This window comes from Mobula birostris, chromosome 4 (genome assembly GCF_030028105.1).
Source record: "Mobula birostris isolate sMobBir1 chromosome 4, sMobBir1.hap1, whole genome shotgun sequence".
Taxonomy (NCBI): domain Eukaryota; kingdom Metazoa; phylum Chordata; class Chondrichthyes; order Myliobatiformes; family Myliobatidae; genus Mobula; species Mobula birostris.
The window spans coordinates 200,211,966-200,437,024 of NC_092373.1; the positions used below are offsets into that span (position 1 = coordinate 200,211,966).

Below are 225,059 nucleotides of genomic sequence, written 5' to 3' on the forward strand. Positions count from 1 at the left end.
ACATTTAAACTCAGTTTTTCACAATTCCTGACATTTAATCCTAGAAAACATTCCCTGTCTTAGGTCAGTTAGGATCACTACTTTATTTTAAGAATGTGAAATGTCAGAATAATAGTAGAGAGAATGATTTATTTCAGCTTTTATTTCTTTCATCACTTTCCCAGAGGTTTACATACACTTTGTTAGTATTTGGTAGCATTGCCTTTAAATTGTTTAACTTGGATCAAACATTTTGGGTTGCCTTCCACAAGCTTCTCACAGTAAGCTGCTGGAATTTTGTTTCATTCCTCCAGACAGAACTGGTGTAACTGAGTCAGGTTTGTAGGCCTCCTTGTTCGCACATGCTTTTTCAGTTCTGCCCACAAATTTTCTATCGGATTCCCAAATGACCTTAGACAGGAAATGTTTTCTCGAATTAAATGTCAGGAATTGTGAAAAACTGAGTTTAAATGAATTTGGCTAAGATACATGTAAACTTCTGACTTCAACTATACGTCTCTACCAAAGGAGGTGTAAGGCACTCGTTCCCTCCACCAGCCTGCAGGTCACAGTTGGGCAAGGTGTAGCACCTGCTTAGTCATCCCAATCAGGCTCACATGAAGCCGTGGGAGCAGGTGGTGGATGGTCGTATGAACAGCTGGTGCATATCACAAATCCCGGTTATGTGACCACTGACACCAGGCAGACAATCTCTGAAGAATATTGATAATGGCAGGGGTCTCCCATCTTGTGAAAACACTGTCCAGAAGAAGGCAATGTCAAATCACTTCTGTAGAAAAATTTGCTAAGAACAATCATGGTAATGGAAAGACCATGATCGCCCACATCATACGATACAGCACATAATGATAATGAGTACTGCACAGACATTAGGTACTGGACTAACAGACAGAAGGTTGAACCATTGACCAAAGGATATAGGCGTCAATACAGAAAGGGACTTTATGTTCACCATTGCATCCTTGCTTTTACGGAGGCAATACCTTTCCCTTGTACCTCAGCCGATGATTCCTGTCCACTGTGCTGGTGTTTTTTCCGCCTCCCATACCTCCACTCTCCTCTCTTCCATTCCAGAACCAGGTCACATTTACCTAAGACCACAAGACCATTGTGTCTGCACTGCCAATCCATCAAGCCTAATTTATTATCCCTCCAAACCCCATTCTCCTCTTTTCTCCCCGTAACCTCTGACATGCTTACCAATCAATAACCTATCAACCACCACTTTAAATATACTCAATGATCTCTGGCTTCCACAGTCATCTGTGACAACAAATTCTGCAGATTCACCGCCTTTTGTCTAAAGAAATTCCTCCTCATCTTTGTTCTAAATAGACATTCTTCTATTCTGAGACTGTGCCCCCTGGTCCCAAACTCTCTCACTATAGGAAACGTCCTCTCCACACCCACTCTGTCTAGGCCTTGGCTTCATCTTCTGCCTCACCAGCCTACACTTTCAACCAATCACTGGTCAAGATTGAAGTGGCTCGCAGGAGGTAGAAGCTTTCTTAGCTGCTACTCTGTGATGTTTCTTATAACACATAACACCTGCCTACTAGAGCTTATGACAATGAAGCCCAAGCAACATAGGAGAATTTTTGAAGGATCTAGCACGAATGGTGCTAGGTATTGAAGGAAGATGAGAAGGTGTGTTAGGAGCTATTAAACACTAGGGGGCAGTGAGAGCCCAGCCAAATCCTATTGTTAAATTGACTTTAGCCTATGAGGCTAATATCTCATCCATCATATCTCATCCCTGTGCATTCCCAGAACAGAGAAGACCACTAAGTTTGCAAACAGGGAATTCAGTGCTTCACCCTCAACTGTGATGGTCTGAGTTCACCTCTTGTCACCTCCACCTCTCTCCTCATAGCCTCCGTCACTGCCTCTACCCTCCTTCATCTGCTGATCACTCCTTCTCAAGAAGGCAACATCCATTATCAAAGACCCCACCATCCAGGTAATGCCATCTTCTCTCAGCTACCGTCAGATGGAGAAGTATCGAAGCTGAAATCCCACATGACCATGGAGGAGCCTGAAGACACACACTCACTGCTTTAATAACAGCCTCCTTCCCTTCACCATCAAATATCTGAATGGTCCATGAACACACAAACACTTCCTCACTATTCCATTTCTGTACTTTTATTTACTGTAATTTATAACTTTTTAGGCATTGCACAAACAAGTGCATCTCAGTGATAATAAATTTCTCACAAATTTCCACAGATGTACCGTGGAGAGCGTTCACCTAACTGGCTGCATCGCCGTCTGGTATGGGTGGGGTGGGGGAGGCTACTGCATAGGATTGCTCCATCATGGGCACTAGCCTCCCTCCATAGTATCCACGACATTTCAAAACAGCAACATCCATCATTAAGGACCCCCATCACCCAGGACATGCCCCCTTCTCATTGCTACTGTCAGGTAGGAGATACAGGAGCCTGAAGGCACACACTCAATGTTTTCAGAACAGATTCTTCCCCTGTGCCACCAGATTTCTGAATGGACTTTGAACCCATGAACACTACCTCACTACTTTTTTCTCTCTCTTTTTGCATACTTATTTAATTTAATTTCTTAAGTATATATATATATATATACTTCTTACTGTAATTCACAGTTTTTATTATTCTGTATTGCAATGTACTGCCACCACAAACAATACATTTCACGACATATGCTAGTGATATTAAACCTGTTTCTGGTTCTGAAATAAGTTGAAAAATATAATTCAAATTGTCTGTAGTGTAGTTTGTATGTATGATGCAACCAGTCAGAATGCTCTCATATTCTCGCGTGTATTTCATCCCATCCATTCTGATCCTTTCATTACAACAGCACATTAAGGTACTGCATGGGAAATGCAATAACAGAATAAACTGTTCCAGTTACAATGAAAGTGCAATTCAGGCAGACAGTCAGGAACAAGGTCCTAATGAGGTAGATTGTGAGGTCTATAAAATGTAACCAATTTTCCATTCTATCTTCTATGCACGAGCCAAATTAAACCCATGAAATTGCTTATTGAAAACTGCTGATCTCAGCTTGTTCCATGTTCAGAGGATCTGGCCACCATTGGAGCTGGTGGGACCGTGGCGTAGCAGTTAGTACAGCACTTTAAAGCACCAGCAGGGTTCAATTCCCGCGGCTGCCTGTAAGGAGTTTGCACGTTCCCCGCATGACTGTGTGGGTTTACTCCAGGTGCTCTGGTTTCCTCCCATCCGACCCCCACCCCCCGGATCAGGATCAGGTGAAGGCATGGGAGTAGGTGGTGGATGGTTGTGTGAGCAGCTGGTGCATCTCACAAATCCTGGTTTTGTGACCACTGACGCCAGGCCAACAATCTCTGAAGTGGGATCCTTCGTGACATTACTGGCCCTTCTCTGGCACCTTTCTGTATATATGTCATTGATGGTAGTGCCAGTGATGCATTGGGCAGTTCTGATGTTTCAAGGTGCAGGTATCAGATAAAGCTAATCTCCTTTATTTTTAACTATGGGTCTGGCAGGGTACTCAAAGAACCTGGATCTTGGGCTTGGTCCCGATGTCTCTCCTGGCATCTCACCTCTCAAATGACCAAAGTGCATGCTGATCCAGGGGGCCGGTGACCTGGACAATGAGCTCCCGGCTATTCACACATGAGAGAGCATGTCAGGTACGGAACAGGGAACATCACTGTTGGGACACAATGCGTTCATAACCTATCTTCAGGTTTTAAGATCTTAAAGCTAAAGATTTTTTAAAAAGATTAACTTTATTTTTTTCTAAGAATAAAGATTATTTTGTAAGAAAAAACAACTCTCAAGAGTATGCTACATTGCTGGAGATATCACGCCTGGATAAGAATGTGTTGAGAGGTGATCTCATTGAAACCTATCGACTGTTGACAGGCCTCAATGGAGTGGATGTGAAGAGGACCCCAAAGTAAAGAGATGTCCATTTAAAACAGAGTTGAGGAGGATTTTTTTTGCCAGAGAGTAGTGAGTCTGTGGAATTCGTTTCCACGGGTGGCGGTGGAGGCCAGGTCATTGGGTATGTGTGTGTGTGTATATATATATATTGAGGGTATATATATATATATATATATATATATACGTGAGGGGTGTTCATGGCCTAAGGTAGAAGGAGATGAGTTATACGGCTCTCATTATGTGCACATGCATTTCAACTCTTCGAGTGAAAATGCAGAAAGTTTGAAGTTAATAACTCATCTCCTTCTACCTTAGGCCACAAACTTATCAATCACCCCACATAAAATTACTACAGTATTGTGCTGATGGTTTAGGCACCCTAATCAAAATCAAAAAGCACAGGATAAGATGTTAATATCCCTCATGCCAATGGGTCATGAGCACTTGCTCGAGACTGCCTTAATGTTGGGAGTGGTACAGGGTTGACTCGCAGGGGTTTTCAAGTGGGCACCCTCCTTTCTCGATGTTTCATCAGTTAGCCCACTACAATGATGACTTCTGGCATCCCAGAGTCACCTTCTTCCCCTCCTTTGTGTCCTCCCACTCTCTTGATGCTACCTTGGAGCCCAGGAGAGGTCTTTTCACTGACTGCTTCTTTCCGCCACGTCTGATGTGGCTCTGATGGTTTGCCGTAGAGCCTGACCATAGATCCATAGCTCCTTCACCAATTTGATGGTGGGTGTGGCTATAAATCCCCAATAACCAAATTCCACAGAACAAACATTGATTTTCCAGCCCTGTCGCTGAGCTTGATCTGCATAGTGTAGCCTCTTTTGCTCATGTGTTTCAGTCACTGAATCCTCCCATGGGACTGTGAGTTCCATGATGTAGACAATGTGTAATAAATTGGACCACAGAACCAAGTCTGGCCTAAGGTTGGTGGTTGCAAGGTCTGGTGGAAAGGTGAGTTGCTTATTGACATCCACCAGCATTTTCCAGCCACAGGCCACGTTCATCTGTACGGTTTCAGGCTTGGGAGGAGATCAGTTGGCCTTTTCTCTCTCTCCTGGTCAAATGCTGCTGGTGTCAGAGTATTAGTCACTCTAGGGGGTAAGGAGCTGGTTTCTATCCTCTTGTAAGGAGTTTCTTTTTTTTATGTCACTGCATAGCCTAATTAAAATGGCTTCTTTGTTATGTTAACTGCTGAGAAAGTCCTCCCGCTAGCAGTTTGTTTGGATCACGTTACTGATAAGAAGATGTTACGAACCAATTGGGATAGTTGTTATGCTTTCGGTGTGTCTGTAAGGCTCAGGTGGATCACTCCGAGTGGTCCCGAGCCGCGAGTCCACAAGGTCGAGGTGGTCCGAGGGGTTGCAGGGTGAAGAAGAAGGGGCCTGAGCTCTGAATGTTTGTGCACGAAGAGATTGAACTTCGATAAGTGTGGCGCCTTTTATTTTCCTTTTATATTTTATTCTCTATTAATTATATAGTTCCAGTAATATCTATAAACTGTAAATCATTTAATCGTATCTGGTGTATTGTCTGTTATTTGGGCGGGGTGGGGTACATCACACAGCATCCACACAAACTATTACCCAGTTTGGCGGGGCCGAGGGCTGTTTCCCTAGACGACAGCGAGCTGAGCGACCCTGAGGCTGGCCGGGGAACTACAGTTTCAATTGCTGCTGCCAGACTCTTCAAGACCTGGTTGTGATGCCATGTGTATCTGCCTTGTGTGAGGCTGGTTTTGCAGCTTGCCAGGGTATGATTGAGTGTTGCTGGAATCAGGCACAGGGCACAAGCTGTGCCCTCACCAAACCACTGGTGGAGGTTTTTTTAGTGAGGGAAGCACATCACATGTAGCTCTGATGAGAAAGCTAAGTCTGTTTGCTTCCATCTCCCAGAAGTCTTTCCAGCTGATTTTCCTACTCTTAATGCTTTCACAACGCATCCATTGTCCCTGCTTAGCCAGGGAGACAGCCTGTGCACGTCTGTCTGACCCTTCTTGTCACCCTACTTCCTCAACAACCACCGTCCTTGCTCTGGAACTGTGTCCTTGCCCCAGGTGAGTCCACTTGCTGCCAGATCAAAGTCGTCCCTGTCCTGTTGGACTTGCCCCACAATGTCTTTGTGACTAAGGGTGGCTGTTGCTTGCTGCACTACATCAGCTGGGGTCCATTCCCCACCCCAGTTGATAAGGTCCGTGCAGTGATACTGATGGTCTTGTCATGAGAGACTTTGTGTCATCTCTAGAAACACCTTAGAACACTTGAATTCCTCTGTAAGGCTAGTGAAAGGTAGTTCAAGGACTCCCTTACCAGGGAGACTGATGTTACTGATACAGCTTGGGATACCCAGCCACATTTTTATGAACAACGTGATTGCTCGCTCGAGCTCCTTTAGGTGATAGTGGGACCTCATAGACAGTGAGTGGCCACATCACCCAGGTAGGTATCCAAACTGTAAGCACCAGAGCTTCAGTTTCCCAGGCAGCATGGTCTTGTCGATGTTATCCAGGCCGTTGGCAATGTGCTGCTTTAGTTGCTGCACCGGCTCTTTGTCTATGTGACTGGCATTGTGACATCTACCAGGCTATTCAGACACTGTGGGTCATCACCAATGCAGAACCTGATGCCTTTCAGCATCCCCTTGACTATGGAGATGCTTCGTGACTTGCTGGGTTTGATTTTCATTCGAGCCCACTTGATGTTTTCCTGCATCTTTCCGAGTGGTCGCTTGGTACATGCTGCATGTATGTGCCTTAGACTTTTGCACAGAACCGTATGTCATGAAATATGTTGTCTTTTGTCACAGCAGTATAGTGTAATACATAAAAAATACTGTAAATTACAATCAGAAATACTTATAGATATTTCTTATTGTTTTATATACACACACACACACACACACACACACACGATATGACTTGGGTCCCACCAGACCGGGAGAGCAAGGGTGTTTTGACCACCCACGACCCCAGTCTGAGCAAGTGCTCTGTAAATGCTGCCCACTTGCAATTACCCATTGGCATGAAATAACAGATCGTACATTGCATACAATTATAAAGGAAGAGTATTTACAAATTTCAGCTTTATTGAATGGTTAGTAAGAAAAAGAAAAGAAATGAATAAATGACCCATTACAGTTAACCCAGTCCAAATGTGCATATAACTTGGAGCTCTTGAAGTTGTCTTTAACTCACCCGCTGGACCTGTGGTGAAAACACACACCACCTTTCAAATGTCACTCGAAACCCACCTTGAACAAATGGGCAAACACGAGGAAATCTGCAGATGCTGGAAATTCAAGCAACACACATAAAAACTACTGGTGAACGCAGCAGGCCAGACAGCATCTACAGGAAACGTCGACTGTACCTCTTCCAATAGATGCTGCATGGCCTGCTGCGTTCACCAGCATTTTTTATGTGTGTTGAACAAATGGGCTCCTCCAAGGGAGTATTCCTCCTTCCTCCTTGAAGCCATTCATCTTCACAAGGCACCCTGTGCAACAGGGATGGCATCCTCAGCCATCTTCCCTCCTGTCTTCTCCCAGCTCCCACCAGAAAGACTTCGACCCACAGCAATGTCTGTCACCAAAAACCTCCACCCAGTGTTCTCTAGAGCAGTGGTCCCCAACCTTCGGGCAAATTTATAGATGGTTCTTGAGGAATGCCTAGCCACACAGTGATGTGTATATAGAGAGTAGAGCAGTGGGCTAAGCTCACACCTCTGAGGTGCGCACTGATGTCTTTACTGCTGAGGAGGCTAGTGCCCATGCTGGAGCTGACTGAGTTTTCAACCCTCTGCTGCTTTTTCTGATCCTGTGCAGTAGCTGCTACGTAACAAGTGGTGAAGCAACCAGCTGGGAAGCTCTCCATGATACATCTGTAGAAATTTGTGAGTGTCTTTGGTGACATATCAATTCTCCTCAAACTCCTGATGAAAAATAGCCACTGCCATGCCTTCTTCTTCATGGTTTGTTATGGCAACTGCTCTGCACAAGAAACTTCAGGGAGCTGTGAACACAGCTCAGCAAAACAGGGAAACCAGCCTCCTTTCTATGAACTTCATCTGCAGCTCTCTCTGCCTTGGCAAAGTAGTCATAGTCATAGTCATACTTCATTAATCCCGGGGGAAATTGGTTTTCGTTACAGTTGCTCCATAAATAATAAATAGTAATAGAATCATAAATAGTTAAATAGTAATGTGTAAATTATGCCAGTAAATTATGAAATAAGTCCAGGACCAGCCTATTGGCTCAGGGTGACCCTCCAAGGGAGGAGTTGTAAAGCTTAATGGCCACAGGCAGGAATGAATTCCTATGACGCTCAGTGTTGCATCTCGGTGGAATGAGTCTCTGGCTGAATGTACTCCTGTGCCCAACCAGTACATTATCTAGTGGATGGGAGACATTGTCCAAGATGGCATGCAACTTAGACAGCATCCTCTTTTCAGACACCACCGTGAGAGAGTCCAGTTCCATCCCCACAACATCACCGGCCTTACGAATGAGTTTGTTGATTCTGTTGGTGTCTGCTACCCTCAGCCTGCTGCCCCAGCACACAACAGCAAACATGATAGCACTGGCCACTACAGACTCGTAGAACATCCTCAGCATCGTCCGACAGATGTTAAAGGACCTCAGTCTCCTCAGGAAATAGAGCTAGCATAAAAGTAGCTAGCATAATGAACGATCCCACCCTCTCCAGGTGTGACAGTCTCTGTTCTCCTGCCCCATCCCCACCCCAATGGGGCAGAAGATACAAAAGCCTGAAAGCAGGTACCACCATACTCAAGAACAGCTTCTATCCCATTGCTATAAGACTATTAAACCATTTCCTAGAATGATCTGATAGACTCCTGTCCTCACAATCTACCTTGTTATGAATTTACATCTTATTGTCTGGATGACATGAGAGAGGCAGATACAACAGGGTATTTTAAGAGACTCTTAGATAGGTGCATGGGGCTTAGAAAAATAGAGGTCTATGCAGTAGGGAAATTCTAGGCAGTTTCTGGAGTAGGTTACCTGGTCGGCACAACATTGTGGGCCGAAGGGCCTGTAATGTGCTGTAGATTTTCTATGCCTATGTCTATGTATGACGTACTGGTTGGTAGATTAATTGGTCATTGTAAATTGCCCTGTGATTAGGCTGGGGTTAAATCGGGTGTTGCTGCGAGGCGTGGCTCGAAGGGCCTAACAATGTCCCTCAGTAAATAAATAAGTAAATAATGAGATTAAATATTCGGTATGGACAGCAGGTAAAATTATACGAAAGATGTCAATAAAATTGAGAGAGTACAGAGAAGATTCAATAGAATGTTACCTGGGTTTCTCCACCTAAGTTACTGAAAAAGGTTGAACAAGTTGGGTCTTTATTCTTTGGAACATAGAAGGTTGAGGGGGGACTTGATAGAGGTATTTAAAATTATGATGGGGATAGATAGAGTTGACGTGGATAGGCTTTTTCCATTGGGGGGGGAGATTCAAACAAGAGGACATGAGTTGAGAGTTAAAGGACAAGAGTTTAGGGGTAACAGGAGGGGGAACTTCTTTACTCAGAGAGTGGTAGTTGTGTGGAACGAGCTTCCAGCAGAAGTGGTTGAGGCAGGTTTGATATTCTCATTTAAAGTTAAATTGGATAGATATATGGACAGGAAAGGAATGGAGGGTTATGGGCTGAGTGCAGGTCGGTGGGACTAAGTGAGAGTAAGAGTTCGGCACGGACTAGAAGGGCCGAGATAGCCTGTTTCCGTGCTGTAATTGTTATATGGTTATATGGTTAAAACACTGTACCATGATCCATGTGTCAATAATAAGCCAATTTACCAATTTAACTGCTGAGTTTCTCCAGCAGATTCAGGGGTTCGCAATCTTTTTTATGCTATGAAGCCTTACCATTAACCGGGGGTCTGTTAACCCCAGGTTTGGAACCTCTGAGTAAACGGTTTGTTGCTTCTGCTCCAGATCCCAGCATCAGCAGTCCAATTCTCTCCTCCTTGACCTCACTTCTGGGAACCTGCCTTGATGAAGTTCAGTGTCAACTGTCTGATGGCTCTGCTCGGATGTTGAACATTAAAGGTGTTATAGAAACGCATTGTAGATGCACCAAGTATAATCCTTCAAAGTTCATTTGATTTGGGGCCTGTTCCCTGAGAATGGAAAATTGTACATGTCTCTCTGATACTTAAGAAAGGTGATGGAGCGAAACCAGGCAATTATAGAGCGGTTAGTCTGACAGCTGTAGCAATGAAATTACTGGAGTCTATAATTAAGGATGGAGTGACTGAATGCCTTGAACATTTTCAGCTGATCAGAGAGAGTCGGCGTGGATCTGTAAAGGGTCGATTGTGCAGGACAAACCTGACCAAATTCGGTTACAGGAGGTTGGGCTGCGAAGGCTTTATAAGGCATTGGTCGGACCACACGGAGTATTGCGAGCAGTTTTGCACCCTTTATCTAAGAAAGGATGTGCTGGCATTGGAGAGGGTCTGGGGAGGTTCACAAGAATGATCCCGGAAATGAAAGGGTTAACATTTGAGGAGAATTTGGTGGCTCTAGGCCTGTACTCACTTGAATAAGAATGAGGGGAGGGGGGTCTCATTGAAACCCATCGAATCTTGAAAGGCTTAGATAGAGTGGACATGGAGAGGATGTTTTCCACACTGGGAGAGTCTGGAACCAGAGGGCACAGTCTCAGAATAGAAGGATGTCCCAGATGAGGAGGAATTTCTTTAGCCAGAGGGTGGTGAATCTGTGCAATTCGTTGCTACAGATGGCTGTGGAGGCCAAGTCATTGGGTAAATTTAAAGCAGAGGTTGATAGATTCTTAATCAGTCAGGGTGTCGAAGGTTACAGGGAGAAAGCAGGAGAGTTGGATTGAGAAGGGTGATAAATCAGCCATAATTGAATGGTGGAGCAGAGTCAATGGGCTGAGTGGCCAAATTCTGCTCCTATGTCTTGTGGTCTGCAGGTATTATTCATGTGGACATTTTACAGGAGTTAAAATTCCTCACAAGATGTTGGTAGTTGCAACCTCGTGAAACTCGTACTCGAAGAAGATGTTAGACAAAGCTGAGTTGTTTTCTCAGGAACATCAGAGGCTGAGAGGAAATCATGAGAGGCATAGATGGGGTAGGTAGTCAGAGACTTTTCCCGATGGTAGAAAAATCGAATGCAAGGGGACATGCATTTCATATGAGACGGGGGAAAAATCTAATAGAGATTTGCGAGTTAAGATTTTTACACAGAGAGTGGTGGGTGCCTTGACTGGGCTACTGGGGGAGCAAATGTGATAGAGATGCTTGCGAAGCTGTTAGATAGTCACATGAAAATACAGGGAATGGGGGGATACGGATCAGCAGGGATTTCAAAGTTCGAAGTACATTTACTATCAAACTATGTTTACCACATATAACATTGGGATTCATCTGCTTCCAGACAGCCACAAAACGAAGAAACTCAGCAGCACCCATTAAGAAAAGAAGAAAAATGTTCAATGTGCAGAATTTTTTATTAATTTAGTTTAATTTTTCATCGTATTCGGTGCAGATATCGTGGGCCAGAGGGCCTGGTCCTCTGCTGTACTGTTCGGTCTATCTATCTATGTGTCTATCTCTTTGTCTATATCTGTCTATCTATCTATTTCTCTATTTTTTTCTAATTGTTAGGTAAATAGAGACTGTAATCTTTACGTTTTATGTCGAGTTTATTGTCATTTGCATGCATACACAGGGCAATGAAAACTTGCAGCAGCATCAGAGACACAGCATTCACACAAGAAAAACATAAATTATGCAAAATCATACAAGGAGTATTTGTGCCTGGAAAACACTGTGAGGGGTGGTGGTAGAGGTTGACATGCAGAACATAGAAAATTACTGCAGAGTGCAGGCCCTTTGGCCCACACTACTGTGACGATCTTTTAACTAACCCTTCCTTCCTACATAGCCCTCCATTTTTCTATCATCTATGTGCCTTTCTAAAGTTCCTTAAACATCCAAAATGTACTGTATCTGCCTCTACTCCTACCCTGTAGGGAATTCATAAGACCATAAAACATATGAGCAGAATTAGGCCATTCAGCTCATTGAATCTGCTCTGACATTTGATCATGGCTAATTTATTTTACCTCTCAACCCAATTCTCCTGCCTTTCCCCCTGCAAACACCCTAACTAATCAAGAACCTATCAACCTCCACTTTAAATATTTCCAATGAATTCCACAGATTCACCACCCTCTGGCTAAAGAAATTCCTCCTCATCTCTGTTCTAATTGGATGTCCTTGTATTCTGAGAGTATGCCCTCTGATTTTAGACTCCCCCACTATAGGAAGCATCCTTTCCACACCCACTCTGTCTAGGCCTTTCAATACCCAATACCAGCATACAAGAGACTCTTAAATAGGATGTGTGAAAGATGGAGGGTTATGGGATGTGTTGGAGGGAAAGGTTAGATTGATGATGGAGTAGGTTTTTGGGCCACAAATTATGTTCTGTGTTCTTCCTCACTAATTCGTTATGTACCACATTGTATGATGTAGGTGACTGTGGTCTTTCCATGACCGTGATTGGTCTTGGCAAATTTTTCTACAGAAATGGTTTGCCATTATCTTCTTCTGGGCAGTGTCTTTACAAGACAGGTGACCCCAGCCATTCTAAATACTCTTCATGATTGTCTGCCTGCTGTCAGTGGTTGCATCACCAGGACTTGTGATCTGCATCAGCTGCTCATACGACCATCCACCACCTGCTTCCATGGCTTCACGTGACCCAGATCAGGTGGAGGGTTGCTAAGCAGGTGCTACACCTTGCCCAAGGGCGATAATCTCCAATCCGCAACTTCTATGTTCTATGTTTTGCAAAAAGGTCCTGTACTGTGTTGTAATATTTTGTGTTCTATGTTCTAAAATAAATGGAACATTTCACTTTGAGCAGCAAGAGATGAATCCGGGTATTTCATTCGTGCATCAAATCTCAAAATGTCAATATTTTTCACATTGATGCTCGATTGTAAACACAAGGATGGTGTACATCCACTGCACCGAGCCTGCGACCTATTTTATCCACAGTGAAAGGCAAAGGCTCAGAGACACACAAGTGATCAGGAGGCATCTAAAGAGGGGAGAACCAAGGGCCAATCTTTTTAGATAATCAGACTTGGCCGAAAGCAGACTCAGTGACCGGAGTTCAGACTCAAATGACTGAAGTTCAGACCCAGGGACCAGAGATCAGCCTCAAGGATCTAATTCCATGCTGCATCACTCTATGCCTCCTTGAACTGGAAAAAGTTAGAGGCAAGATAAGTTTTAAGGTGCAGAGGTTTAATTTTAAAATGAATTTTTAATGTGATTAAGCATGGTAGCATCTATTACAGCACCCATGAACCGGGTTGAATTCCGCCATCGTCTGTAAGGAGTTTGTACAAGCTTCCCATAGCTGCATGGGTTCTGCCTAGTGCTCTGGTTTCCCTTCTCATTCCAAAGATGTACAGGTTAGTAGTTAGTAGGATAATTGCTCACGTGTGTGTAATTGGGCAGCGGGGGCTCGTTGGGCTGGAAGGTCCTGTTAATGGGTTGTATCTCTAATTACCTAAAAAAAATTAAAGAAATGGAGGTGGTTCAGAGAGATGGAGTCATAGGGTCATAGAAAAAGGCTCTTCAGCCCAATGTGTCCATACCACCCAAGATTACCATCTAGGCTGGTCCCATTTGTCCGCATTTGGCCCCCACATCTCTCAACCAGGTGTTCCCAAGCTTTTTATGCCATGGACTAATACCATTAAGCAAGGTGTCTGTTGTCCCCAGGTTGGGAACCCCTGCTCTAAACCTTTTCTGTTCTTGAACCTGTCCAAGCACCTTTTGGATGCTGCTACTGCAGTTGTCATGGCCACTTCTTTTGGCACCTCATTCTATCCACTGCCCACTCTCTGGGTGAAAGGGTTGCCCCTCAGGTTCATATTAAGTCTCTCCTCTCTCTGTGCCTTCTTGATTCCCCAACCCTAGGAAAAAGACTGCGTATTGACCCTATTTAGGCCCTTCATCATCTTGTACACATTTGTAAGATCACCTCTCATTCTCCCATGCTCCAATGCTAAATAATAATCTGCTCAAGCTCTCTCCATAACTCAGTACTTCAAGTCCCGGTAACATTCTCATAAATCTCTGTTCATCTTACTGGCAACTTTCCTGTAGAAACTTAACTGACCAAAACTGGACACCATGTTCCAGACATAGACTCACCAAAGCCTTGTACAACTGAAACATAAGAACTCCAACTTCAATACTCAATGTCCTGTTGGATTAGGGTATAAGATTGCTATATCTCTTGAGTTTTTCTTGCAGATGATCTTTCCTATGCTTGCTTATATTTTTATAAAAGCACCGATTTAATGTGTGTGAAATTGTTCAGTGAATTTTCCAGTAACTATAACATAGTTGCTTCTGTATTTTTCTAGTAACTTCTTAGTTTTTTTAAGCCAATTGAAACTGGCTATTTTATAGGTTAATTGTTATTACTGAAATATTGTTATATTTTTAGTCAGAGCTAATTTTTGTATAAGATGTTTTAGGCTTCTTTGTTCCTCTCTTTCTTCTTTGTTCATTCTTTGCCCTTGTAGCACTTCATAAAATGGCTGTAAACAAGTTTTATGCCTCTTTCTTGACTTCCAAACTTCTGGATCACAAAATCACCAGGAACCAACAGCCCCGACTGAAGAAGGCCAGTGTACTATAAGCCTCCTTCATCACCCTGTCTGCCTGCAGCCCATTTATTATTATTATTATTATTTCCTTTTTGTATTTGAACAGTTTGTTGCTTTTTTCACACTGGAAGAATGCTCAAGTTGGTGCAGTCTTTCATTGATTCTGTTATATATAGCTAGATACTTTATTGGTCCCAAAGGAAATTACAGTGTAACAGCAGCATTACAAGTGCACAGATATACAAATATACAAATAACAGAAGAGAAGTAAGAAAGCATAAAAAATGAGTAACTTCAAACAGTCTAACAGGAGGGTGTCATCACTTCCCCGGGTATAGGTTGACTCATTATATAGCGCTCCTTGGATCAGCACAGTTGCCTTAGTCTATTACTAAAAGTGCTCCTCTGTTCCGCCAAGGTGGCATGCAGAGGGTGAGAGACAAGGGGCATCAGGTTTGGCAGGTGTCTTCTCAACGATAACGTTCTCATCATGCCTCTGGACCTGTAGAGTGGCATCGAGTCTGGTAGGTGTCTTGTCTAAGACAACCTTATCGGTTGCTGTCAGTAACATGATCATTACTGAGAGGTAAGTCCAGTGACTGTAATGTGTCCGTCTTGTTGGATGCAATCAACTCAAGTATGTTCTTCGGTTGAGCATCCAGTATCTGGTCCACACGATGTCTCCATGTCTGATCTCCAACATTCACTGTGTCCATTAGTGGTCTAGTAGCTGTTCTATCGGGTGTCTACTTGTCTTCTCGGTAATCACGCACTCGGACTTCCTGTCCGATCTCGAGGTTCCTTTTGCTTCACGTGGCAAATGGCTGAAACGTTTATTCTGTACTTCCCTCTGGAGGTCTGGTTTCAGGAGATTTTTGTTTGTTTGTTTGTTTTATCGACTATACAAAAGCATTTGATAAAGTGAAGCACAATAAGTTATTTGAAATATTACAGAAAACTCTAGATCTAGATTCAAGAGCCCGCCGCCTAATCAGAACTCTGTGCTGGGAACAAACTGCCACTGTAGGAATAGATGGAGAAATGAGTCAGTTTATGAAAATCAAGAGAGGCGTTAGACAAAGGTGTGTTTTCTCCCCTGATTTATTTAATATGTACAGTGAAACAATATTACAAAAAATAAGAGACATCTTGGAAATCAAAGTTGGCGGTGAAAACATCAATAATTTCAGATATGCAGATGGCACTGTGTTAATTGAAAGTACGGAGGAAGAACTACAAAACTTAATTGATATAGTTTTTGAAAAAAGTGCAAAAATGGGTCTACCTACCAATTGCAAAAAGACAGAATGTATGGTGATATCCAAAAAGAAGGAGAATCCTATCTGCAGGCTGAGAATAAATGGGGAAGACATAAAACAAGTACAGAACTTTTGCTACTTAGCAAGCTGGGTGACATCAGATGGCAGGTGCGACTTGGACATCAAAAGAAGAATAGGGATGGCAAAAGACACCTTTACGAGAATGAAGAGTATACTGACCAATACTAAACTAGACATGACAACCTGCCTCAGAGTACTGAAATGTTACGTTTATCCAGTATGTTATGTGGCTCAGAATGTTGGACAATATCTAGTAACATGAGGAAACAAATTGAAGCAGCAGAGACGTGGTTTTTGAGGAGGATGCAAAGAATATCATGGACAAAACGAATATCTAATGAGGATGTCATGAACAGAGCAAACATAAAAAGAGAAATAATGTATGAGATCATGAAAAGGCAACGTAACTTCATTGGACATGTGATTAGGAAAGAGGAGTTAGAATGCACGGTAATTATGGGAAAGATTGAAGGGAAGAAAGCAAGAGGAAGACAAAGACAAATGATGATGGAGACAGCAGCCAGAGAACTGGAAATGAATACCAATGAATTGATCCACTTGACCCGAAACAGGAGTGTGTGGGCCATGGCAGTCAAAGCTCAAACTGGGCATGGCACCTGATGATGATGATGATGTGAGATCTCAGATTCCTGCTCACGAACAGCATTGCAAGTGTTTGATTTGTCACCACATGAACAGAGTTCCGATACACAAAAAGGAAGCTGTCCACCTTGTGCTGTAAAGAAATGTCCTCCTTCTCCATCACTTTAATGGGCTTCTTGAAGATTTGGATGAACCTTTCAGCAAACCCATTCATTGCTGGGTGGTGAGGCACTGAGTTGAAATGTCTGATGTTATTTTTCTCATGAACAGTGGGAATTCTCCTGACGTGCATTGTGGTCTGTTGTCACTCACAATTTGTTCTGGTAAGCCATTTCAGGTGAAGATAGTTCTCAGGGTGGAAACAGTCTTTCCTAAGGTATAACCTCCAGACACTTCGAATGAGAATCCACAACAATTAGAAACATGACGTCCATGAATGACCGAGCAAAGTCGATATGTACTCCTTGCCATGCTGAAGACTGCCTCTCCGACTGTGGGGGTGCATTTTTTAACTTTTTAGCATCCTGGACAGCTTTTAGCCAAGACTTCAATCTGTTTGAACGCCTTTTGATTAGCATTAAGCAGCTGTGACAGCCTCTGGTTAGTGCTATCATTTGGGCTGCTGTTGCCTGTTGATGTCACATTGACAGCTTTGATTGAGAGCCTGTCTAGTTGGATTTTTCTCAGCTGTTCACATCCGAGAAGTGCTGGCCTCCACTTTTCAATACATAAAGCTCTAGCTGCTGTGTTTGGCCTCCATACGTTATATTTACCTTCAGCGTGCGTTCGGGAGATATTTCTTCACCTGCATAGGTCTTAAGCATCATTGAGTTCTTCGCTAATGGTATCATAGAAAACAGTATGTTGTAGTCAGCCTCTGAAATTATAGACAAAGGTGACCCTGTGTCCAGTTCCATTTTCAGTTTTACATCAAACAGATCTATTGTGATCCAAATAATTTTGTGATCTGCTTCAGTAATACTATGTAGTTCTAGGCATGACAGTTCACCTTTGTCAGACTCTATGTTGTCTGATTCTGTTTTACATTTGGTAACTTTACACGTTTGCATAGTTTTGGAGACTTTTCACTCAGTTGTGCTTTTTTGTCTGCCTTGCTCACTCTCTCTATATGACCTTGTCTGTGACACTTTCTGCAGACTTTTTCTTTAAACCAACAGTCATTTGCATCGTGGGAGGATTTGCCACATTGATAACCTATTTGGCTTTTTGCACCCTTCAGGGAGATTTTGTGCATTTCAAGTTCTAACCTCCTTTTCTGTAGTTCTGCTGCAAATTTTGCTGCAGTCCCTAATAACATTACATGGTCAATGCTCGTTCTAAGGTGTGGTCTGTTTCAGTCAATAGCCTCTTTTGAGTGCTTTGACTATGCATGGCTTATACAATCCTGTCCCTTAATGCATCAGAAAGTCCATCTCTAAAATCAGAGTACTGGGAAAGTTTGCAGAGATCTGCAATGTATTCAGAAATGCTTTCATCCTTTGACTGGCTCCTTTTGTAAAATCTAAATCTCTCAGTAATTACAAGTGATTTTGTAAAATTGTAACAATTTCATTGGAAGTTTTGCTTGCTGGCTTTGCAGGGGTTGCTAGGTTGCATAAGAGACTTACGTTCTTGGGCCAATTAAGCTAAGAAACGTAAGGGCTTTCTTTTGCTCATCTATGTTGTTTGTGTTCCACCCTCTCAATTCTCATGCCTTTGTTAGCATCTGTGACAGCTTTATGCTGTTTAAATCTCGTTGTTTTGTCCCATAACTGTTGGTGCAGTTTGTGGTATTTTCAGGTTTGTACTCGTCGCAAATTTGTTGTGTCTGTGCACAACTACATATCAATTAAATAAAAGCACGCGCATGGGAGATGGCTTTAACTAGTGTATTCACATTGCAGGGAGAGAGAGAAAGAGAGAGAAATGTGCATGCATAAACAACAGGTCAATGCATCATGCTAAGAGGGGTGGGGGAAGGTCATTGCTTTAAAAGAAATAGATCCATACATTACAGGCGGCACCCATTATGAAGGACCTTCACCTCCCTGGACATGCCCTGATCTCATTGCTACCATTAGAGAGGAGGTACAGAAGCCTGAAGATACACAGTCAACCTTTTAGGAACAACTTCTTCCCCTCCATCAACAGATTTTGAATGGATAATGAACCCATGAACACCAACTCACCACTTTTGCGCTACACATTCAACCTTTCTATATATATTGTGTTTTTCTTATTGCAATTTAATAATAGTAATAACTTTATTCATATTGCACCTTTCATACATTAAGAGGCAAGGGTTAGGCTGGTTCTGCTCGCTGCTCTGTGATGTTTACTCGGCTCTGCACTGAACTGAGGCGGTGACCTGCCTCCGGCTGCTCTCAGCTTCATGTTTGTGGACTTACTTGAATGAATCTTATTTGTTTACTTATATTGTTTGCACGTTTTTCCCCCCCTCTGCACATTGGGTGTTTGACAGTCTTCTTTTTTTTATGGGTTCCTTCTTTGTTTTGTGGCTGCCTACAAGGAGACGAATCTCAAGGTTGTATAATATTAGATTAGATTAGATTATGAGGACACTCAGTCCTCGTTTATTGTCATTTAGTAATGCATGCATTAAGAAATGATACAATGTTCCTCCAGTATGATATCACAGAAACACATGACAAACCAAGACTAAAACTGACAAAAACCACCTAATTATAACATATAGTTACAACAGTGCAAAGCAATACCGTAATTTGATAAAGAACAGACCATGGGCACGGTAAAAAAAAGTCTCAAAGTCCCGATAGCCCCATCATCTCACGCAGACGGTAGAAGGAAGATAAATTCTCCCTGCCCTGAACCTTCAGCGCTGCAAACTTGCCATTGCAGCACCCTGGAATCACCCCGACCACAGCCGACTCTGAGTCCGTCCGAAAACTTCGAGCCTCCGACCAGCCCTCCAACACAGAGCACCGAGAACCATCCTCTGCCGAGCGCTTCGACCCTGGCCCCGGCCGCCAAGCAATAGGCAAAGCCAAGGATTCAGGGCCAACCCTCCGGAGATTCTCGATCGCACAGTAGCAGCGGCAGCGAAACAGGCATTTCAGAAGTTTCTCCAGATGTTCCTCCGTGCTTCTCACATCAGTCTCCATCAAATCAAGATTGTGCATGGCATCCTACTTGACAGATTACAGGTATCATTCCGGAGTGGCCACTGCACGCTGCGTCGCACCGCCATCTTCTCTTCGTATTTAAATAATAAATGTTCTTTGAACTTTTGAACTTTGAAGATGTAGGCTCAAAGTGCTTTACATAGATTGTAAAGATAAATCAATATAATCATAAAAATATGAGACAAACATTATACAGAATAAAATGTAACCAAATATCCCAAAATTATATAAACAGATCAACAGATATTAAGTGATTATATAAGTAGGCCAAATTAAAAAGTAGGTTTTTAGAACCGTTTTGAAGAGTTCCACAGTACTAACCTGGGTATCTCAGTCAGCAGAATATTATAGATTTTTGGTGCATGAGAGCAAAAGGCCCCATCATCAGTTCTTACATGTTTGATTTTAGGAACACTAAGTTAACCAGTATTTGTGGATCTAAAATTATGATTAGGGAAGTAAGGAGTTAGACACTCCAAAATATATGGAGGAGCTCGATTACTCTGAGCTTTACATACGATAAAGGGCATTTTAAAATTGATCGTAAAGGGCACAGGCAGCTAGTGTAATGATGCCAAAACTGGTGAAAAGATTCTTGCAGCTGGAATTTGAACAAGCTGCAGCCAATTTATAGAAGGGCATACAATTAGAACAGGGATGAGGAGGAATTTCTTTAATCAGAGAGTGGTGAATCTGTGGAATTTATTGCCAGGACAGCTGTGGAGGCCAAGTCATTGGATATATTTAAAGCAGAGGTTGATAGGCTCTTGATTAATCAGGGTACCAAAGGTTTCAGGGAGGAGGCAGGAGAATGGGGTTGAGAGGGATAATAAATCAGCCATGATAGAATGGTGGAGCAGACTTGATGGGCCAAAAGGCCTAATTCTGCTCCTGCATCTTATGGATTTATGGACTGTGTGGAGGGTTAAGATCTCCTGGTGCTCATGCAGGAGCCTGTCAGCATGGTGTATGAAGGCTGCCTGGAGAGTGGTTAACTCAGTCTGCTGTGCTGACATCTGTTTTTAGCTGATGGGAAAGAATTTGTTCCACTTTAGGAATGTGCAAATTAGAAATGTGTTACTGTACCAGCTGGTTGGGGAGTGATTTCCCAGCTGAATAATGGATAGCCAGCCTTGAGATTACAGATGTGTGAAAAATCAGAAGTTAACTTTGGAGCTACTTGAGCCTGACCCAAGAACGGGGAAAGGCCGTATCCAAGATTGTCCAATGACCTGACCAAACTTGTCACCGATTCACCCTCTATCCTGAATTGGAAATGATTACACAGAGAATGAGGAGAAATTATCACCCTTAGAATAGTTCCTCACAGTTGTTATAGGCAGGGGTGGTAATAGGGATAAGCTCTCACTACCTTTAAATGGCTCTGACAACCAAGTCCAGCTCCTGGTTTTCATGTGTGGTTTAAATACTAAGCCCAGCAGAAGAGTTTCTACTGACAGAAGGGGCAAAGGCGGGTTACTGGCACCTTAAACCAGTCACTTCAGGCAGATGGGGCTCATCAGCCGTGGTTGGCAGCTCATTTAGGAGAAGGAAAACTTTGATCTCAAACCTCCGCTGTCTTGTGGCTATACCCACTCATGGGGAAGACTTTGTAAGTAAACCCTGAGGGAAAAATCCAGAGCTGGAGTCCCCAAGGCAGTCCAACATTGAGTTCAACACTGACTGGCAGCTCCTGCAATGCCGTTGGTGCAAAACTGTATCAGTCTCTGCTGTTCCTTTGGGTTCATCAGATGCGTGGCCAGGGGGAGCTTGCTATATGGGCAACAGTTTGCTCTCCATATTGTACTGCCCTGGCTTGCATATCTAGACAACTAAGATGCAACACGCATGGTTGACCCTGCCTCAGAATGAGAGGAGATTTGAAAGAGGTATACAAAATTATAAAGGGCACAGATAAGGTACGTGCATGCAGGCTTTTTCCACTGAGCTTGGGTAAGACTAGAGCTAGAGGTCATGGGTTAAGGGTGAAAGGTGAAATGTTTAAGAGGAAGATGAGTGGGAACTTCATGCAGAGAGTGATGGGAGTGTGGAGTGGGCTGCCAGCAGAAGTGGTGGATGCAGGTTTGATTTCAACATTTAAGAGAAATTAGGATAGGTGTGTGGATGGGAGGCATATGGAGGGTTATGGTCTGGATACAGTGTCATGGGGCTAAGCAAATTAGTAGTTCAGCACGTACTCTGCCTCAGAATGAGCACATTTATCAGTATCGTAATGGAATAAAGGGAGTTACACAGTCATGAGAGATGAGTTTGCCCACGTGGTTTGGAGGAGGATACTGGTGGGGATGACGGCAGAGCTGAGATGGCTGGAGTTTCTGGGAATAGTTCACAAGGTGCAGGATAGATATGCCCCACAGAGGAAGAAGTTCTCAAATGGCAGGTGTCGGCAACCGTGGCTGACAAGGGAAATTAAGGACTGCTTAAAAGCCAAGTAAAGGGCATACAAGGTAGCAAAAGTAAGTGGGAATTTGGATGATGAGGAAACTTTTAAAATCCAACAAAAGGCAACTAAAAAAAGCTGTAAGAAGGGAAAAGATGAAATATGAGGGCAGGCTGGCCTATAATATAGAGCAGGATACCAAAGGTTTTTTTCAGTTATATAAGGAGTAAAAAGGAGGTGAGAGTTAATATTGGACCACTGGAAAATTATGCTGGTGAGGTAGTAATGGGGGACAAAGAAATGGCAGATGAAATTAATGGGCATTTTGCATCAGTCTTCTCTGTGGTAGACATGTAGCAGTGTGCCAGAGTGTCAGGGAGTAGGAGTGAATGACATTGTTATTACTAAGGAAAAAGTTCTAGGCAAACTCAAAGGTCTTATGGTGGATTAGTCATCTGGGCCAGATGGACTACATCCCAGAGTCCTGAGAGAGGTTGCTGAACAGAAAACGGACGCATTGGTCATGATCGCTTGATTCTGGCGTGGTCCCAGAGGACTGGAGGATTGCAAATATTGTTCCACTCTTCAAGAAAGGAGGAAGGCAAAAGAAAGGAAATTATAGACCAGATACCCTGACCACAGTGGCTGGGAAAGTGTTGGTGTCTATTATTAAGGACGAGATTTCGAGGGACTTGGAGACTAATGATAAAATAGGTCAAAGATGGCATTGTTTCTGCAAAAGGGGAATCTTGCCTGTCAAATCTATTAGAGTTCCTAGAGAAAGTAACAAGCAGGGTGGACAAAGGAGAGGCAGTGGATGCCATTTACTTGGATTTTCAGAAAGCGTTTGATAAGGTGCCACACATGAGGCTGCTTAATAAACTAAAATCCTATGCCATTACAGGAAAGATGCTGGCATGGATGACAGGCAGGAGGCAGCAAGTGGGAATAAAAGGGGCCTTTTCTGGTTGGCTGCCGGTGACTAGTGGTGCTCCTCAAGGTATCAGTACCGCTTTTTTTCACATTGTCAACAAATTGATGGCTTTGTGGTAAAGTTTGTGGATGATACAAAGATAGGTGGAGGGGTAGGTAGTTGTAAGGAGGCAATGTGATTACAGCAGGACTTAGACAAATTGGAAGGATGGGCAAAAAAGTGGCAGATGGAATACAGTGTTGGAAAAATGTATGATAATGCATTTTAGTAAAAGGAACAATAGTGCGGACTATTACCTAAATGGGGAGAATATTCAAACAACAGAGGTGCAGAGAGACTTAGGAGTCTTCGTACAAGACTCCCAGAAGGTTAATTTACAGGTTGAGTTAGTGGTAAACAAGGCAAATGCAAAGTTGTCACTTATTTCAACGGGAATAGAATATAAAAACAAGGAGATAATGCTGAGGCTTTATAAGATACTAGTCAGGCTGCACTTGGAGTATTGTCAATGGTTCTGGCCCCCACATCGCAGAAAGGATGTGTTGTCATTGGAGAGAGTCCAGAGGATGTTCACAAGGATGATTCCAGATATGAACGGGTTAACATATGAATAGTATTTGGCAGCTTTGGTCCAGTACTCACTGGAATTTAGAAGAATGTGGGAGGGATCTCATTGAAACCTACCAAATGTTGAAAGGACTAGATAGGGTGGATGTGGAGAGGATGTTTCCTATGGTGGCGGTGTCCAGAACCAGAGGGCACAGCCTCAAAATTGAGGGTGACCCTTTAGAACAGAAGTAAGGAGGAACTTTTTTAGCCAGAGGGTAGTGAATCAGTGGAATGCTCTGCCACAGACTGTGGTGGAAGCCAAGTCCATGGGTTTATTTATCGTGCAAGTTGATAGCTTCCTGATTGGTCAGGGTATCAAAGGATATGGTGAGAAGGCAGATGTATAGGGTTGGGTGGGATCTGGGATCAGCCATGATGGAATGGCAGAGCAGACTCGATGGGCTGAATGGCCTAATTCGGCTCCTATGTCTTATAGTCTTATGGACTAGATGGGCCAAAGGGGCTATTTCTGTGCTGTATGACTCCATGTTTGTATGACTCTAGAACTGCTGTGGCTGGGTCTAAATCTGGGACCACTCAGGCCCTTCAGCCCATCAGTTGCAAACACCAAGTGCCCAAATGCATAAACTCAAGAGACCCTTCAGACGCTGGAAATCCACAGAAACAGATACAAAATGCTGGATGAACTCAGCAGTTCAGGCAGCATCTATGGAAAGGAATAAGTGATATTTTGATCAGATTTTTATAGATGCACCATAGAATGCGTCTTGTCTGGATGCATAAATAATGGCTTGGAATGGCAACTGCTCTGCCCGAGATCACAAGAAACCGCAGAGTTGTAGACACAGCTCATTACATCAGGGAAACCAGACTCTCCTTCGTGGACTCTGTCTATTCTGCTCACCACCTTCAAAAGCAACCAACATAATCAAAGATCTCACCCACCCCGGTCAGACTCTCTTCTCCTACTCCACTTAAAACTCTCATCAGTTTGTATGTTTCTTTCAGCACTCCACCTCCTCTGCTCCGATGAAATCAAACTCAAGTCAATACCGAGTGGAAATAACATCTCCTCCATGCTGACAATCAACACAGGTGCACCTCAGAGTTGTGCCCACTACTCTACTCTCTCTACGTCAAAAGCTGTGTGGCTAAGCACAGCTCAGATCCCATCTTTGAAGCCCCCCTGTTGGTCAGGGCCAACCATAGATGTTGCGTCTTAGCTGTCCGCAAGCCAGTTATAAGCCAGGGCGGTACGATATAGAGATCAAGCTCCCCCTCTCCACACAGCTGATAAATCCAAGGGAATGGCAGAGACTGAAACAGCTTAGCACCAGTGGCATTACTGGAGTTGTTGATCAATGTTGAACTCAATATCCCCTTAGGGACTTTAGCTCTGGATTTTTCCCTCAGGATTTATTCCTGAAACTTTCCTCATGAATAGGTATTTTCCTTCTCCTAGATGAGCTGCCAAACATCACTGATGAGCCCCAGCTGCCCGCTTTTTTAAGGTGGTTCTAAGGTACCAGTAACCCATCTTTGACCTTTCTCCTGTCAGTAGTAATTGCTCTGTTGGGCTTAGTAGGCTTGAAGCTGGTCTTAGTTGTCAGAGGCTATCTGAGATGCACACCATAAGGAACATTTAATAGGGAGTAGGAGCTTATCCCCACTACACCTCCCCCCCATTATAAATGGAATCAAATGCCATCTATAAATACACCAATGACATTACTGTTGTTGGCAGAATCTCAGACCGTGATGAGGAGATGTACAGGAGTGAGATAGGTCGGGTGGTTGAGTGGTATTGTAACAGCAACCTTTCATTCAATGTTAATAAGACCAAGAGGTAAATTGTGGACTTTAGGAGAGGGAAGAATGGAATACACACACCAGTCCTCAATGGAAAGAGTGAGCAGCTTCAAGTTCTAGGGTGTCAACATCTCAGTGGATCTATCCTGGCCTCAACATTTTGATACAAACTTGAGGAAAGCGCGTCAGCGATTGTATTTCATTAGGTGTTTGAGAAGGTTTGATATGTCACCAAAGACTTTGTCAGGAAATGTAGAGGAAGTTTGACTCAAAAGCAGAGCAGTGGAGACAACTTAGTTGTAAATGATATTTTACTAATAAACAGCAAAATAACGAGCCATGAGGGTCACAAGACAAGAGAGAATGGATACTTAACATGACAAGGCCAACAGCGTCTGAATGAAGCTGGCTGGTGCAATGAGAGGACAAGGATGATGAGAGCTGGGTTTAAATAGGCTGCAGGTTATGAGTTGGAAATGAGTGGCAGGTGGTTCCTGTTGTCTGGGTGGAGATTTGCAGGTGCAGGCCTGACAGGACCCTACCCCACCTACGGCAGGCACCCGATGGCCCAGGCCTATCCAGATGGGTCCTGTGAAACTCTTAGATGAGCGGTGGAATCAAGATGAAACTGGACAGCAGTCAAGACTTCTCCTCTGGACCATACCCTTCCCAGATAAGCAGGTACTGCACAACCGATCCACAATGATGTGAATCCATCAACCGCCGAACTATGTGCACTGCACCACCTTCCAGCATTCTTGGTTCTGGAGGAGCAGGCTCAGCTGGGTTGAATGGTACATGGACAATGGGCTTGGTGCTGGCCACGTGGGAGGTAGGTGTAATCCTGAGGGGTGGTGCCAGCTGGAGAAGGTAAGAGACTGGGTTAATATGATGAGTAATCTTAAAGGGACCGGTGAACTGGAGTGAGAACTTGCAGGAGTCGATGCACAGGGGCAGATCGAGTGCTGAGAGAGACAATCCCCAGGCTGGAGAAGTCTGGCGGGGCACCAATGGTGGTTAGGATAGCCCTCCACACCCTATTCCAAGCATTCTGGCATCAGTGAACACAAAGCCCTGGCAGCCCAGACCTTCACCGTTGGCTCTTCTGTGGGGAAACAATAGAGATTGCTAGATATGAAGCACTTCAAACTATGACATACCTGTGGCAGAGGAGTTTTGCAAATTGTGGGACAGTTCAGCCAAAAGCAGATACTTCTTTATGTGCAAACAACAGGAATTCTGCAGATGCTGGAAATTCAAGCAACACACATCAAAGTTGCTGGTGAACGCAGCAGGTCAGGCAGCATCTCTAGCGAAGGGTCTCGGCCTGAAACGTCAACTGCACCTCTTCCTAGAGATGCTGCCTGGCCTGCTGCGTTCACCAGCAACTTTGATGTGTGTTACTTCTTTATGTGGAAGGGTTAGAGGTGACAAGGCATCCCAGAAACTTCTCCACCTGCTGATTGGCTCTTTCTGGTTGACCATTGGCCCACGGATGATAGCCAGAGGACAAACTCACTGAGACGCGGAGGAAGGAGCAGAGGGCTCACCAGAAGCAGGAGACGAAGTGTAGACCCCAGTCTGACACAATGTCCTGAGGGAAAAAAAATAGAGACAAACCGCACTTTGGAAAACCAGGACCATCGTCTGAGTGGCTGAAGGAAATTTGGGGAGGGCAATGAAGTGGGCAGCCTTGGAGAACTGGTCCACCAGTGTTGTGATCACCGTGGCCCCATCGGAAGGTGGCAAACCTGTAATGAGATCCATGGTGATGCATGACCATGGGCATCAGGTACGGGTAGAAGCTTAGAAGGGCATTGGGAGCCTAGAGGCTGCCAGTTAGAGGAATTGAACTGGGCATATTGAGGGCAGGCAACGATCAACTGATGTACAGTTCATCTGTGATCATGGTAGGCCACCAGGATTGGCACCGTGGAAAGTCCAGAGTCCAATGTGTGCCTGGATGGCCGGGGAGGGGTGAGGAGTGCACAGCCACCAGCACTTACGTACGGCTGTCATTTGTGTTGGCCGGAGCAGGCTAGTGCAGTGGCGCCTGGCGGATCTGCTTCTCAAGATCCCATATGATTGGGGCAAGGATCTGAGGGGATGGAATGACGGGCTGAGGGTCGAGCTCCGTTTCAGCTGTTGCGACAGGGCATTTGCCTTAGTGTTCTTGGACCTGGGTCGGTCGGAGAAGGTGAAGTTGAATTCAAAGAAGAGGGCCCAACAAACCTGGCATAGGTTGAGTTGGTGGACCTGTTGTATGGATATGACATTCAGATGGTCAGTACAGATCAGGAAGATCTCAGTGTTTCCAATCAGCCAATATCCCCATTCCTCTAAAGCCCATTTGATGACAAGTGGGTAGTGGAGGTATAATTTGTCCATCTGTGCTGATCACCCCATCCTTGACTAAGCTGTTCCACCGTGAACATGATCTGTTATGAGTCAACATGATGCTTTTAGATCAGGTCATGCACAGCACATACCTCCGCCGCACCGCTCAGGTGTGTTTCTGGGGTACAGGGGCTAGCGACCCTTGTGCCTGTTTTGTGTTCTATCACTGAGCAGCAGTGAACCATCTGATTAGCCTATCAGAGTTCTCTTGGGAACTAGTTGACCTGATCGGCATTTCTGATCTAGCTGTTGTTCACAATGGCACTTAATTTTTTAAAAAGTAGGATAGATTATTAGATTAGATTAGATTATGAGGACACGCAGTCCTCTTTTTGTTGTCATTTAGTAATGCATGCATTAAGAAATGATACAATGTTCCTCCAGAATGATATCACAGAAACACAAGACAAACCAAGACTAAAAAAACTGACAAAAACCACATAATTATAACATATAGTTACAACAGTGCAAAGCAATACTGTAATTTGATAAAGAACAGACCTTGGGCACGGTAAAAAAAAGTCTCAAAGTCTCTCAAAAGTCCCATCATCTCACGCAGACGGTAGAAGGAAGAAAAACTCTCCCTACCATGAGCTTCCAGCGCCGCAAACTTGCCAATGCAGCATCCTGGAAGCACCTGACCACAGCCGACTCTTGAGTCCGTCTGAAAACTTCGAACCTCCGACCAGCCCTTCGATACCAAGCACCGAGCACCATCTCTACCGAGTGCTTCGACCCTGGCCCCAGCAACAGGCAATAGGCAAAGCCAAGGATTTGGGGCCTTCCCCTCTGGAGATTCTCGATCGCACAGTAGCAGCGGCAGCGAAGCGGGCATTTCAGAAGTTTCTCCAGATGTTCCTCTGTGCTTCTCACGTCTGTCTCCATCAAATCAGGATTGTGCACAGTACCTTCTTACAAATGCCAATATCATTTCGGAGCGGCCGCGTGCGCTGCGTCGCGCCATCATCTTCTCCTCCTCCCTCCTAATTTGCAAGCAGATGGTCCCCAGCTCAGCAGTGAACCAGATGACCAGGCAAAGTGAAGGTCATGAGCGGAGAGTCAGGGGTAACCCAAAATGTGGATGAGTCAATATGCAGGATTTGGATGGACTTCCAGTGCTCTCCAATGCTCATATGCACAGGCCATGTGCACATTTTTATCATTCCAGACCCCAGTGGACATCCATAAGTAGCCGTGATGCAGAAGGGGTGAGAGAAAGGCTCAGTGGGAAGTCCAAGCTACACACACAGAATCTGGTCCAGAAAGTTGTCTGCTGTGCTGGAACCCACCAGAGTCTCCTGTGCACGTAGAGCCACCGGGGCATGGAGCAGGGCAGAGAGAGTTAGTTGGGCTATGGTGCTGGAACGAGGGGCCAGAGACAGCTTGCCAGATGGAAGCCCCCTCATCTCTATCTAGTGGTGTCATCTTCCTGTTTGCAGCAGGCACTTGAAGTGTGGGTAATTGATGGCTCTACAGTAGGTGCAGAAGTTGTTTCTCTACCGATGTTCACATTATTAGGAGTTTAAGGGAGATTTCTCTACCTGCATGGGTTCTAGAGGCATTGATAATTGGGGTCCTGCAGCCTGATATAGTTCTGGGAATAGAACTAGGGATCTAACTGGCGACCTGGAGGTTTGTTCCATAAGAATCTTGGTTTTTGAGGTCAGTGGCTACTTCTCAGGTAGACAGCTTGTCTTTCAGGTGCTCCAAGAAGCCATGATGGTAATGGGCCAGCAGTGCTTCTGCATTGCTGCAGTACTCTGCCGTGGAGGTCCTGAATTCCACGGTGAAATCCAGTGCCAAGCATAAGCCCTGACATGGATGAAGTATCTGATCCGCTGCCCCTTTTCCACTTCTTGGATGCTCGTAAACCCAGCGCATCTCAGCGGTGAACTCATCATATTTATTGCAAATGGTGCTTGTATTGTCTCAGTGATGACTCAGGTCAGAGCTCGCCCAGTCAAGAGAGAGATAATGAAGCACCACACATCAAAGTTGCTGGTGAACACAACAGGCCAGGCAGCATCTCTAGGAAGAGGTACAGTCGATGTTTCAGGCCGAGACCCTTCGTCAGGACTAACTGAAGGAAGAGTGAGTAAGGGATTTGAAAGTGGGAGGGGGAGGGGGAGATCCAAAATGATTGGAGAAGACAGGAGGGGGAGGGATGGAGCCAATAGCTGGACAGGTGATTGGCAAAAGGGATATGAGAGGATCATGGGACAGGAGGTCCGGGGAGAAAGACGGAGGGGTGGGGGAACCCAGAGGATGGGCAAGGGATATATTTAGAGGGACAGAGGGAGAAAAAGGAGAGTGAGAGAAAGAATGTGTGTATAAAAATAAATAACGGATGGGGTACGAAGGGGAGGTGGGGCATTAGCAGAAGTTAGAGAAGTCAATGTTCATGCCATCAGGTTGGAGGCTACCCAGACGAAATATAAGGTGTTGTTCCTCCAACCTGAGTGTGGCTTCATCTTTACAGTAGAGGAGGCCGTGGACAGACATGTCAGAATGGGAATGGGATGTGGAATTAAAATGTGTGGCCACTGGGAGATCCTGCTTGCTTCAAAAAGGTCACAATTATACTAGTGCCTAAGAAGAATAATGTGAGCTGCCTGATAGCACTCACATCAACAGTGATGAAATGCTTTGAGAGGTTGGTCATGACTAGACTGAACTCCTGCTTCAGCAAGGACCTGGACCCATTGTAATTTGCCTATCGCCCCAATAGTTGAACAGCAGATGCAATCTCAATGGTTCTCCACATGGCCTTAGACCACCTGGACAACACAAGCACCTATGTCAGGATGCTGTTCCTCGACTAAAGCTCAGCACTTAATACCATCATTCCCACAATCCTGATTGAGAAGTTACAGAACCTGGGCCTCTGTACCTCCCTCTGCAATTGGATCCTCAACTTCCTAACCGGAAGACCACAATCTGTGTGGATTGGTGATACTATCTCCTCCTCGCTGACGATCAACACTGGTGCACCTCAACAATGTGTGCTTAGCCCACTGCTCTACTCTCTGTCTACACATGATTGTGTGGCTAGGCATAGCTCAAATACCATGTATAAATTTTCTGATGATACAACCATTGTTGGTAGAATCTCAGATGGAGATGAGAGGGCTCACAGGAGTGAGATATACCAACTAGTGGAGTGGTGTCGCAGCAACAACCTGGCACTCAACATCAGTAAGACTAAAGAGCTGATTGTGGACTTCAGGGAGGGTAAGACGAAGGAACACATACCAATCCTCACAGAGGGATCAGAAGTGGACAGAGTGAGCATTTTCAAGTTCCTGGGTGTCAAGGTCTCTGAGGATCTAACCTGGTCCCAACATATCGATGTAGTCATAAAGAAGGCAAGACAGTGCCTATACTTGATTATGAATTTGAAGAGATTTGATATGTCAACAAATACACTCAAAATCTTCTATAGATGTACCGTGGAGAACATTCTGACAGGCTGCATCACTGTCTGGTATGGAGGGGCTACTGCACAGGACCGAAAGAAGCTGCAGAGGGTTGTAAATTTAGTCGGCTCCATCTTGGGTACTAGCCCACAAAGTACCCAGGACATCTTCAAGGAGCGGTGTCTCAGAAAGGCAGCGTCCAGTATTAAGGACCTCCAGCACCCAGGTCATGCCCTTTCCTCACTGTTACCATCAGGGAAGAAGTACAGAAGCCTGAAGGCACATACTCGGCGATTCAGGAACAGCTTCTTCCTTTCTGCCATCAGATTCCTAAATGGACATTGAACCCATGAACACCACCTCACTTTTTAAATATATATTATTTCTGCTTTTTGCGCGGTTTTTAATCTATTCAACATGTGTGTACTGTCACTGATTTACTTATTTATTTATTATTATTATTATTATTTTTCTTCTTCTTCTATATGATGTATTGCATTGAAATGCTGCTGCTAAGTTAACAAATAAGAAATTGGGAATTGTTAACTTTTTGGAATGAAGGAGGATGGGGGAGGAGTGACTTGATAGAGGTGTACAAGCTGATGAGAGACACAGTTCAAGTGGACAGCCAGAGACTTTTTCCCAAGGTGAAGAAGCTAATATGAGAGGGTATAATTTTAAGGTGATTGGAGGAAGGTTTAGAGAGTATGTCAGGGGTAGGTTTTTACATGGAGAGTCGTGGGTGCGTGGAATGCCCAGCCAGGGATAGAGACAGATATGCTGGGGATATCTAAGAAACTCTTAGACAGGCACGTAGATAGCTCAAAAATGGAAGGGAGGGTTAGACTGACCTTAGAATCAGTAATAAGGTCAGCAGTGAAGGGCTGAAGGGCTTGCAGTGTTCTTTGTTCTATGGTGTTAAAAGTCATTGAACAGTAAATTAGTTTGGGAGGAGAGAATTGGAGAAAGGGAAGCCATTGACTGAAACCCTGTTCATTCTTCTCATGCGTGAGAAGCAGCTCCTTGCCTTGCCCATGCCTGCAGCGTCCATGAGTAATGGGTCCCTCGCAGCTTTGCAGTAACAGCTGTGAAGCTCCATCGAAGGCGAGGTACCCTATACTTATTTCAGAGAGCGCAGATTCTTGGAAGTGCACATGTTAAGGGAGCTAAACAACAATTGCACAGAATCGTGGAATCGCTACAGGAGGCCACTCAGTCTATCCAACTCAACAGCCATTCAGCTGGTTCCTTTCCCTTGCCCTCCCCCTATAGTGTCAGACATTACTTTCCTGAAGTGCTTACCCTGTCTTTTTTGAATGCTACAACTGATGCTAATCAAGGACCCCTCCCCTCCTGGACAACCTCTCTTCACCCACTTCCATCAGGCAGAAGATACCAAAGTTTGAGAACACATACTACCAGGCACAAGGTCAGCTTCAAGCCCACTGTTATTCAATTTCAGGTTTCAGATTTAGAGATACAGCAGGGTACCAAGCCCTTCCAGTACATCTTTGGAACGAGGGAGGAAACTTGAGCACCCAGAGGAAACCCACACGGTCACGGGGAAAGCTTAAAACTCTTTATAGATAGTGGTGGGAATTGAACCTGTGTCGTTGGTGTTGGTACACCATTATGATAACCACTATACTACTGTGCCAAGTTGTAAGACCTCTTGCGGAATAAGGATCAAAGTTAAGTTCATTGTCATCTGCATAAGTATATGTATGCACAATTGGAATGATAAACTTACCTGCAGCAGAATCACAGGTGCAGAGTATCATGTAAACAATACTCATAAGAAGACCATAAATTATGCCCAATTTTTAGAAGATGAACTCTTGAACTCACAACTCTTGGTCACCATGGCCATCTACAGTGGGGGAGTCTAGGACCAGAGGGCATAGCCTCAGAAAACAAGTATGTCCCCTTGAAACAAGAGATGAGGAGGAATTTCTTTAGCCAGTGGGTGGTGAATCTGTGGAATTCATTGCCACAGACAGCTGTGACCAAGTCATTGGGTATATTTAAAGCAGAGTTTGATAGGTTTTTCATTAGTAAGGGTGTCAAAAGTTATGGAGAGAAGGCAGGAGAATGGAGTTGAGAGGGATAATAAATCAGCCATGATGGACTTGCAGAGCAGGCTTGACAGGTGAATAGTCTAATTCTGTTCCTATGTTGTATGGTCTTATGCATCTCTAGCTTGCCAATCATTTATTTCTCCTTCCCACTCCCAGACTGACAACTTCTATCCCACTCTTGTAAGACTATACATTGGATCTCTTGTATGGTAAGATGGACTCTTGACCTCACAATCTACCTTCCCATGTTCCTTAGCTGCACTGTGCTTTCTCTATTACAGTATAACTGTATTTCACTATAACTCAATATTTAGTGCTTACTTTTTTATTATTTTTATTTTTTCTCAGCTGAAGCTGGTAAAACCTGAGGTACGGGCATAGCCAAGCACACTCATTTCTCAATTGCTGGGAACTTTGAACTGTTCTAGTGCTATTTAGTGTTGTGGCTTTCTGGAGATTTACATAAACATTGTTGTGTAGGCTTAATTATTTTATACTGTTGTGTAGTGAATTTGGGATGATACCACTTGTAGATATTACTATCGAGACAATGTTCTGTTCATGTTCCAAAGTCTTTCAATTTCCTCTTTTAATTCAGAATATTTCAGCAATAAGTTTTTCACTTACTGGCTTCTGTATGTTATGTGTGTTTGGAATGGCTATATCTATTAGTTGTTCTTGCTTGTTTATCCTGTAATATTATATCTGGATGGTTCTAATGGATTGTCCTCTCTGTAATAATGGATTGGTCGTAATACAATTTGTTGGACTGTGACTCTAAAACTGGATCATGCTGATATTTGTATTTATAGAAAGATATAGTAGTATATACCACTATATAGTGCCTTTTATAAATTTGTACGTTAAAGCAAGATTTTGTTGAATGATGTTTGATTTTGCCTGTGTAAGTAATCAGATTGAGTTAAACTGCTGCAGGACCTGTAATGTGTTGGATTGTTTCTGGTTTCCCTGGGGATTTCTGCATTTATCATCTTGAATTTGTAGATCTTTAATTAAGTATTTTTGATATTTTTTGTGTTAACTACCTGATCCTGAGGAACCCCTCTGTTTCTGGGAAGAGGTCGCCAACTCTGACTCAGCAGTTTGGGCACCCAGGTATTATTACTACTATTTTGTTTTGTGTATTTGCAGTTTGTTGCCTTTTGCGCATTAGTTGTTTGTCTAGTTTTATTGTGTACAGTTTTTCATTGATTTTATTGTACTTCTTTGTATCTTTATTTTCTACAAGAAAAGGAATCTCAGGGTAATATATGGTAACACATGTGCTTTGATAATAAATTTACTTTGAACTTTGAACACTTCATTCTGCATTCTATTCTTGCTTTTCGTTTTGTGTTTCTCCCTTACTCTTACTTTAGGAAAAGCTCAAAAGCATCTCACTATGTCAAAATCAAATCAAATTAAGTTTAACTATCAATCAAACCATACATACAGTAGATATAGCTAAACAAGACAGTGTCCTCTGGGGCCAAGGTGCAAAACATTCAAACTAGCAAGCAAACTTCAAAAATAGCAAGCAACATAAATCAAAATAGCGAGCTAGTGAACAAAGAAGCATATAGACTCAGAAAACCCCAAATCTTCGGCTTTGCGTATCGCCTGTTGCCAGGGCCAGGGTCAGGGCCGAAACGCTCAGCAGAGATGGTGCTCGGTGCTCAATGTTGAATAGGTGGTCGGAGGCTCGGAGTTTTTCGGACAGACTCGGAGTCGGACTGTGGTCGGATGCTTCTGGGATGCTGCATCAGCAAGTTGGCAGCGCTGGAGGTTCACCGTCTGCGGGAGATGATGGGACTTCCGAGAGACTCTGTGACTTTTACTGTGCCCATGGTCTGTTCTTATCAAATTACAGTATTGTTTTGCACTGTTGTAACTGTATGTTATAATTATGTGGTTTTTGTTAGTTTTTAAGTCAGTTTGTCATGTGTTTTCGTGATATCATTCTGGAAAAACATTTTTATCATTTCTTAATGCATGCATTACTAAATGACAATAAAAGGGGATTGCGTGTCCTCATAATCATAATCATAAAAATCATAAAACTTACATATATAGCCTATATATATACCTTTCAAATCTACTCCTCAGCTTTTTTTTTCTCCAGTTCTGCTGAAGGGTTTCGGCCCAAAACGCCGACTACTTTTTTCCATAGATGCTGCCTGGCCTGCTGAGTTCTTCCAGCATTTATGTGTGAACCTCCCTCTCAATGCCAACAAGACCAAGGCACTGATTGTAGACTTCAGGAGAAGGAAACCAGAGGTCCATGAGTCAGAACTCATTGGAGGATCAAACTGGAAAGGGTCAGTAAATTCAAATTCCTTTCACTCACTATCTCAGAGGACCCGTCCTGGACCAATCATATAAATATAATTGCAAAGAAAGCATAACAGCATTTCTACTTTTTCAGGAGTCTGCGGAGGTTCAGCATGTCATTGAAAACCTTTTATAGATGTGTGGTGGAAAGTGTGCTGACCAGCTGCATTACGGCCTGGTATGGGAACATCAATGCGTTTGAGTGGAAAATCCTACAAAATGTAATAGATTCGACCTAGTACATCTCTGGTAAATCCCTCCCAGCCATAGAGCACACCTGAGTGAAACGTTGCCGTAGAAAAGCAGTATTCATCATTAAAGATCCTCACCACCCAGGCCATGCTCTTTTCTTGCTAACAACAGGAATTCTGCAGATGCTGGAAATTCAAGCAACACACATCAAAGTTGCTGGCGAACGCAGCAGGCCAGGCAGCATCTCTAGGAAGAGGGACAGTCGACGTTTCAGGCCGAGACCCTTCGTCAGGACCCTTAGACTAGAGATGCTGCCTGGCCTGCTGCGTTCACCAGCAACTCTTATGTGTGTTGCTCTTTTCTTTTCTTGCTGCTGCCATCAGGCAGAAGGTATAAGAGCCTCAGGATTCCCACCACCAGGTTCAAAACCTGCTACTATCCCTCAACCATCAGGCTCTTGATCAAGAAGGGATAACTACACTCACTCAGTTTCTGGTGTTCCCACAACCTATGGTCTCACTTCAAGGAATCTATCTTGTCATTTCATACTGTATGTACTCTAATAATAAATTTTACTTTGAACTTTGAACTTTGAACCAATTATGAATTGATTCTGCCTACTCCAGGCAGTAACTAGGCACATTACATTAACTAAATCTGTCCACCTACTTGTTAAAGAAATGTGATTTGAGCAGTATTCTCTCTGTTTTTTTTACGGCTGCATGGAGTGACCATTGCTCAGAGCAGAAAGTTTTTACATGGCCTGAGAACTGCACGGCTTGAATTGTGCTTTCCGCTTTGGAGTCCAGAAGGATGAGAGGTGACCTGACAGAGGTGTATTCAATGATAAGAGGCATAGACATAATGGATAGCCAGAGTGGAAATGGCTAATAGAAGGGGGCATAATTTTAAGGTAATTGGATGAAAGAATGGGGTGGGAGATGTCAGAGGTAGGTTGGGTATGCAGAGCGGTGGGTATGTGGAATTTGCTGCCTGGGATATTGGTAAAGGCAGATATATCAGGGACATTTAAGAAACTCTTATATATGCAACTGTTTACAGCCCTCCATAGATGTCGCCTGACCTGCTGAGTTACTCCAGCATTTATATGTGTGATATTTCCAGCATCTGCAGAATCTATTCTGTCTATCTCTTTCAAGTTTTCTGCCTAGTATTTGCTAATGGACGCAGCATCTCCTGACTTACTCTACAAAAACCCTTTTTCGGCTTATTGCCTCAATTAAATCTCCCTCTAACCGTTCCTCTTCTAAAGAATACAATTGCGGTATTGCTGCCTTACAGGTTCCTCTCTCCTTGTTTTCCCCCTCTTCCTTTCCATGGGGGACAATGACTGCATCATAATGTCACACACAAAAAGCTAGTGCAGCAGGTCGAGTGGCCAGGTGGCGATACGTCTCTACCATAGGAGGTGTAAGGTATTCCATCCCTCCGCTAGCCTGCAGGTCACCCTTGGGCTAAGTGTAGCATCTGCTTAGCCCCCCAATCAGGGTCATGTGAAGCCATGGGAGCAGGTGGTGGATGGTCGTATGAGCAACTGGTGCATATCACAAGTCCTGGATATGTGACCACTGACGCCAGGCAGACATTCTCTGAAGAGTATTGATAATGGCTGGGGTCACCCGTCTTGTAAAGACACTGCCCAGAAGGTGACAATGGCAAACCACTTCTGTAGAAAAATTTGCCAAGAACAATCATGGCTGTGGAAAGACCATGCGCCTTACTTAAAGTAAAACATGAAGTTACACCTGCACTCCTGGACTCTCGTGTCTTTTGTTGAGTTAGTTTAATGTTTTGCAGTTACAAAACATAGCATTGGTGACAAGGTATTTTTAAAACAAAACCCAAGACAGCTCCCTACTTGTTGAAGTGAAGTGAGAATTTTGAATTAAAAATAAGGCCGTGAGGAACGCCCCTCAGTAAAAAGGTCAGCACATGGAGATAGTTGAGTTCCTTTTTTAAAAAAAGCAGCGTTCTTCAGAAGGCAAGATATGATCGAGTAATTTTTTAAAGAAAACTTAGAAAACAAAAATTTGAGGTTCATAAAGAGTGAGTACAGGGTGATAATATTCATTTAAAAAATCTGAAATGGCTGGCTACTTTGGAAACATTGATGAGTTTGATTGCACAATGGGTAATTGGCTCATGTATACTGAGCTATTAGAACAGTATTTTGAAGCAAATGAAATGGCCAATGAAAAGCCAATACCGATTTACATGTGTTCGTTGGGTTTAATGGCATACAGTTTGCTTCGAAGTTTCATTACTCCAACCAAACATGCAGCAATGTGCTTTGCTAATATTATGAAAGTAATGCAAGAACACTTAAAATCAAAGCCATTGTTGATTGCAGAATGCTTTCATACATGGAATCAAAAAGAAGTGGAGTCCATTTCAGCACACGTGGCTGAATTAAAGAGACTACATGAGCTTTGTCAGTTCAGTGATGGGCTTAATGATACCCTGAGAGATCACTTAGTTTGTGGACTCTTACAAGAAAGCATTCAAAAATGGCTTGTAACTGAAGCACAGCTTACATTCAAATAAATGTGGAAATTGCTGTTTCAATGGAAACCGCAGACAGAGACACAATTGAGTTGCAGTCAGGAATGAAAGCAAGCATGAACAAAACTAAACATAAACTGGTCTGGCCAAACAAGTTGTGTTACCTTTGTGGCAGGATGTTATATTCACCAAACAAATGCAGATTTAAAGGTGAAACCTGCAGAAAATCAACAAAGTAGGAAACACATAGAGCATGTCAGGCAGACAAAAATAACATTGTTAATCATTACATAGAAACATAGAAAACATACAGCACAATACAGGCCCTTTGGCACACAAAGCTGTGCCAAACATATCCCTACCTTAGAACTACCTAGGCTTTACCCATAGCCTTCTATTTTTCTAAGCTCCATGTAGCCATCCAGGAATCTCTTAAAAGACCCTATCGTTTCCGTCTCGATCACCACGGCCAGAAGTCCATTCCACGCACTCACCACTCTGTCTGGGTTTAGAAACACTACGACCACTTTCATCATTTTGCACTAAAATGGTCCTTGCTTTTTCTTGTTCTAATTTAGTTCTTTCTCATTGTGGTACATGGTAGTTTATCAATTTGTGTGAACTTATTACAGCTCAGGGCATCAGAGTTCAAGTTCAGTTCCAGTGATCTCTCTAAGCAAGTTTGTATGTTCCTCCCTTGTGCATGTAGGTTTCCTTGTGGTGCTCTGGTTTTCTCCCACAGTACGAAGACATACTGGTTAATTAATCATTGTAAATTGTCCTGTGTTTATGCTAGGATTAAATCAGGGTAGGGGTTGCTGGGTGGTATAGCTCGGAGGGCCTGTACCACACAGTATTTCTAAATTAAATAAATACATAACGTTTATATCATTTATGTTTTATATATGTTTTTTCATGTGAATACTGCTTTTCTACTGCAATGTACCTGTGACACTGCTGCAAGTAAGTTTTTCATTGCACTTGTGCACACACGTACTTGTGCAGATGACAATTAACTCGACTCTGACTTTGACTTTGAATCTTAAACCTGCCTGAGATCCTGGAGTCAAAGGGGGAGTTCTTCAGGGCAGGAACAAGTTCAGTCAGGTGGGTGAGAATGTTGGTGGAGGCAAACTGCTTGGACCTTTGTTGTAGAAAGAAGTGGAGGGCTTTAAGAACTTTGTAATGAGGGTGGAGATGAAAAAAAAGATTTTCCATCCTTAGTGAAGATGAAGCAGAGGGGTCAGGGGAAATGAAAATTCTCAAATTTTTGAGGCCACAGAGTACTCGCTCCGCTGTGAGCAGTTTCAAACTCTTGGGCGGGCACATCTCGCAGAACATCTCATGGGCCCCGAACACATCCCATCCAATCAGGAAAGCTCACCAATGCCTCCACTTTCAGAGCAGGCTGGAGAGTGCTGGACTATGCACGTCCATCCTCACATCATCCTACGGATGCGCAGTAGAGAACATCTAGAGAGCATCAAGGATGTAATGTTGAGACTTTATAAAACTCCGATGAGGCCTCAGTTTTGGGCCCCTTATGTTAGAAAGGATGTGCTGAAACTAGAGAGGGTTCAAAGGAGGTTCAAGAAAATGATCCCTGGATTGAATGGCTTGTCATATGAAGAGTGCTTGATGGCTTAAGCCTGTATTCAGTAGAGTTCAGAAGAATGAGAGGTGACCTCATTGAAACCTATTGAATGGTGAAAAGCCTGGATAGAGTGGATGTGTAAAGGATGCTTCCTATGATGAGAGGGTTTAAGACCAGGGGACACAGCCTCAGAATACAGAGGCATCCTTTTAGAATGTAGATGAGGAGGAATTTGGTCAGAGCATGAATTGGGCTGAGAGGAAAATTGGATCAGCCATGTTGAAATGGCGGAGAAGACTTCTGGGCTAACTAGCCTAATTCTGCTCCTATCTTATGTTCTAACAAGCTGCATCACTGCACGGTCTGGAAACTACACTGCGGCAGACAGGAAGACTCCATAACTGTCAAAACTGACCAAGGCATCACTGGCACTAATCTATCCACCATCAAGAACATACATACAGAAAAGGACCAGAAACACGTGAAGCACATGAAGGATCCCACACACCCTGTTCGTGGGCTGTTCTTCCCAGTCCCATCAAGGAGGAGGCTACTCAAAACCAGTGACTTTCCCCAAGCAGTGAGGCTGATCAACACCTCCACCTACTAACCCACCCCTCCACACCCCCTACCACCACTACTTTTCATTTCCTGTCAGAGTCACCTTATGTACAGACACTCCTGTGCCTAGCATCACTTTATGGACTTCATGGACAATGTATGTCCTATGTTCCAAATAATAAAGACCTAGCCTGGCCAGCCTCTCCCAAAAATGTCTTGTCCTCCTGTGCTGGCATTTTCCTGTTTAATCTTTCCCAGTGGGAAGGGCCTTGACATGGGAGACAGTGTGTGAGGAGATTAGTGGGTGAGAGTCGGCAGAAGCAATGGTAACCTTGCACCTCCTGTCTTATCAAGAACCTGTTTATCACTTCCCTAAAGACATTCAAAGATGTTGCTTCCACGACTTCCTGTTATTAACAGAGAGGTGGTGGAGGACGGAGGTCAGGTGCCAGTGATATCAGAGGGGCGGATGGCAAGCAGTACTTGTTTTGGGGTAGGATAGCATCAGCAGGTGTTGGATTTATTAAATCACAAATCAGGATCTGAATCAGAATAAGGGATATTACCCTGGCATATGTCATGAAATTTGTTAATTTAGCAGCAGTACAATGCAATACATGATAAATATAGAGAACAAAAAACTGGGTTACATTAAGCTTATATAAGTCTATTAAATAGTCTAGTTAAAATAGATAGTGCAAAGAACAGAAATAAAAAAGTGGTGAGGTAGTGTTCATGGGTTCAATGTCCATACCGAAATCAGTTGGCAGCATCAGGTTTATCATCACTGACATATGCTGTGAAATATGTTGTTTTATGGCAGCAGTACAGTGCAAGACATAAAATGTACTATAAATAGAAACATAGAAAATAGGTGCAGGAGTAGGCCATTCGGCCCTTCGAGCCTGCACCGCCATTTATTATGATCATGGCTGATCATCCAACTCAGAACACCGCCCCAGCCTTCCCTCCATACCCCCTGACCCCCGTAGCCACAAGGGCCATATCTAACTCCCTCTTAAATATAGCCAATGAACTGGCCTCAACTGTTTCCTGTGGCAGAGAATTCCACAGATTCACCACTCTCTGTGTGAAGCAGTTTTTCCTAATCTCGGTCCTAAAAGGCTTCCCCTCTATCCTCAAACTGTGACCCCTCGTTCTGGACTTCCCCAACATCGGGAACAATCTTCCTGCATCTAGCCTGTCCAATCCCTTTAGGATCTTATACGTTTCAATCAGATCCCCCCTCAATCTTCTAAATTCCAACGAGTACAAGCCCAGTTCATCCAGTCTTTCTTCATATGAAAGTCCTGCCATCCCAGGAATCAATCTGGTGAACATTCTCTGTACTCCCTCTATGGCAAGGATGTCTTTCCTCAGATTAGGGGACTAAAACTGCACACAATACTCCAGGTGTGGTCTCACCAAGGCCTTGTACAACTGCAGTAGTACCTCCCTGCTCCTGTACTCAAATCCTCTCGCTATAAGTGCCAGCATACCATTCACCTTTTTCACCGCCTGCTGTACCTGCACGCCCACTTTCAATGACTGGTGTATAATGACACCCAGGTCACGTTGCACCTCCCCTTTTCCTAATCGGCCACCATTCAGATAATAATCTGTTTTCCTATTTTTGCCACCAAAGTGGATAACTTCACATTTATCCACATTAAATTGCATCTGCCATGAATTTGCCCACTCACCCAACCTATCCAAGTCACCCTGCATCCTCTTAGCATCCTCCTCACAGCTAACACTGCCACCCAGCTTCGTGTCATCCGCAAACTTGGAGATGCTGCATTTAATTCCCTCATCCAAGTCATTAATATATATTGTAAACAACTGGGGTCCCAGCACTGAGCCTTGCGGTACCCCACTAGTCACCGCCTGCCATTCTGAAAAGGTCCCGTTTATTCCCACTCTTTGCTTCCTGTCTGCTAACCAACTCTCCACCCACACCAATACCTTACCCCCAATACCGTGTGCTTTAAGTTTGCACACTAATCTCCTGTGTGGGACCTTGTCAAAAGTCTTCTGAAAATCCAAATATACCACATCCACTGCTTCTCCCCTATCCACTCTACTAGTTACATCCTCAAAAAATTCTATGAGATTCGTCAGACATGATTTTCCTTTCACAAATCCATGCTGACTTTGTCCGATCATTTCACCGCTTTCCAAATGTGCTGTTATCACATCCTTGATAACTGACTCCAGCAGTTTCCCCACCACCGACGTTAGGCTAACCGGTCTATAATTCCCTGGTTTCTCTCTCCCTCCTTTTTTAAAAAGTGGAGTTACATTAGCCACCCTCCAATCCTCAGGAACTAGTCCAGAATCTAACGAGTTTTGAAAAATTATCACTAATGCATCCACTATTTCTTGGGCTACTTCCTTAAGCACCCTGGAATGCAGACCATCTGGCCCTGGGGATTTATCTGCCTTCAATCCCTTCAATTTACCTAACACCACTTCCCTACTAACATGTATTTCGCTCAGTTCCTCCATCTCACTGGACCCTCTGTCCCCTACTATTTCTGGAAGATTATTTATGTCCTCCTTAGTGAAGACAGAACCAAAGTAATTATTCAATTGGTCTGCCATGTCCTTGCTCCCCATAATCAACTCACCTGTTTCTGCCTGCAGGGGACCTACATTTGTCTTTACCAGTCTTTTCCTTTTTACATATCTATAAAAGCTTTTACAGTCCGTTTTTATGTTGCCTGCCAGTTTTCTCTCATAATCTTTTTTCCCCTTCCTAATTAAGCCCTTTGTCCTCCTCTGCTGAACTCTGAATTTCTCCCAGTCCTCAGGTGAGCCACTTTCTCTGGCTAATTTGTATGCTGCTTCTTTGGAATTGATACTATCCCTAATTTCTCTTGTCAGCCACGGGTGCACTACCTTCCTTGATTTATTCTTTTGCCAAACTGGGATGAACATTTGTTGCAGTTCATCCATGCAACCTTTAAATGCTTGCCATTGCATATCCACCGTCAATCCTTTAAGTGTCATTTGCCAGTCTATCTTAGCTAATTCACGTCTCATACCTTCAAAGTTACCCCTCTTTAAGTTCAGAACCTTTGTTTCTGAATTAATGAATTAATTATGTCACTCTCCATCTTAATGAAGAATTCCACCATATTATGGTCACTCTTACCCAAGGAGCCTCTCACGACAAGATTGCTAATTAACCCTTCCTCATTGCTCAAAACCCAGTCCAGAATAGCCTGCTCTCTAGTCGGTTCCTCGACATATTGGTTCAAAAAACCATCCCGCATACATTCCAAGAAATCCTCTTCCTCAGCACCTTTACCAATTTGGTTCACCCAATCTACATGTAGATTGAAGTCACCCATTATAACTGCTGTTCCTTTATTGCACACATTTCTACTTTCCTGTTTAATACCATCTCCGACCTCACTACTACTGTTAGGTGGCCTGTACACAACTCCCACCAGCGTCTTCTGCCCCTTAGTGTTACGCAGCTCTACCCATATCGATTCCACATCTTCCCGGCTTATGTCCTTCCTTTCTATTGCGTTAATCTCTTCTTTAACCAGCAACACCACCCCACCTCCCCTTCCTTCATGTCTATCCCTCCTGAATATTGAATATCCCTGAACGCCAAGCTCCCATCCCTGGTCACCCTGGAGCCATGTCTCTGTGATCCCAACTATATCATAATCATTAATAACAATCTGCACTTTCAATTCATTCACCTTATTACGAATGCTCCTTGCATTGACACACAAAGCCTTCAGGCGCTCTTTTACAACTCTCTTAGCCCTTATACAATTATGCTGAAAAGTGGCCCTTTTTAATGCTTGCCCTGGATTTGTCGGCCTGCCACTTTTACTTTTCTCCATAGTACTTTTAGTTTCTACCCTCACTTTACACCCCTCTGTCTCTCTGCACTGGTTCCCATCCCCCTGTAGTGAACTAACCTCCTCACGCCTAGCCTCTTTAATTTGATTCCCACCCCCCAACCATTCTAGTTTAAAGTCACCTCAGCAGCCCCCGCTAATCTCCCTGCCAGGATATTGGTCCCCCTAGGATTCAAGTGTTAGTATATATATTATAATAAGCAAAACATAAATAAGTAAAGCAAAGATAGTGAGGTAGTGTTCATGAATTCATTGTTTGTTCAGAAATCAATGGTGGAGAGGAAGAAGAAGCTGTTCCTGAATGTGTATCTTCAGACTCCTTCCAGTACCTCATCCTTGACGGTCGCAATGAGAACAGGGCGTGCCCTAGGTGATGGGGGTCATTAATGATGGATACCGCCTTTTTGAAGCATTGCTCCTTGAAGATGTCCTCAACAGTGCAGAGGCTAGTGCCCTTGATGGAGCTGACTAAATTTACAACCCTCTTTAACTTTTTCCAGTTCTGTGCAGTGGCCTCTCTATACCAACAAGTTCAACGTCCAAAGTAAATTTTTATTCTCAAAGTACATAAATATCACCTTGTACAGCCCTGAGATCCATTTTGCTGTGGGCATACACGGAAAATCTATAGAATAGTAACTGTAACAGGATCATTGAAACATCAACAAGAGTGCAGAAGACAACAAACTGTGCAAATGCAAATATAAATAAATAGCAATAAATAACAAGAACATAACATAATGAGATAAAGGGTTCTTAAAGTGAGATCATTGGTTGTGGGAACATTTCAATGATGGGGCAAGTGAAGTTGAGTGGAGCTATCTGCTTTTGTTCAAGACCCTAATAGTTGAAGGGCAGAAACTGTTCTTGAACCTGGTGGTGCAAGTCTTGTGGCTCTTGTACCTTCTACCTGATGGCAGTAGCGAGAAAAGAGCATGGCCTGGGTGGTGGGGATCCCTGACAATGGATGTTGCTTTCCTATGACAGCTTTTCATGCAGTTGCTCAATGGTTGGGAGGGATTTACCTGTGATGTTCTGGGTCAAATCCACTACTTTTTGTAGGATATTCCATTCGGGGCACTGGTGTTTTCATACCAGGTTGTGATCCAGCTAGTCAATACACTCTCCATTACACATCTATAGAAGTTAGTCAAAGTTTTGGATGTCATGCCAAATCTCTGCAAACTTCTGAGGAACTAGAGGTGCTACCACGCTTTCTTCACAGTTGTACTTCCATGCTGGGTCCAGGACAGGTCCTTTGAAATAATAACACTGAGGAGTTTAAAGTTGCTAACCAGATGATGATACAACTAGTTAGAATGCTCTCCTCAGTACATCTGTTGAAAGTTCTATGGTCTTTGGTGACTTACCAAATCTCTTCAAGCAGTTAATGAAATATAGCCACTGGCACACCTTCTTCACAATTGCCTTATTATGTTGAGCCCAGGGATGTCAACACCTAGAAACCTAAAACTGCCCTTTGTTTCCATTTCTGATCCCTCAGTAAGCACTGGTGTGCTCCTAACTTCCCCAACCTGAAGATTAGATTCAACTTTATTGTCATTGTGCCGAGTACAGATACAAAGCCAATGAAGTGCAGTTAACATCTAACCAGAAATGCAAAGAATAGTGTTATTTACAAAATAACTGCGAATAAAAAAAGTGCTACAGCACACAAATATAAAAGTACTAAGACAGTACAATACAGATGCAATACTGCTTAGCGCTGCGATATGAGGTTCAGCAGGGTCACAGCCTCAGGGAAGAAGCTCTTCCTGTGCCTGCTGGTGCGGGAGCAGAGGCTCCTGTAGCGCCTACTGGATGGGAGGAGAGTAAAAAGTCCATGGTTACGGTGAGATGCATCCCTGATAATGCTTTCTCAATGGTGGGTAATTGGGCGCTGATAATCCGCTGGGCAGTTTTCACCACACGCTGGAGTGCTTTGCGGTCCGATACGGGACAATTGCCATACCACACTGGGATGCGGTTGGTGAGTATGCTCTCAATGGTACAGCGGTAAAAGTCCGTCAGTATCCAGGGACAGAGGTGAGCTTTCTTCATGCACCACAGGAAATAAAGGCGCTGTTGCACCTTTTTGATCAAGATGGACGAGTTCAGGGACCAGGTGAGATCCTCGGAAATGTGGACACCAAGGAATTTGAAGCTTGATACACGCTCCACTACAGTTCCATTGATGTAGATGGGGACGTGAGTGTGACTCCTGGCATGCCTGAAGTCCACAATGATCTCCTTGGTCTTCTAGGTGTTAAGGGCCAGGTTGTTGTCGGCACACCACGCAGCCAGGTGCTGGACCTCGTCCCTGTAGGCCGTCTCGTCATCCCCTCTGATCAGGCCAACCACCGTGGTGTCGTCGGCGAACTTAATTATGGAGTTAGAACCATGTACAGGAACGCAGCCATAGCTGAAAAGGAAGTCCACAATCTGACAGGATGAGGGGTATAAGTGACAGAGGAAGGGAAAGAAGTCTGCAAGACTAGGAGACCATACCACATAGGAGCAGAATTAGGCCTTTCGGCCCATCAAGTTTGCTCTGCCATTTGACCATGGCAGATTTATTTTCCCTCTCAACCTCACTCCTACTGCCTTCTCCCAGTAACCTTTGATGCCCTTAGTAATCAAAACAGATCAATGGTGCTTTAAATATACCCAATGACTTGGCCTCCACAGCCAATGAATTGCACGGATTCACCACCCTCTGGCTAAAGAAATTCCTCCTCATCTCTGTTCTAAAAGGGATAACCTTCTATTCTGAGGCTGTGTCCTCTAGTCTTAGACAGAACTACTATAGGAAATATCCTTTCCACAGCCACTCAAACTAGGCCTTTCAATATTTGATGTTTGAATGAGATCCACCCCCACCCCCCATTCTTCTAAATTCCGGGGAGTACAGGCCCAGAGCCTTCAAATGCTCCTCAAACACAGTAATTCACGTGAGCCTTCTCTAGACCCTCTCTAATGCACTATTTCCTTTTTTTTATAGAAGGGCCCAAAACTGCTCCCAATACTCCAAATGTGAGCTGGCCTTATAAAGCCTCAGCGTTACATCATTACAAGATGAGGGATGGAGCAGGATTGGTCAATGTACAGAGATGAAAGCAGGAGAAGACTTGTGACATGATGTTGTAACACATGTAAAATGCTGGGGGAAGTCAGCCGATCAGGCAGCATCTATTAAGGAAATGAACTGTCTTCCATAGATGCAGTCTGACATGATGAATTATAGAGTCATAGAACAGTACAGCACAAAAGCAGGCCTTCAGCCCATCTAGTTGGTGCCAGACTATTAATTTGCCTAGTTCCATTGACCTGCACCCAGAACATAGCCCTACATTCCCCTCCCATCCATGCATACCTATCTATATCCCTCAGAACTTTGAATAACTCTATCAAATCTCCCCTCACTCTTCTATGCTCCATGGAATAAACTCCTAACCTATTCAACCTTCCTCTACAACACAGGTCCCTAAACCCTTGCAACGTCCTTCTAAATTTTCTCTGTACTCTTTCAATCTTATTTACATCCTTCCTGTAGGTAGGTAACCAAAACTGCACACAGTACTCCAAGTTAGGCCTTACCAACATTTTATACAACTTCAACATAAAATCCCATCTCCTGTACTCAATACTTTGATTACGAAGGCCAATGTGCCCAAAGCTTTCTTTATAGCTCTGTCTACTTGTGACACCACTTTCAAGGGGTTATGGATCTGTACCTCCAGATCCCTCTGTTCTACTGCACCCCTCAGTACCCTACACTTCACTGCTAATGTCCTACCCTAGTTGATCATTCAAAAGTGCAACACCTCACACTTGACTGCATTAAATTCTATCTTCCATTGTCCAGTACATTTTTCCAGCTGGTCTAGACCCTGCTGCAAACTTTGGTAGCCTTCCTTGCTGTCATTCAGATCATTGATATAGATGACAAACAACAACAGACCCAGCACCGGTCCCTGCGGCACTCCACTAGTCACAGGTCTCCAGTCAGAGAGGCAACCATTTACCGCCACTTTCTGCCTTCATCAGTGAAGCCAATATCTAATCCAATTGACTACCTCATCCTGAATGCCAAGCAACTAAACCTTCTTGACTGATTGAACCTTCTTGACCAACCTCCCATGCAGGTTCTAGTCAAAGACCTTACTAACCTCCATGTAGACAACATCCACTACCTTGTCCTCATCAACTTTCCTAGTAAGTTCCTCAATAAACTCTATGTTTGGTTAGACACGACCTACCATACACATAGCTACGTTAATTATCCCAATCAGTCCTTGTCTATCAAAATACTTGTACAGTATATCTGGTCCTTTAGAATACCTTCCAGTAACTTACCAACTACTGATGTCAGGCTCACTGACCTATAATTTTCAGGATTATTTTTAGAGGCTTTTTTAGGCAATGGGACAACATCATCTATCCTCCAATCCTCCTGAACTTCACCCGTTGCTAAGGATATTTTAAATATTCCTGCTAGGCCTCCTGCAATTTCTGTACTTGCCTCCCACAAGGTCCAAGGGAACACCTCGTCATGCCCCGAGAATTTATCTACCCTAATTTGCCTCAAGACAGCAAATGCCTCCTCCTCGGTAATCTGTACATGACCTCATGCTGTTTTGCTTCACTTTTATAGACTCTGTGTTCATCTCCTGGGTAAATATAGATGCAAATTCTGTACTCTCAAAATGGAACATACAAACTCCGTACTCTCAAAATGTCACTTTTGAGGACCTCCCACTTGCCAAGTATACCTTGAAAATAGCCTGTCCCAATCCACATTTGCTAGATCTTTTCTGATACCATCAAAACTGGCTTTTCTCCAACTTGGGCTTTTCTCCAACTTCAACAAGAGGACCAGACCTATCCTTCCCCATAATTACCTTGAAAATAATGGCATTATGATCACTAGTTGCAAAGGACTCCCCTCCACAAACCTCTGTCCCTCCAGAATTTGTGTGTATTGCTCCAGCCCAGCAGCTACAGTCTTTCTTGTGCCTGACCCGATGTGGAAATTGTGACATCTTAGAGTCATAGAGTCATAGAACAGATACAGGTCTTTCAGCCCATGGTAGGTAGTAACATTGACCCTGCCTTTCACAGATACTCTAAGCCTTCACGTCTTTAAGAAGTTGGTATTTTCTGCCTATGACCCTAGGTTTTCTCCAGGCACTCTGATTTCCTCCCACAGTCCAAAGACAGTTGGTAGGTTAATTAATGATTGTAAATTGTCCTATGTTTAGGCTAGGCTAGGGTTAAATTGGGAGATTGCTGGGCATTGCAGCTTGGAGGACCAGACAGGCCTATTCTGCACTCTATCTTAATGAATATCTATTATGTTCGAGCATGTCTTCATACTCTTCTGTTGTAAACCAAACAAAAACTGGCAAACATCACAAATCTCTTCTTAACCAGCTTCAGCTCATCTGCTCCTCAGGAATGTGTGTATAGCCCATGACTCTACACCCAATACCCCACATGACTCTGGTGAGACCACACTTGGAATATTGTGTTCAATTCTGCTTGACCCACTATAGGAATGATGTGAAAATTTCAGGGAAGATGCAGAGGAGATCATAGAGCATGACTTATGAGGAAAGGTTGAATGAGCTAGGGCTTTTCTCTTTGAAGTGAAGAAGGATGAAGGGTGATTTGATACAGGATGGTAAGAGGCATAGATCAAGAGGATATCCAGAGACTTTTTCTCAGGGCAGAACTGGCTGGCACAAGGGGGCATAATTTAAGGTGATTGGAGGAAAGTATAGGGAAAATCCTCCAACATGACCACAACCTTCTCATAAGGTTTAGACGCTTGCATGCCTCAAAGACCCAGCAAGCTATGTTAGCTGGAGTCAGGGCTTTATGCTTTGGGTCTTGGTAGGGTCAACCATGACAGACAGGTCAAAGGGTAGAGGCCAGACTAAGAGTGGACCACCGGTCCTCCAGGATCGGGGGTTCAACTCAGGGCTAACAACCTTGACTGGTAAAACAAAACTGTTACAGAAACAGCAATAAGGAATCCTACGTCTGAGTGGTCAAGGACAGACAGAGATGGAGGACCTTCATTGCTGCTCCAAACACTAGTAGCGCAATTGGCAGTGAGTAAGTACTAGTCATGGAGTCATAGTCATAAGTTAGTACAGCACAAAAACATGCCCTTTGGCCCATCTAGTCCATGCCAGAACAATTTAAACTGCCTAGTCCCATCGACCTGCACTAGAACCATAGACTTCCATATCTTTACCATCCATGAACTTATCCAAACTTCTCTTAAACGTTGAAATCGAGCTTGCATACACCACTTGAGTTGTCAGCTCTCACCATCCACTCAGTGAAGAAGTTTCTCCTCACGTTCCCCTTAAACTTCTCACCCTTCACCCTTAACCCATGACTTCTGGTTGTAGTCCCACCCAACCTCAGTGGGAAAACCTGCTTGTATTTACCCTATCTATATGCCTCATAATTTTGCACACCTCTATCAAATCTCCTTGCAATCTTTTATGCTCTAAAGAATACAGGGAGAATAATGGGGAGGTTGTCAGAAGCAGTTTTTTCTCACTGAGATTGGTGGGTGTGTGGAATGTGCTGGAAGAGATGGCAATAGAAGCAGATAAATTAGAGACATCTAAGAGACCCTTTGGTGTATGGAAGATAAAAAAATTGGGGGCTCTGTGGGAGGGAAGGTTAGATCGATCCTCGAGTAGGTTAAAGAGTTGACACAACATTGTGGGCTGAATGGCCTGTATTGTCTTGTATCGTTCAATGTTCCATGTGCTATGGCAGTAGGGCAAAGCATAGCTCTAAGTTCACTGACAACACTACTATTGGTGTTGAGTGGTGATAAGCCAGTGTAGGGTACACCAAGATAGGACACCTGGTTGAGTGAAGCCACAACAACACCCTCTCACTGGACTTCAGTAAAACGAAAGAGCTGAGAACTGACTTCAGGAAGGGGAAGGAGGGCAAACACAGTCTGCATTGGGGGATCTGGAGTGGAGAAAGTCGGCAGCTTTTAATTCCTGCACATTAACATATCAGAAGATCTGTTCTTGCTCAGCACATAGTCACAGTCGTACTTTATTGATCCGGGGGGAAATTGGATTTTGTTACAGTTGCACCATAAATAATTAAATAGTAATAAAACCATAAATAGTTAAATAGTAATATGTAAATTATGCCAGGAAATAAGTCCAGGACCAGCCTATCGGCACAGGGTGTCTGACCCTCCAAGGGAGGAGTTGTAAAGTTTGATGGCCACAGGCAGGAATGACTTCCTATGACGCTCTGTGTTGCATCTCAGTGGGATGAGTCTCTGGCTGAATGTAGTCCTGTGCCCACCCAGTACATTATGTAGTGGATGGGAGACATTGTCCAAGATGGCATGCAACTTGGACAGCATCCACTTTTCAGACACCACCGTCAGAGAGTCCAGTTCCATCCCCACAACATCACTGGCCTTACGAATGACTGCATAGGTGCAGTCATGAAGAGGCATGCCAACACTTTTACTTTCTTATGAGGTTAAGGATGTTAAACTTGTCACCAAACTTCTACAGATGTACTGACTGGGAGTGGGTGTATCATGGTGTGCAGGAATTTAAGAAGCTGTGGAGGGCAGTGGACTCAGCACAATATATCGATTGCCAAACATCAAATCTTCATACATCAAGCCTTTCTTTCCCTGGATCATTCTTGTGAACCTCCTCTGGACCCTCTCCAGAGCCAGCACATTCTTCTTAGATATGGGGCCAGAATTACTCTCAATACTCTGAATGTGCTCTGACCAACGCCTGACAAAGCTTCAGCATTACATCCTAGCTTTTTATGCTCTCGTCCCCTGGTTAAAAGCTCGCTGGTCAGTAAGGGTCTCAACAGGAGCTCCACAGAACACAAAGCCAAATTGATTTTGGCCTTTCAAGTCTCTGGCAAGCGCCCAACTTGCCAACTTTCATTGTGGTGTCTGGTTTACAAACTAACATCTGTAAATTGACAAGAAAACAGAGGAACCAGACAGAAAGCTTAAGAACTTTGTGATAGTCCTTTGGTATATCGGCTTGCCTGAGGCAAGAACGACGGAGATTACAGGGCTCCATCCTGTGATTATTTGTGTATTGTCAGAACAAAGCGATGGTTTTTTTATATATCTTAAAGGAGGGTGTGAGACAGGTATAATGGATTGGTCCAAGCATTAAACGCAGCAGGCTGCAGGCCGGGGCTAGTAAAGGACTCCTAACATTGTAACTGTTGTTATCCTATAAGAAAAGGCTTATCTTTTAACAGCCCAATCTTATAACCATTAGAGAAGGTTAACACTCAACATCAGACAATAATCAGAGAGGACTAAAGTAAACTGTATAGTTTCAAGGAACAGGAAAGTCAGAGGCTCGAAGAGACAACCGGGAGATGAAAGGAGAATTCTGAAAAGCTGACACTGTCTTTGCTTTCTTCAATTTTCCACCCACTGCAGGGGTCCCACGGCGGGTGGGGGGTGGGGGGGTGGGCAACACTCTGAATCCAAAGGCAGCAAGATCTAATCCGGCTTGTCACCTAAAACTCCAGCAAATTTCTAAAGATGGAGGGCATTCTGACTGGTTGCATTGCCGTCTGGTATGGAGGCTTGAACGCACAGGATCGGAGAGTCAGCCTGCTACATCATGAGCACTAGTCTCCCCAGCGTCAAGGACATCTTCAAAAGACGATGCCTTAAGAAGCTGGCATCCATCATTAAGGGCCCACAACACCCTAAGGACATGCCCTCTTTTCATTGCTAACACCACAGAGGAAGTACAGGAGCCTGAAGACACACTATCAGCATTTTATGGACAAGCTTCTTCCCCTCTCCCAATAGATTTCTGAACAGACTATGAATGTATGAGCACTACCGCACTATTTTGGCCTCTTTTTACATTAATATTTTAATATATTCTAATTTATTGTAAGTTAGAGGAATTTGTATGCCTTGCACAGTATTACTGCCCTAAAACAACAAATTTTACAGCATACTGAGGTGAGATTTTTTAGAGGTATACAAAATTATGAGGGGTGTAGATAGGGTAAATACAAGCAGGCTTTTTCTGCTGATGTTGGGTGGGACTACAACTAGAAGTCATGGGTTAAGGGCGAAAGGTGAAATATTTGAGGGAACATGAGGGAAAACTACTTCACTCAGAGGGTGGTGAGAGTGTGGGTAAGAACACAAATGGTAGGGGTATGGAGGGCTATGGTCCCAGCGCAGGCCAATGGGAGTAGGCAGTTTAAATAGTTTGGCATGGACTAGATGGGCCAAATGGCCTGTTTCTGTGCTGTACTTTTCTATGACTCTCTGACTGTATATGACAGTGATAATAACCCTGATTCTGAGACCTTGGCTCTAGCATAACATGGAAGTGTTGAAATAATTGGATATGAAGTCTGAAGTGTGAAGTTTGGAAGTACATAGATCGGAGGGGTAACACAGGACTATGGTCCAAGTGAGGATCAATGGTACTAGGCAGAACAACAGTTTAACATGGACTAGATGGGACAAATGGCCTGCTTCTGTCCTGCAGTGCTCTGTGACTCAAGTCTAACCAAAGCTCTGTCCACACTCTCAATCTCCCAAGCAGCTATCATGAGAAGATTTTCTGGCCAGTCCTAATATCACATTTCAATCCTGTTGCTAGGACTCAATGCCCTGAGTTATAAGGATAAACTGGTCAGGTTAGGATCTAAGATTTAAGATCAGCTTCATTTGTCACAGGTACATTGAAACCTATAATGAAACGCCGCTCTTGCATCAATGACCAATGAAGTCCGAGATGGAACTGGTTGAGTCTATAGCCTCATGTGATCCTGTGCATTGGAGCCCCCTTACCAGATGGTGATGCAACCAGTTAGGGTGCTCCCCAGCGTACATCTGTAGAAATTTGCTAGAGACTTTGCAGACATACCAAATTCCTCAAACTCCTAACAGAAGTATAGTCACTGGCATGACTTTTTGACATTTGCTACATTGTGCTGGACCCAGGGCAGAACTCTGCGATGATGATAGTCAGAAACTTGAAGCTGCTTACTCTTTCCACCACTAACCCCTCAATGAGGACTGGTATGTGTTTCCCCGATTTCCCCTTCTTGAAGTCCACAGTGCGACAGACGAATAACCTCCATGGAATATGGGGAGAGCGCGGGTAAGGGGGTGCTGTACTAAAGCTAGATCAGCAGAGATCGTATTGACTGGTAGAGCAGGATACAAGGTCTAGGTGTGGTCCTGATCTGATTCTTTCTGTTATCCTTGCTCAAGGATGTTTCAGACCTGTATTGGATGGATGGGGGATCTCATTGAAAACTACCAGATACTTAAAAGCCTGAATGGAGTGGACGTGGAGAGGTCCATTCGTAGGAGAATCTAGGATCTGATGGCACTGTCTGAGAATAATGGGGCATCTCTTTAAAACGGAGATAAGGAAGAATTTCTTTAGCCAAAGGGTAGTGAATATCTGGAACTCATTGCCACAGAGGGTGGTGGAGGCCAAGTCATTGTGCATATCTAAAGCAGAAATTGATAGGTTCTTGACTGGTAAGTTTAAGAGAAAGAAGGACTGTTCAAGTTCAAATTTAATTATCATTCAACCATATATGAATACAGCCAAATGAAACAGTATTACTCCAGGGCCAAGGTGCAAAACACAGTATTGACAGTCATACACAGCACAAGGAACATTTGGCACATATAAAATAGCAAATAAACATGTAATCACGCAAAAAATATGTACAGTATAAAGAGTGGGGTTGTGAAAAATTTAGCCATGATTGATGGACTAATTGATGGGGTGACATGGTAGTGTAGTGGTTAGCACAATGCTTTACAATACCAGCGACCCAGGTTCAATTTCCGCCACTGTCCATAAGGAGTTTGTACGCTCCCCCCGTGATCACATAGGTTTCTACCAGAGTGCTTCAGTTTCCTGCCACTGTATTGTAAAGATGTACTGGTTGGTAGGTTAATTGGTCAGTGTAAATTGTCCCTTGATTAGGCTAGGATTAAATCAGGGTTGCTGGGCAACAGGCTTGAAGTACCCTCTGCGTTGTATCTCAATAATAAAAAAATGGCCTTTGTCTGCTCCTGAATCTAATGGGCTTATGGATCTTCAGAAGAGTAAAAGAGTCAGAGAGTGAAACAACATGGAAGCAAGCCCTTGAATCTAACATGTCTATCCTGACCAAGATGTTCATCTAAGCAAATCCCATTTGCCTTCATTTGGTCCATATCCCTCGTAGCCAGGGGACCCCGACCTAGAGTCCATGGACCCCTTGCTTAATGCTATTAGTCCATGAGAAGTTTGTCATTGAGCCAACTAGGGGGTCAGCTGTACTGGATTCGGTGTTTTGTAATGAACCGGAGGCGATTAGGTAAAAGAACCATTAGGAACCAGTGATCACTATATGATTGTGTTCAACTTGAAATTTGATAGGGAGAAAGTAAAATCTGATGTAGCAGTATTTCAGTGGAGTAAGGGAAATTACAGTGGCATGAGAGAGCAGTTGGCCAAAGTAAATTGGAAGGCACTACTGGCAGTGATGTCAGCAGAGCAGCAATTGCATGCATTTCTGGGAAAAATGAGGGAGGTGCAGAGCATGTGTATTCCAAAAATGAAGAAATACTCAGATGGTAAAATAGTACAACCGTGGCTGACGAGGGAAGTCAAAGCTATTGTAAAAGCAAAAGAAAGAGCATACAACAAAGCAAAAATTAGTGAGAAGATAGAGGATTGAGAATTTTTAAAAAACCTACAGAGAGCAACTAAAAAAATCATTAGCTGATTGGTAGGAGGCAGCGAGTGTGAATAAAAGGATCCTTCTCTGGTTGGCTGCCAGTGACTAGTGGTGTTCCACAGTGGTCAGTGTTGGGACCACTTCTTTTTATGCTGTATATCAATGATTTAGATGATGGAATAGATGGTTTTGTTGCCAAGTTTGCAGATGATACAAAGATGAATGGAGGGGCAGGTAGTGTTGCGGAAACCAGTAGGATGCAGAAGGGCTTAGACAGATTAGGAGGATGGGCAAGAAAGTAGCAAATGAAATACAAAGTTGGAATATTCATGGTCATGCACCTTGGTAGTAGAAATAAATGCGCGGACTATTTTCTAAACTTCAAGAAAATACAGGAATCTGAGGTGCAGAAAGACTTGGGAGTCCTTGTGCAGAATACCCTGAAGGTTAACTTGGAAGGTGAGTTTGTGGTGAGGAAGGCAAATGCCATGTTAGCAGTCATTTCAGGAGGTCTAGAATACAAGAGCAAGGATGTGATGCTGAGCCTATCGAAATCCAAATGCCAAATGGTTAAACTCCAGATGGCATCACTCTCCGGAATCTCAGGAATTCAAGGCCTCTCCACCACAACAAGATGACGATCCTCAGAGAAGAAATGAATGGTTCGGTATGATAAGATAGACTCTTGATCTTCGATTTATCTCATAATGGCCTTGCACCTTCTTGTCTTGCACTGCGCTTTCTCTGTAAGTGTAGCACCCTATTCTGCATCCTGTTATTGTTTTACCTCAACGAACTGATGTGATGAAATGATCTGTAAGAACACAACCTTTTCACTGCACCTCAGTACATAGATCAGCACAGCACAGTACAGGACTTTTGGCCCACAAGGTTGGATCTAAGCCTTCCCTCCCATAAGACTGTAAGACACAGGAGCAGAATTAGGCTCTTTGGTCCATTGGTTCTGCTCCACTATTCCATCAGTGCTGATTTTATCCCTCTCAACACCATTCCTCTGCCTTCTCCCTGTAACTTTTGAAACCTTTACGAATTAAGAACCTGTCAACCTGTGCTTTAAGTATACCCAGTGACTTGGCCTCCACAGCTGTCTGTGGCAATGAATTCCACAGACCGACCTCCCTCTGGCTAAAGAAATTCCTCCTCATCTCTGCTCCATTGGGATGCCCTTCTACACTGAGGCTATGCCCTCTGCTCCTAGGCTCACCACGATAGGAAACATCCTCTCCACATCCACTCTATCCAGGCCTTTCAAAATTCAATAGGTTCCAATGAGATCCCCCCTCTTTTTTCTAAACTCCAGCAATTACATACCCAGAGCCATCAAGCATGTTAGCCGTGCAGTTCCTGGGATCATTCTCCTGAACCTCCTCTGGACCCTCTCCAATGCTGGCACATCCTTTCTTAGGTAAGGGGCCCAGAATTGCTCACCCCCACCCCATTGTTCTTTTATCCAGATGCTCTTGTGTCTCTTGTGACGCTAACAGATCTGCCTCTCCCGCCTTCCTTTATGGCAAGAATAAACCTATTCTAGTTCCAACTCTATTTCCAATTCGAACTCATGAATGCCAGGGGCCACATGCTGTGGAAATGGAATTTTGGAATCCTTCCTTAGGAGTTTACAGAGATTTGGCATTGCACCTAAGACTTTGACAAACTTCTATATATGTGTGGTGGAGAGTATATTGACTGGCTGCATCACAGGCTGGTATGGGAGCACCAATGACATTGGATGGAAAATCCTACAAAAAGTAACGGATATGGTGCAGTCCGTCACTGGTAAAGCCCTCCCCAACATTGAGCACAGCTACGCAAAGGAAAGCAGCATTCATCATCAGGGATTCCCATCACTCAGGCCATGCTCTCTTCTCGCTGCTGCCATCAGGAAGAAGGTACAGGAATCTCAGGACTCACACCACCAGGTTCAGGAACAGTTAATGCCATAATGCCTGACGCCAGCCCCCTAGGCCTGAGTCGACGTAGTAGTAGCCATAATGCTGTTGGACCAGAGGGGATAACATCACCCAACTTTAATTGCCCCCTGATTGAAATGTTCCCACAACCTATGGACTCCCTTTCAAGGACTCTTCACATCATGATCTCAATATTTATTGCTTATTTATTATTATTATTATTTCTTTCTTTTTGCATTTGTGTAGTTTGTTGCTTTTTGCACATTGTTTGAAAGTCCAAGTTGGTGTGCTCTTTCATTGATTCTATTATGGTTAGTATTCTATTATGGATTTATTGAATATGCCCACAAGAAAATGAATCTCAGGGTTGTTTATGTTGAAATAATTGTACTTTGTTAATGAATTTACTCCTAACTTTGAACTTTGAATTGTATTCCTTGGTTTAATTGGAATAAACCACCCCGTATCCAAGACTGGATACCGTCCAAGCAATCTGACAGAGCCAGGGATGCGGCGGGGCAGACAAATTTACAGTGTCCCCATAACATGAAGAATCACAGAATCAGAGTGTGATGCAAACGGAAGGATGCCATTCAATCCATTGAGTCTATACTAGCCCTGTGTGAGAGCAGCCCCACATATCCCACTCTCTGCCTGGCTGTGGAAATTCCTTCCTTTTGAAGAACATAGAACTCCACAGTAGCCCTTCAGCCCATACTGCTGTGTCAAACTAATTAAACCAATGGCTCCTAATTAATCTAAGCCCTCTTCCCTGCATACTGACCACCTGGGCGGCATGGTAGCATAGTGATTAGTGTAATGTTTTAGAGTGCCAGTGATTAGGTTTCAATTCCTATCGCTGCCTGTAAGGAGTTTGTATGTTCTTTCCTCTAGGTGCTTCCATTTCCTCCGACATCCCACAGATGTATGGCTGGGGTTAACTACTGTTTTCTCTGAACAGGCAGAGGCTGAGGGGAGATCTGATAGAGATTTATAAGATTATGAGAGCCATAGACAGAGTAGAGAGACAGTAACTATTTCCCAGGGTTGAAATGTCTAATGCTTTTAAGGTGAGAGGGGGTAATTTCAAAGGAGATGTGAGGGGAAGCTTTTTTTACACAGAGTGAGGTAGGTGCCTAGAATGCGCCAGCTGGTGTGGTGGGAGAGGCAGATACATTAAGGACTTTTAAGATACGTTTTAAGAGATGTTTAGATAGGGACACATTTAGATTTGGGGTGTATAGGGTGTCCAAGAGGAGGTAATACCTCTGGTGAAGGGGCCTTTTGTGTCCATTCTGGGGCAGTTCACTTACCTTTGGTCCCCACCGGATCCTCAGCTCTCACCCTTAACTCCAAGTAGCTGTTTGAGCAACAGCGGCCACAACCCAGTACACTGCTTCAACAGGTAGGCCAATCCAGGTGAGGGTGGCTGATGGCCTCGTAACCTGGAAAGACAGGGGCTTGTCTGTCCTACCATGCAGAGTCACCTCCAGTGAACCTGTGAATGGGATCTCCAGTGAGGTCCAAAGGCCAGGAAGGTGGCTCTGCAATGCCCCGCGGAGAGTGAAGGGCAAGGGGACATCATGGTCATCCATTGCAATGAAGGAAGACCCTAGTTTGTGACCTCTATTCATACCACTGGACCCAGTCTTCTGAGGTTGAGAAATACCCCAGCACAATGGCTTTTCCACTTCAAAAACTCTCCTGCACAGGTCTCCTGTCACCATCAGACATGATGGACAACCTCAAATGTGAGGGAAATGGAAGGAGATTGACATTGTGTGGGCAAGAGGGATTAGTTTTGTTGGCCATTTTCTTTCTAACTTATTTCATTCGGCACATCATTGCAGGTCGAAGGGCCTTTTCCTGTGCTGTACTGTCCTGTGTTCTACCTGGAGCTAATCTCCAGAGAGCACGGCACTCAGGATGTGTGGTCCTTGATGCAAATGATATTCACTGTACGTGTCGATGTTCGTATGACATATAAAGCTGATCTTTATCCTTCCTTTCTGTGCCTGTGTAAGTCTCTTAAACACTCCAATGCTACCAGCTCCCCTCATGGACCATCCCAGGCACCTAGCTTTCTGTGTAAGAAACCAGACCTACACATCAACTTTGTACTTTTCCCCTCTCACCGTAAATGCATGCCCTTGGGTACAAGTAACCAGCTTCATTTTCAACGGTACAGTTGTATCTGGTGCCACTACCACACCAATCATGTTGTATTCTTCGTGTCAATTTTTTGCCAATCATCTTCTTTCTACGCCCTTTCTCTAGGACCACTGCCTATTGGTTCATAGGATTTACTGAATCTTTTTAATTCCATTGTTTTGATATTTCCTGAAACTCTCCTATATACCACCATTGGTATGGTGTGGGGTGTAGGGTGGGGACTTTGCACAGGATAGGAAAAGCTGCAGAAAGCTACAAACTCATCCAGCTCCATCATGGACAGTAGCCTCCCCAACATCCTCAAGAAGGCAGTATCCATCGTTAAGGACTCCCATCACCCAGGACAGCCCTCTTCTCTTTGCTACCACAAGGAGGCGGTAGAGAAACCTGAAGAGACACACACAAAATTTTAGGAACATTTTGGAAACATTTTAGAAATAGTTTCATCCCCACCATCATCAGATTTCTGAACAGTCAATGAACCAGCCCACGAATACTGTGGTTCACAGTGGTTCATTTTGAACCACTTACTTAATTTAAATACATACAGTACTGTGAAAAAGTCTCAGACACATATGGTATATATAGCTAGGGCACCTTAGACTTTGGCACAGTACTGTATTTGTCAGTGTGTAGTGGAGAATGAGTTTGCAAATCTGGTGGGAGCAAAAGATGTTGAGGGTGGCACACCGCAGAAGGGGTGTGGGACAGGTGGCAGAGAAGGAGTGCCAGGGGAGGGGGGTAGCACAAGTGCAGACACACTCAGCCCTGAGACACCAGGTAAGGTCATTTGATTCCAAACAATTGGTTTATTGATCATTACAGAATGCCTCTCTGGTGCTTCCCACTCCCTTCCCTCTCTCTTCCCTCTCCCTTCCCCTTTTCCCAGCCATGATTCCCCTCTCCCTGCCCCCTTCCCACTCTCAGTCCACAATAGAGACCCATATCAGAATCAGGCTTATCATCACTCACATATATTATGAAATTTGGTTTTTTTGGTAGCAGTAGTACAGTGTAATACATAAAATAACTACAGTACTGTATATTAAACATATGATATGTATATACAGTATATATATTCTTGCAACTTGTATTAGTGATATTAAAACTTATTACGATCCTGAACATTAATTTTTCTTCTTTTTATCTGCTGTATCTAAGCAATATATTCAGCAAGAACATTGGTCTTAATCCTATTGGTCTTTCATCATTTCTAATGGAGTAAAGGCTAATTGTAAACTCAGTGGCCACATTATTAGGTACACCAGTACACCTCCTTGTTAATGCAAATATGTAATCAGCCAATCATGTGATAGCAACTCAATGCATAAAAGCATGCAGACATGGTCAAGAGGTTCAGTTGTTTTTCAGACCAAACATCAGAATGGGGAAGAAATGTGATTTAAATGATCTTGACCCTGGAATGATTGTTGGTGACAGACAGGGTGGTTTGAATATTTCTGGAACTGCTGATGTCCTGGGATTTTCACACGCAACAGTCTCCAGAGATTATAGAGAATAGTAAGATAAACAAAAATCATCCAGTGAGCAGCAGTTCTGTGGGTGAAAATGCCTTGTTAATGAGAGAGTTAAGAGGATAATGGCCAGACTGGTTCAAGCTGACAGGAAGGTGACAGTAACTCAAATAACCATGTGTTACAACAGCGATATGCAAAAGAACATCTCTGGACACACAACATGTCGAACCTTGAAGTGGACGGCCTACATCAGCAGAAGGCCATGAACGTACACTTAGTGGCAAATTACAGTACCTACCTCCTGTCCCTAATAAAGAGTCCACTGAGTGTATATGAAGTAATATGTGACATCCTGATTATAGGTGGTGAAATGAAGGTATCAGCACTATTTGTCGTCGTCGTCGTCATCTGAACCCTCAGTGCCTAGGTGGCACATGGGGCCTCCACAAGAGTCTTCCATTTCTGCCAGTCTTTTGCTCTGCTGCTAGCCGTTACCCAGTTCATGCCTACTTCTTTCAGTTCTGCTTCCACAGATCTTCGCCACGCCATTTTGGGCCTGCCTCTACTTCGCTTTCCCTGTGGAGTCCACCTTAGTGCTACTTCTGCTAGTTGATCATTTGGCATTCTCATTACATGGCCCAGCCATCTCCATCGTCTTCTTTTCACGCCAACTGAGATTGATTCCATATTGCAAGATGTAAGCAAGTCTTGGTTTCTGATTTCCTTAGGCCAGAAGAGAACCTCCGGGAGAAGGTTCAGGAGCTTGAAGACTCGTACGGCCAGATTGGGAACAGCTTCTTTCCAACTGTGATGAGACTGCTGAACGGATCCTGACCCGGATCTGGGACGTACCCTCCAAATACCTGGACCTGCCTCTCAGTTTTTTTTGCACTACCTTACTTCCCATTTTTCTATTTTCTATTTATGAATTGTAATTCAAATTCTTAATATTCACTAATTTTAACTATTTTTAATATTTATAATATTTAATATTTGTAATCCAGGGATTGTGAAGCGCAGAATCAAATATCGCTGTGATGATTGTATGTTCTAGTACCAATTGTTTGGCGACAATAAAGTATAAAGTATAAAGAAGATCTCCTTGATACGCCATAGACATTTTGTCTGGAACGTGTCAAGTTTCCTGCAGATGTCTTTCGTCATCTTTCATAAAGTAGCATGCTTAGGGCATTGCTTTTAAAAATTCTGATTTTGGTGTTAAATTTGAGTTGTGTAGATTTCCAAACTGCATTGAGGCTGCCTAAAGCTTGATTTGCTTTAGATAGTCTTGTTAATACATCCTTACCACTATCTCCATCAATGCTGACTTTACTCCCAAGGTACGTGAACTCATCTACCTCTTCCACTTGCTGATTATTGATGATTACTGGTTGGAGGTTGGAAGTGTTCATCTTCATGATCTTTGTTTTTCTCACTTGAATGTTCATCCCAAGTTGCGAGGCATATGATGTAAGTCTGTCTGATTTCTCCTGAATGTCTGCTCACTAGCAGACTGATATCGTCAGCAAAAACTAGGTATCAACACTATTCGGGCATGTTTTACTCTTTGACAAAGAGTGAAGGATGTTAGCATGAATAATACTGAATACAACAAAAAATTGCAAGGTTTCAACCGAAAATGTTGACATTTGGTTTACTGCTTGACCCTTTGCTCAAATAATTTACAGTTTCATTGTAAATTGGGTCATTCTTGTCACATATACTGAGTTACAGTGAAAATCTTTGCTTTGCATGCCATCCATACAGATCATTTCATCACATTATTACATGGTAGTGTGGCATTGGCATAACACTTTACAATGCCTGCAATACGCGTTCAATTCTCACCGCTGCCTGCAAGGAGCTTGAATGCGATAACAGAATGCAGAATAAATTGTTACAGTTACAGACGAGGTGCAATGCAGGCAAACAACAAAGTGCAAGCTAATCTGAGAGCCATAGAACAGGGCAACATGGTAGCGTAGTGGTTAGTGTAACACCAGCGACCAGGGTTCAATTCCCATCGCTGCCTGTTCTCTCCGTGACTGCACAAGCTTCCTCCAGTTGCTCCACTTTCCTCCTAAAGTCCAAAGGTATACAGCTTAGTAGGTTAATCCATCTGCTGAACAGATCCTGACCCGGACCTGGGCCATACCCTCCAAATATCCGGACCTGCCTTTCGGGTTTTTTTCACTACCTTACTTTCCATTTTTCTATTTTCTATTTATGATTTATAATTTAAATTTTTAATATTTACTAATTTTAACTATTTTTAATATTTTAAATATTTGTAATCCAGGGAGCGGGAAGCGCAGAATCAAATATCACTGTGATGATTGTACGTTCTAGTATCAATTGTTTGGCGACAATAAAGTATCAAGTATAAAGTATCACATGGGTATAATTGGACAGCACGGGCTGCTTGGGCAGGAAGGGCCTGTTACTATGCTGTATCGCTAAATAATAAAATAAAATAATTAAGAGAGTGGAATGATTATTATAGAAATAATAAGTGTAAAAGCAGGAATAGGCCATTCTAGTCTGCTCTGCCATTTGGTATTATTATTATGACATGTACTGAGTTTTGGAAGCCATCCATATATCAAGAGAGTACAAGGAAAACACAATAACAGAATACAGAATAAAGTGTTACAGTTACAGAGAAAGTGCAGCGCAGGGCCATGGCTAGGTAGATTGTGAGATCAAGAGTGCGTTATTAACGTTCAAGAGATCTGTTCAATTGGAATTAGAATTTGTTTATTATTGTCACATGTACCAAAATTGAATGAAAAGTTTGTGTTATCTATGGTTCATACAGATAAAATCATTCCACAGTTCATTGAGGCAGGACAAGGGAAAACAGTAACAATGCAGAATAAAGTGTAGCAGCTACAGAGAAAGAGAAGTGCACTTTCTCTTACAAACTTGGAGGAGAAGCAGTCCTTGATTCTGGTGGTACATGTTCTGAAGCTTTTGTATCTTGGAACATACAACATAGAAGAGGCCCTTCAGATCAATCTAACACTTCACTCACACATAACCCTTCATTTCCTTTCATCCCTTCAAAGTTCAAAGTGAATTTTACAATCAGAGTACATAGATGTCACCACACACAACCCTGAGATTCAGTTTCCTGTGGGCATACTCAGCAAATCTATAGAATAGTAACTATAACAGGATCAATGAAAGATCAACCAGTGTGCAGAAGACAACAAACTGTGCAAATGCAAATAAAAATAAATAGCAATAAATAATGAGAGCATGAAATAACAAGGTAAAGAGTGCTTTACAGTGAGATCATTGGTTGTGGGAACATCTCAACAGATGGGCAAGTGAGTGAAGTTTTCCCCTTTTGTTCAACAGCCTGGTGGTTAAGCAGGGGGCCATAACAGTTCCTGACCCTGGTGGTGTGAGTCCAGAGGCTCTTGTACCTCTACCAGATGGCAGCAGAGAGAAAAGGGCATGGCCTGGGTGGTAGGGATCCATGCACCTATCTAAGAGTTTCTTAAACGTCTGTAATGTACCTGCCTTTACCGCCCGCTTGACAGTGTGTTCCATGTACCCACTGCTCTCCGTGTAAAAAAAAAAACCCTTACCTGTGACATCTCCCCTATACTTCCCTCCAATCACCTTAAAATATGCCCTCTCACTTCAGCCAGTTCCACCTTGGGAAAAGGGTGCTGGATGTCCACTCTACCATCTTCTCACCTCATCTTATACACCTCTCAACACACATCAAAGTTGCTGGTGAACGCAGCAGGCCAAGCAGCATCTGTAGGAAGAGGTGCAGTTGACGTTTCAGGCCGAGACCCTTCGTCAGGACTAACTGAAGGAAGAGTTAGTAAGGGATTTGAAAGTTGGAGGGGGGAGGGGGAGATTCAAAATGATAGGAGAAGACAGGAGGGGGAGGGATGGAGCCAAGAGCTGGACAGGTGATTGGCAAAAGGGATACGAGAGGATCATGGGACAGAAGGTCCGGGAAGAAAGACGGGGGGGGGGAACCCAGAGGATGGGCAAGGGGTATATTCAGAGGGACAGAGGGAGAAAAAGGAGAGTGAGAGAAAGAATGTGTGTATAAATTAAGTAACAGATGGGGTACGAGGGGGAGGTGGGGCATTAGTGGAAGTTAGAGAAGTCAATGTTCATGCCATCAGGTTGGAGGCTACCCAGACGGAATATAAGGTGTTGTTCCTCCAACCTGAGCGTGGCTTCACCTTTACAGTAGAGGAGGCCGTGGATGGACATGTCAGAATGGGAATGGGATGTGGAATTAAAATGTGTGGCCACTGGGAGATCCTGCTTTCTCTGGCGGACAGAGCATAGATGTTCAGCAAAGCGGTCTCCCAGTCTGCGTCGGGTCTCGCCAATATATAAAAGGCCACACCGGGAGCACCGGACGCAGTATATCACCCCAGCCGACTCACAGGTGAAGTGTTGCCTCACCTGGAAGGACTGTTTGGGGCCCTGAATGGTGGTAAGGGAGGAAGTGTAAGGGCATGTGTAGCACTTGTTCCACTTACACAGGTAAGTGCCAGGAGGGAGATCAGTGGGGATGGATGGGGGGGACGAATGGACAAGGGAGTTGCGTAGGGAGCGATCCCTGCGGAATGCAGGGGGGGGGGGTAGGAAAAGATGTGCTTAGTGGTGGGATCCCGTTGGAGGTGGCGGAAGTTACGGAGAATAATATGTTGGACCTGGAGGCTGGTGGGGTGGTAGGTGAGGACCAGGGGAACCCTATTCCTAGTGGGGTGGCGGGAGGATGGAGTGAGAGCAGATGTACGTGAAATGGGGGAGATGCGTTTAAGAGCAGAGTTGATAGTGGAGGAAGGGAAGCCCTAGTCCTAGAATGAAAAGCCTCATCCTGAGAGCAGATGCGGCAGAGACGGAGGAATTGCGAGAAGGGGATGGCGTTTTTGCAAGAGACAGGGTGAGAAGAGGAATAGTCCAGATAGCTGTGAGAGTCTTTCTCTCACTCTCCTTTGTCCCTCTGAATATACCCCTTGCCCATCCTCTGGGTCCCCCCCCCTTGTCTTTCTTCCCGGACCTCCTGTCCCATGATCCTCTCGTATCCCTTTTGCCTATCACCTGTCCAGCTCTTGGCTCCATCCCTCCCCCTCCTGTCTTCGCCTATCATTTTGGATCTCCCCCTCCCCCTCCCACTTTCAAATCTCTTACTCACTCTTCCTTCAGTTAGTCCTGACGAAGGGTCTCGGCCTGAAATGTCGACTGCACCTCTTCCTAGAGATGCTGCCTGGCCTGCTGCGTTCACCAGCAACTTTTATGTGTGTTGCTTGAATTTCCAGCATCTGCAGAATTCCTGTTGTTATACACCTCTCATCCTCCTTCCCGCCAAAGAGAAAAACCCTAGCTCACTGAACCTTTCCTCATAAGAAATACTCTCTATTAAACTGGTAAATCTCCTTTGCACACTCTGTAAATCTTTGACATCCTTCGTATAATGAGGGGACGAGGACAATGCAGAATAAAGTGAATACAGAGAAAGTCCAGTTCAGTTCAAGAGTCTCATAACCACAGGATTGAAGCTGTCCTTGACCATGGTGCATGTTCTGGAACGTTTATAACTTCTCCCCAATGTGGTAAAGTCATCACTGATCTGTAGTTTTTGCTGTCCAATCCTAGAGATGCAACAATACGGAACTGTAGAATACAGAAGCAGGACCTTTGGCCTACTTTCTGTCCACCTACACTATCCCCGAGATGTGAGGTGCTCCTTCCCTCTGTTAGCCTGCAGCTCACCCTTGGACAAGATGCACCTGCTTAGCCCTAGTTCAGGGTCATGTGAAGCCATGGGAGCAGGTGGTGGATGGTCGTACAGGCAGCTGATACATATCACAAGTCGCGGTTATGCGACCACTGACCCCAGGCAGACAAACTCTGAGGAGTATTGATGATGCCTGGAACCACGCATCTTACGACGATGCTGCCCAGAAGAAGGCAATGTCAAACTACTTCTGTGGAAGAAGTTGCCAAAGAGCAATCATAGTCAAATATCAAGATTACCCACATCATACAACATGGCACATGATGAAGGTGATACAACCCCGAGATTCGTTTTCTTGCGGGCATTCTCAGTAAATCCAATAACCGTAATAGAATCAGTAAAAGACCACACCAATAGGGTTGACAATCAGTTGCAAAAGACAACAAATGGTGCAATTCAAAAATAAAGAAAAATCAGAAATAATAATTATAATGTCACGAACTCCATGACAGGAATAAAGAACCAGCAGAGATGGAAAACACTTTGGAGTCCAGTATTGCTATTAACTAATAATATTTATTAGTAACTATGCAATACAGTAATATAAATGTAGATAAATCAAACAGGTTCGCAATAGTTATATAAAAGTAAGTGTGGAATATATATGTATGAAAAACTAAGCTTCTTTAAGTCTCGGGGTAAAGAGATACAGTCTTAAGATGATGAATAAAGTTCAGTTCGTAGTATTTAGTTGAGTAGTGATGGAGAGAGAGAGAGAGGGAGAGATTTGAGTCTTCAGATGAGCTGACGCTGTCGATCTTCTCGTTGTCCTTCGAAATCCTTTTAAAAGTCACCAACTGTGATTTTAACAAAGGGGACCGGTTTTCTGTGGTGGAGCTATCCCCCAGGCAAGGGTGGACACATGGACAACTCCCCACCAGTCAACCCTTTTCCTCTTTCCACTGCAAGAGCGATGGATCGATCCTCTAAAACCCACTTATCCTGTGGGCACAACAATGCTCATTCAGTGTCCAAACATGTGTCTAAGGTCTGTGTCATCTGACTCCTATTTATAGAAACATAGAAACATAGAAAATAGGTGCAGGAGTAGGCCATTCGGCCCTTCGAGCCTACACCGCCATTTATTATGATCATGGCTGATCATCCAACTCAGAACACCGCCCCAGCCTTCCCTCCATACCCCCTGACCCCCGTAGCCACAAGGGCCATATCTAACTCCCTCTTAAATATAGCCAATGAACTGGCCTCAACTGTTTCCTGTGGCAGAGAATTCCACAGATTCACCACTCTCTGTGTGAAGAAGTTTTTTCTAATCTCGGTCCTAAAAGGCTTCCCCTCTATCCTCAAACTGTGACCCCTCGTTGTGGACTTCCCCAACATCGGGAACAATCTTCCTGCATCTAGCCTGTCCAATCCCTTTAGGATCTTATACGTTTCAATCAGATCCCCCCTCAATCTTCTAAATTCCAACGAGTACAAGCCCAGTTCATCCAGTCTTTCTTCATATGAAAGTCCTGCCATCCCAGGAATCAATCTGGTGAACCTTCTCTGTACTCCCTCTATGGCAAGGATGTCTTTCCTCAGATTAGGGGACCGTACTGGGTACCAACTGTCATTCAAATAATCTGTCCTTCCTCTCTCTGTGAAAGAAATGCAAGCAGGCAAAAAGTCCTTGAAGAAGTATCAATAACCTGCCGAAAATCATAACATCAATTGTCCATTTAATAACGCCCTCGGTCACCATAGCAACTTACGAGCTGCTCGGTGCTATCTCCACTTCAGCAGAAAGCCAACTCAGTAGAAATCCAAAGTTACTTCCAGTGCCTTAAAGTGACAGTCCAACCGTTAATCTTCATCTCTCGCTCTCTCTTTTACAAAACAACAGTTCATAGGGGTAATTCAGGATCCCGTCACAATAATAAACAGTGGTGCACTGTTGAATAGGCGGGCAGGCACCGTGAAAACTGAAAAAGATACAGCCAGCATTCAAAGTAGTCCATCAACACCACAGGCTGCGACTGCTGCAGGTCTTTCTCAGGGGAGCTGTCCACATACAACTGGGACCAGTCAAGCAGTTAAGAGAGGAAAGACATGCATGAAATAGTCATTAGAAGTAAAAACATTTATAATGTGGGTATATTACCGAGTAACGGAACTTGAGTCTGTTAGGATAGGAGACAGGGACAAACTTTTTCAACATTTTACAGCACAATATCCCTCCATGCAAGTAAATGCACAGTGAATAGCAGATCAACATAGAGTGACAGTAAAAAAAATAACTGAATCCCTGTAGACATGTTAAACCAAATAAGACATGAAGTTGCACAAGAGCTAGACATAAACCAACCTAAAGACCATGATGATACTACACAAGAAAATAATGAAGTTGGAACCCATTGATGAAGATACAACTACTTCAACTGCTTCACCATCGGACGTCAATAGTAACAACAGTTTTCCAGAGCCTCCGCAGAATGTTGATAACAAAGCTGAGCTTGCGGGCAAAATTATCTTAATATTTAACACCATACTAACAGAATAAATGGCCATTGACCCAACAAAAACACCCTACATACCAAAACAAACATATGTCATCAAAATTTACAAAAATTGTTAATACTCTTAACAATATAATATTACCACAACATTTAGGAAGACTTGAAACATTTGAAGAACTACACACAATAACATACTGTGTAGCATCAACAGCAGTGCAGAGCAATGGCTCCAAAATAGAGACACACATTAATAGGAATAAATAAATAAGTAATAAACATTGGAAGAGATGAAGAGACCTTGAAAGTGAGTCCATAGGTTGTTGGAACTGTTCAGTGATGGGACAAGTAAAGTTCAGTGAAGTTTGCCCTCTGGTTCAGAAGCCTGATGGTTGAGGGGTAATAAATGTTCCTGAACATGGCGGTGTGAGTCCTGGGGCTCCTGTACCTCCTTCCTGATGGCAGCAGTGAGAAGAGAGTAGAATGGGCTGAAGCAGGGTTTCCCAATCTGGAGTCCACAGACCTCTTGTTTAATGGTATTGGTCCATGGCATAAAAAAGGTTGGGAACCTCCGGGCTGAAAGGTCTGACACTGAGTTGTACTTCTCTCTGAGAAGCGATGATCAAATGAAACTTAACATGCAGATACAAAGAAGTATTGACTAATTGGTTTATCATTGTCACATGTACTAAAGTACAGAGAAAAAAATTGTCTTGCATGCTATTATGCTGATCAATAGAACATAGAACATAAAATAATACAGCACAGTAGAGGCCCTTCGGCCCAAAATGTTTTGCTGACCCTTAAACCCTGCCTCCCATATAACCCCCCACCTTAAATTCCTCCATATACCTGTCTAGTAGTCTCTTAAATTTCACTAGTGTATCTGCCTCCACCACTGACTCAGGCAGTACAAGTAATGAATCAAGCAATTGAATCAAGTAATTGAATTAAAATTAAAAATAAAAATTTAAGTAAGTAGTGCCAAAAGAGAACACAATTGGCTTTCGCTAACTTTTAGCACTACATATTTGTGTGTGTGTATATCTATATATATATATATATATATATATATATATGTCAGTGTGGACATGGTGGAGGATTACAAATACCTGGGGATACAAATTGACAATAAACTGGACTGGTGAAAGAACACTGAGGCTGTCTACAAGAAGGGTCAGAGCCGTCTCTATTTCCTGAGGAGACTGAGGTCCTTTAACATCTGTCGGACGATGCTGAGGATATTCTACAAGTCTGTAATGGCCAGTGCTATCATGTTTGCTGTTGTGTGCTGGGGCAGCAGGCTAAGGGTAGCAGACACCAACAGAATCAACAAACTCATTCGTAAGGCCAGTGATGTCATGGGGATGGAACTGGACTCTCTCACGGTGGTGTCTGAAAAGAGGATGCTGTCCAAGTTGCATGCCATCTTGGTCAGTGTCTCCCATCCACTACATAATGTACTGGGTGGGCACAGGAGTACATTCAGCCAGAGACTCATTCTACCGAGATGCAACACTGAGCATCATAGGAAGTCATTCCTGCCTGTGGCCATCAAACTTTACAACTCCTCCCTTGGAGGGTCAGACACCCTGAGCCAATAGGCTGGACCTGGACTTATTTCATAATTTACTGGCATAATTTACATATTACTATTTAATTATTTATGGTTTTATATTGCTATATTTATACTCTATTCTTGGTTGGTGCATCTGTAACGAAACCCAATTTCCCTCGGGATCAATAAAGTATGTCTATCTATCTATCGATCTAGTACTGCTACTGCAAAACAACAAATTTCATGACATATGTCAGTGATGCTGATTCTGATTTGGTCATTACACAGTGCATTGAGGCAGTACAGAATGTGGAATAAAGTGTACAGCTACAGAGAAAGAGCAGTGCAGTAGACACAAGGTCGACTCCATCTTAATCATTCAAGGGAACCATTGAATAGTCTTACAGAGCACCACTGAGAGCATCCTGACAAGCTGCATCTCCATCTGGTCTGGGAGCAGCCGAGCATCGGACCTGAAGTCCCAACAAAGGACTGTGAGAACAGCTGAGAGGGTCATGGGGGTCTCCCTCCCATCCATCGGGGACATTTATCAGGAGTGCTGCTTATGCAGGGCCCTTAGTATTATTAAGGATCCCACTCATCCATCCAGCATCCTCTTTGACTTTCTACCATCAGGCAGGAGACTACAATGTATAAAAACAAGAATGGTCAGGATGGGAAATAGCTTCTTTCCTCAGGCTAGTAGGCTTCCAAACTCCTTGCTGCATCCCATTCAAAGTGTCACTGGTTAATCTCTTCTGTATCAGCAAGATACACACACACACACACACACACACACACACACACACACACACAAACAGACACACACACCCGCAAACAGATGGACAGACACACAGACCCAAGTCACCCCAACCACCAACTGTTCCAGTTGCTACCATCCGGGAAACGGTACCGCAACATAAAAACCGGACCAACAGGCTCCGGGACAGTTTCTTCCACCAGGCCATCAGACTGATTAATTCACACTGATACAATTGTATTTCTATGTTATATTGACTGTCCTGTTGTACGTATTATTTACTATAAATTACTATAAATTGCACATTGTACATTTAGACAGAGACGTAACGTAAAGATTTTTACTCCTCTTGTCTATGAAGGATGTAAGAAATAGAGACAATTTCAATTCACAAACACACGCGCACACACACACAAACGGACATGCATACATACACACACAGGGACACACATACACACGCAGAGACACACACATACACACACACACACACACAAAGGTTAGTTTTATTACACAAAAAGTATTAGACAGAGAATTAAAGGGCTGTTAAAAAGATAGCTGTTAGAGACTCTCTTGGAGTGGAGACGCTTATTTGTTACAGGTAGATTGAAAAATTGAAACATACAGTAAGATACATCATTTGACGCACAAATGTGCTGGGGGCAGCCCACAAGTGTCACCATGCTTCCGGTGATGACATAGCATTCCCACAGATCCAAGAGCTTTTCAGAATCAGAATCCTTTATTATCGCCAAGTATGTGGACACATACAGGGAATTTAATGCCGGTTTCCCTGAGCTCTCACTGTACTTAATAAGATCCCAAATAGTGCAGCAGCAAACAAAGGGAATGAGTAAGAAACAAAACTAGAAAGAGTGTAGTGATCTTAAAGGATGGCAAAGTTTCAGGAGATAACAATGATAGGGCAAACACGAGGAATTCTGCAGATGCTGGAAGTTCAAGCAACACACATCAAAGTTGCTGGTGAACACAGCAGGCCAGGCAGCATCTCTAGGAAGAGGTACGGTCGATGTTTCAGGCTGAGACCCTTCGTCAGGACTAACTGAAGGAAGAGCTAGTAAGGGATTTGAAAGTGGGAGGGGGAGGGGGAGATTCAAAATGATAGGAGAAGACAGGAGGGGGAGGGATGGAGCCAAGAGCTGGACAGGTGATTGGCAAAAGGGATACGAGAGGATCATGGGACAGGAGGCCCAGGGAGACAGAAAAGGGGGAGGGGGGGAAACCCAGAGGATGGGCAAGGGGTATAGTCAGAGGGACAGAGTGAGAAAAAGGAGAGAGGGAGAAAGAATGTGTGTATAAAAATAAATAACGGATGAGGTACAAGGGGGAGGTGGGGAATTAGCGGAAGTTCGAGAAGTCAATGTTCATGCCATCAGGTTGGAGTCTACCCAGATGGAATATAAGGTGTTGTTCCTCCAACCTGAGTGTGGCTTCATCTTTACAGTAGAGGAGGCCGTGGATAGACATATCAGAATGGGAATGGGACGTGGAATTAAAATGTGTGGCCACTGGGAGATCCTGCTTTCTCTGGCAGACAGAGTGCAGGTGTTCAGCGAAACGATCTGCCAGTCTGCGTCAGGTCTCGTCAATATATAGAAGGCCACATCAGGAGCACTGGACGCAGTATATTACCCCAGCCGACTCACAGGTGAAGTGTGAGACCAGGTGAGGTGAGCAGGATCTCCCAGTAGATATAGATCACATATAGATCACATCCACTGCACTACCCTCATCTATATGCCCGGTCACCTCCCTAAAGAACTCTATCAGGCTTGTTAGACATGATCTGCCCTTCACAAAGCCATGCTGACTGTCCCTGATCAGACCATGATTCTCTAAATGCCTATAGATCCTATCTCTAAGAATCTTTTCCAACAGCTTTCCCACCACAGACGTAAGGCTCACTGGTCTATAATTACCCGGACTATCGCTACTACCTTTTTTGAACAAGGCGACAGCATTCACCTCCCTCCAATCCTCCGGTACCATTCCCGTGGACAACAAGGACATAAAGATCCTAGCCTCTGGTTTTTCCCCCCCCCTCCCCCTTTTCCTTCTCCCTGGGCCTCCTGTCCCATGATCCTCTCGTATCCCTTTTGCCAATCACCTGTCCAGCTCTTGGCTCCATCCCTCCCCCTCCTGTCTTCTCCTATCATTTTGGATCTCCCCTCCCCCTCCCACTTTCAAATCTCTTACTAGCTCTTCCTTCAGTTAGTCCTGACGAAGGGTCTCGGCCCGAAACGTCGACTGTACCTCTTCCTAGAGATGCTGCCTAGCCTGCTGCGTTCACCAGCAACTTTGATGTGTGTAACAATGATAGGGAGAGTGCATTAGGAAGGAGGTACAATAGCCCCAGGACTCACACCACCATGTTCAGGAACATTTATTACCCCTCAACCATCAGGCTTCGGAACCAGAGGGCAAACTTGGTTTAGTTCAGAGCATCTGCAGTAGCCCAGTCAATTTGTCTGATTTTTTGAAAGCAGAAAGCCCCGAGTAAGTATAGCGTGTAAAGCAATATCTCCATTTGTATATATCACCTTTCTTCATGGGAGCTAGGGTCAGACATAGAAATAATCCAAGAGTCAATTTTACAATCACTGACTTTTATTCTGGGCAAGGACTGATTGGAATAACTTTTAAATACCAATTGTGAATAAGCTCTATTTAAACTGTGAAGATTTATATTTGCTGCTCGTGAATTCACGTAAAAGCCAATTTATAATTGTCAGTAAAAAGCTTTAATGTCAACCAAAGGTTGGCTGAGTTCACCAGCAGAAACTGAAGTTTTACATTGTAAATGTGTTGATTTTCCGGTTTAATACACATTCACACTTAATCTTCTGATCTCTGTGCAAATAGTTTTTAACTTATCTAAAGTGGGTAAAATCAAATCTCTGTTGACCCTTACTGCAATTATTACCATTTAAACTTCAATCTGTTCAGCCACTGAAACACTGACATAGATATACTGTATCATAGAAACACACACATACACACACACACACACACACACACACACACACACACACACACACACACACACACACACACACACACACACACACACACTTCTTTCTAATGAGGCCAGGGTACCAGCCACTGACTCTGACACAGAATGGAGCCAGCAGATATGTTGACCATAAGGAATAGGAGCAGAGTTAGGCCATTCGGCCCATTGAGTTTGTAATTCCATCATAGCTGAATGAATATGCCCCTCAACCTCATTCTCCTGCCTTCTCCCCTGTAACCTTTGACACCTCTACTAATCAAGAACCTATCAACCTCTGTTTTAAATTAGCCTCCACAGCTGTCTGTGGCAATGAGTTCCTCAGACTCAGCACGCCCTAGCTAAAGAAATTCCACCTCATCTGTTCTAAAGGAACATCCTTCTAATCTGGGGCTGTGCCCTCTGGTCCTAGACTCCACCACCACAGAAAACATCCTCTCCACTACCACTCTATCTAGGCCTTTGAATATTTGATAGGTTTCAATTCAATCCCCCTCATTCTTCTAAACTCCAGTGACTACAGACAGCAGAGCCATTAATTACTCATACGTTAACCAATGTGTTAACCCTTTCATGCTCGGGATTATTCTGATGAACGTTCTCTGGAATGAAGACCGTGCACCTTCTCTGCTGGCTTTCAGCATGTGCTGGATTCCTGCGACTTCCAGGTACTCTTCAAGCTGTCACAGGCTTCTGATTCCAACAAGTTGGAGGGGCTTTTGAACTTCTCGAGGGAGACTCCAAATTTATTTTTGAATCGTTTACCTTGTGATTTTATGTCATAATGGATACATAAACAAGCACAAAGATCAAAGTAATTTTATAATTAAAGTACATTTATCTCACCATATACAACCCTGAGATGCATTTTCTTGCGAGCATACTCAGTAAATACATAGAACACAACAGAATCACTGAAAGACCACACCCAACAGGATGGACAAGCAGCCAATGTGCAACAGACAACAAACTGTGAAAATACAAAAGAAAGAAAAACAATAAATAAATAAATCAATCAATCAATCATAGTCATAGTCATACTTTATTGATCCCGGGGGAAATTGGTTTTCGTTACAGTTCCACCATGAATAATAAATAGTAATAGCACCATAAATAGTTAAATAGTAATATGTAAATTATGCCAGTAAATTATGAAATAAGTCCAGGACCAGCCTATCGGCTCAGGGTGTCTGACCCTCCAAGGGAGGAGTTGTAAAGTTTGATGGCCACAGGCAGGAATGACTTCCTATGACGCTCAGTGCTGCATCTCGGAGGAATGAGTCTCTGGCTGAATGTACTCCTGTGCCCACCCAGCAATTAATATCAATGAAGAGTCCTTGACTGTGAGTCCATGGGGAACATTTCAATGATGGGGCAAGTGAAGTTGAGTGAAGTTATCCCCACTGGTTCAAGAGCCTGATGATTGAGGGGTAATAACTGTTCCTGACTCCTGAGGCTCCTGTACCTTCATCCTGATGGTACCAGTGAGAAGAGGGCATGCCCCTGGGTGGTGAGGGTCGTTGATGATGGACGCTGCTTTCCTGCGACAGCGCTCTGTGGAGATGTGCTCAGTGGTGGGGAGCATTCACTTGTGATGGAATGGACCATGTCTACTACATTTTGTAGGATTTTTCTTTTCAAGGGCATTGGTGTTTCTATACCTGGCATTGATGTTGCCAGTCAATATATTCTTCACCACACATCTATAGAAGGTTGTCAAAGTTTTAGGTGTTATTCCAAACTGATAAGGAAGTAGTGATGCAACCGTGCTTTCTTTGTAATTGCACTTATGCGCTGGGCTCAGAACAGATCCTCTGAAATGATAACACCGTGGAACTTTAAACTCTTGGCCGTCTCCACCTCTGATCCCTCAATGAGGACTGGCTCGAGGAATTCCAGTTTCCTCCTCATGAAGTCAATAATCAGCTCCTTGGTCTTGTTGACATTGAGTGAGAGGATAATGACTCAGTGATAGACACACACAAACCTATGCTGAACTTCAAAACCATAAAACACGCACGGCTTTTAAAACACCCAGACACACACAGCACAGCACAAAATGTTAATCTGACCTCTGGGCTTTAAGATTATATAAACATATAATCTCACTGATTTTTATATTTTGTTGGGAGGGGTCTACAGCACAGATTGAAGTAAGCTCCAGGAACTTGTAAACTTAATCAGCTCTATCCTGAGCACTATCCTCCGTAGTATCCAGGATATGTTGAAGGAGCAATGCCTCAAAAGGTGGCATCCTTCATTAAGAACCCTATCACCCAGGACATGTCCTCTTCTCATTTTCTAATGAAGGAGGCACAGAAGAGAAGCATAAAGGCATACGCTGAATGATTCAGAAATAGCTTCTTCCTTTCTGTCATCCAGTTTCTGAATGGACATTGACACTACCACACTACCTTTCTTATTTCTACATTTTTGTTCTGATTATTTAATTTAGCTATTATATATATTTATTTACTGTAATTCACAGGTTTTTCTATTATTATGTAGTATATAGTATTGCTGCCACAAAGTTAACAAATTTCACGACACTCTCCCACCATAGGAAACATCCTCTTCACATCCACTCTATCAAGGCCTTTCACCATTTCATAGATTTCAATGAGGTCATCCCTCATTCTTCTGAACTCCAGTGAATACTGGCTCAAAGCCATCAAGTGCTTTTCATACGACAAGCCATTCAATCCTGGAATCATTTCTGTGAACCTCCTCTGAACCCTCCCCAGTGTCAGCACATCCTTTCTAAGAGAGGGACACAAAACTGCTCACAAAACTCCAAGTGAGATTTCACCACTGCTTTATAAAGTCTCAACATCACATCCTTGCTTTCAGATTCTATTCCTCTTGAAATGAATGCTAACGTGGTCTTCCCCACCACAGACTCTACCTGCAAATTAACCTTAAGGGAATCCTGCAGAAGGACTCCCAAGTCCCTCTGCACCTCTGTCTTTTGTGTTTTCTCCCCATTTAGAAAATAGTCAACCCTTTCATTTCTTCTACCGAAGTGCATGACCATACACTTCCTGACACTGTATTCCATCTGCCATTTCATTTCCATTTCTCCTAATCTGTCTAAGTCCTTCAGTAGCCTCTCTACTTTCTCAAATCTACCTCCTTTGGTAGTGAGGTACATTAGGGACAGTTAAAAGACTTTTAGACAGGAACATGGATGAAAGAAAAAAAAAGGGCTATGTGGGAGGAAGGGCTAGATTGATTTTAGAGATGGTTATAAAGGGTCAGCACAACATCGCGGGCAGATCTATATGATATATATACCTCTGTGGTGTGTGCATGTGTTTTCAAAGATCAAAGAAAATTTAATATCAAAGAACACACACATCACCGTACCATATACAATCCTGAGATTCATTTTCCTAAGGGCATACTCAGTAAATCCAATAACCATAATAGAATAAATGAAAGACCACACGTATACTTTCTATGTATGCATGTGGAAGATATTTACTAGATTACTAGTGAAGTTTAAGAGACTACTAGACAGGTATGTGGAAGAAATTAAGGCGGGGGGGTTATATGGGAGGCAGGGTTTGAGGGTCGGCACAACACTGTGGGCCGAAGGGCCTGTAATGTGCTGTACTATTCTATGTTCTATGTTCTATATGCATGTATATGAGAGTGAAAAACATAAATATGATATATGATTATATATGATACACATGTATAAATACTGTATATATGAGAGAAAAGAAATATAAATAGAAAGACGCATAGACAAATTAGAGATCTATAGAGAAATGACTATGTACCTATATATATAGAGAGAGAGAGAGTGAGACGGCACAGATGCAAATACACAGGTATTTCCGCGGACATATGGAGAATATAATCTAAAGTGTATGCGCAAACATCTCGTTTGCAATTGGAGTCCATTTCCAGTGTCATCTTGATAGTTCTGCCCCTTTCCTTAAAAAACCACGTAGGGTTATGATGTTATCGCAGGTACAAATCACCTCACATTTAGAGTTACCTGCCCTCCGCGGAAAGAAACAGAGACTGGTCTCTTCCCCTCAGAAGCTCGGCGGGTCCATGCTGAGACGGACGATTGGAGTGCCCGCTCCTTCGGAGATGCTAGGAAAACAACCCGCTTAGAAAGCGAAGTCGGTTCAGAGGAGGCGAGAAAAAGATTTCAAGAGAGAGGAAAAAAAAAGACGCACTCGGGTCTTCCCAGAGGAGGAAAACAAAAATGTCAGTTGAAGGCAGTTTGAAGTGAATGTGTCTGCGCGTCCCGGCGAGCTGCGGCTGAATGTATCTTGTGAGCTGTTTGGAGAGAGCGCTAAACTAGCGCTTGGATTTTTTTTAAAAAGGGAACTTGGACACACAGACACAGGTTGGCAATTCATTACATCTGGTTGAACAAATATTTACCCGCTTGTTTGGAGAGCGTTTAAATTTCCTGCCGCACTTACCGAACCAGCGACTTTAACCCGTGATTCTGAGTGGGGTGTGTATGTGTGTGTGTGTGTGTGTGTGTGTGTGTGTGTGTGTGTGTCTGTGTGTGTGTGTGTGTGTGTGTGTGTGTGTCTGTGTGTGTGTGTGTGTGTGTGTGTGTGTGTGTGTTTGTGTGTATAAATGTGGTCTGGTATCCATTAGCTTTTTAAAATAAAACCGCAACAACAACAAAACGTAAACAAAGTCTTTCGGAAGGTGCTTCAACTCAGCGCGGAAACTTTGGAATTTTGTCTGATACAAACTAGGATTATTTTGGACTTAAACCTCCTTCACACTTCCAGCCAGACTCAGATCCAAGATGCTTCTTCGGCCTTCGAGATTTATGTGCCTGTAAGTTTAACAATTTCATACTTTGCCTCGTGTTGTATATTATTTTTGAAGCCGACGCGTTAGTCTGGACAACAGTTGGAGTTTCTATTAAAGAAAAACTACGAACATTCACGGTAACGTTTTTCTCTCCCTTTTGCAGGTACCTGCAGTTACTTACCCTGTCCTTCCTAATCCAGGTGAGAAATGACTTTCTTTTTCATTTATTTATTTCTCGGAATGCCAGCGTGTATTTGTTTTAAAAGTTAACGCCCCTGTTCTCGTATAGTGTATTGTGTAATATTAATCTGAAAGGCTTAATCCCGGAGAACATTATTATTAATGCGTTCACTTTCGTGTGTGATTACAGAACTACTAAAGCAGCTAAAATATATTAATCGTCCTGAATATGGGGACGTATTATAGGGCTATGTGAAACTAGTTTTTTTTAAAAAAGGTTTCCAATTTAATATGCCGACGTAATTAGAAGACTTGCATTCGTGTGCGATTCGGTTCAGTGTTGGGTTAAACCGGGTAACGCAGCGCGCAGGTGGTTGAGAGCTGTGCACCACTGCTGTAAGCAAACCTGAAATCAACTCGGAGTCAGACCGAAGCACACTGTCCCGATATACTGTACACTTTGAAAGTGGCGCAGAGACAGTCGGGTGTACACGCCAGATACCGCGACACACGCACAGAGCTTGCAGACATAACAAGCACACAATGACACACACGCACACACACACACACACACAAGTGACACAGAGCAAGGCATTCAGGCACAAAATGACACTCACGGCTGACACAACTCAGCCCTGAAGATGGGTCTAGACCCGAAACTCATTTCCATAGATGCTGCCTGACCTGCTGAGTTCCTCCAGCATTTTCTGTGTGTTGTTCTGGATTTCCAGCATCTGCAGATTTTCTCGTGTTTGTGTCACAGCAGAGAAGCAGGCACACACACACACACACACACACACACACACACACACACACACACACACACACACACACACACGCAGAGGCACACGCGCGGCTGGAGCAGACAGATAAAAAGACAGAATAAACACACAACTCACACAGACACATATTTACACACACACATACTCATATAATGAAGCCTACAAGGGACACATAAATAGACAAATGTACACACACATACACACACGTACACACACACACATACACACATATTCACACACAGACATAATCACAGGTACATGGACTCACATGCAGACTTGTTCATGTAAACACGTATTGTACACAGGCACAGATAACAGCAAACATATCCAAAGACACACAAAGGCATCACAGGCATGCAGGGAGGGGGATATATGACAACGTTAAAGATTGGAAATAAAAACTATAACTGAATGAAACATTTTTATGGCTTTAACAACCAGGCGCTGCCTGTGTGGAGCTTGTCGGTTCTCCCTGTGATCTTGTCGGATTTCCCTGGTGTCCCATATCCTAAGGATGTGTGGGTCGGTAGGCTAATTGATTCCTTAAAATCCCCCAGGAGAGCAGAATCTGGAGGGAGTGGCAGGGAATGTTGGGAGAACAGAGAAGGAACGCATAAACGTTTGTTTGATGATCAGCGCAGACTCGACAGGTTGAAAGGCCTGTTGGTGTGTTGTTAAAGTGGAGCTCAATAAGGTCTTGAAGGTTACAAGGAGAGGGCACGAGAATGGTGTTGTGAGAGATAGATAATATATCATCCATGATGGGCTGAATGCCCTAGTTCTACTTCTATTGCTTATGGTCTATGACTATGTCTCCAAGTGTACAATATGCACGAGAAGACAGGGTACACCCAACACTAGTCAACACACAGGATAAAGAATACATCTGTGTACGGCATTCTCCCAGTTGAAGAGGAAAGATAATGTTCAAGCCACTCCTTTCAGCAGCTAGACATTCAATAATACAGTGTGGAAACAGGTTCTTCGACCCCACTCACCCACGGGACCCATCTAAACCAGTCCCATAAAAAAACAACGCACACTAAGTGCTGGAGGAACTCAACAGGTCAGGCAGCACCTGTGGAGAGGAATAAACTGATAACAAATAATAAATAAATATGTAGGTGCTGCTGATTTCGGACTCATTTGCCGGTGTTTATTTTCGTGGACATACACACCTAGAGTATAAATGCCATGAAAGTTTTCTGCTTGCTGCAGTACAATACATTACAAACGTAACAAATATAACAGAACCCGATGTTGGGGAGACAATTTAAGCGCCGGGCACAATTGAAAAGGTCAGAGTGTCGGGGCCGGAGATGAGGGATGGGCTTGTTCAGCTCACCGCTCCACGACGTTTACTCGGCTCTGCATTGAACAGAGGCTGTGGCTTTGTGTCTGTGGACAGACCCTCTTTTGTGAACTTCAGTTCTGAACACTATTTGCTTGTTTCTATTGTTTGCACGATATGCTTTCTTTCCCCCTGCTCGTTGGGTGTTTGACGGTCTTTTTTTAATGGGCTCTTTCGGCTTTCTTTGCTTTGTGGCTGCCCGTAAGGAATCAAATCTCAAGGTTGTATAATATATACGTATTTTGATAATAAATGTACTTTGAACTTTGAAATCAGATGACATTAGTGCACATTGAAGGAGATATAGTGTGAGGTAGCACGTCCCCCAAATTGCACTCATGTTGTTCTGATTATTTTTGTTGTATATTTATGTATAATTTATGCCCCTCTGTAGATGAAGACTGACCTGCTGATCTCCTCCTGCAGTTTGTGTGCGTTGCTCAGGATCTGCAGAATTTCTCGCGTTTGTAGCATAGTTCTTCACATTGATCCAAGGATCTGTTGGCAGTGGGGATGAAACTGTGGCTGAACTGGAGATGTGGTCCTGTACCCTCAGCCCGTATCTCTCTAATCCTTTCCTATCCGTGCCTCTATCCAAATGTCTTTTAAATGTTAATGTACCCTGCTCAACCTTTTCCTCTGGCAGCTCTGACCCCCCTCGGTGAGTAAAAATTGTCGCTCAGGTGCACTTGAAACCTTTGCCCCCTAGTTTCAGATTCCTTTTTCATGGGAAAAAGACCTTATAATTTAACCCTATAAGGTCACCCCCCCCCCCCCATCTCCTACACTCAGTCAGAGCTCCACCTGATGGAGTCCTGATGAATGGATTGAGCCCGAACATCAACTGTTCATTCTCTAACAAAGATGCTGATTGACCTGCTGAGCCCCTCCAGCATTTAGTGTTTGTTGCTGAAGGTTTCCAGCACGTGCAGAACCCCTTGTCTTTACGGCAGAGTTAATGCTGTCTTTTAGAGCAGAGCCGTGTCAAGGTGCCTGCTGCTCTGCTCAGGTTGACTGAACCCTTTGTTCTGATCGGAGAAGACGTGGCTCAAGGAAACTTACCTGGTTTGAGTAAAGGCAGGGCTTTGCTAATGAGTCCCGTCTGCCAACAGAGTTGTTCTATCTCGTGCAGGCAGACTGATGCGTACCTCTGCTCCACTCACCTGCCCTTCCTCAGTGTTTCTTGAGTACCTAAGTAGACCAATGTCCGTCAGAGAAGAGCCTCAGATGCGGACTTACTTATCACAGGTGCATCCAAACATAGAGTGAAGAGCATTATCTGCTTAACTTCCAACACCCAAGGATGTGCTGCGCGTGTCGCCACACATTCTGGCTCCAACATGGCATCCCCACAATGTTCGGCGGTAATCTAAATTTGCTGTGTTCAGTACAATAATCTAAAATTACCGCTGACTTCCAACTTGAACTGGTTTTTAAACAACAGAGTTTTAGATCTCAATCAGCTCACAACTTTTATAATATTTAACTTCTATATATATATAGAGGCATCCGTTAGTCTTGTGAGACCATGGATTTGTGCCTTGGAAGGTTTCCCGTGTGCAGGCCTGGGCAAGATTGTATGGTAGACCGACAGTTGCCCATGCTGCAAGTCTTCCCTCTCCACGCCACCGATGTTGCCCAAGGGAAGGGCACTAGGGCCGATACAACTTGGCACTGGTGTCGTCACAGAGCAATGTGTGGTTAAGTGCCTTGCTCAAGGACACAACATGCTGCCACAGCCGAGGCTCGAACTAGCGACCTTCAGATCACTAGACCGACGCTTTAACCACTTGGCCATGCGCCAACACAATTTAACTTCTATGATCTCACAATTCTTTATAATCTTGCTATAAACCCCCTCAGCAACAGAACTGGTATTTCCCCGTGATGTCCCTTAAGCATTTTTTTTTAAAGACACAAACATATTCTTAACTCTAGTTTCAATGAAATAAGTGAAAATCATGATAGACTGGAACTTATTATTCACTGTCTGGTTTCTGGTTGATATCAATGAGACCACCATTGTAGTATGTGAGAAGATGGAAATGAGTCAGCTTCTTGTGTCTCTGTACTACATCTGGTGAAACTTCCACAGTGTAGTTGGGCAGGCAGCTCCAGGTCTAAACCTAATGATAATGAAATGTCAATACTGTACATTTCCAAATCAGGAAGAGGTGTGACTTAGAAGACTTGGGTCCCACAGCACCAGATTCAGGAGCAATCATTACCCTATAACCATCAGGCTCCTGAACTGACATGGGTAATTTCAATCACCACAACTCTGACCTGACTCTACAACTACAAACTCACTTCCAAGGACTTATGTTCTCAGTATTAATTTTTATTTTTAAAGATTAGCTTTACTTGTCACCTGTATGTCAAAGTGTGGAAATATGCAGTAAAATGTGTCATTTGCGTCAATGACAAACACAGTCCGAAGGTGTGCTGGGGGCGGACTGTTAGAATCATGCATCCTGCACAAGATAACATGACCTTAACTTACTAACCTTAACCCACACATCTTTGAAGCATAGAAGGAAACCGGAGTACCTGGAGGAAACCCACGCAGTTTGCCCCCAGAACATCTTTAGGTGTGTTGGCTGCTAAATCAAATGACGCACTTCACTACGTTTCCATGTACATGTGATAAATTAATAAATAAATTTGAAATCTGAGTCAGACAGCGGCAGAATTGAATCCAGGTCTCTGGTGCTGTAAAACATTACACCAACTGCTACGCTACAGCGCCACCCGAAATATTTAACTATCAGGAGTGTTTGTTCATTTTTGCACAATTTGTCTTCTTTTGCACATTGGTTGTTTGTCAGTCTTTGTCTGTTTATGTATAGTTTTCTCTGTATTTTGTTTTTCCTGTAAGAAAGTGAAACTCCATTTGATTACAGGGTAACATACATGTACATTGATAACGCATTTACTTTGAACTTTGAGTACCGGTTTATCCTGGTGTTCCTGTGTGCTCACCGCCTTTAACCATCTTGATGGTAGAGGTCTGGGTTGTGCTCAAAGAGTAGCCTGTAATCACAGTGTGTTGTACACTTTGATGATCCAGACTGTAGCCACTATATACCATGGGTAATAGGAGTGAACGTTTATTATGGTAGAAAGGTTCCCAGTGAAAGAAAACATTTTAATTCTTCAGTAAAGTATCTGAATTAGGCAGAAAGGTGACCATTTCAAGATGGCTGTGGTGAAGGACAACGAAGACTTGCTGGCAGCAGAAACAACTATTAATTACTTTATTGGTCACACTTTTGCCTCAGAAACGATCACTGCAATCAATAGCCTGTAACTTTCCTTTAAGCTTTTGAACTGTCAGTAGCACCTGCCATTTTTGCCGTGTGAACTGAAGTCTTGAAGGTGCAGGATGGTTGCAGAGTAGCGTGTACGGGCCCAGTCGAGGAGGTGCGGCCCAGGTCCGAGAGCGGTGAACGAGCCGAAGCTGGGCTGCCGGACTGAACTTGGAAGCGACTTGAGGCGGCAGAGCCAAGGCGAGGCTGAATCGAGGCAACGGGGCTTGGGCCCAAGAGCAAGGGACGACCCTCTTTTTGTCTGATTTAAGTGCTGGGCCAGATTGAAAAGGTTAGAGTGTCAGGGTTGGTGGTGAGGGATAGGCCGGCGTTCAGCTCACTGCTCTGTGAGGTTTGCTTGCCTGCACTGAACTGAGGATGTAGCCAGCAACAAACGGGCTCCCGGATTGTCCGTAGTAATGACTGGCTTCGTGGTTGTGGACCCACTTTCATGAACTTCAGTTCTGAATGTCATTTGCTTACTATTATTGTTTGCACGATTTGATTTTTGGCACACTGGGTGTTTGATGGTCTTCGTTTTTTAATGTGTTCTATTAGATTTCTTTGCTTTGTAGGGAGATGATTCTCAAGGTTGTATATAGTGTACATACCTTGATAATAACGTTCAAGATGATTGTCGATACAGTTAAATTCTTCATAGTTCCTAACTTGTTGAAGTTGTGAAATTGTTTCAGTTTCACTCCCAACCATCTGATGCTAGTTAGAAGCTATTCAGAAACAGTCTCCTGCCCCAGTTAAGCAGCATTGTGCCCCAAATAAATGAAGGGAATATCAGCTACTTTCTCGATTCATTTTTGTTCTTTAACAGTTGTCCCAAATAAGTGGCTGTCCCAATTAACCAATGGCCCAATTAACCGCGATCCAATGTGCTGTAAATTATAATAAGAACTATATATATTAAAAAAAGAGTTAAATAAGGAGTGCTAAAAGAGAGCAAAAAAATAATGAGATAGTCTTCAAGGGCTTATGGACTGCTCAGAAATCTGACGGCAGAGGGGAAGAAGCAGTTCCTAAAACATTGAGTGTGTAATTTGAGGCTCCTGTATCTCTTCTCTGATGCTTGCAATGAGAAGGGAGCATAGCCTGGGTTATGGGGGTCTTTAATGATAGACATCGCCTTCTTGAAGCATTGCCTTTTGAAGATGTCCTCGATGGTGGGGAGGTGAGTGACCAGGATGGATCTGGCTGAGTCTACAGCCATCTGCAGCTTTTTCTGATCCTGTGCCATGACTCGCCCATACCAGACAGTGATGCAACCAATTAGAATGCTCTCTATGGTACATCTGTAGAAATTTGGTATCTGTGATTAGTTAGAGTTCTACAACACCTAACTCAACGTTTTACACCATTAGTGTTAGCATAACAGTTTTACAGAACAGGCTGTAAGACTGATGTCCAGTTCCACTGCTGTCCGTAAGTAGTTTACACGTTCTCCCCCCGACCACATGGGTTTCTCTGGGTGCTCTGGTTTCCTCCCACATTCCAGTTCCAAAGACGTACTGAACGGGTTAACATTAATAAGCTGTGGGCATCCTATGTGGGCACTGCAAGTGTGGCTGCCCCTCAGCACATTCTTGACACAAATTATATATTCCACTTTGTTTCAATGTAACATTAAAGATAATCTTTAATGTTTTGAAGAATCTATGGACCTGAATAAACAGGGCTCTGAACTGAAACAGTATAACCTGGGGATTTGTAAATATTTCAATGACTCTGTGAGGTTTTATATTCCGTATTTATTGCAGTTTGCATGATTTGTTCTTTTCTTATGCTTGGTAGTTTGATGTTTTCTTTGTACCGGTTCCATGGTGGTTGTCTGTGTGAAGATGAATCTCAGGGTTGTATACTGCATACATACTTTGATAATAATGTACTTTGAACTTTGAACTTTATAGCATATAAAATGGAGAGAGTGAACTGAAGATTGCAAATTCAGTGTTGAAATCAGATATCAAGAACCAAAGTAAGATTGTCTTGAGAGGAAGGGGGAGAGAAAGTGGAATTCCTCCCCGGTTTTTACCTTTCATTAATAGTCATCATATTAGATTAAAGTTTAAGATTATCTTTATTTGCCACATGTACCTTGAAAGATTCAGTAAAATTTGTCAATTGCATGACCGTTTGCGATGTACTGGGCGTAACCCACAAATGTCACCATGCTTCTGGCACCAACATAGCACACCCACAGCTGACTGACCTTAATTCGTATATCTTTTTTTGAATATGGGAGCAAATCAGAGCACCCGAAGGATACTTGCGTGGTCACAGGAAGAACGTACAAACTCCTTACTGATAGCAGTGGAAATCAAATCAAACCAGGTCAGCTATCACTGAACTGTAAAGTGATTGCCACTCTAAATCTTGACTTTGCAAGGCTTTGCAGAGCAGACTTGATGGGCTAAGTGACCTAATTCTGCTTTGATAACTTGGTCTCTTGCCCCTTACATAGCTCACTGCCAGACTGTGCTGGATCACAATCCTCAAATACTAGGGCAGAGGAGATAACTTGTGTACCCATGTATGGCTTGTTAAAATCAATAGCAAGAAAACAGTTTTTATAAGTGTGATATTTTATAAATCTCTGAAAAACTCAGAGCTCAAAGAAAGGAACTGCCAGGTGTGGAATAATTAGTTCAGTAGCAGAGGGACTGATCAACTGTGCTAAATGCAATAACACTTTCATGTCTTCATTGTTTGGATTAGGGTATTTCTGTCAAGAAAAGCATTTATCGCACATCCCTAATTAGTAATTTTGGGTGGTGGGGTTGTGATAAGACTCTGCCAAAGGATGTGTAAGGCGTTCTTCAGAACAATTTTGCTCACTGTGGTTTCAAGCATTTAAGCTCGGAGATATCTGAAATGGCCAGGAGTGAAAATGAAACTATTTCACTACTTCAACAAGTTAGAAACTATGAAGAATTTGAAGATATCGACAATCATCTTGAACGTTACAATGAAAATGAAGATTTGGAGGTTGAAATCACCAAAAGCATTGTATGAAGGCAGTCTGTTATCCGCATTAGGTGTCTGCACTGATTTTGTTCACTTGCAGTCAACCCAAAGAACACAGCAGCACACATTTGATTAATTCCTCTGTTGATAGCTATTAGGAACTAATAAACACTTTCATGATACTGTAGTAATACTGGTGTTCTATTTTGTTCTGTATTTCATTTCAATGCATGGATTGTGACTCAATGTAACAGAAGTTTTTAATATACCATTTTGGTAGAAAAAGACTTTTTGGAAATATCTACTGTATTTTCATGAAACTTCAGCTAATTGGAGCTTCTGCTCAATTGGGCCAATATGTACTAGTCACGATGTGTCCCAATTAACTGGGATCCACTATGATGAGATACAGTTAAAAAAAATTTTTTGGCGTGCCTTGTGTGCAGATCATTCCGAAACACAAGTATATAAGGAGAGTAACACACATAAAAGTTGCTGGTGAACGCAGCAGGCCAGGCAGCATCTCTAGGAAGAGGTGCAGTCGACGTTTCAGGCCCTTCGTCAGGTCTCGGCCTGAAACGTCGACTGCACCTCTTCCTAGAGATGCTGCCTGGCCTGCTGCGTTCACCAGCAACTTTGATGTGTGTTGCTTGAATTTCCAGCATCTGCAGAATTCCTGTTGTTTGCGTATATAAGGAGAGTACAAGGGAAAAGAAGTAACAGAACACAGAATAAAGTGTTACACTTAAGAGAAAGCGCAGTGAAGTAGACAAATAAGGTGCAAGAGCCATGATGAGGTAGATTTTGAGGCTGGCTGTTGAAGTCGGTCTACCCTGGGGTGGGAGAATTGACTCTGTGTGTGTCATGATGTGTGCTGGCATTGTCAGAACCCAAGAGAGGAGGAAAGACAGACTCAAATGTAGAGAAAGCAACACGAGTTTATTCATAAGAATTCCAACAAAATATTGGTGGCTTAGCCAAGAGACACCATGTACATAGCATTCTCAAAACTAGGATCCCATGATCTGTGCTAATCGGGTGTCTGCTTAAATAATACAAGAAACACAGAATCACTGAGCGCATCAAAATAAACTGAACAAGATTAAACAGAAAGCACCGGGAGACTGTATTAAAAAGAGCGAGTCAACAGAGAAAAACACAAGGAACTCTAAACAATCAATGACTTTCGTTAAACAACAATTAACCAATTCAGGTGCCCTAAAAGCCTCGGGGCCAATGCTCTCCAGCTTCTCGCACAGTCGTGAAGAACCCATGACACTGTGTGCATGCATGGTGGGAGGGAGGAAAGGACCTTGTTTTACTGTGTTGCTTTGTTGCAGCTGTTCTGTTGTTGTTATCGCTGTTGCTTGTGTTGTTCTGTGAACATTATGGGCATGTCATGTTGGTGCCGGAAGGTGTGACGACACTTTGGGCTGCCCCCAGCACATCCCTGGTTTGTGTTGGCTGTTAACGCAAACGAAACACATGATGAAACGTGCGGTTTGTGTCAGCTCAAATCAGCAAGGATTGTGCAAGTGTCACCACGCTTCCCGTGTCAACATAACATGCCCACAACTCACTAACGCTCACCTTGTGACTGTGGACTGTGGGAAGAAACCCACACAGTCATGAGGAGAACGTACAAACTTCTGACAGACAGTGGTGGGAATTGAATCCTGATATGAAGTGTACACTAACCACCGTGTACGGTTGCCTTTGTAAACCTTAGTTAAGAGATAGAAGCAGGCAGGGGACAGTTGAAGCTGCATCAGGTGGGAGACAAGATCTCATGATGTGGTGATATCTGTAATAATCCAAGAATTTGAATTTGAATTTACTGAAGTCTTACATCCATCCCACAACATGAGGGAGTAAAAATCTTTGCATTATGACTCTGTCGCAATGTGCAGACATGTGAATTTATAAGCCTAATGGCTTGTAGAAAGAAGCTGTCCTGTAGCCTGTAGATCTTGACTTTAATGCTGTGGTACCGTTTGCCAGACGGAAGCGGCTGAAACAGTTTATGGTTGGAGTAACTAGTGTCCCCAATGATCTTCCAGGCCTCCTCTCTGCACCTGCTGCTATTAATGTCCTCAATGGAAGGACGGTCACATCTACAGACGCGCTGGGCTGTCCGCCCCACTCTCTGCAGTGCCCAGCGATCAGGGTTGGTGCAGTTCCCAAAACTAGGTGGTGCTACAGCCAGTCAGGATGCACCAGGAGAGAGTGGCCTGGTGTCTGATCATGGGTTCCTCGTCCAAAATTCAAAGTTAATTTATTATCAAAGCACATATATGACACAATATACAACCCTGAGATTCATTTTCTTGCGGGCATACAATATAATCCAAGAATCATTATAGAATCATTGAAAGATTGTTACTAACAGGACGGACAAACAATCAATGTGCAAAAGACAACAATCTGTGCACATACAAAAAAAATCATAATAAATAAATAAGCAATACAGATCAAGAACATGAGATGAAGAGTCCTTGAAAGAAAGTCTGTAGGTTTCGGGAACATTTCAGTGATAGGGAGAGAAGTTGAGAGAAGTCTGGTTCAAGAGCCTGATATTTGAAGGGTAATAACTGGTCCTGGGGCTCCTGTACCTCCTTCCTGATGGCAGCAGCGAGAAGAGAGCATGGCTCAAATGGTGGGGGGTCTTTTTAGATGTGCTCAATGGTGGGGAGGGCTGTACCCATGATAGACTGGGAGGTATCCATTATTTTTTGTAGGCCCTTCCATTCACTGGCATTGGTGTTTTCATACCAGGCTGTGAAGCAATCAGTCAGCATACTCTCCACCGCAATCTACAGAAGTTAGTCAAAGTTTTAGATGACTTGCCAAATCTTGGTAAACTTCTAAGAAAGAAGAGACACTCCCATGCTTTCTTTGTGCTGGACTCAGAACGGATTCTCTGAAAAGATAAATCTAAGGAATTTAAAGTTGCTGATGCTCTGATAAGGACTGGCTCATGGACCTCCATTTTCCTCCTCCTGTGGTCAATAATCAGCTCGTTGGTCTTGCTGACACTGAGTGAGAGGTTGTTGTTGTGGAACCACTCAGACAGATTTTCAGCCTCCCTCTTACATGCTGATTCATCACCACCTTTGATTCAGCCAATGACAGTGGTGTCGTCATCAAACTTAAATATGGCATTGGAGCTGTGCTTAGCCGCACAGTCATAAGTGTAAAGCGAGTAGAACAGGGGACTAAGCACACAGCCTTGTGGTGCGCCTGTGCTGATGGAGATTGTGGAGGAGATGCTGTTTCCAATCTGAACTGACTGTGGTCTGCACGTGAGGAAATCGAGGGCCCAGTTGCACAACAGAGTCTTGCTAAGATAAACCTAAGCCAGCTTTTTCCACTGAGCTTGGGTGAGACGAGAACGAGAGGTCATAGGCTAATGGTGAAAGGTGAAATGTTTAAGGGGAACATGAGGGAGAACTTCTTCACCCAGGGGATGGTGAGGGTGTGGAATGAGCTGCCCGTAGAAGTGGTGAATGTGGGTTCGATTTTAAGGGGAGCTTGGATAAGTACATGGATGGGAGAGGTATTGAGGGCTATGGCCCAGGTGTAGGTTGATGGGACTGGGCAGAATAGTAGTACAGAATGGGCTGGATTGGCCATAGGGTCTGTTTCTGTGCTGTAGTGCTCTATGACTCTATTTCATTACAACAGTGCCTTCAGGTAGAACAATAACAATGCAGAATAAAGTGTTACAGAGAAAGTACAGAGCAGGCAAACAATAAGGTGCAAGGCCACAATGAAGCCAGAGAGTACATGCCACCAGGTTCAAGGGTAGCTTCTACCCCATGGTTCTCAGACTATTAAATGGTTTGCTAGTATGATAAGATGGACCCTTGACCTCACAATCCACCTCATTATGATCTTGCACCTTATGGTTTACCTGTACTGCACCTTCTCTGTAGCTGTTTCATGTTATTTTGCATTGCTATTGTCTTGCATTGTTCTACCTCAATGCACTGTGTAATGGTTTGATCTGTCGGAACAATATACAAGACAAGCTTCTCACTGTATCTCTGTACATGTGACAATAATAACCCAATTCCAAAAGCAAGTGGATTGTGAGGTCAAGAGCCTAGTCCATTCAAAGGACTTACAACCGTCCTGGAGCCTGGTGATGTGTGATCTCAGGGTTTTGTCATTTCTGCCCGATGGGAGAGGGAGGAAGAGAGAATGCCCGGGGTGGGTGGGGACTTTGATTATGTTGGCTGCTTTACAGAGTCCATGGTGGGGAGCTAGGTTTCTGTGATGTGCTGAGCTGTGTCAACGACTGTCTACAGTTGCTTTCACAGATGCCGCTCGGCCTGCTGAGAGATTATCTGATGCTCCAGATTCCAGAATCTGCCACCTCGTTTGTCTCTCTTTTAAATTTTTTCCCCTCTCACTGAAAACCAATGCTCTCTAAGTTTTTGATTTCTTTTCCCGAGGTAAAAGACTGAATGTGTTCACCCTGTCCATGCTTGACATTATTCTATACAAATCTATAATTCATTGCTTCAAGCACCTCAATTAAATAGTTCCTTAACCTTTTTGACTGCTTGCACTGCCTCGCACACAGTTTAAAACGTTCAGCACCAGCGTGGTTGGGATGGGGGCTGCTAAACACACTGAGGAGGGCGTGAGGGTGATCGTCTAGGTGAAACAGGTCTGTCTGCCCAACAGCAGTGTTCAATAAGCACATCTATAAAGTCATCCCTCAGCCTCCAGTGTGCCAAGGAGCAAAGTCCTAGCCTGTGCAGCTGGACTGGCCAATTTCTCCCTAAACTCAGGCGATTTAACTCCCTGTATGTTCTGACAACCTTCTCATAAATCTTCTTTGCAGTTATTCCGATTTAAAAGACATCTTCCCTACAACAGAGTGGCCAAAATGGCACCAAGTGTGGGAACAGAGTTACTGTGAGTGGGCACTGCGGAAGAGGGGTTACTGAGTGACAGTGAGAGGGAATTGGATTGGGAGTAGAATCAGAACCAGGTTTATTATCACTGAGACATAATGTAGATTGCGTTGGTTTGCAGTACAGGGCAAAGATATAAAAATCTATAAATTGCCAACATACGTGGTGCAAATAAAAGGGAATAATGAGGTAGCATTCATGAGTTTATAGACTATTCAGAAATTTGATGGTGTAGGGGCAGAAGCTGTTTCTGAATTTCTAAGCTTAAACACAAGAGATTCTGCAGATGTTGGAAATCCAGAGCAACCCACACAAAATGCTGGAGGAACTCAGCAGGTCAGACTGCACCTATGGAAAAGAATAAACAGTCGACGTTTCAAGCCGAGTCCCTTCATCAGGACTGGAAAGAAAGGTCTCGATGCAGGGTGTCGGCCCAAAATGTTAACTATTTTTTTTCCTCCAAAGATGCTGCCTGACTTGCTGAGTTCCTCCAGCATTTTGTGCGTCTTGCTCTGAATTGATGGAGTGTGGGTCTTCAGGCTCCTGCACCACCTCCCTGACCGTGGTGACGAGAAGAGGGTGTGTCATGGATGGTGAGAGTCTTTAATGAAGGGTACCACCTTCATGAGAAAATACCTCTTGAAAGTGTCCTCAGTGGTGTGGGAGGTTGTGCCTGTGATGGGGCTGGTCTAATCTACAACCCTCTGCAGTCTCTTGTGTTCCTGTGCATCAGAGCCTCTGGACCAGTCAGAATGCTCTCCAGCATAGATCTACAGAGATTCAGTGGCAATACACGAATCGAATAGTGATGGAGAGAGGGGTAACTGTGCGTGGGAGCAGAATTCAAGTTAATGGACTACTTACTTACTGCCCATTATGCCGCTGGTGTTCCGAGCAGCCATAAAGGCTTTTCATCTCCATCCGTCCTTGGCCACTTAGATGTACGTAGAAGGATTCCTCATTGCTGTTTCCATAACAATTTTGTTTTACCAGTCAGGGTTTGTTAGCCCTGAGCTGAACCTTTGAACCTGGAGGACCGGTGGAGCACTCTTAGTCTGGCCTCTACCCTTTGACCTGCTTGGCATGGGTGACCCTACCAAGAGCCAAAGCAGAAAGCCCTGATTCCAGCCAACAGAGCTCTCCGGGTCATTGAGGCATGCAAGCCTCCAAACCCTATGACAAGATTGTGGTCCTCTTGGAGGAATAAATTTAGCCGTCATGCAGTCAATAAAGGGATGCTAGGCAGAGAGGTTACCATGCGACAATATCAAGGAGATGGATTATATTTGTACTGTGTTGGTCGTTAACGCAAACAACTCATTTCACTGAACGTTTTGATGTACTTGTGATAAAAAAAGATTACCTTTTGCCTTTATTAGTGGAGATACAATCAATAAAGTGCAGTGGCATTGTGAGGGGTTACCCAGTGCCTGTACGAGGAGGCTGGGTTAACATCAGCTGAGTGCACAGTGCACAGGGAGAGAAGTTCAAAGTTCAAAATAAATTTGTTATTGAAGTACATGTATATCACCATATACTCCCCTGAGATTCATTTACTTGGCAGCATTCACAGTGCAACAGAATCAGTGAAAAACTACACGCCCAAAGACTGACAAACAACCGACGAGCTAAAGAAGACAATCTGTGCAAATAAAAAATAAATAGGTAAATAAATAATGCTGAAAGCATGGATTGCTGAGTCCTTGAAAGCGAGTCTGTAGGTTGTGGAATCAGTTCCGTATTAAGGCGAGTGAAGCTATCCACGCTCAGGACCAGGAGCCTGATAGTTTAAGGGTAATAACTATTCCTGAACCTGGTGGTGTGGGACCTAAGGGTCCGGTACCTCCTTTCTGATAGCAGCAGTGAGAAGAGAGCATGGCCTGGATGGTTGGGATCCATGTTGACGGATGCTGCTTTCTTGTGGCAGCGCTCCTTGTAGGCGTGCTCAGTGGTGGTGAGGGCTTTTTTTTTGTGCGATGGCCTGGATTCTTTTTGTAGGCTATTCCGTTCCTGGGGCATCGATGTTTCCATACCAGGCTGTGATGCAACCAGTCAGGATACTCTCCATGGTGCATTTATAGAAGTTTGTCGAAGTTTCAGATGAGATGACAAATCTGTGTTAACTTCTAAGAAATTAGAGGCATTGCCGTGCCTTCACTTGCGTGCCTATGCCAGGACAGATCCCCTGTTATGAAAACACCAAGGAATTTAAAGGGGCAAGGGGGCATCTGAATTCAAGGTAAGAAATAGATTCACTCTTCATCAGAACTGTTGCACTTCAGAGTACTTCAGAAGAACATGAAGCGACACGAGTGAGAGACACAAGCACAAATAGTTACACAGATCTGTTGATAACCTCACTGAGAACAGAGCAGGAGGATTTTTGGTGTTGTTTTTGTAAAAATACATCCTTTAAAATGAGGGTCTTGATTTAAACAGGGATACATACAAAGATTCGATTCTACTCCTGAAAAGAACTCCTGGTTGAAGGAAGGGAACCAGGAGTGTGACAGTCTCTTTCCAGTGCACTCTGGCAGGTGAGGTAGTGTGGTTAGTGGGCGATGTGCAGTGGCGTATGACACATTTGTGAGCCATTAGCCTCAGATAACATCAGCTGTCCTCCTTTACCTGTGTGATCTCTCAAGTTTGAAAACTGTAATTGAGGCTGGAGCAGCGGATGTCTCGGGGATGGTGGGTGGGGGGGGGAGGGTGGTGAGATGCGGGTGCGGGGGTTTGGGAGGTAGGTGGCAGGGAGCTGAGTGCTGATTGTTATCTGTCTTTAACTTCTGTCCCACAGCTGCCCATAGACAGGCAGCAGGTTTTTTTTTACAAACTACGCCTGCTGTTGTTTCTCTGCTGAACAGTGCTGGTTGGCCAGGCCGACTTGTTTCATCCAGACAATCACCCTCACATCCTAAAACAACAGGAATTCTGCAGATGCTGGAAATTCAAGCAACACACATCAAAGTTGCTGGTGAACGCAGCAGGCCAGGCAGCATCTGTAGGAAGAGGTGCAGTCGACGTTTCAGGCCGAGACCCTTCGTCAGGACTAACTGAAGTTACTCACTCTTCCTTCAGTTAGTCCTGACGAAGGGTCTCGGCCTGAAACGTCGACTGTACCTCTTCCTACAGATGCTGCTTGGCCTGCTGCGTTCACCAGCAACTTTGATGTGTGTTACCCTCACATCCTCCTCAGTGGGTTCGGCAGCCCCCACCTCAACACCTGGTACTGAAGGTGTTAACTCTGTGGGAGGCAGCACAAGAAGTCAAGAAGGCTAAGGAACCAATAAATTAAGTGTTTAAAACAATCGTTTAATTTATTTATGCAAGGAACTGCAAGGGTAAAAAGACCCTGATGGGAGTTGTATAAAGACCCCCAAACAGTAGTAAGGATGTGGTCTACAAATTACAACGGGAGATAGAAAATGCATGCCAAAAGGGCAATGTTACAATAGTCATGGGGGATTTCAATATGCAGGTAGATTGGGAAAATCAGGTTGGTGCTGGATTCCAAGAGAGGGAATTTCTAGAATGCCAACGAGATGGCTTTTTAGCGCCGCTTGTGGTTGAGCCCACTAGAGGGTCAGCTATTCTGGATTGGGTGCTGTGCAATGAACCAGAATTGATTAGAGAGCTAAAGGTAAAAGAACCCTTGGGGCAAAGTGATCATAATATGATTGAATTCACCCTGAAATATGAAGAAGGAGAAGCTAAAGCCGGATGTATCAGCATTAAAGTGAAGTAAAGGGAATTACAGAGACATGAGAGAGGAGTTGGCCAGAATTTATTGGGAAAGAACACTGGCAGGGATGATGGCAGAACAGAGATTGCTGTAATTTCTGGAAGCAATTCGGAAGGCACAGGATATACACACGTCAAAGAGGAAGAAGTGTTCTAAAGGCAAGATGACACAACCGTGGCTAACAAGAAAAGTCAAAGCCGACATAAAAGCCAAAAAGAAGGCATACAACAGAGCAAAAATTAGAGAATAGGGAAGCTTTAAAAAACCAACAGAAGGCAACTAAAAAAGTAATTAAAAAGATAAAGATAGAATACGAAACTAAGCTAGCTGATAATATTAAAGAAGATACCCAAAGGTTCTTCAGATACATAATCTGTGAAAGAGAGGTGAGAGTGGATATCGGACCACTGGAAAATGATGTTGGAGAGGTAGTAATGGGGGACAAGGAAATGGTGGATTAACTGAATAAGTATTTTGCATCACTCTTCACTGTGGAAGACACTAGCAGTGTGGTGGAATTCCATGAAGTGTGTGAAGTTGCTATTACTAGAGCGAAGGTGCTTGGGAAACTGAGAGGTCTGAAGGTAGACAAGTCACCTGGACTAGATGATTTTCACACCAGGGTTCTGAAAGAGGGGGCTGAAGAGATTGTGGAGTCATTAGTAATGATCTTTAAAGAATCACTAGATCCTGAAATGGTTCTGGAAGACTGGTAAATTGTAAATATCACTCCACTCTTCACGGAGGGAAAGAGGCAGAAGAAAGGAAGCTATAGGCCAGTTAGGCTGACCTCAAGAGGTTGAGAAGATGTTGGAGTCGATAATTAAGGATGAGGTCTCAAGGTACTTGGAGGCACATGATAAAATAGGTTGTAGTCAGCATGGTTTCTTCAATGGAAAATCTTGCCTGACAAATCTGTTGGAATTTTTTAAAGAAATAAAAATCAGGATAGACAACGGAGAATCTGTTGATGTTGTGTACTTGGATTTACAGAAGGCCTTTGACAAAGTGTTACTCATGAGGCTGCTAAACAGGCTACGAGCCCAGGAAATATTCCAGCATGGAGAAAGCAGTGGCTGACTGGCAGGAGGCAAACAGTGGGAATAAGGGAGCCTTTCTGGTTGACTGCCGCTGACAAGTGGCGTTCCATGGGCATCTGTGCTGGGACCGATTCTTGTTATGTTATATGTCAATGATTTGGATGATAGAATTAATGACTTTGTTGCAAAGTTTGCAGACAATATGAATATAAGTGGAGGGGGAAGTAGTTTTGAGGAAATAGAGAGGCTACAGAAAGATGTAGACAGATTAGGAGAATGGGCAAAGAAATGGCTGATGGAATACAGTGTCGGTCATGCACTTTGGTGGAAGAAATAAAAGCATAGGCTATTTTCTAAATGGAGAGAAAATACAAAAATTGAGGTGCAAAGGGACTTGAAAGTCCTTGTTCAGGTTTCCCTAAAGGTTAATTTTCAGGCTGAGCCTGTAGTGAGGAAAACAATTGCGATGTTAACATTCATTTAAGAGTACTAGAATATAAAAGCAAGGATGTAATGTTGAGACATTATAAAGCACTGGTGAGACCTCACTTAGAGAATGGTGAGCAGTTATGGGCCCCTTATCTGAGAAAGGATGTGCTGAAACCGGACAGCGTTCAAAGGAGGTTCATAAAAATGATTCCAGGATTGAATGTCTTTTCAAAAGATGAGTGTTTGATGGCTCTGGACCAGTATTCACTAGAATTCAGAAGAATGTGGGATAACCTCATTGAAAATTATTGAATGGTAAAAGGCCTTGATAGAGTGGATGTGGAGAAGATGTCTCCTGTGGTGGGAGAGTCTAAGACCAGAGGACACAGACTCAGAATAGAGGGACATCCTTTTAGAACGGAGATGAGGAGGAATTTCTTTAACGAGAGGGTGGTGAATCTGTAGAATTCTTTGTCATAGGCAGCTGTGGATGGCAAGTCGTTATGTATATTTAAGGCAGAGGTTCATAGATTCTTGATTGGTCAGGGCATGAAGGGATACAGTGAGAAAACAGGAGAATGGGGCTGAGAGGAAAATCGAATCAACCGCGATGAAAAAGCCAAATGGCCTAATTCTGTTCCTATACCTTCTGGTCTTATGGAATTATATTTATTATTTTATTTACTTTTTATATCGCCTATTGTAACTTAAAGTACATTTTACGTATTGCACTGTTCTGCTACCACAAAAATAACAAATTTGATGACGTATGTCAGTGACAATAAACATGATTCTGATTAAAGGAATTTATAACACAGGTATACAGTATATATAAAGAAACTATGTGCTTGGCTGGAAGATTCCAGAATGTGGACATAGCCTTCATATTCAGGCATATGATGGTGCTTTTGAAAGCATATCCAAAGTCTGGAATCCTTTCCCCTGTCACTCTTTCTGTCCATTCATCTTTCTCCTCTGTTGTCGTGGTTTCACCCTGTCTGTCTGTATCACTCTCTCTCTCTCTCTCTCTCTCTCTCTCTCCACCCACACCCCCTTTACAGTTTCTCTGTCTTCTGGCTTCTCTCTCTCTCTCTCTCTCTCTCTCTCTCTCTCTCTCTCTCTGTCTGTCTTTCTCTTTCTCTCTCTCTCTTTCTCTCCTCTCTTTCTCTCTCGTCACTCCCATTTTTTGCCTGTCTGCCTCTCTTCATCTCTTTCCCCATCTTTCTCTGTCTTTCTCTTTCTTCTCCTCCTGTTCTGTCTGTCTTCTCCTCTCTTTCCCATTCTCTATTTTACTGTCACTCTTTCTCTCACTGCCTCTCTTTCTCTTCCCCAATCATTTACTACTCTCCTCATCTCTTCATTGCCAATCTTCCCTCCTAAAACATCGTTGCCCTAGGAGAACGATTGAAACTTTCAAGCTAAGATAGCATTCTTAGTGAGCAGGAGTGTTACTAAGATTCCCCTGTATTAATTGTAGTATTCTGTATTACCATGTGTACTATTCACTCTGTATCCTCGTGTGAGCACCCTGGTGTATGGGACAATAAATTCATCTGAATCTGACTCGGATGACGTAGGAATTCAGAATTAAGCAGTGGACTATAGTGGAGCCATCCAGAACCTAGAGAAGAAGATCTCACGCACGAACACTAAAAGAGCTTGGATCAGGAGGTGGGGAACCACTGTCATAGAAATATAGAGTACAGCACAAAGCAGGCCCTTCCTTCACCCCAACCCTTCCATGCTGGCCAAGGTGCCCAGCTACACTAGTCCCATTTGCCTTCGCTCTCACCGTACCCCTCCTTTCTTATCAAGTTCAAGTTCGTGTATAATTGCCATTCAACCATACATGAATTCAGCCAAATGAAAAAGCATTATTCAGGGTCCAAGGTTCAAAACACAGTACCAACAATCATACACAGGACAAGGCGCATATAGCACATACCAGTAAATATACAGTCACACGCACACATCAAAAAAAAACATAGTCCAAGTCCCTGAGTCCATGAATGTTACAGCAGTCTGCATTCAAACTCAATATAGCCTGTCATCTGTCAGGCGAACACAGGAGGGCAGCACCAACACCAGCTTGGACGCCACACCACACCACACCACATCTGGCACCGACTCCAACGCCTCTCTCCTGGACAATTCCAAACAGGCGACACCATGGCCTGAGGCCTAGTTCTTGCTATGACTAAGGCCATGAAGCTCCCCCGCCGTTGGATCTGCCAATGAACCAGTGAACCAGACTTGCAGCATTCCTCATTACCAGTGTCAATGTACCTGTCTAACTTTTTTTAAAGGTAATTCTAAATAAACGAATAATTGTACCCATCTGTAGCGCTTCCTCTGGCAGCTCATTCCATATCCCCACTACCTTATGTGTGGGAAAACCTTTCCCTCAGGTCTCCCTTAAATCTTAAACCCTCTCACCTTAAACCCATGAGCTTTAGTTTCAGACGCCTAAGTTGGAAGAAAAGCTCTGACCATCAACCCAATGTTCTCCCTTCATAAACCTCGACAGGGCAGGTTACTCATCCTTCTGCCACTTAAAAGGAACCTGAGGGACAACTTCATGCAGAGGGTAATGGCTGTATGAAACTTGCTGCCAGGGGAAATGGTTGAGGCAGATAGATTATAAAGATTTAAAAGGTACTTGGATGGGTACATGGATAGGAAAGGTTTAGAGGGAATTGACTGGTCTGGATGGGAATCTTGGTCAGCATGGATGAGTTATAACGTCATCGAATATTACAGCACCAAATCAGGCCCTTTGGCCCATCTAGTCCATGCTGAACTGTATTCTGCCTAGTCCCATTGATCTGCATCTGGACCAGAGCCCTCCACACCCTTCCTACCCAAGTACTTAGCCAAAATTCTCTTAAAAAAGTTGAAATCGAACCCGCGCCCAAAACTTCCTCCAGCAGCTCGTTCCACTCCCTTATCACCCTCTTGAGTGAAGAAGTTCCCCATCAGATCCCCTTTAAGTGGCAGAACTGCATAAAACCAACCCTTGTAAAGCTTGAAGGTGCCACGGTAGCGCAGTGATATTATGGCATGCTGTGTCGGAGTTCGGAGTTGAATTCTAACGTCATGTATAGGGAGTTTGTACGTTCCACCCCATGACTGCATAGGTTTCCTCCGGGAGTTCCAGTTTCCACCCACAGTCCAAAAATGTACCAATTGGTAGGCTAATTGGTCATTGTAAGTTGTCCTGTAACTAGTCTAGTCCTGTAAATAGGTTACTGGGTGGCATAACAACAAATTTCACTATATATATATGCTAAATTATATAATTAGTGCAAAGGGAAAAAAAAGTAGTAAGGTAGTGTTCGTGGGTTCAATGTCCATTCAGAAATATGATGACAGAGGGGAAGAAGCTGTTCCTGAATCATTGAATGTGTGCCCTCGGGCTCCTGTACCTATTCTCTGATGGTAGCAATGAGAAGGAGGACATAAGTTGGGTGATGGGGGTCCTTAATGATGGATGTCACCTTTCAGGGTCATCGCTCCTTGAAGATGTCCTGGATCCTGAGGAGGCTAGTGCCCATGATGGAGCTGACTGAGTTTACAATGTTCTGCAGCTTATTTCGATCCTGTGCAGTGCCCCCCAATACCAGACTATGATGCAGCCAGTTAGAATGCTCTCCACTGTTTATCTGTAGAAATTTGCAAGTATCTTTGGTGACGTACCAAAACTCCTCAATCTCCTAATGAAATATAGCTGCTATCTTGTCTTTATAGCTGCATCGATATGTTGGGACCAGGTTAGAGATATTGAGACCCAGGAACTTGAAATTACTTATCCTTTCCACTACTGATCCCCTTGATGTGGACTGGTGTGTGTCCCTTATCTTACCCTTCCTGAAGTCCATAATCAATTCTTTGGACTTACTGATGTTGAGTGCAAGGTTGTTGTTTTGACCCCACTCAACTAGCTGATCTATCTCACTCCTGTACCCCCTTTCATCACCATCTGAAATTCTTCCAATTTATCTTCAGCAGATTTATAGAATCTGCTTGTAGTAATGAGTAGGTCTGTAGAGAGAGGGCTTGTAATGAGTTGCCACGCTCTGGTGTTACTGATCTTTTATCACTGTTCATTAAAGTTCAAAGTCAAATTAAATATTATAAAAGTACATATATGTCACCATCTGCTACTTTAAGATTCATTTTCTAGCTGGCATCTACAGTAAAGTGAAAAAATAAAATGAAATTTATGAAAAATAAATTATCATAAAGACTAACAACCAATGTGCAAAAGAAGACAAATTGTACAAATAAAAGACAGATCGATATTTAGAGAGAGAAATAAATAAATAATACTGAGAAGATGAGTTTTAGGCTCCTTGACTTTGTAGTAATAGAACACTACAGTTCAAAAACACAGGCTTTTTGGCCCATCTTGGTCATGCTGAACAACAGTATCATGCAAAACTCAAAGACTGTGTGTATGTATATATGTATGTGTGTGCGTATATATAGATAGATAGATATATATATAGATACATATATAGCTAGGGTGCCCTAGACTTTTGCACAGTACTGCAGTGATTTTATGTATTGCCTTGTACTGCTGCTGCAAAATAAAAACAAATTTCATGACTTAAGTGAGTGATGATAAACCTGATTCTGATCTGGATCTCCATTGTGGACTGAGAGTGGGCAGGGGGTAGGGAGAGGGGAATCATGGCTGGGAAAAGGGGAAGGGAGAGGGTTGGGAGTCTAAGACCGTAGGACACAGCCTCAGAATAGACAGAGACATCCAGTTAGAATTGAGATGAGGAGGAGTTTCTTTAGCCAGAGAGAGAGGAACCTGTGGAATTTGTAGCCACAACTGGCTGTGGAGTTCAAGTCACTGGGTATACTGAAGGCAGAGACTGATTTGTCAGGGCATGAAGGGATATGGGGAGAAGGCAGGAGATTGGGGCTGAAAGGGAAATGGATCTGCCATGATGAAATGACAGAGCAGGCTCAATGGGCAAAATGGCCTTATTCTGCTCCTAGATCTTGTGGTCTTAAATTAGGCCTTTCCAGCGCCTTGTACAACTTCAACGTAACATCCCAACTCCTGTACCCAATACTTTAATTTATGAAGACCAATATATCAAAAGCTTTCTTTACAATCCTATTTACCTGTGATGCCACTTTTAAGGAATTATGGATCTATATTCCCAGATCCCTCAGTTCCACTGCATGCCTCAATGCCCTGCAGCTCACTATGTAAGTTCTACCCTGGTTAGTCCTCCCAAAGTGAAACACCTCACACTTGTCTGCATTAAATTCCATCTGCCATCTTTCAGCCCATTTCTTCCAGCTGGTCCAGATCCCCACTTAGATAACCCAGTAGATTGCCTGGTCCCTGCAAGCTTTCTCGGTTGTGGAATCAGATCCGAGTTGAGATGATAATAGCTGCTTCTGAGCCTGGTGTGTGGGACTTCCTTCCCAATGGGAGTCAAGAGAAAAGAGTATGGCCTGGATGGTGGGGGTCTTGATGATGGATGCTGCTCTCTTGGGGCAGCCTTCCTAAATAAAACAGTAAAGGAGTATGTAAGTTATATAAAACAAAATGCTTGTCACCATTTTGAGTTGTACGTAGGGGTGTCCATAACTCAGGGAGGTCAATACTTGGCATCATTTTGATGTTTCTGGGGGCTTATTGGAAACATTGCATTCAGAGGCTTGTGAAAGACGTTTCACATATGCAAAACTTAGACCTTAAGACAAAGAAACACAATTGGCCCATTCCACAGAGTCACCACGATCTGGCTAAAGAAATTGTGCCTCATCTCTGTTCTATTCTGAGGCCGTGCTCTCTGGTCCTGGACTCCCCTACTATACTATACTCTCAATGTCCACTCTATCTAGGCCTTGCAATATTCAAAAGGTTTTAATGAGATGCCCCTCTCATTTTTTAAACTCCAGCAAGTACCGATCCAGAGCCAGCAAACACCTTTCAGATGTTAACCCTTTCATTCCTGGGATCATTCTCATGAATCTCCTCTGGACTCTCTCCAATGCCAGGCATCCTTCCTTCGATAAAGGACCCAAAACTACTCATAATACTCCAATCTTACTTTCTTTCATCCAACAATCCATGAGCTATTAAAACCCATATTCTTGTCTTCCCCCATCTTCCCCCACCTTCCCCTTCTCTTTTCTCCTTCCCCTTTCCCTCTTTCTTTCTTGTATCTTGCAGTAACTTTTTATGTCTTGAACTGTTCTCTACACAAATCAACAAATTTCACAACATATGTCAGTGATAATAAACCTGATTCTGATGTTCTATGAAGCCATTCTTTACGACACTTGAGATATGGTTATCATATCGAGTGATTCTTATGTATTTTTTGAATAATGGGCAAAATCAGCCCATGGACACCTGCGGGAAACGTCCGTTCATAACCTGGGCATGCTCTGTAAGAGTAAGGTCATTACTATGGGAAACGTACAGTGAGTGGAGGATAGCACAATCCATCCAAATATAATCCAGGAAGTCAAGGATGGCATCAAACTGAAAGAAAGAAAAAATTCATACTGTGAATGTTAATCAAAATTTTAGGAACTTTTTGTGTTAGTCTTTGCTGGTTTCTAAGATTTTGGCTGATGGTAAAATTTGTCCGGGAAATGATCTCGAATAGTATTTGCTAACCTTCTTGAGAAACACGTTTTAGCATGGAAGGTCCCGATGGTGCGACAGTGTTCGATATCGTGTTTTATGTCCTATGCTCTATATATCTGCTTCTCCACCATCCCTGGCAGGCTACTCTGGGCACCACCACACTCTGTGTAGAAGACTTACCCCTCTAAACATACTCCCATCACCTTAAGTGGGTGGTGGGTGGGTGGAGACAGAGATCCACCAAAGGAGGTGTAAGGCAGTCCTTCTCTCTGCAAGTATTGTGCTTACTGGCTGCATTATGGCCTGGTATGGGAACACCACTGCCTCTCAGCAGAAAAGGTAGTGGATTCAATCCAGTCCATCATGGGTAAAGCCCGCCCAACCACTGAGCACATCTACATGAAAGGCCATTATAGGAAAGCAGCATCCTTCATCAAAGATCCTCACCACCCAGGCCATGCTCTTTTCTCACTGCTGCCATCAGGTAGAAAGTTCAGGAGCCTCAGGAGTACACCACCAGGTTCAAGAACAGTTACTACCCCTCAACCACCGGCTCTTGGACAAAACCAATGATCTCACTTTCAGCAACACACACAGAAAATGCTGGTGAACGCAGCAGGCCAGGCAGCATCTGTAGGAAGAGGTACAGTCGACATTTCGGGCCGAGACCCCTCGTCAGGACTAACTGAAGGAAGAGTTAGTAAGAGATTTGAAAGTGGGAGGGGGAGGGGGAGGGGATAACAAGAGATAGTAATCTCTACTATCTCTTCTTTCAGTTAGTCCTGATGAAGGGTCTCGGCCCGAAACGTCGACTGTACCTCTTCCTAGAGATGCTGCCTGGCCTGTTGCATTCACCAGCATTTTTTGTGTGTGTTGCTTGAAATTCCAGCATCTGCAGATTTCCTCGTGTCTCAATTTAACGACACTTTATCTTGTTATATCATGCTCTCGTTATTTATTTATATATTGCTATTGGTTTATTTTTATTTATTTATTTATATTTGTTGTTGCACCGTTTGTTGTCTTCTGCACTCTGGTTGATCTTTCATTGATCCTGTTTACAGCTACTATTCTATAGATTTGCTGAGTATGCCCACAGGGAAAAGAATCACGGGGTTGTATGTGGTGACATATATGTACTCTGATGATGAAATTTACTTTGAACTTTGAACTTTGGTTATGTGAGCACTGACGCCAGGCAGACAATCTCTGAAGAGTATTGATACTGGCTGGGATCACCTGTCTTGTGAAGAAGGCAATGGCAAATCACTTCTGCAGAAAGATGCTCTAAGAACAATCATGGTCGAAAGACCATCATCACCCACATCATACAACATGGTACGTATTGATGGTGATCACCTCAAATGCATGCTGTCGAATTCTACCCTGGGGAAAATATTCTGTCTACCCTATCTACTGTATATACTGATTATTATTAAAAGAAATTTCGTTAACCAGGATGAAAGGTCTTGGCCCAAAACGTCAACAGTTTATGCATTTACGTTGATGAAGCCTGGCCTGCTGAGTTTCTTTGGCAGCTTGTGTGTGTTACTCTGGATTTCCAGTATCTGCAGAATCTCTTGTGGTCTATAACTGAGCTTCTTCTCATTGTTTCAGTGACACATTCTGTGGTTCATTCAAGTTGTATTTGCTATCACTGTTGTGAAAAGCCTTTTAACACAGAAAGGACGGCTAACAAAAGCATCTTTTGTTTGTTGTGTCATTACTGATGGATAGAAAGGTTTTAAAGGGATATGGGCCAAATGCCGGCAAATGGAATTATCTCGGAGAGACATCTTGTTCGGCATGGATGGGTTGAGCTATTTCCGTGCTGTATAACACTGGGTCTCTAAAACATCCTAAACTGATACATATTGTATCACACACTAGTTCCGCTGCCTGGCTTCAATCACTCTTTGCACTGAGGACACAACCTGTTTTTCTGACTATTTAACGATTAAACACTTACTTTATTTGTCACACATACTGTACATCGGAACATACAGTGAAACGCCTTGTCTGCATCATCACTCGCGATGTGCTGGGGGCAAGTGTCAGCACGCTTCTGGCATAGTGACCCCTAACATACAGGACTGTGCAAAAGCCTTTGGCACATATATATAGCTAGGGTGACTGAGACTTTTACATGGTACTGTATTCGTCAAAGTGGAGCGGAGAGCGAGTTTATAACATACACACATATATCCAGTACTGACTGTAATTGATTTACTTATTTTTTTTCTCCATATTATCATGTATTGCATTGCACTGTTGCCCCTGTTAACAAAGTTCACGACATATGCTGGTGATATTAAACCTGATTCTGATTAACTCTTCTAACAGAAACAGAGGAGATATCTAGTACATTAGGTCAGTGCTGGCTTCCAGAGGGGAAACCTGATCAGCCCTATTTTTTTTCTGATTATTTCCCTGTACTCTTCAGAGGCTGTCTGCCTGACGTCAGTGGTCGCATAACCAGGACCTGTGATCTGCACCAGTTGCTCATACGACCATCCACCGCCTGCCCCCGTGGCTTCACGTGACCCTGATTTGGGGGGCAGGGGGTGCTAAACACGTGCTACACCTTGCCCAAGGGTGGCCTGCAGGCTAGCGGAGGGAAAGTAGCTCCTTACACCTCCTTTGGTAGAGACGGAACTCCAACCCGCCACCCTCTACTCCAAGTCGATCTCTTCAACCCACAAGCTGAACCACCACCAGGAGGATAGAACAAGATGGCATGATTGCAGGCACAAACCATCTTGGTTTAGTGTTATATCACTGGGCTTAACTTATAGAGGGCCCTTTACAGTGTTACTATACAAAGGGATCTTGGAGTCAAGCACATAGTTCCCTGAAAGCAGCCATTATGGATAGGGTGGTAAAGAGGTGGCGGTGTGGAGATATGTCTCTACCAAAGGAGGTGTAAGGCTCTCCTTCCCTTCACTAGCCTGCAGGTCACCCTTGGGCAAGGTGTCGCACCTGCTTAGCCCCCCGATCAGGGTCACGTGAAGCCATGCAGACAGGTGGTGGATGGTCGTATGAGCAGCTGGTGCAGATCACAAGTCCTGGCTATGCGACCACTGACGCCAGGCTGAAGGGTATTGATAATGGCTGGGTCTGGGGCTATTCTAGACCTTACTCTATACTTAGGCTCACCACCATCCATAGCTCTCTTGTTAGGGTCAAGTACTTGATGCCACGCACTTAAGGTGATGGAGGAGTGTCTAAGGGAGCTGTGAGGGGCAAATATTTTACACAGAGCGGTGGTTGCATGGAATAGTCAGCCAGGGTTGGTGGTGAAGCAGATTTGTAGAACAAAGGACACAGTATGGAACAGTACAGTACAGTATGGGCCCTTCCATGCTGAAAGGAGTTTCACAGCAAGGTTGGGTAGTGTAGCAGCCAGCATAATACTTTATAGTGCCGGTGACTGGGGTTCAAACTTGCCACTGCCTGTAAGGGGTTTGCACATACTCCCTGTGACAGCATGGGTTTCCTTTGGGTGCTCCCGTTTCCTCCCACATTCCAAAGACGTATGGGTTAGGGTCAGTGAGATGTGAGCATGCCACGCTGGCGCCAGAAGGGTGGCAACACTTGCGGGCTGACCCCAGCGCACCCTAGGCCTGCAGAGGTCATTGGTGCAAACGACACATTTCACCGGACGTTCTGATGTTTCAATGTTCACATGACAAATAAATCTAATTCTTTTACTCTTTCTCTTTTTAAGTTATGAGGGTAGACAGTCAGAATCTTTCTTTTCTCACGGTAAGAACATCAAGTACACTTAAGGTGAGAGGAGGATATTTAAAGGAGATGTGAGCGGCGAGTATTTTACACAGAGAGAGGAGGGTGCCTGGAACTGGCTGCCAGGGGTGGTGGTGTAGAATGTAGGACATAGAACATGGAATACAGAAGAGAAAAAAGCTGCAGTTTACTGGCCTTTCCATACTAAAAGTTCAATGTTCAAAAAGTTCAAAGCAAATTTATTATCCAACCCTGAAATTCATTTACTTGGGGCACTCACAGTAAGAATATGCACTTCACAAGAATGTTAGCAAATGCAATTTGACATAATTCCCTGGCTGAACCACAAGAAAATGAATTTCAGGTTGTATATGGTGACGTACTGTATATGTACTTTGATGATAAAATTTACTTTGAACTTTGAAGCACAGAAGCTGTAACTGGGACAGTGAGGGAGAGCTCAGTTACGGGAGTATCCATTCATAGTCAGAATGTTCAGTGACGGCACTGGGACAGTCTGAGTTTGCGGTGAGACAGTTTTTATGATTCACCACAAACACTCTGGTACACCAACATTCTCAGCTTATTCAGAAAACAAAGTTTACTTACAGCAAATTCTCTCAATACAGGCCATCACCAGGTCAAGAATGAACACAGGACGTCAAACAGTACAGATCAGCCTAGGCCTTTCAGCCCACAATATGATGCTGACCTTTTAACTTACTCCTTGATCATTCAAACCCTTCCCTCTTCATTATCATCATTACGTGCTGTGTCGTATGACATCATGTTCGGCACAACACTGTGGGCCGAGGGGCCTGTATTGTGCTGTAGGTTTGCTATGTTTCTATGTTTCTATCATTGCTCATCGTTATGTGCCTATCTAGAAAATTATCATCATTATGTGCTGTGTTATATGACGTAGGCGATCATGGTCTTTCCATGACTATGATTGTTCTTGGCAAACTTTTCTACAGAAATGGTTTGCCACTGCCTTCTTCTGGGCAGTGTCCTTACAAGATGGGTGACCCCAGCCATTATCAATGCACCATCCCCGGCAACGTGTTCCATGTACCTCCCACTCTCAGTGGAAGAGATAAAGGGCTAAAGAAGAAGGAAACTGTTAGGAAGGACCTTCTATTCCTTACCTGGACAATATTCTCCAACAATTCATCAGGACTGTATCACTCTATATTGTTCTTTGAATATATCCCTCTAGCTAAGCCTTCCCAGGATGATATCCTTTTCTGATTCACCTGGGTCATATTTTCTACACCTTTCCCAGACTGTATCCTCCACACCTTGCCTGAGTTGTATCCTCCACACCTTTCACAGACCGTATCCTCTACATTTTGCTTTGAATACACATTGTCTGGACTGTATCATCCACAGCTTTCCTGGACCATATCTCTACACCTTTCCCAGACCGTAACCTATATAGCTTTCCCAGACTATATCATTCACACCTTTCCTGGACTGTATTTCTACATCTTTCCCAGACCATATCTTCTACACCTTTCCCAAACTGTTTCCTCTACATTTTTCCCAGAACTTATCATATACATCTTGCTAGACTGTATGCTCTACACCTTTCCTGGGCTGTATCCTCTACACTGTAGAGTCTGGAATGTTCCTGGACTTTATGCTCTATTTTCGCAAGGACTGTATCCGCTATATCTTGCCTGGCCATGTCCTTCTGTGCCTTACCTTTTCTGATTGCCTTAGCTATACCATCTTCCAATTGTCCAAGATTCCTATTTCTCCTCCTTTTCCTTCTTCAACTATCCAAACTAATCATCAAACTGGAATATCAGCAGGAAATACCAAAGTGCGATTTTCCGAACTTCTGTAGTGCTGCTGTCAGAGCGCTCTCTGGGGCAATCCTCTTCCAAGGTTCCTAAGACATAGGAACAAATTTAGCTATTCAGCCTACCGAGTCTGGTCTGCCATTTGATCATGATTTATTTATGATTCACAATTTGCTTTCCTTCTCAACCCCATTCTTCTGCCTTCTCCCCATCACCTTTGACACCTTGACTAATCAAGAACCTGTTAAACTCCGCTTTAAATATACCCAGCAACTTGGCCTCCAAAGCAGTTTGTGGCAATGAATTCCACAGCTTCACCACCCTCTGGCTAAAGAAGACAGAATCAGAATCAGGTTTAATATCCTCTCTTTATCTACTGTATCTAGGTCTTTCCATATTTGATAGATTTCAATGAGATCCCCTGTCATTCTTCTAAACTCCAGTGAGTACAGGCCCAGAGCCTTCAAAAGCTCCTCAAATTTTAACCCTTTTATTCTCAAGATCACTCTTGTGAATCTCTGCTGGGTCCTCTACAATGCCAGTACATCCTTTCTTAGATAAGGGGCCCAAAACCAATCACAATATTCCAATGCAGTCAGATCAATGCTTATAAAGGCTCTAACTCTCAATACAGGAGCCCCTCAGGGCTGCATACTGAGTCCCCTCCTTTATTCTCTGTACACTCAGGACTGTGTCGCCACCCACAGCTCCAATCTGGTAACTAAATTTGCTGACGACACTACGTTGATTGGCCTTATCTCAAACAATAACGAGGAGGCCTACAGGGAAGAAGTCATCTCTCCGACACAGTGGTGTCAAGAAAACAACCTCTCCCTCAATGTGGCAGAAACAAAGGAGCTGGTTGTGGACTACAGGAGGAATGGAGACAGGCTCACCCCTATTGACATCAGTGGATCTGGGGTTGAGAGGGTAAATGGCTTCTAGTTCCTCAGCATCCACATCACCAAGGACCTCACGTGATCTGTACACACCAGCTGTCTGGTGAAAAAGGCACGACATCACCTCTTTCACCTCAAACAGTTGAGGAAGTTTGGTATGGGCCCCCAAATCCTAAAAACTTTCTACAGGGGCACAACTGAGAGCATCCTGACTGGCTGCATCACTGCCTGGTATGGGAACTGTACTTCCCTCAATCACAGGACTCTGCAGAGAGTGGTGTGGACAGCCCAGCGCATCTGTAGTTGTGAACTTCCCAAGATTCAGGACATTTACAAGGACAAGTGTGTAAAAAGAGCCCGTAGGATCACTGGGGACCAAAACCATCCCAACCACAATCTATTCCAGCTGCTACCATCCGGGAAGCAGTACCGCAGCATAAAAGCCATGACCAACAGGCTCCGGGACAGCTTCTTCCACCAGGCCATCAGACTGATGAACTCAGGCTGATTTGAGTGTACTGTATGTTACATTGACTGCTCTATTTATTATAAATTACTATGATTGCACATTACACGTTTAGATGGAGACGTAACATAAAGATTTTTACTCCTCATGTATGTGAAGGATGTAAGAAATAAAGTCAATTCAATTCAATTCAATGATATTCTAATCCTCTAAAAATGAATGCTAACATGCATTTGCCGTCCAAGGGTGTGCATATGACAAATAAAGCTAATCTTATTTTGATATAGCAAAATATCCTTGCTTTTGTATTGGCCTAATGCCTTTAGATATAGAGACAGAAATGCCATCCACTAAGTTATAGTTGACATCTATTAAAGCATGCTGTCTATATGAAAAGATATTTTCCAGCTTGGGAAGTGAGTAAGATGGAGACCATGAATCAATCTTGACATGTCTGGATATATCTGGTGATGCACCTTGGAGAATTGTTTGGCTCTTTCACACTAGAATCTGTCCCAAGTGAGCAGATTGTTGACTATCAGAGGGCTTACAGCCTGCTTGTATCGTGTGTGTGTGTGTGTGTGTGTGTGTGTGTGTGTGTGTGTGTGTTGGCTTTCTTGAATCAATGTTCCGTCTAAATTCAAAGACCAGCAGAGAAAGACGAACCCTGGCAGGGCGCCAATATTCCTGGAACATTTACACAGTTTGTAAAGGGCTGCAATTAATCAAATTGTTTTGGATTCCTTGGGGCTACTACCATTGGGCAGGAGGTACAGAAGTCTTACGTCCCACACCACCTGGTTCAGGAGCAGTTATTAAACTAGGCTCCTGGACCAGCGTGGATTACTTCACTCGCCTCAACTCTGAACTGATTCCACAACCTATAGGGACTTTCAAACACTCTACATCTCATGAGGGGCATTGATCGTGTGGATAGCCAGAGACTTTTTCCCAGGGCCGAAATGGCTAACACAAGGGGGCACAGTTTTAACGTGCTTGGAAATAGGTACCGAAGGGATGTCAGGATAAAGTTTTTCACACAGAGAGCGATGGGTGTGTGGAATGCACTGCCTGCGGTGGTGGTGGAAGCGGATACAATAGGGTCTTTTAAGAGCCTCTTAGATAGGTACACGGAGCTTAGAAAAATAGAGGGCTATGCGTTGGGGAATTCTAGGCAGTTATGTGGTTGGTACAACATTGTGGGCCGAAGGGCCTGTAATGTTCTGTAGATTTCGATGTTCTATGTTCATGTTCTCAGCATTATTTATTAACTTAATTTTTTTAGTTGTACAATTTGGTTTCTTTTGCACATTGGTTGTTTGACAGTCCTTGTTAATGTATAGTTTCTTCATGAATTCTACTGTATTTATTTTCCTGGGAACGCCGTTCAGAAAATAAATCTCTGGGTAGTATATGGTGACATATATAAATAAATAAACTTTGAACTTTGATGTAACACAAGAAAACCATCCTCATTTGGTATCTTGGAGCGCATAATATTGTTGTATCCGCCCTGTCCATTGTTCCCAATATCAGTTCCATTGACTACAGTCTTGAAAACAGGGTACAATTCACCATCACTGTTCTGAGAGTCAGGAGTGGCAAGGGTAAACTGCTCCAAGTTCCAGGGTGTCAACATCTCAGAGGGTGTATCCTGGGCCCAGACACTGATGCAATTACGATAAAGGCACACTAGCAGCCACACTTCATTAAGAGTGTACAGAGATTTAGTATGTCGTCAGGGACTCCAGCAAATTTCTGCATGGTGGAGACCCACACTCAACATTTAGGAGCAGAATAGCAGTTAGCATAATGGTATTACAGCATCAGCTATAGGATCAGGATTGATTTCTGCAGCTGTCCGTAAGCAGTTTGTACGTTCTCCCCGTAACCACGTGGGTTTCCTCCGCATGCTCCAGTTTCCTCCCACAGTCCAAAGACACACAGGTTAGGTTTACCAATCAAATCACCGATTTGATTAGATGTAAATGATACATTTCATTGTATGTTTCGCTGTACATGTGACAAATAAAGCTAATTTCTCCCTCCCCCCGCCCTCTCCCACTCTCTCTCCCTATCCCTGTCTCCCTCTCCCTCTCCCTCTCACACTCTTTCTCTCCCTCTCCCTCTTCCTCCCTCCCACTCTCCCTCCTCTCTCTCTTCCCTCTCCCTCCCTCCCACTCTCCCTCCTCTCTCTCTCCCCCCTCTCTCCCTCCCACTCTCCCTCATCTCTCTCTCCCCTTTCCCTCCCTCCCACTCTCCTTCCTCTCTCTCTTCCCTCTCCCCCCCACCACTCTCCCCTTCTCCCTCACCCTCTCTCTCCCTCCCACTCTCCTTCCTCCCTCCCTCACCCTCTCCCTCTCCCCCTTTCCTTCTCCCTCACCCTCTCCCATCAGACGGCCAAAACCACCTCTTTCGCACTATTTATTTATTTATTCTAATTATAACTTATTTAAATTATTTGCTGTCTTACCCTGTCCTGCTGCCACAAGGCAATGGATTTCTCAGCGTATGTAAGTGATAACAAACGTGACTCTGACACCTTAATGACATCTAGACCTTTCAGACAGAAGGTTGGATCTGTGGCCTCACACTGCATCTACTGGGTACAGGAGCTGCTTGTCTGTAGGACAAACATGTGTCCTCCCAGTAGGTCCAAGGTTCTGCCTTTGGGGTGTTGAGTGGGTGATTCCAAGGCGCCAGTTCACTGAATCAACCTCGACAGGGGCCAAATGTAAATGCTGGCTGGCAAAGTCGGCAGGGATGGCTGTTCAGGGAATTGGCGATGTGCCACACACCGTAGGGAGGGCGCTGAAGCAGGGGGTGTACATGTGGACAGGACAAGAATAGACAGAGCAGTGGTCACTCATTCTGTCCAATGATGCAGCTTTGTACACATTCTCTCCAACCACATCGACTGGGAACTCCCAGAGGAGGCACCAAAACCAAGGAAAAAACAAACATGGAACATTTTACAGGAATTCCTTTCCAAATCCTCTCAGGCAAAAATAAACCTAAATCAAAACAACACCAAACATCAAAATATCAAGCTAATGGATAACAAATTAGAGTAAATTGGAACATGGGTGAAGCCTGTTCCCTCTTTTGGCTGGGCTACACCTATCTCACTGTCCCATCATTGAGTTTGTATCTTTTTTTACTTCAAGTATTAGTCCAAGAGTTTCCCATCCCTTGCATCATGCTGGTGAATCATGCCATACACTTTCCATGGTCTTAGCATCTTTCTATAATAGGATGGCTAAATCTGAACTCTGTACTCTAATCGTTGCCTGACTGTTGGTTTATACAAATTATTCACGGTCTCGCCTCCCTCTTACTAGATCTAAAATGTTGCTGCTTTTCTTTTTTTTACTTAATTAAAATAAGAACCATTAGACATAGGAGCAAAATTAGGCCATTTGGCCCATCGAGACTGCTCTGTCATTCAATGGGATTATGGCTGGTCTGGCCGTGGACTTGCCTCCACCTGCCTGCCTTTTCTGCATAATTTTCCTGCTATATGTATCTATCTATCCATCTAGCCATCTATCATTTATTATCTATTATCTACCTATCTATCATCTCTCATCTCAATCGCTATCTCTACCTATCACTGTCTTCATCTCCGTCTCTGCTTCCTTCTCCGTCTCCATCTGCACCTCCGCCTCTGTCTCTATATCTCTATCTCTATCTCTGTTTCTGTCTCTCTATCTCCATCTCTATCTATGTCTCAGTCTCTATCTCTGTCTCTGTCTGTGTCCCCGTCTCTGTCTCTAACCCTATCCCTATCCCTATTGCTATCTCTACCTCTATCCCTATCTCTATCTTTATCTCTATCTTTGTCTCTATCTCTCTGTCTCTGTCAAAGATGAAAAAGATTGATTTTATTAATCACATGTACGTTGAAACATACAGTGATGTGCCTTTGCGTCACCACTTGAGTCAACATATCATGCCCGCAACTTACTAACGTGTGAGGAAATTTTTTTTCAGCATTGTGTTGTTCGATGTGGACAACATGAACGTGTGTTTTTATATCGTACTGTGAATTAATAAATTGGAAAATGAGTTTACTATTGTCACATGGCATTATTTATTTATTTATTTTGGTTTATTTGATGATACAGTGCAGAGTAGGTCTCTCCATCCCTTCAAGCCACACCGCCCCAGCAAACCCCTGACAACCCCGATGAACCCTACCCTAATCGCGGGACAATTTACAATGACCAACTAGCCTAGCTGGTACATCTTCGGACTGTGGGAGGAACCCGATGAAAACTCATGCATTCCAAGGGAAGGATTTACACAGACTTCTCGATCTGAGCTCCAAACTCTGGAATGCCCTGAGCTGTAGTAATGTTGCGCGAGCCACTATGCTCTCCTGGCACTACAACTTTTAAATACAAGGTTTAAAAGATGCCTGGACAGGTAGAAAAGGCTTAGGGAGATGTGGACCCAAATGCAGGCCAATGGGTTTAGTTCAGGTGGGCACCTCGGGCTGCATTAACAACTTGGGCCAAAGAGCCTTTTTTCCATTCTGCCTTGCTCTATGACTCTATGAACTAATTTAGAATGCACAGACCACAATCTGTTGGGTTAGCAAACTGCAAACATTCACCAAACCACTCAAATGAAGAAACTTGTCTTTTTCTTGTTCCCTAACCCTTATTTTGAGTCCAGTTTCTGAACTTCTCATCCAGAGGATTCAGATTCAGACTTATTTATCACATGTACATCAAAACATACGGTGAAATGCGTCGTTGGTGTTTACAACCAAAATGCTGAGGGCAGCCCACAAGTGTTGCCACACATTCCAGCGCCAACAGAGCAAGCCCTCAATGCTTAGCAGAACAACACAGAACACAACAAGCAACAAAGCAACAATAGCAAAACAAGCCTCATTCACCTCTCCCTCCCATCCACCCATACAAATGCAGTCCTCCATCTCCAGGGCTGGCCTCCAGGCTTTGGCCATCAGCTTCACATTTCGGATTCCAATTGAACCGTCCTCCCCGCGTTTACTCCAGAGCTTCCCGGGCTGTATTAGTGTCACGCTACCCCGTGGCTCCCACATCCAGTGCACGTCATCCATAGGCATCGCTTCATCAAATCAGTTCATTGGGGTAGTACTAGGGAAAACAGTAACAGAATGCAGAATGAAGTGTTGCAGTTACAGAGAGAGTACAGCGCACACAGACAGCAAGGTGCAAGGCCACGATGAAGTACACTCTAAGGCCAAGAGCCCATCCAGTGCTCTTATAATGGTGAGATAGAAACTGGAAGGGTCCATCCAGTTAAAGTCCATTCAATGTTCTCAAAACAGTGAGATAGAAACTATCCTTGAGACTGGTAGAACATTGCTCAGAGCTTTTGCATCTTTTCGCAGTGGACGCGGGGAGAAATCTGAGGCTTGAAAGGGCTTGGCAGCCCTCTTGAAGGATTCCCTGAAGGTTAACTTGTGGGTCAAGTCTGTGGTGAGGAAGCCAAATGCGATGTTAGCGCTCATTTCAAGAGGACAAGAATATATAAACAAGGATGTACTGCTGAGGGTTTATAAGGCACTGGTGAGTCCTCACTAGCAGTATTGTGAGTGGTTTTGGGCCCTTTTGTTTAATAAATGATGTACTGGCATTGGAGAGGGTCCAGAGGAGGTTTGCAAGAATTATCCTAGGAATGAAAGGGTTAATGTATAAGGAGCGTTTGATGGTTCTGGGCCTGTACGCGTTGGAGTTTAGAAGAATGAGAGAGGATCTCATTGAAACCTATTGAATATTGAAAGGCCTAGTTATGGTTCCTAAAGTGGGGAGTCTAGGACCAGGGGGCGCAGCCTAAGAATATAAGGACTTCACTTTAGGACAGATATGTAGTGAAATTTCTTTAGTCAGAGGGTGGTGATTCTGTGAATTAATTGCCACAGGCAGCTGTGGAGGCCAGGTCATTGGATATATTCAGAGCAGAGGTTGATAGGTTCAGGGTGTCAAAGGTTACAGGGAGAAGGCAAGAGATTGGGACTGAGAGGGAAACTACTTAATCAGCCATGATGGAATAGCAAAGTGGACTCGATGGGCCGAATGGCCTAATTCTGCTCCTATGTCTTATGGTCTAAGAGAGGATATGTGGGTGGGTGGGGTCTTTAATTATGCTCCAGGTTTACCGAGGCATCAAGAAGTGTAGTCAGAGTCCATGGAGGGAAGGCCGGTTTCTGTGATGTAATCAGAACTGATCCATTCATTCTTAAAGGTACATTTCATTTTCCTTTCACACAGTCATCATCCGCAGGTCTGGTTCTCCCTGTGGCCGTTGTGTTGATATTCATTGAGAGATAAAGCAAAGATTGAAGCAAACAGCAGCATTCCACACCAAAAATTAAGTCCTCAGATCTGAACCCCAGAGCAACCCAGAGTAGGCCCAAAGCCTCGCTTATCAGTTCCTCATAACAGCGGGCACAGAGCACAGCAGCCGGGGCATTCTTCATAGCCTCAGCGCCATGGAGATGTGTTTTGCGATTGGGTCTGAGATAAAATACAATTGTTGTCACACCCAAACGTAATGGTCAAAGGAAAGAGAATGCATACCAGTACAGTCAAGCCAGGAAGTTGTGTGATCAAGTCCCAGTCCAGTGACCTGAACACAAAGCCCTGGGTGATGTCCCTGGTGGGGAAGGTACCGAGTGAGGTGTTAAATGGAAGCCCCATTTACACTCCTGGTGGGCGCAAAAGATGCAGCTCCGACAAAGTTTATCCTTTGACCATCAAATTTGTGTGTGACAACAATTGAATTTTATCTCGGATACAATCGCAAGGCATGATCAGCTGCTTTGAGTGGCTCTGCGTGTGACATGTGCAGCAACGTCGTGTTGCTTTGTGCATTCTTCGCGACAGGTCTTGCTGGGACCTGCACTGGAGAATGCGCAGAGGAATATTCCTTGCTGGGATCTGTTTTGCATTGTCAAGAAAGTAGAACAGTTCAGCACAAGAACAGGCCATTTGGCCCAACAATGTTGTGCATAATGTCCTGCAACTAACAGACTCCTGGATCGGCTGCAGTGATGACTGGCTCTGTGGCTGTGCATTCACTTCCATGAACTTCAGTTCTGAGTGATATTTGTTTACTTTAATTGCTTGCATGATTTGCGTTGTACATCGGGTATTTGCAGTTCCTTTTTGTAATGGGTTCTATCGGGTTTCTTCGTTTTGTGGCTGTCTGTATGGAGACAAAACTCAAGGTTGTATGTAGTATACAGTACTGTGCAAAAGTGTTAGGCACATATATATATATATATATATATATATATATATATATAGCTAGGGTGCCTAAGACGTTTATACAGTACTATTTGTCAACATCTAGTGGAGAGCGAGTTTATGAACCTAGTGGGAGCAAGGGATGTTGGGAATGGCGAGGGTGGAGAGCCGCGGGAGGGGGGTGGGACAGGTGACAGAGAGGGAGTGCCGCGGGAGGGGGGTGGGACAGGTGACAGAGAGGGAGCGCCGTGGGTGAGGGGTGGTGTGGGTGTAGACACACACAACCTTGAGACACCAGGCAAGGCCATTTGATTCCAAAAAACACTGGATTATTGATCATTACAGAATGTCTCTCTGGTGCTTGCCGCTCCCTCCCCTCCCCCTTCCCCTTTTCCCAAACATGATTCCTCTCTCCCTGCCCCCTTCCCACTCTCAGTCCATAAGGAGACCCATATCAGAATCAGGTTTATCATCATTCACATGTGTCATTATTTTTTCTGCAGCAGCAGTACAGTGCAAAGCATAAAATTACTACAATACTATGCTAAAGTCTTAGACACCCTAGCTATTAGATTAGATTAGATTAGATTATGAGGACACGCAGTCCTCTTTTATTGTCATTTAGTAATGCCTTTGCATTAAGAAATGATACAATGTTCCTCCAGTGTGATATCACATGAACACAAGACAGCCCAAGACTGAAAAACTGACAAAAACCACATAATTATAACATATAATTACAACAGTGCAAGCAATACTATAATTTGATAGAGAACAGACCATGGGCGCGGTAAAAAACAGTCTCAACGTCTCTCGAAAGTTCCATCATCTCACGCAGTTGGTAGAAGGAAGAAAACTCTCCCTGCCATGAGCTCCCAGCGCTGCAAACTTGCCAATGCAGCACCCTGGAAGCACCTGACCACAGTCCGACTCTGAGTCCGTCCAAAAACTTCGAGCCTCTGACCAGCCCTCCGACACCGAGCACCATCTCTGCCAAGCGCTTCGACCCCAGCCCCGGCTGCCAGTAACAGGCAAAGCCAAGGATTTGGGGCCTTCCCCTCCGGAGATTCTCAATCGCACAGTAGCAGCGGCAGCGAACCAGGCATTTCAGAATTTACTCTAGATGTTCCTCCTTGCTTCTCACATCTGTCTCCATCAAATCAGAATTGTGCACGGCCCCTACTTACAAATACCGATATCATTCACCGGAGAGGCCGTGTGCACTGCGTCGCGCTGCCATCTTCTCCTCAGGGTAGTGTATGGTGAGATATACGTACTTTGATAATAAACTTACTCTGACTTTGAACTAATTAAGCAAATAACATCAAATTAAGCTAATCTCTTCTCCCTGTATACAGTCCACATCTCTTCATCTTCTGCATAGTCATCTACATATATGAGCATTTTAAACACATCTTTTGTATTTGCTTCCACCAACACCACTGACCATGCATTCCAGGCACCACTATTCTGTGTAAAACAAAAGCTTGCCCTGCACGCGAGGAGCAACTCCTCATATTCTGTCTGAGGTATCGTCCAAATGGATGGCATGAACATCAATTTCTCCAACTTCCGGTAATTTTCCCCTCTCCCCCTTCCCTCTTCTTCAATTTCCCTCACTAGTCTCTTCGTCTCACCTGCCTCTCTTTGGTGTCCCTCTTCTTTCCCTTTCTCTCATGGTCCACTCTCCTCTCTTATCAGATTTCTTCTCCTCCAGCCCTTTATCTTTTCGACCTGGCACCTCCTAGCTTCTCACATCATTCCTCCCCACCCGCCTGACTTCACCTATCACTTTCCAGTTTGTCTTCTAATCAATAAGCTCCAAGCTCCAATAAGCCTCAATGCTTCCTGCAACTGGATCCTGGCTTTCCTCCCATGCAGACCCCATCCATTTCGGATTGGCAACAACATCTCCTCTGTGATCTCCGTCAGCGTATGGAGATATGCTGCATATGGTGATATATACGCACTTTAATAATAAATTTACTTTGAACTTAGAACTTTATCCTTGCAAGCAGAACAAGTGCGACACCTGCCCCTACACCTCCTCCCTCACTACCATTCAGGGCCCCAAATAGTCCTTCCAATTGAGGCGGCACTTCACCTGTGAGTCTGTTGGGGTGATATGCTGTGTCCTGTGCTCCTGGTGTGGCCTCCTGTATATCGGTGAGACCCGACGTAGATTGGGAGACTGCTTCGCCAAGCACCTACACTCCATCTGCCAGAAAAAGCGGGATCTCCCAGTGGCCATCCATTTTAATTCCACTTCCCATTCCCATTCCGATATGTCCATCCATGGCCTCCTCCACTATCAGGATAAGGCCACACTTGGTTGGAGGTCACCAGACATATATTCCGTTTGGGTAGCCTCCAACCTGATGACATGAACATCAATTTCTCAAACTTCTGGTAATGCCCCCCACCCCCCCTCACCATTTCCCAAACCCTTTTCCCTCTCTCACCTCATTTCCTTGCCCACCCATCACCTCCCTCTGATGCTCCTCCCCCCTTTTCTTTCTACCACGGCCTTCTGTCTCTTTCACCAATCAACTTCACAGCTCCTTACTTCATCGCTCCCCCTCCAGGTCTCACCAATCACCTGGTGTTTCTCTCTTTCCTTCCCCCACCTTTTAAATCTACTCCTCAGCTTTTTTTCTCGAGTCTTGCCAGAGCGTGTTGGTCCGAAACGTCGACTGTACTTTTTTCCATAGATGCTGCCTGGCCTGCTGAGTTCCTCCAGCATTGTGTGGGTGTTAATCTATACCAATCTGGTCCCTACCTAGACCCATCTACTGGCACCTGAACTCTAGCCCTCCACAACCATCCCATCCATCTACGTATCCAACTGGTAAAATCAAACCCACGATGACCACTTCCACTGGCAGCTCATTCCACATTCACACCATTCTCTGAGTGAAGAAACCCCTCTCAGGTTCCCCTTAAATATTTCATCTTTCACACTAAACTCTTGATCTCTAGTTCTATTCTCACCCAGCCTCAGTGGGAAAATGCCTGTTTGCATTCCCCCTATTAATACTCCTTATTTTGTATACCTCTATCAAATCTCCCCTCATTCTTCTGCACTCCAGGGAATAATGTCCAAATCTATTCAACCTTTCCCTATAACTCAGGTCCTCAAGTCCCAGCAATATCGTTGTTAATTTCCTCTGTACTTTTTCAATGTTATTAATATCTTTCCTGTAAGTAGGTGACCAGAACTGCACACATACTCCAACATCAACATAACATCTCGACTCCTTTACCCCGACAGTACAGCACAGGACAGACCCTTCGACCCTCAATGTATTGCTGAGCTAATTAAATCAATGCTTCCTAATTGTTAATTGAGAGAACAATTAAGAAGGAAATCATGGGGGCTCGAAGAAGACACGAGGTTTCTTTAACAGACAAGATGAAGAAGAATCGCAAGGGCTTCTACACATAAAGTATGTTAAGAGCAAAAGGATAACAAGGGACAAAGTTGGTCCTCTGGAAGATCAGCGTGGTCATCCACGCATGGAGCTGAAAGAGATGGAAGATATTAAATGGATCTTCAATCTATATTTACTCAGGAAATGGAGACAGAGTCTATAGAAGTGAGGCAAAGTGGCAGTGAAGTCATGGACCCTATACAGATCACAGAGGAAGAGGTGTTGTCTTAAGGCAAATTAGGGTGGACAAATCCCTAGGGTATGACAGGGTGTTCCCTTGGAGGCTAGTGCAGAAAATACAGTGATTTAAAATATCATGAGCCGGGAGTGAGGTATTGGAAGATTGGAGGATAGCTAATATTTAAGAAAGGCTTAAGGACTAAGCCAGGAAATTATAATAGTCATAGTCATAGTCATACTTTATTGATCCCGGGGGAAAATGGTTTTCGTTACGGTTGCACCATAAATAATAAATAGTAATAAAACCATAAATAGTGATATGTAAATTATGCCAAGAAATAAGTCCAGGACCAGCCTATTGGCTCAGAGTGTCTGATCCTCCAAGGGAGGAGTTGTAAAGTTTGATGGCCACAGGCAGGAATGACTTCCTATGACGCTCTGTGTTGCATCTCGGTGGAATGAGTCTCTGGCTGAATGTAAACTGATGAGCCTGACATCAGTAGTGAGAAAGTTATTGGAAGGTATTCTGAGGGACCAGATATATAAGTATTTGGATAGATAGGAACTGATTAGGGATAGTCGACATGGTTTTGTGCATTGTAGGTCCTGTCTAACCTTATAAATCTTGTGGATTTTTTTGAGGAAATTATCTGGAAAGTTGATGAAGGCAAGGCAGTGGATGGTGTCTACATGGACTTTAGTAAAGTCTTTCACAAGGCCCTGCGTGGAAGGGTGGTCAAGAAGGTTCAGTTATTTGGTATCCAAAATGAGGTAGTAAATTTGATTAGACATTGGCTTTGTGGGAGAAGCCAGAGGGTGGTTGTGACTGGAGGCCTATGACTAGCGGTATGCCACAGAGATCGGTGGTGGGTCTGTTGTTGATTGTCATCTATATCAATGATCTGGATGATAATGTACTAAACTAGATCAGCAAACTCCCAGATGAACTCAGTGCTGTTTCTGCACACTTTGAAAGGGAGAATAAAGCTACACCTGTGCGAATCCCTGCAGCACCTGGTGACCCTGTGACCTCTGATTCGGAGGCCAATGTCGGAATATCTTTCAAGAGGGTGAAGCCTTACAAGGTGCCTGGTGCTGATGGTGTACCTGTGCCAACCAATTGGCGGGAGTGTTCAGGGATATCTTCAATCTCTCACTGCTGCAGTTGGAGATTCCCATCTGCTTGAAAAGGGCGGCAATCACACCAGTGCCCAAGAAGAGCAGAACAAACTGCCTCAATGACGATCTCCCAGTGGCACTCACACCTACAATGACCAAGTGCTTTGTAAGGTTGGACATGGCCAGAATCAACTCCTGGAACTGGACCTGATGCAATTTGCACAATAGGTCTACCGTGGATGCCATCTCATTGGCTCTCCACTCAGCCTTCGATCACTGGGACGACAGTAACACCTATGTCAGGCTGCTGTTTATCGATTACAGCTCAGTGTTTAACACAATCATAGCCTCGGTTCTAATCAAAGAGCTCCAAACCCTGGGTCTCTGTGCCTCCCTCTGCAAATGAACCTTTGCCTTCTTCACCAGAAGTCCACGGTCTGTATGCATTGGATGTTACGTCTCCTCCTCGCTGACAAATAACACTGGTGCACTTCAAGGATGTGTGCTTGGCCCACTGCTCTACTCTCTCCACACCCATAACTTTGTGGCTAGGCACAGCACAAACTCCATCTATAAACTTGGCAATGACACAACTATTGTTGACAGAATCTCAGATGGTGACAAAGAGGCGTACAGTAGTGAGATTGGTTAACTAGTTGAGTGGCCTTGCACTCAACATCAGTAAGACCAAAGAATTGATTGTGGACTTCAGGAAGGGAAAGTCTAGGGAATGCACGCCAGTCCTCGTAGAGGGATCAGCGGTGGAAAGCGTGAGCAGTTTCAAGTCCCTGGGCACCAACATCTCTGAGGATCTATCCTGGGCTCAACATATTGATGCAATTACAAAGAAGGCATGGCAGCAGTTATGTTTCATTAGGGGTTTGATTAGACTTAATATGTCACCAAAGACTCCGGCAAATTTCTACAGATGTACCATTAGAGCACTCTCACTGTCTGGTATGGAGGGGTCCACCGCACAGGATTGGTAAAACTGCAGAATGTTGTAAACTCAGCCAGCTCCATCTCGGGTGCTAGCCTCTCCAGCATCCAGGACAACTTCTAAATGCAATGCTTCAAAATGGCAGCATCCATTATTAAGGGTCCCTATCAGCCAGGACATGCCCTCTTAACACCATAAGATATAGGAGCAGAATTAGAATTAGCCATTGGCCCATCAAGTCTGCTCTGCCATTTCATCATGCCTGTACCAATTTCCTCTCAACCTCAATCTCCTGCTTTTTCCCCATATCCCTTCATGTCCTGACCAATCAAAAATCTATCAACCTCTGCTTTAAATATACATAAAGACTTGGCCTCCACAGCTGCTTGTGGAAAATAATTCCACAGATTTATTATGTATTATAATGTACTGCTGCCACAAAACAACAAATTTCACAACATACTGTATGCCAGTGATATTAATCTATTCCGATCTGAATGAGCTGCGATGGAAGTGATGGGTACGGGTTCAATTTCAACGTTTTAGAGAAATTGGGCTAAGTACACGGATGGGAGAGGCATGACAGGCTATGGTGTAGGTAGAGGTTGGTGGGACTAGACATGGACTAAATGGATGATAGGTCTGTTTCTGTGCTGTACTGTTCCATGACCCTGTGACTCTAATCCCAATCCCAAATAGAAATCCGATGTACAAACGTACATTATAGGGAATATCAGTTCATGTGTATAGGGTAGGAAATGACAACCCATGTATATATGTATTGGAATAGCAGTCATTACATATGTTAAAGGGAATCGGAGGCCAGTGAATGTCATAGTAGAGCAATCCCTCAGTATGTTCTTGAAAACAGAAGGGCCCGTAACAAACGCTTTGTATACATAGAACAGTACAGTATAGTCCAGATTGTTTGACCCACAATGTGGTACCGACCTTTTAACCTACTCAAAGATCAATCTAACCCTTCCCTCCTACATAGCCCTCCATTGTTCTATCATCCATACGCCTAGCTAACAATCTCTTAAATGTCCCTAATTATCTGCCTCTACCACTATACTAGCACTGCATTCCATACACTCACCACTCTGTGCATAAAAAACCCGCTTCTAACAACCCCCTATACTTTCCTGCAATCATCTTGAAATAATGCCCCCTGATATTAGTCATTTCCACCCTGGGAAAATGTCTCCGCCTGTCCATTCTGTCTATGCTGCTTATCATCTTGTACATCTCAATCAAGTCACCTCTCATCCTCCCTCAGTCCAAAGAGGAAAGCCCTGGCTCACTCAACCTATCCTCATAATCCATGCTCTCTGATCCAGGCAGCACCCTGGTAGATCTCCTCTGCACCCTCTCTGAAGATTTTACATCCTGTAGTGAGGCGACCAGAACTGAACACAGTATTCCAAGTGGGGTCTAACCAGAGTTTTATAGAGCTGAAACATTATCTTGGGGCTCTTGAACTCAATCCCCAAACTAGTGAAGGCAACACACCATTGTTTTCTTAACCACCCTATTAACTTGGACTGCATCTTTCAGGGATCTATGGACATGAATCCCAAGATGTCCCTGTTCCTCCACACTGCTAATAATCCTGCCATTAACCCTATATTCTGCTTTTAAGTTCAACTTTCCAAAGTGAATCATTCACATATGATTGAAAATAACTGTCTTGTTATTGCTGTGTAACACCATCTAATACAGTTGAATCATAGAGATTCCACACTGGACTTCAGAAAGTGGTGTATCCTATGTATTATAAATATATAATTGACAATACCATTTTCATAGTATATTTAAAAGTCATATTTGGCCCATTATATTTCAGTCTTATGAATTATACACAAGACTGGAGGACAATACCCAAATGGCTCCTTTAGTATGTGTGTACGTTCAGTATAAAAATCATTGGGCACCAGGCAAACATATTAATCATAGTGATAAAAGAAGAGACTGTGCCAAGATTAAATGGAATGAAAATTAGGCAAAGTAACATGCCATCGATCAGGAACTGAAAATAGCCGAACAGATGTGAACAGGGAACAAACCAGTTGCATTCCAGCAAGCAAATTACTGAGGCTATCAAAATCGAGATTTCCGTGGATAAGATTAGAATGAATTTGAATTTTTTAAAGAAAAGTAATTAGAGCAGGAGATGATCATTTTCATATATTCATGATCAACATTTGACAACTCTACATCTTCCAGAGCCGAGCACACCGAGTGCGCCAGAAAGCTGGCCGCTTTTTACTTGTCAGTAACAAGCTGATTATCTGAATGTAACCTCTTTCTGGTTTATGGGATCTTACTCTCTGGTAAATTGGCTGGCAAGTTTCTCGTATCACAATAATGACTGTACTTTGAAAGTCCACCATTGATTGATGGTTTGCCCATCGTCGTCGATGAAGACCTTGACACCATTAGTCACTTTGAGACTGGATACGATGTGTCTGAAGATGACTGGTCAGGCCAATTTGGGCACAGAATGTCCTGGCACATGTTGGGCAGACATGTGTAGGCACTGCAGCTGTTGCGCTGGTGGCTCTGGACCTGCGCAGCTCGCGCTTGTGTCATGCTTCAGCAGTGCGCCTTGCTTCGTAAGCTTGACAGCCCTTGTGGATGAGGCCGCGCCAGGTAGGGCGGTTTTGTGCCAGTGTTTCCCAGGAGGTCGTGTCTATGTCAAATGTCAACTGACTTCAGGGAGGCCTTTAGTGTGTCTTTGTAACGTTTCTTCTGCCCTCCATGCGAGCGTCTTACATCTATAATCATTGATTATAGATGTAAAGACCCCTGAGACTTCCTAAATAATTGAAGCTTGTTCTCGAACATAGAGCATAGACCATTATAGAATAGTACAACTCACAATGTTGTGCTGACTTCTTCACCTACTCTAACACTTCTCTCCCACACAGCCCTCCATTTAACTATCACCCATGTTCCTGTTTAAGAGATCTTTAAATGCTTCTAACAAATCTGCCTCTACCACCACCCCTGGCAAGATGTTCTATGCTCCCACCATTCTCTGTGTGAAGACCCTAGACCTGACATTCCCCCCCAACTCCCAATACTTACCTCCTTATATACCATCCATGTGCTTATCTCAGAGATTCTTAACTGCTCTTAATGTATCTGCCTCTACCAGCACACATGGCAGCAAGTTTCATGCACCGACCACTCTCTGTGTGAAGAACTTACCTCTAACATCTTTCCCCCCCCCCCGCCCCGCCCCCGCGATACTTACCTCCAATCATCTTAAAATTAGCCATTTCCGCCCTGGGACAATGTCACCGGCTATCCACTCGATCTATGCCTCTTATCACCTCTATCAAGCCACGTCTCACCCTCTGATGCTCCAAAGAGAAAAGCCCAAATTTGCTCAACCTATCCCCATAAGATATGCTCTCTAATCCCAGGCAGCATCCTGTTCAATCACTTCTGCACCTCTGTAAAGTTCCCACATCCTTACAATGAGGCGACCAGAACTGAACACAATACTCCGAGTGTGGCCTGACCAGGGTTTTATAGAGCTGCAACATTACCTTGCAGCTCTTTAAATAGGATTAATTTGAAATATAATTCCTAGAAATAGGAATCAAAGTTCAAAGTAAAGTAGTTATCAAGTACATTTATGTCACCATATATAACCCTGAGATTCATTTCCTTGTGGGCATACATAGTAAAACAAATAAACAAATAGAATCAATGACAAGCTACATCAATGACAAACAACCAACGTGCAGACATAGACAAACTGTGTAAATACAAAAATAAAGCAAATAATGATAATAATATTAAGTAAGTAAATACTCAGTCATCCAAGTTTCTCTGCTAAGTTCTCAGGAATGGTCAGGACTGTTGCTGTGGAAGTACATTAAACCTACTGTTCCAAGTACCTCAAAATCATAACCTTCTTCTCCCCACCCGCTTATCACCTCCCTCTAGTGCCTCTCCTTCTCTCTTCCCTTTCCCCCATAGTTCACTATCCTCTCACACTATATTCCTTCTTCCTCAGTCCTTTACCTTTTCCACCTCTCACCTCCCAGCTGTTCACTCCATCCACCCTCCCCCAGTCACCCACCTTCCCCCTTACCTGGTCTCACCAATCACCTGCCAGTTCGTATCTCTTCCCCTCCCACCACCTTCTTATTCTGGTTCTTCCCCCCTTCCTTTCCAGTGCTGATGAAGGGTCTCGGCCTGAAACGTTGACTGTTTATTGCCCTCCATAGATGTTGCCTGACCTGCTGAGTTCCTCCAGCATTTGTGTGTGTTGTTCATAAACAGTGAGCTGGTCTTTAAGTGAGGTGAACAGATGGAGACAACATATGAACATATGCATGGCTGACTGGGCCAGACTCCTTCTCTTCTGTTGAATGAGGAGAGAATGAATGGAAAGCTACAGCTGACAAAGTGTGAGGTACTGCACGTTGGGAGATCGGATATTAAGGGAAAGTATTCAGTTAATGCCAGGACCCTTACCAGCACTGACGTTTTGAGGGACCTTGGGTCCAAGTCCATGGCTGCCTGAAACTGGCCACGTTGATTAACAGTGGTAAAGGAGGCAGATGTCACATCATATTTGTCTTCATTTGTTGAGGCCTTGAGTTCAAGAAAATAAGAGATTTTGCAGGTGCTGAAAATCTTGAGCAACCAACAGGAGGTGCTGGAGAAACTCAGAAGGCCAGGCAGTATCCATGGATAAGAATAAACAGTGGACGTTTCAGGCCGAGACCCCTCGTGGGGATTGGAAAGGAAGACACCAGAATAAGAAGGCGGGGGTTGGGGAGAGGAGACAAGCTAGAAGGTGATAGGTGTAAGGGAAAATATGAGGGAGGATAAATTGAACTGTCTGAACTGTAAACATGGTGCTAACCACTGCGCTACCATGATATGCCGAAGAAGGAATCTGACAGGAGAGGGCAGTGGGCCTCAGGAGAAAGGGAAGGAGGAGGGCACCAGAAAGAGGTGATGGGCAGGTGAGGAGATTGAGTGAGAAGGCAACCAGAGTAGGGAAAGGAAAAAGAGAGAGGAGGGAGGGGAGAGAAATTTACTGAAAGATAGAGAAATCAGTTTGGAGGCAGATTGAAACCCTTCGACCTTTCTTTGGAAAGGGTGCAAAAGAGTTTCACCGGGATGCTGCCTGGAACTGAGGGCACGTGCTATAAGGAAAGGGTGGGTAAAATTGGGTTGCTTTACTTGAGTGGCAGAGGCTGAGGAGAGAGATGATAGATTTTATGAAAATTATCAACAGCATAAATAGATGAAATAGCTGGTATTTTTATCCCCGTTCAAAATACAAGAGGATTTTTATAAACGACCTGGATGAGGAAGTAGAAGGGTGAGTTAGTAAGTTTGCTGATGACACAAAAGTTGGGGGTGTTGTGCATAGTCTGGAGGGTTGTCAGAGGTTACAGCGATTCATCTGCAGGATGCAGAACTGGGCTGAAATGTGGCTGATGGAGTTCAACCCAGATAAATGTGAGGTGGTTCATTTTGGTAGGTCAAATATGAAGACAGAATATGGTATAAATGGTAAGACTCTTGGCAGTGTGGAGGATCAGCGTGATCTTGGGGTCCATATCCATAGGACACTCAAAGCAGCTGCACGGGTTGACAGTGTTGTTAAGAAGGCATACGGTGCATTGGCCTTCATCAACCATGGGATGGAGTTCAAGAGCCGTGAGGTCATGTTACAGCTATATAAGACCTTGGTCAGACCCCACTTGGAGTACTGTGTTCAATTCTGGTCACCTCACTACAGGAAGCATATGGATACTATAGAAAGGGTGCAGAGGAGATTTACAAGGATGTTGCCTGGATTGGGGAGCATGCCGTATGAGAATAGGTCGAGTGAACTTGGTCTTTTCTCCTTGGAGTGACGGAGGATGAGAGGTGATCAGATAGAGGTGTATAAGATGATGAGAGCCATTGATTGTGTGGATAGTCAGAGACTTTTTCCCAGGGGTGTAATGGCTAACTTGAGGGGGCATAGATTTAATGTGCTTGGAAGTAGGTACAGAGAGGATGTCAGGGGTAAGCCTTCTCCCATATTCTAAAGGTATACGGTTAGTGTTAGTGAGTTGTGGGTTTGCTACTTTGGCGCCAGAAGCATGGCCACACTTGGGGGCTGCCCCAGCACATCTCTCACTGATTTAATTTGACTCAAATGGTGCACTTCACTGTATGTTTCAATGTATATATGACACATAAATCTAATCTATATATACTGTATATCTGGGGTTGAAAGTCAGAACCTTTTCCCCAGGGTAGAAATGTCATAGCTTTAAGTTGATAGCAGGAAGATTGTAGCAGTTATGCACAGACATGTTTTTTACACAGGTTCCTGAAAGGCACTTCCTGGGTCGATGATGGAGGCAAGTATGATAGTGACATTCAAGAGGTTTTTAGAAAGACACGTGAATGTACAGGGAATGAGGCAATGTGGATCAGGTGCAGGAAAAAGGGATTAGTTTAATTTGGCTTCATGGTCAGCACAAGCCTCGTGGGCTGAAGGGTTTGTTCCTGTTTTGTACTGTTCTATGTTCTAAGACTTGAATATGGTTGTCAGAAAGTCATAAAGCACAGTATGCCAGTTTAAGGTGGCACTGGTAGCAAACAAAACAAACAAGACTATAAATTACTGCACTAAACACGCTTCTTCTCAGACACGATCACCGCCTTCATGAGCCTGTAGCTTCCCTTTTGGAGCTGAGCTTTCGACTCACCTGTACGACCTGGCATCTTTGCAGTGTGAACTCCAGTCTTGAAGGTGCAGGTCCGCTGCAGTGTGGTGGGTATAGGCTGAACCGAGGCAGCGAGGCACAGGCCCAAAACCAGGGAAGGAGTCAATGTTTGGCCATTACTGGAGCAGACTCGGAAGTGATCAATGTGGCAGAACCAAGGAGTGGCGAAGTGAGGCAGTGGGGCGCCAGCCTCAGTCCAAGAGCGAGGAACGACCCGAGGCTTGCTGATTTAAGCACCAAGCCAGATTGAAAAAGTCAGGGTGTCAGGGCCGTAGGAGAGGGACAGGCCTGTGTTTGCTGCTCCACAAGGTTTACTCGTCTCTGCACTGAACTGAGGCTGTGGCCTGCAGCTAAGAGGCTCCTGAAGCAGTTGCAGTGATAACTAGCTTCGTGGCCTCAGACCTACATTTTGTGATTTTCAGTTTTGAATGTTATTTGCTTACTTTTATTGTTTGCATGATTTGTTTTTTCTCTACACATTGAGTGTTTGACGGTCTTTTTTTAAATGTGGTCTATTGGCTTTCTTTGTTTTGTGGCTGCCTGAAAGGAGACAAATCTCAAGGTTGTATGTAGTATACGCACTTTGATAATAAATGTACTTTGAAGTTTGAAAAACTCCCTTCAGTCAACTGTGTCCATGCTGACTTGTACTTACTTATATTAATCCCACTTACAAATTTATAAGATTAGATGTTTCCTAAGTGCTCTGAGACCTCGAGTCAGGGAGAATTAGGGAGATATTGCTTTGGAAAAATATTACTGTCATTCCCTTTAAATCCCTTAACATCCTACTGATTACCATGGAAAATACTGAATAAAGTGCTGTGCAATGAGTGGAGGGATTGTGGTTTGTCAATACTTTGTCCCTTCACACTGCGGCATGTTGCATTTTAAATATTTTATGTTTTTAATAAAAATGTGGCCAATAGATCACTGGTTCTTTTTTCACAAAAAAATTAACGCATATCGTTGATTTGTTAAACTTACGTAAATTCCTAGTTAAACAAAATGAAGTGAGGCAGATAGAGATAGAATTTTCTGATTCAGAATCAGGTTTAATATCACTGGCATATGGCATGATGTTTGTTGTTTTGCGGCAGCAGTACACGTGATACATAAAAATACTATAAAATATAATAAGACTTACAGAAGTGAGGCCAAGCAGCATCAACTTCACGGACCCTGTACAGATTACAAGGGAGGAGGTGTTTGCTACCCTGAGATAAGTCAGGCTAAATAAATCTCCAGGGCATGACAAGGTGTTTCCCCCAGACTCTATGGGAAGCAAGTGCAGAAATTGCCGGGGCCCTAGTGGAGATACCGGAGGATTAGAAGATAGTTAGTGTTGTTCTGCTGATTAAGAAAGGCTTAATAAACCAGGAAATTATAGGCCGCTGAGTGATATCAGTAGTGGGAACGTTATTGGAAAGTATTCTAAGGGACTGGATATATGAGTATTTTGAATGACATGGACTGATTAAGGATAGTCGGAATGGCTTCCTGCATGCCTAACAAATCTTACAGATTTTTTTGAGGAAGTTTAATGTGAAAGTTGATGAAAGCATGGCAGTGGATGCTGTCCACGTGGACTTTAGCAAGGCATTTAACGAGGTACCGCATGGGAGGTTGGTCAAGAAGGTTCAGTTTCTCGACATTTAAGGGAGGTAGTAAATTGGGTTAGATATTGGCTTTGCAGGAAAAGCCAGAGAGTGGTAGTAGGTGGTTGCCTCTCTGACTGGAGGCCTGTGACTAGTGGAATGCTGCAGGAATCGGTGCTGAGTCCATTGTTGTTTGTCATTTGTATCAGTGAGCTGGATGACAATCTGGTTAACAGGATCAACAAATTTATAGATAACATGAAGATTGGGGGTGTAGTGGACAGCGAGGGACACTGTCAAAGATTGCAGTGGGATCTCAACCAGCTGGAAAAATGGGCTGAAAAATAGCAGGTGGAATTTAATGCAGACAAGTGCGAGGTGTTACACTTCAGTAGGACCAACCAGGGTAGGACTTCCACAGTGAATGGTAGGGCACTGAGGAGTGCTGTAGAACAAGGGGGTCTTGGATTACAGGTCCATAATTCATTGAAAGTGGTATCACAGGTAAAGAGGGTCATAAAGAAAGCTTTTGGCACATTGGCCTTCATAAATAAAAGTATTGAATACAGGAGATGGGATGATATGTTGAAGTTGTATAAGATATTGTATAATTTGTCATATAAGACAATAATTTGGAGTGTTGTGTGCAGTTTTGGTCATCTATCTACAGGAAAGATGTAAATGAGATTGAAAGAATACAGAGACAATTTACAAGTATGTTGCTGGGTCTGGAGGACCTGAGTTATAAGGAAAGATTGAATAGGTTAGGACTTTATTCTTTAGAATGTAGAAGATTGAGAAGAGATTTGATAGAGGTATACAAAATTATGAGGAGGATAGATAGGGTAAATGAGAGCAGGCTTTTTCCACTGAGTTTGTGTGGGATTACAACTAGAGGTCATGAGTTAAGGGTGAAAGGCGAGAAGTTTAAAGGGAACATGAGTGGAAACTTCTTCACTGAAAGAGTGATGAGAGTGTGGAATGACCTGCCAGCGCAAGTGGTGCAAGCAAGATTGATTTCAACATTTAAGCAAAGTTTGGATAGGTGCATGGATGCTAGGGCTATGGTTCCATTGCAGGTCAATGGGAGCAGGCAGCTAAAATGGTTTGGCATGGTCTAGATTGAATGAAGGGTCTGTTACTATGCTGTATTTTTCTATGACTCTAACTGTTGTTTAGATTAGAAAGTCCAACTTCAAAATTCTTTAATAGCTCTATGAAGGGGAGTCACTAAAGGGGACATAGGGGAGAGGAGTTCTAAAGGGTAGAGGGAGTCCAAAACTAGGGACACAGGTTGAAGGTAAGAGGGGAAAGATTTAAAGAAGACCTCTTCATGCAGAGAGTGACAAGCATATGGAAGGAGTTGCCAGATGAAGAGGTTGAGACAGGTATAGTAGTTTCATTTTAGAAGCACTTGGACAGGTACGTGGAGGGACGGGGCTTAGAGGGATATGGAACTAAAGAAGTTGGGACTAGCTGGGTTGGTAGAATGGTCAGCATGGACTGGTTGGGCCAAAGGGCCTGTATCTGTACAGAACTGTTCTATGACTATGATTTGATCATTGTACTCACAGAAGTGTTAGTTCAGAAAGCTTATGACCGCACTCGATTTCAATGGGGTAAGGAGTAGAACTAAAACCCTGTTGCTCAAAGTACATGAGAGGGAACCCAGAAGTCATGGTGTGGTACAAGGAACTATGTAGACCAGCTAGACCATGACTTCCAGACACTGCGGCAGGGTAGATAACAACTGTAATAAAAGCCTCCAGCAGCCATTGGTTGAGTCATTTAGCTATGATACTGACATCTTTTCCACTAACCTACGACGCATTCCCTCAACATCGGAATGGCTACAGCACTTGATGAGGCCTTCCAGATCATTGTGCCTATCATGGGAAGAGAAATAATTCTTTCTTTTTCAATATTTTATTAATTTCTACATAGAAGAATACAGAGTACACCAAGATCTATATTATAGGTAAAAAAAAAGATAAAATAATACCAACTACATTATGTTTGAGTAACACTTGCAATCTCATTACCCTATATTCATGTAAATTAAATTAAATTGTAATATTGAAATGTGATAATTTTATTATACAAAAAAAAGAATCTAAACCCACTACCAAGATCGAAGCTGTTTGGTAAAGAAAGAAAAAAGGGAAAAAAAATCCTTTTCATATAGTGAAATATGTTAACACAAAATAATCTGCAGATGCTGGGGTCAAAGCAACACTCACAACACGCTGGAGGAACTCAGCAGGTCGGGCAGCATCCGTGGAAAAGATCGGTCGACGTTTGGGGCCGGAACCCTTCGTCGGAACTGTAGGGGGAAGGGGCAGAAGGTGGGGGGAGGGTGGGAAGGAGAAGGCTGGTAGGTTCCAGGTGAAAAACCAGTAAGGGGAAAGATAAAGGGTTGGGGGAAGGGAAGCAGGGAGGTGATAGGCAGGAAGGGTGTATAAAGAATAGGGGAAAACACAATGGGTAGTAGAAGGAGGCAGAACCAAGAGGGAGGTGGTAGGCAGCTGGGGTAGTGGGCAGAGTGACATAGGGATAGGGGAAGGGAGGGGCAGGGAATTACCGGAAGTTGGAGAATTCTATGTTCGTACCAAGGGGCTGGAGGCTACCTAGATGGTAGATGAGGTGTTGCTCCTCCAACCTGAGTTTAGCCTCATCATAGCAGTAGAGGAGGCCATGTATGGACATATCTGAATGGGATTGGGAAGCAGAGTTGAAGTGGGTGGCTACTGGGAGATCCTGTCTGTTGTGGAGGACGGAGCGGAGGTGCTCGACGAAACGTCCCCCAATCTGCGTCAGGTTTCACCGATGTAGAGGAGGCCGCACCGGGAACACCGGATGCAATAGATGACCCCAACAGACTCACAAGTGAAGTGTTGCCTCACTTGGAAGGACTGTTTGGGGCCCTGAATAGTGGCAAGAGAGGAGGTGTAGGGACAGGTGTAGCACTTGCGCTTACAGGGATAAGTGCCAGGTGAGAGATCCGTGGGGAGGGACGTGTGGACCAGGGAGTCGCGGAGGGACCGATCCCTGCGGAAGGCGGAGAGGGGTGGAGAGGGAAAGATGTGCTTAGTTGTGGGGTCCTGTTGAAGGTGGCGGAAGTTGCGGAGGATAATGTGTTGGATCCGGATGCTAGTGGGGTGGTAGGTGAGGACAGGGGGAACTCTGTCTCTGTTGTGGTGTTGGGAGGATGGGTGAGAGCCGAAGTGCGGGAAATGGAGGAGATGCGGGTGAGGGCATCATTGATGACGGCAGAAGGGAAACCACAATCCTTAAAGAAAGAGGACATTTGAGATGTCCTGGAACGGAAAACCTCATCCTCGGAGCAGATGCGGCGGAGACGGAGGAACTGGGAATAGGGAATGGCATTTTTGCATGTGGCGGGGTGGGAAGAAGTATAGTTGAGGTAGTTATGAGAGTCAGTGGGCTTGTAGAAGATGTCAGTGGACAGTCTGTCTCCAGGGATGGAGACCAAGAGATCGAGAAAGAGGAGAGTAGTGTCCGAGATAGACCAAGTGAATTTGAGGGCTGGGTGGAAGTTAGAAGTAAAGTCGATGAAATTGACGTGCAGGAAGCAGCACCAATGTAGTCGTCAATGTACCGAAGGAAAAGTCGGGGAGCAATACCAGAATAGGTTTGGAGCACAGACTGTTCCACATAACCAACTAAGAGGCAGGCATAGCTGGGGCCCATGCGAGTTCCCATAGCTACACCCTTGGTCTGAAGAAAGTGGGAAGAGCCAAAAGAGAAGTTATTGAGTGTGAGAACCAGTTCTGCCAGCCGGAGGAGGGTAGTGGTGGTGGAGAACTGGTGAGGTCTATTATCCAGAAAGTAGCAGAGGGCTTTGAGGCCTTCTTCATGGGGAATGGAGGTGTATAGGGATTGGACATCCAAAATATATTAGCCAACATCTGTACTTTAACAGCTAATCAAAGGTTTTGAAAATAGTTCAAAAATAGTCCGCAGAAATAATTCTTGAAGTTCGCTTCGGAAACTTGAAAATTCTTTCTTGCATTACTTCTCTCTCTTAAAAAACATATGCTCTGAAATCTCACTTGTAGCGCTTTGATCTTACCACACACCTTTGATGGTAGTGTACGGACAACACAATAGTCTAGCTATTCAAAGTTCAAATTTACTGTTGAAGCACATGGTTATTTGAGTTACTGTCACGTTCCTGTCAGCTTGAACCAGTCTGGCCACTCTCTTCTGATCTCCCTCGTTAACAAAATGTTTTCACCTACAGAATATTTTTTGGTTTCTTTGCTCCATTCTCCATAAACTCCAGAGACTATTGTGCGTGAAAATCCCAGGAGGTTAGCAGTTTCTGAGATACCCAAACCACCCCGGCTAGCACCAATAATAATTTAATGGTCAAAGTCACTTAGGTCACATTTCTTCCCCTTTCTGATGTTTGGTCTGAACAACAACTGAATCTCTTGAACATGTCTGTATGCTTTTATGCATTGAGTTGCTGCCACATGATTAGCTGACTAAATATTTGCGTTAATGAGCAGGTGTACCGGTGTACCTAATAAAGTGGCCACTGAGAGTGTGTTGGAGTCGGAGGCAAGGTGACACTTCCGGGCTGCCCCAGCACAATCCACGGATTGTGTCAGTCACTGACGCAAAATGATGAATTTCATTGCATGTTTTGATGTAAATATGATGAATAAAGCTAATCTTTGTCGATAACCTAATGGTTGTACTGTAATGTAGTAAAACGTGAAACAGAATGCAGGATACAGCAAATCAATGGCTCCATTTAATATCAGAGAATGTTATCAGTATACAACCTGAAATTCTTACACTTCGCAGACATCCATGAAACAGAAAAACCCAAAAGAATGAATGACAGAAATGTCAGAATCCCAAAGCCCTCCTCCCCCTCCCCCATTGCTCCAGCAAAAACACTGACCCCCCCGCCCCCTTCCCCACCAGGCAAGCCACAGCAAAGCCCCCAAGAGACCTTGATCTAGAGTCGATCAAAAAACTACTGTCCATCCCTACACCTCGACATCTCAGCCAGGTTCTCTCTCATGAAGCACACACAAAATGCTGGAGGAACTCAGCAGGTCAGGCAGCATCTATGGAGGAAAATGTTTTGGGTTCAAGACAAGCTAAAGAGAAAGTATAGTTTGGGTAGGGAAACGATGTGCACAACAGTGGCTTCACTTTAAAAGTACTTTGTTTAAAAATACTATGACCAAATGTAATGAACAATGGAAACCCTATCTTACTTGCAATCTGATTATCATTTAGTCTATCTGTCCCTCATCGTCCCCACCCTGTCACAATCAGCTCCTTACCCTTGTCTGTGCTCTCTTCGTTGAGTTAACAGGACTCCAGGCAGACCACAGCACACTTCAGGACCTATGTGGAGAACCACACCAGACACTCGGATGACCTGAGCCGGAAGCAAATCCGAATTTACCAGCTCTATAGCCGGACCAGCGGCAAGCACGTCCAGGTGCTGGGCAAAAAGGTTAACGCCAACGGGGAGGACGGTGGAAAATACGGTAAATGCCTTGCTCTGTGTGGTTTGAAAGATTGAAATGTATGGGTCAGGACAGAGAGTTCTCCAGCCCCTCATACCTGTTCCACCATCCCATTAACGTACAGTACGCCTGATGTGGATCATCACCTACGCCTAACATAACATAGACATAGAGCATAGGACCGTAAGACATAAGAACAGAATTAAGCCATCGAGTCTGCCTTGCCATTCCATTATGGCTGATTTATTATCCTTCTCCACCCAATTCTCCTCCCTTCTTCCCATAACCTTTGATTCCCTGACTAATCAAGAACCTATCAACCTCCACTTTAAATATACCCAATGACTTGGCCTCCACAGTCGTCTGTGGCAATGAATTCCACAGGTTCCCTGCTCTCTGGCTATAGAAATTCCTCCTCATCTCTGTTCTGAAGTGGGGTTTAAAGACCAGCGAATCCTATGGGTGTGGCAAAAAGTTGCAGAACATTGAACACATTCTGCGCAACTGCCCGCTCTCACCTGATTTAGCTGACACTGACCAGCTCAACATCAACCAAACAACACCAGAGTGGCTGGCTGGCTGGTGTGACAAGCTACGATGATGATCTCTGTACTAAAGGGATGCCCTTGTATTCTGAGGCTGTGCCCCGCGGTCTTGGATTCTCCCTCTATAGGAAGCATCCTCTCCACGTCCACACTTAGATGTTCAGACATAAACAATACTTATCAAGAGTTACAAGACCTGAAAAGATGATAAAATGCAAAGGTGACTGCCTGAAGAGTGTGGGCTGGCAATGGGGAGAAATAGGCTGGAATTTTATACACACTGTAAGACTGAGAGGGAAAATAAATCAGCCGTGATAGATGGTGGAGCAGAGTTGATGGGCTGAATGGCCCAATTATGCTCCTATATCTCATGGTCTTATAAACTTATAGCTATTAGTAAAGTAAACAAATCTTGGTAGGGTGAAATCAAGCAATTTCTTGACGTAGTGCAACATTTAGAGGAACTAATGGATCTCAGGGAAAATACTCAGCAGTGAACTTTGAACTCCAGAAGGACCTTAATAATACACACACTCGATACAGATCAGTTCTCCAGGAAACTACAGGGAAGCCGACTTGATAGAGCTGTGCAAAACGGTTGTATGGTGGTTGGCGTAACGCTATTATAGCACCTGCAACCCAGGTTCAATTTCCGCTGCTGTCTGTAAGCAGTTTGTGCATTCTCTCTGTGACCACATGGGTTTCCTCCCTCTGTCCAAAGAAAAACAGGTTATCAAGTTAACAGCCATCGACTGAACGAACAGCCAAACACTTTGTCTCAGGGTGGAAATGGCCAATACAAGAGGGCAGTACTTTGGAGGAAAGTATAGTGGGGAATGTCAGAAATAGCTTTTTTTACTCCGAGGGTGGTGGGTGCGTGGAATGTGCTGTCAGGGCTGGTGGTGGAGGCAGATACATTGGGGACATTTAAGAGACTCTTAGATAGGTACTTGGGTGAAAGAAAGTTGGAGGGCTATGTGGGAGGGAAGGACCAAATAGATCTTAGAGTAGGTTAAAGGGTCAGCACAACATAGTGGGCTGAAGATCCTTTAATATGATGTACTGTTTTATGTCCTAAACCCCAGTTTAACTTCCCAATTTACACCCTCTGCTCTATTCTTCAAGTTCTGCTGCCTTCTTTTAGCCAGCTTATCCTTTCCTTGCACCTCCTTTGATCATCTTAAGCCATCTCCGTTATGTCTCTGTTGATGCTTAGTTTGGACAATAGTGGGTACAATTGAGTGAGGATGTCAAAGACACAGTGAGCATGTTGGGGAGGTAAGATGAAGAATGAGGGTGAGGAAGTGCAAAATCAGACTCTGTCAATCCCTGATTGGGAAGCACCAGAGAGATGTTCTGTAATGATCAATAAACCAATTGTTTGGAACTTTGCCTGGCATCTCAGGGCTGGGTGTGTCTGCTCGCCCTGGCACTCCTTCTCTGCTACCTGTCCCATACCCCTCCTACAGTGCTCCACCCTCACCATTCCCAACGTCCTTTGTTCCCGCCAGATTTGCAGACTTTTCTCTCCGCTCCGCGTTGACAAATGCAGTACTGTATAAAAGTCTTCGGCACCCCAGCTATATATATGTGCCTCAGACTTCTGCACTGCACTGTAGGTCAGCGCAAAACCGTGGGCTGAAGAGCAATGAGGAACTTGGCGTTTCAGGCAGAACCCATGGAGGGAAATTGACAGCCGACGCTTCAGGATGACAGCACTTCAGCTGTCTTGATGAGCTCCTCCAGCGCTTTGCGTAAGACCAGCAAGTGTTTGGATTGCAGAGAGGTGAAAGGTCGAGAGATCAGTGCACATTCTCCTTGCGTTCCCATGGGTTTCAGGAGAAAATGAAATATTATTTTATTTGGAGATATAGTATGGTAACAGGCCCTTCCAGCCCAATGAGCATGTGCTGCCCAATTGCACCCTTGTAACCCATTAACCTACTCACCGGTACGTCTTTGGGATGTGGGAGGAAACTGGAGCACCCGAGGAAACCCACGTGGTCACGGGGAGAACGTCCCAACACTTCACAGTCAGCAGTCGAATTGAACCTGGGCCACTGGTGAGGTAATAGCGTCACACTAACCGCTGTGCTACCGTGCCGCCCAAATGTCGCTGGTTAACTTTGAGTGGACAACCTCTACTTTCTCTCTTACATCGCAGTGGATGGCAAGTGCGAGATCTCTCAAAGATCTCCATCTCCAGCCTGGAAGAAATGCCATGTCTGGAGCATCATTGGCAGTGTACTAGCAGTCAACCCCTGTCCTGATCCGAGATTACTACTGCAGCTACAACAGGTAGCAGTTTATGAAAGCATCTTGTCAGCAGGCAGATGTCTCCATACCTCTCATCACTGACGTTTAGATCGGACAATAAATCCCTGTATCTCATGGTATCGTAGGAGATTGGGGTTGAGAGGGAAATGGATCAGCCATGATGATTCGATGGGCCAAATGGCCTAATTCTGCTCCTATATCTTGTGAATAATACCCTAGGCGAAAGTTACCGCCTCCTGATAGGCACGTTCCCTCTGGTCTTCTCCACCTGTTGATCCCTGTCCCTCCTGGGCGTTCTTCTCAGAGTTATTGGGCTGAAGGACCTGTGTTCTTGTGCTGTAGAGTTACCGAGTCACACGGCACAGAAACAGACCCTTTGGCCCAACTCGTCCATGCTGACTGCTTTGCCCAGCGAGCTAGTTCCATCTGCGCAAAATGCTGGAGGAGATCAGCGCTACAGGTCTGCACCTCTGGAGAGGAATGAAGAGCCAATAGTACTCACCCAGACCCTCACCAGGACTCAACATGCTTGGGTACATTGGAACATAGATCAATTTGCATAGAACATGACAGCACGGTTCAAGCTCTTCGGCCCACAATGTTGTGCTGACCTTTTAATCTCCTCCAAGACCAGCCTAACCTTCCTTCGCGCATAGCCCTCCATTTCATTCTCATCCATGTACCTATTGTATCAGCCTCCACCGCCCCCAGCATAACGTTCTTTTGAAAGATGCACCAACTCAAGCAAGCATCAAACTTTTGTTGGTTAGCAGAGTTGGGGAGTGACTAAAGGTCTGGTGGGGAGGTTATGACTGGCAAATCGGATCACTGGTCTGCTTGGCATGGTGACTCACCCACCCTGTGAGCCTGTGTAAGGTGCAAGCCACTTACATACCAACATCCAAATCTGGCAGAATTGACAGAAGAAATGCCTCAGATAGCACATTCTACACATCCAACATGCCCTGTGTTAAAAAACTACTTCTGAAATCCCGCCCATACCTTATAACAACACCTTAAAATATGGTTCTTTATTAGCCATTTCTGCCTGGGAAAAAGGTGCCTAATGTTCTCATTTTATCATCTTGTACACCTCTGTCAAGTCACCTCGTGTCTTCCTTCGATCCAAGGAGAAAAGCCTGAGCTCACTCAAAATCTCTTATAGGACAAGCTCTCCTAGAGGCACCTAGAGTGTCTTTTTCTCTCACATTAGTGCAATCTGAGGTAATTCAATATGCAATCCATCCATTGCATGGTGGGGAGCTTTATCACCACAGCCTGTAGATCAAGCAGAGAACCATTTCTTTGATAAGATGTTATCTCTGTGTTGGCACAACATTAAAGGTAGATTTATCATTTACCCATAAACGACCGTCCTTTCAAATCTCATCCACATTTGTAACTGTTTCTTTATTGAGTCATAGTCATACAATCATAGAGCACTACAGCACTAAGCTGGCCCTTCGGCCCATCTAGTCCATGCTGAACTATTATTCAGCCCAGCCCCACTGATCTGCACTTGGAACATAATCCTCCATACCCTTCGAGTTCATGTACTTATCCAAACTTTTCTTAAAGACTAAAATCGAACCTGCATCCATCACTTCCGCTGGTACCTTGTTCCACACTCGCTCCAGCCTCTGTTTGTAGATCAGCCATAAAGGGAACCACTTAAATATTTTACCTGTCACACTTAACCTATGACCTCTAGCTCTAGCCTCACCCAACTTCAGTGGAATAACCCCGCTTGCATTTGCCCTATCCATAACCCTCATAATTTTGTATATCTCTATTTGTATGACTGGACCCAGACTTCTGAAATCGAGAGAGTGGAACTAGCCCAGTGCAATGGTTTTCCACTTTAAAAACTCTCCCACACAGGTTTCCTGTTGTCATCGGACATGATTGACAGCCACCATAACAAATCTCACCTCATTCTCCAGACTCCAGGGAATAAAATCCTAACCTATTCAATCTTTCCCTATAACTCAGGCCCTCAAGTCCCGACAACATCCTTGTAAAATTTCTCTGCATTCTTTTAATCTTATAGTTATCTTTCCTATTGGTAGGTGACCGGAACTGCGCACAATTCTCTGAATTTGGCATCGCTAATTCAGATTTAATATCACTGGCATATGTTGTGAAATTTTGTTGTTTTGCAGCAGCAGTACATTGCAATAGATAATAATAGAAACTATAAATTACAATAAGATGGATATATAAATAAAAATAAATTAAATAAGTCATGAAAAAAGAGATGGAAAAAAATTCCAGTGAAGTTTACATTACCGTTCCAGAAATCTGCTGGCAGAGGGAAAGAAGCATTTAATGAAACTTTGAGTGTAGGTCTTCAGGCTCCTGTACCTCCTCCTCCTTGACGGTAGCAAAGAGAAGAGGGCAAGTGCTGAGTGATTGGCGGGGGGGGGCATTCGTGACAAATGCTGACTTTTTGAGGCATCACTTTTTGAAGGTGTTCTTGAAGGTGGGAAAGTTAGAGCCCATGACGGAACTGGCTGAACTTACAACTTCCTGTAGCTTTTTCTGATCCTGTGCAGTGGCCCCTCCACACCAGTTAGAACAACATCCCAACATAACATAACGTCCCAACTCCTGTAAGATCCTTACTGACATAAACTTTTTATTTTTTCAGTAAAGTAGCTCTAATAGTTATTGGAAACAGGTTTCTTTCAGAGGCTTTGCAAATACTTACCTGGGAGACCAGGGCTGCAAAACAGTTAAGTTCTGAGCAAGTGGAGAACTTGCATTCGAAAAGCTCCACACACCACAGTTTAATATTTCAAACCCTTTTACATCCAATACTCTTTTGTTTAATCGGCTCTGCAGTCCTTCACATTCCTGAACGTTTCTTCCCCTAGGCAGTTAATCTGATCAACCATTCTAGTTAGCCCCCTACCCCCTTCTGTCTATGACCTCAGTCACAGTACTGCACTGTAAACACTGTAACCCACCTTTCATACATTGTAAATAGTCAGTCGGCTGGTGGCGCATTGACATCAGCGCCAGACTCCGGAGCGAAGGTTCCTGAGTTCGAATCCAGTCGGGCCGCTCCCGGGAACGCTTTCCATCCGTGCCGGGTTGAGTGTCGAGCTCGCAACTCGGCCCCGTAAAAAAAAAACTGTGCTGTGAGAAGGACGTGGGGCACCACTCACAGAATCTTTCCTCCAAGGCAACCACTTGAAAAAGAGGTCGCCGAGGCTCTGGCAGAGTGCGGCACACAAAAAAACATAGTCAGTAACACACACAAAATGCTGGAGGAACTCAGCAGGTCAGGCAGCATCGCTGGAAATGAATAGACAGTCGACTTTAGAGCGGAGACCCTTTATCGGGAATGGAAAAGGGAAGGGGAAGAAGCCAGAATAAGAAAGAGAATGGAGGAAAAGGTGAACAGGCTGGAAGGTAATAGGTGAAGCCAGGTGGGTGCAGGGAGGGCAGCTGAAGTGAGAAGCTGGTAGGTGATAGGTGGAAAAGGCAGAAGACTGGTAGGTGATAGGTGGAAAGGGCAGAAGACTGGTAGGTGATAGGTGGAAAGGGAAGAAGACTGGTACGTGATAGGTGGAAAAGGCAGAAGACTGGTAGGTGATAGGTGGAAAGGGCAGAAGACTGGTAGGTGATAGGTGGAAAGGGCAGAAGACTGGTAGGTGATAGGTGGAAAGGGCAGAAGACTGGTGGGTGATAGGTGGAAAGGGCAGAAGACTGGAGAAGAAGGAATATGACAGGAGAGGAGAGTGGCCGGCTGATAAAGGGAAAGAGGAAGGGCAGCAGGGGGAGATGATAGGCTGGTGAGGAGAAGAGCTAAGAGGCCAGAGTGGGGAATCAAAGAAGGAAAGGGTAGGAGGAAAAATATTATTGGAAGGAGAAATCGATATTCATGGCATTGGAGGCCACCAGGATGGGATATGAGGTGTTGCTCCTCCAACCTGAGAGTGGCCTTATTGTGGCGGAGGAATAGGCTGTGAGCTGACATGTTGGTATAGGAATGGAGATAGGAAGTAAGTTGTTGGGCCATTGGGACATTCGCTTTTTGTGGATGAAGTGAAGGTGCTCAACAAAGCGATCCTCCTGATTTACGTCGGGACTCACCAATCCAGAGGAGGCCGCATCGGGAAGACCAGACACATCAGACGACCCCAGCAGATTGGCAGGTGAAGTGTTGCCTCACCTGGAAGGACTGTCAGGGACACTGAATGAAGGTGAGGGAGGAGGTGAGTGGGCAGGCGTAGCACTTCTTCCGCTTGCAGAGATGAGTGCCAGGAGGAAGATCAGTGAGAAGAGATGAATGGACAAGGCAATCACAGAGCGAGTGATCTGTGTGGAAAGCAGAGTTGCGGGGAGGTAAAGATGTGTTTGGTGGTAGAGTATTGTAAATACATGCAAACGTTTCTGTATTTATGCACATTTTATTCCGTACCCATACCCAAGTGTTGCCTTACCTGTGACAAGCGAACAAGTGCTACACATGCCCTTACACTTCCTCCCTCACCACCATTCAGGGCCCCAGACAGTCCTTCCAGGTGAGGCGACACTTCACCTGTGAGTCGGCTGGGGTGATATACTGCGTCCGGTTCTCCCGATGTGGCCTTCTATATATTGGTGAGACCCAACGCAGATTGGGAGACCATTTGGCTGAACACCTACACTCTGTCTGCCAGAGAAAGCAGGATCTCCCAGTGGCCACACATTTTAATTCTACGTCCCATTCCCATTCTGACATGTCTATCCACGGCCTCCTCTACTGTAAAGATGAAGCCACACTCAGGTTGGAGGAACAACACCTTATATTCCGTCTGGGTAGCCTCCAACCTGATGGCATGAATATTGACCAGCAACTTTGATGTGTGTTGCTTGAATTTCCAGCATCTGCAGAATTCCTGTTGTTTGCGTTTAAATTGACTCCTCCAACTTCAGTTAATGCCCCACCTCCCCTTCGTACCCCATCCGTTATTTATTTATTATTATTATATTTTTTTTTCTCTCTCTCTTTTTCTCCCTCTGTCCCTCTCACTATACTCCTTGTCCACCCTCTGGGCTTCCCCCCTCTCCCTTTCTTTCTCCCTAGGCTGATGATCTTCTCATATCCCTTTCGCCAATCACCTGTCCAGCTCTTGGCTCCATCCCTCCCCCTCCTGTCTTCTCCTATCATTTTGGATCTCCCCCTCTCCCTCCAACTTACAAATCTCTTACTAACCCTTCCTCCAGTTAGTCCTGACGAAGGGTCTCGGCCCGAAACGTCGACTGTACCTCCTCCTAGAGATGCTGCCTGGCCTGCTGCGTTCACCAGCAACTTTGATGTGTGTTGCTTGAAATTCCAGCATCTGCAGATTTCCTCGTGTTTGTGAATTTACACTAGAGCCAACCAGGTTCAATTCCCACTGCTGCCTGTAAGGAGTTTGTACGTTCTCCTCATGACCATGTGAGCTTCCTCCGGGTGCTCCAGTTTCCTCCCACGGTGCAAAGACGTACTGGTTGATGGGCTAATTGGTCATTGTCAATAGTCCTGTAATTCAGTTAAATCAGGAGATAGCTGAGCGGCGAAGTTTGAAACACTGGAAGGGCCTATTCTGCACTATATCTAGATAGACATTGAACTCATTGAACACTACCTCACTACTGTTTTTTATTTCTGCTTTTGCACTAATTATCTTAATTTAACTATTTAATATATATATAATTTACTATAATTCCGTTTTTTGCTATATATGTATTGCATTAAACTGCTGCCTTCAAAGTAGCAAACTTTGCAACACGTGCCAGCGATATTAAACTTGATTCTGAAAATTTACTCCAAACTTTGAACTCTGAAGTCTGAATGGGCCACTCTGGTTCCTGTGACCTCAGTGTACAGGCGACATGGAAACAACTGAAGGAGCGATGTGGGTAAACTCTATTCCTCAATAGCAGGTCAATTGTTTGACGTATTTTAAGAGATTCTCTCATAATGCACAGTCAACACTTCGAAGTGCCAGTGCGTTCTTTGATCCCTTCAGATTACAAGTCACCCTGCCCCAATAATGTCACATCAGTGTTTAGTGAATGACTCAACAGTATCTGTGTGGAAACATGTGCTGAGAAAGGCGTGTGTGCCCTTTTCATTTGTGTACATAGAGCTCTTTATATTTGCATTGGGCTAATTAGTCTTGTTGTGTAAACACATGCCCTGGTGAATTAAGTAGGTCAATAGTATGGTAGCACTTTAGGGCTTCTTAAAAGGAAATCTATTTTCCTGATAGCCATGTATAACTTACTTTCTTGCCTGCCTCCCCTGAAAGCAGCCCATGATTTAAGCGGCATTATTTTCTTGAGGATTTCCTGCTCACAGCTCTGGGTTTATGAAGCGCACACACACACGCACACACGCGCGCACACACGCACACACGCACGCACACACGTACACACACACACACACACACACGCACACACGCACACACAGACACACAGACACACACACGCACGCACGCACGCACGCGCACACACACACACACACACACACACACACACACACACACACACACACAGTGGACAGCCAGAGTCTTTTCCCAGGGTGGAAATGGTTAATACAAGGGGGCATAATTTTCAGAATCAGAATGAGAGTCAGGTTTAATATCACCAGCATATGTTGCAGCAGTACAATGAAATATAATAGAAAAAAATCTGAAACTGAATTACAGTGAGTAAATATATATATATAGTAAATAGTTAAATTAAATTAGTAGTATGAAAACAGAAATAAAAAAGTAGTGAGGCAGCGTTCATGGGTTCAATGTCCATCTGGAAATTGGAAGGTAGAAGGAAAGAATTGTGGAGTGCGTGCCTCCTCCCTGATGATAACAAAGAGAACAAGGCATGACCTGGGTGATGGGGTCCTTACTGATGGACATCACCTTTTTGAGGGGTCGCTCCTTGAAGATGTCCTGGATATTACAGAGGACAGAGCTGACTAAGTTTACAACTCTCTGCAGCTTATTTCGATCCTGTACAGTAGCTGCACCCCACCCCCCCCCCACCCCCACACCGGCATACCAGACGGTGATGCAGCCAGTTAGAATACTCTACATGGTACGTTTGTAGAACTTTACGAACTTACGAGTGTCTTTCTCTTCAAACTCCTAATGAAATATAGCTGCTGTCATGCCTCCTTTGTCGCTGCATTGATATGTTGAGTCCAGGTTAGATCCTTCACTCAGGAACTTGAAACTGTAAGATGATTGACGAAATCTATAAGGGTAATATCAGAGGTAGGGTTTTAACACAGAGAGTGGTGGGTATATGGAATGCCCTACCTGCCAGGGGTGGTGGTAGAGGCAGATGCATTAGAGCCGTTTAAGAGATTCTCCTAAAGGCACATGGATGACAGAAAAATGGAGAGCTATGAGGGAGGGAAGGGTTAAAACAACATGGCCTTTGGAGTGCAGTTCTCCTCCAGGTTAAATAAAGATTTAACATATATGGGTGATCAGTATATGTAGAGGATTTGGTTGAGTCATAGAGTACAACAGCCCTTCGGTCAATCTAGTCCAGTGGTCCCCAACCTCCGGGCCGCAGACCAATACATTGTCGCGAAGATTGCAGCGGTGCAGCGGTAACCGGGATGCACCCAGCTCATCTTTAAGAAAAAAGCCAAAATAAACAAGCTAATTAATTAGGTGCCGCCCGGCCTGTAAATGTAAGGCCAGATCAGAGGTGAATCATCTCTGATCTGGGCCGACATATACGTGCCGGGTGGCACCTAATTAATTAGCTTGTTTATTTTGGCTTTTTTCTTAAAGATGAGCTGGGTGCGTCCCAACTACTGATGCACCACTGCAATCTTCGCAGCAATGTATTGGTCTGCGGCCCGGAGGTTGGGGACCACTGATCTAGTCCATTCTGCCTAGTCCCATCGACCTGCACCTGGACCATAGCCCTCCAAACCCCCCTCATCCATGTACATATGCAAACTTCTCTTCAACGTTGAAACTGAAAGTACATCCACCACTTCGGTTGGCAGTATGTTCCACAATTGCACCACTCTCTGGGTGAAGAACCTCCCCTCAGGTTCCTTTTTAAACATTTCACCTTTCATTCCTAACCTATGACCTCTGGTTCTAGTCTCAGCCAACCTGAGGGAAAAAGCCTACTTGCATTTACTCTATCTATACCCTGCTTAATTTTGTATACCTCCATCAAATCTCCTCTCATTCTCCTACATTTCAGGGAATAAAGTGTGAACCTGTTCAATCTTTCCCCATAACTCAGCTCCTCAAGTCCTGGCAACATCCTTGGAAATGTTGTAAGGTATTTGGCAAGTACATTAACAGTTAAAAGGCACCTGGCCAGGTGCATAGATTGGAGAGGTTTAGAAGGTTGTGGGCCAAACATGGGCAAATGGGACTGTCATGGGCGGATCATCTTAGCCGGCTTGGCCAAGTTGGGCTGAAGGGCCTGTTTCTGTGTCTTATGACCCTGTGACTCTAACAAAGAATACAGCCACAAGAATAACAAAGTTCTGAGCCTATCAGAGAGACCCAGCTCCTTCCTCTGTACGCCAGGTATAACTTTTCCCTATTCATGGTTCCTGGTTGCCATCTCTCTGCTAATAACAGACCATCCAGGGCATGTCATCAAGAGGAGGTAGAGATTCAGGAGCCTCAGGACTCATACCACCAAGTGCAGGAACAGTTATTGCCCCTCAATCATCACGCTCCTGAACCAGTGTGGATAACTTCACACCCTACTCCCCAACACTGAACTCATTCCAAAACCTATGGACCCACTTTGAAGGACTCTATAACTCGTGTTCTCAGTATGTATTATTAAATTACTGTATATATTTATTTATGTATTATATATTTTTCTTTTTCTGCATTTTGCACAGATTGTTGTCTTTTGCACATTGGTCGTTTGTCCTTCTGCATTGTGGTGCTGTTTATCACTGATTCTGTCATAGTTACTGTGAATGCCTGCAAGAAAATTAATCTCAGGGTGGTATATGGTGGCATAATAAATTTACTTTGAACGTTGACCTTTTGGACTATGAGACCCCAAATGCTGACATCTCAGCCGCTGACAATTGCCAGCCTCCCTGTGACAGCCGTGTGCAGTGGAAGTGCACAGCAGCCAATACTTGGCTGTTTGCTGTGCGAGAGTCATGCATACCACTGCAGCAGTTAACCGTGCTGTTTAGCTAGTGAGATCTCGGTGCAGAAACTCGTATGTAACCAACTTGACCACAAGCGCTTGTGGAGGACACTGTAATTTCTCATCTGGGCACTGTGGTTGAGAGGTCACTTCAAGCTTAGGGTCTTCCAAGCCAAACACTGGAGCTTGGACCAAGGCGATGAGAAATTCCACAGCTCCACATTCTTGAGAAGGGAGAGTTACAGGGCCATATGAAGGAAGTGGAAGGCCAATAGGGCTAAAGATGAGCTTTATTTATCACACATACGTTGAAACCTACAGTGAAATGCATTAGATAAAGGCATCTGCTAGTCTTGCGAGACCATGGATCTGCACCTGGAAAGTCTTCACTCTCCAGGGCACAGGCCTGGGCAAGGTTGTATGGAAGACCAACAGGTGCCCATGCTGCAAGTCTCCCCTCTCCACAACACCAATGTTGTCCAAGGGAAGGGCATTAGGACCTATACAGCTGGGCACCAGTGTTGTCGCAGAGCAATGTGTGATTAAGTGCCTTGCTCAAGGACACAACACATGTTGCCTCGGCTGGGGCTCGAACTCACGACCTTCAGGTCGCTAGTCCAATGCCTTAACCACTCGGCCACGTGCCCAGAAATGCATTGCTTTCTGTTAAATCAAATCAGCAAAGACTGTGCTTGGGGCTGCCGGCAAGTGTCACCCCACAGCATGTGCACAACTCACTAACCCTAACCGTACGCCTTTGGACTGTGGGAGGAAACCACAGCACCAGATGAAATCCATGTGCTCATGGGGAGAACGTACAAACTCCTAACATACAGCAGTGGGAATCGAACCCCGATCTTACTGCTACGCTCCTGTGTCGCCCCCTCCATGCTATCAAGCTGCCCTTTGGGTTGATGTATTTGGCAGCTCAGAAATAAGGCCTGTTCAGGATAGGGGGCACGAGAACCTCCAGGTACAGATAGAGAGCCACACACAACAGACGGGAGGAACTCAGCAGATCAGGCAGCATCTGTGGAGGGAAATGTGCAAATGATGATTTGGATTGAGATCCTTCATGATGATTGCAATATAGAGGGGGAGAGATCCAAGATAAAGAGGGGAAAGGGGTTGAGCAAGAGCAAGCAAGTGATAGATGAATCTCCGAGGAATAGACAATAGACAATAGACAATAGGTGCAGCAGTAGGCCATTTGGCCCCTCGAGCCAGCACCGCCATTCACTGTGATCATGGCTGATCATCTACAATCAGTATCCAGTTCCTGCCTTATCCCCATAACCTTTGATTCTGCTATCTTTAAGAGCTCTATCCATCTCCTTCTTGAAAGCATCCAGAGACTTGGCCTCCACAGCCTTATGGGGCAGAGCATTCCATATATCCACCACTCTCTGGGTGAAAAAGTTTTTCCTCAACTCCGTTCTAAAGGAGATTAGCGGGGGCTACTGAGGTGACTTTAAACTAGAATGGTTGGGGGGTGGGAATCAAATTAAAGAGGCTAGGTGTGAGGAGGTTAGTTCACTACAGGGGGATGGGAACCAGTGCAGAGAGACAGAGGGGTATAAAGTGAGGGTAGAAACTAAAAGTACTATGGAGAAAAGTAAAAGTGGCAGGCCGACAAATCCAGGGCAAGCATTAAAAAGGGCCACTTTTCAGCATAATTGTATAAGGGCTAAGAGAGTTGTAAAAGAGCGCCTGAAGGTTTTGTGTGTCAATGCAAGGAGCATTCGTAATAAGGTGGATGAATTGAAACTGCAGATTGTTATTAATGATTATGATATAGTTGGGATCACAGAGACATGGCTCCAGTGTGACCAGGGATGGGAGCTCAACGTTCAGGGATATTCAATATTCAGGAGGAATAGACATGAAGGAAGGGGAGGTGGGGTGGCGTTGCTGGTTAAAGAAGAGATTAACGCAATAGAAAGGAAGGACATAAGCCGGGAAGATGTGGAATCGATATGGGTAGAGCTGCGTAACACTAAGGGGCAGAAGACGCTGGTGGGAGTTGTGTACAGGCCACCTAACAGTAGTAGTGAGGTCGGAGATGGTATTAAACAGGAAATTAGAAATGTGTGCAATAAAGGAACAGCAGTTATAATGGGTGACTTCAATCTACATGTAGATTGGGTGAACCAAATTGGTAAAGGTGCTGAGGAAGAGGATTTCTTGGAATGTATGCGGGATGGTTTTTTGAACCAACATGTCGAGGAACCAACTAGAGAGCAGGCTATTCTGGACTGGGTTTTGAGCAATGAGGAAGGGTTAATTAGCAATCTTGTCGTGAGAGGCCCCTTGGGTAAGAGTGACCATAATATGGCGGAATTCTTCATTAAGATGGAGAGTGACATAGTTAATTCATAAACAAAGGTTCTGAACTTAAAGAGGGGTAACTTTGAAGGTATGAGACGTGAATTAGCTAAGATAGACTGGCAAATGACACTTAAAGGATTGAAGGTGCATATGCAATGGCAAGCATTTAAAGGTTGCATGGATGAACTGCAACAAATGTTCATCCCAGTTTGGCAAAAGAATAAATCAAGGAAGGTAGTGCACCCGTGGCTGACAAGAGAAATTAGGGATAGTATCAATTCCAAAGAAGCAGCATACAAATTAGCTAGAGAAAGTGGCTCACCTGAGGACTGGGAGAAATTCAGAGTTCAGCAGAGGAGGACAAAGGGCTTAATTAGGAAGGGGAAAAACGGACTGTAAAAGCTTTTATAGATATGTAAAAAGGAAAAGACTGGTAAAGACAAATGTAGGTCCCCTGCAGACAGAAACAGGTGAATTGTTTATGGGGAGCAAGGACATGGCAGACTTTGGTTACTTACTTTAATTACTTTGGTTCTGTCTTCACTAAGGAGGACATAAATAATCTTCCAGAAATAGTAGGGGACAGAGGGTCCAGTGAGATGGAGGAACTGAGCGAAATACATGTTAGTAGGGAAGTGGTGTTAGGTAAATTGAAAGGATTGAAGGCAGATAAATCCCCAGGGCCAGATGGTCTGCATCCCAGGGTGCTTAAGGAAGTAGCCCAAGAAATAGTGGATGCATTAGTGATAATTTTTCAAAACTCGTTAGATTCTGGACTAGTTCCTGAGGATTGGAGGGTGGCTAATGTAACTCCACTTTTTAAAAAAGGAGGGAGAGAGAAACCGGGGAATTATAGACCGGTTAGCCTAACGTCGGTGGTGGGGAAACTGCTGGAGTCAGTTATCAAGGATGTGATAACAGCACATTTGGAAAGCGGTGAAATGATCGGACAAAGTCAGCATGGATTTGTGAAAGGAAAATTATGTCTGACGATTCTCATAGAATTTTTTGAGGATGTAACTAGTAGAGTGGATAGGGGAGAACCAGTGGATGTGGTATATTTGGATTTTCAGAAGGCTTTTGACAAGGTCCCACACAGGAGATTAGTGTGCAAACTTAAAGCACACGGTATTGGGGGTAAGGTATTGGTGTGGGTGGAGAGTTGGTTAGCAGACAGGAAGCAAAGAGTGGGAATAAACGGGACCTTTTCAGAATGGCAGGCGGTGACTTAGTGGGGTACCGCAAGGCTCAGTGCTGGTACCCCAGTTGTTTACAATATATATTAATGACTTGGATGAGGGAATTAAATGCAGCATCTCCAAGTTTGCGGATGACACGAAGCTGGGTGGCAGTGTTAGCTGTGAGGAGGATGCTAAGAGGATGCAGGGTGACTTGGATAGGTTGGGTGAGTGGGCAAATTCACGGCAGATGCAATTTAATGTGGATAAATGTGAAGTTATCCACTTTGGTGGCAAAAATAGGAAAACAGATTATTATCTGAATGGTGGCCGATTAGGAAAAGGGGAGGTGCAACGAGACCTGGGTGTCATTATACACCAGTCATTGAAAGTGGGCATGCAGGTACAGCAGGCGGTGAAAAAGGCCAATGGTATGTTGGCATTTATAGTGAGAGGATTCGAGTACAGGAGCAGGGAGGTACTACTGCAGTTGTACAAGGCCTTGGTGAGACCACACCTGGAGTATTGTGTGCAGTTTTGGTCCCCTAATCTGAGGAAAGACATCCTTGCCATAGAGGGAGTACAAAGAAGGTTCACCAGATTGATTCCTGGGATGGCAGGACTTTCATATGAAGAAAGACTAGATGAACTGGGCTTGTACTCGTTGGAATTTAGAAGATTGAGGGGGGATCTGATTGAAACGTATAAGATCCTAAAGGGATTGGACAGGCTAGATGCAGGAAGATTGTTCCCGATGTTGGGGAAGTCCAGAACGAGGGGTCACAGTTTGAGGATAGAGGGGAAGCCTTTTAGGACCAAGATTAGGAAAAACTTCTTCACACAGAGAGTGGTGAATCTGTGGAATTCTCTGCCACAGGAAACAGTTGAGGCCAGCTCATTGGCTATATTTAAGAGGGAGTTAGATATGGCCCTTGTGGCTACGGGGGTCAGGGGGTATGGAGGGAAGGCTGGGGCGGGGTTCTGAGTTGGATGATCAGCCATGATCATAATAAATGGCGGTGCAGGCTCGAAGGGCTGAATGGCCTACTCCTGCACCTATTTTCTATGTTTCTAAATGGCCTACCCCTTATTCTCAAACTGTGGCCTCTGGTTCTGGACTCACCCATCAGTGGGAACATGCTTCCTGCCTCCGGCATGTGCAATCCCTTAATAATCTTATATGTTTCAATAAGATCCCCTCTCAGCCTTCTAAATTCCAGAGTATACAAGCCCAGTCGCTCCAATCTTTCAACATATATACAGTCCCGCCATCCCGGGAATTAACCTTGTGAACCTTCGCTGCATTCCCTCAGTAGCAAGAATGTCCTTCCTCAAATTTGGAGACCAAAACTGCACACAGTACTCCAGGTGTGGTCTCACCAGGGCCCTGTACAACTGCAGAAGGACCTCTTTGCTCTTATACTCAATTCCCATTGTTATGAAGGCCAGCATGCCATTAGCTTTCTTCACTGCCTGCTGTACTTGCATGCTTGCTTTAAGTGACTGATGTACAAGAACACCTAGATCTCGTTGTACTTCCCCTTTTCCGAACTTGACTCCATTTAGATAATAATCTGCCTTCCTGTTCTTACCACCAAAGTGGATAACCTCACATTTATCCACATTAAACTGCATCTGCCATGCATCTGCCCACTCACCCAGCCTGTCCAAGTCACCCTGCATTCTCATAACATCCTCCTCACATTTCACACTGCCACCCAGCTTTGTGTCATCAGCAAATTTGCTAATGTTACTTTTAATTCCCTCATCTAAATCATTAATATATATTGTAAACAGCTGCGGTCCCAGCACTGAACCCTGCAGTACCCCACTGGTCACCGCCTGCCATTCCAACAGGGTCTCGTTAATCGCTACTCTTTGTTTTCTGTCAGCCAGCCAATTTTCAATCCATGTCAGTACTCTGCCCCCAATACCATGTGCCCTAATTTTGCCCACTAATTTCCTATGTGGGACTTTATCAAAGGCTTTCTGAAAGTCCAGGTACACTACATCCACTGGAAGGTCACCTTACTGTGGTGGGGAGGCTTGCGAGTTGCTGAGATCCCGAGAGTGTTGCTGAGCGGAGGTCAGCTCCTGGTAGGGTCACCCACGGTGATAAGGTCAAGGGGGAGGTTCTAGAGAACGATCCCACCAGGACCTCAGTGGTGGAGCTGATGGAACTTGAGGACACATTACAACACAGTGAAGGCTGCAGCAGTGAAGGATCGCCTGTCGTCTTACACCCCGTACCCCTGGATCCTGGCCCCGATCTGTCAAGGACCGTGTGGCGACTGCCCATGCAACAGTCCCCACATTAAACAAAGTCACACACTGTAACATGCTGGATTATGTGGATCCCAGATCGGCCTTTACAGCCACCAATAGACACCCCCTTAGGAGGACATCTTACTTGACCTGGATGATCACATTACTGCCGAGTGGGACTGGTGTCAGAAGGTGAGAGGTGGAAGTGACAGAGGCCTGAAGATGATGGACTCTGCAGGAAAGCAGGTTGGAGCATGGAATAAATGGGACAAGTGGCAGTCGGAGGGAATTAGGGGTGGGGCGAATGGACTCAGTGGGAGGAATCTGTACATGGCTGATGGGCAGATGGAGGAGTTTGGCTGATGGCAGTGGGTAGATCACAAGGAGGGAGGAAGGAGACAGAGTGTGGGCAGGCTACCTGGAGTTGAAGAATTCAATGTTCATGCCACCAAGATGGTGACAAGATGGTGATGGTGATTATGTACCATGTCATATGACATGGGCGATCATTAACTTCCCATGATCATAATTGTTCTTGGCAAATTTTCCTACAGAAGTAATTGCCTTCTTCTGGGCAGTGTCTTTACAAGACTGGTGACATCAGCCTTGTCAACGCCCTTCGGAGATTGTCTACCTGGCGTCAGTGGTCACATAACCAGGATTCGTGATATGCACCAGCTGCTCGTCCACCCATCCACCACCTGCTCCCATGACTTCACGTGACCCTGGTTGGTTGGGGGAGGGGGGTGTCTAAGCAAGAGTGACCGGCAGGCTAGTGGAGGGAAGGAGTGCCTCACATCTCCTTTGGTAGAGATGTATCTCCACCCTGCTATCCAAAGGTGCAGACTATCTAGGCAGCAGATAAGGTGTTGATCCTCTAAACTGAAGGGTCTCAGCCCAAAACGTTGACCGTACTCTTTCCCATAAACGCTGCCTGGACGGCTGAGTTCTTCCAGCATTTTGTTTGTGTTGTTGTTCCTCTAGGGTGCATCTAGCTTCATCTTGGCAGCGGAGGAGCAGGTTCAGAAAGGTGTCCTTGCACAGTCCTGAATATTTGGTTCGGAATAGGTATGGTGTAAGGAGGGGCAACCAGGCTGCCTATTACATGATCCTGTCTTTACGTAGCCTAGTATAGAAATCATGAGGATCTCAGATAGGGTGAATGTTCACAGTCTTTTTCTCCAATCTTTGAGAATCAGACCTGGAGGGCATAAACTTAAGGTGAGAGGGGAGAGATTTAATAGGAATCTCAGGGGCAACTGTTCCACCAAGAGGGTGGTCAGTACGTGGAATGAGGAAGTGGTTGAGGCAGATACATTGAAGACATTACCCAGTCCATCATGAGTGAAGCCTGCCCAACCATTGAGCACATCTGCATAAAAAGTTGTCGTAGGAAAGCAGCATGGCTTTGTGAGGGGCAGGTCATGCCTCATGAATCTGATCGAGTTGTTTGAGGATGTGACAAAGAACACTGGTGAAGGTAGACCGGTGGATGTAGTGTATATGAATTATAGTAAGGCGTTTCATAAGGTTCCCCATGATAGACTTGTTCAAAAGTCAGGAGGCATAGGATCCAGGGAAACTTGGCAGTGTGCATACAGAGTTCACGTGCCCACAGGAGGCAGAGGGTGGTAGTAGATGGAGCACATTCTCTCTGGACTTTCCTCCAACCAACTTAAAATTATGCTCCCTTGTATTTCGCATTTTCACTCTTTGAGAAGATCTCTGGCTATCTACCTGATCTATGCCTCTAATCATCTTGTTCACAACCTTCAAGTCATCTCTCGTCCTCCGGTCCAAAGGGAAAAGCCCTAGCTCACTCAACCTATAAGACATGTTCTCTAATCCAGGCAGCATCCTGTTAAACCTATAATGAGGCAACCCGAACTGACCACAAAAAAAAATCTTCTGGATGTATTTTTAAATAATTTAGTAGCCTGACTAACTTCACTTCTGTTTGTCCAGATTTAGAAAAGCTGCTTTGACTCTCCACAGTTGTTACATACACTTTAGGGCTAAAAGTTTTCTTTACAAGTCTAGGAGAATAATTTGGAAACACCCTTACAAAGCAGTTTGGTTTATAATCAGTGCCCACCCAGTTAATTCTTTCAGTTAACCTGTTGTCTAAAAAAGTCTCCAATTTCGACCTTTCCTGCAATTAGCTTGTAATAACATATACTTACGGTGTGTCGATGGCTTAACAAAAACAGGTCGCAGATTTCAGAGGGGCAGAAGGAGGCGGAGTTGGGGGGGGTTAGTCAGAATATCAAAAGCACACTGGAAGAAACCTGAGTCGTCATCAAAGAGATAAACAGAGGAGATGATTTGGTAGAGCAGAGGGGTTTGAGATGTGGAGGTAATTATAAAAGACATGCTACACACACTTTTTCAAAGAGAGGAAGAGAATTCCTTCCAGTAGTCTACCCATTAAGTGCAAAAAAGCAGTGGTAATGCTGTTGGACTGGTATCAGGGAACGTAACTGTCAATAGACAGACACAAGTTCAATTCCCAACGCAGGCATTGGGGATTTGAATTCAGGAAAATAAAGATTATGTTTTCAATAGTATATCTTAGTTTGTTTGTTTACCTATCCATCCTCTATCTATCTAAATATCTATCTACCTACCTACCTATCTACCAATGTATCCATCCATCTATCCATCTATCTACCTATCCATTTCTCTATCCATCTATATTTATTCATTTGTTTGTTTATTTGCACACTGTCTTCTTTTGCACATTGGTTGTTTACTTGTTGTGTGTGGTCTTTCATTGATTCTATTGTGTTTCTTTGTATCTACTCTGAATACCCACAAGAAAGTAAATCTCAGGGTAGTATATGGTGACATATATGTACTTTGATAATACATTTACTTTGAGATTACTCTATATTTTATACTTTATTGTCGCCAAACAATTGATACTAGAACGTACAATCATCACAGTGATATTTGATTCTGCGCTTCCTGCTCCCTGGATTACAAATTGATAGTAAATATTAAAAATTTAAATTATAAATCATAAATAGAAAACAGAAAAATGGAAAGTAAGGTATTGCAAAAAAACCGAGAGGCAGGTCCGGATATTTTGAGGGTACGGCCCAGATCCGGGTCAGGATCTGTTCGGCAGTCTTATCATAGTTGGAAAGAAGCTGTTCCCAAATCTGGCCGTACGAGTCTTCAAGCTCCTGAGCCTTCTCCCGGAGGGAAGAGGGACGAAAAGTGTGTTGGCCGGGTGGGTTGTGTCCTTGATTATCCTGGCAGCACTGCTCCGACAGCGTGCGGTGTAAAGTGAGTCCAAGGACGGAAGATTGGTTTGTGTGATGTGCAGAAAAGCACAGCACAAAAGCAGGCCCATTGGCCCATCTAGTCTGTGCTGAACCACTTAAACTGCCATTTAAGCTTTATTTTCTGGGCCATATGCAAGTTGATTGGGTTTGTTTAATTTGGCATCATGGTTGGTGCAGACATGATGGGCCAAACCGACTGTTCCTGTATTGTATTGTCATATATTCTATGCTAAAAGCTCTTTCGAGCATGGGGCTGCTGAGCCAAATGTCTTTCTTTGTAAATTCCTTCAAGTGCCACTTTGATCATTAATGAAGTGTAGCTTTATTTGTCACATGTACATTGGGACATCAAAAACATACAGTGAAATATGTCGTGTTCGTCAATGACCAACGCAGTGTGAGGATGTGCTGGGGGCAGCCTGCAAGTATTGTCATGCTTCTGGTGCCAACGTAGCATGCCCACAGCTTACTAACCCAGACCCGTACGTCTTTGGAATGTGGTCATGAGGTGAGCATACAAACTGCATACAGACAGTAGTGGGAATTGAACCTGGGCCCCTGGAGCTTCAAGTCTTTATGTGAGCCACTATGTCACCCATAAATACATTATATAATTAGATTGTAAATTTAATAATAGATTATTCACCGCAGCTGCCCGTAATGAGCTTGCACGTTCTCCCCGTGACTACGTGCGTTTCCTCTGGGTGTGCCAATTTTCTCCCACAGTCCAAAGATTTTGCTAGATTTTAATTGGTCACTGTAAATTGTCCTGGGATTAGGCTAGGATTAGACTGAGGGGTTTCTGGTCTGCGAGGCCTAAAGGGCCGGAAGGATCTGTTCCACGCTGTATCTCAGTAAGTAAATAAATAAGAAAACCCATCTGCTACATTAAATAACACAAGAGATTCTGCAGATGCTGGAAATCTTGAGGAATGCACGCAAGATGATGGAGACAATCAGCAGGTCAGGCAGAAATAAATAGTTGACCTTTCGAGCCGAGACCCTTCATCAGGACTGGGAAGGAAGGGGACAGAAACCAGAATGAGAAGGTGGGGGGGGGCAGGGAAAGGAGAACAAGCTGGCAGGTGATGGGTGAGACGAGGAGAGGGGGAAGATGGGTGCAAGAGTGGGGGGGCGATAATCTAAGAAGCGGGGAGGTGATAGGAGGAAAAGATATAGAGCTGAAGAAGAGGGAATCTGATAGCATAGGAAAGTGGGCCATGGAAGAAAGGGGAGTGATGGGGCAGGTGAGGACAACAGAAAGGAAGAGGGCAACCAAGTTCAAGTTTATTGTGATCCACTCAGCAAATATCAGGTGCCATATAAATGAAACCCCTTTGATAGAGAACTTCTCAAAGATGCATCGATTGCTCATTCCAGGCGGGGATTTTTCACATGCTCCTTCATTATTTATTTAAACCAAATAAATTGCAGATTAAAAGCATGATGTGCCTCAGCTAAATAAAAGAGTGCTGATGATTTTCCCGGAAAGGGTTGGTATTGTGTAGATAGTTCTGTGTACTGGTGGCTTTCTAGGCTTATTAGAGGTAAAATCATAGAGTCATACAGCAAGGAAACAAGTCCTTCGGCTAACTCGTCAGTGCCCACCGAGCTAGTCCCATTTGCCTTCATTTGCCATACATACCTCTGAAATGTCCCTATCCTTGTACTTATCCAAATGTCTTCTAAACATTATTATTATACACTTCCTCTGGCAGTTCGTTCCATACACCGACCACTCCATGTGTGTAAAGGTTGCCCTCCCAGTTTCTTTTAAAGCTTTCACCTTTCACCTTAAACCTATGCCCTTTAGTATTTAGTACCCATTCTTGGAATTGGATAGTGAACCTGATTCTGATTCTGAATCATAAGATACAAAAAGTATGAGAATACAAATACCAACAAGCTCAAAGACATCTTCCATCCTGCTGATGTCAAACTCCTGAACGGACAATAAAAATCTACTCCCCATCTCCCCATGACTGCATGGGTTTCCGCCAGTCCCGGCCCATGTTCCAAAGGCGTGTGGGTCTGTAGGTTAACTGGCCACGTGGCTGTAATTGGGCTTCACCGGCTTGTTGGGCCAGAAGGGCTTGCTACTGTGGTGTATCTCTAAATAAAAATAAAATAAGTAAAAATCTTTCTATCCACAATACCCTTTGCATTTTATCTGTACCCTTTACATTACATTTGTAATTGCAACATGATATTCTACATTCTGGCTTTTTCTTCCCCCCTTGTACTCATTTAATGTACATAATGGTCTGTCTGGACGTCACTGAACAAAGCCTGTTCACTGTGTCAGATTCTAGTGTTTAAATCTGAGGGTCTTTTCAAAGTCAGGAACAAGGTACAAAACTTGCTGTTGTTTTACCAAGAGTTGATAGAACAAAGGGAACAGGAACAGAACAGAACAGTGACGGGAGTCACTACTACTTCAGGAAGAGGGGAGCTAAGGATGGTGCTGAGCATAAAACAGCTACTCCTATACCCAAAGATAAGACAAACTCCACAGTTAACAATAACGCAATTAGAAAGTACCTATTCAATATAGTGGCAAAATTAAACCATGAGAACATACTCATTCGCTTAATGAAAGAACAAAGAAGCTTCCAGAATTATACTTTGTGAAGGCACTAAAAGTATATTAAACTATTAAATATATAAAGACTACTTAAAATATAGTCCTGCGCAAAAGTCTTAGGCACATATGTATAACTAGGGTGCCCGACACTTTTGCACGGTACCGTAGTAATTTTATGTTTTGCACTGTACTGCTGCTGCAAAAGGCCACATTTCATGATATATGTGAGTGATGATAAACCTGATTCTGATATGGGTCTCTATTGTGGACTGAGAGTGGGAAGGGGGCAGGGAGAGGGGAATCATGGTTAGGAAAAAGGGAAGGGAGAGGGGAGGGAGTGGGAAAGGAAAAGGGAGGGAGAGGGGAGGTAGTAGGAAGCACCAAAGAGGCATTCTGTAATGATTAGTAAACCCATTATTTAGAACCAAATAACCTTGCCTTGTGTCTCTGGCCTGGGTGTGTATGCGCCCATGCCATCGCCAGTCCTTGGCACTCCTTCTCTGCCATCACACCCCTCCCATGGTGCACCATCCTCATCATATGGTGTGAGGAGAATTATCTGCAGCTTAATGTGAAAAAGACAAAGGAGCTGGTGGTAGACCTGAGGAGAGCTAAGGCACCGGTGACCCCTGTTTCCATCCAGGGGGTCAGTGTGGACATGGTGGAGGATTACAAATACCTGGGGATACGAATTGACAATAAACTGGACTGGTCAAAGAACACTGAGGCTGTCTACAAGAAGAGTCAGAGCCGTCTCTATTTCCTGAGGAGACTGAGGTCCTTTAACATCTGCCGGACGATGCTGAGGATGTTCTACGAGTCTGTGGTAGCCAGTGCTATCACGTTTGCTGTTGTGTGCTGGGGCAGCAGGCTGAGGTTAGCAGACACCAACAGAATCAACAAACTCATTCGTAAGTCCAGTGATGTTGTGGGGATGGAACTGGACTCTCTCATGGTGGTGTCTGAAAAGAGGATGCTGTCCAAGTTGCATGCCATCTTGGACAATGTCCCCCATCCACCACATAATGTACTGGGTGGGCACAGGAGTACATTCAGCCAGAGCCTCATTCCACCGAGATGCAACGCTGAGCGTCATAGGAAGTCATTCTTGCCTGTGGCCATCAAACTCTACAACTACTCCCTTGGAGGGTCAGCGGCTTTGAGCCAATAGGCTGGTCCTGGACTTATTTCCATCTAGCATAATTTACATATTATTATTTAATTATTTATGGTTTTATATTGCTATATTTATGCTCTATTCTTGGTTGGTGCAACTGTAATGAAACACAATTTCCCTCGGGATCAATAAAGAATGACTATGACTATGACTATTCCCAACATCCTTTGCTCCTGCCAGATTTACAAACTCACCCTTCATTCCAGATTGACAAATACAGTACTGGACATGGAGATAATTGATTTTTAAACAGCAAAGAAAATGACAATTAAAAATAAACAGTGATGTAATCAAGATACTCAGGAATGAAGATCGTTGTCATGTGATCAACTAGACTCTTATACAGTTCAATCTGATCGTTGGGTGTTAGTTGGTGAGATAATTAGTTCACTAGTAAGGCGAGCTTCATTGCTTGGTTGGGTACAAAATGGATGAGACTCAATAAGATTGCTGGGGACCTAGAACAATTGGGCGGCACGTTAGCATAATGATTAGTGTACTGCTATTTCAGCCGCCAGTGCCTCGGATTCAGTTCTGCTGCTGTCCGTAAGGAGTTTGAACGTTCTCCCTGTGACCGTCTGGGATTCCTCCGGGTTCTCCCGTTCCCTTCCACATTCTGAAAATGTATGGGTTAGTAGGTTCATTGGGCAGTGTGGGCTTGTTGGGAGCCTGTGGCCCCACTACATCCCCTAAATAAATAAAAAATGATTTAATAGTAGAATCGTTTGTTCACTCGTTATGCAGTGTCACATGACACGGGCGATCACGGTCTTCCCATGAACATGATTGTTCTTGGCAAATTTTTCTACAGAAGTGGTTTGCCATTGCCATCTTCCTGGCAGTGTGAGTGGAATAGAGAGGTTATTAGTGGGATGCTTGTCCATGGGATAATAAGGACACACAGATACATGATTTTAGTGGACCAGGATCCATGCCTCAATCCTTCCTCTTCTTATTCCACAATTTTTTCTCTTTTCCCATTCCAGCTCTTCTGGTGGTGGAGACGGACACCTTCGGCAGTCACGTAAGGATCAAGGGAAAAGAGACGGGCCATTACATCTGCATGAGCAAACGTGGGAAGATTCTCGGCAAGGTAATGGCTTTCATCTGAGACCTGTGCCCAGTAAAAACCAATAACTTGTCTTACTGCAAAGAACTATCCCTTCTGGAGTCAGAATTGATTTGTGGTCTCTGCCTCATTTGCTCCCAGACACTGGAAACACTTTTTATAAAGGCATCAGTTTAATAGGTGTCAACTATGACTTAGTGGATAGCATTTCTGTCTCTGTATCAGAAGACATTGGGCATAATCAATAGGACTAGACTATAAAAGCAAGGATGTAATGCTGAGGCTTTATAAGGTATCGGCCAGACCATATTTCAAAGTTCAAAGTCCAATGTAAATTTGTTGTCAAAGTACATACTGTATATGTCACCATATACAACCCTGAGATTCATTTCCTTGTGGACATACTCAATAAATCCAACCACCATAATAGAATCAGTAGAAGACCCCACCAACAGGGCAGACAACCAGTATGCAAAAGACAACAAACCAAAAAAGAAAGAAAAATAAATAAATATACAAGCAATAAATATTGAGAACATGAGATGAACAGTCCTTGAAAGTGAGTCCATAGGTTATGGGAACAGTTCAGTGATGGGGCAAGTGAAGTTGAATGAAGTTATCCACTTTGGTTTAAGAATCTGACAGCTGAGGGATAATAACTGCTCCTGAACCTGGTGGTGTGAGTCTAGAGGCTCCTGTACCTTCTTCCTGAAGGCAGCAGGGAGAAGAGACCATGACCTAGGTGGCTGGGGTCCTTTATTATGGATGCCACTTTCTTGCAGCAAAGTTTCATGTAGATATACTCAATGGTGGTGAGCCCTTTCTGTGATGGACTGGGCTATATCCATTACTTTTTGTAGGATTTTCCATTCAAGAGCATTGATGTTTGCATACCAGGCTGTGATGTAGCCGGACAATATACTCTCCACTAGACATCTATAGCAAAGTTCGTCAAAGTTTAGGTGTAATGTGAAATCTTCACAGAACTTCATAAACTTGCTTTCTTCATAATTGCAGTTATGTGCTAGGTCTTCTGAAATGATAATGCCAAGGAATTTCTCCACCTCTGTTCCCCCAATGGGAACTAACTCATGGACTTCTGGTTTCCTCCTCCTGAAGTCAATTATCAGCCCTTGGTCTTGCTGCCATCGAGTAAGAAGTTGTTGTTGTGGCACTACTCAGCCAGACTTTCAAACCCTCTCCAATATGCTAATCTGTTACCAACTTTGATTTGGCCAACGACAGTGGTGTCGTCATCAAACTTAAATAAGGGATGGGAGCTGTGCTTAGCCTCACAGTCACAAGTGTAAAGCAAGTAGACAAGCCTTGTGGTGCACCTGTCTGATGGAAATTGTGGAGGAGATGTTGTTGTCAGACCGAACTACCTGAGGTCTGCAAGTGCGGAAACCGAGGATCCAATTGCACAAGGAGATATTGAGGCCAAGGTCTAAACATTTACTGATTAGTTTTGAAGGATGATAGTGGTGTCTGAAAAAGGCAGTGTCCATTATTAAAGACCTCCAGCACCCAGGGCATGCATTTTTCTCACTGTTACCATCAGGTAGGAGGTACAGAAGCCTGAAGGCACGCACTCAGCGATTCAGGAACAGCTTCTCCCCCTCTGCCATCCAATTCCTAAATGGACATTGAACCCTTGGACACTACCTCACTTTTTTTTAATATACAGTATTTGTTTTTGCACATTTTTTAAATAATCTATTTAATATACATAATTGGTTTATTTGTTTACTTATTATGTTTTATTTTATTTACTATTATTCTTTTCCTCTCTCCCTGCTAGATTATGTATTGCATTGAACTGCTGCTGCTAAGCTAACAAATTTCACGTCACATGCCGGTGATAATAAACCTGATTCCGATTCTGACTGCCAAGTTGATAAAGTGCATCCTGATGTTTGCATCTTTGCTGTCCAGCTGTTCCAGAGTTGAGGGAAGAGCCAATGAGGTGGCATCTGCTGTAGATCTGTTGTGCTGGTAGGCGAATTGGAATGGTATTTGGAGAATTGTCAAGTCAAGTCAAGTCAAATTTATTTATAGAGCACTTTTAAAAACAACCCATATTGACCAAAGTGCTGTACAATCCACAACAGGTAGCTAAAATCACAAATACAAGAAACACAGATATAAACAACAAGGCACATAGCTTATAGGCACAAAATAAACAACACATGAGCCTAGGCACAAACCAAAAATCAGCCACATCAGGAAGATTCAAACGCTAGTGGATAGAGCTAAGTTTTGAGCCTGGACTTAAAAGAGTTAAGGGAGGGGGCAGATCTGATAGGGAGGGGAATGCTGTTCCACAGTCTAGGGGCGACAATGGCAAAGGCTCGGTCACCCCTGAACTTAAATTTAGATCGCGGGACAGCCAGGAGCCCCAAGTCAGCCGACCTGAAGGACCTGGAAATAGAATAAGGGGTTAGGAGGTCTGCGATATAGGAGGGGGCCATCCCATTTAGGGCTTTAAAAACAAACAGGAGAACCTTAAAATCAATTCTAAACCGTACTGGTAGCCAGTGGAGAGAGGCCAGGATAGAAGTAATATGGTCCCTCTTCCGGGCACCTGTCAGGAGCCTGGCTGCGGTGTTCTGGACCAGTTACAGGCGGGACAGGGATGACTGACTAATCCCAGAATACAGGGAGTTGGAGTAGTCCAAGCAGGAGGATATAAGGGTGTGGATGACTTTCTCGAGATCTTTGAATTGTGAGTAGTTTTGGACCACATCTAAGAAAAGTTGTGCTGCCAATGGAAAACTTTATGAGGATGGTCCTGTGAATGAAAGAGTTAATGTAGGAGGAGCACTTAATGGCTCCGGGCCAGTACTCACTGGAGTATAGAAGACTGAGGGAGGATCTCATTGAAACATACCGAATATTGAAAGGCCTAGATAGAATGGATGTGGAAAGGATCTTTCCTAATGTGGGTGAGTCTAGTAACAGACGACACAAGCTCAGAATATGGAGATGAGGAGGAATTTGTTTATCCAGAGGCTGGTGAATCTGTGGATTTCATTGCCACAGGCAGCTGTGGAGGCCAATTCATTTGGTATATTTAAAGTGGAGGTTGATAGGTTCAAATGGTTCCATTTAATATCAGAGAATGTATGTAGTATACAACCTGAAACTCTTACTCTTTACAGACATACACGAAAAAAGAACCTCAAAGAATGACCAGAAACACGTTAGTACCCCAAAACCCCCTGTCCTCTCCACTCATAAGCTGCAACAAAGCATCAACCTCCCCTCTTCCCCCCCACCCATTCATCAGCACCCACCACCCACCAAACAAGCAATAGCAAAGCCCCCAAAGAGAGACTGTGATCTGCAGTCAACAAAAACTATTGTTTACCCGACAGTTCGACATGCCACGCTCTCTCTTTCTCTCACTAACAAGGGACAGAGAGCAAAAGGTGAGACTAACAAGCAGTCACTGTTATGGTGTTACAATCTGTCACGTCGCTTTTTATTCTGAGATTATCCGACTCAAGAATCAGCAGCAAGCTCTCCCCACCATCGAGAGAAGGAGAGAGAGGGAGTGATCGCTCGAGTACGGGAACCTCCATCTGCTGTATCTGCCACAAAATTCTGATGTTCCTTCGCACGTGACACTGGCAAGGAATCAGTCATCCACGGCACCACACGGATCCACATCCTGAAGGCATGTGTCTTCCAGGTCGCTCCTGGAGATGTTGAAAATGGCCGATTGGTGAGCTCCGGGAGCAGGAACTCATCGGCTGTGAAAAACTGGAGTTTGAGTGCAGCTGCAGATCACAGACTTTGACAGAACTCCAGCCACCTTGAAAAGGGAAAGTGAGACGTTAAAGAGAGGAATTTAAGCTATTTCCACAGATGAGCTCGAAGAAGCAGCCATTTGGTGCCACTAGGTTCTTGATTAGTAAGGATGTCAAAGGTTACGGGGAGAAGGCAGGAAAGTGGGGTTGAAAGAGATAATGAAGCAGCCATGATGGAATGGCAGAACAGACTTGATGGGCCAACTGGCCTAATTCTGCTTCTATATCTTATTGTCCATTGTGATCGAGTACTCAATATCGACAATGTCCAAGATTTCCGGCATGGTTTTACAGGAGTTACAGATGTTCAGTGAGCCACCAGAAACAAAGAAGATGAACTTGATGGGGCAAACGTTCACCTTCCACCTTGGGGGTGAACTGATGGCCGTCACCACTACTGTGGAGATACCTGAGGTAAAGGCAGTCAGGGCCTTCATCAGCATTTTATCAGAACAATCAGGAGCAGCTCTACTGTATGAAACAAAGAGTGGCATAGTCGTACAGCATGAAACAGGCCCTTCAGCCCATCTCTTCCAGGCTGACTTTGTTACCCAGTGAGCTAGTCCCATCTGCCTGTGTGTGGCCCATAACACTCCAAAACTGTCCTATGCACGTACTTATAGAGAATGTAGGACAGACTTGGAGAATACTATGCACGGGACGACATGAACACCAGCCAGCTGTAAGAAGGCACAATCCTCTGTCACTCATCTCAATACATGAAGACCAAGAAGGGCACAAGTTCGTCTGGGGAAAATACGAAAATCCTGGCAAAGTACCAAACAAGAAAACAGGAGAATTCTCAGAAGCTTGGTTCTCAGTGGAAGACTCTATTGACAAGCCTATTGAACTGGACGTAATTTACAAAGCTCTGCGTCTGCAGGGTCAGGGCCGAGGGGTGAGCTGTGGACAGCCGAGGAACCAATGCTCACAACGACTGATAACCAGGGATATGGGCCAGTGGAATCACTCAAAGGTTGAAAGGTTCATTTATTATCAAAGTATACAATTCTGAAACTCTTCTTCTCCAGATAGCCATGAAGCCAAGAAAGAAAGGAATGGCAGCATGATCAGCAACCCCCAAATCCCACCTCCACGCACAAAAAAATGAACGAAAGCAGAACAGGCACATTGACCCCTAAATCTCCCTCTCCCACGCACAAAAATGAGAAAGATCCGACCCAAAACACAAAACATAAAAAACTATAAGACTGAAAAATAGTCTATAGTCCAAGTTCATATCCACAATGCAAAGAACCTGGTTTACACTGCCCATGGTGGCAGGCCTTTCCCTCGGTGGCAGGCGCCATCTTGACCGGTTAGGTTACTCAGCGACCTGATTGGCTGGGACCCAGCGGAGACTAACAACAACCAATCAGAACAATGTGTTGGAAGCCACTTTCAAGGGTACATAACCTTCTTAGACTGGTTTCTGGCTTGAGATTCACAGATAACAGAATTACTGCACATTACTGGCCCTTCAGCTCACGATGTTAGAACATAGAACATTACTGCAAAGTACGGGACCTTCAGCAGCACTATTTTGTGCTGAGCTTTTAACCTACTCCAAAATTAATCCTCTCACCCCCCCCCCCACCACATAGCCTTCCATTTTTCTATCATCCATGTGCCTATATATGAATCTCTTAAATGTCCCTAATGGATCTGCTTCTATCTCCACCCCGGCAACATGTTTCACTCACTCACCACCCCTTGTGTGAAAAAACATACCTCTGACATCCCCCCATGCATTCCACCAATCACCTTAAAATTATGCTCCCTTGTATTAGCATTTCTGCACTGGGAAAATGTCTCTGGCTATCCACTCGATCTATGCCTCTTATCATCTCGTACACCTCTATCAAGTCACCTCCCATTCTCCTTCACTCCAAAGAAAAAAGCCTCAGCTCACTCATCCTATCCTCATAAGCCATGTTCTCTAATGCAGGCAACATCCAGATAAATCTCCTCTGCACCCTAAACTCACACAAACCCAGAACAGGAACAGCTCAGATTAGACACAGAATTTATATAGGCATCTGTTCATTTCATGAGACCATGGATTTGCGCCTTGGAAGGTTTCCAGCGTGCAGGCCTGGGCAAGGCTGTATGGAAGACTGGCAGTTGCCCATGCTGCAAGTCTCCCCTCTCCACGCCACCGATGTTGTCCAAGGGAAGGGCATTAGGACGCATACAGCTTGGCACCGGTGTCGTCGCAGAGCAATGTGTGGTTAAAGAGTCTTGCTCAAGGACACACACATTGCCTCAGCCAAGGCTCGAACTAGTGACCTTCAAATCACTAGACGAGTGTCTTAACTACTTGGCCACGCGCCAACACAGACACAGAATAATCCTTGCCCTACACTCTCACACTCCCAGGTCAGGGACAGGTCAGTTCAGACACAGAATAAATCTTCCCCCACACTCTCACACTCCCAGGACAGGGACAGGTCAGTTCAGACACAGAATAAATCTCCCCTCACACTCTCACACTCCCAGGACAGGGACAGGTCAGTTCAGACACAGAATAAATCTCCCCTCACACTCTCACGGTTTGATTGACATGTTCGAAACACTGAACTGAGTATTATGAAAATATCATAAGTACGCTAGTAAACCTCTAAAAGTAATTGAATTAGATACAGAATGACGGTGCTGTATAGTAGTGCAGCAATTAGTATGATCACTTTACAGTACCAGTAATCAGAATCAGGATAAATATAACTGACATAAGTTGTGAAATTTGTTGTTTTGCGGCAGCATTTCAGTGCAATACCTGAACATAAAATATACTATAAATTACAATAAGATATATTTTTTTAAAACCATGAAATAAGTAGTGCAAAGAAAGCAAAAATAGTGAGGTGGTGTTCAAAGGTTCAATGTCCATTCAGAAATCTGAGGGGAAGAAGCTGTTCCTAAATTGTTGAATGTGTGTCTTCAGGCTCCTGTACCTCCTGCCTGATGGGAGTAATGGGAAGACAGCATGTCCTGTGTGCTGGGGGTCCGTAATAATGGTTATTGCTTTCTTGAGGCATCGCCTTTTAGAGGCGCTCTCGGTGACGCGAGGCTAGTGCTTGTGATGGAGCTGGCTAAGTCTAGAAGCTTGAAGGACTGGACAGTTCCTCAACAAATCGGAGGGGCCGCAGCAGATTTCTCAGGTGCACTGAGCTCTACTTTTCCTCCGCCGGACAACGAGTGAAAGGCAATTTGAAGCAGCCATGCCAACGATGCTCTTAATGTCCTCTGAAACGCAGTGGTAAGGGCGATTTGATTCCCTGCGTATCAGTGCAATCCACCATCGGAACGGGCAGTGTCCCGAGGAAGCAGAAGACCTAAGGCAGCCTTTAGGACAAGGGACTGAGAGGAGATTTGGTAGAGTTATTCAAAATTATGGGGGCTATGGGTAAGGTTTATGCAAGCAGGCTTTTTTCCACTGAGGTTGGCTGGGACTACAACCAGGGGGTGAAAGGTAAGAAGTTTAAGGGAAACATGAGAGGAAACATCTTCACCCAGAAAGTCATGAAAATGTGGAATGAGCTGTCAGTGGAAGTGGTAAATGCAGCTTTGATTTCAACATTTAAGAGAAATTCGGATATAGTCGTGGTGCAGGTCAATGGGAGGAGACAGTTTAAATGGTTCGGCTTGGACAAGATGGGCCAAAGGGCCTGTTTCTGTGCTGTACTTTTCTATGACTCAATAAAAGCTGCCGAGGCCCTATACAGTCACGCACTAGGGAATTTCACAACGGCCGCCAAACACAAACATTGGCGCCAAGCCAACCTCTGCAACCCAACAAAGGTTTTTCTGCTGTCACGCCAGCAATAAGTAATGACTACTTAGCCTGACTCAGCTGCTCACCTGGGGAGCCTGAGTAAAGCAGCCGCTGAATGTGACGGCCGTGTTTCTAGTGCCTTCAGCTAACTGAGGGCTGAGCTCTGTGGTGCGTGACTGGAGATGGCGCTGCACAGGCAGAAATGAAATGCGTCAAAAATGTTTACCATGGAAGAACGGAGCAAAGACTTGCATTTCTGTCATGATGTTCACACCCTTGGGATGTCCCACAAAGCTTGACAGAGAATATACACTCAGGGCTACTTAATTACTTACCTCCTGTACCTAATAAAGTGGCAACTGACTGTATGTTCATGGTCTTCTACTGCTGTAGCTCATCCACTTCGAGGTTTGATGTGTTGTGTGTCCAGAGATGCTCTTCTGCACACCACTGTTGTAACACGTGGTTATTTGAGTTACTGTCGCCTTCCTGTCAATTTGAACCAGTCCGACCTCTCTCATCAACAAGGCATTTTTGTCCACAGAACTGCAGCTCGCTGAATGTGTTTTTGGTTTTTGTGCCATTCTCTGTAAACTCTAGAGACAGTTGTACATGAAAATCCCAGGAGGTCAGCAGTCTCTGAGAAACTCAAACCACCCCATCTGCCACCAACAATCATTCCACGGTCAAAATCGCTTAGATCACATTTCTTCCCCATTCTGATGTTTGGTCTAAACAATAACTGAATCTCTGGACCATGTCTGCATGCTTTAGTGCGTTGAGTTGTTACCACACGATTGGCTGATTAGATATTTTCATTAACGAGCGGGTGTGCAAGTGTTCCTAATAAAGTGATCACTGAGTATAAAGTGTATTATGGAGGTCTGCAGAGCAAACAGGACTGACGAGGTGTTTCCACAAGAGGAAATATAAAATATGGTCTCTTAAACACAAAATACTCTGCAGATGACCGTCTAGGTAGTCTCCAGCCCCTTGGTATGAACATTGAATTCTCCAACTTCCAGTAATTCCCTCCCTCTCCCTTCCCCCATCCCAGTTTCACTCTGCCCCCTCCCCCAGCTGCCTACCACTTCCCTCATGGTTCCGCCTCCTTCTACTACCCATTGAGCTTTCCCCTATTCCTCCTTCACCTTTTGTGCCTATCCCCTCCCTGCTTCCCCTCCCCCACCCCTTTATCTTTCCCCTTACCGGTTTTTCACCTGGAACCTACCAGCCTTCTCCTTCCCACCCTCCCCCACCTTCTTTATAGGACCTCTGCCCCTTCCCTCTACAGTCCTGACGAAGGGTTCGACCCGAAACGTTTACTAATCGTTTCCACGGGTGCTGCCTGACCTGCTGAGTTCCTCCAGCCTGTTGTGAATATGGTCTCTTTCTGTGGCGAACTATTCCACATTCCAGGAAACACAGAGGCAATTTTGAGTCATAGAACACTGCATCTAGCCCGTCTCAACCCATGTAGTGCATGCCAAACTGTTAGTCATAGAGCACTACAGCATAGAAACAGGCCTTTTGACCCATCTACTCCATGCCGAGCTGCTAGTCCCACCTGCACCTGGGCCATATACCCCCCATAGCACTCCCATCCATATACCTATCCGAACTTCTCCTAAATGCTTAAATATACCCACAGCCATCAATCCCAGTGGCAGCTCATTCACACTCACACAACCCTCTCAGTGAAGAAGATCCACCTATTCTTCCCCTTAAACATTTCAACTTCCACAGATAACCTATGACCTCTAGTTCTAGTCTCTCCCAACCTCAGTGGAAAAGCCTTGTGGCACTATCGATACCCCTCATAATTTTGTGTACCTCCATTGAACCTCCCCTCATTCTCTTACACTCCAGGGAATAAAATCGTCATCTGTTCAGCCTTTCCCTATAACTCAACACCCTTGTAAATTGTACTTTTTCAATTTTATTGATATCTTTCCTGTAGGTAGGTGAGCAAAACTCCAAATTAGGCCTCACCAGCATCTTATACAACTTCAACGTAACATCCCAACTCCTGTACTCAATACTTTGATTTATGAAGGTCAATATGCCAAAAGCTTTCTTTAATTACCAAGTTTCGTTTATTGTCATTTAGAAATGCATGCTTTAAAAAATGATACAACGTTCCTCCAGAATGATATCACAAGAAAACACAGCACAAACCAAGACTAAAACTGACAAAACCACATAATTATAACATATAGTTACAACAGTACAAAACAATACCGTAATTTGATAAAGAGCAGACCATGGGCATGGTAAAAAAAAGTCTCAAAGTCCCAATAGACTCATCATCTCACGCAGGCGGTAGAAGGGAGGAACTCTCCCTGCCATGAACCTCCAAGCGCCACCAACTCACCGATGCAGCACCACTGGAAGCACCCGACCGCAGCGGACTCTGAGTCCGTCCAAAAATTTCGAGCCTCCAACCAGCCCCTCTGACACAGCCTCTCCGAGCACCATCCTTTGCCGAGCGCTTTGACCCCACCCCGGCCGCCGAGCAACAAGCAAAGCCGAGGACTCGGGGCCTTCCCCTCTGGAGATTCTGGACCGCACAGTAGCAGCAGCAGCGAAGCAGGCATTTCAGAAGTTTCACCAGATGTTCCTCCGTGATCTCACATCTGTCTCCATCAAATCAGGATTGTGCACAGCACCCCACTTGACAAATAACAGACATCACCACCGGAGTGGCCGCTGCGAGCTGTGTCGCGCCGCCATCTTTCATCAAGGCATCTTTACGACCTGTGATGCCAATTTCAAGGAATTATGGACCTGTATTCCTAGATCCCTTTGTTCTACTGCAATCCTCTGTGTCCTACCATTCACTATTTAGGTCCTATAAAAATGCAACACCTCACACTTGTCTACATTAAGTTCGTCTGCCATTTTTTAGCGCATTTTTCCAGCCATTCCAGATCCTGCTGCAGGCTTTGATAGCCTTGCTCAATGTCCTTTAGCAACACCACCCCCTTGAGAAGTTCCCCATGTGAGTCCTGAAGATGAGGCTCGACCCAAAATATCGACTATCTATATAAATGTGCTCTTTGTGCTTGTGCCCCATCGACTATCTATTCATTTCCGAGGACGCTGCCTGACCTGCGAGTTCCTCTGGCATTTTCTGTGTGTTATTCTGTGACATGTTGAATTTCTTTAGCCTCCTGAGGAAGTAAAGGCACTGGTGAACAGGATATAGGTGACGCTCACTCCTAGGAATCTCAGGTGGCACAAGCGAATGTTTGGACCTCCCTTGGTACTGAGTTTGCTACGTTGGCCCACATCTTGTGGAATAGTTACAGCATTTCATACGCAGATTGTTTTAATGTCAAGTACACTGGGGCACAATGAAGCTCACCGACTACATGGTGTAAACGGTTAAAATAAATATAACACTAAACACAGCAAAGAGCAGATAGACTATGGAATGGTGCAAAGCACTGTAGGAATGACAATGGAAATGCTAAACCGACAAGAATCAAAGAGGAGGGGGAATTATGAGTTTGAACGTGGCAGGCACCACTGGGAAGGTAATGTGAAAGAGATGATGGGTTCAGAGTTTTCAAGATTTGAGAGTCTTTATTCAGTGTGAAGGAGAAATGATAGTTTCTCCGGATCCAATGCAACATAAAAAAAAATCAACAAGCACAAAGAGCACATTTAAAAAACACAATAAAAACAATCCTATAAAACACAATATACAAGTAGCTGTCAACCAAATTATTTTACAAACCTACTGATTCCCATGGTTATCCTGACTATACCTCTTCCCACCCTATCTCCTGTAAAAATGCTATTCCCTTTTCTCAGTTTCTTTGCCTCCGCCACATCTGTTCCCTAGATTTCCCCCCCCCCCCCGTTCCTCCACTCTGACCTTTTACATCTTCTCACCTGCCTATTATTTCCCCTGGGTCCCCTCCTCCATCTCTTTCTCCGACGGCCCACTCTGCTTTCCGATCAGATTCCTTCCTCTTCAGCCCTTGACCTTTCCCACTCACTTGGCTTCACCCATAACCTTCCAGCTAGCCTCCTTCCCTCCCCCACCTGTTTATTCTGGTATCTTCCCCCTTCCTTCTCCGTCCTGAAGAAGGGTCGCAGCCAGAAACCCGAGTCACTTCCATAGATGCTTCATGACCTGCTGAATTCCTCCTGCACCTTGTATGCATTAGTTTGAATTTCCAGTATCTGCAGGATCATTGGAGTTTGTGAGTAACTGTTACATTTATTTATTCAGAGATACAGTGCCAAACAGGCCCTTTGAGCCACACCACCCAGTAACCCCCAATTCAATCCTAATCTAATCATGAGACAATTTACAATTAGCAGTTAACCTCCTTATCAGTACGTCTTTGTGGGTGGAAGCTGGAGAAAACCCACACACTCTACAGGAAGGATATACAAACTCCTCACAGGGGGTGATGGGATTGAACTCTGAACTCCGACGCCCTGAGCTCTAATAGCATGGTGCCTTCCATAGACTGATTGTAAGTACATGAAGTGACATAGTATGTATGTAGTGATGGTGAAGGTGCTGATCAACCCAATGGCTTGAGGAAAGTAACTGTTTTTGAGTGTGATGACCCTGGTGTGGATGCTGTGTGGCCTCCTCCCTGACGCTGGTGGGTCAAGCAGTCCATAAGCAGGTTGGGTGGGATCCTTTATAATACTGCTGGCCTTTTTTCCTTGAACTTTTAGTATGTATGTCCCTGATGTTGGGTAGGCTGGTGCCAGTGATGCATTGGGCAGTTTTAATCACCTGTTGTAGAGTCTTGGTGTCAGCCACAGGGCGGTGTCCGAACCACACAGTAATGTAGCATGTTTGGATGCTCTCCATTAGTCTTGCAAGACCATGGATCTGTGCCTGGAAAGTCTTCACTCTCCAGCGCGCAGGCCTGGGCAAGGTTGTATGGAAGACCAGCAGTTGCCCATGCTGCAAGTCTCCCCTCTCCACGACACCGATGTTGTCCAAGGGAAGGGCATTAGGACCCATACAGCTTGGCACCAGTGTCATCGCAGAGCAATGTGTGATTAAGTGCCTTGCTCAAGGACACAACACGTTCCCTCGGCTGGGGCTCGAACACACGACCTTCAGGTTGCTAGTCGAGTGCCTTAATCACTTGGCCACGTGCCCACTCAAATGCTCTCCGCAGCATTTGATAACAGTGGGTGAGAAGCCATTTTTGAGTCAGATCGTCCGTGCTTTCAAACTCCTGTATCTTCTCCCAGAAGACAGAAGAAAGAAAAGGGAATCCTCAAAAATGATCCTCATTCATGCCTTCCACATACTTCATCTGGCAAAAATTGGCAATCTAATAGCCAACACCTAGTCCTGCCATGTTAAAATGCCAATAAGTTCAAGGAACGTATGGGGACCGTTTGAAGGCTCAGGGCCTGTACCTGCTAGGGCATAGAAGAATGAAAGGGGATCACATTGAAACTGACTGACTATTGAAAGGATTGGACAGAGTGGATGTGGAAAGGATGTTTCCTATAGTGGGGGAGTCTAGGACCAGAGGGCACAGCTTCAGAATAGAAGATCATCCATTTAGAACAGAGATGAGGAGGAATTTCTTTAGCCAGAGGGAGATGAATTTGTGGAGTTCATTGCCACAGGCAGCCAGGGAGGCCAAGTCATTGGGTATATTTAAAGTGGAGGTTGATAGGTTCATGGTTAGTCAGGTCATCAGTTACAGGGCGAAGGCAGGAGATGGGGTTGAGAGGAATAATAGATCAGCCATAATAGAATGGCAGAGATGACTTGATGGAGAGAATTACCTAATTCTGCTTCTATGTCCTATGGTCTTATGGTATATTAATGGGTTTTCTGAAACGTAGTTCACTCAGAATGTAGTGTTTACACTTGCTCATTAATGCAAATATCTAACCAGCCATTCATGTAACAGCAATTCAATGCAGAAATGCTCAAGAGGTTTGGTTGCTGTTCAGACCAAACATCAGAATGGAGAAGAAATGTGATTTAAGTGACTTTGACTGTGGAATGATTGTTGGTGCCAGATGGGGTGGTTTGGGTGTACTAGATACTGCTGATCTTCACACAGAACAGTCTCTGGAGCAGAGGTTCCCAAACTTTTTTATGCCATGGGCCAATGCCATTAAGCAAGAGGTCCATGCATCCCAGGTTGGGAAGCCCTGCTCAATAGTTTACAGAGAATGGTGCGAAAAACAAAAAAAAATCCAGTGAGCAGCAGTTCTGTGGGAGATAACACCCTGTTAACGGGAGAGATCAGAGGAGAATGGCCAGACTGGATCAAGCTGCAGTAACTCAAATAACCATGTGTTACAACAGTGGTGTGCGGAAGAACGTTTCTGAACAATACGCTGAAACCTGAAGTGAATGGACTTCAGCAGCAGAAAACCACACCGGATTCCACTTCTGTACCTAATAAAATGGCCACTGAGTGTACAGTTGTCAGAGTTCCTGTACCTCACTACGTTTCTCTAAGCTCCGTCACAATACTACAATGGAAATTCAAATATCGTACAGGAATGCATTACATGAACTTTGATACACTGAGATCATATTTGTATCAAAAAAACTATTTGCACAAAGGTTTGATACTATTGGGTTCACCATTAAGCCAAAGTCATGATTAGAAGGCATGTGGCTATGACGTAGTTTTTCCCCTGTCCTCCAATTTCCTCTCTACAACCTCCTTTAAAACCGATAACGTTCCCCAAGTGAATAATAGTAAAGCAGGCTGCCTGTCCATTTGTCACCATATCTCCACAGACCCTGATTTGCTCAGATTGTCAGCTCCACCTTAACTCCCAGCAGGAATCAGCTCCCTCTGCCCTCTTCACTCCCGCTCCCTCAAGCCCTCGGCAACCTCAGCTGAACACGTCTCAGTGCGAGTCACGGCTCGGTGGTAGATCAGAAGCTTTGGATCACTCAGTTCAAAGTTCAAAGTAAATTTATTATCAAAGTTTGTACATATCACTATATGCTACTCTGAGATCCATTTTTACAGGCGTTCAGAGTAGAACAACAAAATGCAATAGAGTCAATGGAAAACAACCAAAGTGCTAAAGAAGACAAACTGTTGAAATACAGTAATAATAGATAGATAGATGCAAATAATACTGAGAACATGAGTTTAGAACATGAGTCCATAGGTTGTGGGATCAGTTCAGAGTTGAAGTGAGTGAAGTTATCCTTGCCAGTTCAGGAGCCTGCTGAATAAAGGATAATAACTGTTCCTGAACAGGGTGATGTGGGGCTTAACCTGTACATCCTACCCAGTGGTAGAGGCGATAAGACCACATGGATTGTCTGGTCTTTAATGATGGACGCTGCTTTCTTGTGTCAGCATTCCCTGTAGATGGGCTCAGTGGTGGTGAGGTCTTTGCCGGTGATGGACTGGGCTGTACCCTCCACTTTTTGTAGGCTTTTCCATTCTTGGGCCTTGGTGTTTCCATACCTGGCCGTGACGCAAGCCTTCAGGATACACTCCACTGTGCATCAATAGATACACAGATGTTTTGTTCTGGTTTCACTACCAGAAACCTGAGCCTGACACTCGCAAGATCAGGATTCCATTCCCGCCGTTGTCTGTAAGGAGATTGAATATTCCTGCCATGACTGCGTGGGATTCCTCCGTGTGCTTCAGTTTCCTCCCACGTTTCCAAAGACGTATGCGTTACGGTTAGTAAGTTGTGGCCATGGAGTCATAGAGCAATTCAGCCCATCTAGTCTGCGCTGAACGATTATTCTGCCGAGTCCTGTACCATACCCTCCCAACCACGCCCTTATCTAAACTTCTATTAAATGGTGAAAAAGAAGCTGCATTCATCACTTCTGCTGGTAGCTCATTCCACACTCTCACCACCATCTCATTGAAGAAGCTCCCCCTTGTTGCAACCTACTGAATGTTGAAAGGTCTAGACAGGGTGGATGTGGAGAGGGGTGTCTAGAACTAGAGGGCACAGCCTCAAAACTGAGGGGCAACCTTTTAGAAAGGAGAATTTTTTTTTGCCAGAGAGTAGTGAATCTGTGGGATGCTCTGCCACAGACTGCGGTGGAGGCCAAGTCCACAGGTATATTTAAAGTGGAAGCTGATAGTTCCCTGATCGGTCAGGACATCAAAGGCTATGGTGAGAAGGCAGGTGTATGGGGTTGAGTGGGATCAGGGATAGGTCATAATGGAATGGCAGAGCAGACTCGAGGGGCTGAATGTCCTAATTCTGCTCCTTATACATCTTATGGTTTTATAGTCTTTTATTTCCTGGAAATACTTCCCCTTCCATCCTAAGAATCAGTGCTGAAACATAGAAATGAACAAAGGACCTTTAGATCTTCAGTCTAACACTCTCTCAACTGAGCCATTTCAGCTTGTTGGCGCCAGAAACGTGACGGCACTTGCGGACTGCACAGCTCAATCCTCGCTGGTTTGAATTGACGCAAATAATGTATTTCACTGTATGTTTCGATGTACGTGTGGCAAATAAAGCTGGTCTGAATAAAGGCTTGGACAGAGGAATGGAGACAGAATGGAGCACTGCTTTTGGCCAGCATGGAGCAAAGGGCTGAGGGAGTAACACACAAAATGCTGAAGGAACTCAGCAGGTCAGTCAGCATCCATGGAAAAGGGATAAATAATCAATGCTTCAGACTGAGACCCTTCATTACACGTGATAAAGGATCTCAACCAGAAATGTTGACTAGTTATTCCTTTACTGACCTCAGAATCAGGTTTAGTATCACCAACAAATGTCATGAAATTTATTGTTTTGTGGCAGCACTACATTGCAATACATAATGATTTTAAAAACTATAAATTATATTGAGAAATATGTACAGTACTATACAAAAGTCTAAGGCACCCTAGACTTTTTATATGATTTCAGATGGTACGGGCTTCACAGAGTACTGATCTCAACATTATCGGGGCTGTCTGGGATTACCGGGAGAGACAGAAGCAAGTGAGACAGCCAAAGTCTACAGAAGAACTGTGGCACATTCTCCAAGATGCTTGGGGCAACCTACCAGTTTTCGTATAAAACTGCATGAAGAGAATTGATGCAGTTTTAAAGACAAAGGCTGGGGGGGGGGGGGAATGCCAAATATTGATTCGATTTAGTTTTTTTTACTGTTTACTGCTCTTTACAGTAATTTTTTTGATATTTAGAAATTTTTCATTTCATTATTTTTGAAAGCATCTTCACTTTACAAATTTTTAAAATATGCGCCTGAAACCTTTGCACTGTTCTATATATAATAAAACATATATGTGTATATGTATGTAGGTGTGTCTTTAGGCTCCTGTACGTCCTCCTTGATGGTAGCAACAAGAAGTGGGGAAAAGATGAGGCAGCACACGCGGCCTCTCCGGTGATGAATATCTGTAATCTGTCAAGTAGGGTGCCGTGCACAATTCTGATTTGATGGAGGCAGACGTGAGAGCATGGAGGAACATCTGGAGAAACTTCTGAAATGCCTTTTTCGCTGCCGCGGTTACTGTGTGATCCGAAATCTCCAGAGGGGAAGGCCCCGAATCCTCGGCTTTGCCTGTTGCTTGGCGGCCGGGGTCGAAGCACTCGGCAGAGATGGTGCTCGGTGCTCAGAGTCGGAGGGCTGGTCGGAAGCTCGAAGTTTTCGGATGGACTCAGAGTCGAACTGTGGTCGGGTGCTTCCAAGATGCTGCATTGGCAAGTTTGCAGCGCTGGAAGCTTATGGCAGGGAGAGTTTTCTTCCTTCTACCGTCTACGTGAGATGTTGGGCTATCAGGACTTTGAGACATTTTTTTAACTGTGCCCATGGTCTGCTCTTATCAAATTATGGTATTGCTTTGCACTGTTGTAACTATATGTTATAATTATGTGGTTTTTGTCATTTTTAGTCTTGGTCTGTCTTGTGTTTCTGCGATATCATACCGGAGGAACATTGTATCATTTTTTAATGCATGCATTTCTAAATGACAATAAACGAGGACTGAGTGTCCTCATAATCTAATCTAATCTAATCTAACAGTGTAGTGTAGTGGTTAGTACTATGCTCTACAAAACCAATTACCTGGGTTCAAGTCTTGCCACTGCCTGTAAATAGTTTGTATGTTCTCCCGATGATCACGTGGGTTTCCTCCGTATGCTCCGGATTCCAGTTTCCTCCCACAGACCAAAGGCATACTGGTTGGTAGGTAATTGGTCATTGTAAATTGTCCTGTGATTCGGCTAGGATTAAATTAAGGGATTGCTGGGCAGCGAGGCCCAAAGGGCTCGTAGGGCCAATTCCACGCTGTAGCTCAATCAATCAATCAATCAATAAATAAATAAATAAATAAATAAGGGAATTTCCTGGGTGGTGGGGGCCCTTAATGATGGTTGTTGCATTTTAGAGGCATTACCCTTTAAAAATCTTCTTGATGCTGGGGAGACTAGTGGCCATAATGGAGCCAAGTTCCTTCAGCACTTTGTGTGTGTTACTCTGGGTTTTCAGCATCTGCAGGATCTCTTGTGTTTAGAAGGGCCGAAGGGCCTCCTTCAGTGGTTCCATTACCGTTCCCCTTCTCCCTTTGTGATTTCAAACTTATTTTCCTTTTGCAGGTCAATGGGAAGAATCGGGAATGTGTGTTCATTGAGGAGGTGCTGGAAAATAACTACACAGCGCTGATGTCCGCCAAGTACAAGGGGTGGTACCTGGGATTCACCAGGAAAGGGCGGCCGAGAAAGGGATCCAAGACGGAGCAGAACCAGAGGGAGGTCCACTTCATGAAAAGGCTTCCCAAGGATAAGGAGGAGCATCATAAACCCTTCAAATACACCACAGTGACTAAAAGGACAAGGCGAACTCGCCACCAGAGGCCAGCCAGAGCCTGAAGGACCTTCATCAACAGCCCGCTGGCTGCCACAGATAAAAGTTTGTGTGCTTGGGTTTCTGTTTTCTGAAGACTAAAGATGCTTTATTTTTATACTCATGAAAAGAACTGTTCTGTGCTGACCTATATTTATAGGGAAACTGGGTGTGGTTGTGTGCATGAGTGTATGTGTGTGTGTGTGTATTTAGGTTATTTATAAAACGGCCATTTTTACTGCAGCATTCTGGGTAGGTTAGGCACCGCTCCTTGACGACGTGCTGCTAAGTCTGCAGTCTGATTGCCTCAGAGAAACCAGGAGAGGGCTCTCCTCTCTAAAAGGCTCCTCTTTATGCAAGTTGTGCCACAGTGGTGAAATCAGACGGGGTGGGAGGTTGGGTCTAAGCTTGCTTCAGCTGCGGGGAAACACCCAGTGATGTATCACAAGCTAATCAGCTTCCAGTGTTGGGGGTGTGCCTGAAGAGACCATTTTCAGTTCTGACGTACTGGGACGGAAAACTTGTCTGTCTGCTACAGAGGTGGTTTACCATGCTGTCGGCTGCATGGGCTCACTCACGGTAGCTAAGTGTTCCCTTCCCCAGTTCACTAACCCTAACACCCCCCTCACCCCCTACCTCAGCTTATTATAGACACACTATGAATCCTTGAGGTTACAGTGACCTTCTCTTTTCTATTTCACTTTTTTTCTTTCCCACTAGCTTCTGAAAGCTTCCTATAACCAAAAATGCCAACATATAATTATTACTTAGATTCATAGACTCACAGAGCAGCAGAAGAAACCCTTTGGCTAGTCCAATTTACCACCATTTGGTCCATATCCCTCTAAACCAGGGGTTCCCAATCTCTTTGATGCCATGGGTCCCTACTATTAACAGGCGTCCATGGACATCAGGTTGGGAACCCCTGGTCTAAATTTTTCAGTCCAAATAATCTTTTAAACATTATAGTGCCTGCCTCTGCCACTTCCTCTGGCAGCTTGTGCCAAACGTATACCACCTTCTGGATGAAAAGATTGCCCCCAGGTTCCTATTAAGTATTTACCCTCTCAGATTGAATCTCTAGTTTCCTGATTCCCCAATCCTTGGAAAAAATCTGAGTGCGTTCACCTTATCTATACCCTGCATGATTTCATAAGATCACCCCTGAGAGCCCTTTGCTCCAAGAAATGAAGTTCTACCCTGCCCAACATCTCCCTATATCTCAGGCCTTTCAATCATGGCAACGAACTCGTAAATCTTTTCTGCACCCTTTCCAGCTTTTCATCTCTTTCAGATTTTCTTCAGGCTTTTTTTTCCACTTCATTTATGGGATGTGGCCATTTAGCAAGGATCAACACCTCATATTCTCTCGAGGTAACCTCCAACCTGATGGCATGGACATCGATTTCTCCTACTTCTGGTAATTTCTCCCCCTTATCCTCCTTCTCTCTTTTTCCATTCCCCACGCTAATTATCTCTCATCCCTTCTCACCTCACCTCCCTTTGGTGCCCCTCTTCCTTCTCTTCCTTCCAAGGCCCAGAATCCTCTCCTATCAAATCCCGCTTTTCTTCAGTCCCTCACCTCCTCCACCTATCACTTTCCCAGCTTTTCACGTCATTCCATGTCCCCACTCCTTTCCCCTCACCTGGTCTCACATATCACCTCAAATCTTGTACACACTCCCCTTCCCCCCACTTTCTTACTCTAGCTTCTTCCCCTTTCTTTCAAATCCTGTTGAAGGTTCTCGGCCCAAAACGTCGGTTGTTTACTCTTTTCCATCGACGCTGCCTGACCTGTTGAGTTCCTCCAGAATTTTATGTGTGTTGCTCTGCATTTCCAGCAACTGCAGAATCTCTTGTGCTTGTGATTAGCAAGGCCAAAATCTGTTGCCCACCCTGAAATGACCTGATTTGGTAACCCTGACCCTTCCCCAACACTTCTCCAAAGACAAAAATTGAACAGTTGTTTGTCAAAAATTGTAAAGTTCTCCAATCTTTCCTGACCTTCTTCTGTTTTATAATTTTATAGAGTTCATTCAGGAAAAATATTGTACAGAATCTGTTAATGTGTGTAATTATTATTGTATCTTTTCAATTATTATTTACATTATTGTGATCAATGGCAAGTTAAGGCTGGGTTACAAACAAGGGAGCACTGTAAAATCTTTATCTCAGTGATGCGATTTCAAACTGGACTCACAGCCTTACTTTGTCACATTGAGACAACTTACAAGCCCTCCTGTTTATGGGATGGTGGAGTTTGAGACACAAGATGATTATCAGGTCTAGGTGATAGACTCTGCTTGACAAGGCTCTTGTACAAACTCAAATGCTTCCGAGCCACTTGTGTTATGGACGTGTTTGCAAAAGGTCAACGGAATCACTGGCCAACCATGCTCGGGAATGGATCCATTTCAGAGATGTACCCGAATGTGAAATGCATTGCCGAGCTGCTAGGAGGTAAATTTCCAGGGCGGACACCCTGAAAGGGAGCCTGGGAAACTCCAGGCACATTTAAGAGTTGAAGTGTTACAGAGGACGTACTGGGTGCTTGTTCCATGGGTAGAGGTACTCTGGAGACCAAAGCCAAAACTCGAAAGATGGGAGGCAAGATATTCAATGCTCGTCTGCACAGATTTACAAAACATTCAGAGTTCAAAGTAAATTTATTATCGAAGTGCTACATGTTTCCATATACAACCCTGATTTTGTTCTCTTGTGGATATACTCAGGAGATCCAGTAACCATAATAGAACCAATGAAAGACCAAACTCAACAGGGCGGGCAACCAGTGTAAAGAAGACAACAAACTGTGCAAATGCAAAAGAAAAAGAAGAAATAATGATAATAAACAATAAGTTTTGAGAACATGAGATGAAGAATCCTTGAAAGTGAGTACTGAGGCTCCTGCACCTTCTTCCTGATGACAGCAGAGTGAAGAGAGCATGAGCTGGGTGGTGGGGGTCCCTGCTGATGGATGCTGCTTTCCTGCAACAACGCTCCATGTAGATGTGCTGAACGGGCGGGAGGGCTTTATCTGTGATGGACTGGGCCATATCCACCACTTTTCGTAGGATTCTCCTTTAAAGGGCATTGGTGTTTCCATACCGCGCTGAGAGTCAATCTACTCTCCACCACACATTTATAGAAGTTTGTTGAAGTTTTAGATGTCATGCAGAATCTTCACAAACTTCTAAGGAAGTGGAGGAAAGAGAGACTTCCTAAGGAGGAGGAAAACCTGCTGTGAGAAACTTGTCTGCCAGGCACATTTTTTCCCTGGATTTCATCTTACACACATACTGTAATGGAGCCCTGAGAAAACAGTGACAGTGCTTACTGGTAGACTACAGAGCTACAGGCAAGTGAAACACACGATTCTTTGTATGGCTGGGGTGAAAAGACATCGCCAGGAAAGATATCAAAGCTGGACACTTATGTGAATAAGAAATCATTTATGTTTGGGAACTGGTCAGAAACTCTATTAAAGGCAATGCAAGACGTGATGAAAGAGTTTGGATCGTTGGTTTGGAAATGGCTTGGTACAGTAACACTGTAACACTATGGATTGCTTTCACTGGAGCCAATGGTCTAGGCCAACTTCAGATTACACATTCATCATCTCCGACTTGGAAAATAGTTTCCAGTAACAGTCTGGTTCATTTTCTATACAGTGTAAAGTGTATGAAAATAATTTTTATGACTATTTTAAAGATTGCTATTTATTGCATCTGTATGTAAAATGCAACGAGGAAATGAGTGTGCCCTCATGATTAAAGAATGAGGATTATATGGAAAAGGTCTCTTGAGGGTTGATTAAGATAAAGATTAAAGATTCACTTTATTTGTCACATGTACATTGAAACATTGGAACCCACAGTGGAACATGTCATTATCATCAAATCAAATTAGCAAGGATTGTGCTGGAGACAGGCTACGAGTGCCGCCGCCAACATTATAGCTGCACAGACCAACCATTGCTCTGAGCAGGAAATTTTTACTGGGCCTGAAAACTGCGTGGACTTTAATAAGACATTATAACAGCTGCACGGCAACAAAGGCTATGTGAGTGGGAGCATTTCAGTTACTGTGCAGCCGCACACCCAAGGGGCTTAGAGGGAATAGAGGTTGCAACACGTCTGGCGCCAACATAGCATGCCCACAGCTTACTAACCCTTTTCCGCACATCTTTGGAGTGTGGGAGGATACCAGAGCACCCAGAGGAAGCCCATATGGTCACAGGGAGAACATACAAACTCCTTACAGACAATGGCAGGAATCAAACCCTGCTTGGTAATCACTGGTGCTATAAAGATATTGTGCTAACCGCTAACTGCTTTTAATTTGATTTCATCACCTCGTCTTCAGAGTGTAGGTTCAGCAGGTCAGGCAGCACCTGTAGGGGAAATTGGACAGTCGATGTTTAGGATTGAGATCCCTCATTGGGACTGAAGGATGAGAAGGAGATAGTTTGACTGTTGGGCTATCTCCCTCATTACACCAGCAATCTCTTCTCTATCTTTCAATCCATTTGAAGGGTCTCAGCCTGAATGACAATTCTCCATATCCTCTGACAGATGCTGCCAGACCCGTGGAGTTCCTCCAGCAGTTAGATTTTTGCTCTAGATTCCAATATCTGCTGCCTCTTTCTGTCTCTGTCTACATTCAGTATCTCTAGATGTTCGACAGCCAATGCCCAGGTTCATAAGAGTTAGGTCATTCAGCCCTTTGAGTCTGTTCTGCCATTCAATCATGGCTGATTATTTTTCAGCCCTATAATCACAACTTCTCCATTTAACCATTAACCCCTTTACAATCAAGATCGTATCAATCTCTGCCTTAAACACACCCGATGACTTGACCTCCACAGCCCTCCATGGCAACAAACTCCACAGATTCACCACTCTCTGCCTGAAGAAATTCCTCTTCAACTCATTTTTAAGTGGATCAAGTTCAAGTTTAATTGTCATTCTACCAAACATGAATACAGCCAAACAAAACAGTGTTACTCCAGGGCCTAGGTACTAACAGTCACACACAGCACAAGGCATACATAAGATATCAGTAAAACAGAGCTATGCAAAAGCGTATAGTCCAGGACCCTGAATCCATGAATGTTGCAGCAGTCTGCAGATGAACACAATACAGCTTGTCTTCTGCCAAGCAAACACTAGGGGGAGCAGTGATGTCTCCAGCTTGGATGCCACACCACATCACCTCCGGTGGAGCACAGCTATTCCAGCTCCTCTCTCCTGGGCGGATGTAACAGGCAACACCACGGCTTGAGGCCTAGTCCTTGCTATGACCGAGGCCATGCAGCTTCTCCACTCTCTGACAATAAATCAGTGAGTTGGACTTGGAAGAGAGCATGGTCTGGGCAGTGGAGATTTTAATGATGGGTGCTGCTTTCCTATGACAGAGTAGGAAGATGTGCCAATAGTTGGGAGGGCTCTCCGCTCCGTAAATGCTGCCTGACCTGCTGAGTACCTCCAGCATTTTGTGAGTGTGTGTTGCTCTAGGTTTCCAGCACCTGCAGAATTTATCGTGTCTGTTGAATTAAATGGAATTGGTTTATTATTGTCACGTGTACTGAAATAGAGTGAAAAGCTTGTCTTGCAAACTGTTCATACAGATCAGATCATTACACAGTGCATTGAGGTAGAACAAGGTAAAACAATAACAATGCAGAATAAAGTGTAACAGTTACAGAGAAAGTGCCATGCAGGCAGGTGATAAGGTTCAAGATCATAACAACGCAAATTGCGAGGCCAACAGTCCATTTTATTGTTTTCATACTAGGGAACTGTTCAATAGTATTATGAAAATCATAGAACTGTACTTGGGTGGCGGGTTGGAGATACATCTCTACCAAGGAGGGATAAGACGCTCCTTCCCTCCGTTAGCCTGCAGGTCACCCTTGGGCAAGGTGTAGCACCTGTTAGGCCACCAATCAGGGTCACGTGAAGCCATGGGAGCAGGTGGTGGACGGTCGTACGAGCAGCCGGTGCATATCTCATGTCCTGGTCATGCGACCACTGACGCCAGGCAGACAACCTCTGAAGAGTATAGATAATGGCTGGGGTCACCTGTCTTGTAAAGACACTGCCCAGAAGAAGGCAATGGCTATCCACTTCTGTAGAAAAATTTGTCCAGAACAATCATGGTCATGGGACGGTGCTTGCCCACGTCATATGACACAGCACATAACGATAACGATGATGATGAGGGCACAGGCCCTTCTGCCCATTATGTTATATCGACCTTTTAAACCCTCTTTAAGATCAATCTAATCCTTCCCTTCCACATAGCCCTCCACTTTCTCCATCCATGTGCCTATCTAAAAGTCTCTTTAATGTCTCCAATGTATCTGCTTCTATCACCACTCCTGGCAGCACGTTCCACGCACCCACCACTCTCAGTTTAAAAAAATCCGCATCTGACATTGCCTATACTTTCCTCTAATCACCTTAAAATTACACATTCTCATCTTGTACCCTGGGAATAAGTTTGTGGCTAATCACTTGATCTGTGTATCTTATCATTTTACGCATCTCTATCAAGTCACCCTTGAATTAGTCGTTTCAGCCAGGGAAAAAAGCGATATTGGTACGTGGTTTCGGGCTTTTCTATCTCTCCTTAATTCTATCAGTGGCCTATATATTAGGGGCAGTTTACTATGGTAAGTTCACCGACCAACTCACATGTCTTTGGGATGTGTGAGAAAAGCTCACAGTCTCAGGCTATGTCCACACTAGACCGGATAAGTCCATGACCAAAGCTTTTTTTCTTCGTTTTGACCCTCTGTCCACACTGAAATGGCGTTTCCCTTCCCTGAAAATGAAGATTTTCTAAAACGCCCTCCAGAGTGTGTAAATCTGAAAACGCTGATTGTGCAGAGCAGTGTGGACAGAGTAAAGGGATATTTTTTAAAACGCTGTCATGACGTGCCGGAACAGATGGCGGTAGCGCGGCATTTCACTGTTTTCTTGAACACAACCCCCCACACAACCTAACAATTTCAGAACAGACGGCAACGAGACTGAAGCCAGAAGAGTTAGAAATGTACTCACCAAATACTTTGACCCATAACTTACTGAATAAATAAGTATACTCACTTTGCCTTGTTTTCCGTCCTTGCTTCTATGAAGGTGGTTTACCTATTTATGCAAGCACTTCTCTTAACATTGTATGGAAATACAAGGTAACACCGATGCAGACACGCTTTATACATTTAACAAGGTGCTTTATTAATGCAACAGAGTTAGTCAGTTTTTCAATGTTCGTCATCAGCTGGGTCATACTGTCTGTGAACTCCCTGTTGGTCGCCTCTATACGCTCCAGTATTTGTTTTCTTTAGTTTTAAGTCCTCCTGTGCGAGAGGAGGACTTTTAAGTTTTAAGTTTTAAATCCTTTTCAGTGTTTCTAGTCTGTAACTGGACAAACATGCACCAAGTATACCGTTTCCTCTTCGCTTGCTTTCTGTGTGTCCTGCGCATGCCCAGTAGGAGGAGATTCGCCCAAATATCCGTTCTAATGTGGACGGAGATATTTTTTTTAAAACACCTGGTGTGGGTGTGGATGCCTATCGTTTTTACGCGAAACCGGCTTTTCAAAATTATGCAGTCTAGTGTGAACGTAGCCTCAGAGTGAGTGTGCGGATTCCACACAGAGTGAGACAGCAGCAGAACATAGAACCTAGAACAGCACGGTAGAGAACATGTCAGCACTGTGCAGGCCCTTCGGCCTACGATATCCTGCTGACCTTTTCTACCAAAGGTGGGGGTGAAACCCGTGTCTGTGGGGATGTGGGGCTGCAGCTCTGCTACCTGTGCCACTGTACTGTCCCGGAAGAAAGAGAATTCCCGCAGGTGATTCGCTCATGGTGTGAGACAGACAACGTGGACGATCTTCAGATGACTGGAATGCCATGACCTCGTCTCACCTCCGTGGAGACATGGAATGCAGCGTTTACAAAGAGGGCATGCCTCCCAAGAAGGTGCTCCCCACTCTCCCGTCAATTAAAGCGCCGCATATCTTCGGTGCAGTCTGCTGGAACCATCTAACTCTTTTGTGTGTTTCAGTTTCTGTCAGGGTGACCGCTTTGAAATAGGTGCAGGCCTCTCCCTCATTAGGTAATAAAAGGGGCCTCTCCGGTGAAATCTACGCAATCACCTGTTCGGCCTGAGTCTGTCGTCTCTGTCAGGATGTAGGCTGCTACAGTTCACCACTTCTTAAAGAGCATAGAAATCAAACATAGAACAGTACAGTGCCAGAACAGGCACTTCAGCAAATAAATTAGCAATCAAATGGCTAACTAAACTATCCGTAATTATCTATATCCTTCCATTCATGTGTCTAAACGTCTCCTAAAAGCCCCCAATGTTTCTGCCTCTACCACAATCCCAGGCATCCAGCAATCTGAGTAAAAAACTTGCCCCTCGCATCTCCTTTGAACTTAACCCCTCTCATCTGAAATACATGTCTTCTGGTATTAGACATTTCAACACTGGGAAAAAGATACTGTCTGTCCAATCTATCTATGCCTCTCGTAATCTAATAAACTTCTAATAGATCTCCCCTCAGCCCCCGCTGTTCCAAAGAAAACAACCCAAGTTTGTCCAAACTCTAATCCATGCAGCATTCTGGTAAACTTTATTAGTCGTTTATTGAGACACAGCACGGAGTAGGCCCTTCTGGCCCTTTGAGCTGCACTACCCAGCAATCCCTCGAGTTAATCCTAGCCTAATCACGGGTCAATTTACAATGAGCAGTTAACCTGCGTCTTGGGACTATAGGAGGAAACCCATGATCACAGGCAGCGTGTACAAACTCTTTCTGGGCAGCGGTGGGAATTGCACCCTGAGTCACCTGCACTGCAAAGCTTTGTGCTAACCCTTATACTACCGTGCCTCCCCCCCGCACCCCCAACACTTCTTCTGCATCCTCTCTGAAGCCTCAATGTCCTTTCTACAACAGGGTGAGCAGAACTGTATGCAATACTCCAGATGTGGCCTAACTGGAGTTTTATAAAGTTGCACTTTGTGGAGAACACAGAACATAGAACAGTACAGGCCCTTCAGCCCGGAATGTTGTGCCGACCTTTTAACCTATTCCAAGATCAATCAAACCCTTCCCTTCCACATAGTCCTCCATATTTCTTTCATTCATGTGACTATCTAAGAGCCTCTTAAATGCCCATAATGTATCTAGAGCACAAGAGACAAAAACAGGCCATTCGGCCCAACTGGTCCATGCTGATTTCAGTGCCTTCCTGGGAGAGTCCTATTTATCTGTGTTTGGCCCATATTCCTCTAAACCAAGGGCCGCAGACCCCTTGCTTAATGGTGTAGGTTTATTGCATAAAAAGGGTTGGGAAACTCTGTCTAAACCTCTCCTTTCCTTGTGCAGCTGTCCAAGTGTCGCTTATATGCTGCAATTGTACCTGCAATTGTGGTTCAATTCCTGCCGATGTCTGTAAGGAGTTTGTACTTTCTCCCTGAGTCCATGTGGGTTTCCTCCCAAATTCCAAAGGCATACGGGTTAGGGTCAGTAAGTTGTGGGCACGCTACGTCGGTGCCAGAAGTATGGCGTCACTTGCGGGCTGCCCCGGCACATCCTCGGACTGTGTTGGTCGCTGATGGAAACGGCAAATTTCACTGTACGTTTCATTGTTTCAAAGCACTTGTGACAAAGATAATCTTCTTCTTCTATCTTCTCTACCACTTCCCTTTGCAGTTCATTCTATACCCTCCATATGAACAATTTGCCCTTTAAAGTCTTTCCCCTCTCACCTTACGTCAATGCCCTCTGGCTTTAGACTGCCCAACCTTGGGTAAAAGATTGTGACCATCCATCTCATCTATTATCCTTGTGATTTTATAAAACTCTGTAAGATCACCTCTCAACCTCATACACTCTAGGGAAAACAGTCCCAGCCTATCCGGTCCCTCCTTATAACTCAAGCTCTCCAGCCCTGCCAATACCCTTGTGAATTTTTGCTGCACCCTCTCCACCTGTGTGGCCAGAAATGTTAGCAATATATTGTGGTCTTCCTGCCGACATGCTTTACAATTTTAAGGTGATCATCATGCATCATTAGGGAGCCCCACCATCTTGGACATGCTTGCTGATTTGATTCGATGCAAACGACACATTTCACTGGGTGTTTCGATGGTCATGTGGCAAATAAAGCTAATCTTTAAGAAGAACAAGGGCAGCAGGCACTTATTAACCCTGCATCTTCCCCACCAAGACAAACATATTCCTGTCCTGGAAGTGTGCTTATATGTTTTCAGTTGACCGTAGCAATGTCAGAGAGTGACAGATTAATACAGGATGGAACCAGGCCCTTCAAGCCAACATATCCATGCTGTCCAAGCTACCTACCTAAACCTCTGTTTTGCCCAAATTCTCTCCCCATTCCTTTCCTCTCTATGCTTCTCAAAGCTCAAAGTACATTTATTATCACAGCACAGCGTACATCATACAACCTTGAGATTCATCTTACCGGCAGTCGCAAAATAAAGAAACCCAAAAGCACCCTAAAGAACATTTCTATGTTTATAACCCACAAGAAAAGAAGGCTGTTGAACAGCCAATGTGCAGAGAGGAAAAAAAAGAACAAATCATAGAAACAATAAAAGCAAACAAATAGCATTCTGAACTGAAGTCCACAGAGAGAGTCCAAGCCCCTCAGTTCAGCACAGAGCTGAGTAAACATCGCAGAGCAGCAAGTTGAACTGGCCTGTCCCTCACCTCGGGCCACGACACCCTGGCCTTTTCAGTCAGGCCCGGTGCCTAAATCGACGTCTGGTTCAGCTGCCTCGATTCGGCCTATACCTGATCTTTCCGAGTCGGCATGGCACTTAAATGGATCAAACCTCGGGTCTTCCTTGCTCTCAGCCAAGTGTATTTTAAATTCCATAATTGAACCACCCCTACCACTTCCTCTGACAGCCCATTCCAAATAACCACAGCCCTCTGTGTGAAAAATGTACCTCTTGGGTCCCTCCTAAACCATTCCCCTCTCAGCACTCTAGACTCTTCCTCTGGCTGTTCATTCCACACACTCACCACTGTCAGTGTGTGAAAGAGTTGACCCCTCAGGTTCCTTTATTTCCCCAACCCTGGGAAAAAGACTGAGTACATTCGACCTCATTTAGAGTGTGGTGTGCAGTTTTGGCCACCTAACTGCAGGAAAGATGTAAATAACATTGAAAGAGTACAGAGAAAATTTATGATGTTTTAAGGAAACATTGACTAGGCTAGGACCTATTCCTTGGAACGTAGAAGATTGAGAGAGATTTGATAGAAGTGTACAAGATTATGAGGGGTATAGATAGGTTAAATTAAGGCAGGCTTTTGCCACTGAGGGTGAGTGGGACTACAACTAGAGGTCATGGGTTAAGGGTAAAAGGTGATAAGTTTAAGGGAAACATGAGAGGAAACTTCTTCACTCAGAGGATCATGAGAGAGTGGAACGAGCTGCCAGCCCAAGTGGTGCATACGAGCTCGATCTCAACATTTAAGAGAAGTTTGGGTAGGTAATCGGATGGGAGGTGTATGGAGGACTATGGTCCGGGTGCAAATTGATGGGACTAGGCAGCTTAAATGATTTGTCATGGACTAAACGTGTTGAAGGGCCTGTTTTTATGCTATACTTTTCTATAATTCTATGACTCTGTCTATGCCCCTTGTGATTTTATACACCTCTGTAAGATCGCATCTCGATCTTCTACATTCCCAGCATGTCTCATCTCTTCTGGTTATTCAGACACTCGAGTCTTGACAGTATCCTTGCATAGAAACACACACAAAATACTGGAGGAACTCAACAAGTCAGACAGCATCTATGGAGGGGAATAACCAGCCAACATTTCGGGACAAGGTCCTTCATCAGGACTGGAAAGGGAGGGTCAGGAGCCAGAATAAGATGGTGGGGTGAAGAGGAGAAGTACAAGCTGGCAAGTGATGGGTGAGACCAGGAGAGGGGGAAGATGGGTGGATGGAGAAGGGGAGAGGAATAAAGAAGCTGGGAGATGATGGGTGAATGAGGTAAAGGCTGAGGAAGAGGGAATCTGATAGGACAGTACAGTGGACCATGGACGGAAGGGAAGGCAGTGAGAAACTAAAGGGAGATGACGGGCTGGTGACGAGAAGAGAAGGGGTTGAGAGGGATAGCAGAATGAGGAATGGAAAAAGAGTGAAGAAAGGAAGGGGAGAAATGACCAGAAGCTAGAGAAATTGACGTTTATACTGTCAGGTTAGGTTACCCAGACTGAATTTGAGATGTTGCACCTCCAATCTGAGTTAGGCCTCGGTGTGGTAGTAGAGGAGGCCGTGGAATGAGAATGGGAATTCAAATTGAAGTGAGAAGCCACCAAGAGATCCTGCCTTTTGTGGTGGACAGAGCAAAGGTGATTGACAATGCAGTCCATGAATCTTCTCTGCACCACTTCCAGCTTAATGGCATATTTCCTGTAACAAGGTAACCAAGACTCCACACAGCCCTGACACTCCATACTTAAACCACGTTGGAGTACATCCCAGAACACCTGCAGTCATCTAAGAAGGTTTCACCAGGGCAACTTGCAAAGGGAAATAAATTCCATTCTCAGAAGCTTTGTTTGAGGCAAGAGACACAGTCAATAGCTGGTCTCCACAAGTGGTTAGAGGTTCACCGCAACACACACAAGATGCTGGAGGAACTCAGCAGGTCAGGCAGCATCAATGAAAATGAATAAACTGTCAACGTTTCAGGTCAAGACCCTTCTTCAGGACTGGAAAGGATAGGGGGAAGATGCCAGAATAAAAAGGTGGGAGGAGGAGGGGAAAGAGGCTAGCTAGAAGGTGATAGATGAAGCCAGGTGGGAGGAAATATAAAGGGTTGGAGAAGGAGGAATCTGGTAGGAGAGGAGAGTGGACCATAGGAGAAAGTGAAGGAGAAGGGGACATAGAGGGAGTTGATGGACAGGTGAGAAGAAGCAAGAGGAATAGAAGAAGAGGGGAGGCAGAGGAAATTTTTTTACTGGAAGGAGAAATCGATATTCATGTCATCAGGTTGGAGACTACCCAGATAGAGTATGTGTTCCTCCTCCACCTTGAGGGTGGCCTCATCGTGGCACAAGACGGGTCAATGGAGCGGAGGTGCTTGACAAAACAGTCCCCCAGTTTACTATGGGGTCTCACCAATGTAGGGAAGGCTGTATCGAGAGCACCAGACACAACAGACGACCTCAGCCCTTCACCGTGTTGCCTCATCTAGGAGGACTGTCTGGGGCCCCGAATGGAGGTGAGGGAGGAGGCGTTTAGGCCAATAGCAGGGATAAGTGCCAGGTGGGAGATTAGTGGGGAGGGACAAATGGACAAGGGAATCACGGAGGGAGCAATCCCTGTGAGGTTTATTGGTTTGTAAGCAAGTCCAGAGTAAAGGAGAAATAAATAAATTCAAGATTCAAGATTGTTTATTGTCATTGTTCAGTACACGAGTGTAAAGGAGAACAAAATGATTGTTACTCCAGATCCGATGTAGCTTAAATAACACAGCAAGCATAGAGAATAGAATAAACTAGAACACAATAAATATAAACATAAAAGCACTCCTATCCTAATGAACCTGTTCCTGCAGAACTTTGAATATAATACCATCTAATTTATAGCGATTTTGCTTCTTATCAGTAAATGGAATATGCACTTATGTGTTATTTATTATGAGACGTTTTGACAGAGTAAATAAGGAGAAAATGTTTCTCGTGGTAACCAAAGGACAAAGATGTGAGATAACTGATGCAAAGTCCAAGGAGAAAAGGTAGAGAAATACTTTTAGCCAGTGAATTGTTACAATCGTGAATGCCAGATACTTAGGGGGTGCCAGCAGAAACCTCCAAAGTTCAAAGGTGAATTTATTATCAAAGTACACAAACAACTCCACATACTAACTTGAGTTTCATTTTTCTTTGCATGTAGATCAAGCAAATACAATAGAATCAATGAAAAGCTCCACACAAAGACTGACAAACAACCAATATGCAAAAGAAGAGCAACTGTGCAAATAAAAAGAAATAAGTAAATAAATAATACTGAGAGCACGCGTTGCCAAGTCTCTGAAAGTGAGCCAATAGGTTGCGGAGTCAGTTCAGTGCTGAGGTGAGTGAAGTTATCCACTCTGGTTCAGGGACAGCCTCTTCTGCCCGGCCATCAGATTTCTGAATGGACATCAAACCCATCAATACCACCTCACTATTTTTTTTTCTCTTTTTGAACCATTTATTTAATTTAACTATTTAATATAGATATACTTACTGTAATTTACAGTTTCTTTATTATTATGTATTGCAATGCACTGCTGCCACAAGACAACAAATTTCACAACATATGCTGACGATATTAAACTGATTCTGTTCCTGAGCCCGATGGTTGAAGGGAAACAGCTGTTCCTGAACCTAGTGTACTGTGCGACCCCAGGCTCCTGTACCTCCTTCCCAATGGCAGCAGGGAAGAAATAGCTTGGCCTGGATGGTGGGGATCCTTGATGATGGATGTTGCTTTCCGGTGGCAGCGCTCCTCGTAAATCTGATCAAAGCCGGCACCAGATAAATAATTAAAGGTAACAATTTTACCAGGCTATGGAACTGGACTGTGGAATAACATCAGAGATCTACCTAAGAGCCAGCACAAGTATGCAACACTGCAAATATATCTGCTGCATGCTGGTTAAAAATTGTTGTGAATTTTCTTTCATTTAAATCATTGTTTTTCTTGTTCAGCAATCTTTATGACAGTGGTAAGATTTAAATTTCAGTTAGTTTATTGTCAGCTGGTCACGCCTCAGAAGCTTGATTAAATTCTTTGAGTAAGTGGCAAAAGAAATTGATGAAGGTATAGCAATGGGTAAGACCAATAAGACCTTAAGACCATTAGACACAGGAGCAGAATTAGGCCACTCAGCCCATCGAGTCTGCTCCACCGTTCCATCATGGCTGATCCCAGATCCCACTCAACCCCATACACCTGCCTTCTCGTCATATTGTTGATACCCTGACCAATCAGGAAACTATTAACTTCCACTTTAAATATACCCACTTACTTGGCCTTCACTGCAGTCTGTGGCAGAGCATTTCACACATTCACTACTCTCTGGCTAAAAAAATCCACCTTACCTCTGTTCTAAAAGGTCACCTTTCAATTCTGAGACTGTACCCTCTAGTTCTGGATACCCCCACCATAGGAAACATCATCTCCACATCCACCCTATCTCGTCCTTTCAACGTTCAGTAGGTTTCAATGAGATCCCCCTGCATTCTTCTAAATTCCAGTGAGTACAGACCCAAAGCTGTCAAATGCTCCTCCTTCCCAGAATCATCCTCGTGAACCTCCTCTGGACTCTCTCCAATGACAGCACATCCTTTCTGAGATATGAGGCCCAAAACTGTTGACAATACTCCAAGTGCAGCCTGACTAGTGTCTTATAAAGCCTCAGCATTATCTCCTTGCTTTTATATTCTATTCCCCTTGAAATAAATGCCAACACTTCATTTGCCTTCTTTACCACAGACTCAATGTGGGAATTAACCTTCTGAGAGTCTTCCACGAGGACTCCTAAGTCTCTCTGCACCTCTGATGTTTGAACCTTCACTCTATTTAGATAATAGTCTGCACTATTGTCCCTTTTACTAAAATGCATCATCATACATTTCCCAGCACTGTATTCCATCTGCCACTTATTTGCCCATCCTTCCAATTTGTCAAAGTGCTGCTGCAATTGCATTGCTTCCTCAGCACTACCTCCCCCTCCACCTATCTTCATATCATCCGCAAACTTTAACACAAAGCCATCAATTCCATTATCCAAATTATTGACAAACTGTGGAAAGTAGCGGTCTCAATACTGACCCCCGAGGAACACCCCTTGTCACTGAGAGCCAACCAGGTCCCTTTTATTCCCACTCGCTGCCTCCTGCCTGCCAGCCATTCTGCTATCCATGCCACTATCTTTCCTGTAGCGCTGTAGGATTTTATCTTGTTAAGCAGCCTCACATGTGGCACCTTATCAAATGCCAAGGAGTATTATGAGTAAGTGTGATGAACTTCGAGCATGGATCAGTACATGGAACTTTAATGTTGTGGCCATTACTGAATCTTGGTTGAGAGAGGGGCAGGAATGGGTGATTAATGCATCAGGTTTTTGAAGCGTTAAACAAGAAAGAGAGGAGGTAAAAGGAGCAGTGGGGGGGCAGGATTTGCACTACTAATCAGAGACAAAATCACAGCTGCACCTAGGGGAGACATAATGGAGGTGTCAGGCACTGAGTCCATTTATGTAGAACTCAGGAATAAGAAGGGTGCAATCACACAGATGGGATTGTACTACTGAGCCCCTAATAGCCACCAGGACATTGAAAAACAGGTGTGTAAGTAGGGCCCAAAGGATCATTGGAGACCCAAGTCACCCCAACCACAAAATGTTCCAGCTGCTACCATCTGGGAAATGGTACCACAGCATAAAAGCCAGGACCAACAGACTCCAGGACAGCTTCTTCCACCAGGCCAACAGACTGCTTAATTCATGCTGACACAACTGTATTTCTATGTTATATTGACTCTCCCGTGTACATAATATTTATTATAAATTACTGTAGTTGCACATTGCACATTTGAATGGAGACTTAACATAAAGATTTTTACTCCTCATGTATTTGAAGTATTTAAGTAATAAAGTCAATTCAATTCAATTCAACTCAGCTGGGACCATCTTAGTGCAAGGGTTTAGCTGGGGCAGAATTGGTTAAGTGGGCCCAGGAAAGTTTCTTAAAATCAATACGAGGAGGGGCCGTACTGGATCTGGTGTTGGCTAATGAGCCTGGCCCTGTGACTGATCTCCCCCGATGAGGACTGGCTCATGGGCCTCTGGTTTCCTCCTCCTGAAGTCAATAGTCAGCTCCTTGGTCTTGCTGACATTGAGTGAGAGGTTGTTGTTACGGCACCAATCAGTCAGATTTTCAACCTCTCTCCAATATGCTGATACGTCACCACCTTTGATACAGCCAATGATAGTGGTGTTGTCAGCAAACCACTTCTTTCCAGCTGTGGTAAGACTGCTGAACGGATCCTGACCCAGATCTGGGCCATACCCTCCAAATATCGGGACCTGCCTCTCGGTTTTTTTTGCACTACCTTACTTTCGCTTTTCTATTTTCTATTTATGATTTATAATTTAAATATTTATTATGTTTTACTTTCGATTTGTACTCCAGGGAGTGCGAAGCACAGAATCAAATATCGCTGTGATGATTGTACGCTCTAGTATCAATTGTTTGGCAACAATAAAGTAATAATAATAATAATAATAATAATAAACTTAAATACGACATTGGAGCTGTGTTTAGCCACACAGTCATAAGTATAAAGTGAGTGGAGCGGAGGTCTAAGCACACAGCCTTGTGGTGCACCTGTGCTAATGGAGACTGTGGAGAGATGTTGTTGACAATCCAAACTGATTGCTGTGGACCTGTGGTGGGCAAATTGGAGCAGATCCAAGTCACTACTCAGACATGAGTTAATATGTTTCATCACCAACCTCTCAAAGCACTTCATCACTGTGGATGTAAGCACTACCGGACGATAAACATTGAAGCAGGTTACCAATATCTTAGGCACCGGAAGAATTGTAGCCAGCTTGAAGAAGGTGAGCACTTCAAACGACTAAAGCAAGAGGTTAAGGATATCAGTGAACACTCCAGCTGGTTGATGAGCACATAATAAACTAATTCAAATATAGAGGAATAGAATTTGCCATTCAGATTCATGATGCCTGTTAGCTTAACCTTACCACTGGGAATTTGTATTTATTTGTTTGTTTGTTGGTTTATTTATTTAAAGATGCCATATGGAACAGGGCCTTCTGACCCACTGTGCTTCATCTCCCAGCAACCCAACTATTTAACCTATGCCTAAACACAGGACAATTTACAATGACCAAGTAACCTACTAACCGAAATGTCATTGGGCTGTGGGAGGAAGCCCTAGCACCCACAGAAAACACATGAGGTCTCAGGGAGAGTGTGTAACCTCCCTTCCGATGGCGCCAGAAATGAACTCCAAACTCCAAAGGCCTGAGCTGTAATAGTGTCATGATAACCGCTAAACTACCTTGGCGCTCCCTGGAATCCATCAACTAATTGTAGCAGGCCCTCAGTAAATTATATTACAAATAACCAGAATCAGCATGATTTTATAAAACACTTATTTATTTATTTATTTATTACTTACTTATTGAGGTACAGCACAGAATAAGCCATTCTGGCCCTTTTAAGCCACGCCATCCAGCAATCCCCCGACTTAACCCAGCCTAATGACGGGGCAATTTACAATGACCAATTAACCTACTAACTGGTAAATTGAGCTTGATAAATTTATTAGAGTTCTTTGAAAGTGTCATGAGCAGGATCAATCATGGAGAACCAGTAAAAGTTGTGACTGGACTTCAAAGAGATTTTTGGTAAGGTGCCAGATTAAAGAGAGGAGATTTTAGTATCTGAGTGATTTATTAGTACAGAGAGATGTTTGGCTAATTGACAGAAGGCAGAAAGCAGAGATACATTGTTTGCAAGCTGTAATTAGGAGTGTTCCGGAGGGATTAGTGTTCACTGCTCAAATATTTATGATTTATGGCCATGACTTACCTTAAGAGACCAAATGTACTGTGTACCAAATTTGCAGATGAAACAAGGATACATAAATAGATATGATTTACCTTATAGATATTTTTAGTGTATCTATTAATATGAATAGGTTTGACAAAGTCCTGCATGGGACATTGGTCAAGAAGGAGCAGTCACTCAGCATTCAAGATTAGGTAGTAAATTAGTTTAGACATTGGTTCAGTGGGAGAAGCCAGAGAGTGGTAGTACTGTAGATGGTTGCCTCTCTGAATTTAGGCCTGTGACTAGCGGTATGAAACAGGGATCAGTACTGGGTCCATTGTTATTTGTCATCTGTATCAATGATCTGGATGATAAAGCGGTTAAGAGGATCTACAAATTTGCAGATGACACCAAGACTGGAGATGTAGTGGACAGCGAGGAAGGCTATCATGGCTGGAAAAACAGATGGTAGATGGAGTTTAATGCAGACAAGTGGGAGGTGTTGCACTTTGGTAGGACCAACCAGGGTAGGCGTTACACAGTGAACGGTAGGGCACTGAGGAATGTGGTAGAAAAAAAAAAATCTGGGAATGCAGGTCCATAATTCATTGAAAGTGGCATCACAGGTAGATTGGGTCTTTTGGCACATTGGCCTTCATAAATTAAAGTATTGAGTACAGGAGGTGGGATGTTATATTGAAGTTGTATAAGACATTGTTGAGGCCTAATTTGGAGTATTGTGTGCAGTTTTGGTCACCTACCCACAGGAAAGATCCTTTTCTTCTTTATATCTGCTCAGCTAGGACAGTAGAGATGTCAGGTGGGCTAGTACGATGCTCCACTTAGACCATAAGATATAGGAGCAGATTTAGGACATTTAGCCCATTTCTCGCAGCCCGTCTCCTGCCTTCTCCCCGTATCCCTCATCCCTTGACCAATGAAGAATCTATCAACCTCTGCCTTAAATATAGATAAAGACTTGGCTTCCACACCTTTCTTTGGCAAACAATTCCACAGATTCACCACCCTCTTACTAAAGGAATTCCTCCTCATCTCCATTCTAAAAGGACACCCCTCTATTTGGAGGCTGTGTCCTCTGGTCTTAGACTCTCCCACCACAGGAAACACCTTCTCCATATTCACTCTATCAAGGCCTTTCACTATTCAATAGGTTTCAATGAGGTCATTCGGCATTCATCTGAATTCTAGTGAATATAGGCCCAGACCCATTAGATGCTCTTCATATGACAATCCATTCAATCCTGGAATCATTTTCATGAACCTTCATTGAACTCTCTCCAGTTTCAGCAAATCCTTTCTAAGATAAGGCACCCAAACGTGCTCACAATATTCCAAGTGAGGCCTCACCAGTGCCTTATAATGTCTCAACAGTACATCCTTGAGTTTATATTCTAGTCCTCCTGAAATGAACGCTAACATCACACTGCAAATTAACCTTTTGGGAATTCTACACAACGACTCCTAAAACTCTTTGCACCTCAGTTTTTTTGTATTTTCTCTCCATTTAGAAAATAGTCAACCCTTTCATTTCTTTACCAAAGTGCATAACCATACACTTCCCAACACTGTATTCCATCTACGATTCCTTCACCTCTCTACTTAGTATCAACAAACCTTCCTGCTAGGATGTTAGTCCCCCTCCAGTTCAGGTGCAAACCATCCCTTCTGTACAGGTCCCACGTTCATTGGAAGACAACCCAATGATCCAAAAATTTTATATCCTCCCTCCTACACCAACTCCTTAGCCACGTATTAAACTATATAATCTTCCTAGTTCTAGCATCCTAAGTGTAAGGTATAGGTAGGAATCCTGAGATCACAACCCTGGAGTTCCTGCCCTTTAATTTAGCACCTAACTCTCTGAACTCCCTGTTCAGAACCTCGTCACTCATCCTACCCATGTCATTGGTACCTACATAAACCACGACTTCTGGCTGTTCACCTTCCCACTTAAGAATGCTGAGGACTCAGTCTGAGATATCCCAGATCCTGGCACCCAGGAGGCAACATACCATCTGGGAATCTCGTTCTTGACAACAGAACTTCCTGTCCATTCCCCTAACTAACAAATGCCCTATCACCACATCGTACCTCTTCTTCCCCCTTCCCTTCTGAGTCACAGAGGCAGACTCATGCCAGAGACCCGACCACTGTGACTTTCCTCTGATAGGTCAGCACCCCCAAACAGTTTACAAAGGATTATGCCTGTTGTTGATGGGGATGGCCACAGAAATACTCTGCCATGTCTCCTTAATCCCTTTTCCCTTCCTGACTGTCACCCAGTTTCCTGTGTCCTGCACCTTGGTTCTAACTACCTCTCTACATGTCTTATCTATCACCCCTTCAGCCTCACAAATGATCGGGAGTTCATCCAGTTCCAGCTCCAACTCCTTAACACAATTTGTTAGAAGTTGCAGGTGGATGCACTTCTCACAGTTGTAGTTGTCAGAGACACTGCCAGGTATTGCTGCCTTCCCACGGGGGAGGGGGGGTGGATCTCATTGAAACCTACCGAATGTTGAAGGGACTAGATAGGGTGAATGTGTTGAGGATGTTTCCTGTCATAGGGGTGTCCAGAACTAGAGGGCACAGCCTCAAAATTGAGGGATGACCTTTTAAAACCAAGGTAAGGAGGAACTTTTTTAGCCAGAGGGCAGTGAATCTGTGGAATACTCTGCCACAGACTGTGATATCTCTGCCAAGTCCGTGGTTATATTTAACCCAGAAGTTGATTGTTTCCCGATTGGTCAGGGCGTCATAGGATATGGTAAGAAGGCAGGTGCATGGGGTTGAGTGGGATCTAAGATCAGCCATGATAGAATGGCGGAGCAGACTTGATGGACTGAATGGCCTATTTCTGCTGCTATATCTTATTGTCTTATCCCACAAAGAGGAAAATGTATTCCAAAGGAAAGATGAAACAACCCTGGCCAACAAGAGAAGTCAAAGCCAACATAAAAGCCAAAGAGGGGGCATATAATAGACCAAAAATTAGTGGGAAGTTAGAGGATTGTGAAGTTTTTAAAAGCCAACAGAAGACAACTAAAAAAGTCTATAAAAAGGTAAAGATGGAATTTAAAAGAAAGCTAGTCAATAATATTAAAGAGGACACCAAAAGTTTCTTCAGATACATAAAGTGTAAAAGAGAGGTGAGAGTGGATATTGGACTGCTGGGAAACAACACTGGAGGGGTAGTAATAGGGGACAATGAAATAGCGGATGAACTGAATAAGTATTTTGCATCAGTCTTCACTGTGGAAGACACTAGCAGTATGGTGGAAATTCCAGGTGTCAGTAGGCATGAAGTGTGTGAAGTTACCATAACCAGAGAGAAGGTTCTTGGGAAACTGAAAGATCTGAAGGTAGATAAGTCACCTGGCCCAGACGGTGTACACCCCAGAGCACAGAAAGAGGTGGCTGAAGAGACTGTGGAAGCATTAGTAATGATCTTTCAAGTGTCACTAGGTACTGCGATGGTTCTAGAAGACTGGAAAATTGCAAATGTCACTCCACTTTTCAAGAAGGGAAAGAGGCTGAAGAAAGAAAACTATAGGCCAGTTAGTCTGACCTCTGTGGTTGGGAAGATGTTGGAATTGATTATTAAGGATGCAAGTGGTATCATAGGATGACATTGTGGTTCTGTATTTATGGACTGTGGACGTTTTCAGATTTATGGTGTTTGCATGCTGTGTGTGTTTTTTTCACCCATTCCTTTTCCATTTTGTTGTACGAGGGGAGAGTGCTTAGGTTGATGTTCAGTTGTGTTCTGCCAGTTTTCTTGTGTCAGGGTGGGATTGTCTTTTGGGGGTTGATGTTCCTGTTCTGTTATGTGCGGGCAGCTGGAGGTTTTGGGGGGTTGATGGTTGGGATGCCGTGGGGAAGTGGGTTTGATGTTTCTCTCTAAATGACTTCCATGCTCTTTCCCTGTTTCATGGCTGACTAGAGAAGACAAATTTCAGAGTTGTATATGGATACCTGCGAGCCTGGATAGGCCGGGATGTTTTTTTTCCCAGAAGTGTAGGGACTGAGAGATGACCCTAAAGTGGATGATAAAATCATGAAGGGTATTGATAATGTTAATAGCCATGGTCTTTTCTCTGGGGTAAGGAAGTCCTGACAGAGATGTCATGGCATCATGAATAGTAAGCAGTATATTTACTCCCTATATCACCAGGATAGTTCAACAATGTTCAAAAAGAGGGACGTGCATTGCACGCCAATCAAGCAACTAATTTAGGCCTGGAGCATATCTGAGTGCTGCCATATTCGGTACTACATTGAGATTCATTTTGTTGCAGCTATTGACAGGAAAATAAAGAAATACAATAGAATTTAAGAGGAACTATGCATTAGCAAAGAGTGACAAACAGCCAATGTGCAGGAGATTCATCTTGAATGAAGGTTGATAGAACAGTGGGCTGTCAGAGAATGCAGAAATCTTTGAAGTAACCACCTCAGAAATTATCTCAGCCATCTTTGTTATCATACCGCACATATCGCTGTGGGTCCTAGAGGTAATTACAACATCACAGATCCAACGGCGCATCTTGCACCCCTGCCAACACTGTGGCGATAACCTTCAGTCATATCTATCTGCAGGATTTCAGCCACTCTAGGCTCTGGGCCACAACAGCACAGAGACAGTTACTCCAGGAGCCATGCCAGCCATGCCAGTCACGCCAGAAGAGGTTGACATCAAAGTGTTTCGCAGCCAATGTGCAGTGTGATGCCACCATCCTGTGTGAGAGCTTGCTAAAACATTGCCTACACAAAGAAAAAACAACTTGTTTTCATTATACAGCTGCAGCTTCTAACAATCCGCTAATAGAGATATAGTTGCACACAACGTGCAGGTCACAGGAGACTGGATGACATTCAGGAAGGGGAAAGGGGTTAAGGAGCCGATGCAGAGTACCCCTGTGGACATCCCACTTTGGATGCTGTGGGTGGGGGGTTGACCTAACAGAGGAAAGTCACAGCGGCCAGATCTCTGACACTGAGTCTGCCTCTGTGACTCAGGAGGGAAGGGGGAGAAGAAGCAAGCCGTGTTGATAGGGGATTCATTAGTTAGGAGAACAGAAAGGAGGCTGTACAGACGAAAACAAGAATCCTGGATGGTATGTCGCCTCCCAGAGCCAGGGCCCGGGACGTCTTGGATCGAGTCCTCAGCACTGTGGGAGGGTGAGCAGCCAGAGGTCGTGGTCCATATAGGTACCAACGACATCGGGAGGAAGAGTGACAAGATTCTGCCAAGTGTTTTCAGGGCATTAGGTGCTAAGTTAAAGGCCAGGTTTGTGATCTTAGGATTGTTACCTGTGCCATGTGCTAGTGAGGTCAGAACTAGGAAGATTATACACTATAACAAATGGCTAAGGAGTTGGTGTAGGAGGGAGGGCATAAGATTTTTGGATCATTGAACACTCTTCCAGGGAAGGTGAGACTTGTACAGAAGAGATGGTTTGCTACTGAACTGGAGGGGGACTAATATCCTAGCAGGAAGATTTGCTGGTGCTTCACAGTGGCATTTAAATTAGAGGTGCAGGAGGATGGGAACCAGAGTGCCAGAACATTTAGTGGAGAAGTTGTGAAGGCAGATGTTGTTAAGTCCTCAGACAAAGTCAGGAATCAAAATGTTGAACTGATGTTCTGAGCTATTTATATTCAATGCAAAACGTATTGTAGGAAAGGCAGATGAGTTCAGGACAAGGATCAACACCTGGAATTATGATATTGCAGCCATTTGTGAAACTTGGTTGCAGGAGGGGCAGGGCTGGCAGCTCAGTATTCTGGGGCTCCATTGTTATAAGCACGACAGAGTGGGAGAGGTTAAAGGGGGAGAGGTGGCATTACTAGTCAGGGTAAATGTCACAGCAGTACTCAGTCAGGACAGACTGGAGAACTCATCTAGTGAGGCTTTATGGGTGGAACTGAGGAATAAGAAAAGTATGACCGTGTTAATGGGGCTATATTATAGACCACCCCCTCGTCACAGGATTTAGAGGAACAAATCTGTAGAGAGGTCGGTGACTGCTGCAAGAAACATAAAGTTGTTATAGTAGATGATTTTAACTTTCCACATATCAGAATCAGAATCAGGTTTAATATCACCGGCATATGCCGAGAAATGTGTTAACTTAGTTGCAACAGTGCAATGCAATACATAATAATATAGGGAAAACATTTAAAAAAGTAAATCAATTACAGTAATTAGATATATGCATATTAAATAGTTAAATTAAAAAGTGAAAAAGCAGAAATAATAAAAGTGAGGTAGTGTTCATGGATTCAATGTCCTTTTAGGAATCGGATGACAGAGGGGAGGATGTTGTTCCTGAATCACTGAGTGTGTGCCTTCAGGCTTCTGTACCTCCTCCCTGATGGTAACAATAAGAAGAGGGCATGTCCTGAATAATGGGGGACCTGAATGATGGACACCACTTTTCTGAGACACTGCTCCTTGAAGATGTCTTGGACACTACAGAGGCTAGTAGGCATGGTGGAGCTGACTAATTTTACAACTTTTGGTAGCTTTTTTTGATCCAGTGCAGTAGACCCCCCTCCACCCCATCAGATAGTGATGTAGCCTGTCAGAATGCTCTCCATGGTACATTTGTAGGCGTTCTCAAGTGTCTTAGGTGACAAACCAAATCTCCTCACACTCCTAATGAAATATAGTCACTGTCTTGCCTTCTTTATAGCTGCATCGATATGTCGGAACCAGGTTTGATCCTCAAAGATCTTGACACCCAGGAATGTGAAATTGCTGGCTCTCTCTATTGACTGAGACTCCCATACAGTAAAAGGTCTAGATGGGATAGAGTTTGTCAAATGTGTTCATGGAAGTTTCCTTAATGAGTACGTAGAAGTCACAACAAGAGAGTGTGCAATACTTAATCTGCTATTAGGGAATGAGACAGGGAGGGTGACAGAAGTTTGTGTCCGGGAACACCTTGCATCTAGTATTCAGAATGCTATTAGTTTCAAAGTAAATATGGAAAAAGATAAGTCTGATCTGTGGATTGAGATTCTAAATTGGAGAAAGGCCAATTTTGATGGTATCAGGAAGGATCAGGCAAGTGTGGATTGGGACAGGCTGTTTTCTGGCAATGGTGTACTTGCTAAGTGGGAGATCTTCAAAAGTGGATATTATCTACAAGGCACTTGACAAGGACCCACATGGGAGGTTGGTCAGGAAGGTTCAGCTGCTCGACACTCACGATGAAGTAGCAAATTGGATTAGGCATTGGCTTTGTGGGAGAAGCCAGAGAGTGGGTTGCCTCTCTAACTGAAGGCCTGTGACTAGTGGAGTGCCAAAGGGATCGGTGTTGGGTCCATTGCTGTTTGTCATCTGTATCAATGATCTAGATGATAATGTGGTTAACAGGATGAGCAAATTTATGGATGGCACCAAGATTGGGAGAGTAGTGGAGAGCAAAGAAGACTATCAGAGCTTGTAGCAGTATCTGGACCAACTGGAAAAATGGGCTGAAAAATGGCAGATGGAACTTAATGCAGACAAGTGTGAGGTGCTGCTCTTCAGTAGGTCCAACTCTTCTTTAATGAGTAATTAATTTATATATATAAACAGTATATACACAGACGTACACACATTGTTTATACATATAAATTCATTACTCATTAAAGAAGAGATACTTCGTCCAACTTTAACCATCACACCAAGCAGGGTATGACCGACTGAGTGGTAGATGTGATGGGGTTAGAGTTTGTGCAGTGATGTTAGACTTGTGAAACGCTATTTAACTTTATCACCTTCCTTGTTTTAATTGGAAGTATATATTTGTGTGTGTCTGTGATTAATTACAGGGGTCAATTCAGATTCTGATTTATTTATCATGTGTACATTGAAACATGCAGTGACATGTGTTGTCTGTGTCACCAACCGACACACCCAAGGATGTGCTGGGAGCAGCCCACAAGTGCTGCCGGTTTCCAGTGCCAACATAGCGTATTTATATATATAGCATCACCATAACATAGCACTGCTGTCTGTAAGGAGTTTTACGTTCTCCCATTGACCGCATGGGTGGGTTTCCACTGGGTGCTCCAGTTTCCACCAACATCCCAAAGACGTACGGGTTGGTAGGTTAATGGTCACATGGGTGGAATTGGGCAGCGCGGGTTCATTGGGCCAGAATGGTCTGTTACAGTGCCATATCTCAAAATACATAAATACTGCCATTAGATTTCTGAACGGAAAATGATTCCATGTATACTACCTCACTATTTTTTTCTCTCTTTTTGCACCATTTTTTTTATTTTAGTGATGTAGAGGCAGCCATTCCATTCCTTTGAGCCAGTAACCCCCGAGAAAACTGGTTAGCCCTAACCTGATCACGGGACAGCTTACAATGACCAATGAACCTCTCTGGCATGTCTTCGAACTGTGGGAGGAAACCAGAGCACCCAGGGAAAAGCCACACATTCCACGGCAGGATATACAGAGATTCATTAGAGAATGGCACCAGAATTGAACTTCGAACTACAGAACACTGCGAGCTGTAATTGGGTCATGCTAACCACTATGCTACCATGACACTCAATAAATTATTTTATATATGTGTGTGTATATACAAAACAACAAATTTCATGACGTATATCAGTGGCAATAAACCTCACAAATGGCCCTTACTTACGCTGAAGTGAGATTAGAGGGGAGATGGTGCAACTCTGCCATCTGCTGGTACAGTTGCAGATGTGGACATCAATCGGCTGAGATCATATCAATGCAAGTCATCTGGCAATGGTGGAATAATGCTCGGACGTTCAGTAATTGTTTGACAGTCTATGTTGGGATTGTTATTTTATTAACCCCAATGTTTGAATATTGGTTCTTATAAAGATGAAAGTGAGGATCAGATTTATTATTAGTGACTTAATGGGGCACAATTTCTTGTTTTGCGGCAGCAGTACAGGGCAAAGTCATAAAATCACTATGTTATAGAAGTACATTCAGTGGCCATTTTACAAGGCTGCTCATTAATCAAATATCTAATCAGTCAATCATACGGCAGCAGCTCAATGCATAAAGCACCCTTCTATTGAGCACATCTACGTACATGGAGTGCTGTTGCAAGAAAGCAGTATCAGGGACCCCCACCCGTCAGGCCATGCTCTCTCCTCACTGCTGCCATCAGGATGAAGGTACAAGAGACTTAGAACTCACACCACCAGGTTCAGGAAAAGTTATTACCCGTCAACAATCAGGCTCTTGAACCAAAGGGGATAACTTCACTCAACTTCACCTGCCCCATCAGTGAACTGTTCCCACAACCTAGGGACTCACTTTCAAAGACTCTTCATGTCATGTTTTCGATATTTATTGCTTATTTATTTGTTTTTCTCTTTTGTATTGGCACAGTTTATTGTCTTTTGCACACTGCTTGCTTGTCCACACTGTTGCTTGGGGTCTTTCATTGATGCTATTGTGTGTGTGTGTGGCCTCTGTCGGTCATGGTCGACCATGGGTACTGCGCTTCTGGTGGTCACTGGTATGTCGAGCAGCATCAACTGTGGCTATTGAGGCCAATCCTGGAACGGCAGGCTCTGCCACAGTTGCTGCATGTGTAGGGCATCGTGGAATTGTTGTCAGCTGTCTGCTGTGCTCTCTGTTTAGCTCTACACTCCTCAAACTGACTCAGGATCACATTCAATGAATCTTAGGGTGGTATATGGTGACATATAGTGTACGTGCTTTGATAATAAATTTGCTTTGGACTTCCAGATGTAGTTGTCACTCAGACCAAACAGCAGAATGGAAAAGGAATGTGGTCTAAGTGACTCTGAGCATGGAATGATTGTTGGTGCCAGACAGGGTAGTTAGAGTATCTCAGAAACTGTGAATCTCCTGAGTTTACAGAGAACGGTGCGAAAAACAAAAGAAAACATCTAGTGAATGGAGCTCTGTGAGTGAAAACACCTTGTTAATGAGAGAGGTCAGAGGAGAATAGCCAGACTGGTTCAAACAAGGTGATAGTAACTCAGATAACCACGTGTTACAACAGTGATATGCAGAAGAGCATCTCTGAACATACATGTCAAACCTTGACGTGGACAGGCTACAGCAGTAGAAAACCATGAACATAGACTCAGTGGCCACTTTATTAGGTCCAGGAGGTATCTAACAAAGTGGCTATTATGTGTACAAATCTAAAACTAAGCAGAGCAGACCAAATTCCCAATTACTCCTTCCCCACCTGAAGGAGAAATGAAAGGAGGATCATTTGACAACATAACCAGCTGTGTGATCACCTTCCGGGTGTTTGCTTGGTGAATAATTAAAGAAAAACATTTTGCTGATATTCTGGCAACACACATCAAAGTTGCTGGTGAACGCAGCAGGCCAGGCAGCATCTCTAGGAAGAGGTACAGTCGTCGTTTCAGGCTGAGACCCTTCGTCAGGACGACCTTCTGCGTTCACCAGCAGCTTTGATGTGCGTTGCTTGAATTTCCAGCATCTGCAGAATTCCTGTTGTTTGCTGATATTCTGGCTTGGTTCTCCAAAGGTTAATCCAGCAGTGGTTAAAAACAGACAGTGTCTTTTTGGAAAGCCCAACGTCACCAGATGACTGTGGCCTTTGTGTGTAATGAATATCCTACAGGACATTCTCCACCCAGACGGAGGTTAGCATGAGCATCTGGATCAGTTGATTGGAAATGTTCCAAGTATGTTTAGGGGAACTTGAAGGCCTACTCGCAGCACAGCTGATGAACAAGATGTTGTAACAGTTCTGTTTTGGACAACTCCTGCATCTACAATTTGATAGATTGACCTAGGCTCCAACTACCCCTCACTGTGACCACTCTCAGGGGATTACAAGGAATTATTCTCCATGAGAAGTTGACCATGAAACTGAAACAATGAGACTGAGAAATCCCTGGCCTGTGACTGCAATCTGCAGAGAACATGCAGAGAAGAAATTTATGGCAGGGCAGAGACAACACAAGTCATTTAGACGAATGCTCCCTCTTCGCTATTCTATCAAATATTTCCAAAGCAAGTTTAGCAAAATTAGATACAAAGTAATACTCTTCCATCAAAAACTCCCAGAGCAAGACTTTCTCTGCACAAAGTCCAAAGTTCAAAGTAAATGTATTATCAAAGTAAAAATATGTCACCATATACAACCCTGAGATCCATTTTCTTGTGGGCAATCACAGTAAATACAAGAAACACAAGAGAATCGATGAAAGACCACACCCAATATACAAAAATGAAACAGCAAACTGCAAATACAAAAAGTGAGGGAAAATATAAGAAATAATGATAGATAAATATATAAGCAATAAATATTGAGAACATGAGATGAAGAGTCCTTGAAAGTAAGTCCATAGGATGTGGGAACAGTTCAGTGAGGGGGCGAGTGAAGTTATCCCCCTTGGTTCAAGAACCTAATGGTTGAAGTGCAATAACTGTTCCTGAGTTCCTGAACCTGGTGTGTGGGTCCTGAGGTTCCTGTACGTCCTTGCTGATGGGAGCAGTGAGAAGAGAGCATAGCCTGAAACAGTGGCCCCCAACCACCAGGCCGTAAAGCATGTGCTACCGGGCCGTGAGGAAACGATATGAGTCAGCTGCACCTTTCCTCATTCCCTGTCACGCACTGTTGAACTTGAACATAGAGTTGTCAACTGTCCCATATTTGCCGGGGCATCCCGTATATTGGGCTAAATTGGTTTGTCCCATATGGGACCGCCCTTGTCCGGTATTTCCCCCACTGAGGTAGAGTGTTCCTATGAAACCTTTCGTGCCGAAATGGCGTGAAGCGAAGAAGCAATTACCATTAATTTATATGGAAAATTTTTTGAGTGTTCCCAGACCCTAAAAGTAACCTACCAAATCATACCAAATAACACATAAAACCGAAAATAACACTAACATATAGTAAAGGCAGGAATGATATGATAAATACACAGCCTATATAAAGTAGAAATAATGTATGTACAGTACAGTCAGGAAGATGAAGGCAAAACCAATTTGTGGGGGGGAGAAATTGGCACGTACATGCATGCGCAAACAAGTGCCCGCGCAAGGCTTCATGGTCATGGTAGTCTTTCCTGGGGTAAAGTGTCCCGGGATTTGACTGCTACTTTTGTCCCTTATTTGGGAGTGAGAAAGTTGGCAACCCTAACTGTAAAAGACAAGTTGAGTTTAACCCTATTTGAACTCCCCCCGACCGGTCCGCAAGAATATTGTCAATATTAAACCGGTTTGCGGTGCAAGAAAGGTTGAGGACCCCTGGCCTAAAAGATGGGAGTCCTCGATGACGGATGCTGCTTTCCTGTGACAGCACATTACCTATCCAGAATGAATGGAGTTGTTTTTTTCAATATTACAGAGGAAGGAATGAACAGAACAAAGCCATTAATGAGTGGAGAAGAGTTATTTTAAGAGGACTGGATAATTTATGAGTACCTCAAGGTCTCATTCAATGAAGCCATTGAGATGTGCACAGCTGGTTCTATGCAACATCCTCAGAAATTCAGAGGAGCTATCAATTCAGTAATTCCACTCAAAAACCACGTTAGGCATCAAGACTATAGTGAAAGGCCCCATTCCCGTGCTGTCGTTTTGCGGTGTTCTTGGGCTGAGAAATGACTTGTCTCTGAGCCTACGGAGTATTCAGGTTTAGCTTTTAAATTCAAAGAAGCTCACATTCGAGGTAAGATTTCTCCGGCGATGTAAGTGGCATCAAAGGAGTTCATTTGGATACAGGATGTGGATGTGCATGCGGTGTGCAAGATGATGGGTTCTGTCTTCTTCAGTGGGCTCAGTCAGTGGATGTAAAAGGCAGAATGCTCTATTATCTATAAAGATGTAGCAATGATAGGGCTGTAGCAGCAGGAGATTTTAATTTCTTTAATGTTGTTTGGGACTAACACAGTCCTAAGGGAAAAAATGGGGCATAATTTGCTGGACGTTTGATAGAGGTACACAAAATTATGAGGAGAATAGATAGGATAAATGCAAGCAGGTTTTTGTTTCCACTGAGGTCAGGTGGGACTACAACTAGAGATCATGGGTTGAGAATTAAAGGTGAAATGGTTAAGGGGAGCATGAGGGAGAACTTCTTCACTCAGAAGGTGCTGAGTGTATGGAATGAGCTGTCACAGGAATTGGTGGACACGGGTTCGATTTCAACATTTAAGGGAAGTTTGGATAATTATATGGATGGGAGGTGTATGGACGACTATGGTCCTGGTGTGGGTCAATGAGACAAGGTAGAGTAATAGTTTGGCATGGACTAGATGGGCCAAAGGTCCTGTTTCTGCACTGAAAAGCTCTGTGATTCTACAAACGTTTGTATTTATCTTGGGTGAGGCACGTGCATTGGTTCTGTTTCATAAACTCTCCTGAATTGTGAGCGATTTTATCAGTGCAGGAAGTTCCTGCATCTCTCTCACTATCATTCCATTGGGAATCTCAAAGGATATTTTCAATTAGGATAATGTCTTTGAAATAGATAAGATATGAAGCAAAGATAAGACCCATATACATCAAAAGCTCTTCCCATGGAGTTTGGCTGTGTCTCACATTTGCTGTCCAGCTTCTTCCATCCTAAAAGACATAGGCGCAGAATTAGGCCATTCAGCCCATCAAAACTGTTCTGCCATTCAATCATAGAACATAGAACACTGCAGCCCACATTGTTGTCGGCTTTTTAAAATCTCTAAGATGAATCTAACACACGGCCCTCCATTTTTCTATCATCTATGTGCCTATCCAAGATAATGTATCTTCCTCTACCAGCACCCCTGGCAGGGCAATGCACTCTCTGTGTAAAGAACTTAACTCTGAGATCTCCCCTATACTTTCCTCCAATCACCTTAAAGTTATGCCCCTGTATTACCCATTTCCACCCTGGGAAACAGTCTCTGACTGTCCACTTGTTCTGTACGGCTGATTTTTTTATTAATTCCATTCTCCAGCCACCTCCCTGTAATCCAAATCCCCCTTACCAGTCGAGAACCAATGAATCTCAACGTTAAATACTCTCAATGACTTGGTCTCCACAAATCCTCTTTGGCAACCAATTACACAGATCAACCACCTGCTGGCTGAAGTAATGCTTCCTTATCTGAGATTTACAGGGACTTCCATTTATTCAGAAGCTGTGCCTTCAATCCTCGCCTAATCAAAAACATCATGACCACTCATATATTGTGCTCATTTCCAATTCCAAAATGGTTAATATTTGGATAAGAAGAAAACATTTCTGATCCTGTCTTACAAAATGACATATAAGACCGTCAGACACCGGAGCAGAATTAGGTCATTCAATCCATCAAGTATGCTCCTCCACCCCATCATGGCCGATTTCTTATCCATCTGAACTCCATTTTCCTACCTTCTCCCCTTACTAATCGAGAACCTACCAACCTCAACTTAAATACAGTTGGTGACTTGGCCTCCTCAGCCATCTGTGGCAAGGAATTCCACTGATTTACTGGTAAATGGACATGCTTATATTTTGAGGCTGTGCCCACTGGTCCTAGACTCTCCAATTGTAGGAGACATCCTCTCCGTGTCCACTCCATCTAGTTATTTTGTTACTGGCACTGCGGCATTTCCTTTCACTCTATCCAGAATTGGACTGCAATCTTCTTCTTAATAAAAAGATTAAAAAATTAGCTCTGTCTGTCACATGTACAACATTGGCCGCAGTCTACCATCACTGACCTCCACAGCCATCCGTAGCAATGAATTACACAGATTCACCACCCTCTGGCTAAGGATCAACTAGCACTCAGTAATGGAGCTCAGGTGGCCTGCAAGAACACAGCTCACTTCATAAACTTAAATATCTTTTTAAATTTCAGAAATTAACTTTATTCATAATAAAACAAAATGTATAAAGGAAGCAGTGCAAGGTGCTTCTATTCATGGCCAATACATTCCGTAGTGTTGACCTATTGTTTTAAGCTGCTGGAGTGGCTGCCTGGAGTGATAAACCATTTCAACGTCTGAGGAGCTTCTCCACTCAACTCACCCCTTCCATGTGCAATAGTGGAAGGAGGGTGGGCTGTGACCTTTCCTCACAGAGGCTTAGCCCTGGCTGCACTGAGCTGCAGTGCATCCCTCAGCACATCATCCTGCAGCCTGGCACATGCTCCAGTCAGCAGCATTACTCTGCAGGCATTTCACTCCTATGTCTTATGGCTCAAACAAATTGGTAATTGGCTTACTTTTGTCACATATACTGAGATGCAGCCAAAGTTTTTGATGTGATAGATATATATGTGTGTGTGTGTGTGTGTGTTTTATATATATATATAGCTAGGGTATCTAAGACTTTTGCACAGTACTACAATGATTTTATGTGTTGCACTGCACTGCTGCCACAAAAAAAACAAATTTCATGACGTATGTGAGTGATGATAAACCTGATTCTGATCTGGGTCTCTATTGTGGACTGAGAGTGGGAAGGGGACAGGGAGAAGGGAATCATGTTTGCATAAAGGGGAAGGGAACGGGAAGCACCAGAGAGGCATTCTGTAATGATCAATAAACCAATTGTTTGGAATCAAGTGACCTTGCCTGGTGTCTCAGTGCTGACTGTGTCTGCACCCACACCATTCCCCACCCCACCCCTGTCACTCCTTCTCTGTCATCTGTCCCACAACTCTCCCACTGCACTCCACCTTTACCACTCCCACCAGATTTATACGCATGTTTTCCACTCCACATTGACAAATACAGTACTGTGCAAAAGTCTTACACACCCTAGCTATAGATATATATATATGTGCCTAAGACTTTTGCACAGTACTGAACATCAGGAAAGAAATAGTAGAATGCAAAATAGAGTGTTTCAGTTACAGAGAAAGCAAAGTACAGGCAAACAATAAGATGCAAACACTAGAATATGGTAGATTGAAATATCAAGAGTTCATCTTCATCAAAAAAAAAGCTTTGGGCAGAACAAGGGGTGTATTTCACCAAGTTGATGATCTTCCAGCAGCACGATGTCTGACGGTGAGTGTACCTGTGAATGATCTGAAACCAGCACCCTTGACAGTCCTTCTCAAAGTCATGTACTTTGGTAGAGGAGATACAGGCATAAACTATTTTCTAAACAGGAAGCAAATTCAAGCTTCCCAAGATGGCGTCGGAAGGATTTCAAAGTGGTGGCGCATTCAGATGCAACTTTGTTTCCAGGTGTAATAGTGTGTCCATGTCCTGTACGTCTACGTTATGATCAGAAAACACTGTTGTCTACTACATATACTGTGCACAGTAATTCCACCACACTACTTATGTGTGACTCATCTGTAGATTTTATCCTACCTTCATAAGTTATGTGTGTTATGTGTACTACTGTGCTTTACACCCTGGTTCAGAGAAATGTTGTCTTATTTCTATGTACATTATATGGTTATATACATGTACATAGCTGAATGACAATAAACTTCTTTTGACTTGACTTCAGAAATCAGAGGTGCAAAGGGACTTGGGAGTTCTAGTGCAGGATTTCCTGAAGGTTAATTTTTAGGGTGAGTCAATAGTAAAGAAGGCAAATGCAATATCAGCATTCATTTCGAGAGAACTGGAATATAAAAGCAAAGATGTAATGCTGAGGCTTTATAAGGGTTTGGTCAGACAGCACTTGGGGTACTGTGAGCAGTTTTTGGCCCTGTATCTAAGAAAGGATGTGCTAGCACTGGAGAAAAGTGCACAGGAGGTTTGTGAGAATGATTCCATGAATGAAAGGGTTAATGTATGAGGAGTATATGATGACTCTGGAGTTTAGAAGAATGAGGGGGAATCTCATTAAGGTTTACCAAAAAATTGAAAGCCTAGATAGACTGGACCAGGAGAGGATGTTTCCATTAGTTGTAGAGTCCTGAACTCAGGTTACAGCTCCAGAATAAGAGGATGTTCCTTTAGAACAGAGATGAGAAGGAACTTCCTTAGGCAGAGAGTGGTGAATCTGCGAAATTCATTGCTGCAGGCAGGTGTGGAGTAGAGTATATTTAAAGAGAAAGTTGCTTGGTTCTTGATTAGTCAAAGCATCAAAGTATGGAGTGAAGGTAGAAAAATGGGGCTTAAAAGAAAAATAATTACTGAATTAACTAGCCCTAGTCAACAGGCTAAGTAATTTACAAGTTGTAGATATCACAGGCAAGGCCATTAGTTATTGCCTGTGGTGCTGCTGCAGGTAAGTACTTCATTGCACCTGTGCACACATGTACTTGGCCAGATGATAATAAACTCCACTTAGATTTTGTTAAATGCCATGAAAACTGCTGGTTGAACAAGCAAAGACGCTCTCCTGTTTCTGTTTGGATGTTGAAGAAACCAATAAATTAATTCAGGAATGTGAGGCCCTGTTAAAATATGAAATGGTCTCACTGAAAGGCAGAGTCCCTGGAAGAGGTCAAATAGTCCATCACTTCTATTTACCGTATATATTCGCATGCATCACAAGGTATTAGCTCCTGAAGTAAGTTCATCTAAAATTCATCGGAGTGACTCAATCTATCACTCAGTAATATATAATTTCTGTAGATTGTTTAGAAAGCGAGAAGTTCATAACCAGTCGTCATCGAGGGATCAGTCGTGGAAAGGGTGAGCAGTTTTAAGTTCCTGGCGGTCAACGTCTCTCAGGAGCTAACTTGGACCCAGCATATCATTGCAGTAACAAAGCAGGTATGACAGGGGCTATATTTCATTTGGAGTTTGAGGAGATTTGGTATGTCACCAAAAACACTTGCAAATCTCTGTCGATATAGCATGGAGGGCATCCTATCTGGCTGCATCACCGTCTGATGGGCGGTGGGGGTGGAGGCACTGCACAGGATCAAAATAAGCTGCAGAAAGTTGTGAACTCATTCAGCTCCATCATGGGCACTAGCCTCCCCAGCATCCAAGACATCATCAAGGAGCAATGCCTCAAAAAGGCGACATCCATCACTAAGGACCCCCATCACCCAGGACATGCCCTCTCCTCATTGTTACCTTCAGGGAGGAGGTACAGGAACCTGAAGACACACACTTAATGATTCAGGGCAGCTTCTTCCCCTCTGCCATCCGGTTCCAAAATGGACATTGAACCCATGAACACTACCTTTTTGCACTATTCATTTAACTTTTTATAATATATCTACAAAGTTTGTACGTATTATAATTTACAGTTGTTTTATTATGTATTGCCACATGGCAAAATATTTCACCACATATACCTTCTTCTTCTTCATGTGCCTTGCACGTTACATGCTTGGGCGATCATGGCTCTCCACATCAAATGATCCTTTGCAGCGTCAATGATATCTCGCACACTTAGATCTGTTAGTTCTTTCGCAGTGTCCATATATTTTCTTCTTTGCCTTCTTCTACCGCTTTTCCCAGGCATACGGCCTTGTAAGGCATTCTATTTCTCCCTTTCTGATGACGTGGCCCAGGAATTTAAGTTCCTTTCATTTAATGTTCTCATTAAAGATCTTTTTGTATGGGCACGTTGGAGTACTGTCTCATTAGTTACCCTATCTCTATATGATATTTTCAGCATTCTTCTAAGAAACCACATTTCTGTTGCTTCTAAGTTTCTTTGGAGTTCTGGTGTTATAGTCCATGTTTCGGAAGCATACAGCAAGATTGACCAGATGTAACATTTTAGATTTTAGTAACCTAAGCCTTGTTGTCATAGAAATGTGTCTGTTGGTAAAAATGGGTTTCATTTTTTGGAAGTTGGCTTTGGCAATGGCAATTCTTCTTTTTATTTCTACTTTACTTCTAGCATCTTGTGATATAAAACTACCAAGGTAATTAAAGCTGGTCTTTTGTTCAATTTCTTGGTTACCGATGTACAATTGGCAGTTGGGAGTATCCTGCTGTTTTGATATTACCATACATTTGGTTTTTTTACAGTTGATGGTTAGACCAAAATCTGCGCTTGTTTGTACTACTTTGTCTGGGAGGATTTGTAGGTCTTCTGCAGCACTTGCTGTTAGGGTGGTATCGTCTACATATCTTATATTGTTGTATATCACATATACCAGTGATATTAAACCTGTTTCTGATTCTGATGGTGCTTCATTAGTATTTGGGTGTCTTTTAAAGTTTAAATTTCAAAGTAAATTTATTATCAAAGTTTGGATACATCACCATATTGTACCCTGAGATTCATTTTCTTCCAGGCATTTACTGTAGAACAAAGAAATACAGATAGAATCAATGAGAAACTACACACAGACTAACAGACAATCAATGTGCAAGCAAGTAATTAGGAGAGAAATTATATGCTATTTTCAACTCCAAAGAGGTTGGAGTAAATGAGTAAGATAATCTCTCTGCAATCACATGGAAGCTTGGTATATATGCACCTGGATTGCTTTTATAATTTCTTTACCTAAGAGAGATGCAGCAAAGATGTTTCGTGGAACATACACGAGTCCTCATCGAGGAATCGGCGAAAGGAGAGCAGCTTCAAGTCCCTGATTGTCAACCTCTCCGAGGATCTAACTAGGGCCCAACACATTTATGCAATCATGAAGAAGTCACAGCAGTGGTTATACTTCATTAGGAGTTTGAGTATGTCATCAAAAACTTCAGCAAATTTCTATTGAGCATTCTGACTGGTTGTATCACTGCCTGGTATGGAGGCTCCAATGTGAAGGACTGAAATATGTTGCACATGAATGTAGACTCAGCGAGCTCCATCACGGGCAAAACGCTCCCCACCATCGAGGACATCTTCAAAATGCAGAGCCTCAAGAAGGCAGCATCCATTATTTACACCCCTCATCATCTGGGAGGTGCCCTCTTCTCAATACTACCATTAGGGAGGAGGTATAGGAGCCTGAAAACACACACTCAACATTTTAGGAACAGCTTCTTCTCTTCTGCCATTAGATTTCTGAATAGTCCAAAAACCCACGAACACTACCTCGTTATTCCTCTTTTTCATTATTTATTTACAACACTTAGTAATAGCTATGTCTTGCACTGTACTGCTACCACAAAACAACAAATTTCATGATATACGTCAGTGATGATAAACCTGACTCTGAGATTCACCAGATTGATACATGGGATGAATGGGGTCTTTTGAGGAATTATTTTTATTCTGTGGATTTTAGAAAAAGAAAGTTCGGAAGCAGCTGGATTGTGTCAAGAACCAGAACCAGGTCTAATGGATCTAAAGGAGGTTAATGGAGGGAATATTCAACTACTAGCGGTAGTGTCCTTCAAAGTTCAAAGTTCAAAGTAAATTTGTTATCAAAGTACATATGTGTCACCATATACTACCACGAGATTTGTTTTCTTTCGAGTATACTCAGTAAATCCAGGAATCGCTATAGAATCAATGAAAGACCACACCCAACTGGATGGACAATCAAAGATTCAAAGAACACACATCAAAGTTGCTGGTGAACGCAGCAGGCCAAGCAGCATCTCTAGGAAGAGGTACAGTCGACATTTCAGGCCGAGACCCTTCGTCAAAGATTCAAAGGTTCATTTTATCATCAAAGTATGCGTGTATAATCTAACCTTGATAATTGTCTACTCCAGATAGCCGTTAAATGCAGAAAGAAATAGACATCAACTCCTTCCCCCACCCCTGGAATGGAAAAAAAAGAAACAAAACTCACATACCCCAAAAGTACCCCCCCAACAGCAAGAAAACAGCGACAATAACAGTCCCCCACCCTATCACTAGCAGAAAACAACAATGACAATAACAGAGCCCGACCCCATCAGTCGCAGAATAAGCAACAACAATGTGCAAATACATCACAAAAAAAAAACAAACAAACAAACAAATAAATAACAAATATCAAGAACATGAGATGAAGGGTCCTTGAAAGTGTGTCCTTAGGTTGCGGGCATGGTTACTGATGGGGTGAGTGAAGTTGAGTGAAGTTCTCCCCACTGGTTCAAAAGCCTAATGGTTGTAGTATAATAACTGTTTCTGAACTTGGTGGCATGGGTCTTGAGGCCCAGTCAGTATACTCTCCACTGCACATCTACAGAAGTTTGTCAAAGTTTTAGAAGTTATTCCGTATCTAGGTAAGTTTCTAAGGAAGTAGAGGTGATGCTGTGCCTTCTTTGTAATTGCATTTATGTGCTGAGCCCAGGACAGGTCCTATGAAATTATAACATCAAAGCATTTAAAGTTGCTGACTGTCTCCACTTCTGATCCCCCAACGAGTACTGGCTCATGGGCCTCCAGTTTCCTCCTCCTGAAGTCAATAGTCATTTCCTTAGTCTCGGTGGCATTGAGTTGTTGTTGTAGCATCACTCAGCCAGATTTTCAGTCTCCCTCCTTTATGCTGATACGTCACCATCTTTGATTCGGCCTACAACAGAGGTGTTGTCAGCAAACTTGGATATGGCATTGGAGCTGCGTTTAGCCTCACAGTCGTAAGTGTAAAGCGAGTAGGGCAGGGAGCTAAGCACACAGCCTTGTGGTGCACCTGTGCAGATGGAGGTTGTGGAGGGAATGTCGTTGCCAATTTGAAATGACTGGGATCTGCAAGCGAGGAAATCAAGGATCCAATTGCAGAAGGAAATACTGAGACCAAGATCTTGAGTGGATGATTGTATTGAAAGCCAAGCTCTAGTCAATAAAGAGCATCTTGACCATGAAGAATGCCTAACGTGCTATTTCACACTCTCACTTTGGGAAGTCTGATCACCTGGCTGTACTTCTACTCCATGAGTATAGGCAGAGACTGAAGACTGCAGCACCAGTGGTGAAGACCAAGCAGGTATGGACGAGGGAAGGACAGGAGTGATTACAGGATTGCTTTGAATTGGTGGACTGGACTGTATTCAGGGATTCATCTTTGAATCTGGATTAATATGCTGCAGTTAATACCGACTACATTGAAACCTTTGTGAATGAGTATGTGCCTACAAAGACTTACTGAACGTTCCCAAACTAAAAGCCGTAGATGAACCAGGAGGTACGTCATCTGCTGAAGGCTAGATCTGTAGCATTCAAGTCTGGTGACCCAGGTCTGTACCACAAAACCAGATATGATTTGTGGAGGGCTAGTTCAAGGGCGAAGAGACAATTTTGAATGGGGTTGGAAGTGCCATTGGATGTAGGCCAACCCTGGCAGGGTTTGCAAGACATTACTTCCTGCAAAGTGAAACCCAATAACAACACTGTGCTCAGTTCTGGCCGCCTCACTACAGGAAGGATGTGGAGGCCATAGAAAGGGTGCAGAGGAGATTTACAAGGACGTTGCCTGGATTGGGGAGCATGCCTTATGAGAATAGGTTGAGTGAACTCGGCCTTTTCTCCTTGGAGCGACGGAGGATGAGAGGTGACCTGATAGAGGTGTATAAGATGATGAGAGGCATTGATCGTGTGGATAGTCAGAGGCTTTTTCCCAGGGCTGAAATGGTTGCCACAAGAGGACACGGGTTTAAGATGCTGGGGAGTAGGTACAGAGGAGATGTCAGGGGTAAGTTTTTTACTCAGAGAGTGATGAGTGCGTGGAATGGGCTACCGGCAACGGTGGTGGAGGCGGATACGATAGGGTCTTTAAGAAACTTTTAGATAGGTACATGGAGTTTAGTAAAATAGAGGGCTATAGGGAAGCCTAGTGATTTCTAAGGTAGGGACATGTTCGGCACAACTCTGTGGGCTGAAGAGCCTGTATTGTGCCATAAGTTTTCTATGTTTCTATGAATAGCAGCAATGCTTCACTACCAGATGAACTCAACGTCTTCTATGCCCACTCTGAAAGGGAGAATATAACTACAGCTGTAAAGATCCCTGCTGCACCTGATAATCCTGTGATCTCTGTCTCAGAGGCCGATGTTAGTTTGTCCTTAAAGAGGGTGAACCCTCGCAAGGTGGAAGGTCCCGAATGAGTACCTGGTAAGGCTCTGAAAACCTGTGCCAACCAGCTAGCAGGAATATTCAAGGACATTTTCAACCTCTCACTGCTATGGCCAAAAGGTCCCACTTGCTT

At 44.0% G+C, this 225,059-nt stretch overlaps 1 protein-coding gene across 1 annotated transcript; it reads left to right on the top strand.

Moving 5' to 3' along the window:
• The first annotated feature begins 27,221 nt into the window (after positions 1–27,221).
• On the top strand, positions 27,222–183,482 carry fgf24 (fibroblast growth factor 24). The gene is made up of 5 exons (XM_072257015.1): positions 27,222–27,232; positions 27,478–27,637; positions 139,049–139,226; positions 164,971–165,077; positions 183,210–183,482. The coding sequence occupies exons 1-5, from the start codon at positions 27,222–27,224 to the stop codon at positions 183,480–183,482; spliced, it is 729 nt and encodes a 242-aa protein (XP_072113116.1).
• Positions 183,483–225,059: the final 41,577 nt, after the last annotated feature.

What these genes read in the sequence shown, in the direction of transcription:
- fgf24 (XM_072257015.1), top strand. An exon ending in ACCTGGGTCGGTCGGAGAAG is followed by an intron (nt 27,638 to 139,048) that starts GTGAAGTTGAAT and finishes TTGAGTTAACAG; the next exon opens with GACTCCAGGCAGACCACAGC. An exon ending in GGAGGACGGTGGAAAATACG is followed by an intron (nt 139,227 to 164,970) that starts GTAAATGCCTTG and finishes TTCCCATTCCAG; the next exon opens with CTCTTCTGGTGGTGGAGACG.